At 44.3% G+C, this 243,793-nt stretch overlaps 2 protein-coding genes across 2 annotated transcripts; one reads left to right on the top strand and one right to left on the bottom strand.

Moving 5' to 3' along the window:
* Positions 1–226: 226 nt before the first annotated feature.
* On the top strand, positions 227–136,733 carry REC114 (REC114 meiotic recombination protein). The gene is made up of 7 exons (XM_077828836.1): positions 227–406; positions 7,057–7,146; positions 82,652–82,735; positions 90,433–90,435; positions 110,204–110,409; positions 117,708–117,786; positions 136,569–136,733. Exons 1-7 carry the CDS (start codon positions 227–229, stop codon positions 136,731–136,733), a joined length of 807 nt encoding a protein of 268 aa, XP_077684962.1.
* A 65-nt stretch (positions 136,734–136,798) lies between these two features.
* Positions 136,799–239,093, bottom strand: NPTN (neuroplastin). The gene is given in 9 exon segments (XM_077827906.1): positions 136,799–137,851; positions 138,462–138,538; positions 139,380–139,401; positions 150,413–150,686; positions 158,466–158,599; positions 170,687–170,781; positions 173,524–173,692; positions 238,852–239,038; positions 239,040–239,093. Coding segments are annotated over 8 exon segments (996 nt in total). The 3' UTR covers positions 136,799–137,851; positions 138,462–138,477.
* Between the last annotated feature and the right edge of the window lie 4,700 nt (positions 239,094–243,793).

Raw genomic sequence — 243,793 nt, 5'->3', positions numbered from 1 at the left:
GAGGGAAGGGCACGCTGCTGTCTCTGCCCCCACCAGCAGGGTGCGGTCTCTGGACACCTCGCCCCGCGCGCTTTAGGACTTTGCGCTGGGTCGGTCGGCTTTGGGCAGGGAAGGCTCGAGCGGGAAAGAGAGGACGCCACCCCATTGGCTGCCGTCTACTTCTCACCTCGTGATTGGCGTCCGGGTGCCCTCCTGTGGCGCAGTTGTTGTCGCCCTTAGCGGTGGAATGGCGGCTGCGGACGAGGGCGGCCGTGTCTGGCTGGGGCGGAAGGTTTCAGGCTCTGTCTCGGAGCCGGCTGGGACGCTCCCGTGTTCCGGCACCGAGACGTGGCCGCTCAAGCGCTACGGCCGCTTTGTCTCCCCGGGAGCCCCTCCCTGCGGGATGGGAGCTTCGGCCTCCTGGAAGGTGAGACCTGGTTTGTGCGCTGGGTGTCCCGGGTGGAGCTGCACTCACCGTCACTGCCCTGATTCCCGGCAGCCTCAGTACTTGCCCCCAGACGCCCGTGTGTCCGCTCCATCTTGCGGGGCCCCGCCTCGTCTCCTGCGTACCCTCACTCCGTGCCCCAGCCTCTCTGGACCCCCTAGTCTCTTGTATACCCTCAGTCTGTGTGCTGTAGCTGCCGAGTCTTCCTCACACCCTCGGTTTGTGGTCCTTTGTCACATCCCATAAACTGCATTTAAACATATCTTAAAATTAAACAGTATTTGTTACCCACTGACTTTATGGATGTTTCCAACTTGAATGGGAAGCAACAGGATGGACATGAAGTGTGGGAGAGAGAAATCTGCAGAGGACATGGTGGTGGGTAGGAAATAAGGATAAGGCGTTTTAGATTATAAGTAGGGCCCTACCTAATTCACAGGAAAAATGTGAAATGGACCATGAAATCTGATCTCCCTCATGAAAGCTGGTGCCCAGCCAGGGGCTCCTACCCTGAGTTCCAGCTGCTGTTAGTCCTGGCTGGGGATGGGGAGGGACCAGACTTCCTCTTCCCCTTCAAGGGCTGTTCCTGGTGTGGGTCAGACCCACCTCTGGGATCTTCCCCAGCTGCAGGAAGCTCTGCGGCTCGAGGTGAGCTGTCACCTTCCAGTGCTGGCAGGAGACTGCCGGGGTGACCGAACATATGGTAACCCACACCCCATATCATATGACTTTCACTTTGGCACTGGCGGTGGCGCTGGCTTTAGAGCAGGATGCCTGGCCAGCAGCCTTCCTCTCCTGCTGCTCAGCTCTGAAGACAGTTTCTCTGCCATCAGCAAGACAGAAGTAAGGGTGATAATCCCACAACCTCCCTATAATAACCTTGCGACCCTTTCACCCTGTCCACCTTTTGGGTTGGGAGGGACCCCCGTGGTTACAGCATATGAAATTTCAGATGTAAAGATCTGAAAAGATGAAATTAACTAATTTTAAAACCCACTGGCTATGAAATTGACCAAAATGGACCATGAATTTGGTAGGGCCCAACTCATAAGCTTTTTAGAGCTGGGACTTGAAGTTGTTCTGTTTGTACAAGCTAAGCATGATGGGGCCCTGGTCTATGACTGGGACTCCTAGGTGCTACTGCGATACAAATAATGAATCATAATACTAGGGTTCTTTGCCAGTCTCTCCAACTCTTGTGATTTTTTTTTATCATGAGTTTTGTGATATTGGGTTACTTTCTCAAAGCTTTTAGAGTTACATGAATATGCTAGAATCTCAGCTTTTATTAAAAAAAAAAAATCCACAAAAATTCTAGCCTTCATGGTTGTGGAGATAAGCTTGAAAGCACAAACACCTAAAAGGGCAAAAGCGAGAAGGAAAACAAAAAAACTCTACATGTCTTATTGTTAAAGCCAACCATGATCATCATAGAATCATAGAAGATTAGGGTTGGAAGAGACCTCAGGAGGTCATCTAGTCCAACCCCCTGCTCAAAGCAGGACCAACCCCAACTAAATTATCCCTCCCAGCCAATGCTTTGTCAAGCTGGGCCTTAAAAACCTCTAAGGATGGAGATTCCACCACCTTCCTTGGTAACCCATTCCAGTGCTTCACCACCCTCTTCATGAAATAGTTTTTCCTAATACCCAACCTAGACCTCCCGCAAATCATGACCTATGATTTGAATACTTGGATTTGGCATTACTGAGGTGCAGAGCTAGAGGGTACCTCTTCTGGGTTGCCTCTGTGACTAGGCTTCCCAACAGACAGCTTCAGCAGTGCTGAAGTGCTCCAATATGTGAAACTTGAAGTTTTCAAACCATCATTCTGTGAAGAAAATTTAGATAGAAATTTAATAGGACACTGCCATTGTGTTGCATAGGAATATCTTGAAAACCCAGGTTAATTTTGTACTTAGTGTTGTACGTCCTGAATGTACCAAAATCTCTTTTAAGAGAAACCAACAAAACCAAACACTTCTGTACCACTACTCAAATCAGTTAGTCCAATCAAAAGGTAGGAGAAGGAGACTTGAATGTAGGATTCATAATGGATGTCTACCTGCATCCCTAAGTATGCAGTTGCTACTACTGATGCTGCCATAATAATTTGCAACTAAAATGAGAGCACTGGACTTGCTTGAAAGTGAAGTAAATCGGAGTTTGAAAGAGATAATTGGGAAGTATATAGGCAGGCCTAAACTTTGATCAACCTGTTCATTTCTTGGTACAAAACACTAGCAGGAACATTGTTTGGGCTTGCATGATGTTAAACCTCTCTTCCTGTTGCATCTTTCTGCTCTTTGCATGCATTCTTAGACATAATCTTTTACGTTTGGTTTATTCCATGACTTTTGTACAGAGTCTTTTTTATTCTGCTGGTTTGAAAAATTTTAAAAAGAATTTTTTAATGATGGAAGCTTACCCTTTGCATTAAAAGCAAAAATAAATTAGTTTTTTAGGCTCTCAAGATTCCCAAAGGATTTCGTTCTATTTAGGTGATTTTATCCTTAAAAATGTTCACATTTAAAATAAATAGTAAGGACATAGAATGATTGCTCTACTTAATATGTAAAATTAAATGTAATGGGGCTTGTCCTTGAAAAGAAATAGGGGCATTGACAGTACAGAGATGTACCCTGGGTGCTCTTAACAAATAATTTGAAGCAGCCTTTTATGATTTAAAATGAAAATTATTGGACTGGATTGTCCATTGCCCAGCACTTTGGGTAGCAGTCATTTATACCAGTAGAAAGGGTATGGAAAAGGCTAGTAAAACAGAATGGTAATGATTTATGCTGACTTTGTATTGGTGTAAATAAACGCACAAAAGAAATGATGGGTTGTTTATCTCTGTCAAGATACTTGGGCTGTCTGAACTGTTAGTTGTTCTCTTTGTACAATGATTTATCCTTGTAAAATCTCTTGTGGTCTGAAGATCCCCAATCTCCTTCCTTAGAAGTTTTTAAGGTTAGACTTGATAAAGCCCTGGCTGGGATGATTTAATTGGGGATTGGTCCTGCTTTGAGCAGGGGGTTGCACTAGATGACCTCCTGAGGTCCCTTCCAACCCTGATATTCTATGAAGTATGGCAAAATGTGGTAGCTGCAGCTACAGTAGCTCTTGACTGAGAGTCTTAAGATTTAATGGAACTAAGATTTGATTATGATTTTTTTTGTATCAGTGTTCATTTCTGTTGCACAGTATGCAGTTTGTACTGCCTTCAGCTGTGTAATGAATGAACTTAGAAGTAGCCCATGTTGAATTCCACACTACTGAGAGGTGATCAGGGATCAGTTCTGAGTCCAGTTCTGTTCAATATCTTCATCAATGATGGCATAGAGTACACTTATAAAGTTTGCAGACAATATCAAGATGGGAGGGGCTGCAGGTGCTTTGGAGGTTAGGATTATAATTCAGAATGATCTGGACAAACTGGAGAAATGGTCTGAAGTAAATAGGATGAAATTCAATAAGGACAAATGCAAATACTCTACTTAGGAAGGAACAATCAGTTGCACACATACAAAATGGGAAATGACTGCCTAGGAAGGAGTATTGCGGAAAGGGATCTGGGGGTCATAGTGGACTACAAGCTAAACAGGAGTCAACAGTGTAACATCGTTGCAAAAAAAGCAATCATTCTTGGATGTATTAGCAGGAGCGTTGTAAGTAAGATACAAGAAGTAATTCTTCTGCTCTACCCCACACTATTAGGCTTCAATGGGAGTATTGTGTCCAGTTCTGGGCACCATATTTCAGGAAGGATATGGACAAATTGGAGAGTCCAGAGAAGATCGACAAAAATGATTAAAGGTCTAGAAAGCATGACCTCTGAGGGAAGATTGAAAAAACTGAGTTTGTTAGTCTGGAAAAGAGAAGACGGAGGGGGGACATAACAGTTTTCAAGTACATAAAAGGTTATTACAAGGAGAATATTTTTCTCTTAACCTCTGAGGCTAGGACAAGAAACAATGGTCTTAAATTGCAGCAAGGGGGATTTAGATTGGACATTAGGAAAAAACTTCCTAAGTATCAGGGTGGTTACACACTGGAATAATTTGCCTAGGGAGGTTGTGGAATCTCCATCATTGGAGATTTTTAAGAGTAGGGTAGACAAATACTTGTCAGGGGAGGTCTAGATAATACTTATTCCTGCCATGAGTGCAGGGGACTGGACTAGATGACCTCTCAAGATCCCTTCCATCCCTATGATTCTATGTAGGGAATGAATACTTTGGAAACAATTTCATGTTCGATGGTGCTGTTAACTTCACCATAATCACAAATTATGTTTTGTGTTACATATGGTCATTAAGAATATGGAGACTGATATGATTTCATAAACCAATATTTTGCTGTTTACACTGTTTTACAAACTATATATTTAAAATAAACAAAAAAGGTATTAAACTGGGGGGGGGGGAGAAATTTAAGAGACCTAAGCCTTCCTTTTACATGTCTGTAAATCTTTTTGAACAAAAAATGTCAGTGGAAAAGCTACTACTTTTCTTTTTATTTCAATTGATCTGAAAACCTAGTCACGAACAGTAGAATTTTGTCAAATGTCTATATTGTTCATGAAAACAACAAGGAGTGTGGTGGCACCTTAAAGACTAACAGATTTATTTGAGCATAAGCTTTTGTGGGTAAAACCCCCACTTCTTCAGATGCATGGAGAAGTGGGGTTTTTACCCACGAAAGCTTATGCTCAAATAAATCTGTTAGTCTGTAAGGTGCCACCGGACTCCTTGTTGTTTTTGTGGATACAGACTAACACGGCTACCCCCCAAATATTGTTCATGATCTTCCTAAATATACACTGGGAATGTAAACTATGTGGGAATGGACTGTGCCTTTCTTTTTATTTTGTATGGCACTGAGCAGGCTTCACAGGGAGGGCCATCTCCTGTGTGCATTTAATATTCATTCTTGCATAAATGTTTAGTTTTATAGCTTGGAAAATTGGAGTTTAAGTACTAAACATTTCATAATTTAGCAGGATGAAAGCAAAACCAACCCAGAAGCAGTATGGCATTTTTAGAATGGCAAAATTTAAATGCAAGAGAGGGCTCAGAACAATCTGAATATAAAAAAAAGATTTGCTGGAGTATTTTGTCCATCAAAAATCATAAAAGTTTATAAAACCTAACCTGTGAGGAAAGGTTAAAAAATCTGGGCATATTTAGTCTTGAGAATAGAAGACTGAAAGGGGACTGGATAAAAAATATGTTAAGGGCTATTGTAAAGAGGATTGTAATCAATTGTTTTCTATGCTAACTGAAGGTAGGACAAGTAGTAACAAGCTTAATCTGCAGCAAGGGAGAGTTAGGTAGATATTGGGAAAAACTTTCTAACTATAAAGATAGGTAAGTACTGGAATAGGCTTCCAAGGGAGGTTGTGGCATCCCTTCCATTAGGGGGCTTTTAAGAACAGACACCTAATGACAAACACCTATAAGGGATTATCTACGTATAATTGCCTCAGCATAAAAGGTTTCAGAGTAACAGCCGTGTTAGTCTGTATTCGCAAAAAGAAAAGGAGTACTTGTGGCACCTTAGAGACTAACCAATTTATTTGAGCATAAGCTTTCGTGAGCTACAGCTCACTTCATTGTATGCATACTGTGGAAAATACAGAAGATGTTTCATTGGATGCATACTGTGGAAAATACAGAAGATGTTTTTATACACACAGACCATGAAAAAAATGGGCAAAAGGTTTTCTCTCCCCACACCCCACTCTCCTGCTGGTAATAGCATAAAAGGGTGAACTAGATGACCTTTTGTCATCCCTTCCATCCATACATTTCTAAGATTCTGAAATCTAGATCGGTGGTATAAATATTGGTTGCCTGAAAAATAAACCATACAAATCTTTGAAGTATGATAGTTGCTGAAACTTTATTAAAAGAATCTGGGTGAATCAACTGGTCTAACTTCCTTTCATGTGAAAGAAAAGAAATGTTATACAGCTTATCAAGCTCTTTGCATGACAGGAGATTCAAGGTTGAAGGGAAGAAAGTCAGTGTGAATCTTGCTTACTGCAGCTCTGCTTGTTATAGAGTTTGTCAGTACTCCAAAGGACTTTAGAACTGAATAGCAGTACAGCTGAAGATTGACTTGTATTATCATTAACTTCTTGCATAAAATTGATTAAATTGAGGAGCAACCCCTGTATTTAAATATCTAAATGCATCATTTCTGCTTTAGATTGAATTGTTCATGAAATCATGATTAATTGTTGAACATAAATATTAAAATTAATAAAATAGTGGTTGATCTTTTTCCCCTCTTTCACAAGTGGTTTGTGGTATCAAGAATGCTGAGAACCACAGTTTCAGATGAGAAAAATTCAAACTTGGTTACCTATAGTTAGGTATCTAAATCTATATTTTAGTGTCTAAATAAGAGATCCTTTTCAGAATCAGTGAGCTTTCTCAACTCCCATCGTTATCAATAGGAGTGGAGTGCTCACTATCACTGAAAAGTAAGCAGCTTCTTTAGGTGCCTAACTTCTGGCACCCAAGAGTGAAAACTTTGGTTTTACCTGAACCCATTATACTGGCAGTGGGATATACAGGTTTCATATATATAATTGATTGCTCTCTTGTGTGTGTGTTTTTAAAGGTTTTGGAGTCAAATGAAGAATCAGGCTATCTTATTCTCACCATTGTTGTATCTGGCCATTTCTTTATTTCCCAAAGACGGGCAGTACAGGTAGGTTTTCAGTTTCATGTACTTAAATACATTTCTCAACTCAAGTTAGTAATCAGTCTTGGGTCTTTTGTCCTTCCTCAATTTAATGAGGTCTGTTACTGAAAGATATCTGTACCAATTTTACTTAGCACATGCAAATTCTCATGGTTGGAAGAAGTTCTCTGAACTTACCTATATAATACTTAAAGTGCACTTTTCTTTCCCTATTGAATAGTGGTGTTTTTTTTGTGTGGCTGATAAACTAAATTTAAAAAGTGTGGTGAAACTGTGCCACTGGTGTCAAAGAATGTCATTGTCAGCAATATGCTGGATACTTTCACATGTGTAGTTCACCTATTTGAGTACATCAGGTAAAAATGTAATTGAAAAATAGTTACATAAAATATGGTTTAAGTGGCTTTTAGAGTTCATCCTCAATGATGGGGGTGGGGAAATTGTGTTTTTAAATGGAGTTTAAATGGTTTAAAACACACCTTACGACCATGTGTAGACGGGTAGACTTTGAAATTTTTAGTTGGTTGTGCTGTAGCCTAGGTTACAAGCCAGCCAGTTTGTATTATTTAAATAAAGTCACAATGACTCCAGAGAAGCCAGCATCAGAGTCTCAGCCAGAACGAATCGGTTCTGTGCCAGGAGGGGCTTGTAGAACTCCTGGTAGGTAGCTTTAGACATGACTGCCTGGGTCTGTGCTGGGAACTGGGATCAGGTATGCTCAGTGTATGCAGAAAACTGACCAAATCCTGCTCTAGATTGTGCAGCAACATGGAGTAGAAACACTGCGTGGTGAATTTTTGCCATAGAAATCCTGTGGTCCAAAGTATTGCTGGGTGAGATGCTCTTCTAGAAAGGAACTACATGTTTATCTAACATCTGCCGTGTCCTTGATGCTTAAATTTGGCTGGTACAGTTTTGCTTCAGTTTTACACTCCTTGTCCTCACCTTTAAAGAGTTACACAGCAGTGGCCCACATATGTACTATGTATTCTGTGTTCTACTAGTTCTGCTTCCCTTATTTATTGTTCATTCACAAGCACCTTTGCTTTCTCTCACACTACTCCTTAGACCTTGAATGATCTCATCCCTAAAAGTTTCCCCTTTCCAATGTCTTTACAACAATGACCACACTTCTACACCAACCTTATAAAATCTAAACTAATGTTTACATTTTTAAAAAATGGTATTAACACAATGGGTATCATACTAAAACAATCCAATGTTTTTTTTAACCTCCCTCTTGATGCTTTCTCTGTGTCGTGTAATATCTACTCTAGATTATAAGCAAATATTAAAATGATTAAACAGCTGCACTTAAACTTCTGTGGCTTAAATATGGTTGATCTGGAAATACCTCTATGGTTTGTCATCAAGATGTGTTCCGATTCTTGCACAAACTATTCTGGATGTTGCAAATTTTATTTAGACTGAAATGACATTTTTTGTTTGCAGTATCATCTTTCTGGAGAACATCAACTGGTACTGTTCCACATAAGTTTCTGTTTTGTCTGATTTTCCTGAATTAAATGCCATAGAAAACAGCCTTTATTTAGATTCTAGAACCTTTTTGAAAAATCTTATTTTTTTGTCTAAGGAGGACCTTAAGGAATCACAGAACATAGGATTATAGGAGTTACAGGGTGGATTTGATTTAAATCAAATTGATTTAAATCACTGGGCAGGAAGGCTTGATTTAATCATGGATTTCTACATAAAAATGCATTCTTGTTGGTTGTTATAACCTTAATATATATTCTTCACAACTCAGATAGATGTCGGTTTCATTTTAAAACTGTGTAGCTTGTACCTGCTAAAAGTGATTTATTTTGAAAACTTTTCAGATTAGTTTTATAGCTATATCAGAAAATTAATGATTGTTTGGTTATTTCATTTACCAAAGGAAATTGAAGCAGAAATTTATGAAGTCACTGGGAGGTGAACTATCTCCAATTTCACTGGTTAATCAAAAATATTTGGAGGATTTTCTTGTCATGCTGTATTAGGAGGAGAACATCACCAGACAGACATTTAAATTGCTTTATTTAACTAAAACAACACCATTTTGTATTCTGGATTTTTTTCTTCAACAGCAAACATAGTATTTTAACAAAACAAGCGTATGAATTTTTGAATTTTGTTAAACATTTGAGTTTTTTAAAATCAGGTTTGTTTTTGTTAAAATTGTTTTTAACTAAAATAGTTAAATGAAATATTTAAAAAACAAAAATTAAATCTACTATGTCAGCCGACTTAAAATATTGGCTCTCAGTCGTCTTCACCTTCATTTTCCTGTTTATTCATAATCTGGAAAAGAAAAACAAGTTTTCCTGCTTTTTCAGGTCCCAAACAATTTCTCCCTTAGCTCTGAAGTTCATTATAGTTGGCATTATGGAGGGGTGATTGCTGGATGTCCATGTCATAGCCAACTCCTCTTCTTCAGCAGCTAAGATTTGACCCTGGTACCAAGTACTGAGAATATTTGCAAGAAAATGAGCTAGAGATAGTGCTTGTCCCATTTGTTTTTTTAAAATGCTTGTAATTCAACTCTGTCATTGCATATTTCTCTTTTTAAGATCTCACTCAGTTCCTTCAAAATTTCAACAGCATCAGCAATAAAGCAGCTGTTTCCCTGCATTTTGTTCAAGGCTACAGAAATAGGCTTCAGGATACTCAGCATGTGTTCAACATTTCTTTTAAGCCCAGTGTTGAGAACTTTGGCTGTGACAGTGCCAGCTATTTTTTTCACAATTTTCTTCACAAACTGTCATCAGATTAGGCCAGTTCTTGATGTAGTGCTCAAAACACTCCACTACTGAGTTCCATCACATGTCTTGTGGGAGAGTTAGCTTGGTTCCTCCCACTTTCTTCAGAGCAGCTGCTGCAAAGTGGTTGTTACAGAAGTATTTTGCAATTTCAACAACATTAGCCTTTATTTCTGGAACACTGAAGTCTTTGGCTAGGTGGTGCATCAAATGAGCACTGCAAACATATGTTATTAACTTGGGACTCTCTTCACTCTCTAAATTTCTTCTCATCTTGGACACATTTGCAGCATTGTCTGTGACCAAGCTGTATACTAGACATTTGAATTTTTTGTCACAGTTTGTTATAGCTTTTACTGCTACTTCTTGTAAGTATTCTGCTGTGTGCGCATTTCCTGATGTATCAATTGTTTCTGTAAGGAAGACAGTCCCTTCTTCTGTTGTCACATAAGAACTGTGGACGTTGCTCCACAACATTGTGGACACTGCTCCACCCATCAAGACTCAGGTTAACAATTTTACCCTCTAGACCTTTTGCACACTGCTCAATTTCTCTTTCATATACTTTCATCCAGCAATTTGCTTGCGACATCTGCTCTGTTGGGTGGACTATATCCTGGTCTTAGTGACTGACCTATGTTAATGAAGTGTGTGCTCTCAACTATTCGGAAAGGAGAGTCTGTTGCATAAACAAACCAGGCAATTTTTTCATCAATTACCTCTTTTTGTAATCTGCTGGTTCTTATCACAACTTTATCTGTGGTTGTTTCTGGATGATGAAGATTTTTTTTTCTTTTTGCTACAGGTAATATACTGTGGCTATTTGACATACATGATGTGAATGAAACGCTATCATTGGCAGATAACTCTGAAACTATAGAAAATATTGGTGATCTTGAAGGTGGAGAGTCTTCAGAATCCTTGTATGTTGAGGATGGATTCTCCTAAACAAAATAAGTCAATGCAGTTATTTAATTATTATTACCATACTGCTCATTTAGTATTACTCATTGCATTCGCTGACACTCAGTACTACTTTAAAGATTTCAGATAGCAGCCATGTTAGTCTGTATTCGCAAAAAGAAAAGGAGTACTTGTGGCACCTTAGAGACTAACCAATTTATTTGAGCATAAGCTTTCATGAGCTACAGCTCACTTCATCAGCCACTCCATACGGCTAAATTCAGTGCCTTGCATAATGACAGGTTTCAGAGTAGCAGCCGTGTTAGTCTGTATTTGCAAAAAGAAAAGGAGTACTCTCAAGTCCAATTTCTGTGTGTTTTTCATGGGTTTGGCATGTCTGCTCCTAGTCCTGAATTGTTGCATTTTTCTGTTTTTTTATTTCTAATTCAACTGATCATGTAATTTCACGTCCTCTAACATTAAACAAACAATAGACTAAACTGTTATGCAAGTCCAGCAGAGTACTGTAGAGACAAATTCTAATGAGATTTTTCTGGCTTCAGCAATGATTGAGGAGCCGGAGCCGAAAATAGGAGAATTTGATAGATTACATTAAAAAATGGGGGGGGGAAAAGAAATTTCCTTTGTTACAGTTGGGTAAAAAGGGGGTGTAAGAATATTTCAAACGGCAGTTTTGCCTGTTTTAAACAAAAAATGAGTTCAACTGATGTTATACAAATGTTCAACCAGAATGGAATAAGGAACCAAATGCAGCTAAATCAGCACATTAGATTGAAAATGGCTCACTCTGTATACCTCCTATTTTTCTTAATGTGATAAAAGGTTAGAACAAGACTGTTCTTCAGTGGTGTGTGGGTGTGTTCACTTTTATGTTGAAAATTTTGTGGATAGATTTTTTTTTTAAAAAGTCCACCAAGACATGAGAGTTAAATACTGAAGTCTGAACATAAAACTTCTATATTTTAGATGGAATTTACATCTCAGTTTACTATAGAAGAGTGATGAGTTCAAGTTTGATGAGACTACAAGTTTGGTTGATAAAGGTGTTTGTGTTGGTGTGTAATATACTTAGATTTCTGTAGGGCGTTTCACTTAGTACTATGTGACTTTTGATTAAAAGATACAAAATTAACATAGATGTATGAAGTGTATGATCTATGTGCTAAGAATGACTTCTGGGAGTATTTTGTGATCTACCACTGCCAAAAATATTTGTAAAATAATTATATCTTCACATATCCTATCACTCTTCCTTTTCTGCTAGGTAACCATTCATATTCTCAATTCCTGTTGCAAATTGTAGAATTGTGTCCATGAACAGTCAGAAGTGTGATATTTAATGAATTAATGTCTACCTGCCATTTTGCAATTAGAAATTTAAAAATTTCTTGCCAAAAGGACTTACTTAAAAGTAGTTTAACATTCAAAATCAACTATTTTAAAGCAGCTGGACCTGTGTAACATCTTATGCTTTGAAAAATAATGAATTGTTGGTTCCTCTGGCCAGAATAAGCGAATCCCTGGGCTTCATGATAACTTCCAAAACAATGTTTTGGAAAATGTTTGAGGATGCTTCAAAGTGAATTATTAAAGCACATTCCCATGCAGCTGTAATGGGTAATTGGTTGCTTGCAACTTCAGTGTTTCTGTTAGATGCACAAAGAACTAATCAGTTTGCCTTTTGGTGGTCTCACAGAATTGCTGTACTCACTGCAGGTATGGCGCCGCCTCCTGGAAACTGGGGATTAGCTCTTGAGGCCAACACCCCATCCTGTGGTCTCATGCCATCACACTCTCTGATTTGCAGTCCCTCTCCCACTCCAGGAACTGCAGTGTCCTCTTCATGACTCAGCCCTCTGGTCAGTTCAGTCAGCATTCCCCCATTCTGGAGTACTGTTCTCCAAATTCTCTGTTACTCCCACAGTGACTCAGGCAGTCTTCCAGTTCATTGGTGCCACTTCCCCAGTGTCAGGTAGGGAAACCCCGGGCCCACCCTCTATTTCAGGTTCCAGTCCAGGGACCCTCTTTCCAGTTGTTCTGGCTTTCCTCTCCCAGCCCTCAGTGCTCCGTCCCTGGATTGCTTCCTACAACTCCTGGTTTCCTTCCTTGCCCTGGGTGTACCAGCTCCAAACCACTTCCCAGGGCATGACTGCAGCCTACACATCTCTGTAACATCCAAACATGCCTCCCTCTTCCCAGGGAATGACTGCCCTTCTAGCTTCTGGGTTTTATAGGCCCCGCCTATTCCTGCACAGCTGAACCTGCTTCCAATCAATTCCCTGCTCCCTGGCTCTTCCTCCAGGTGCAACCTGTGGAGTTAATAGGTCTAGGTGGCCACCTTAACCCTTTCCACACCTGTGTGGAGTGGACACTCCATCTCAGGTGGATAATGGGTATGCTTTCAAGATTTTTTGTTGTTGTACACATTCTTGTATGGCTTTGCCCAAGACTTAGAATCATAGAATCATAGAATCATAGAATATCAGGGTTGGAAGGGACCCCTGAAGGTCATCTAGTCCAACCCCCTGCTCGAAGCAGGACCAATTCCCAGTTAAATCATCCCAGCCAGGACTTTGTCAAGCCTGACCTTAAAAACCTCTAAGGAAGGAGATTCTACCACCTCCCTAGGTAACGCATTCCAGTGTTTCACCACCCTCTTAGTGAAAAAGTTTTCCTAATATCCAATCTAAACCTCCCCCACTGCAACTTGAGACCATTACTCCTCGTTCTGTCATCTGCTACCATTGAGAACAGTCTAGAGCCATCCTCTTTGGAACCCCCTTTCAGGTAGTTGAAAGCAGCTATCAAATCCCCCCTCATTCTTCTCTTCTGCAGGCTAAACAATCCCAGCTCCCTCAGCCTCTCCTCATAAGTCATGTGTTCTAGACCCCTAATCATTTTTGTTGCCCTTCGCTGGACTCTCTCCAATTTATCCACATCCTTCTTGTAGTGTGGGGCCCAAAACTGGACACAGTACTCCAGATGAGGCCTCACCAATGTCGAATAGAGGGGAACGATCACGTCCCTCGATCTGCTCGCTATGCCCCTACTTATACATCCCAAAATGCCATTGGCCTTCTTGGCAACAAGGGCACACTGCTGACTCATATCCAGCTTCTCGTCCACTGTCACCCCTAGGTCCTTTTCCGCAGACACTTGATTGTGTCTATCCACAATAACATACTCTCACAAAATAATAGGTCCAATGAAAGGCATTACCTCACCCATCTTGTCTGCACAATAACACGGAACAGTCACTTTCCTTGTAAAATTGGCTGAAATCAGAAGATTCTAACAGACCCCAAATGAGGGTAAGTGGAGGTTCCATGAATTGGCAGGATGATTACCTGTTTTATTCGTATTATAATTCTGTAATTAACAAAAAATTCCTGAGGTGTGATTCAAATCCAGGTTTTCCAATATGAAGTTCTTTATCTGGAATCAAATTACACAGGGTAATATTTTTTAAACATATTTTTACTATAGATGTCAGGGTGAATAAAAATTGATGTATTTAAAAAAAATCAGAATAATATTTTTTAAAATTTGTATTTAAATTATAATTTTTCTTTTTAAAAACAAGCCTGTTTAAATGAAATCTGAATTTAACACAAAATATGTTAAGGTCTAAATTTATTATCTTTTAAGACTTGTAAATAAAAGTAAATATGGTGAGCCTCTATCAAAAACTTGGAGCTAAAGGCAGCATTTCTTTATTAAGAAGGAATCAGAGGAAAAATATGTAAATTTTGATGTCAAGCTTTATAACTATGGCATATGTCATGTGCCGTATTCAGGGCTTGATCCTGTGGAGAACACAGGGGCTGTACTACTGGGTATAAGGGACTGGCAGATTCATCACAGGCCTCGGGACCCAACCTCTGATTCTGGGAGACATCATGTATCTTATCAGGATCAGGTCTCATACTCCTATTTTATAGCTTCTCCCTATCTGAGTTCTCATTGGCTCAGTTCTTAAATTATGAATATTTGACTCCATCCACTATGGAAACAATGGTTATATCAACTAATGAGAATGCACCTTTCTTTAGAAAATAGCTGAAGTACAAATGGAAAAGATTAAAATTGATGATTTAAATCGAGGCTTTCCACTTTGATTTAAATAAATCCACCCTGAAGTATGTCTAATCGCTGCGTACCAGAGAATACAAAAAGAGAGCTTCAAAGAGCTTACAGTCTAAGTATAGATTTAGACAACAGATAGATACAGACAACACATGGGGGAGTACAAGGAACAATGAGACAGTATTGGTCAATATGATAGGCTGTGGTCTCAGCATACCAGTGGCCTAACAGTTGGCAAGTATTTTGTAAGCGTCATGGTAAAGGAGACTTTTAAGAAGGGGTTTGAAAAAGGATGAGATCACTTTGCAGATGTTTATGGGGAGCTCCTTCCCTGGGAGAGAGGCAGTATGGGAGGAAGCATGTTTGAAATTTTACCAAGTGGGCGATGGAGGCTAACTTTGTTGGCCCATCAGAGGTGGGAGTTGACATGTTGATATTGAATGAGAGAGAATAGGAAAGGTGGAGTTAGGACATGAAAGGCCTTGCAAGTGCAGACAACTAGCTTATGTTTGGTGCGATAGAGAAGGGTAGCCAGTTGAAGGATGCAAAGAAAGGGGTGAACTGGTCAAACTGATGGGCTAAGAAAATGATCTTTGCAGCAATATTTGAATGAATACAAGCAGGACAAAATCGTATTTGTCAAGGCTAGAGAAGAGGTTGTTGCAGTAATCGAGAAGCAAGATGAGAGCCTGGACAAAAGTTTGAGCTGTGTGGATGGATAGGGAAAGGTGGAATCTTTGACATGGTATGTAGAAAAAAATTGGCAAGATTTAGACAGTCTGGATATGAGAACCTAGAGAAATGTGGATTTGTGCATTATTGCCTAGCTTTCTCTTTGACTTCTCCAGCCCAGTGGAATCTCGGATGGCCAATCTACAACAGAAAGACCATAGATGACTTGTTGATAGCCCGTCCACATGAGATTGTGTCTGTACACACTGATCAGATGTTTCAACTGCTGGTTCTTTGACTTCTGTTTTCAGAGAAGCTACTTAGTGTCTTCTCAGGAGTTGATCTACTTTTATCAGACTTTCCTGCTTCAAGTCCAGTCTTGCTGAAGGAAAGATTTCACAAATTGTATTTCTTCTAGGACCTTCTCAAGTACTTGCCTACCAGGGACCTCACTTACTTTGTGGAAACTGTTCTGTGGTATGATGCATCTCTCTATCCTACAAACTATCCTGCTTATCAGTGGAGTTATCAGCTTCAAGAACCAGATTATCTGCTGCACTACTGAGGGAGCCCCATTCAATTCAAGACAAATGATTGTCTCCCGCAACTCATCAGAACAACGTTCTAGTGTTATATGCAGTTAAGAGGATAGCTTTATTCTTCCCTCTGTGTTTGGTAGTTGCCATTCAGATGTAAAGTGGTAATAGGGCCTCTGTGGCATACTTGCACTTCCAGGATAAAATGAGAAAGTATAGTTAAAAATCCTGAATGAAACAAGGGAAATCTCTTACTCCTGGACAGGCAGTTTTGTTGGTTACTTATTACTTGTATTGTTTATAGCGATATTTGCTAGGTGCTTACCAAGCCTTCATTAAGGACTGCCTCTGCTTTGAGGTGCTCACAACATAAGGCATCTAATTATTACAACAACCCACATTTGAGCAAAAGAAGAGCCTGTAAGCCAGTTGACTAAGCACCAGTCGGATGCATGAGAATGAGAACTAAATCATCAAGTCCTGAACTTCCTGAATTGTGGGAAGGTTCTATTCCAGGATCCTCATACTCCCAGACCTATAGCACCTGAGATTCTTGTCTGGGAACAAAAGAGGTTTTACCTTCTGGAACGTGAGTATTCAAGATAGCTCATGGACTTCCTGCTCAACTGGAGAAACCGTCCACAAATCTGGAACTCAGAGAACTTGATCTTCATGATGCTCTTGAGAGAACAAGAATCCTATTTTGTCTTGCAACCAGAGTAGTTGTTAGGCTTGGCAGAATTTGATTTTTTTTTAATTTTGACTGATAATGTTTATTTTTAAGCATTTTTAATCAATTTAAATTTTCACAGTTGTGCAAATGTAACGCCTACACACCCTGGTTGTCAGCAGGTGGGATTGAACTTGGGACCTCTGGACTTTAGTGCATGAGCTTCTACTGCATGAGCTAAATGCCATATGGCTTTTAGCCAAGGCTGTAGAGCAGACTAATTAATCTCTCTCTCTAAGTGGTCTCGGTGCCACTAGATGGGACAGAACACCACACCCAGGCGGTGGGTGGGTTACACAAAATTATGGGTTTTAAGTATTTTTTTATTTTTATCAATTTAAATTCACATAGTTGTGGGAATTATGGGAGAGTCAGACAGTAGGTGGGGTCAGACAATACTTAATGACAGTAGATGCTGAGATTCAAAAAGTTAGGTTTATAACCGTTAAGATAAAAATTGTCCACATTACATGTCAAAATGTTACAAAGTAAATATCCTTAAATCAAACTCTAATAAGTTCTCAAGGAGCATTTTTCTTAATTTGCCTGGCTGTATATTTTGATTATCGTCAGTGGAAATATTTTTTCATAGGTTTGTGTGTGTGTGGTAAAATTGGTGTTTACTCACATTTACCAATAAAAATATAACCCTTCCAAGCCTAGATATATTGGAACACCTTCTAGATAGGCCCCTGATTGGGTATGAGTCCTAGCTTCCTGATGCTCCAAGTCTCAGCATTAGGAGTTTTGTAGCACATTCCTTCCACGCCTTTTATGCAACATGTTAACTCTTCCCAGTTCCTTAGAAAAGTGTGTCTATAGAGATGCTGTCAGGAGACTAGTGGAAGGATAGGATTCTTCAGGTAATCTGTGAATCTTCTTTCTTTGAATATATGGAGGAATCTTCCCTCAATCTTCTATTACTTTCTGTCATAAATATAAAGGGAAGGTTAAACCCCTTTAAAATCCCTCCTGGCCAGAGGAAAAACCTTTTCACCTGTAAAGGGTTAAGAAGCTAGGATAACCTCGCTGTCACCTGACCAAAATGACCAATGAGGAGACAAGATACTTTCAGAAGCTGGAGGAAGGGAGAAACAAAGGCTCTCTCTGTCTGTCTGTGTGATGCTTTGGCCGGGAACAGAACAGGAATGAAGTCTTAGAACTTAGTAAGTAACCTAGCTAGATATGCGTTAGATTCTGTTTGTTTAAATGGCTGAGAAAATAAGCTGTGCTGAATGGAATGGATATTCCTGTTTTTGTGTCTTTTTGTAACTTAAGGTTTTGCCTAGAGGGATTCTCTATGTTTTGAATCTAATTACCCTGTAAGGTATTTACCATCCTGATTTTACAGAGGTGATTCTTTTACTTTTTCTTCAATTAAAATTCTTCTTTTAAGAACCTGATTGCTTTTTTCATTGTTCTTAAGATCCAAGGGTTTGGGTCTGTGTTCACCTATGCAAATTAGTGAAGATTTGTATCAAGCCTTCCCCAGGAAAGGGGGTGTAGGGTTTGGGGAGGATTTTGGGGGGAAAGACGTTTCCAAGTGGGCTCTTTCCCGGTTATATATCTGTTAGACGCTTGGTGGTGGCAGCAATAAAGTCCAAGGGAAAAAGGAAAATAGTATGTACCTTGGGGAAGTTTTAACCTAAGCTGGTAAAAATAAGTTTAGGAGGTGTTCATACAGGTCCCCACATCTGTACCCTAGAGTTCAGAGTGGGGAAGGAACCTTGACACTTTCTATTAAATGTTTTTCCTCTTAGCAATTACATTGGCCAGGAGAGCTAGTATGCTCAGGGAGATTTTCTCTATATGCAGTTTTTTCCCAGCTGAAGTGATTCTCAGGCCTGCCCTGGAATTTCTGTCCACCAAAATTGTTTTTTACTTGAACCAGTTTATTTACCTCTGTTAAGAATGCTGGAGACACAACTCAGTTTATGTGAACCAACATGGCTATTGCATCATACTTTCTTTTTAAGCAAGAGATACCACACACTGCAAACTGGAGGCCAATGTTAAGCACATTGTCACTTATTAATCCTGATGCTGAACACTGCTTTCGAACAAGACTGGCAAATGCTCACTATCTTTCTGGAAAAAAACTCAGCTGACTCTCTAGAAGCATGTGGTACAACAGTTAAAGACTCAGCAGTTGAAAAAGTGAAGAACTTTCTCACCATATTCAAAAAATGTGCATACATGGCTGATGAATGCACCAATGCAAATAGGCATCAAGTATTAAGTCATTGTGTATATTATCTTGATGTCCATTAGAGGCCAATAGATGCATTCTAGATGTTCAGGTTATAGAAGACGCATCAGCTGCATCTGTGGCATCTTAGAAGAGTTAAATGCTTGTAAACTGAACCCCAAACAGATGGCTGCTTGTACATTTGATGGAGCTGCAAACGTCTCTGGAAGACACGGTGAAGCACAAGCTTTGCTCCGAGAAAAGTGTAACCCTAATCTCTCCTATACACACTGCAAAGGCCATTTACTCCAGTTAGCGCTAGTATGAGCTGCAGAATCTTCAAAACACATTAAAAAGCTATAAATTTAATGGCTTTGTTATACTCTTTTTTTCAGCAAGAGTACAGAAGGACTGAATGGCTTGGAAACAAATAGAAGATACACTGGGACTGAAGTTCAAATTAGTCCAACCTGGGAAAACCTGCTGGCTTTCTAATGAGCGATTCTTGGCTGTTGTCTTAAAATTACTGCAACCGTTATTACTGGCTTTGGAAAGTATCCAACAGGATAGGTCAGATCTAAGTAGTGAGGCTGGTGGACTACTTTTGTTACTGATGCCATTCTCTCTCGTAAGTCTACTGTTGAAACCAGTTGGGTCATTAAACAATGTCATCCAGGCATCTGCTACAACAGTAGTAGATCCCTGTCTAGCAATAGAAGCTACCCTTGGATCAATCAGAGATATCCATTGAAAATGTACTGGATGAAACAAAAACTTCAGTCCAGAAGTTGACTAATGAAGGTACTTACATTAACTCCGTAAGTGAAGAGGACAAGAAGTGTGTGTTAAGCCAGCTGAAAAAGTACATAGACTTGATTCTTACAAATCTACAATAGCAGTTTCTGGATTCTACTCAATCTCCACATAGCTTTTACAGATGCCTGTCTTATAAAACACCTACAGTTGAGTGGAGTGAGGCACTACCAGAAATGGGGCTGACATGTGATCAGGACAGAATAGAGAATTTGAACACAGAGTGGAATATCATACAACAAACTAATGAAGATTTAACTTCAGCTTCTTCTTTACTATCACTAGTGGTTCGACCCAATCTTTGTGCTATGTTTCCTGGGATGAAAGAAGTAGGAATTCATCTCTCGCTACTCCCAGTCACAACAGCTACAGTTGAGCATTCTTTTTCCTCATTGAATAGAATTTTGTGTTCTGAAAGAAGTCTCCTTCTGCCTGATCATGAGCAGGGATCTGGGGCAAAAATTGGGGATTGGTCCTGCTTTGAGTAGGGGGTTGGACTAGATGACTTCCTGAGGTCCCTTTCAACCCTGATATTCTATGATTCTATGATATATCATGAAGGACTGGACGTTAACGGACCCACAAGAAGACACCGAACAGTAGTGCAAAAATTACAACAAGAAACCAAGAAGGATGTAGATGTTGTGCTTCATAGTAGGCTTGAGTAGCCAACTTTAATTTCGGTGGTGATTTTAAAACGAGTTAAATTTTAATAAAATGGTCGTGAAACATTTTTCAGTTTTTATTATGATGCCATACAGCCAACCTTCACCCTCCTGGTCTCAACCCTGGTCGGCCCTCACCCCCACTGTATATCCGAACATTCCCCCTAATTTCAATTCCTGGGGAAAACACTGGTCCAGATTCAGGATATTTCAGATAAAAGGGGGAACGAATTCCAAAGCTGAGGGCCCTCACAAAGAATGTATAGCCAGCATCCCCTCTTGTTTATTACAGTGGGTCTCAAGCTGAAGTGCCTCTCTTAATCCTGTCAGTCTATAGTTTATTGTACAGGTCTGTCTAATGCAGTGGTTCTCAAACTTCTTTGATTGGGACCCCTTCTTTGTGTCTGTAGTCATTTATGCCCCTTCCCCAGTACATATACCACCACCCAGCTCCGAAGGCAGAGAAGAGAGCAGTGGCTGCTGGCTGGGTGCCCATGTCTGAAGGCAGCGCAGCGCCACACCAACAGCAGCACAGAAAGAAAGGTAGCAATGTGAAAAGTAATATTCGTCAATATTACTCTTCACAGCAGATTTAGCGCCCCGTTGCCATCCTTGCTTCTGCAGTGCTGCTGCCACGCCGGGGCTGACAGCCAGAGTCCCACTGCCTCCGGGTGAGAGATTGTGGGGAGGGTGGGGATTAAAGGAAAGCTCGAGCTTGGGTGGCAGGGCTCTGTCTGTCCCCTTTAGTCCTGCCTCCTGGGTGTGCATGACCTTCTGCGCAAGCCCCAGCCAACTGGGGCTGACAGCCAGAGCTCTTCAAAAAAACCCAACAACACACAGCTCACCCCTCTCTTGGCCTATTCCCACACCTCCTTTGGGAGGCCCTCCCCATAGTTTAAGAACCATGGGTCTAATGTAACTGTGGATTTTTATATCCACAATAGTATCTAATTCTCTTTAGAACTGAACTAATTTTGGGAAGCGGGACACACACAGAAAGCTTAATCATAAAACAGGTGCAAAAATCCATGATTTTTGGAGATCTGAGTATTTCAAACAATACAATTCATGACCATATTTCTTTTTTTAAAAAAAAAAGAAACACTGTTCTTCAAGTGATTGTTCATATTGATTCCAATTAGGTTTGTGCGCACCCGGTGAATAGTCATCAGAAAGTTTTCCCTCTAGCAGCACCCATTGGATCAGCTGTGGGGACCCCTGGAGTGGCGCTCTCATGGCGCTCAATATATGACTCTGCTGACCTGGCACCTCCTCAGTTCCTTCTTACCGCCAGTGACGGTCATTGGAACTGTGGTGACTTGCTTAGCAAGCTCCCCTCGTTTTCCCTAGCTTTCAGTTTAGTTCACAGTTATTCCTAGCCTCGTTAAGTTTAGTTTTAGTGTTTTCGATTGTTACAGCAGATAGCTGTTGGGAGTGGGGGGTTTTCCCCTTCACTCCAACTGTGTTCCCTGTTGGGACTCGGGGTATGCCTAAGTCCCAAGTGTTCAAAACCTGCAAGTCCTGCAACAAGCCCATGCCAACAGGCAACCCCTATGACGCTTGTTTAAAGTGTCTGGGGGAAACACAGCAAGCGGAAAAGTGCAGGATTTATGAAGGGCTTTGTCCCAGAACAAAAAAGGAGTGAGACTTTCGCCTCAAGCAGCTCCTTAGGGAGGTGGCACTTAGACCACAGCCTACATCATACCAGCAAGACCTGGCACCGAGCTCATCGGTGCGCAGCGCCCCAGCAGCAGTGGTAGAAGCGGCACCACGGAAGGACTCTGCAAGAACCCGCAGCACCACTGCTCCCCGACACTGAAACCGGTGGGATCGACCTGGCACTGTTCCCATTCCCCGATGCAGAAGTGGCACCGGAAGCAGGGGGAGTGGATCTCTGACTCAGAGAGCTACCCCTTTGGAGCCAGCCAATGGAGCACCCAGGTATGCAGCATCCAGACAGGAGCACCTAGGTATGAAGACTTTGGAGCTGGCACCATTGACTTCGGCCCTGCAAGGGAGACTGTCGCGTCCAGTGCCGTTGGACTCCCCAAGCCAGGTCATTGAGGAGGTGGAATTGCCATCTACCCCAGACACCTTTGAGGCTGTGAGGAACCTAATCACCATGACAGCACTGTGGTCCATGGTCTTCGAGCCAAGCCTCCGGTACCACAGCATGTGGCACCGTCTTGAGGCAAACCACTGATGCCTTCGTTCCTTAGCGCCGGTTGGACTTGTGGCGCCCGCTGGACTTGCGGCACCACTCCAGGTTGTGCCAGCACTCCCAATCGCGATGCCGATCCCAGGTCCCACTCCCAGCACCAGTCATCCTGGCACCGGTCAGTGTCCTGGCACTGCTCCCCAGTCCAGCTCCGTTCGGCACCATCCTGGCCATCGCGGTCCCAGTCCCCGTCTTTGGACTCGGGGATGGGGTCTAGATACTCCGACTAGGACCGGCACTGATCAGGCCATGGAAAGCAGTGGCAGGGACCAGTGCAGTGGCCGTTTTGGACCCCATGGGTGTACTACCAGGCCCAGGGCACCCAATCCAAAGGTTCCAGTTTGGTGGCCTCTGAAACGCAGGTGCCGGAGGCATCAGCCAGTTGCCCCACCCCTTGGGGTGCTGAGGAGGTACCAGTCACACTGCCTCTCCTGGAACGAACCCCAGTTCCTGAGCCTGATCCAGGTGTGGTTGGCCCCAACAGAGAGGTGGGACAGGAGGTCCCTGGAGACCGAGAGGGTCAGGAGGACCCTGTTTCCCCATTAGCCTCCTCGTCATCCTCCCCAGATGAGGCGGTTGTAGGCACCTCTGTCTCTAGACCGCCCCTCAGAGACAGCTGTGCCCATCAGGACCTCCTTCACAGTATGGTGCGAAATATGGGCCTGCAGGCCAAGGAGGTGGTGGAGTCAAAGGACCCGCTGGTCGACATCCTGGCCCTGGAAGTCCCATCGAGGGTGATTCTACTCCTCATCAAGACTATACAGGCCAATGCTAAGAGCATTTGTCAGATCCTGGCCTCCATCCCTCCCACTGCGAAGGGTGTAGAGAGGAAATATTTCATCCCATCTTAGGGGTACAGATACCTCTTCACACATCCACAACCTTGCTCATTAAATGAAAAGGAGAGGCAGGGACAACAAGCCCCAATACCTAAGTCCAAGGATGCCAAACACCTAGATTTATTTGCTGTTGCCAGCAGAGTCCAGGGAGGAATTTGGAGCTATAGTGGAGGAGGAAGGTGGTGGCACAGACCTCTTTACAGCCTCACTGGACTCAGCGGCGTGCACCTTCCCCTCCGGTATCACCATGAGCTGTAGCTCACGACTGCAGGCCTTGGGACTCCCACCCGAGGTTCAACAGACCATGCAGGACCTGCTTTTTGATGGGGCAGATCTGTTTGTGGAGCAGACTGACTCTAGGCTGCATAGCCTAGAGGATTCCAGGGCTACCATGAAGTCCTTGGGTATGCACACCCCGGCAACCCAACGTAAACATTTCAAGCCCCTGATTCCAAGCCATGACGGATATCATTCAAGGCCTCAGGCAATGCCCAACCACTACAGCAAGGGATGCTGAGTCTCCTCGGCCACACTGCAGCCTGCACTTACATGACCCAGCATGCCAGACTGAGGCTCAGGCCTCTACAGGCGTGTCTCGCTTCAGGCTATTGCCTGGGACTCAACAGCATGAATTCAGTGGTCATGGTGCCAGGGCAGCTGCTCGAAGCACTTCAATGGTGTCTCAACCCTTGGACGATGTGTGAAGGTCCCCTTCAACGGCCCTCAGCCCTCCTTGTCCCTAATAATGGACGCATCAGCTCTGGAATGGGGAGACTTCCAAATGCAGGGACTTTGGTCGCAGGACGAGCTCTCACTCCATATCAATATCAAGGAGCCGAGGGCAGTGCAACTAGCATGCCAGACCTTTCAGGCCCGACTACAAGGTCAGTGCGTAGCAGTTCTGATGAACAACACCACTGCCATGTTTTACATCAACAAGCAGGGTGGAGCCCAGTTCTTTCCCCTATGTTGGGAAGTCCTCTGGCTGTGGGAGTTCTGCATAGCCCACTCCATTCACCTGGAAGCATCCAATCTACCAGGAGTTCAGAATGCACTGGCAGACCACCTCAGCAGGACCTTCTGCAATCATGAGTGGTCCATCTAGCCGGATGTCATACACTTCATCTTCCAAAGGTGGGGGTTTCCCCAGGTCAATCTGTTCATCACCCGGAGCAACAGAAAGTGCCCGATGTTCTGCTCCTTCCAGAAACACAGCCCAGGCTCAATCATGGACACATTCCTGCTACCCTAAGGAGGCTGCCTGCTCTACACCTTTCCCCTGTTCCCTCTTGTGCACAGGTCCTACTCAAAGTCTGCAGGGATGGGGCAGAGATAATTCTGGTGGCACCAGCGGGGCCTCGACAACATTGGTACACCATACTCATGAGACTGTCAGTGGATGCCTGACCACGTTGCCTCACAGCTTGGAAGGTTCATGGCTGAACCCCATGGAGCTTCTGTGCTCCAGACAGGTAAGAGGGGATCCTACTCAGCAGCAGGAAGCCCTCCACTAGAGCCACATATCTGGCAAAGTGGAAAAGATTTACTTGTTGGTGTGACCAGGGTCGTACACCCCCTCTTCAGGCACCTATATCTCATCTTAGAGTACCTTCTGCACCTCAACAGCAAGGCCTGGCAGCGTCCTCTATAAAGGTACACCTTGCTGCTATCTCGGCTTTCCACCCGGGAGCATCTGAACTCTCCACCTTTGCCAACCCTGGTTTCCCAACCCTGGTTGGTCGGTTCCTCAAGGGTCTGGAATGGCTACATCCCCAGATCAGACAGCCTGTCCCCATGTGGGACCTTAATCTGGTCCTCTCCAGGCTAATGGGGCCCCCATTTGAACTGTTGGTGACTTGCTCCCTTCTCTATCTGTTGTGGAAGGTAGCCTTTTTAGTCGCCATTACATCAGCAAGGAGGGTGTCTGAGTTAAAGGCCCTTACCTCAGACCCACCTTATATGGTTTTCCACAGGGATAAGGTGCAACTCAGACCTCACTCGGCCTTTCTTCCTAAGGTTGTGTCACACTTCCACACTAGTCAGGACATTTTCCGGACTGTTTTTTATCCTAAGCCTCATGCCAGTAGCCGTGAGCAGAGGCTGCACTCCCTGGATGTTTGGTGAGCACTACCCTTCTACATCGAGCGCATTAAGCCATTCAGGAAGTCGAACCAATTGTTCATAGCAGTGGCAGACCAGATGAAAGGACTCCCAGTCTCATCTCAAAGAATGACTTCCTGGATCATGTCATGGTCACACATGCTATGAGCTGGCCAAAACACCAGCCCCGGCTCTTACAGCACATTCCGCGAGGGCTCAGGCTTCATCAGCGGCGTTCGTGGCCCAGGTCCAAAGACAAGAAATCTGCAGGGCAGCAACTTGGTCCTCGGTAAATACGTTCACCTCTCATTACGCTATCATCCAGCATGCCAGAGATGATGCAACTTTCGGCAGAGCAGTGCTCCAATTAGTGATTCCACAACTCTGACTCTACTGCCTAGGTAAGGCTTGGGAGTCCATCTAATTGGAATCGATATGAGCAATCACTTGAAGAAAAAACGGTTACTCACTGTTAGGGGGCTTATTCCTTCACCCACTTACTTCCCTGGTCCTTCTCGCATGAACAGAGAGCAACAATACCCGAAGTCCAAAGGTGCAAACAATTCGATGTTTATTGGGGTGAACTTCCAGCAAGCAGGATTCCAGTTTCCTTCCTTGGTATCCTCCTTCCCAGCTCTGACACCACAGAGCCTTACACCTGTGTCCCTGTTCCCATTCCTGCCCTTAGCAAAACATGATTCCAATTTCCCCACTCCCATTCCCTGTTCCCATTTCCCCCTTTAGCAAAACATGATTCCAATTTCCTTACCCCCATTCCTTGTTCCCATTCCCCCCCCCACACACACACACACCTCCTCACTTCCTGATTGACTGCAGACTATATAGTAAAACTTGAGTTCTGCTTAGCTATACCTTAACCATCATTTTCCTGAAATTTAACTAACCAATCCTAACATACTGTAACATGATTATGTAACCAATTATATCCCACCACCTTAATTAATTTACACCCAGCAAAATTAATTATACAGCAGACAGAAACAATCACAGAACCAGACAGAGATTATACAGACAAACAATAGCAAAGTGGGAACTATAATGACAAAACAATACAGAAGTGAGGATTTCACATCCCAGCTATTGATAAGTGAGTTCTTGCCAGACAGGATGCTATCAAAGTAAGTTTCCTTTTACATTTTCTAGGCACTTCCCTTTCTCTGGAGGTGATAGGCACTATCAGGACAGGATTGTATTCCTAAGAGCCCAGTAGCACCTTATTTCAATGTGGTTTGGAATATGAGGATGTGACTGGTCGCTTCCCAGTTTATGGCTGCCGCTGCTGCTTAGCCAAAGGCCTTAGTCTAAGAACAAGGCCTCAGACTGTCACAGTAAGAGAAGGCCCTTACACCGGCAGACAGTGATTTTGATTCTTTCTTTTATACCTCTAGAACTAGCCAAGTGATAAGAATACACCTAAATTCTTGGAGTATAGGCCTTTACAGAAAGACCTAAATATCTATATCCTAACACTCACCTTCTTGTAACTGTTGTTCTTTGAGATGTGTTGCTCATATCCATTCCCAACCCACCCTCCTTCCCCTCTGTCGGAGTAACCAGCAAGAAGGAACTGAGGAGGCGCCAAGTTGGCAGGGTCATATATTGAGTGCCACTCCAGGGGGCTCCACAGCCGACCCAATAGATGGTGCCAGGGGAAAAACTTTCTGACGACTTTGTACGTGGCATGCACGTGCCTAATTGGAATGGATATGAGCAACACATCTTGAAGAACAACAGTTACGAGAAGGTGAGTAACCGTTTTTTGTCCAGCTCAGAACACAATTTTGTAATGTATGTGAACATTATAACGCCTCCATTTAGAAATGTTGTTGGTCTTTGTGAATAAAACAAATATTTATAGGGAATAAAACTAATATTTACAGTTTGGAGAAAAATATGAATGTTAAGTATTGACCTTGGATACATTGAAACAAATTTTGTGATGGAAACTGCATTTACAACTTCTATATAGTTGAAGAGCATACATTTCTTGGGCTGCTTTTTCTTACTTGGTCTGTGCTTGTAGATTTTTGTTCTAGACAGATGAATGTTAGCAGTAAAGAGTTTTGAAGGCTTAACGTTTGTCTTTTTTTTTTTTCTTCAAACTGGACTTGTACAGCTATTGTTTTGAGAGAGAAGTGTCTTAGATGAAATATACTTATCCTAAAACCAAATAGTACTTTTTTATATTGATCTGTGAAAATAGATGTGATGTACAGAAATTTCTAGAAAATGTTTAAATGACTTTTTTAACCACATCTCTTTAAGGGCCTGATCCTATGAGGTACTGAGCACCTCTGGAGGAGTGTTGTGTGGGAGAGGACACTCAACTCCTGGGAGAATTGGGTCCTCAAAGAGGATCTTTCCCATCACCAGTAATTTTGTACTGCCTTTAATCACAGGAATTCAGAGTGCTTTACAAGCACTAATTTTCATAATGTCTATTGTACAAAACAGTACAATTAGGTGAAATGTCTTATCTATGGTCCAACATCATTATTTCAGTTTCAGGGTTCCTTCCCCACTCTGAACTCTATGGTACAAATGGGGGGACCTGCATGAAAGACCCCCTAAGCTTATTCTTACCAGCTTAGGTTAAAAACTTCCCCAAGGTACAAACTATGCCTTGTCCTTGAACAGTATGCTGCCACCACCAAGCGTTTTAAACAAAGAACAGGGAAAGAGACCACTTGGAGACGTCTTTCCCCAAAATATCCCCCGAAGCCCTACACCCTCTTTCCTGGGGAAGGCTTGATAATAATCTTCACCAATTTGTATAGATGAACACAGACCCAAACCGTTGGATCTTAAGAACAATGAAAAATCAATCAGGTTCTTAAAAGAAGAATTTTAATTAAAGAAAAGGTAAAAGAATCACCTCTGTAAAATCAGGACGGAAAATACTTTACAAGGTATTCAGATTCAAAACACAGAGGATCCCCCTCTGGGTAAAACCTTAAAGTTACAGAAAACAGGAATAAACCTCCCTCTTAACACAGGGAAAATTCACATAAAACAAAAGATAAACTAATCGCCTTCCCTGGCTTACTGATACTGGTTGCAATATTGGAGACTTGGATTAGGATGGGTTGGAGAAGATGGATTTCTGTCTGGCCTCTCTCAGTCCCAAGAGAGAACAAACACGTAAACAAAGAGCACACACAAAAGCCTACCCTCATCCCTCCCCCCCAAAATTTGAAAGTATCTTTTTCCATTATTGGTCCTTTGGGTCAGGTGGCAGCCAAGTTAGCTGAGCTTCTTAACCCTTTACAGGTAACAGAATGTTGCCTCTGGCCAGGAGGGATTTTATAGCACTGTATACAGAAAGGTGGTTACCCTTCCCTTTATATTTATGACACATGAATACTAAGATGTTTGTGCAGGTCTTGATATTCTTATTCTGTCTTCAGTCTTCTAAACCAGCCAGATCCTTGGAACTATAACCCAAACATATAGCTTGCTATAGAAGATCTCAAAGAATGAAAAATAACAGTCAAGGAAAATTTCCTCTACTGTAGGTGTTGGTCACAAGTCAGTAGTTGAAAGTATAATTAGAGTTTCATTCTAAGCCTAACGTTCACAGCTCCTAAGTTTACACAAGAATGAGATTTTCCTTTGGAGCCCTCTGTGATTAATGTGAAGACAACATTTTCTAAAATGTCAACAGCACAGAAAAAATATATTTCAAATTACAAGAACTTAAAAATAACTGTTCGTAACAGAGGTCTCTGTCTCCAAGTGCAGCCCAACACACCACAGCTATGCCGAAAGGGTAGGAATAAATGGTCAGTTTTCAGAATGGAGAGAGGTAAATAGTGGTGTCCCCCAGGGGTCTGTACCGGGACCAGTCCTATTCAACATATTCATAAATGATCTGGAAAAAGGGGTAAACAGTGAGGTGGCAAAATGTGCAGATGATACAAAGCTACTCAAGATAGTTAGGTCCCAGGCAGACTGCAAAGAGCTCCAAAAGGATCTCTACAAACTGGGTGACAGGGCAACAAAATGGCAGATGAAATTCAATGTTGATAAACGCAAAGTAGTACAGATTGGAAAACATAATCCTAACTATACATATAAAATAATGAGGTCTAAATTAGCTGTTACCACTCAAGAAAGAGCTATTGAAGTCATTGTGGATAGTTCTCTGAAAAGATCCACTCAGTGTGCAGCAGCAGTCAAAAAAGCTAACAGAATGTTGAGAATCATTAAGAAAGGATAGATAATAAGACAGAAAATAAATAAATAAAATCATGGCCAGTATGCCTCTATTTAAATTCATGATATGCCCACTTTTTGAACCCTGTGTGCAGATGTGGTTGCCCCATCTCAAAAAAGAAATATTAGAATTGGAAAAAGTTCAGAAAAGGGCAACAAAAATTATTATTGGTATGGAACGCCTGCCATATGAGGAGAGATAGTAAGACTGGGACTTTTCGGCTTGGAAAAGAGATGGCTAAGGGGGGATATGATTGAGGTCTATAAAATCATGACTGGTATGGAGAAAGTAAATAAAGAAGTGTTATTTACTCCTCATAACACAAGAACTAGGGGTCACCAAATGACATTAATAGGCAGTAGGTTTAAAACAAACAAAAGGAAGTATTTCTTCACACAATGCACAGTCAACCTGTGGAACGCCTTGCCAGAGGATGTTGTGAAGGCCAGGACTATAACAGGATTCAAAAAGCAAACTAGATAAGTTCATGGATAATCATGGCTATTAGCCAGGATGGACAGGGATGGTGTCCCTAGCCTCTGTTTGCCAGAAGCTGGGAATGGGTGACAGGGGATGGATCACTTGATGGTTACCTGTTCTGTTAATTCCTTCTGGGGCACCTGGCAATTGTCCACTGTTGGAAGACAGGATACTGGGCTAGATGGACCTTTGGTCTGACCCAGTATGGCCTTTCTTATGTTCTTATGACAACTTAAAGTTCTCTGTCACCCCTTCTTCTCTGCACTAGGTTCTTCCAGTATTGGCTGATTTGAACTAGAGTAAATGGTGGAGTCTCTGTAACTTGAAGTCTTGTAAATCATGATCTGAGGACTTCAGTACCTCAGCCAGAGGTTATGGGTCTATTACAGGAGTGGATGGGTGAGATTCTGTGGCCTGTGATGTGCAGGAGGTCAAACTAGATGATCACAATGGTTCCTTCTGGCCTTAAAGTCTGAGTCTAATAGACTCCCTGGTACTGGCCACAGGCCCTCAGTGTTCCTTCATAAATGAAACAGTCAACCAAAATGATATCCTCCAATCCCAGGGTAATCAGTCTTTTGGTAGCTTCCCAGTGATTGCTTTAGTCTTCACAGAAAGGTAAATTCTGATCAGATAGTTAACACAATTAATATTAACAAGGAAGAAGGAACACAAGCCAAAGTAGGGAAAGAACGGATTGAAAAATATTTAGATAAATTAGATATATTCAAGTCAGCAGAGCCTGATGAAATGCACTCTAGATATTTAAGGAACTACCTGAAGCAGTCTCAGAACCATTAGTGATTATCTCTAAGAACTCATGGAGGACAGGTGAGGTCCCACAGGACTAGAGAAGGGCGCAATCAGTATCTATCTTTAAAGAGGGAACAAAGAGGACCCGGAGATTTGTAGACCTGTCAGCCTAACTTTGATATCTGGAAAGATACAGAACAAATTATTAAACAATCAGTTTGTAAACACCTAGAGGATAATAGGGTTATAAGTAATACCTGTTATGGATTTGTCAAGAATAAATCATGGCAAACCAACCTAATTTCCTTCTTTGACAGGTTACTGGCCTAATGGAAGTGGGGGGAAGCAGTAGGCAAAATGTATTTTGATTTTAGTCAGGCTTTTGACACAGTCCCACATAATCTCATAAGCAAACTAGAAAAATGTGGTCTAGCTGAAATTTCTATAAGGTGAGCGCATAGCTGGTTGAAAGGCTACTCACAGTAGTTATTTATGGTTCACTGTCAAACTAGAAGATGTATTTACTGGGGCCCCACATGGGTTTCTCCTAGGTCTGATACTATTCCATACTTTCATTAATTACTTAGATACTGGAATAGAGACTATGTTTATTAAATCTGCAGATGACACCAAGCTGGGAGTGTTGCAAGTACAGTTGCCAAATTTCACGCAGTAAATAAGCACCCCGACTTTCACAATAAGCCAAAAATCAAGCTAATCCCATTTCAAAACAAGCCAATCCCTAAGAACCTCAACACTCTATGTGACTAGATCTCCTGGAGTGCAGTCTGGGACTGTGGTGGGCTCGCTGTGCACCCCTGATTCTCTCCCCGCCTTGCCCCTGCTTGTCGGGAGCCGATCAAATAAAAAGAAGCAACAAGCTACTACAAGCTAAACAAGCAACAAGCTACAAGTCAAAAACTAGCCAACGAGCAACTCACAAGCCAATTAAGCCAAAAACAAGCCCAATTTCTGCGTTTTTTTCGTGGGTTTGGCATGTCTGGTTGCAAGCACTTTGGAGGATAGGATTAGACTTCAAAAGACCTTGGCAAATTAGAGAATTGGTCTGAAATCAACAATATGAAATTCAATAATGACAAGTGCAAAGTACTATGCTTATGGAGGAAAAATCAAATTCACAACTACAAAATGGATAGGCAGTAGAACTGCTGAAAAGGTACTCATGCTTATAGTGGATCACAAATTGAATGAGAGTCAACAGTGTGATGCCGTTGTGAAAAAGGCAAAATAATTCTGGGGTGTGTTAACAGGGGTGTTGTATGTAAAACATGGGAGGTAATTGTTCCATTCAACTCAGCACTGGTGGAACCTAAGTGGACAAATTGGAGAGAATCCAGAGGAGAGGAACAAAAATGATAAAAGGTTTAGAAAACCTGACATATGAGGAAAGGCTAAAAAAACTAGGCATGTCTAGTCTTGAGAAAAGAAGACTGAGGAGGGACTGAATAAGTTGTCAAATAAGTGCTGTTTTAAAGAGGATAGTTAACAGTTGTTCTACATGTCCACTGACGGTTAGATAAGAAGTAATGGGCAGCAAAGGAAATGTAGTTTAGAGATTAGGAAAAACTTTCTAATGACAAGGATAGTGAAATACTTGCATAGGTTTCCAAGGGAGGTAGTAGAATCCCCATCATTAGAAGTTTTTAAGACCAAGTTAGGCAAACATGTCCCGGATGTTCTAGGTATACCTGGTCCTCCCTCAGTGCAGGGGGCTGGACTAGATGGCCTACCAAGGTTCCTTCTAGCCCTACATTTCTATGATTCTTTCTAGCCCCCCTATCCCAGGGTATCCACAGTCTTTTCATAGTGTATATCTGCTCTTGTTGGGCCTTACCTTCTTTCCAAAGGTTTCAGGCAGCTTCCCAGCCATTCTCTTTCTGGCCCATTGCTGGGGGGAAATACTGCAGGAGCTAACTCATAGAATCATAGAATATCAGGGTTGGAAGGGACCCCTGAAGGTCATCTAGTCCAACCCCCTGCTCGAAGCAGGACCAATTCCCAGTTAAATCATCCCAGCCAGGGCTTTGTCAAGCCTGACCTTAAAAACTTCCAAGGAAGGAGATTCCACCACCTCCCTAGGCAACGCATTCCAGTGTTTCACCACCCTCTTAGTGAAAAAGTTTTTCCTAATATCCAATCTAAACCTCCCCCACTGCAACTTGAGACCATTACTCCTCGTTCTGTCATCTGCTACCATTGAGAACAGTCTAGAGCCATCCTCTTTGGAACCCCCTTTCAGGTAGTTGAAAGCAGCTATCAAATCCCCCCTCATTCTTCTCTTCTGCAGGCTAAACAATCCCAGCTCCCTCAGCCTCTCCTCATAACTCCCCTCATGCCGCTCTCCTTGTGGCCCTACCCTAGGCTCGTCTGCCAGACTCTTTCTGGGCTGCCCTGCTCCAACTTGCTCCTCCCAGTCTGCATCTTTGCAGCATTATTTTTATCCCCTAACTCAGTTATCCCCTTGCCAGTCAGTAGGCCCAGCCTACTCCCATCTTCGGGAGCTGGACCCACTTCACACAAAGAGTCCAAATACCCTGTGACAACCTTTAAATATGTTCTTTTGTAAAGTATGATGCCTTTTCAGCCTAACTTTTCAGAACTAATCGTTCTCTTGCACAGTAATGGAAACTTACTCAAATTCACAAATAATATCTAAAGTACTCATGCACTGTTTAGGCTTGAATAATATATAATTTCAAAAAAAAGTTATTGTACTAGAAATCTTTATCACTGACTGAATCTCTGTCAGCAAAATCACTATAAAAACATTAACTTGCGAGTACAAGTTTTCAAATCTCACATCTAAAGGTTCTCTATACAGTGCTCTAGCCTACTGCGCACTAGTGGCCACGTGGACCTGGCTGCTTTCACCTACTGCTGTTATAGAGTCACCCTTACTTTAGGCATATCCTAATTTTTGAGTGCTTGACATTGTAACCTTAATATTCTTTTTTAACATAGTTTTTTGTGTATTTTAAAACTTTAAACAAATCTAAAAAGATGCACAGGATCGAGTTAGAATATTGCTTGCAGTGAGTTTTGTGTTAAAGTCCTAAAAATAATTGATACTGTACTGCAAATATGTATATTTGCACACGTACACATACATACATACATACAGGCAATGTAAAAATGCCGTTTTAACTAAAGAGCAGTTTATCACAGCCCTTTTATGGTATACTGGGAAGATGCAAGAGAAGCCCATTTCTTCCACCCCAACCTGATGAGAGGCAGTAATCAAGTGAATGCTTGTGCACCCTGAAAACAAGGATGGTCTGTAGAGCTGCTTGCCATATTGCGCACCTCAAAACAAGTGTCTGGAGTGGTTATGAGTGTGGCCAGAGCTCCATCCATTTTGCACACCAGGGAGGACAGTGCTGTGGATGTATGCAGGCAGCACTTTAACGTGTGGCAAGTACCTCTGCTAAAGGAGTCTTCTTTGCAGCACCCATGGAGGCAATATGCCTTATGCAATCATACTTCCTTTCTCCATCACTGCTTGGGCATCACAGACATTGAGACCCTGTCCTTGCTGCCTGCCATCTCCCCCCACAATGTGCAAAAAACCGCAACCCCAACCCCCCAAAAAAGAAAAACTGAGTCATAGTTTAGCCCCAAGTATGTAGTGATTTATTCAGATTGACCTGCTAGACCTTAACAGTCTCTTCAGCTGGATAGGAATGTGGTCAAAAACCTTGTAAGTACATATTATTTACTCGATAGGCCAAAATACTTCTAAAGTATAAAGTTTTAATACTGTCTGAAACATATCCCAGAGTTGGCTACAAAGCTTTTGACAGGATTGACTCATAATCCAAGTTCTTTTCTTTTGAGATATCAATCATATGGTCGTATATCTTGGGGTTTATGTTCTGTCCATCATATATGAGCACTGATGAGAGGATTTAAGTCCAGTCCTGTTAGCATAGCTCCAAAATCTCATTTCAAAACACAGGAATGTTATTGGCTTGTTCTGCATTAATGGTTTATGTATCAATTTTACAGAAATAATGGCAGTGTAGTTCTTTTAACAAGTGTGGATTCATGTTTTAATTTTAAAAATTAAATAGAGAGGAATTTGTAAGTTATAAAACTTTGGGAAGTAAACTTTAAAGGAAGCTTTTGTATTTTCTTTCCCATCTTTTCTCAAGTTCCTCCAAATACAGGATAAAATCCTGACTCTGGGCTAGGTGAGAGGTGGAGACTCCCACTAGTACCAGCTGTCCTGCTACTCCTGGGGGAATTCTATGCCACTGCGTAATGCAGAATTTCTGCAGAATTAATGTGCTGCACAGAATTTCTGTTTTTCCTCACAGAATTGGCACTGCAGAGTTGCTGGCTGCCACGAGGGGCCAGTGGACCCAGCAGAGCTCAGTTCCCTAATTTGCAAATAGAAGACACTTGCTGGGAGGAGGGGGACCCCGTTGAAGTCTGGAAGATGGGTGGGCGCAGTTCCTGGCACATCCTGAAGGAAGGAGGTGGCACACAGGAAACTCCGTACAACCCTGGGACCCAACATCAGGCTGCTTCTCCCTCTGGATCCCTGGGCTCTGGAAGGGGAGGAGGTGTGAGTGTGTGGGCGGGAGAGGCAGCTGATCTCTGGGGAGGATTGGCTGCGAATGTCTGGGCTGGGTGGTGCCCTGTGGCTGGGCTCTGGCCTGCGGCTGGGCTCAGGGGTCAGAGACACAGGAACTGGATTGTTGTAGGGGTTTCTTTAACTCTGCTCCTTGGGGAATTTTTTTGAGTCTGTATTGTTACATAGTTGCTGACAGGTATTTTGAAATAAATTACAAAAATAATTGAAACTGGTATGATTATATAGTGTTATTTTGATTAAATGTGCAGAATTTTGCAGAATTTTAAAATATTGAGTGCAGAATTTTAAATTTTTTGGTGCAGAATTCCCCCAGGAGTATCCTGCCCCTTCTTTAGAGAAGAAGATAGTAATATTCCCTTGTATGGCTTTGGGGGTGCAGAAGAGTAGCCTCTGAGGAAATGATGCCTCCCTCCTAATTCCAGTGGGGAGTTGAGATTTTCACAATTGAATGACCACAGAGGAGATAGTGAGAGGGAGCTCAGTAGTGAACAGCTCCAAAACAGAGTTATCTGCTTCTTAACACCAATTGATTCCCATGATCTTCCCACTCCCACAAACTGGAGAGGAAGAGAGAGAGTACCTTAATACAGGGCTTTACAACCTCTGTAGCTAGCCCTCTCACCCATCAGCTGGCTCTTTGAGGCGTTCTTTCTCTCTCCCACAACTGCTCCATGGGTGTTATTGCATTCTCAGGAGGAGTACTGATTGGTGAAGTCAGGGATGGGAAGGCTCTCTGTGATTCCCTGTCACGTTGCTGGGATTGCTCAGGATAGTGTGCTTGCCTACATTTGGAGCGAGGGACTTGCATGCCTCTTTAGGACTCGCTGCTTAGTGACCCTATTGACAAATCTTGCAGCATAGATGTGTCCAGAAAATAAATGGTGGTTAGAAATTTTTGAATGATTACTCTAATTTTTCACCTCTTGAACCAGAAATATTTCTGGCATATAAGGAGCAAAGAATTTGCTGTTTACCAGAGCAATGTTGCCAATAATCAGACTAGAATTAGAGAGCAGCAGTCTCTGTGCGCTAGCTCCCTTCAGGGTATATCACTACACTGTCACACTTGTATTTCTAAATGTTTACCCATTGCAGTGGAACTCCTCCTCCTCCTCACCTCTAGCAAATGCAAAACAGTTGAAGGATCAAAACTGTTAAACGAATAAATTTACTGTGGATTAACCAGAAACAAAATAGGCTTGTAGATAAGGGTCTTAAATAACTGATATAAAAATATAAGGATGTGGATCTGAAAGGGACACTTACACCCTAATGGAAATTGATAAGAAGAAAACCTTTATAGATTTTTTTCTAAAGTAAAGAACCTCAAATATAAAAAATTCTGGAAAATAAAGGGCTGAACCATAACATCAAAATGTGCAGGTAGAAGAAAGGAAACCTTCACAAGTACAGATCAGAGTTGGATAGTGCACTTAGAAGAGGAGCAGAGAAACGCAGTTAAGTAGCACCAGCCTTGTCTCCTAGGAGCTCTATGGATTTGGGGCTCTGCATTTCTTCTTAGTGTGAAGGTCCATATAGCTGTTACAATGGGTGCCTCAGCCTGCTTCCAGCTTGGAGACAGAGCTACAACTGTCAGTCACTAGCAGCAGGAGAATGCTCTGCCTTCTGAAGTTTCTTCTATTTTTTTTTCTGCCTCCACAGTGGCAGGCAGGCTCTACCAGACCTCTGTTACAGACTTTTTTTGAGGAGAATTCCAAACTTTATTTCAATTCTTTAGACTAACAATTGAGCTCAATTATTTGTTAGTCTAATTTTCAGCTGTGTCCTATAGCTGCATTTGATATCTGGGGAGATTGTTCCCTATGCTCTGCTTCCCCTGCTGAGTCATTTGCAGCAGCTGGTGCCCCTGCAAGCTTCAGGGAGCAAATTAGGCTCAGAAAAGCCAGATGCAAAAGGAAAGTCAACCCTCCCACCCCTTCTCTTATTGATTATCTCATTGGGGAGCTCTGTGGGAGGATGCAAATTCTCCTCTCACAGCCCAGTCCAGATGGGATTGACTAGGTCCTCCTTCCCTGAGCAGGGAAGTAGCCAGGCAAGATTAGGGAGAGGCCAACTCTGCTAAGCCAAATGCAGCCCAGGGTGGGTAGGGTTGCCTCAGCCCTTCTCCTTCTGACAAACAAGAAAGCAGGCTGCATTGGAAAAGAATTGACTCCAGGGCAATCAGCTCCTCTCCCCATCACCATGAGGCAGACAAAGCCAGAAGAACAGTGTGCCAGATGGAAGATCATGCCTGAGTCCCAGTAGCCCATACAAGCAGTAATGCCTTTGACTCGAGTTCAGCTGCCTCTTTCCTCGTCTCCTTTGCTTCCCTGTGGGTCAAGAATGGAAGGCAACACACACAGTACAGATATTGCCAACCCTGGAGAGGGTGGAAAGGGGCCTTCTACCACAGCTCCCTCCACCTGCTGCCACTTTCATGGAGTGCAGCAGGGCTTGTAGTCCTCAGCTGTCTGTTTCCCTGCTCACCTTTTCAGAGTGCAGCATGGGGGATAATTCTCAGTGCCTGGTTCCCCTGCTTATCTTCATGGACAGAAGTATGGCAAACCAATGCAAAAAAGATTAGGTCATTGCTGTGCTCATTCCTGTAGGTGTTCACCCCCTCCCCTTCAAAGACAATTCTTCCTCTTTAGGGAAGGAAGGCCAGCAGTCCAAATCAGATTAAGAATCAAATAGTAAAATATATTTACAGACAAACAAACAAAAACACAAGAGGATAGACTTCATCAGTACAAAAGTGTACTGAATATTGTGAAACCATAAGTGGTCTGCAGTTGCCCTAGACAAGTTATAGCTATTTATTCGTCATGCAACCTGGAAAGTGGTGTAACAGAGGGATAGGAATTTCCTGCAACTTCTACAAGATTGGAAAAATATTCGGCTGTCATTCCCAGCTGCTACTTGAGTCACCGTGCCCTCATGTCCAGGTTATGGCACTTAGCTTCTGTTGCAGGTTGCCATGTCTCACCAACGCCTCCCCATAGTGGAGGGCTGTGTCAGTCATAAGAGGGACAGAATTCCAGATGTGAAATAAATGGTAGTTCCAGTTATTGCATATGTCCATTATACTAGTTGTATATGCATCTTGTGCACCAGTGCCAGAGTGTTTTCCCTACTGGTGCCTGTAGGGGCGACCATGCCAGTGCCCTGGAGTCCCTTGTGCTCCAAGCTGAGCAATAAAAGGTGGAGTCACCCCGCCCCTTCTTCTTACCATCTGTGGTCAGTGTTTGAAGCATGCTGTCAGCTCGTTCCTTCTACAAATGTACCATTATGCTTAATTGCTTTTCGTTAGTAGTACTTGTTTTGGGTCCTTGTATCTCTCTCTTCGCACAGAATTTCCTTTACCCCACAGAAATGGGCTGCAGTGCTGATAGCTATCACTATGGGCTGTTGGACCTGGCAAAACCCAGCTTGCACATAGAAGACACTGCTGGGGGAGGGGGAGGGGAGAGGGAGCTAGAGGATTCCTGGCAGGTGCAGTTCCCAGCATGCTCTGAGAGAAGGAAACTCCATGCAGGTGGGACCGAGCATCAGGCTGTTTCTCCCTCTGGATCTCTGGGCTCTGAGGTGGGAGGGGGCGGGTGGCTGGGCTCTGGGGAGGAAGGGGGCGGGTGGCTGGGCAGGGGTGTATGTGGCTGGGCTCTGGGAGGGGGGAGGAGTGCAGATGTATTTTCTGGGGGGCGCCCTGTGACTGGGCTCTGGGGAAGATGGGGGGAAGGTAACTGGGCTGGGGGGATCCATGGCTAGGGTCGGGGGGAGGGAATGTGGTATCTGAGCTAAGGGTCCCCAGTGACTGGGTTCTGTGGAGGAGGGGTTTCAGGTGTATTGGCTGGGGGGGAGCCCTGCAGCTGTGCTCTGGGGAGCAGAGGTTGTGGGTATCAGGCCCCCGGCTGGGCTTCAAGACAAGAACTAAGAAGCAGAGAGAAGAATGCCTCAGGTACATCCTTATGGAAGCTGCTCTTTGCCTGGCATTGGAACCACCTCAGCTGGTTGAAGGAATTTGCTCTCCGTTTAGGAGTGCTATCCCAGCCTTACCTGCGGCTAGAGATAGGAGGATATCCCCTTTGCTGGGCAGTCTTCAAAGAGGTACAAATGCTCAGAGCACTCTAGACCTTTAAGCCAAAGAGGATAATGACTTATACTTTGTCCAAGTTCTTGATGTGGGATGCTTCAAATGCAGAGGCTAACCACGCTGGTACTGAAGGTAGAGCACATCTTTCGGCCCACCACTCCCAGGTACTGCATTCTAGTGGCTTGTCCAGGCCACAGCCATTGACTCTGGTGCCTGTGCTAGGACAGTCAAGGCCAGCTGCTTCCTTGGTGCAGCCACTGGAGCCACTGCCCCTGATCACACAGATCCATTTCGGTACTGACAACTCTGGAGGCCAACATAGCTGTGAAGGATCTGCTGAGCCTCTCAATACTGCCCTTACCAATTATTCAGATCAACAGTGCCTTGCTGGGGCTGTCGCACATGGTACACACATTGATTAACACTTCAGGATCTGTTATGGCACCTGTGTCTTCTGGTTTGGTAGCACTTCCAGCAATCTTGATGCCAGCTCTGAGACCAATTGTAACTGCTCCCCCTCACTGCACAGTCATGATACATTCAGCTGTGTGTCCCATCCCAGCTCTGCCCAGACAGCTGGCACAGCAAACCTCAAAAGAACTGCCCAATGAGCACAAGATCCGTTAATGTACGAAGGCACCTGGCCAGGTTTATTGTTGACAAAGCATGGTCCTAGCTCCCCGGATCAATGTCTACGGTTACACTAGCACATGTATGCCTGTCACAATAGATGCAGCTGAGTCAGTGGTAGGACTTTCCAGTGTCCCCAAGGCTAGCCAAAGAGACTTCATTTTATACACCAGTACAAACAAGTTACATTTTGCCCCTCTGATGTGGTTAGCTACCACCCATCACCTTGTACATGTTGGTTCAATCAAAACATCTCTATCCATCACACTGTCATCCTGACCTCATCTTTAGGTCAGTGTGTTCTTGTTACCTTGTGGGGAGTGTTTGTACCTTATTGACTGTCGTCCTTCTGGAATGAGTTTACATGAATGTCCTAGGCCTAGCCTTTTGTAGGAATGTGTGTGTTTTTGCAATACCAGCCCTGTTCGTGCCAGATTCTGTGAGCTTGCAAGCAGGCAGAGCCTGACTTTTGCTAACTTTCCTCCTTTTTTTATATCAGCAAAGCTTGACCACTACTTTAGTTCAGGCCTTAGGCCTCACACCAGGCTTCTGATACAAGGCCTTATGTCTCAGGCTCTCTTTCTACTACAAGTACCAATAGCCAGGAAGCCCCCAGAGTTTCTGCTGGTACCGGAGGCCTATCATGGATCACAGTTCTGATCTCCAGCTTTACCTTGGCCTTTGGAGTACTCTTAACTCCTTTTTGGAGTTTGAAGTGGGTTACTGTGTCTCCCACTTCGGAGAATCAGGCTTCTTCCAGGGATTGTCCTAACTCTTGTAGGCGTTGTCCTGGCAAGAGGAGATTAAGGGAATGGAGTGCCTGGTCAAGACACAGTTAGTCTCTAGTACTATATCAGTTGCATCGTTAGCCTATTGGTTAGTGTTGGGGATGCCTTCAGTGTCTAGATCCTTGTTTCTACTGTACTACAGAAATAGATCCCCAAGAAAGGAAGTCTCCCTGACCAGAACTGAGACTATCCAAAGTTGGTGCTGGGCAACCACGGTGGAAACACATCCCCAAGAGATGAATTTTCTCCATGTGGTACTGATAGACGTACTCAACGTTGGTACTGAGCTTCAGTGGGGCATTGAGGATTGGCACCAACTGTTACTTGCTTCAGATAGGCCTTGTACATAGATAGTGGAAGACCAGCCCCAGTAAGGTTTTAACGTGCCTCATCTGAGCATCTCATCTTCCTCAATGGAAGATGCCCTGGTATCAGAGATGTCTTCTCCAGTACCAGATGATTTTAAGGCCTACACGGAGCTTCTGGAAAGGATCTCTGTCCCTGGGGATACTATGAAGCTTGTGGAGGAAAATCCCCATAATCTCATAGTCATCTTACACTTGGCTACAGCAGGGAAAATTTGTCCTCTCTATAAATTAGGCAGTTATGCAGCCTATAAAAGCCTTATGGCAAACCTCATCATCCCTCATACTGGTAGTTTAGTGCATGGAGTGCAAGTGCCAAGTTCCTTCACAGGGGAATGAACAGTTTTATCAGCACCCCACACTAAGCTCCCGGAGAGTGGTGGCAGTAAATGAAAGACACTGCCACAGTAAAACAAAAGTGACTCCCAAAGATAAAGATGTAAAAAGAGCGACCTCTTTGGTAGAAAAATTTATTCATCTGCAGGGTTACAACTATGCATAGCTAATCATCAGCCCCCTTTGGACCTATTTTGATTATTCCGATTGGGATGATTTCTCTGAATTCCTCAATAAATGCCCAAGGACGAGTTCCAGTCTCTCTTGGTGGAAGATCATCTTGTTGCAAGGTTGCGCTGCAGGCTTCCTTGGATGTGGCAGACTTGGCAACTACAGTAAGCATAATGACAGGTTTCAGAGTAACAGCCGTGTTAGTCTGTATTCACAAAAAGAAAAGGAGTACTTGTGGCACCTTAGAGACTAACCAATTTATTTGAGCATGAGCTTTCGTGAGCTACAGCTCACTTCATCGGATGCATCTCAGAAACCCATAGAAAGGCTATGACATGAATTAAGTCTCCATTATTTATATCAGATTGGAGCATTGAAACCTGCTCCCCTCATCCTGTTTCTAGTCTCAGAGAATCAGATACAGACAGAACAAGGCCCTGTTTGAAACATATATGTAAGTTCATACTGGAGGCCTGTCTTCAAAGCATTCCTTTTTTACCATCCTGAGACAATTCTTATGTTTTGCAGCCTTTTTTTCTTTTCACAACTTCCATCATTGCCATTTGATCTTATATCTACTCTCAGGGTGTCTCTTCAGGATCAATGTCAATAATATTGGCTTTAGGAAAGAAGGAAATTCATTGATTCATAATAAACACAAACACTTGATGCCATGAAAACCAATCATAGGCCTGGTCTGAGGATGAATACTATTGGGTACAAAGTCTTATCAGAAGAACATTAACAGAAGATGAAGATAGCCATAATGGACAACAAGTGATGTCACAGAAACACAAATCCAGAGTTCATATCATACTTACCCTGTAACTCCAAGTATTCCCTCCACATTTGGTGAATGCAGAGACTCAAATGTTTTGAATGGATCTTCCCGATTCAATTCAGGAATGGGTAACAAAACAAAAAAAAAAAAGAAAGAAAGGAAAAAAGAAAGAGCATACAACATCTACCAGCATCTTCTCCATGGATAACAACTATGAAGAACATAATCAGCCCGACTCTAGAGAAATTCTTCCATCCTGTCTAGAGCAAAGTTTCCTATCTCTGCGTGCACTGCCCACCAAAATTTGCATGGCAGAAATTGGATTAGCAGAATGGCTTTTATGCCCAGAAATCTCACTGGTAAATCTATTTGATTTACTGTTTCCAGATGCAAAGAGGTCAATAAAGGGGCCAGTGGCCTCTCTGTGTGTCAGGACCTGGGATATGAAGTGATAAATGACATATTGCAAAGCTGAGCAAGGATGCTGCTATGCATCTTCCCACCTCTTCCACTGCACCCCAGGTAGTACAAAAGAGGCATGAGAGAGCAGCAGTGATACTATTTATGCTTTCTGGCTGAAGAGACTATAGCTTTCAGGCTTGATTAACCTAGCCTTGGAGCTTTGGATGCCTTTGTCTCACAGAGGTGATCTACTGTGGCAAGATCAAGTCTCCGTCAGGGACCAGACAGGTTTAAAATGAATGCTTGGATGAAGTGATTATTGCTCTCATGGACTTCAAAAGAGAAATCCAACAAATAAATACATCTTCTTCTACTGGCAAGGTCCTTAGTTTAACATGTCAAACCAATGAAACATAGACTTGAGTGGCCATAGTCCAGTAGGGCTTTATTGTGAGTATAAAAGAGTTGTGCAAGCAAAATGGTCAAGTCTCTATAGTATAATGTTCTCAACATGTTCAAGAAAACAAAGTTTGTGCACATCCCAACATTAACTGCTTCCTTAGGGCATCAATCTTATTCTAACGCTACAAGGTCATAGCTAGGGCCCTATCAATTTCACAGTTGTGAAAAACGTGTCATGGACCTTGAAATAAGCCCTTCCCCATGAAATCTGATCTCCCCCATGCTGCTGAGAGTGCCCCAGCCAGGGGATCCTAGCTGCAAGTCCTGGTCAGGCTGGGAAGGGACAGGACTTGTTCTTCCTATGCATAGCTGCTCTTGGGAGCTAGATCAGACCCACCTCCGGGTGCCTCCCCCTGCTGCAAGATGCTCTGGGGCTAGGCAGCAGCCCTGTAGGTTCCTGCAGCCAGAGGAGGCTGCCAGAGGTGGAGGTGGGTACAATCTCCTCTGTGCTGCTGGGAGTTAGAGTTCCAGAATACCCTTCCCCAAAAACCCTTCCTTCCTCCCCACCACAAGAAATAAACCAGAATTTCCTCCCACAATCCTTTCTCCACCATTCTGGAAAAAAAATCACATTTATTTATTTAACTCAAAATATAAAATATGAACTTTTTAAGGACAGTTCTTAACTGATGGACTGTCTGCAGAGACAGATCAAACCCTCGGACCACTACCCCTTCCTACTTCTCCACGTGGGCACCAATGATACTACCAAGTATGACCTTGTGTGGGTCACTGCAGACTATGTGGCTCTGGGAAGAAGGATAAAGGAGTTTGAGGTGCAAGTCATGTTCTCGGCCGTCCTCCCTGTTGAAGGAAAAGGCCCATGTAGGGACCATCAAATTGTGGATAAATGCGTGGTTACGCAGATGGTGTTGGAGAGAGGGCTTTGCATCCTTTGACCATGGGATATTGTTCCAGGAAGAAGGATTGGTAGGAAGAGATGGGATCCTCCCAACTAAGAGAGGGAAGAGCATCTTCACAGGCAGGCTTGCTAACTTAGTGAGGAGGGTTTTAAACTAGGTTCGCTAGAGGATGGAGACCTAAGCCCTGAGGTAAGTGGGGAAGTGGGATATCAGGAGGAAACACAACTGGGAGGCCTCCCGATTGATACTGAGAAAGTAGGGTAGTCGGTTAGTTATCTTAGGTGCCTGTACATGAACACAAGAAACCTGGAAAACAAGCAGGTACAGTCAAGGAACTATGATGTGATTGGAATAACAGAGACTTGGTGGGGTAACTGACATTACTGGAGCACTGTCATGGATGGGTATTGTGACAAAGCTCAAAGCCTGTATTGATGGATGCCATGCTTCCAGGTAGATTCAGTGGCCTCAGAAGTTCGCTAAGGCCCTCAATATGACCTTCCTTTCTTAGTGTAGTGGCAAAGGTCACAGCATATTGAGCTACTTTCATCACAGGCCAGTATGGGAGGTGGGAAGGGGGATACCCCACAGTCTCTGTTGCTCCTTAGAGCTCAGTAGGCACAGTCCAGCCTCCTGCCTGCTTCCCCTCTCAAGGGAGTTTCTGTAGGGCAGGGTGTAGGAACCAGGGCCCACCCTTTACTCTGGGTTCCAGCCCAGGGACCCTAATGGGAGCAGCTGTTGATGGTTTCCTCTTCACCACTGGAGCTGCTTTGATTCCCTGGGCCACTTCTCTGTGGTCCCCTTCTCCTAGCTTCACCCTTATCTTGGAATTCAGCAACACTTCCTCTCCTCCAGTTCCTTTCACCTAGGCTCTCTTGAGTGAGCTGGAAGGAGAGCTTTTAAGCAATATGAGTAGGACCTTGATTAGTTCCAGCTGTCTCCATTAGCCTAACAGCCTTAACTGGTTAATTGGCATCAGGTGTCTTGATTGGTCTGGAGTAGCCTTTGTTCAGCTACCAAGGGAACAGGGACCTGCTTCTCCAGTGGCTACTCTACCTGTCTTCCACTCTGGCCTGGAGGGAGGCAGGGGGTTACTGCTCCTGCTGTTGCTCCAGCTCCTCCCTCTCTGCTACCTGGTGGCTGGCTGGTGGACCACCCCCCTTCCGGTTGCTGCTGCTCCTGCTGCAGCCCCTTGGGGAGGCCTGATGGCCCGCTCCCCAGGAGAGGGGAGTGAGGGACCCCAGTCCTGGCTATTGCTGCTGCTGTGGACACCGTCACCACCACCACTACCACCTGGACAGGGTCCCTTCTGCCTGGCCTGCTGGAGCCACTGCTGCTGTGTTTGCTGCCTGGGAGCTGCTGGAGCCTTGAGGTGGAGAAGAAGAGGTTCGCTGGTGGGGGAGCACGCAGGGACTCTGCAGACTACTGTGGAGGGGGCCTTTTGAGACTGAGTAATTTTCCAGCTGTGTTTTTGTGGTGGGGTTTTTGACTGTGTTTGTGGAGACACAAAGGGTGTGGTTTGGAGCCTGCCCCCTGGTCCATCTGTGTGTCCCTTCCACCACACCCACTGGCCATTTACCATCTGCTTCGGCTCCTGCCTCTGGAACTCAGTTGCTTGCCTGGCTTGCTATGCCCTTTTGCCACCATTTGGGCCTGGAGCAGCAGCTACCAAACACTGACATTTTCCAAGTGCATGGGGGCACTTGTCCCCCTCCCCTTGGATTGACCCTCCCCCCCAGCAGACCCCCAGCTTTTCCCCTTACTATCTGCCCCTTACAGCCTTTGCTCCCCGCTTTTGCCCTAGCCCCTGAGCAGCTTCAGTTTGTTTGCCTGCCCTGTCCTTTTCCCTCTGCAGTTTTGCTTGTTTGTTTGCCCCACCCCAACCTCTGCAGTTAACCCCTTGGTTTCCCTGTCCTACATCTAGCCTGGTTGTTCCCCCCCACCTCCCCCGCGGTCCACCTGACCTGATTAGCCCCTCGGTCCATGCGCCCATGCTCCCTCACATGTGCTTGTGCCCCTCCCCTGTTTCAGTTTGAACCCTGGTATCACTGCACTCCACATTGCTGTTATAACCTCCCTTCCCTAGTGCAGCTAGAGGAGCCGGAATCCCATTGTGTGTCGGTGACTGAATCCGTCCCAACCCCAAATCCTTGCCTTCATAGGCCCCCCGTCCGGCCCCCCGTCCAGCCCCCCCCTTTTGGCGCCCTCCTCCTCTGCCTGCAGTCTAGTGGGGAGGAGTGGTCGACCTGCCCCCCACCCCCTTTCCCCACCTCCCTCCCTGCTCACTATGGCAGGGGACAAGGCGGGTGGGACCCTTTGGGCAGCCCCCACTGCCCCTCCTCCACCTGCCCCCCCGTCGTCCCCTATGGCTCCCACCTCAACCGCCACTGCCAAACCACCTCCTACCGCCCCTGCTGGGACACCAGCAGTGACGGGCAAAGGGGTGGACTCCATTGCTGCCACGTCCCTCACCCCCTCTGATTCTGGGGGGTCCCCCCAGCCGGCGGGAAAGGACAAGGGAAAAAGAAGGGCTATGTAAAAATGAAGGAGGTTAGTTAAACAGAAATTAAAAGGTACGGTAACTAATGCCCCTACTCTACTTGCGCTACATTGATGACATCTTCATCATCTGGACCCATGGAAAAGAAGCCCTTGAGGAATTCCACCATGATTTCAACAATTTCCATCCCACCATCAACCTCAGCCTGGACCAGTCCACACAAGAGATCCACTTCCTGGACACTACGGTGCTAATAAGCGATGGTCACATAAACACCACCCTATACCAGAAACCTACTGACCGCTATTCCTACCTACATGCCTCCAGCTTTCATCCAGACCACACCACACGATCCATCATCTACAGCCAAGCTCTATGATACAACCGCATTTGCTCCAACCCCTCAGACAGAGACAGACACCTACAAGATCTCTATCATGCATTCTTACAACTACAATACTCACCTGCTGAAGTGAAGAAACAGATTGACAGAGCTGGAAGAGTACCCAGAAGTCACCTACTACAGGACGGGCCCAACAAAGAAAGTAACAGAACGCCACTAGCCATCACTTTCAGCCCCCAACTAAAACCTCTCCAATGCATCATCAAGGATCTACAATCTATCCTGAAGGACGACCCATCACTCTCACAGATCTTGGGAGACAGGCCAGTCCTTGCTTACAGACAGCCCCCCAACCCTGAAGCAAATACTCACCAGCAACCACATACCACACAACAGAACCACTAACCCAGGAACCTATCCTTGCAACAAAGCCCGTTGCCAACTGTGTCCACATATCTATTCAGGGGACACCATCATAGGGCCTAATCACATCAGCCACACTATCAGAGGCTCGTTCACCTGCACATCTACCAATGTGATATATGCCATCATGTGCCAGCAATGCCCCTCTCCCATGTACATTAGTCAAACTGGACAGTCTCTATGTAAAAGAATAAATGGACACAAATCAGACGTCAAGAATTATAACATTCAAAAACCAGTTGGAGAACGCTTCAATCTCTCTGGTCACTCGATTACAGACATAAAAGTTGCAATTCTTCAACAAAAAAACTTCAAAAACAGACTCCAACGAGAGACTGCTGAATTGGAATTAATTTGCAAACTGGATACAATTAATTTAGGCTTGAATAGAGATTGGGAGTGGATGGGTCATTACACAAAGTAAAAATATTTCCCCATGTTTATTTCCCCCCCTCCACCCCCCACTGTTCCTCAGACGTTCTTGTCAACTGCTGGAAATGGCCCACCTTGATTATCACTACAAAAGGCTCCCCACCGCCCACCCCGGCTCTCCTGCTGGTAATAGCTCACCTTATCTAATCACTCTCCTTACAGTGTGTATGGTAACACCCATTGTTTCATGTTCTCTATGTATATAAATCTCCCCACTGTATTTTCCACTGAATGGATCCGATGAAGTGAGCTGTAGCTCCTGAAAGCTTATGCTCCAATATATTTGCTAGTCTCTAAGGTGCCACAAGTACTCCTTTTCTTTTTGCAAATACAGACTAACATGGCTGCTACTCTGAAACCAGTGACTAGAGTGAAATCCTTGCAAGCTGCATGGACACTTTTCAAAGACACCATAATAGAGGCTCAACTTAAATGTATACCCCAAATTAAAAAACACAGTAAAAGAACTAAAAAAGAGCCACTGTGGCTTAAGAACCAAGTAAAAGAAGCGGTGAGAGATAAAAAGTCATCTTTTAAAAAGTGGAAGTCAAATCCTAGTGGGGTAAATAAAAAGGAGCATAAACACTGCCAAATTAAGTGTAAAAAGGTAACAAGAAAAGCCAAAAAGGAGTTTGAAGAACAGCTAGCCAGAAACTCAAAAGGTAATAACAAAATGTTTTTAAGTACATTAGAAGCAGGAAGCCTGCTAAACAACCAATGGGGCCCCTGGACGATCGAGAGCACTTAAAGATGATAAAGTCATTGCAGAGAATCTAAATGAATTCTTTGCTTCAGTCTTAACGGCTGAGAACGTTAGGGAGATTTCCAAACATGAGCTGTCTTTTGTAGGTGACAAATCTGAGGAATTGTCACAGATTGAAGTGTTACTAGAGGAGGTTTTGGAATTAATTGATAAACATAACAGTAACAAGTCACTGGGACCAGATGGCATTCACCCAAGAGTTCTGAAAGAACTCAAATATGAAATTGCGGAACTATTAACTATGGTTTGTAACCTGTCCTTTAAATCAGCTACTGTACCCAATGACTGGAAGATAGCTAATGTAACGCCAATATTTAAGAAGGGCTCTAGAGGTGATCCTGGCAGTTACAGACCTTTAAGTCTAATGTCAGTACTGGGCAAATTAGTTGAAACAATAGTAAAGAATAAAATTGTCAGACACATAGAAGAGCATAAATTGTTGGGCAAAAGTCAACATGGTTTCTGTAAAGGGAGATCATGTCTTACTAATCTATTAGAATTCTTTGAGGAGGTCAACAAACATGGACAAGGGGGATCCAGTGGACATAGTGTTCTTAGATTTCCAGAAAGCCTTTGACAAGGTCCCTCATCAAAGGCTCTTACGTAAATTAATTTGTCATGGGATAAGAGGGAAGATCCTTTCATGGATTGAGAACTGGTTAAAAGACAGGGAACAAAGGGTAGGAATAAATGGTAAATTTTCAGAATGGAGATGGGTAACTAGTGGTGTTCGTCAAGGGTCAGTCCTAGGACCAGTCCTATTCAACTTATTCATAAATGACCTGGAGAAAGGGGTAAACAGTGAGGTGGCAAAGTTTGCAGACGATACTAAACTGCTCAAGATAGTTAAGACCAAAGCAGACTGTGAAGAACTTCAAAAAGATCTCACAAAACTAAGTCATTGGGCAACAAAGTGGCAAGTGAAATTTAATGTGGATAAATGTAAAGTAATGCACAATGGAAAAAATAACCCCAACTATACATACAATATGATGAGGAGCTAATTTAGCTACAACTAATCAGGAGAAAGATCTTGGAGTCATCGTGGATCGTTCTCTGAAGACGTCCACGCAGTGTGCAGCTGCAGTTAAAAAAGCAAACGAGATGTTAGGAATCATTAAAAAATGGATAGAGAATAAGACGGAGAATATCTTATTGCCCTTATATAAATCCATGGTATGCCCACATCTTGAATACTGCATACAGATGTGGTCCCCTCATCTCAAAAAGGATATACTGGCATTAGAAAAGGTTCAGAAAAGGGCAACGAAAATGATTAGGGGTTTGGAATGGGTCCCATATGAGGAGAGATTAAAGAGGCTAGGACTTTTCAGCTTGGAAAGTGGTATGGAGAAAGTGAATAAAGAAAAGTTATTTACTTGTTCCCATAATATAAGAACTAGGGGTCACCAAATGAAATTAATGAGTAGCAGGTTTAAAACAAATCAAAGGAAGTTCTTCTTCACTCAGAGCACAGTTAACCTGTGGAACTCCTTGCCTGAGGAGGTTGTGAAGGCTAGGACTATAACAGGATTTAAAAGAGAACTGGATAAATTATCTTTGAAAACTCATGGTGATCGGGGGGAGGTTCCGGATGATTGGAAAAAGGCAAATATAGTGCCCATCTTTAAAAAAGGGAAGAAGGAGAATCCGGGGAACTACAGACTGGTCAGCCTCACCTCAGTCCCCAGCAAAATCATGGAGCAGGTCCTCAAGGATTCCATTTTGAAGCACTTGGAGGAGAGGAAGGTGATCATGAACAGTGAACATGGATTCACCAAGGGCAAGTCATGCCTGACCAACCTGATTGCCTTCTATGATGAGATAAGTGGCTCTGTGGATATGGGAAAAGCAGTGGACATGATATATCTTGACTTTAGCAAAGTTTTTGATACGGTCTCCACAGTATTCTTGCCAGCAAATTGAAGAAGTATGGATTGGATGAATGGACTATAAGGTGAATAGAAAGCTGGCTAGATCATCGGGCTCAATGGGTAGTGATCCATGGCTTGATGTCTAGTTGGCAGCCTGTATCAAGCGGAGTGCCCCAGGGGTCAGTCCTGGGGCCAGTTTTGTTCAACATCTTAATAAATGATCTGGTTGATGGGATGGATTGCACCCTCAGCAAATTTGCGGATGACACTAAGTTGTGGGGAGAGGTAGATACACTGGAGGGTAGGGATAGGGTCCAGAGTGACCTAGACAAATTAGAGGATTGGTCCAAAAGAAATCTGTTGAGGTAGGACAAGTGCAGAGTCCTGCGCTTGGGACTGAAGAATCCCAGTCACTGCTACAGGCTGGGGAACAACTGGCTAGGCAGCAGTTCTGCAGAAAAGGACCTGGGGATTACAGCGGACGAGAAGCTGGATATGAGTCAACAGTGTGCTCTTGTTGCCAAGAAGGCTAGCAGCATATTGGGCTGCATTAGTAGGAGCACTGCCAGCAGATTGAGGGAAGTGATTATTCCCCTCAATTCGGCACTGGTGAGGCCAGTGTCCAGACTGGAGTATTGTGTCCAGTTTTGGGCTCCCCACTACAGAAAGGATGTGGACAAATTGGAGAGAGTCCAGCGGAGGGCAACGAAAATTATTAGCAGGCTGGGGCACATGACTAACAAGGAGAGGCTGAGGGAACTGGGGTTATTTAGTCTGCAGAAGAGAAGAGTGAGGGGGGATTTGATAGCAGCCTTCAACTACCTGAAGGGTGGTTCCAAAGAGGGTGGAGCTCAGCTGTTCTCAGTGGTGGCAGATGACAGAACAAGGAGCAACGGTCTCAAGTTGCAGTAGTGGAGGTCTAGGTTGGATATTAGGAACAACTATTTCACTAGGAGGGTGGTGAAGCACTGGAATGGGTTACTAAGGGAGGTGGTGGAATCTCCATCCTTAGAGGTTTTTAAGGCCTGTCTTGACAAAGCCCTTCTTGGGATAATTTAGTTGGGGTTGGTCCTGCTTTCAGCAGGGGGTTGGACTAGATGACCTCCTGAGGTCTCTTCCGACCCTCATCTTCTATGATTCTAGGATTAGAACCAAGAATCTAATTAACAGTTTTATATGAAAATCGTGAAAAAAGACAAGCTATTCATAGAGACTGTATTGAATTTGGGGGCCAGAAATGTTGTTTTTTTTCATATGAAAGCAGAGGTAAAGCTCCTACTTCAAGTGTAAAATAGAACCCTTCACTATGGAGTTACAACTCTTCCATAATAGAATGCCACTTTACTCTTCCCACTCTGTGCACTCTTGCACAAAATAACAGAAAGTACCCTCCAGTTCCCCACTCCAAACTGGCATACTCTTTATCTTATAATTCTTCCTGGTGTTACACATACCTAGTGTATAACTAGTTGGGAAATTTTTTGATTTATAAATCTTAGTGTCTCCTCAATTGTAGATAAAGACTGAAATGAGGCGTACCTGTGATGTATTGTGAAATGAGGCGTGCAGTGAAACATACAGTATTGACATATTTTAAAAGTAATGGCATTTGCAAAGTAGACACAAAATCCAGCCATATTGACTTTCATCAATCATGTTTGACTCACTAATTTTGAGAAGCAGGTTCCTGCAGTCTTTTTATAAAGCTCAGTTATTTGAAAATATCTTGAATGTAAGCAATAAATTTGAAAAAAGTAAAAGATTGCTTTTCATCATAAAAAGACTAAGTAGTTTGCCATTTTAAATTTAAACTAATTTTCTTATAAAAATTATCACCCGCTCTCCTTAATGGCAATAACTTAACATAGCAAATACAGTGTAAAACATCATAGTTTGCTCTCTCAGCTTGCAGTTCAAACAGTATGTTGATTCTGCATGGCATAGGTAAGGAGTGTTGTGAATATAAATTCAAGATAAGAAATGGTGAACAGGACATGGAGTGCAAGGGAATTTGATCCTGTATTAATTAACATACTGCTATACAGCTGCCAGGTTAGTCCTGCCTGATAGATGGAGAGGGTGAGTTGCTAAGGCCCAGATCTTCAAAGGTATTTAGGCACCTAATGTCCAACATAATCAGTGCCTGTTTAGCACCCTGAAAGTAACAGTTAAGGGTGGGATCATACCTAAATGATTTATGAACAAAGGTTCTGTTGAAAGTCAGTGTGACTTATGCTCCTAAATCAAAAGGAGTACTTGTGGCACCTTAGAGACTAACAAATTTATTTGAGCATAAGCTTTCGTGAGCTACAGCTCACTTCATCGGATGCATTCAGTGGAAAATACAGTTAGGATGAGATTTTCAGAAATGTGTAAGTCCATATTTGCTTAAACACCGTATCCATCTCCCTTATCTCTCTTGTATCCTTTTTAGAAAATAAAGGAGCTGGTTCATATGAGGGTTGAACTGTCACACTATGAAGAGCTGTGTTTCTTGCTTTAACTTACGTGTGTCTATTTGTAGTCATGGAATATCAGGGTCGGAAGGGACCTCAGGAGGTCATCTAGTCCAACCCCCTGCTCAGAGCAGGACCAATCCCCAGTTTTTGCCCCAGATCCCTCAATGGCCCCCTCAAGGATTGAACTCACAACCCTGGGTTTAGCAGGCCAATGCTCAAACCACTGAGCTATCCCTCCCCTAAACTAGAATGCAACGACTGGTGCTTCCTGGAGTATCCACACAGATTCTTATAGTATCAAGGCTTCAGTGGTTATAGGATAATAAACGTGGTAATTATGGTGTATATAATATTTTTGGAATATTTATTCTTTATATAAATCCCTTCCATCTGCATAACTAATTGAATAGTAGAGCTTGGATATTGTAATAAAGCATTGCATAGTGAATAATCAATTTATTAAAACGTACCGTTTAGTAAATCAGTAATATTGATTCTAGTTCTGATTTAGCTGCTCTGTTCTCAGCAGCTTGAATATTCTTTTGAGGTTCATGTCTAGTTTTTAGCTATTCTCAGTTGCCTGTCTGTATCCCTCTGCTTGTGTAATTCAAAATCAACCACAAGTGAAGTGTAAGGTTAAAGCAAGTGATTCTGCTTAGTACTGCAGTTTATTGAATGTTAAGGTTCCCTGGAAGTTGTCATTGCATTAAAAATGCAAGAATTCTTTTTTAATGTTCAGATGCTTTGATTTATTCTCTCAGTACAGAGGACATCATTTAGAGGAACTACAAACAACCTGAGAAACTAGAATTAGGGTACTTAGTGGAAAAGCTAAAGAGAAATATTCATCCTTTTTAGTATACTGTTTGAAAGCATGATCATTCATCTTTGAGTGCATGCCCCTCTGTGTATTCCACTGTGGCTACACATGTGCTCCATGCACCCAGAGCCGGAGAATTTTGAAAGAAGTTTCCGTTGATCTGTGCGTGCTCCCTTGCTCTCCTTGTACCTCCATCTGAGAAGATAAAGGGTTTGGGGGTGGAGGGGTTGTCTGACCGCCTCTCCAGTTCCTTTTTACCGCCACATGGCCTGGTTTGGAACCTCTAGTGTCCAGAGCTTCATCTCCTTTACCCATTTATCTGTAAAATATATATATCTCTGCAAATAATTTTTAGACATTTTAGAATTCGAGTGTATACAATAGTTTTACTTAGAGTTTTTATAGTTAGTTTAGCTTCCCCATCCTGGGGAGCCTTCCCTGTACCCCATTACAGGTACTGGACTAGGCCCTGGATTCTGGGCCTCAAAATTTGTGCTTCCTGCTGACATTCCTTCTTGATCAGTAACAAACCATCAACACTGCTTTTACTGCCACAGGGAAGCCCACATCGCGGCAAGGTGCAGTATCTGCCACTGATTTCCCAGTCAGACCTGAGAGAGATGCAAATTTTAAATGCCTTAAGAAGCACCTAATAGAAAAGTTTCAGAGTAGCAGCCATGTTAGTCTGTATTCTCAAAAAGAAAAGGAGTACTTGTGGCATCTTAGAGACTAACAAATTTATTTGAGCATAAGCTTTCGTGAGCTACAGCTCACTTCATCGGATGCATTAAGTAGACTGAATGCATCCGATGAAGTGAGCTGTAGCTCACGAAAGCTTATGCTCAAATAAATTTGTTAGTCTCTAAGGTGCTGTTAGGGGGCTTATTCCTTCACCCACTTACTTCCCTGGTCCTTCTCGCATGAACAGAGAGCAACAATACCCGAAGTCCAAAGGTGCAAACAATTCGATGTTTATTGGGGTGAACTTCCAGCAAGCAGGATTCCAGTTTCCTTCCTTAGTATCCTCCTTCGCAGCTCTGACACCACAGAGCCTTACACCTGTGTCCCTGTTCCCATTCCTACCCTTAGCCAAACATGATTCCAGCTTCCTTACTCCCATTCCCTGTTCCCATTTCCCCCTTTAGCAAAACATGATTCCAATTTCCGCACCCCCATTCCCTGTTCTTATCTCCCCCACCCACCCACACCCCCACCCCCTCCCACCCACTTCCTCATTGACTACAGATTATATAGTAAAACTTGAGTTCTGCTTAGCTATACCTTAACCAATCATTTTCCTGAAATTTAACTAACCAATCCTAACATATTGTAACATGATTATGTAACCAATTATATCCCACCACCTTAATTAGTTTACACCCAGCAAAATTAATTATACAGCAGACAGGAACAATCACAGAACCAGACAGAGATTATACAGACAAACAATAGCAAAGTGGAAACTATTATGACAAAACAATACAGAAGTGAGGATTTCACATCCCAGCTATTTTTAAGTGAGTTCTTGCCAGACAGGATGCTATCAAAGTAAGTTTCCTTTTACATCTTCTAGGCACTTCCCTTTCTCTGGAGGTGATAGGCATTATCAGGACAGGATTGTATTTCTAACAGCCCAATAGCACCTTATTTCAATGTGACTAGTTTGGAATGTGAGGATGAGACCGTTCACTTCCCAGCTTATGGCTGCCTCTGCTGCTTAGCCAAAGGCCTTAGCCTAAGCACAGGGCCACAAACTGTCACAGTAAGACAAGGACCTTACACTAGCAGACAGTGATTTTGATTCTTTCTTTTATACCTCTATAACTAGCCAAGTGATCAGAATACACCTAAATTCTTACAGTACAGGCCTTTGCAGACAGGCCTGAATATCTATATCCTAACAGGTGCCACAAGTACTCCTTTTCTTTTTGCTAATAGAAAAGGGCATCAGGCTGCAGTCAGATCCAGGCTGGGGGACCCTCCATTTATATTGGTTTGGGATTCAATGGCATCGATAAAAGGCAGCCATTGAGAGCCTTGGCTACCAATGGTACTGACTTTTTTGCATACCTGTGGCACAGACTGTGGCTCTGGCTCCATTGGTTTGGGAAAACAGGACCTCTTGCGCTCTGGAAGAGCTAAGTCTTATGCTTCTCTTGAGAACATTTTTGCTCTCCTATATGTGGTGTCTCCTTCTTTATCAGATCCTTCCCTCACAAGGAAGGTCCTGCCTCCACCAGGTGATTTATGGGAGAAGCCTGTCTCCATTCCATCCTGCACTTATAACGTCCCTTCAGTGGAACTGTTGGTACCAATGGTGGATCTGAACTAGGCCTTCACCTCTTTGGGAGACTCTGAGCCACCTGATGAACCAGTGTTTCCTCCTCCAAGGCATGCCTTCCTGGGCAAGGGATGTGGACCAGTGTGAACCAACCTCCAACTCAACATCTACCTCAGATCATGCCAGGGGACCTCTACAATCTCCATTTGACCCATCTTATTGGCCATATTGGGGACCGTGGGACCTGTACCATCCCGTGGGGTCAGTTCGATCTGCTAGGGAGTCAGTCCATCACTGTTTCCCCTGAGAGGACAACTGGACCTTCCTCCTGACCCTATTGAAGAGGAAGAGTATGCACTGGCTCCAGCAAGATTGTCCTCTTCTCCAAATGAGGAAATGGCTCCAATGTCTCAGTCCCATCCTGATGACCATAAGCAGTTCCAGGACATGTTATGTAGACTTGCAGGGGAGTTTACAGATTTCTTTTGAGGAAGTTCAAGATCCTCTGCATATGCTCCTGGACATCCTTCAGTCCTCTGGTTCCAGCCATATAGTGCTTCCTGTTAACAAAGTCATACTGGATCCAACTAGAGCAGTCTGGCATACTCCAGCCACCTGTGCACACACTGAAGAGAGCAAAGAAATGTTATTTTGTTCTAGCTGAAGGGGAAGATTTCTTCCATCCTGCTCCTAACATCTTGGTTGTCCAGGCTGCCATGGAGAGATCTAAGCAACAACATCATTGATGTACTCCGCTTGACAAAGAAGGCAAATGTCTCAACTTATTGGGTAGGAAGTTCTTGTCTACTAGCTTCCAGTTCAGGATAGCCAACTACCAAGCACTAATGGCTAAGTATGGTTACCTGAACTATTCCAGGTTTAATGACTTCACTGACAAGCTCCCACACCAGGATAGAAATCAATTTCAGGATCTCATAGAAGAGGGCAAGATGGATCCCAGGCCCACTCTTCAATCTGTGGAAGATGCAGTGGATACATCAAGTGCAATGGGTTCTGCTATTGTAATGCATAGAGAATGATAGGTTCACGCTTTGGGTTTCCAAAGGAGGTCCAGAATACCATGGAGGACCTGTCCTTTGATGGAGCTCATATGTTTAACCAAGTCTTTACAAACTGGAAAAACTCTAGGGCCACCATCCACTCCTTGGGAATATATACATTTGCCCCGAAAAGAAACTTCTAAAGGAAGTCATACAAATCTGGACCCTCAATAACAGACTTAAAAGTGGCAATTCTTCAACCAAAAAACTTCAAAAACAGACTCCAACGTGAAACTGCAGAACTGGAATTAATTTGGAAACTGGACACCATCAAATTAGGCCTGAATAAAGACTGGGAGTGGATGGGTCATTACAAAAACTAATTTCCCCCTGCTGTTACTCACACCTTCTTGTCAACTGTTTGAAATGGGCCACCCTCATTACCATCACAAGTAATTTTTCCTTCCTTGGTATTCTACTTTTAATTGAATTGTCTTGTTAGACTGATCCTCCACTTGGTAAGGCAATTCCCATCTTTTCATGTACTATGTATATACCTGCTACTGTATGAAGTGGGTTCTAGCTCACAAAAGCTTATACCCAAATAAATTTGTTAGTCTCTAGGTGCCACAAGGAGGACTCCTCCTCTTTTTTTTTTTTTTTTTATTAAATCTGGACTGATAACTCAAATTCTACCTCAGAGACTGTATGAACCACACCATAAAAGGCAAAGGACTCAGAAGTCCCACTTTTCTGCACCTTCTGTGCCTGCATCCTCATTCCAATCTCATCCCCTGCATAAGTATTATTTTTGATGGGAGCGCAAAAGCTGCAAGTCAGTAATACTGTCACCTGCCAATTTCCACATACCCTTTAGGGGTCGTCCAGCACTCTTTTTTTCCACACCTGAAGTGCAATAACAATGGACAAGTGGTTGCTAAATGTCAACCATTTTGCCTATGTGATCAAGATTACATTCCTGCTTCCTCCAAAACCCGTTCACCACCTGCTTTCAGGGACCATTCTCATGTGGAGATTCTCAAACAAGCAGTAGAATCTGTCTCACAGCAAGGAGCAATAGAATGGGTACCTCTTCAGTACCAGAAGGGTTTTTACACAATTTACTTCCTAGTATCTAAGAAGAAAAGCTGCTGAAGACCTATGCTCAATCTCTGCCACCTCAGTCATTTTATTTGCAAACTCAAGTTTTGCATGATGACAGGTTTCAGAGTAGCAGCCGTGTTAGTCTGTATCCGCAAAAAGAAAAGGAGGACTTGTGGCACCTTAGAGACTAACAAATTTATTTGAGCATAAGCTCCGATGAAGTGAGCTGTAGCTCACGAAAGCTTATGCTCAAATAAATTTGTTAGTCTCTAAGGTGCCACAAGTCCTCCTTTAAGTTTTGCATGGTCACTCTGATATCTGTAATCCCATCCCTAGAAAAAGATGTGTTGTTTTACAGCTCTTGACATAAAAGGCACATATTTTCACCCCATTCAGACATTTTCTCAGGTTCATGGTGGGTGTGGTTGACTTTCAATTCAGAGTGTATTACCTGCACACTCTAGGCAGGACACCCCATCTTTACCCTTCCGTTGCTCAAGAAGTAACCTGGTTAATTTAGGCACCCCCACCCTTTCCCAGTTCACAGGGCTAGGGGTGAAAGGCATCTACCTGTACCCAGTTCCTATGGTTCAAGACCATCCTTATCCAGTTCCTAGAGTTCATGGCACAACCTGGTTAATTCAGGTACGCACCCTTACCCAGTTCCTAGGGCTCAGAGTGTAATCTTTTGTGGGTTTGGGGGCCTTTTTCCAGTGAACAAGCCTTACACCATAATATCTCTTTAATCTCTATTAACAATCACAAAGCAGAAAACATAAGAGAGGCCATCCTGGATCAGACCAAAGATCCATCTAGCTCAGTATCCTGTCTTCTGACAGTAGCCAATGCCAGGTGTCCCAGAGGGAATGAACAGAATAGATAGTCATTAAGTGATCTATCCCCTGTCGCCCATTCCCAGTTTCTGGAAAACAGAGGCTAGGAACACCATCCTTGTCCATCCTGGCTAATAGCCATTGATGGACCTATCCTCCATGCACTTAACTAGTTCTTTTTTGAACGCTGTTGTAGTCTTGGCCTTCACAACATCCTCTGACAAGGAGTTCCACAAGTTGACCATGCATTGTGTAAAGAAATACTTCGTTTTGTTTGTTTAAACCTGCTGCCTATTAATTTCATTTGGTGACCCCTAGTTCTTATGTAATGAGAAGGAGTAAATAACACTTCCATATTTACTTTCTCCACACCAGTCACGATTTTATAGACCTTTATCATATCCCCCCTTAATTGTCTCTTTTCCAAGCTGAAAAGTCCCAGTCTTATTAATCTCTCCTCATATGGCAGCTATTCCATACCCCTGATCATTTGGGCTTTTTCTGAACCTTTTCCAATTCCAATATATCTTTTTTGAGATGGGGCGACCACATCTGCATTCAGTATTCAAGATGTGGGCATACCATGGATTTATATAGAGGCAATATGATATTTTCTGTACTATTATCTATCCCTTTCTTAATTATTCCCAGCATTTTGTTCCCTTTTTTGACTGCTGCTGCACATTGAGTGGATGTTTTCAGAGAACTATCCACAATGACTTCAATAGCTCTTTCTTGAGTGGTAACAGATAATTTAGATCCCATCATTTTATATGTATAGTTGGAATTATGCTTTCCAATGTAGATTACTTTGCATTTATTAACATTAAATTTCATCTGCCATTTTGTTGCCCGGTCACCCAGTTTTGAGAGATCCTTTTGTAGATCTTTGCAGTCTACTTGGGACTTAACTATCTTGAGTAGTTTTGTATCATCTGCAAATTTTGTCACCTACCTGTTTACCCCTTTTTCCAGATCATTTATGAATATGTTGAATAGGACTGGTCCCAGTACAGACTCCTAGGGCGCACCACTATTTACCTCTCTCCATTCTAAAAACTGACCATTTATTCCTATCCTTTGTTTCCTATCTTTTAACCAGTTACCAATCCATGAGAGGACCTTCCCTCTTTATCCCATGACAGCTTACTTTGCTTAAAAGCCTTTGGTGAGGGGCCTTGTCAAAGGCTTTTTGAAAATCTAAGTACACTATATCGACTGGATCCCTCTTGTCCACATACTTGTTGACTCCCTCAAAGAATTCTGGTAGATTGGTTAGTCATGATTTCCCTTTACAAAAGCCATGCTGACTCTTCCCTAACAAATTATGTTCATCTATGTGTCTGACAGTTTTGTTTTTCACTATAGTTACTACCAGTTTGCCTGGTACTGAAGTCAGGTTTACCATCCTGTAATTGCCGGGATCACCTCTGGAACCCTTTTTAAAAATTGGCGTCACATTAGCTATCCTCCAGTCATCTGGTACAGAAGCTGATTTGAATGATAGGTTACAGACTACAGTTAGTAGTTCTGCAATTTCACATTAGAGTTCTTTCAGAACTCTTGAGTGAATGCCACCTGGTCCTGGGGACTTATTACTGTTTAGCGTCTTGATCATCTAGTGACCCCACCGGTTGTTTAGCAGGCTTCCTGCTTCTGATGTACTTAAAAATTTTTTTTGCTATTGCTTTTTGAGTCTTTGGCTAGCTGTCCTTCATATTCTTTTTCAGACTTCCTAATTATATATTTACACTTCATTTGCCAGAGTTTATGCTCCTTTCTATTTCCCTCATTAGGATTTAACTTTCACTTTTTAAAGGATGCCCCTTTGCTTCTCATGGCTTTTTACTTCGTTGTTTAGCCACAGTGTCACTTTTTTGGTTCTCTTACTGTGTTTTAATTTGGGGTACACATTTCAGTTGAGCCTCTGTTATGGTGTCTTGAAAATGTTTCCATACAGCTTGCAGGGCTTTCGCTTTTGGCGCTGTACCTTTTAATTTTTATTTAACTAGTTCCTCATTTTTGTGTAGTCCTCCTTTCTGAAATTAAATGCTACAGTGTTGGGGCTGCTGTGGTGGGCACTATTACTAAGCAGTCCAGCTATATGCACCTCTTGGACCTGATCCCATGCTCCATTTAGGACTAAATCAAGAATTGCTTCTCCTCTTGTGGGTTCCAGGACTTGCTGCTCCAAGAAGTAGTCATTTAAGGTGTCAAGAAATGTTATCTCTGAATCCCATTCTGAGGCGACATGTACCCAGTCCATATGGGGATAGCTTTTTAATTTAATAGCCTCTCTAATCTCTCTAAGCATTTCACAGTCACTATCACCATACTAGTGAGGTGGTCAGTAATATATCCCTACTGATATATTCTTATTATTAGAGCATGGAATTACATATGCTAAGCATACAATCCTATGCTCATCAATACTGATCACACTAGTGGACTTTCCCTGTTGGCCAGGCAAGGTCAGTGTTATCTGGGTTCTGGTTGCTGCACATCATGGTTGTTGTTTACAGGATTCTAGCCACTCTGATCTTGGGCTGTGTCTTGGAGGTGAGTTCTTATTCCTCCTGCAGGTCTTTCCTTCTTATTTTTTCCTGCTGATCTCCTTCTGGGACCCCAGTTTATATAGTGAAACTTAACTCCTGCCAACACTTCTCTAAAATATTACAAAGTAATGTTTTGACCAATCCTAACATATTATGAAACAATTCCTTAACTAATCATACCCCATCACCTTAATTGATTTAAATCTTGCAAAATTAGTTATGCAACAGACAGAAATAATCAAAGAACCAGACAAACTATACAGATAAACAATAGAGAAGTTGGGACCGTAAAGGAAAAACAATAAAGATGTATAGATTTCACAATCACAACTGTTGATAAGTGATTCATTGCCAAACAGAATGCTGTCAAACAAGGTTTTCTTTAAACATCTTATTAGGACATGTCATAAATATAAAGGGAAGGGTAAACCCCTTTGAAATCCCTCCTGGCCGGGGGAAAGCTCCTCTCACCTGTAAAGGGTTAAGAAGCTAAAGGTAACCTCGCTGGCACCTGACCAAAATGACCAATGAGGAGACAAGATACTTTCAAAAGCTGGGAGGAGGGAGAGAAACAAAGGGTCTGTGTCTGTCTATATGCTGGTTTCTGCAGGGGATAGACCAGGAATGGAGTCTTAGAACTTTTAGTAAGTAATCTAGCTAGGTATGTGTTAGATTATGATTTCTTTAAATGGCTGAGAAAAGAATTGTGCTGAATAGAATAACTATTTCTGTCTGTGTATCTTTTTTGTAACTTAAGGTTTTGCCTAGAGGGGTTCTCTATGTTTTCTAATCTAATTACCCTGTAAGATATCTACCATCCTGATTTTACAGGGGGGATTTCTTCATTTCTATTTACTTCTATTTTCTATTAAAAGTCTTCTTGTAAAAAACTGAATGTTTTTTCATTGTTCTCAGATCCCAGGGTTTGGGTCTGTGGTCACCTATGCAAATTGGTGAGGCTTTTTATCCAACATTTCCCAGGAAAGGGGGGGTGCAAGTGTTGGGAGGATTGTTCATTGTTCTTAAGATCCAAGGGTCTGGGTCTGTAGTCACCTAGGCAAATTGGTGAGGCTTTTTACCAAACCTTGTCCAGGAAGTGGGGTGCAGGGTTTTGGGAAGTATTTTGGGGGGAAAGACGCGTCCAAACAGCTCTTCCCCAGTAACCAGTATTAGTTTGGTGGTGGTAGCGGCCATTCCAAGGACCACGGGTGGAATACTTTGTACCTTGGGGAAGTTTTGACCTAAGCTGGTAAAGATAAGCTTAGGAGGTTTTTCATGCAGGTCCCCACATCTGTACCCTAGAGTTCAGAGTGGGGGAGGAACCTTGACATGGTGGCATAGTGGTGGGATTAACCTGAAATCATTTTGAGATCCAGTTGAGATTTTTTGAACTAGAAATACAGATTTTAAAAAGAAATTATTTTTTCCTTTGGAAAGGAAGTCCAGAAAGCAGTTGAAACTGAAAGCAGATTGTTTTTTCTCTGCTTTGTGGCCAAGCAGAGACAAAAGGGGATTATCTTGTGAATTGCAGGTTTTCTTTGCCTGGAGGCAGGGTACTTAACTCCTGCAGGGAAATTCACAGTCTTCCAACCCAGAGGTTTTTTTTTTCTTTTCTTCCTAAAAGTAAATAGGGGGTGTGTGTTCTACCCATTTGCTTTTTCTTTGGGCTGGATAAGCAGGTTTCCAAGTAGTTGGAATTTTTTTGCTTTAATTTGGGCCCAGAGCAGAGACAAGGGAATTGTCTTTTTCTGTAGGCTGACAATCACTATCAGAGAATAGGTATTCTATTCCAGCACAGCAAAATTTTACAGCCAAGTTTTGTTTGTTTATTTCTAAACCTCGGGTGTAAAGTTAGTTAAAAACAGAGAGGTTAGAATGACCAAATCCTCAGCTCGACTACAGCTGGAATTAGCCAAATTTCAGGCTGAGGAAAAACAAAGGGAACATGAAAGACAGATAGAACTCATGCGGCTGGAGAAGGAGGTACAGGAGGCTGCCCACAAGAGGGAAATGGAGGCAAGGAAGCATGTGGAGGAGGAGAAGGAAAAAGAGAGGAAGCATGTGGAGGAGGAGAAGGAAAAAGAGAGGAAGCATGTGGAGGAGGTGGAGAGGATAAAGGCCCGGCAGAATATACCAACAAACCCTAGCAATCCTTCTCCAGGTACCACTTCCCATCCCAGAAAGTTCCCCACCTACAAGGCAGGTGATGATACTGAGGCCTTCTTAGAAAACTTCGAAAGGGCCTGCCTTGGGTACAACATCTCTACTGACCAATACATGGTAGAGCTGAGGCCGCAGCTCAGTGGACCCTTAGCTGAGGTGGCAGCTGAAATGCCTAAAGAACACATGAACAAGTATGAACTGTTTAAATCCAAGGCGAGAGTCAGAATGCGGATAACACCCGAGCAGTCTCGTCGGAGGTTCAGAGCCCTAAGGTGGAAACCAGACATGTCATTTACCCGACATGCCTACCACATTGTGAAACATTGGGATGCCTGGATATCAGGAGCAAGTGTTGAATCTCCAGTAAATTTGCCCTTCCTAATGCAAATGGAACAATTCTTAGAGGGTGTTCCCGAGGAAATAGAAAGATACATCCTAGATGGGAAACCCAAAACTGTAATCGAGGCAGGAGAGATTGGAGCCAGATGGGTGGAGGTGGCAGAGAAGAAGAAAACTGGTCGCAGTTGGAGCGGAGACCAGAAGGGACCACCCCAGACCACACCCTATTACCGGGGGCCGCCCAAGGCCCCACCTACCTCCCAAAGAACCCTCCAGACCCCTTATCGTCCCACCACCCCGTTCTCCAGCAACCCTCCTCGCCCCAGTGACCCGTCAGCTGGATGATGTTTTAAGTGTAACGAGCTGGGGCATGTGAAGGCCAACTGCCCCAAGAACCCCAACAGATTACAGTTCATTGCACCGGAATCACACCAGAGGTCCACAGGCCCAGATACCTCCCAGATACCCTTGGAGCGGAGGGAAACTGTGAGTGTGGGCAGGAAGAAGGTCACCGCGTGGAGGGACACCGGAGCACAAGTGTCAGCTATCCATGCTTCCTTGGTGGACCCCAATTTAATCAACCCAGAGATCCAAGTGACGATTCAACCCTTCAAGTCCAACTCTTTCAATTTGCCTACAGCCAAGTTGCCTGTCCAGTACAAGGGCTGGTCAGGAACATGGACTTTTGCAGTCTATGATGATTATCCCATCCCCATGCTGTTGGGGGAAGACTTGGCGAAGCATGTGAAGCAGGCCAAGAGGGTGGGAACGGTCACCCGCAGCCAGGCTAAACAAGCCGTGAGGCCTAGCTCTGTTCCGGAAACTGCTATCAGGACCCGGTCAGAGGTGATGGACCTGGACCTCAGGCCAATGTCTGCAACAGCAGTAGTGGATCCAGTCCCAGAGACCCAGACGGAACCAGTCCCAGAACCGGAACCAGCCGAACAACCAACACCAGACCCCGTGTCAGCACTGAATTCAGTACTTGCAACCTCAACACCAGAGGGCCCCACTGAACCTGAACTGGCAGCAGCCGATAACCCTACACAAGAGGCTCAGCCGGAGCCTGAGTCCCAACATAGTGCACCAGCGGAGAGCGGTTCACAGTCAACAGAAACAGCTCCATCCCCTATATCGCTTCCAGAGGGACCAAGCCTAGGTCCACAATCCAATGAGGAACTGATGTCCCCAGCATCAAGGGAACAGTTCCAGACCGAACAGGAAGCAGATGAAAGCCTCCAGAGAGCTTGGACGGTGGCACGGAGCAACCCACCGCCTCTCAGCTCTTCTAATCGATCCAGGTTTGTTGTAGAAAGAGGACTTTTATACAAGGAAACTCTTTCTGGTGGACACCAGGAAGACTGGCATCCTCAGAGACAGTTGGTAGTTCCAACTAAATACTGGGCCAAGCTCTTGAGCTTAGCCCATGATCACCCTAGTGGCCATGCTGGGGTGAACAGGACCAAAGACCGTTTGGGGGGATCATTCCACTGGGAGGGAATAGGCAAGGATGTTTCTACCTATGTCCAGTCTTGTGAGGTGTGCCAAAGAGTGGGAAAACCCCAAGACCAGGTCAAAGCCCCTCTACAACCACTCCCCATCATTGAAGTTCCATTTCAGCGAGTAGCTGTGGATATTTTGGGTCCTTTTCCGAAAAAGACACCCAGAGGAAAGCAGTACATACTGACTTTCATGGATTTTGCCACCCGATGGCCGGAAGCAGTAGCTCTAAGCAACACCAGGGCTAAAAGTGTGTGCCAGGCACTAGCAGACATTTTTGCCAGGGTAGGTTGGCCCTCCGACATCCTCACCGATGCAGGGACTAATTTCCTGGCAGGAACTATGAAAAACCTTTGGGAAGCTCATGGGGTAAATCACTTGGTTGCCACTCCTTACCACCATCAAACAAATGGCATGGTGGAGAAGTTTAATGGAACTTTGGGGGCCATGATACGTAAATTCGTAAATGAGCACTCCAATGATTGGGACCTAGTGTTGCAGCAGTTGCTCTTTGCCTACAGAGCTGTACCACATCCCAGTTTAGGGTTTTCCCCATTTGAACTTGTATATGGCCGTGAGGTTAAGGGGCCATTGCAGTTGGTGAAGCAGCAATGGGAGGGATTTACACCTTCTCCAGGAACTAACATTCTGGACTTTGTAACCAACCTACAAAACACCCTCCGAACCTCTTTAGCCCTTGCTAGAGAAAACTTACAGGATGCTCAAAAAGAGCAAAAAGCCTGGTATGATAAACATGCCAGAGAGCGTTCCTTCAAAGTAGGAGACCAGGTCATGGTCTTAAGGGCGCTCCAGGCCCATAAAATGGAAGCATCGTGGGAAGGGCCATTCATGGTCCAGGAGCGCCTGGGAGCTGTTAATTATCTCATAGCATTCCCCACCTCCAACCGAAAGCCTAAGGTGTACCATATTAATTCTCTAAAGCCCTTTTATTCCAGAGAATTAAAGGTTTGTCAGTTTACAGCCCAGGGAGAAGATGATGCTGAGTGGCCTGAAGGTGTCTACTACGAAGGGAAATGTGCTGGTGGTGTGGAAGAGGTGAACCTCTCCATGACCCTTGGGCGTATGCAGCGACAGCAGATCCAGGAGCTGTGCACTAGTTACGCGTCAACGTTCTCAGCCACCCCAGGACTGACTGAACGGGCATACCACTCCATTGACACAGGTAATGCTCACCCAATTAGGGTCCACCCTTACCGGGTGTCTCCTCAAGCTAAAACTGCTATAGAACGGGAGATCCAGGATATGTTACAGATGGGTGTAATCCGCCCCTCTGAAAGTGCATGGGCATCTCCAGTGGTTCTAGTTCCCAAACCAGATGGGGAAATACGTTTTTGCATGGACTACCGTAAGCTAAATGCTGTAACTCGCCCAGACAACTATCCAATGCCACGCACAGATGAACTATTAGAGAAACTGGGACGGGCCCAGTTCATCTCTACCTTGGACTTAACCAAGGGGTACTGGCAGGTACCGCTAGATGAATCTGCCAAGGAAAAGTCAGCCTTCATCACACATCTCGGGCTGTATGAATTTAATGTACTCCCTTTCGGGCTGCGAAATGCACCCGCCACTTTCCAAAGACTTGTAGATGGTCTCCTAGCGGGATTAGGAGAATATGCAGTCGCCTACCTTGACGACGTGGCCATATTTTCAGATTCCTGGGCAGACCACCTGGAACATCTACAAAAAGTCCTTGAGCGCATAAGGGAGGCAGGACTAACTGTTAAGGCTAAGAAGTGTCAAATAGGCCTAAACAGAGTGACTTACCTTGGACACCAGGTGGGTCAAGGAACTATCAGCCCCCTACAGGCCAAAGTGGATGCTATCCAAAAGTGGCCTGTCCCAAAGTCAAAGAAACAGGTTCAATCCTTCTTAGGCTTGGCTGGTTATTACAGACGATTTGTACCGCACTACAGCCAAATCGCTGCCCCACTGACAGACCTAACCAAAAAGAAACAGCCAAACGCTGTTCAGTGGACCGTGAAGTGTCAGAAGGCCTTTAACAAGCTTAAAGCGACACTCATGTCTGACCCTGTACTAAGGGCCCCAGACTTTGACAAACCGTTCCTAGTAACCACAGATGCATCCGAGCGTGGTGTGGGAGCAGTTTTAATGCAAAAAGGACCTGATCAAGAATTCCACCCTGTAGTGTTTCTCAGCAAAAAACTGTCTGAGAGGGAAAGCAACTGGTCAGTCACTGAAAAAGAATGTTATGCCATTGTCTACGCTCTGGAAAAGCTACGCCCATATGTTTGGGGACGGCGTTTCCACCTGCAAACCGACCATGCTGCACTGAAGTGGCTTCACACCGTCAAGGAAACTAACAAAAAACTTCTTCGGTGGAGTTTAGCTCTCCAAGATTTTGATTTCGACATCCAACACATCTCAGGAGCTTCTAACAAGGTGGCTGATGCACTCTCCCGTGAAAGTTTCCCAGAATCAACTGGTTAAAATCGTCCTTGAGATGTGGAAAATATTGTTAGTCTTTATGTACTTGGTAGTATATTTAGAGATGCATATGTCTTATTAACTCTGTTTTTCCTAGAGCTCCAGGAAGAAATCCCAGCCAGTGTTTCACCCTAGCTGAGATTTGGGGGGCGTGTCATAAATATAAAGGGAAGGGTAAACCCCTTTGAAATCCCTCCTGGCCAGGGGAAAGCTCCTCTCACCTGTAAAGGGTTAAGAAGCTAAAGGTAACCTCGCTGGCACCTGACCAAAATGACCAATGAGGAGACAAGATACTTTCAAAAGCTGGGAGGAGGGAGAGAAACAAAGGGTCTGTGTCTGTCTATATGCTGGTTTCTGCAGGGGATAGACCAGGAATGGAGTCTTAGAACTTTTAGTAAGTAATCTAGCTAGGTATGTGTTAGATTATGATTTCTTTAAATGGCTGAGAAAAGAATTGTGCTGAATAGAATAACTATTTCTGTCTGTGTATCTTTTTTGTAACTTAAGGTTTTGCCTAGAGGGGTTCTCTATGTTTTCTAATCTAATTACCCTGTAAGATATCTACCATCCTGATTTTACAGGGGGGATTTCTTCATTTCTATTTACTTCTATTTTCTATTAAAAGTCCTCTTGTAAAAAACTGAATGTTTTTTCATTGTTCTCAGATCCCAGGGTTTGGGTCTGTGGTCACCTATGCAAATTGGTGAGGCTTTTTATCCAACATTTCCCAGGAAAGGGGGGGTGCAAGTGTTGGGAGGATTGTTCATTGTTCTTAAGATCCAAGGGTCTGGGTCTGTAGTCACCTAGGCAAATTGGTGAGGCTTTTTACCAAACCTTGTCCAGGAAGTGGGGTGCAGGGTTTTGGGAAGTATTTTGGGGGGAAAGACGCGTCCAAACAGCTCTTCCCCAGTAACCAGTATTAGTTTGGTGGTGGTAGCGGCCATTCCAAGGACCACGGGTGGAATACTTTGTACCTTGGGGAAGTTTTGACCTAAGCTGGTAAAGATAAGCTTAGGAGGTTTTTCATGCAGGTCCCCACATCTGTACCCTAGAGTTCAGAGTGGGGGAGGAACCTTGACAGGACATGAGCACCTTTTTGACAGACTGATATTACATTGTTTTGATATAATTAAGAGCAGTGGTTTTCAAACCGTGGGTCGCGACCCAGAACTGGGTCGTGGAATGGAAGGGACTGGGTCACGGCGGCTCTGGTCACCACCATTAAAAGTCCCGCTGGCAGTGCTGCCTGTCTAAGGCAGGCTAGTCCCCACCTGTTCTGACACTGTGCTGCGCCCCGGAAGTGGCCAGCAGCAGGTCCAGTTCCTAGGAAGCGGGGCCATGGGGCTCCGCACGCTGCCCAAATACCGGCTCCGCACTCCCATTGGCTGGTTCCCAGCCAACGGGAGTTGAGGAGGGCGGTGCCTGCTCGTGAGAGCTGCGCGGAGCCGCTTGCATACCTCCGCCTAGGAGCTGGACCTGCTGCTGGCTGCTTCCGGGGTGCAGTGCAGTCTGTGGTGCCAGGACAGGCGGGAAGTCTGCCTCTGCACCCCAGCTGTGCCACTGGCCAGGAGCCGCTGGAGGTAACCCCAACTCCCTGCCCCAGCCCTGAGCCCCCTCCCAAACCTGGAGCCCCCTCCTGCACCCAAATCCCTCCGCCCCGACCCCCTCCCGCACCCAACCCTCCTGCCACAGCCCTGAGTCCCCCCCACACCCCGAACCCCTCATTCCAGGCCCCACCCTGCATCCCTCACCCCCGCATCCCAACCCTCTGCCCCAACCCTGAGCCGCTTCCACACCCCAGACCCCTCATCCCCTGCTCCGTTGGGTTATGGGCATCAACAATTTTCTTCAACTGGGTTGCCAGAAAAAAAGTTTGAAAACCAGTGATTTAGAGGGAATGGGAGGATGTGACTTTCTGCTTCTTATTTCATGGCTGATACTGTCCTAATGTGACTTTAGAAAAAGGCCTGAGACCTTACAGGTGTTCCTGTTTGTTCTTGCTGTCCCGCCCTCCTCCCAGCATCTTTACCAAGCTATGCTATGTAGTAGCAGCCCATATCAGACATTGTAGCTTCACCATTTTCTCCTATCTTGATGACTAGCTTCTTGTTGCCAAGGCATGTTGCGAGGCCTAAAAATTGACTTTGTCAGTGCTTCAGTTCCTGTCTTTCTTGGGGGTCAGTGTAAACTCAGAGAAGTTCATTCCTATTCTTTGTCAGACTTTAGATTTCATTGGAACATCCCTGAGTTCAATCACAGGAAAGTTTTTTTTCTGCCAATGCACAGGTGATGGATGACCTTGGAGACCAAATCATAAGCAACCCTTAAGCACCCCTCAGAATTTGCCTTTCCCTCCTGGATCATATGGCTTCATGTACTTACATCACTCCGTTTGCCAGACTCCATTTTCACTGCCTACAAGGGTGGCTTCAAATAGTGTACTTACCAGTCTAACAGTCCATGAACACCATACTAATTGTTCCCGCCAAAATAATATCATCTGTGCTATGGTGGAAGAATCCTTACCAGGAATGCAAGGGCGATCACTCCCTATCCTCCCTATCTTCCAGGGAACCAGAAAGTGCTAGTGGATTCCCTCAGCAAATATTTCACGATCGACCATGAATGGGAGTTACACGACTTTAGTGAACAGTGTTTTTGTCCTATGGGGGACCCCCCAAGGGACCTGTTTGCCTCTCAGATAAACAGAAAATGCAGCATATACTACTCCAGAGGAGTCATAAGATGCCATTCTCAAGGTGATGCTGTACTTATTCCATGGTCAGACCATCTGAACTATGCCTTCCCTCCATTACCACTCCTACCTCAAGTCTTTTATGGAAAATTTGTCAGGACACGGTGCAAGTTATCCTCATCGCTCCCAACTGGCCCAGACAATTTTGGTTCCCAAGGCTTGTACTCATATTGTCTCAATTGCCAATCATCATTCAGTCCTTTTCCAATCTCCTGACCCAGAGGAAAGACAAAATCAAACATCCCAACCACTCCATCTCAGACTGTGTTTTTTGAATGAGTGTTAACCTTAGAATGGTTATGTTATGAAGCTGTATGAAGCATCCTTACCTATAGCAAAAAGGAATCCACTAGAACATGTTATTTAGCCAAGTCGAGGCATTTCTCTGTTTTGGTGCAGCAAAGACATATCCCCAGAAGCATCTGATATTCCTCGTGGACTATCTCCTTTCTCTAAAAACAGCAGCTCTTTCCATCAGTTCTTTGACTGGTCCTCTTGGCAGCAATTAGTCCACCTTCACAGGCTTATTCAGTCTTTGCTCACCTGTTGACTAACAGATTCCAGAAAGGCCTAATCAAAACTTTTCTGCCAATTAAAAAAAAAAAAAAGCCTACTCCTCAACGGGACTTGAATCTTGTTTTGTCTTTGTTCACAAAGCTTTCCTTCGAACCATTAGCTACTTGTGCCATGTCTTTCCTATCCATGAAGGTTGCATTCTGAGTAGCCACCACTTCAGCCAGGACAGCAGGTGAGGTTGGAGCAAATCCTCCTTATACTGGATGGCAAGACCTCCTTACACCATATTTCATAAAGACAAGGTTTAATTGCATCTGTAGCCTAAATTCACCCATTAAGTATAGAATCATAGAATAGCAGGGTTGAAAGAGACCTCAGGAGGTCATCTAGTTTAACCCCCTGCTCAAAACAGGACCAAGCCCCCACTAAATCATTCCATCAAGCCTGACCTTAAAAACCTGTAAGGAAGGAGATTCCACCACCTCCCTAGGTAACGCATTCACCACCCTCCTAGTAAAAAAGTTTTTTCCTAATATCCAGCCTAGACCACCCCCACTGCAACTTGAGACTCCTTGTTCTGTCATCTGCTGCCACTGAGAACAATTTAGATCCACCCTCTTTGGAACCCCCTTTCAAGTAGTTGAAAGCAGCTATCAAATCCCCCCTCATTCTTCTCTTCTGCAGACTAAATAATCCCAGTTCCCTCAGCCTCTTCTCATAAGTCATGTGCTCAAGCCCCCTAATCATTTTTGTTGTCCTCTGCTGGACTCTTTCCAACTTTTCCACATCCTTCTTGTAGTGTGGGGCCCAAAACTGGACACAGTACTCCAGATGAAGCCTCATCAATGCCAAATAGAGGGGAATGATCACGTCCCTCGATCTGCTGGCAATGCTCCTATTTATACAGTCCAAAATGCCATTAACCTTCCTGGCAACAAGGGCACACTGTTGACTCATATCCAGCTTCTCATCCACTGTAACCCCTAGGTTCTTTTCTGCAGAACTGCTGCGTAGCCACTCAGTCCCTTGTCTGAACCAGTTAGTTCACTTACTGATGTTCCTTCCAAAACCACACTCATACTCAGAAGAAAGAAGGCTTCATTTCCTCTATGTACATGGGCTTCAGCTTTTTACCTGCAAATAATAAAACCAATCAGAAAATCTCCCAGACTCTTTATTGCCATAACGAAAAAAGTTCAGGGTCAAGCTATATCCTCTGAGTCTCAAAATGGATCTCAGCAGTGCAAAATAAAGCCTATGAGCTAGCTATTCACCTTCCCTCTCATGGAGTGAGAGCTCATTCCACGAGAGCACACACAATGTTTGAGGCATGACTTCAAGAAGTACCTCTCTGATACTTGCAAAGGAGCTACGGGGAATTCCATCCACATGTTTTAGGCATTATGCTTTGGTACAGGACTCCTCTGCCTGATGCATCCTTTGGAATGGGGGGTCCTTCGTTCAGCTCTGCCATTTGTATCTTTGCACCCTCCTCCTACGTGAGTACTGCTTGTCAGTCACCCACAGTGGAATGCACATAGGGACCAGCACTCGAAGAAGAAGAAGAAGAAGAAGAGGTTACTTCTTCGAGTGATTGTTCATGTGCATTCCAATAGATGTGTGCGTGCGCCATATGCACGATTGTCAAAAGGCTTTTCTCCTAGAGGTACCTGTTGGGTCAGCTGTGGAGACGCCTGGAGTGGCATCTTCATGGTGGTGTATGTAGGTCCCTGCCAACCTACCGCCTGCTCAGTTCCTTCTTACCCGCAGTGACTGTTGTTGGAGCAGCTCAGTTCCTTGCATTAGCAAGTGGCTACCTAGTGGTTCCCTTTTCTTATTTGTAAATAGTTTAATTGAGTTGTAGTAACAATAGTTGTATAGTAGTTTATAGTTAAGCTTACTTTGGGGGGCTCTTCCCTCCCCCCCCAGTTTTCCCCAGGCACTGGGGCATGCCTCAGTCCCCGGGGTTTAAGGCATGCGAGAGGTGTGCGAAACCTATACCTAGAGGTGATCCGCATGCTGCTTGTCTTAAGTGCGTAGGACAAGGTCATCAGACAGACAAGTGCCCAATTTGCAGGCGCTTTAGACCCAGAACAAAAAGAGAGCAGGACTATCGTCTAAAGCACTCCTGATGGAGTTGGCCCTCAGCTGGTTCCAAAAATGGCACTGGCATCATCGGTGCGCAGTGCCCCGGCACCAAGGAATGACTCCTCCAAGGCACATTGGCACTGCTCCCCAACTCGTAAGGTCAGCTGTAGCAGGCGGCACTGCTCACAGTCCCCAGCACTGCATAAGAAAAAGAAGGCGGACAGGATTCATTTCCCTGTTAAGAAACCATGAGGGGATTCCAGCGGGATGCATCCCATGGCAGGATACCCACCGCCTGGCCCTCAAGACCCGGCAATGTTGACTCTGGCCCCAAGCGGAGGTCTGTCGAGTCCAGTGCTGGTGGACCCCCCGACCCGGGAAGATTTGGAGGAAGAGCTAGATCTCCCCTCCACGCCAGATACCTACGAGGCAGCACAGGACCTTATTGCCATGGTGGCACAGTCCCTGACCCCGCAGATGTGAGCTCTGGCACCACTCCAGACGCCGGCCCAAATTCAGGCACCGTCAGCAGCATCTATGACGGCGCCACATGTGGCACTATCTCCGACACCCTTCACGGCACCGATGGTGGCACAGCCCCCTGTTCATCATCAGGGCAAGGCCACGATGTTATGGCGCAGCTCCCTGGCACCGTCAGGCTCCTCCCACCCGTGGTCGGGCTCAGAGTACTCTTTCAAGTTGGAGGCTGAGTCTTCTGTCTCCCAACACAGCCGGCATCACTCGCAATCCCGGCACTGCGGAGTCATGGACTCTTCGGCACCGGCGGTATCCTTGCCACCCTAGTGGCAGGGCCCAGTACAATGGCCCTTTTGGACTCCTTGGGCCTATCATTAGGCTCAGGGTCAGGGCTCCAGGATTGCATTGGTGGCATCCACACCTCGTGCTCCCCCCTCAGCAACATTGGTGTCACGCCACACCTCCAGGGCTCTGGAGGACCCCACGTGGGACAAAGATTTTGGGCCTTCACACTCAGGCATAGCATCCAAACCAGCGCCACCAGTTGTACAGGAGCCACTTCCAGTCACATGGGGGATCGATGCACCCGACTCTGCCTCTGGGGAGCCAGAAGAGCAGGAAGACCCGGTCCCACTTGCCTCCTCCTCCTCGCCGGACGAGGTGATGGTGGGCACAACCAACACCATACTGACGATGGACACCAGGGGACGCTAGGACCTTCTTAGGAAGGTGGCCCTAAACTTAAACCTCCAGGTGGAGGAGGTCACGGAGGAGTCGGACCCGATGGTGGGCATCCTTGCCCCAGAAGGTCCATCTAGGGCTGCCAGTGGCGCTGCAATCACATCAGCCAACTCCTTCAGCACCTTTGGATGCATTGCATCTGGCCCCATGGACCTGTGAACGTCCAGCTTTTCTAAATAGTCCTTAACCTGTTCTTTCACCACTGATGGCTGCTCCCCATATTGTGTTGCTCAGTGCAGCAGTCTGGGAGCTGACCTTGTCTGTGAAGACCGAGGCAAAAAAAGCATTGAGTACTTCAGCTTTTTCCACATCATCTGCTACTATGTTTAGTAAGGATTTCCGTGACCACTTTCTTGTTACTAACATACCTGTAGAAACCTTTCTTGTTACCCTTCACATCCCTTGCTAGCTGCAACTCCATTTGTGCCTTGGCCTTCCTGAGCAATATTTTTATACTCCTCCCTAGTCATCTGTCCAAATTTCCACTTCTTGTAAGCTTCCTTTTTGAGTTTAAGTTCACCGAAGATTTCACTGTTAAGCCAAGCTGGTTGCCTGCCATATTTGCTATTCTTTCTGCACTTTGGGATGGTTTGTTCCTGTGCCCTTAATAAGGCTTCTTTAAAATACAGCCAGCTGTCCTGAACTCCTTGCCCCCTCATGTTAGCATCCCAGGGGATCCTACCTATCAGTTCCCTGAAGGAATCTAAGTCTGCTTTTCTGAAGTCCCTATTTTGCTACTCTCCTTTCTTCCTTTTGTCAGGTTCCTGAACTCAACCATCTCATGGTCACTACCACCTAGGTTGCCACCCACTTCTACTTCCCCTACCAATTCTTCCCTGTTTGTAAGCAGCAGGTGAAGAGGAGCACGGCCCCTAGTTGGTTGCTCCATCACTTGTACCAGGAAGTTGTCTCCAACACTCTCCAAAAACTTCCTGGATTGTCTGTGCACTGCTGTATTACTCTCCCAGCAGATGTCAGGATGATTGAAGTCCCTCACCCCCCACCATGAGAACCAGGGCCTGTGATCTGGAAACTTCTGTTAGTTGTCCGAAGAAAGCCTTGTCTACCTCATCCTTCTGATCCGGTGGTCTATAGCACACACCCACCATGACATCACCCTTGTTACTCTTGCCTCTAAACTTAACCCAAAGACTCTCAACAGGTAATTCTCCAGTTTCATACTGGAGCTCTGAGCAATCATACAACTCTCTTACATACAGTGCAACTCCTCCACCTTTCCTCCCATACCTTTCCTTCCTGAACAGTTTATACCCATCTATGATAATGCTCCAGTCATGTGAACTGCCCACAAAGTTTCTGTTATTCCAATCACATCATAGTTCCTTGATTTTGCCAGGACTTCCGATTCTTCTTGCGTTTGGATACAGGCACCTAAGATAACTAGCTGATTGCCCTACTTTCTCAGTATGAATCAGGAGGCTTCTTGTACCCTCCTCCTTCTGTGTCCTCCTGGTATTCCACTTCCCCACTTTCCTCTGGGCTTAGGTCACCATCCTCCAACGAACCTAGTTTAAAGCCCTCCTCACTAGATTAGCAAGCCTGCCTGTGAAGATGTTTTTCCCTCTTTTCGCTAGGTGGATCCTATCTCTTCCAAGTAATCCTGCTTCCTGGAACAACATCCCATGGTCAAAGAATCCAAAGCCCTCTTTCCGACACCACCTGCGTAACCACACATTCACCTCCACAATTCGACGGTCCCTACCTGGGTCTTTTCCTTCAACAGAGAGGATGGACAAGAACACGACTTGCACCTCAAACTCCTTTATCCTTCTTCCCAGAGCCATGAAGTCTAGAGAGATCCTCTTCAGGTCATTCTTGGCAGTATCATTGGTGCCCATGTGGAGAAGTAGGAAGGGTTAGCTGTCCAAGGTCTTGATCAGTCTCTGTAGACTCTCCATCACATCCTGGATCTAGCTCCAGGAAAGCAGCACACTTCTTGAGTTTCCCAGTCTTGTCAGCAGATGGATGACTCTGTCCGCCTTAGGAGGGAGTCCCCTACCACCACCACCATCTCCTCCTCTTGGGAGTTGTGATCATGGAACCCCCATCCCTAGGACAATGCATCCCATGCCTTCCTGCTGATGGGGTCTCCTTCTGATCCCTTCCCTCAGAGGGATCTTCCAAATCCTTCTCGGCAGTAGTACTTGTGTAGAGAGCCTGAAAGCGATTTCGCACCTCTATCTGCATTGGGCATAGGTAGGTTCTCGTCTTTCTTCTTCTGGAGGTCACATGCTCCCAATATTCTTCCCCATTCTACACTGCACTCTCTGATTCTTCAGCATGTTGTACTTTCAGCACCAAACACTGACTTTTGTCCAGAAAATCTTCATGTTCTCTAATGCAATGCGGGTTTGATATTTGGTTCTCTAGTCCTTTTTAACCTTCTCTTCCAATATGCAGACTAGCTTGCACTTTGTACAGATGAAGTCGCTTCTGTCCTCTGGGAGAAAGACAAACATGGGCACATTCTGAGCAGGTCACAACAGCTGATTGCTCACCATCCATGTCTTCCTTCTCAGAGGCTCTTCAGATGTTGTATGTACTGCTCACAGGAATCTGAAAGGCAAAAAACACACTGTGTGATCTCCCCACAGGCGAACTCACAGGCAAACTCCCTGTTTGCCTGTCCCTGACACTTGCATGGATAAAGGGATTACTGACGGGGCTTTTGTCCTTTCTCTGCCCCACATAGCTGCAATTTCTTGCCCTTTGTTACAGCTCCCTCTACTATTTCTTGTTTCAGTGCTGTCACCTGAAGAATCTCTTTAAGCTATGCAGCTAAGCCATTCTGTGAGCCAAGAAGGAATTCCCTCCCCCTTCCCAACTCACAACTGTGATACCGGGGAGGCATTGCTCATACTTAGTGCCTTCCCTGATATCATTTCCAAGCATCTGATAACAACTGCTAGCAGTTAAGCTAGCAGTCACAGGATCTACCCCAGGAAGAGATTGTTCATCCATTAAAATGCTTCTAAGATACTGAGGGTGTGAATAGTGGCTTTCGATCAAAGTATGCCTTGTCTTCTGTGCTTACAATATACATGTGGACTGCTCTGCTCCTGGGAAAACTACTAGGCTTAGTACTTGGTCCGTCTTCATTTATACTTTTAGTCGCAGGTATTTTTAGTAAAAATCTTGGACAGGTCATGGGCAATAAACAAAAAGTCACGGCCCCGTGACCTGTCCATGACTTTTACTAAAAATACCAGTAACCTCTTACCTGCTGGGAGGGGGGCACTCCTGAAGACTGCTGCTTGGGGGGAGGGGGGAGCAGTGTGGGATGATGCTTCTGCTGGGGGAGGGGGTGGCCTGGGCCCCGCTGCTGCTGGGGGGTGGCCCACGGTTCCGCTGTTGCTCTGGGTGGGGGGCAGCCGAGTCCCCCCCCACTGCTCCAGGCGGGCGACGTCCCAGGGCCCCGCCGCCACCGCCGCTGGTTCTGGACCACTGCTCCAGGGCAGCGCCAGGGACCAGCTGCCTGGGGCTACGAGAGCAGCAGCCCTAGGGCTTTCCTAGCTGCTGGGATGGTCCTGGGGTCAGCCACACCAGTGCTGCAAAATTCACGGAGGTTGCAGAAGCAGTGACTTCCTTTCCCTCCATGAATGACTCTCAGCCTTAATTATTATACTTTTGTGTAAGTGGTAAGGTGGAAGTCCTTTTATTTCTCCCCATGGGTCATGCACAGCACATTTTATACACAGATTTTTAAATACTTTTGTTTCTGTAAGAATATTTTAAAGCTTCATTTATAAGATCAATATGAGTGTTAAATCTGGAAATTAGCCAAGGAGACAGTGCTTTAGATCCACATCAAGGTTTAGGTTAAGAATTGAAGCATATGTCTAGGGCTGGGTTTCATAGTACATTGCTGGCAGTGAAATGTTACATTCTGTTCTCTTAAAACTTCTACCATCTTAAATGGTGCAAAATCTTGATTATTTGTTCTCTCACTGAATAGGAACCAGAGATCCCTTCTGGATTTTGCATATGACAATATTTTGCTATAGTTGAAAATATGGGGTGGATGTGGGTAATCAGAAGTGAATCCCCTTCCACATTTGTAGAGTTTCTGATTCGGACTTTTCATTTTGACCCACCTTTAGTTTTAAACCACACCTTTAATTTAACAGTAGATGCACACTTAGCATTTTGCTTTATTTTATGTGTTCATGTAATGACACCTCATTTTATTGTATCTGCACAGCTAAACAAGGATGACATTTCTGTAGGAAATGTAACATAATTTCTTTGTTAGTGATTGAAAACTCAGATTTAACATTGTCTGAATTTTGTTCAAACATTTAATTAAAAAAATTATGTGCACACAGTATATTTTTAGCCAGTAAGTTACTAATACTTCTCTGTATTCAGTATTCAGTATTCAGTAATACTTTGTATTGTGGGTCAATTTCTACGTAACTGAGAACATAATTAGGCAGAGTATCTCTCAGTACACCGTACAGTGTACAGTTAACTTAGAAACACTTACTGTAAAATGCTACCCAATACTCTAGAAATTTTAGTTGTTTTTTTATATCATTTACTGTAGGTGTTGTTTTACTCCATCTCATCTCAACATGTAAATCTTATCTTCTCCCCAGTGGGTCCAACAGAATGAATATGAATTAGGATATTCAAAACATGTACATGCCTCAACAGATTTACTGCTAAAATTAGGAAAGCACTTAAAATGTGTTTGGAAATTTGGCATACTAGAATGGATACATTTGTAATCTCCTACTACTTTTGTATATTTTAGAGAGAACTGTGTGACCACTAACTGCCTGGGATTAGCAAGAAATTTCCTCTGTGGGCACATTATTTCATTATTGTCTATTATGGAGATTTTTGTGCCTTCTTCTGAAACTGGCTACTGCCTAAAATGGGATGATGGATTAGCTGGATCATTGGTCTGATCTGGTATTGGCAATTCTCATGTTGCTAACTGATAATTCATGTGAAGTGTGCCCAGGTGAAACAGTTTTGGGCTCTTTAGAAATACTGTATGTGTAATAATAACATTACAGGAATTCAGGAATACCATATTCAATTAAATAGAATTGGTAGAATTTAGATATGTGGACTGTAGTTACCAAAATGGAATTTAGCCAGTATTCTCTGGAAAAGTGCGATGGTATCCTTAATGACTGTAATAGGTACTCAGCATTTTGGTTTTAAATTTTATCTGAGGCATGGTACACTGGTTTAGTTCTTACTTGGAGAAAAGAGTGCCATCTACTGACTTCCCAGTACAACCTAATAACCTACAATGCAGGAGTGGGAGTAAGGTGTGAGGTGTCTCCCATTAAAGTACTGACCAGTTCTGATCAGTAAGACCAGACAGGTGTTGCTTTACTAGGCATGTCTTCTGAGATATTCATGTCATTAGGTATATAAAATCAAACCTATTTATATATAGTGAAAAACGGTAATTCAGCTTCCTCTCTCTGAGCAGATGTTGAAAGCACTTTTTTTCTTGGGGGCTGAGGGGTGTCTCACCCTCCATTGAGTTTCTGGATTTCCCTTTTCCCTTCCATTATTTCTTTATATCTACCCTCAGTTTCTCTACCTCCCCTTTTTTTGTCTGTCTTCCCTTTTATATGTTGTATGCAGCTATTGCTGAAAATTAGAATAATCCTTGATTGCTATCTGCAACCCATCACAGCTGCCTTTTCCAGCTAGCAGGATTCAGAATCCTATTCTTGAGGGGAAGAAATAGTCATAAAATTGTATGTTGGTCATGACAAAACTCATTTTGTGGTCTTACTTTTCTGTTGTTTGGCTTCTTGGTGACTCATAACAGCCAGTTTGGTTCAGGAATTGCTTCTGCATCTGATACTATGATTTGTTGTTGTTTGCTAGATTGTTTCTACTTCCTTGTTTTTTGTAGTTGTTTCCTTTTTACTTATGTTTGACTCCTGAGCAGCTGTTCTCAAACTGTGGTCAGTGAACTGCTGGTAGTCTGAGGAAAGCTGGCTGGTAAAATGGTGTTGGCTCTCTTCCTTATTTCTAGCTGCTGATCTTCATTGAAAGGTAGCTTAAATACATTAAATCCTTTCCTGATACTATTTTTGCAGGTAAGCAACTGTAGTAGTTGCCACAAGCATGCTATACATTCAAGAATGGGTAAGGAGATTGTCTCTCTATTAAGATATGGTCCTCACTATGAAAAAGGTCTGAGAACCCTAGTTCTAGGGGATTTATGCTATTTCAGTAAATATCTATGTTATAAACTCAAATAGAAACACTTGGCTTGAGTCAACAGGCCTACAATTGGTATGGTTTCAGATCATGTACAGCTCACATCATGCTTAGCTAACTCCCTTTGTGCTGTTTTTTACTCTCTTCCTTCATCTTTGCCTTCATTTCATCTTCCTTTTGCCTCTCTAAATAGTCTTCTGAGCTCTGTCATTGCCATTTGTCCCCTTTGAGATTTTCTATTATCTTTGACTGCCTCAGAAATCCTTCTGGGGGTCCTTCATGCTCCTCTAAACTGTTTGTGATGAATTAATAAAAACTGTTCACTTGAGATCCTGTTGACGTATTTATTGAGCAATCTAATTTTATTTACAATACATAAAGATTTCACATTAATTCTTTTGCCAACACATCTTTTAAAAGATGAAATCTATATAACTTAAATAAGTACATAAATTCAACTTTTTCATTGCTATATCCCAAGAAGGCAATAGCTTGGAGATAATAGATGGAGCATTTCCCCCCTGCTAGAGTATTTCAGGTGATGTTTAAACTTCTTTTAACCTGGGCAGCAGTGTACTAGAGTTCCATGGTAGAAGTCTAGTGCTGAGTATACAACACTCTGTGAAATAGCTTTGACATGCATAGCCAGTTTGTATGCAAAATTTGTAAAGTCAGCTTATCAGCTTCCTAAATTAGTACCACACGCTAAACTTTGTAGCTTAATGTACTGCTTATGTGAGGAGATTCACAGTCAACATAACTGGTGTATAATCTTTAATAATTTGATAGAACATTTTTGTTTTCTTTAAGTATATCTTAAGAAAATACCTAAGTATCTTTCTCAGCTTTAGACAAGCCCACGGTTACCACATTCTCAAGACTTGCATGTCCTCTGCTGCCCTCTAGGGCTACTGCATGGGATTTGTGAGTAGAATTCAAAGCTCTTTGTGGAAGGCATTATATAGTACAAGTCAAATTGCCTTTCATTATGTATGAATTGTGAAATATATTTAAAAATAAAACTTTAGTTTCATATACTGGTACTGCTGTAGATATATTTTTAACTTAATTCATACTGTGGTAAAAACAAATGAAACCCTGGAAATTTTGTATTGTATATGTGTTATGTTTATGTATGATAAATATTGTTTATTACAATATTTTTCTTTCAAAATATATAAAATTTGTATTTACATTCTTTATTTCTGAAAGAATTTCTTCGCCTTAAATTCATGTTGTAAATATTTTCTCATTTACTGACCAGGGTCAGTTTATTAGCTTGCATAACTGGGTCCTTCTGCTTTTCTGTTTTCTGTACAAATCACTATTTTTTTTGCTTAATTTCAGGAAGGTTTTTCGTTAATTGATGCCCACAAATGGTTGAAGATAGTAAGAAGAGCAGATTGTCTGTTGTTTGGTTCAAAGTTTAAAGTAAGTTGCATTGTTGTTTCTGCTAGAAAAATCTGGGTGCTATGTCTGAGCTTAATATCTGCAATGTCATTTATTGTGTTGATTTTGGTGAAATTCAACAGGAAGTTCAAAGGTACAGTGAGTTATTTGTATGCTTAAGGTGAAGATGAAGGAACTCCTTTCCTCAAGCTAATGGACCTATGGTTTTGTTACTTGAATTTCTTTGCAAGTAGATGGTTTGGAGCCTAGACACTTTTGAATTCATCATACGTGACCATGGATAAAAATTTTAACTACATGTGCTTATTTGGTATAATTAAAAGTGCTCCAGATTGTCCTAGACATCTAAACAAGATTTTCGGTAGAAATGACATCAGTTTCCTAGGATGTGTAAGTCTGAAACTCAGAACTGAGTGCTGTGTTATGGGTCATGGACTGTGCCTCTCCCATTCAGGTGTAGAATAGTTGGGGCATAAGAATGCCCCAGGGATTCTTTGACCTGTTCCAGCATACCACATTTCCAGGATCATGTGGGGGAGGTGCAGAACTGGCTAATATAGCTGTAAGTGAAGGAAGCAATGTTTAGCATAGCTCTTGCTTTGTTCCTTATGAAAGATTCATGTGGACCCGTCACAAGACTGCTTAACAGTCAGTGATTGCATTTTGTTTTTATATAGGTATGTTTGATTTATAAACAGAGAAGCGGTATTCTACAGTTTGCAGGGAAAAACACCTTATGCAGAATGCTAGTAGACTCGAAGAAGAATAACAAAGATTGTTCAAGTGAACAGGAAAGACATTTTCTTGCCTCAGAAATAGCCTAGTTCTTCTTCGAGTAGTGTCCCTATGGGTGCTCCACTGTAGCTTCTGCACTTCTGAACAGAGATCTTTGGTAACAGGGTGTGTTGGGCCTGCACATGCACTCTCCCCTCCTCATGATCTGCCTCCAGGCTAATTAGTACTGTGTGGAAGAACTGTCCTCAGTTCCTTCTAAAGCACTCGGGCTAGAAACGAAGTGATTAGCAGTGCATTCACAGATACTTTATTCTTTAGAAATTCGTTCTTAGCTAGTTTTAGTGTTTTTCTTCTTAGTATCATAGAGTTTTCTTTAGTTTTTTTCTCTTCTCTTTTTTCTCCCTTAATTGGGGATTGCCCTCAGTAACAGGTATGCCTGATTCGCCCAGGTTTAAGAGGTGCCTCTCCTGCAAGGAGTCCATTCTGGTAATGGTTGGGCATTCCTGTTGTGTCCGTTGCCTCGGGGAGGGCCACATTCCACAGAAGCATACCATCTGTCAGCAGCCAAAAACCAGATTCTGAAAAAATGGGAACTGAAACTAAATCTGCTCCTCATGGAGCGAGCTCAGCAGCCGGTGTCTGACCTGGGCCCAGAGTCTCCCAGGTGATGTAAGTCTTCTCCACAGCCTTCCATCTCCAAGGCCGGTGAACCGACAGAAATCCTTCAGACTCTCCACGTAAGACCTCCAAAAAGAGAGCTTCAAGCCCTCACAGTGAGACCTGAACCAGCTAGAGGAGATCCCCAGCATGTCCGGTCTCCCCTGTACTGATGGCACTGAAGGCATCTAAGCATGGTACCCATAGATCACGTGGATCCAGTGCAAAAGATACTGCTGATATGCCTAAGGACCCTAAGGATACAGGCTTCGAAGCATCAGTAATGCCTGTCAGGTACAGGAAAGGAGACCATGCCACTTCCAGGAAGACAGCATCAGTATGTACGCCCTCAGTACCGACCATCTCAAGATAGTACCTCCATCCGGAATTCGCACATACTCCATGAAATCAGTTTGCCTTCTTCTCAGAAATCGGCAGATCAGCCACCTGGGTGTCCATACATACCTTTGCAGACTCTGCTTCGAACACTAGCTTCGGCTCCGCAGTATTATCATCCATAACAGACTCAACTCTGAAGTCCCAGCCTCCCTGTGACTGCCCTATATTCACTATATAATGGTATAATTATGATATGTTTATGACATAATTATGAGGTATCTTGTGCAAAATGTCTCATGTGAGATGTCTATGGAAAAGTTATAATTTGCTGAATATTATTATCTTATGTGTATGCATGTATCATTTTTGTATCTGAAGATATGAATATCGACTGTCTTTGTATTTCAAATGTGCTCAACCCTGGGTAACACCCTAAAGTTCGCAAAAAGAAAAGGAGTACTTGTGGCACCTTAGCAACTAACCAATTTATTTGAGCATGAGCTTTCGTGAGCTACAGCTCACTTCATCGGATTCATATTGTGGAAACTGCAGAAGACATTATATACACACAGAGACCATGAAACAATACTTCCTCCCACCCCCCTGTCCTGCTGGTAAAGTGATCATCAAGTTGGGCCATTTCCAGCACAAATCCAGGTTTTCTCACCCTCCGTCCCCCCCACACAAACTCACTCTCCTGCTGGTAATAGCCCATCCAAAGTGACCACTCTCTTCACAATGTGTATGATAATCAAGGTGGGCCATTTCCTGCACAAATCCAGGTTCTCTCACTCCCTCACCCCCCTCCAAAAACCACACACACAAACACACTCTCCTGCTGGTAATAGCCACTCTCCAAGTTTAATGAAGTGAGCTGTAGCTCACGAAAGCTCATGCTCAAATAAATTGGTTAGTCTCTAAGGTGCCACAAGTACTCCTTTTCTTTTTGCGAATACAGACTAACACGGCTGTTACTCTGAACCCTAAAGTTCGTTTGCATTCAGGCTAGCACATCATGAATGGCCTATCCAAGTAGAATAGCCCATCAGCAAAGACAGTGGGCCTTGGGAAAGGATTGTCCTCACCTGGGGATGCTTCAGCCAGCCTATGAATAATGGCTGCTATGACTCAGCAAGGTATGCAAGAGCATGTGACTAGATCACATGATACTGAACTCCATTTTGGTACCTGTATTTTTCCACAAACCGGGCTGGGAACCTGACTTAGAACAAAGGCATTCTCGCCCTGTGGAAAAAACTATAAAATGGGGAAGTGACATCACCAAGGAGCCTCACTTTCTCCACAACTCAACCCCTGAAAATACCTTTGGAAGAATAAAGATTTTGAACTGGTGAATTGCTGGTCCCAGGCAAGAAAGAAGGAAACCCTGCCTGTTTATGAGACATCTACAAACTGTTTGTGAGACTGTTTAATTCAAATCCTGTGTAGTATATTAGGTTTAGATTGCACTTTTGTTTATTTGCTATCACTTAATCTTTCTGTAGTTAATAAACGTGTTATCTGTTATCTTAACCAGTGTGTTTTTTAAGTTAAGTGTTAGGGAATGTTAGCTTTGTTAACAAAGCCTGTTGTATATCTTCCCCACACTGAGAGGGGAGCAGACTGTGCAGTGCATGATGGCATAATTCTGGGTTTATACTCCAGTAGGGGGTGCAAGGCTCAAGAGTGAGAAATTGGCTGATGCCTCCCTTGTTGGTCTGTGAGTGACTTGGGTAAAGCACTCAGGTGACTCAGTTGGGTGTGTGGTGCCACCTGCTGTCATGTTGGGTGATAACAGGGCCCAGAGGGTTCGGCTGTGTGTCACCAGCAGAGCAAAGGGAAGAGGCCAACCCAGCTGAATAGGTAGGGGCCCAGTAGTTCCAACAGCTTCCAGGCTTCACCCTGCGGGTACAGGCCATCACACTCCCCTTAGAGATACTGCTCTGGAGGTACCTACAGTGGAGCCTCATAGGTACACTACTCAAAGAAAAGTAGTTACTTTGTGCAGTTAATGATGGTTCTTTGAAACATGTGTCCCTATGGGTGCTCCATGACCCACCCTCCTCCCCTCTACTTCAGAGTTCTTGATAGGGACTCTGTGGTAGAGAAGGAACTGAGGGTGGTTTGTGCATGCAGCACTAATTACCCTTGAGGCATAGCATGAGGAGAAGAGAGCATGTGTGCAGGCCAAACGGACGCTGCTACCAAAGATCTCCAATCAGAAGCGCAGTAACCCCCAAACACCTACAGTGGAGCATCCATAGGGACGCATATCTCAAAGAACCATTGTTACAGCACAAGGTAACTACTACTTCCTCTTACCTTGGTGTGGCATCAGAAAATGTATTTACTTTTTTCCCCAGTTATGAAGAGCTTATATCTCTCTCAGCTGATTTTAAATCCGTGGATGATAATGACCCATAGCCAACCTATTTCCACATATGATCGCATAACTGAACCTGGGTCAGCATGTAGATGGGAGACCTACTGGAGGAAAATGTCCAGGTGCAGTAGTAAGTAGTGTTGGTGAATCAATAGATTATCATTTTCCCAATGAGCACCCCAGCATAGTGTTAAAAGGGCACTATGCTGCACCTTTCAGTTAAGAGATAAAAATCAAAGTTTTGACAGCTTTTGTTTACATGGAGCACAAGGACATATTTCAGAAGGAGGAGGAATATTAACACCAGTGTCTTGGGTAAATTCAACCTGCATTGCCATATTATTTACCTAAATTCCTCCTGCACTTTCAATAGGATGTGGTGGTTTTAGCATGTCCTGTTAAACATTTGCCCTATTTCACACCAGAAATGGCTGCATTTTACTGGTGGAGAAGATATTAGAATCATAGACTGTCAGGGTTGGAAGGGACTTCAGGAGGTCATCTAGTCCAACTCCCTGCTCAAAGCAGGGCCAATCCCTAATTTTTGCCCCAGATCCCTAAATAGCCCCCTCAAGGATTGAACTCACAAGCCTGGATTTAGTAGGCCAATGCTCAAACCACTGAGCTATTCCTCCCCCCATTCCTGTGCATAGTTGGTGTATTAAATTTCAGGCCTGTCTTTCCATGTTGGTAAACCAAAAACATTGAAATTCCTGCAAAATATTGAGACACAGAGAGAGGCAGGAGCCCTTTGAATAGGGAAAAGCTGCTTATTTCTTTTCAAAAACAGGACTTATTTCTCCGTAAACGGAGAAACGAATGGTCTTCTACTAAAATTGCTTTTCCTTTGTGATGCTCCTTGCTTTTTATTTTGTTGACATAGTAGGAAATTAAAAAACACACAAACCACATTTCATTTATTTTGCTGCTTCTCTTTTCTCCTGTTCTCTATGTTTCCAGTTACCTGCTTCACAGCTGTACAGAGTCTAAAGAATGATCCTCATCAAAGAAACATGGAGATTAATGACTGGGATTTATACTTGAGAAAAAGATTTATGAAAACCAATTTGACATTCACTCAGTTGATAATATTGCATTTCTAGTGAAATAGTCTGTTTTTAAACAATGCCTTGCAAACTATCAGTTCAGAAACCCATTCTGCTGCTGTTTTAATTGAGAAATTTAGTTTGGAAACATCTTGATTTAGATGAGTTGCACATTTAAGAAAATCAGAACTAGTCAGAATTTTTTGCACCATAGCTGTATTTTTCTTTAAAGGATATTTCCTCAGGTCCTCAATTATATAACCATTCCAGGTGTGAAATTCACATTGGTGATAGTAGGAAATCTGGGTAGCAGTTGTGCAATTAGGGGCTGAGAAGGCTGTCTTTGTTGCCTTATAAAGAGGAAGGGCTCTGGACTGAGAATTGGAAGACTGGCTGGGTTGCTAACTGTGTGATTTAAGGCAAAATCGAAACCTTCTATCGCTCACTCATCATATCCATAAAGTAATATTTATGTTTACCTTTGTATATGTCCCTTGAGATCTGTTTAATAAAGTTCCACATAATAGTGTGTTAGTGGTTACAATTTACACCTTTGGACTAAAAAGAAAAGGAGTACTTGTGGCACCTTAGAGACTAACAAATTTATTTGAACATAAGCTTTCGTGAAGCAGCCATGACCCACCCTCCGTTACTCTCCTTACCATCTGTAGCAACAAGATGAAATGTAGTAAGTTAGGCCTTTTGCCAGATTTATCCTAGCCTCAAACTCATCTTTTAGAAATAATTTGAAGAAATACTGGAACCAGCCAAAGAGCGCAGGCAAAACTAAGTTGTTATCCAGCCTCTGTTTAAACAAGTGGAGATCAAGTGTCTCCAAAAAATTTTGAACACTTTTACTCTTACCAAACTCAGGATCACTGGTAGTTGCAACAGTGCAGGAAAACTCAAAAATCAAAACAAGGCCCAAGGACAAGGCAGCCAAAGAGCTAGACCTGTCTGAGTGCAAAGCCTCTTCTCTGCCTCACTGAAACTATGTGGCAAACTACCAGGTGTTCACCAAATATCATTTGACATGGGACAGGGTGACCCCTTCCTCCTGCTGAAAGGGGCAAAGGATACCAGGGAAGAGTTAAAGGAGACCATTAGAGGTGGTCAGAGGGTGACCAGAATAGCCTTACAAGCAGTCATGGACATCTCTGACATGGCCATTTTGTTACCCTTTTTATTTATTGATATTTTGTAAATATAATGAAGGGAATCAAATAAGGATAAGAGTTTTCATAATTTCAAAGGAAAAATGAGTAGCCTTATCAAATTCCACTAAATCTACCAAAAGGAACAGAAAAAGGGAAGTAAAAAGAGAAATGTTAGCAGTTCAAAGTCAAGATCAATTGCATATACTGTTCCACGTGAGATAAAGAAGAAAGAATTGTCCAAAACATCCTCCTTGGGATCTATGTCATCCAGGGTGGATAAAAATCAATGATTTAAATAAAAAAAATCCAATTTTTTTTTATTTAAATCAGATTTTGATAAAATGCTTTTTGAGAAAAAAAACCTATCTAAAGATAGTTTTAGATGCAATATCTTTGAGCTATAATGTATCTTATCATGGAATAGGGATTATAAATTCTAATTCTATAGAATGAAACAATATATTCATGTAATGTTTAAGACAAGTTTTGTAAATGAGTTCCAATTGTTCATGGATTAGGGACCCAATTTTATGGGGTTCCAGGGGGCTGCTGTATAGATAATTTAGGTTAATCCTTCTATCTACCTAATGGGACTCAGTGCTCAGTCTAGAAGATACCATCAGAGATGCTTAGTTCTTCTTCAAGTGCTGTCCCTGTGGGTGCTCCACTCCAGGTGACAGCGTGGGTGCTCCACTCCAGGTGACCATTGATCGGAGATCTTCCGTAGCAGTGCCTGGTTGGGATACACGTACTCAGCTCTGTCATTGTGGCGTCATTAGGGTCTGCCGGAATGCACACATCCCGCTCCCCCCTCAGGTCCTTCTCAACCTTCTTCGGCTGAAGACGGGACTCAGGGCAGTGCTAACCTCTTCCCTGATTTCCTTCAGTGACAAGTAGAAAGGAATAGAAATAGTTAGCTAGACATATCCCAGTTCTCTACCTTCTTTTAGAATAGTTTGTTAGTTTAAAACGAACAAAACCAAACACACACTTTTCTCTCATGTTCATCTCCTGTTGAGTCTTCCCCCCAAGCAGTCATACTTCCATGATGCCGGGGTCCTATGCCATGGTCTGACTGGCACTCACTCGGTGTGAAATGCCTCGGCGAGACACACGTCCTTGCCAAGTGTCTCCACTGTACCAACCTGAAAACTAGGGCTCGTCATGACAGTGACTTGCAGCTAAAAATGCTCCTGATGGAGAAAGCTCTGCAACCACGTGTGGAGACAGGCAGTAAACCCTCTCCCTCACGCTCCCCTGCTAAGTTGGAACCGACCAGGAGCACGGCTTCACCCTCTCAGGCAAAGAGGCAGGAAGTCCCAATGTCTCCACACAGAGACTTTCAAAAGGGTAAAGGGTCTCCTGAAAGATCTTCACCCTTGGTGAAGATGGCGCCAAGAGCAGGTGCTTCCGACCGGCCCAGCACCTCAGCCGTGGCTCACGTGGGGTGCAAAAGCAGGGACCCGACTTCCCACAGTGGGAAGCTCTCCTCAGCACCAGTCCCGCCGGCACTGATGATGGACGCGGTGCTGGCAGCCCATTCCACCTCAGTGCTGACAAGAACATTGGCACTGAGCCTGCCCGTCACCCCTGCAGCAGATACGGAACCTCTGCAGGGCTCCTACAAACGGCCCGCAGCTCCTGCTAAAGCTAAACAAAAGTTGCTGTGGGCTGTCGCTCACACTCCACGCTCCGCAGCACCACAGCCCAGAGAGCAGCAACAATTTCTGCATCAGGATGATATCTCCATGGCCCCTGAGCCTGACTCTCCGCTCCTCGACACAGAGTGCTAACTGTTTGAACAACCGCTCTCGCCACCCGACCTGGCTACCTTCACTGACAGCGAGAATGACATGCAGCAGCAGGCAGAGTTCTCCCTGCCTGATTCTCCTCCTCCACTGGAGCCATATCTGTCTCAAGGCTCGGCACTTCACAAGAACCAGCCTCAGTTTCCCTATTTTGTCCCCTTGTGGGAGGGGCCCCACTTTTCCTACCCCATGCCCTGGCCTCAGTGGTACCCTTGGTTGGCTCCTGCCACCACTCCTCCTCGTGCCCCTTCCACCAGACTGCAAGCCCGTTCTGCGCCTCTGTCTCCACCTCCATCTACATCTAGAGCTCCTGAACCCCCTCTTGAAGATGTGGGCTATGAACCCTTCCCGGATTTACTGGCTCCTGCCTCTCCATCTGCCGCAGATGAAGCCCCCATGCCTCCACCTCCACAAAATGTGGACGACTTTAAGCAATTCCAGGAACTTTTCAAGAGGGTGGCAGTCAGCCAGGACATTCCTTTGGAGGAAGTCCAGGAGACAACACAGACTCCTCAAAATCCTCCAGCCCTCTGTGCTCTCAAAGATTGCGCTACCCATAAATGAAACCCTCCTGGAACCAGCTGATACTCTCTAGCAGACCCCTGCCTCTATGCAAGAAGGCTGAACGTAAATATTATGTTCCGCTAAGGACGTAGATTTCTTATTTTCACACCCACAACCCTACTCTTGTGGTGGATGCAGTGATGCACAGAACAAAACAGCCACAATACCGGCCCACTCTGCAAGACAAAGACCTCAAACACCTTGACTTCCTGGGCCGCAAGGTTTACACCTCCTCCACTCTAGAATGGCAAATTACTCCGCCCTCCTTGCAAGCTATGACTACGACAACTACAACAAGCTCTTTGATTTTGCCTCCCATATCCCAGAGGACAGGAGAGTGGACATGGCGGACACAGCAGCCCGCACTATTGCAATTGCGGTGGTGATGCGCAGGTCTTCCTGGCTGACTGCATCAGTATCCCCAAAGATCTGCAGACCAAAGCCGAAGATCTTTCCTTTGACAAAGAGGAACTTTTTTCTTAAAAAAAACTGACTAAGTCCTTCACACTATGGAAGACTCTAGAGCCACCTTGCGCACACTGGGCATATACCCGTCCCTCCCCAGGAGACAATGGTATCAACCTTATCAGAGGCCCCATGCACAACAAGATCACCATCCCCAGCCCAGACCATATGATATTGGGAGAAACCGCAACAGACCACCTAGGCGCAGACAAAACCATGTGCAACCAGCTACCTCCCACCCATCAGGAAACAAAAACAGCAATTTTGAAGTGCTGGTAGGGGGTCTGCGTAACCACCCTTTGACTCCACTGCCTATTTGCCCACCACCTCCAGGTTTTCCACCATGTCTGGCAACAGGTCACCCAGGACCGCTGGGTCCTGGAAATAGTTGAGTCGGGTTACTCCAACCCTTTCACATCTTGCCCGCCCACCCTTTCCTGTCCCTCTTCAGACACCCCTCTCACGAGCACCTACCTTGCATAGAAGTGGCTCATCTTCTACAGCTAGGTGCAGTGGAAACTGTACCAATGCAATATCGGGGGAAAGGCTTCTACTTCCACTACTTTCTGACCCAAAAGAAAGGTGGTGGATGGAGGGCTATACTAGACCTACGCTGACTGAACAAATTTGTATGTGTACAGAAATTCAAGATGGTCGCATTGGGCACAATAATACCCACGGTGGAACTAGGGGACTGATTCACAGCCCTCGACCTACAGGATGCCTATTTCCACATATCCATTCATCTAGCACACAGATGCTTCCTGCAATTCACACTCGGACATGACCACTTTCAATACAGAGTACTTCCATTTGGTCTCTCCACAGCACCGAGAGTATTCTCCAAGACCCTAGCCATAGTCGTGGCCCACCTCCGCAAACATGGGTTTATACTTTTCCCCTACTTAGACGATTGCCTTATCAAGGGCAGCTCATACGATGAGATGTTAAAAGCGATGCGTTTTACCATCTCCCTCTTCCACAGTCTAGGCTTGCAAATAAACTTCCAAAAATCCACCCTGATACCCACACAGCAGATAGAGTGCTCCCTACAATGATGGACAAAACCAGAGAACCTATGTATGGGGTTCCCCTTCCATCCACACGCCTCTGTATTCATACTCACCACAGATGCTTCCCTGATAGGTTGGGGAGTACACCTAGAGGAACACATGGCACAGGGCCTCTGGCCCCTATCAGAGACACATCTGCACATAAATCTTCTAGAGCTCAGAGGAATCAGGTACGCCTGCCTTCAGTTTCTCCCCATCATAAAGAACAAGTCCATTTGGGTCCTGAAGGACAATATAGCATGCATGTTCTACATTAACAGGCAGGGGGCAGTACGATTGCACTCCCTATGCTCAGAAGCCGTCTGGTTATGGAATTGGTGCATACAACATCACATAGAAATCACCGCTTCTTACCTGCCTGGGTGTCACAACACTACTGCCGACACACTCAGCAGACAGTTCTCTGAGGAGCACAGATGGGAATTACATCCCACGATAGTCCAACAACTCTTCTCCCACTGGGGCACCCCATTGATAGACCTGTTTGCCACAACTCAGAACCACAAATGCCATGTATTTTGCTCCAGAGCGGGACTCGGGACAGCATCCCTAGGGGATGCGTTCCTCATTCTGTGGAACAAATCCCTCATGCACACTTTTCAGCCGATCCCACTGATACAGAGGGGCCTACGCAAGATCAGAGAGGACAAGGCCACGGTCATACTTATTGCCCCAGCTTGGCCCAGACAGACATGGTATGTCCATCCGTCCTCCAAGGATTCTACCCAACAGACCAGATCTGCTCTCCCAGGACAATGGTTGGCTTCTGCATCCGCAGCTCCGGAAACTCCATCTGATGGTGTGGTTCCTTCATGGTTTCAGACCCATGAATTAGCCTGTTCGGAACAGGTCCAGTAAGTCGTCCTGCACAATAGAAGAGACTCCACTCGTAAGACTTACCTGCAAAAGTTGAAACGCTTCTCCATATGATGGTTCCACAGACGCTTGACACCCCTGACCGCGACCCTTCCTGACATCTTAGACTACCTTTTGAAACTAAAACAGGACGGGCTCTTTCTCAGTTCTATCACGGTATACCTCATGGCCCTCACCATTTTCCATGACCCGCTGGATGGATATTCACTTTTTGCCCACCCCACCATAAAAAGGTTCCTCCCAGGCCAGCAAAATCTCTACCCTGAGATTCATCCATCAGCAGCCTCCTGGAATCTCAGCCTAGTTCTCCAAGGTCTCATGAAACCTCCCTTAGAACCCCTGGCTACCTCATCCCTGCTCCATATGCCTATGAAAGTAGTTTTCTTGGTTGCCATAACGTCAGCGAGAAGGGTCGGTGAATTAAGCACCCTGATGGCCTACCCTCCCTACATGATTTTCTCTAAAGACAAGGTTACGATGCGACCCCACCCCAAATTCCTCCCCAGTGTGGTGTCTACCTTCCACCTTTACCAACCAATACACTTACCTGCATTCTATTGCAAACCTCATAAGACTCCACAGGAAGCAGCATTACATATCCTCGACGTCCGACGGGCAATTGCATTCTATCTTGACAGAACTAAGGGGATTTACAAAATGGCTAGGTGATTTGTCTCCACTACCGAGAGATCAAGGGGTGATGGCATCTCTAAGCAACAACTCTCCAAGTGCATCTCTGACTGCATCAGATCCTGCTACCAGACTTGGAATGCTCAACCACCTGAGGTCATCAGAACTCATTCTACTCAGGTGATGTCAACATCTGTTGCCTTCCTCCACAACGTACCTATTACCTACATATCCAAGGTGGCCACGTGGACATCTGACCACACATTCGCAAAACATTGTGCTATCACACAGGATACCACAGCAGATGCCATAGTAGGCCACACAGTACTGTCTACCGTTATTACTGCCGCAACTCCAAAATCCCACCAATTATAATGGGCACTGATTCACATTCACCCGGAGTGGAGCACCCACAGGGACAGCACTTGAAGAAGAGAAGGTTACTCACCTTGTAGTAACTGAGGTTCTTCAAGATGTGTGTCCCCTAACGACACTGCGAGACAGCAGCTGAGCGCATGCATCCTGACTAGGCACTGCCACAGAAGAAGATCTCCGATAAACGGTGCTGGGATGCACTGTCACCTGGAATGGAGCACCCGCAGGGACACACATCTCGAAGAACCTGTTACTGCAGGTGAGTAACCTTCTCTTTTGCAGTTCTCAAACTGTGGATTTGTGTCTCCAGAGATAATATGCTTGTTAACAGCAAAAATGTTTTTAATAAATAATAGACCTCAGCTATATTGTCTCTGCAAATTTGTGTACACAGAGTCAATCCCTTACCTCTCTCTAAAAGTTTCAAAAAGTTCAATGAATAGAAAAGATTGTTGGGTTGGAATAGAGCTGGACAAGGAGAAGAAGACTGGAGATAAATGTGAGAAGGGAGGCACAGGCTGTAGAAACAAAAGTGAAACTGTTTGAGCAGCATATTCTAGAAGTCTTGAGTCTTGGAGTATAGCCTTCATTGATTTGAGATCTACCATACTATTCTCTGACTAGAAGGGAAAACCTATGATGGCAGCAGGCCATAAAAGAGACCCAGTTTGGGAATAAGAACAATTCAAGAAATATGTTTGCTGATGATGTTTTAAAGAAAGTCACACCACTGAACTGGTGGAAGTCACTTAAGCACTTGGATTCAGAGACTGTTGAAGTGATAATCTCACTTTTAACAGCAGTAGCTTCTTCTGCCGGTGTAGAAAGAATATTTTCTTCCTTTGGACTCATTCATTCCAAATTGAGAAATCATTTAGGGCCTGAAAAAGCAGGAAAGCTTGTTTTTCTTTTCCAGATTATGAACAAACAGGAAAATGAAGGTGAAGACGACTGAGTTAGCTGCAGAAGCCAATATTTTAAGTTTCTCATGTTGACCTGGCTGACATAGTCTATTTAATTTTTTTAAAATTTCATTTAAATATTTTAGTTAATTTTAACAAAAACCTAATTTTAAAAAATCTTGAATGTTTAACTAAATTAAAAAATTCATATGCTTGTTTTGTTATAATATGATATGTTTGCTGTTGAAGAAAATAATCCAGAATACACGATGTTGTTATTTTAGTTAAATAAAATAATTTAAATGTCTCTCTGGTGATGTTCTCCTAATACAGCATGGCAAGAAAATCCTCCAAATATTAATAATTAACCTGTTGAATTGGAGGTATTTATGAAGTCATTGGGAGGTGAACTATCTGCTTCAATTACCTTTGGTAAATGAAATAACCAAACATTTTCTGATATAGCTGTAAAACTAATCTGAAAAGTTTTCAAACTAAATCACTTAAAAATATAAATAGAGTGTGCCTTCTAAAAATGAAACCTATCTGAGTTGTGAAGAATATGTGTTAAGGTTATAACAACCAACAAGAATGCACTTTTATGTAGAAATCCATGATTAAATAGAGTCTTTCTGACTAGTGATTTAAATCATGATTAAGAGATTTAAATCAAATCCACCCCGATATCATTTTCATTTAAATGATCTTCTTTTTGGACAAATTGTGTTCAAAGGTCTACTTTGGTGTATTTGTAGTTTAAAAAAAAATTAAAAATGGCCCATAAATTCCAGTTTTGCCAAAAAGAACACAGTAGTTTAAAGCCTATAGCAAGAAAGAATTTTGGGCAGAGGGCCAGTAATTTCCTTCTTGATTTTGAGTAGTAATTTTGTCTGATATTAACAACATTTTTTTCCTAAAATTTATACACGGCCCTTTTCCCCCACACTGCATTCATAATAGATTAACAGTCCTGTAATATTCTAGCTCATGTAGCTGAGTCAGACAATGATTTAAGTAGGGCAGAGTTAAGGGGTATACAGACCATCTTTAGAACATGCAGTAAGAGGCAACATTTGGTCAGGGAATTCAGCAAATAGGAATTTTTTTTAAAATAACTCCCCATTTCAACAATTCTAGACACTAGTGATATTTTTTAAAGTTTTCCTTGTTTTACATATGCAAAAGCATTATTTTTATTTAAATTCCTGCTAGATATTGAATACCCTTCTAACTGTTTCACAAGTCTTGTTGCCTAGGTTGTTCACATTTCCCTCAACATTTAGGGTGACATTCTGGCACCAATGAAGTCAATGGCAAAACACCTATGATTTCAGTGACCATTATTTTATTCTTAAAGTTTTTTATTCCAGGTCTCATGTTTAAGAAGACCAGATCAAATTTTAAGAGAATCCTCCCTCTAAAAAGCAAAAATCTGCAAATTAAAGCATATCTAAGGCAAAAGATTTCATGAAGGAAATACTATCAAGACTATTAGCTAGTTTTAAGTTACCCAAATAATTGAGATGGCTGTACACGAAAACTTTGAAATACAGAAGCTGATTTCCAAGATTTTCCCCATCTCCAGTTGTGTATTGAAGTTTTTACTTTAAAAGTTTGGTCATGTTATGTACCGTTGCTATTATTTTTACCTCTTCAGCTTACCAAAGGAGGGGGGGAGGCGCTCTTGCTGAAACTAAAATCAATTAATTCTGTGCTACACTTCAGTGAGTTTTACACAGAGATCCAGAAGTTGGATATGTTGACAAGTTTACTAAAATATCCTTTTAAAAAAAAATCAGAAGAAAAAGTCCTCTAAAATTTAGATTAGGCATTCAGATCTTGATTATATCTTCCTCTGCTTGGAAAGCACATGGCACATTTCAGACACTAAATCAATAATGGTGTTTTTCTTGAATGAAAGATAATAGCAAATACTACTTTACATTTTTTAAAAGAAAATTAAAACCAAGCAGAGGGATATCTAATCCTAGCTTCCCCTGAAAGTTTGTTTTATTTCTGAAAGCCATTTTATAGATTTATAGTTACTAAGGTCAGAAGGGACCATTATGATCATCTAGTCTGACCTCTTGCACAGTGCAGGCCGCAGAATCTCACCCACCCACTCCTGCAAAAAACCTCTCACCTATGTCTGAGCTATTGAAGTTCTCAAATCGTGGTTTAAAGACTTCAAGAAGCAGAGACTCCTCCAGCAAGTGACCCATGCCCCATGCTACAGAGGAAGGCGAAAAACATCCAGGGCCTCTTCCAATCTGCCCTGGAGGAAAATTCCTTCCCGACCCCAAATATGGCGATCAGATCCCACCCCATCTAACATTCCATCACAGGCCATTGGGCCTATTTACCATGAATATTTAAAGATCAATTAATTACCAAAATCATGTTATCCCATCATACCCTCTCCTCCATAAACTTATCGAGTATACTCTTAAAGCCAGATAGGTTTTTTGCCCCCACTGCTTCCCTTGGAAGGCTATTCCAAAAGCTCACTCCTCTAATGGTTAGAAACCTTCGTCTAATTTCACGTCTAAACTTCCCAATGACCAGTTTATATCCATTTGTTCTTGTGTCCACATTGAGCTTAAATAATTCCTCTCCCTCTCTGGTATTTATCTCTCTGATCTATTTATAGAGAGGGGGGAGGGATAGCTCAGCGGTTTGAGCATTGGCCTGCTAAACCCAGGGTTGTGAGTTCAATCCTTGAAGGGGCCATTTAGGGATGTGGAGCAAAAATTGGGGATTGGTCCTGCTTTGAGCACGGGGTTGGACTAGATGACCTCCTGAGGTCCCTTCCAACCCTGATATTCTATGATTCTATATCTTCCCTCAACCTTCTTTTGATTAGGCTAAACAAGCCAAGCTTCTTGAGTCTCCTTTCATAAGACAGGTTTTCCATTCCTCAGATCATCCTAGTAGCCCTTCTCTGTACCTGTTCCAGTTTGAATTCATCCTTCTTAAACATGGGAGACCAGAACTGCACACAGTATTCCAGGTGAGGTCTCACCAGTGCCTTGTATAACAGTACTAAAACCTCCTTATCTCTACCGGAAATATCTCGCCTGATGCATCCCAAGGCCGCATTAGCTTTTTTCACGGCCATATCACATTGGTGGCTCATAGTCGTCCTATGATGAACCAATACTCCAAGGTCCTTCTCCTCCTCTGTTACGTCTAATTGATGCGTCCCCAGCTTATAACTAAAATTCTTGTTATTAATCTCTAAATGCATAACTTTACACTTCTCACTATTAAATTTCAACCTATTACTATTACTCCAGTTTACAAGGTCATCCAGATCCTCTTGTAGGATATCCCGGTCCTTCTCTAAATTGGCAATACCTCCCAGCTTTGTATCATCCGCAAACTTTATTAGCACACTCCCACTTTTTGTGCCAAGGTCAGTAATAGAAAGATTAAATAAGATTGGTCCCAAAAGGATTGATCCCTGAGGAACTCCACTGGTAACCTCCCTCCAGCCTGACAGTTCACCTTTCAGTAGGACCCGCTGTAGTCTCCCTGTTAACCAATTCCTTATCCAGCTTTCAGTTTTCATGTTGATCCCCATCTTGTCCAATTTAACTAATAATTCCCCATGTGGCACAGTATCAAACACCTTACTGAAATTTAGGTAAATTAGATCCACTGTGTTTCCTTTGTCTAAAAAAATCTGTTACTTTCTCAAAGTACCATTGACCTCAATGTCCTTAACTACTTTCTCCTTCAAAATTTTTTCCAAGACTTTGCATACTACAGATGTCAAACTAACAGGCCTGTAGTTACCCGGATCACTTTTTTTCCTTTCTTAAAAATAGGAACTATGTTAGCAATTCTCCAATCATACGGTACAACCCCTAAGTTTACAAATTCTTTAAAAATTCTTGCTAATGGGCTTGCAATTTCATGTGCCAATTCCTTTAATATTCTTGGATGAAGATAAATGGGGGGCCCAGATATAGTCCCATTAAAGTGTTCGAGTTTGGCTTCTATCTCGGATGTGGTAATATCTACCTCCATATCCTCATTCCCACTTGTCATGCTACCATTATCCCTAAGATCCTCTTCAGCCTTATTAAAGACTAAGGCAAAGTATTTGTTTAGATATTGGGCCATGCCTAGATTATCCTTAACCTCCACTCCATGCTCAGTGTTTAGTGGTCCCACGTCTTCTTTCTTTGTTTTCTTCTTATTTATATGGCTATAGAACCTTTTACTATTGGTTTTAATTCCCTTTGCAAGGTCCAACTCTACTTGACTTTTAGCCTCTCTCACTTTATCCCTACATGTTCTGACCTCAATAAGGTAGCTTTCCTTGCTGATCCCTCCCATCTTCCACTCCTTGTAGGCTTTCTGCTTTTTCTTAATCACCTCTCTGAGATGCTTGCTCATCCAGCTTGGTCTACAACTCCTGCCTATGAATTTTTTCCCCTTTCTTGGGATGCAGGCTTCCGATAGCTTCTGCAGCTTTGATTTAAAGTAATCCCAGGCCTCCTCTGCCTTTAGATCCATAAGTTCTTCTGTCCAATCCACTTCCCTAACTAATTTCCTTAATTTTTGAAAGTCAGCCCTTTTGAAATCAAAAACCATAGTCGCAGATTTATTTTTGTTAATCCTTCCATTCAGTTTGAACTGAATTAGCTCATGATCACTTGAACCAAGATTGTCCCCTACAACCATTTCTTCTATGAGGTCCTCACTACTCACCAAAACCAAATCTAAAATGGCATCCCCTCTAGTCGGTTCAGCAACTACTTGATGAAGGAATCCATCAGCTATCGCATCTAGGAAAATCTGAGCCCTATTATTATTACTAGCACTCATCCTCCAGTCTATATCTGGGAAGTTAAAGTCTCCCATGATAACGCAGTTTCCATTAGTATTTACTTCATTAAAAACATTAAAGAGGGCTCTATCCATATCCAAATTAGATCCCGGCGGTCTATAGCACACCCCAAGCACTATCCCAGGGGAGGCTCTCGTAGTTTTCTTCCCCAGTGTAATTTTTGCCCAGACAGACTCTGTCTTATCCATTCCATCGCTTCTTATTTCTTTACATTCTACCTCATCATTGATATACGATGCTACTCCACCACCTTTACCTTTATTTCTGTCTTTCCTAAACGGCACATACCCTTCAATACCTGTACTCCAGTCATGACTACTATTCCACCATGTTTCTGCTATCCCTATAATATCTAGTTTCACTTCCTGCACTAGTAGCTCTAGTTCCTCCATTTTGTTACTTAGGCTCCTCGCATTGGTGTACAAACATCTTAATTTTTGCTGTTTGGCCTCGGTCACATTCTGTTCCTTATTAGGCACGGTCATTCTACAACCAGTATAACCTATTAGACTGGTATCCACGCTACCCTTCCTCCTTATCTACACATTCTCCCACCCACGGCTGTATCCTTTCTTACTTCGTTTTCTTCCCTCTCAATGCTAAAATCCGGCTTGGAGATTACCTGGACATCTCCCAGCCATCTCCCCCAAATTCCTAGTTTAAAGCTCTCTTAATCAGTTGTGCCAGCCTCCATCCTAGAAGTCTATTTCCTTCCCTACTCAGATGAAGTCCATTCCGAGAGAACTGTCCTCTGTCCATGAATGCCTCCCAGTGGCCATACATCCCAAAGCCCTCCTTATAGCACCATTGCCTAAGCCATCTGTTGATGGTCATAATCTTGTCACACCTTTGTTGCCTCTCTCTAGGAACAGGCAGAATCCCACTAAAGATCACCTGAGCCTCAATTTCCTTAAGCGTCTTCCCCAGCCTAGCATAGTGTCCCTTAATACTTTCCAGCGAGAATCTAGCCATATCATTTGTTCCCACATGAAGGATAATTAGGAGATTCTTTCCTGCTCCCTTTAGGATCCTTTTCAACCTCAGGTCTACATCCCGTATCTTAGCACCTGGAAGACGGCACACCCTTCTATTCTCTGGATCAGCTCTGGTTACAGGCCTGTCTATTCTTCTCAGCAAAGAGTCCCCGATCACATAGACCTGCCTTTTCCTGGTGACGGTGCTATTCTCCAGTCTATCCCCTGTCCCCTCTGGCTGCAAGTTCTTTCCATTCCTACTTTCCCTTGTAATCCTCTTCAACCCATCCTGTATCCTCCTGGGGCTCATATTTGGTGTAGTCTCCATTGGCTCTTCCCCTTTTCCTATAGGGCTAGCCGCTCTTCTCTTCTTCCTTGCCCTTCCACTTTCAGTGACTACCTGCTGAGCCCCTTCTTCATTTTCCAACTCTGCAAACCTGTTCTTGAGCTCTGTTTCTCCTTCACTAGCCCGTCTTTTCCTCTGCCTGGTTCTTTTAGTCACATGCTTCCACTGACCACTTTCCTCACCCAGTCTCCCCTCAGAATTCCTCAGTCCTGCTTCCATCTGCAAGTCTGAGCTTTTCCCTTCAGATACCTCATGTCTTTGCTCCGTAATCTGCTCGAACCCCTTTCTAAACTCAACCAGACTTTCCGCCTGCATCTCCAAACCTCGGATCTTTTCCTCCATCGGCTCTATCAGACAGCATTTCAGGTAGACAAAACTCTTACCAGGTACTCCCCCCCAGGATTATGTACATACCGCAGCTTCCACATCCAGTCATCTTCATTGTGTCTTCCACTACTGCCTCTGTATCTGTCATAGCCTTCCCACCTAAATCCTGTTAATCTGGGAAACACAAACCACACCAAACCACCACCACCCACAGCAAAAACAAACCCGAAACAAGTACCACAAGACGAACTCCCCTTACGAACGCCCACTGAAACTCCTCTGTTTGCTAGCTCCTGTGCCGCTACAGCTGTCTGTGCCACTGGCTGGCTGGCTGGCTACCTTTATAGGACCCTCTTCAGAGAAGCCCCGCCCCCTAATCAGGGCTCAGCTTCTCTCCCAGCACAAAGCCCCTACAAGCCTCTTCTCCTCCAACAGAACTCCCACTGAAACTCATAGAATATCAGGGTTGGAAGGGACCTCAGGAGGTCATCTAGTCCAAAGCCTGACCTTAAAAACTTCTAAGGAAGGAGATTCTACCACCTCCCTAGGTAACTCATTCCAGTGTTTCACAACCCTCCTAGTGAAAAAGTTTTTCCTAATATCCAACCTAAACCTGCCCCACTGCAACTTGAGACCATTACTCCTTGTCCTGTCCTCTTCTACCACCGAGAATAGTCTAGAACCATCCTCTTTGGAACCACCTCTCAGGTAGTTGAAAGCAGCTATCAAATCCCCCCTCATTCTTCTCTTCTGCAGACTAAATCCCAGTTCCCTCAGCCTCTCCTCATAAGTCATGTGTTCCAGACCCCTAATCATTTTTGTTGCCCTTCGCTGGACTCTTTCCAATTTATCCACATCCTTCTTGTAGTGTGGGGCCCAAAACTGGACACAGTACTCCAGATGAGGCCTCACCAATGTCGAATAGAGGGTGACGATCACGTCCCTCAATCTGCTCGCTATGCCCCTGCTTATACATCCCAAAATGCCGTTGGCCTTCTTGGCAACAAGGGCACACTGTTGACTCATATCCAGCTTCTCGTCCACTGTCACCCCTAGGTCCTTTTCCGCAGAACTGCTGCCTAGCCATTCGGTCCCCAGTCTGTAGCGGTGCATTGGGTTCTTCTGTCCTAAGTGCAGGACCCTGCACTTATCCTTATTGAACCTCATCAGATTTCTTTTGGCCCAATCCTCCAATTAGTCTAGGTCCCTCTGTATCCTATCCCTGCCCTCCAGCGTATCTACCACTCCTCCCAGTTTAGTATCATCCGCAAATTTGCTGAGAGTGCAATCCACACCATCCTCCAGATCATTTATGAAGATATTGAACAAAACCGGCCCCAGGACCGACCCCTGGGGCACTCCACTTGACACCTGCTGCCAACTAGACATGGAGCCATTGATCACTACCCGTTGAGCCCGACAATCTAGCCAACTTTCTACCCACCTTATAGTGCATTCATCCAGCCCATACTTCTTTAACTTACTCACAAGAATACTGTGGGAGACCGTGTCAAATGCTTTGCTAAACTCAAGAAACAATACATCCACTGTTTTCCCTTCATCCACAGAACCAGTAATCTCATTATAGAAGGCGATTAGATTAGTCAGGCATGACCTTCCCTTGGTGAATCCATGCTGGCTGTTCCTGATCACTTTCCTCTCATCTAAGTGCTTCAGGATTTATTCTTTGAGGACCTGCTCCATGATTTTTCCGGGGACTGAGGTGAGGCTGAATGGCCTGTAGTTCCCAGGATCCTCCTTCTTCCCTTTTTTAAAGATTGGCACTACATTAGCCTTTTTCCAGTCATCTGGGACTTCCCCCATTCGCCACGAGTTTTCAAAGATAATGGCCAATGGCTCTGCAATCACAGCCGCCAATTCCTTTAACACTCTCGGATGCAACGCATCCGGCCCCATGGACTTGTGCACGTCCAGCTTTTCTAAATAGTCCCTAACCACCTCTTTCTCCACAGAGGGCTGGCCATCTACTCCCCATGCTGTGATGCCCACCACTGCAGTCTGGGAGCTGACCTTGTTAGTGAAGACAAAGGCAAAAAAAGCACTGGGTACATTAGCTTTTTCCACATCCTCTGTCACTAGGTTGCCTCCCTCATTCAGTAAGGGGCCCACACTTTCCTTGGCTTTCTTTTTGTTGCCAACATACCTGAAGAAACCCTTCTTGTTACTCTTGACGTCTCTTGCTAGCTGCAGCTCCAGGTGCGATTTGGCCCTCCTGATTTCATTCCTACATGCCCGAGCAATATTTTTATACTCTTCCCTGGTCATATGTCCAATCTTCCACTTCTTGTAAGCTTCTTTTTTATGTTTAAGATGCGCTAGGATTTCACCGTTAAGCCAAGCTGGTCGCCTGCCATATTTACTATTCTTTCGACACATCAGGATGGTTTGTCCCTGTAACTTCAACAGGGATTCCTTGAAATACAGCCAGCTCTCCTGGACTCCTTTCCCCTTCATGTTAGTCCCCCAGGGGATCCTACCCATCCGTTCCCTGAGGGATCAAAGTCTGCTTTCCTGAAGTCCAGGGTCCATATCCTGCTGCTTACCTTTCTTCCCTGTGTCAGGATCCTGAACTCAACCAACTCATGGTCACTGCCTCCCAAATTCCCATCCACTTTTGCTTCCCCCACTAATTCTTCCTGGTTTGTGTGTAAACTCCCCTGTTTACAGCTCTGTTTGCTAGCTCTTGGGCCGCTACAGCTGTCTTGACTGTCACTATGGTGACCTATTACCTTCATCTCTTCTTCTGGAGAAAAAAATTTTTTAACCATGTTTTTTCTAAACACATCACTTCAGTATATGAAGTGGAGTGTTGCTTATTAACTATATCCTGGGCTAATAAACATTTCAGACCCCCACTGGCACCCAAACCATGGCCCCGCTCCCCTCTGACTCGTCCTTATGGACAGTAAAAAGTGGGAGGACCATGGCCTTCCCCCTGTTCAGGTGCCCCTGCTTCAGACTCCAAGTTATTTTATCCAAGGATAGGATTGATACCTCACAAATAGGAAGTGCATTCAAGTTATATAAATATTTACATGAATGAGAGTGAAGGAAACTTTAAAACACTGCGCAAACAGAATTATGAACAAACTTGTAATTGTCATTCATATTACAGCTTCTTATCGTTTACTCAAGGCTCAGAACTCTTCTGGTTATTAACTATCCCCCAAAATTACATAGTCTGTTAGTTACCACAACCTATAAAATGGAAAAGTATTCTTATATAAAAATTATCGTGCAATGTGTTCTTTAAGATAGTTGTAGGAAGCAATGTTCCTTTATACACTTTATTTTCACTGAAACTCTATTGGTGACTAAGCACAATATACATGATCAGACTATTTAAAAATCCTTACAGGGTACACTCTGCACTTGAATAGCACACTTAGCTGTGCATCAGACCTGAAGTTTGTGCTCACATCCATTTATATATGCTCCTTAGCTAAATTGTTGCTGCCTTCCTTCTACATAAAGAAAATAAATGTCTACAACAAAAATAAATCAATGGTGAACAGAAATTCAATTATAAGCACTGATGTTATAACTTTTGTATAATTCAGATCCACATATACACAGCAAGGGAACAGTAGCTCATCAGAGCTGGAGTGTATTTGAATATTTTACAGTGCCCCCAAAAGACCATAAAGATATTATTTGTCTCTTGTGAAAATCCCCCAAAAGGAGTTCAAATTAAAATGTCATTTCTGATTTTGTCCAATATAGGTAAATTCTCCCATTAAAAATATGCTTTGCATCTCCATGAGTTACTTCTGAACTGGGAGGAGTTGATCAAATTCCTCTATCAGCTCAATAAACTAGAAGAAAAATCCCACAAGCTTTTCATGGTACAACGGATAAAGAGAGTTAAAAATCTGAACCATCACTTTGACATTTTTCCATTTAAAAAGCATTAGAACAGGGTTATTTACTTGCAGTGCCTTTAAATCACATAATATAATAGCTGTGTCTTAAAATAATGTGCCTGTAATAATACGCCAGATTGTTAGGTGAGCTACATAAATTTAGACGACTTCACATTTAACTTCCAAGTATTTGACTACCTAGTAAAGATGAATGAGTAACAGCTGTGTTAGTCTGTATTCGCAAAAAGAAAAGGAGTACTTGTGGCACCTTAGAGACTAACCAATTTATTTGAGCATAAGCTGAAGTGAGCTGTAGCTCACTTCATTGGATGCATACTGTGGAAAATACAGAAGATGTTCTTATACATACAAACCATGAAAAATGGGTGTTTACCACTACAAAAGGTTTTCTCTCCCCCCACCCCACTCTCCTGCTGGTAATAGCTTATCTAAAGTGATCACTCTCCTTACAATGTGTATGATAATCAAGCTGGGCCATTTGCAGTAGTACAGTCTACTGATCTGGTCATTAAAGAAAAAGATAGGATAAATATGATATTGGCTTAGTGATGTGGAGCTCTATTCAGAAACATCCAGGATCAACTAAGCATTGTCCATCTAAATGAGACTTGTTCATCTTTTGGTATCTTAAGCCCATTTTCGGTTTTAAAATTTCAAGATCAGCATAAAAGTCTGAATAATTTGCACATCACAAGCTTTTGCATCCTGCATGCTGTATATAAGTATATAGATCAGCCCTTAAGGCATGCTAGCTCACTTGAAAGACATGCATGACAGATACTTGAATCCTTTTTTGGCCTGCATTTTCAAAATGATTTACAGAATTATATCTAGTAGTTGCAGTTTCCAGTCTATTGTGTCATGTGACTGCTATCAAGGCGGATGCTATCAAACTCACCTTAGAAATTATACAGCATCCATCTGGTGAGGGGGTTTTATAAGATATTGTTTTAATATTTAGAAACAAGTTCTACATTCATTATATAAGTAAAAGGTAACATTATGTGAGACTCTGTTACCATTGTATGTATTGTTGGCTATTCCATGAGTGCAAAGTGATCCAGAACCTCATGGAACTGAGGGCATTGTTTGTGGGGGAGTGGATTGAGTGAGGCTGGTTTTCACTAATAAGTGCTTCCAAAGACAGATTTCAAAAAGTGATTACAACAGCCTTCCATTTACATAGCATCTTTCAACCTGAAGGATCCCAATGTGCTTTCTAAGCTCTAGTGGTCCCTCACACTCTAGTAGGGAGGATTTCCAATAAAACCTTACTACTGGCCGACTGCAAGTAACAGTCTTATAGGGGAGAGCTCCAGCTCCCTGTGTGGGGTGACGCACAACAGTCCTTAACCCACAGCCACCTAGCTGGGGAAGACAGTAATTAACAGCCTATAATTAACAGTCTGTGAGGAAGCTCTGGCCCTCTGGGCAAGGCAGAGCCGCAATCAGTCTTAAGCCGTCAGCCACCTGGCTGGGGCAGACAACACACAGGGCCTTCTGGCCTAGGAGCGAATAGGCTGCTACCCAAAGGGTGGGGGCTCGCAGCAGGGGGTAGGGGAACCCAGGCCCACCCAACTTCACTGGGTCCCTGCCCAGGGCCTTAACAGTGGCAGAGTGCTCCACCACTGGGTCAGTGGGGAATCCAGACAACACACTGACTTACACTCACACAGCAGAACTAGACTAGAGTCTGGTCCCCCTGGACTATTTCCTACCAGAGTCTGAGTGTAGGGTCCCATGGTCCAAAAAAATCTCCTGTCTCCTCATGGTATTCAGCCACTGGTATCCCCTGGTGGTCCTCATCTGCATCCCCTGATGGCGGGACTGGGTTAGGCTTGGCTCTTGTAGGAGCATTTGCTCCATAGAAGAGACCTCCGCTCTCCTGTAGCTCAGCAGCAACTGAGGTCCAGGGCTCTCCTTCTCTACTTCCTGTCCCGCCCTGGTACTTCCGGTGAGTGGGGTGGGGTGGATTTGGCTCTGCCCACCCAGGGGAGGGAAGTCAGTCTGTCTCACTACATAAGCTTAAACAGCTGTACATTGCATTTGATCCACCACTGAAGTGCAGCTGTCTCTGGGATGGAAAGCAACAACTGCTTAACTATGCATATTCACACTAAACTGTGGGTTCAAGGGAGTCTGAAATGAAGAATAACTTAATAAATTGAAACTGTAAGGAAAATTTAGAAATGGAAAATTTAATTGCCATGTAATAATAATACCAAAGTCAGAATTTGGTTTGGATTCCATAGCTAATACCTCTGCTCCTCTCTATAGTGACGTTGGATTTTTAGTAGCCAGAAGTGGTTAGAACTTGGTTTGTATCCTCTAAAAGATTCTACATTCCTTCGGTCATTATTAAACCAATACCCCAGGGAGGGCCCTTAATTGTACCCTGGGACATTGGTTTAATAATGACCAAAAGAATGTGCTTCTTACTTCCCCAGAAATACTTACAGCAGCCTGCTTTATTTCTTGGCAATCTCTGATTCAAGTAATTGCCCAAGCCCCACCAGGCTTAGATGGTGAGAGCTCTGATTAGTCTTTGATGGTCTGGCTGCAGGCAGAGTGCTACTTCTCAGGAAATCACATTTGCAGCCATGGACACTAATAGTTAAACATTCATGGCCTTTATGTTGGCCAGTGTTGCATTAGAAATGCAGTGAACCACCAACTTTCCAAAAATGTTAAAGCGATAAATTGAAGTGGAATGTGCCTTAATATTTCAGCATCAACTTATGGCAGACTGAAAATTCTCCCTTTAAGATGCAGATAGATAGTAGCATGTGCAAAAGTAAAGGCTTCTTCCTTACATTTCCTGGTTCCATATTTGCACTGGGAAACAGCTTTGACTATTTGACAAAACGTTTCCGGTGTAGCTCCTGTCACGGAGTCCCTGGGCGATGCTCTGGAACTGTTCCCCATGAAGCCAGACAGGACTCCGGGGAAGTCTCCTCTCTGGGAGCAGACTGTCTTCAGGATGCAAAGCTCACACAGCTTTCACCTTCCTGGGTCTGACCTCTGAGCATTCAGCATCCTCTGCCCCTCCGTGCACTTCCCACAGCGAGTCCGCTCAGGCGGGGCTCCTGGGGAAGCCAGAGGGTCCTGCACCCCAACTTCACAGTCAGATGTGACTCTCAGACAGCCAGTAAAACAAAGGTTTATTAAACATGGTCTAAAACAGAGCTTGTAGGTGCAGAGAACAGGACCCCTCAGCTGGGTCCATTTTGGGGGGCAGTGAGCCAGACAACCACGTCTGCCCTTCACTCCATGTCCCAGCCAGCCCCAAACTCCCTCCAGCCCCTCCTCCTCTGGGCTTTGTTCCTTTCCCAGGCCAGGAGGTCACCTGATTCCTTTTTTCTCCAACCCTTTAGCTCTCACCTTGCAGGGGGGAAGGGCCCAGGCCATCAGTGGCTAGGAAACAGGGTGTCGACCATTCTCTGTGTCCAGACTCCTGCACACACCTGCCCTCTAGGGCTCTGCAGTGATCATACACCCTTATCCCACCACCTAGATACTTAAGAACTGCATAGGGGAAACTGAGGCACCCCCACACTATTCAGAGGAAACATTAAGAACAGTCCCACTTCATCACAGCTCCTTTGGAGTAAATGAAGAGGAAATTAATAGGCAGCAGGTTTAAAACAAAACAGAAGGAAGCATTTCTTCACACAACACACAGTCAACCTGTGGAACTCTTTGCCAATCAGTGGTTATTAGCCAGGACGGGCAGGGATGGTGTCCCTAGCCTCTGTTTTCCAGGAGCTGGGAATGGGTGATGGGATGGATCACTTGATGATTACCTGTTCTGTTCATTCCTTCTGAAGCACCTGGCTTTGGCCACTGTTGAAAGACAGGATACTGGGCTAGATGGACCTTTGGTCTGACCCAGTATGGCCGTTCTTATACAGCAAGGAGAAATTTAAAAAACCTTGTGTTTATAGTTGGTGCAGTGATCCAGTAACTATCACTATTTTGTTTCGGCTACAATAAATACAAATTTAATTAAAAACAAAGTTGTTTGGTGGGATGCACACTCAAATTAATTTCTCTCTTTGGCTTTAAACAGAATGAATGCCGCATGTTTCGTATTCAGTTTGGTGGAGATTCAAAAGAGCGGGCGCTGGAACACTGCTATAACTGTGTGCAGAAACTTGCAGACTATGTAACAGTTCAGGTAACAGATGAGCAAAGCCAAGAGCTGCACCAAGGTCATAGTCAGCTGGCTAACCGTGAAAGTCAAGTGAAGGACTCCGAACAAAATACATCGATGCTGCATGGAGTAAGCCAGAAGAGTGTGTGTGTGAAACTGAGAAATATAATGGTTGCCTAATTTAAGTGCCATGTCCATACTCCTTCAAGCCAGTGGTTTTCAACCTTTTTTCGTTTGAGGACCCCTACAAATTTCAAATGGAGGTGCGAACCTCTTTGGAAATCTTAGACATAGTTTGCGGACCCCCAGATGTCCATGGACCACAGGATGAAAACCACTGCTTTAGGATGTGTAGTCTAATAAGAATATGGTCCTTGTGTGGTTGTTGGGTTTAAGACATCACTATTTTAATCCTGTTGTTTAATAGTACAAATTTTTGAAAAGAGGCATTTCATCTATGCATTTGTCCAGAAACAAAACTATGCTATCTGCTAATGTAGTATCTTATTGACAAGCAGACCAATATTAAGATAAACCCTTTATTATGAACAAGAACTATGTATAGCAATGAGGTAACAAACTTCCTACTACTCTGTAGCTGCAGCCTGTGACTCCTGTATCCTGGGCTTCTTTGTTTCTGCCCAGCAGGAAGTATGTCACATTGCACTTTTTGATACTGTCTCACATGACCTTCTCATAAATAAACTAGGGAAATATAGCCTAGATGAACCTACTACAAGGTGGATGCACTACTGGTTGGGAAAGCATTCTCAGAGTAGTTATTAATGGTTCTGTAGTGAGGTCTTCGACATTGGGGAGGCCTCATCTGGAGTACTGTGTCCAGTTTTGGGCCCCACACTACAAGAAGGATGTGGAAAAATTGGAAAGAGTCCAGCGGAGGGCAACAAAAATGATTAGTGGACTGGAACACATGACTTCTGAGGAGAGGCTGAGGGAACTGGGATTGTTTAGTCTGCAGAAGAGAAGAATGAGGGGGGATTTGATAGCTGCTTTCAACTACCTGAAAGGGGGTTCCTAAGAGGATGGATCTAGACTGTTCTCAGTGGTAGTTGATGACAGAACAAGGAGTAATGGTCTCAAGTTGCAGTGGGGAAGGTTTAGATTGGATATTAGGAAAAGCTTTTTCACTAGGAGGATGGTGAAATACTGGAATGCTTTACCTAGGCAGGTGGTGGAATCTCCTTCCTTAGAGGTTTTTAAGGTCAGGCTTGACAAAGCCCTGGCTGGGATGATTTAGCTGGGGATTGGTCCTGCTTTGAGCAAGGGGTTGAACTAGATGACCTCCTGAGGTCCCTTCCAACCCTGATATTCTATGCTTCTATGCCTTATTGGAAAAATCTGGGAGGTGGGTAGGCACAAAGCATGCCCACTTCTAAAGGCCCTTCACCCAGCCTAGCGGGAGGGACCACTGGACCTGGGTTCCAACTGATTACTTGGGACAACTAATGAGAAAACAGGGGTCGGAGTGATGGTCATAGGTTCAAAACAAGGGTACCGGATGGGGACACCAAGCAGAGGATCCCGGACAGCTCCCACTGCTCCTCAAAGGGAGCCAGCGGATGCTGCCCAAAGGAACTTTGCCCGGAGGCGTGAGACAATTGACCCTACAATTGCAGAGCATCCCCTCATCCAGCATCCAGCTCCTGGTATTAAAGATGGCAACCTTTGTGAGGACCAGGAGGAGGTTAATGAGGAGATCTTGTGACTTTGTGGGGCCACAGACAGGGTGTGCGAAAATGAATAAGTGCAAGGAAAAGTGCAGCCAGAACCTCAGCAAGAGGTTCTGGAGGAGCTGGAAGAGGGGCTGCAACCCGGCGCATTCAAGATCGGTGTGCGCCAGGTTCTCCCTCACGCCGCAGAACGGGAAGGCCTCAGGAATGGGTGTGAACTGCACCAGCTACACACCTGTGCTCACGGATCCGTAAAGGAGCCACCAACCGATGTGCCCGGCAGGCCGTGGGACCAGGGTGGAATAGATACTGGCCCACCGGGGCTCCTCACCCTCTACAGATGATAAGTAGTCCTGCCATTTGGTGTCGGAGCGGAAGACAAGGGTGAGGAAATGTAACATGTGGAGCACGAGCATGTATAGGGCGTGGTTCGGAAGTGAATCAGATGCAGGGCATGCAGCTGGCTCGAAGTATGGGAATGGGGAGGTTCACGGAACAGGGGCCCGATAAAAAGGTCCGGAGGGCCTGGGGTGAGGATGGACAGGGAGCCTTAACTTAAGGCCCGCCCCAGGAAGATGAGAGAAGTGGGTGACAAGGTAGCCCCCACCTCCTGGAGTACGCGCAGGGAGGTTGGAAGGGTGAAGAGCCCCATACGCCGACCAAGCACCCGGGGATCCTCCCAGTCCCCCCGTCATAGTGCAGGAGGTCTCTGACCCTGTTGATTTCTGCCAGGACCAAACTCTGGCGCATCGAGGGAGACTCCGTCACATGCACATGTAGATCAGGGTTGTGTAGCAGAGGCTCTGCAAGGAGGTCTGCCCCCTCGGTGGCCACAATGGACCTGGTCTCCGAAAAGAGCTTCCAGGTCTGGAGGAGGTCCTGGTAGAAGGCCGGCAGCTTGGAGAGGTCTCACGGAAGACCCCTGCCAGTCTTATTGGAGCCGTTGGAGGCGGCGGAGGAAGGCATGTGCCAACGTGCTCCACGCCAGACTACCTGTACCATAAAGGAGTCTCTGCAGGGCCTGGAGGCAGAAGACAGACCTGGCTGCGAAGGCAGACCATGCCCTGCCCTCCCTCCTCCAGGGGAAGACTCAAGACCCCTGCAGAGACCCAGTGCAGTCCTGGCCAGAAAAACTCCAGGGCTGTCCTCTGGAGCCTGGCCAGGATCCCCAGGGCCAGGCTCAGGGTGTTGAGCCGATGCCAGAGCATGGACAGGACTAGCTGGTTCAGCACCAGCACTCTCCCTCACAGGGAGAGACACTGGAGCAGTCCTGTCCATCTCTGCAGCCGCTCACCCACCCTAGGCTCCAAATCCTGCTAGTTCTCTAGTGGAGAAGGATGCGTGACGGAAAGAAAAACGCCAAGATAGAGCACCAGATGGCTTGAAGCGTGGGTGAGAGGGAACTCGCCTGCCACCCGTCCCCAACCACCAGGCCAGAGCTTTTGACCCAGTTGACCAGAGCAGAGGAGGCCACTGAGTAGATGGCCTGGCAGGCCTCGACCCGCACCAGGTCACCTGGGTCCTGGACCGTGAGGAGCACGTCGTCAGCGTACACCAACAGGACCAGCCACAGCTCCAGCTCCCGAAGCACCAACCCCATCAAACTCCGGTGGAGGAGACAGAGGAAGGGCTCGATCGCCAGAGCGTACAGCTGGCCAGGGAGGGGGTCTGTAGCGAGGCGGTGTGGTTCCCTGCCACCCCGGGGAGGGACGAGCCCCTCCGGACACTAAAGGGGCAGAGCCAGTGACTCCTGCGCCTACCCCCCAGAGGTCAATGCGTAGGACAGGAAGTATAAAAGCCCAACCCCAGAGCTCACTGGAGGAGCAGCCACCAGAGAGGCCAGTTGCCTGCAGCCTAGCTCCCAGTTGGGAGACCCCAGCAACAGGCGGCAGACCCAAAGACTCACCCGCCTGACCAATGCCTGCCCCTCGCCAGTTACCCAGAGGAGCTGCCAAGCCTACCCCTCGCCAGTTACCCTGAGGAGCCCATGGTACTTGACCCCCCCGGAGGACACCGTCCGGACCCAGGTACCCCTAGAGGGGGAGTTAGGGATTAACCCGGGGGCATCCAACCCTAGTCTGGCTGTATCACTGCCAGAGCCTATGTCAGTGTGTTGCAGCCAGGATCCCCACGACTCAGCAGCAGGCCTTCTGCTAGGATGCAGTGGAGTGGGTGGGACTACTTCCCCCCCTGCCACCCAACTTGTGGGTGGCAGTCTCCCCCTCTCCTCTGAGCTAAGAGCCTGGGCTTGTTGTTTACCTGCTTTTGCTCAGCTTCTGCCTGAGGACCTGAGCCCTTGACTCGCTATTGCCGCCAACCACGGGCTGGTACAAATAACTGTCTGTGTTTGACTTTATTGCTCCATGGTGAGAGACTCCCACAACCAGGCTAATACACCGTCAAGAACTGAAAGGACGTAGCAAGGCAGGGTGGTCTCCCGCTGCCCCGGAGAGGGACGAGCCCTGGCCAAACCTCTCCACATGTGAAGAATGTGGGCAGCAGTCCCCTGATCCCTGTGAGAAGGGGTCTTAGGAGGAACGTGCCCAGGATGGCCATGGATATGGACAAGCTCATTAAGTTCCTGGCTAAGAGCCAGCAGCAGCAAGCGGCAGCCCAGCAACAGCAGCTGGTCCAGCAGTTAGGGGCACAACAGCAACAGCTGATTTTGGAGCTGGGACACCAGAACCAGGACCACCAGCAACAATGCCTGCAGCAGTTGGCAACTCTGCTCCCCTGTCCTGCAGAACCCCAGCCAGGAGACACCGTTGGGCTGTCCAGTGTAGCCCGCCGATCCAGTTGACCAAGATGGGCCCCAACAATGAACCCAAGGCCTCCCTTGTGATCTTTGAGAGGGTGGCATTAGTCGTGGGGTGGGTCCAAGACCAGTGGGCCACCCTCCTGGCCCCGTATCTGCCCAGGACCACCACACACTGTGTACTGCAGACTATCGATGGAGGAGGCACAGAGTACAACCGGGTAAAGGCAGCAATTCTAGATGCCTTGGACGTCAACCCGGAAACCTTCTGGCAGCGGTTCTGGAGTCTGACCTTCCCTACGGATGCGCGACCTTGGTTGGTGGCCCAAGAGCTGAGGGAGGCATGCAAGCAATGGCTACAGCCCAAGAGGCGAACACCAGACGAGCTCACTGAGCAAGTTATTATGGAACAATTTGTCCACATGCTCCCACCGCAAGGAAGGGCCTGCGTCCTCCGCCATTGGCCTGCGACACTGGCCGCCGCCGTCACTCTGATGGAGGATTTCCTCGCAGCTGAAGCCCTGTGGGGACTGGTGATTTGAGCCCACACACCAGGGCCCGAGCTCCCTAACCTAAAGAAGAAGGGGAGCTCCCGGACCGAACTACGAAACCCTTCACGGGGCCAGGAGCCCCGCTATAGCAGTCCGGAGGTGCCGGTTCGACAAGCCCCAGCAACTGCTGAGCCAGGGGTCAGGGGGACCAATCGAAGCCCCCCAAGGGGCCCTGTGGGAACATCTGCCCAGCCTGGGCATCCAGAGCTCAGACCCTGTTTCTTCTGTGGGAAATACGGACACCTGCAGCGTGACTTCACCGAGATGGACTGCAACTCCGGTCACGTTTGTGCAGGAGAAACCCACGCCTGACGGCCACACCCCACCAAGATTACAGTGCCAGTAGTTGTTGGGGATTGCCCGACCCTGGCCCTGATTGATTCAGGATGCGGCCAGATGCTCATCTGCCAAAATTTAGGCCTTCCAGCTGACCTGCACCTGGGGATGATTCGACTGCAATTCATCCACGATGATGTCTGGCCCTACCCCAGTGCCCGAATCCGGCTAACCATTGACGGGGTCATGCGGCTGATGGTGGTCGGCCTGGCTCCTCAACTAGCCTACCCGGTGATCCTGGGACTTGATTGGTCCTAGTGACCAGAGGTCTTTCACTCAAGTGCTGAGAAAGGCCCTGAGGTCACCCTAGCACCTGGAGGGGGCTGCCCCGAGACCTGCTCCAAGGAGCCGGAGGAACCAGACCCCAACGGATAGGGAGGAGAACCTAAGGACCCCCCGGCGGGGCCCGCCGTCGAACCCATGCTTAGCACCGACTTTTGCCAGGACCAAAGGGAGGACCCCACCCTCAGTCAAGCATATGAACAGCTAGCAGCCGTCGATGGGACTCTGATCGATCAGTCCCAGACAAAGCGGTGGCCCCATTTCGAGTTGCGCTGCAACCACCTCTTTTAGGTGGAATGAGACCCTCACACCGGAGAGCTCCAGACCCAACTTCTTGTGCCTTAATGTCACCGACGAGCTGTAATGAAACTTGCCCACAGCATCCCGGCCGCAGGGCACTTGGGCCATGAAAAGACCCTCGCCCGAATTTTGACGAGGTTCTTCTGGCCCGGTGTACACCAGGAGGTGAGAAACTATTCTAGTTCCTGTCCAGAATGCCAGCTAGCCTGCTCCGCCATGGACACCCAAGGTCCCATTGATTCTCATGCCCATTGTAGAAAAGTCGTTCAAGTGAGTAGCCATGGACTTGGTGGGCCCCCTTCCGAAAAGTATTGCCAGATTTCAGTACATACTGGTCATCATGGACTATGCCACCTGTTTCCCCGAAGCAGTACCACTATGGAGCATCACTGCCCGAACAGTTGCTGATTAACTCTGAAGGTCTTCACCTGCGTGGGCCTGCCCTGGGAAATCCTCACTGACCAGGGCACCAACTTCACCTCCCAGCTGCTGCAGCTGATGTGCAACCTGGGGATTAAGCAGCTGCGCACCTCCATATATCACCCACAAACAGATGGCTTGGTTGAATGGTTTAACCGTACTATGAAGGACATGCTGTGCAGTTTCCCCCAGGTGACCTACACCGATGGGATCAGCTACTCCTGCCCTTGCTTCTGGCCATCTGTGAGGTGTCTCCATCCCCCTTATAAGAGAGTCACCAATCACCACTACCCTACATTTCCTCCTGGGAGGAATCAGAATTGTAGGACTAGAAGGGACCTCAAGAGGTCATTTAGTCCAGTCCCCTGCACTCATGGTGTTTGTTTAACCTGTTCATAAAAATCTCCAATAATGGAGATTTCACAAAGTCCCTAGGCAATTTATTCCAGTGCTAAACCACCCTGACAGGAATGTTTTCTAATGTCCAACCTAAGCCACCTTTGCTGCAATTTAAACCCATTGCTTCTTGTCCTATCCTCAGAGGCTAAGGAGAACAAATTTTCTCCTTCCTCCTTATAACAACCTTTCATGTATTTGAAAACTGTTATTGTGTCCCCTCTCAGTTTTCTCTTCTCCAGCCTAAACAAACCCAGTTTTTTCAATCATCCTTCATTGGTCATGTTTTCTAGACCTTTAATCATTTCTGTTGTTCTTCTCTGGACTGTCTCCAATTTGTCCACATCTTTCCATAGTTGCCCCAGAATTGGGCACAATGAGGCCTAATCAGCATGTAGTAAAGAGGAAGAATGACTTTTTGTGTTTTGCTTACAACACTCCTACTATTGCAGAATGAAGTTTGCTTTTTTTGCTATAGTGTTACACTGTTGACTCATATTTAGCTTATGGTCAACTATAAGCCCCAGATCTCTTTCTGCAGTACTCCTTCCTAAGCAGTCATTTCTCATTTTGTGTGTGTGCAACTGATTGTTCCTTCCTAAGTGGAATACTTTTCATTTATCCTTATTGCACTGATTGAACTGTGATCCTTATTAATTTAAATTCTGTTTTGATACTTTCCAGCCAAGTCATGTTATAGATAAACCTCCAGCCCAGTCATGCACAAGCTTTCCAGAGAGACAGAGATCCGTGACAGAGCTAGCACAGGTAGAGTCAAACACTGTCATATGACAAGACACCGCTTCTCTCTGGCAGGGAGAGACAGTTTATGGCAGGCTATGTGATATTAAGTTTTTCCTATGTTGATGATGTACCAGCTTGTTCAGTGAAACAGTAACTTGCAGACATCAAGACAGAAGCACACAAAGACCATACACTGAGAAAAGGGCAGGACCTTGTGTGTCTGCTGTTGAGTAGCCATGGACTTGGCTGCAGAACCTCAGATTTCATTCTAATTAACATTCAGGCCCTTATGGCTAGAAAGAAAAATATTAGATGCATTTAAACCAATCTAGTGTGCTGAGACAAATTCCAATTTTTACTTAACTGTGGGCTGGTGAATAAATTTAGGAACACATACTAACCTTGATCCAGAACTGCCACTGCTATCAATAGAAAGTTCAAAGAACAAGGTAGAGTGTCATGTATATAGTAACTACATTTTTTTATTTGTTCAGTACCTTATCACATTCAGTATCAGTAAGACAACATGGCACTATTATTCTTGTCCCTTGTTTCTGTGTCTTTCCCCTACACTTCCTTCCTAGCAACAGCTCCCAGTTCCCCGTGGGCTTCACGTCTACCCTTTTACCCTATTTCCACTACTCATGTGAAGGGCCGTGGAATAGTAAAACTTTCCTTAGAAGTCATTGGCTTTAGAGTTGATAGTTCAGTGACATTAATAGGGGCCTAGGAGTTCACCCTTCTCAAAGCTATTGATTTCCATAGACATCAATGCATGGGTTAGTGTCTGTTCATGTTTGGAAGGTTGTTTTTGCAACCGGGAACCCTAAACTTTTTTTAAACACAGTGGAGATTTTGCATTAGGTGAATGGCATATAGGCCTCAAATATATCACAGCCTAGATCTAGCACACAGGCTGTTTCTCACCTGTGTACTGGTCTGTTTGCAAACTATAGAATACTTCCATCAAAATGCTAAAGCCTAATGCTAATTTGTCAGCTGTAGTATCAGAGGGAGGAATGTGGCCACTGTCCACTCCTTAAGTTGACAGTTGGAGTGGGCCACTGATTCTCTCACAATGGCAATCTCAGTTAGAGACATTAATTCTGAAAGCAGAATGGGGTCTGCTCTGGAAGTTGCCTTGCTGTGGTAAATTAGAGGTTCACCAAGAACAGTAGATGTGCTGTAGACAGCTACACATGCCTGTGCAGCATGGGGTGGAGGCAAGCTGAGGGTCAGCTCTATTGCATGGCTGTGAACTCCAATGCATCAGACACACTCTCCTCTGACCATCTTCTCCCCCCACCCCACCCCCAGCTCCTGCATGACACACTTACGTTGGCTGCTTTGAGAGCCATCTAGTTACTAAATTGTCTAAACACAGACTAAACTTTTTAAGAATATACATATCATCCTAGTCTAATCACACACATCTCTGATATTTATAATACCTGCTCCAGGTCAAAGGTTTTTGGGAGCAGGGCAGTAGCAATTATTGAGACTTTTCTCATGACATACACAGTAGTTACACACTGCAGCCATTACTACAATTGCTAGAACTTTTAGATTGCTCTTACTTGATTATACCAGGTAATGTTCTCCCTTTTGGAAAAACAACTGCTTTTCTATGTCCACTGAGATTGTATCAAGCAGTCAAATAATCCTTTACTAGTTTGTGTGCTTTCAAGTCAGCTGTTAAGATACATGGGGGGAGGGAATAAACATGGGTAAATAGTTCAACATGTTTATTCCCCCCTGCCCCCACCATTCCTCAGACGTTCTTGTCAACTGCTGGAAATGGCCCACCTTGATTATCACTACAAAAGGTTCACCTCCCCGCCCCTGCTCTCCTGCTGGTAATAGCTCATCTTAAGCGATCACTCTCCTTACAGTGTGTATGGTAACACCCATTGTTTCATGTTCTCTATGTATATAAATCTCCCCACTGTATTTTCCACTGAATGCATCCGATCAAGTGAGCTGTAGCTCACAAAAGCTTATGCTCAAATAAATTGGTTAGTCTCTAAGGTGCCACAAGTACTCTTTTTCTTTTTGCAAAGATTTAGTTGTGTGACAAAGTTCCTCCTCAGCCTTGGTGGGTCCTGGGCTTATTAGCAGATTTTCTCACCGCAGTTTGGCCACTTTCATGGCTCAAATCTGCCATTCACTCAAATCTGCCATTCATCACTGGCCAACATAGGGAAAGGAATAACAATCCCCACAGTCTCTGCTGATCCACCTAGTGGATCGGGGAACAGGCCAGACACCTTCCCCTCTAGTGGAACCCACAGTCCAGTTCAACTCCTCCGATATCAAGCAGGGAGTTGGAGGGATGGGGGGAACCCGGGCCCGCCCTCTACTTCAGGTTCCAGCCCAGGGCTCTGTAGATTGTAGCTGTCTACTGTGGCTCCTGTAACAGCTGTGTGACAGCTACAACTCCCTGGGCTACTTCCCTGTGGCCTCCTCCTAACACCTTCTTTATTCTCACCACAGGACCTCCCTCCTGATGTCTGATAATGCTCATACTTCTTAGTCTTCCAGTAGTATGCCTTCTCACTCTCAGCTTCTTGCACCTCTTGTTTCCAGCTCCTCACATGCACCACAAACTGAAGTGAGCTCCTTTTTAAATCCAGGTGCCCTGATTAGCCTGCCTTAATTGATTCTAGCAGCTTCTTGATTGGCTGCAGGTGTTCTAATCAGCCTGTCTGCCTTAATTGTTTCCAGAAGGTTCCTGATTGTTCTGGAACCTTCCCTGTTACCTTACCCAGGGAAAAGGGACCTACTTAGCCTGCTCTCTGGCCTAGGCTTTCCTTGCTTTTACCCCTGCTTTTGGCTTCCCCCCAACCGAGCCAGACGCTCTCCCCCCTTTCTTTTCTTTTTGTTGTTGTTTTTTCTTTCTCCGCTGTTACTAGAGTGCTGGCTGGCTGTTAGCCCCGCCTGCCCTCGGACGCTGCTGCCGCTCCAGCTGAACCCCCCCCCGAGAGAGGGGGGACCTGCCGGCCCACTTCCCCGGAACAGGGGAGTGGAAGGACCCAGACCCAGCTGCTTGCTATTTGTCTGCGGACCCGTCTCTGGCTGAGAGAATTTCTTATCATCCACTCTGGCATCCCTGGAATGCGAAAAAGAAAACCCGGAACAGATAAACAGCCGTCTACTGGAGGAACGCCGCCCGGGGAATCTACAAATCGCCGCAGAGGGGGCCCAAGACTGAGTAACTTTCGAACTATGCTCTCGTGTGGGGGGAGGCCTTGACTGTGTCGTGACTGTGTTTGTAGGGACACAGGGGGTGTGGCACGGAGCTGCCCCCCGGTCCATCTGGCTCTGGACTTAGCTGCTCGCCCTGATTCCACCATGTGGGCCAGAAGCACCAGCCAACCAAACAGGACTCTCTGGACAAGCGTACAGTGGTTCATGTGTCCTCCACCCCAAACTGCCCATCCCACAGCCTGTCCCTTTTTACCTAACCCCAACTCCTGTTAACCACCTGCCACCGCCCCCACTGGGGCATCGGCAATGGAGGGCACCAGGGTGACCTCCGCTGCTGCAATGCCCACCACCTCCCCAGACTCTAGGGGAGCCCCCCCAGCCGGCGGGAAAGGCCAGGGCAAGAACAAGGGGAAGGGCCCTGCTAAAACCACCAGGCCCTCCGTGGCAGGGGCCACCCCCACTGCTGCGGCCCCACCACCGACCACAGCGTCCCTCCCCGCTGCCCCCTCCACCGGCTCTGTGGGTGTCCCTCCCTCACCCTCCAGGATGTATTCCTGGGCAGCGGCAGCCCCCCCACCTGCCGCCTCGTCATCTCACCCGCCCACCAACTCCACCACCATCAACAGCGGCCGGGGCCCCTTCCCCACCATGACAAGTAAGCATGGTGTCTGATGCCTCCTGGTGCCCGCGTCGCCCCACGTGGAGACCTAAGTGCGGGCGTTGGCGAGGGTGGTGGGGCCCTCGGCCATTTTGGCGGCCTCCAAAATGTATGGGAAGGTCATCTTCTTCTTAGCATCAGAGGCTACCGCCGAGGAAGCGGTGGAGAGGGGCCTGGTGGTGGTGGGGTGTTTGTCCCCCTAGAGCCGCTGGAGGACCTGGGCATCCACCTGGTCCTGACCCCTGTCCCTCCTTTTCTTCCCAGTGCTGCCCTGTTAGCCGCCCTTTCCACCCTGGGGAAACCTGTTTCTGTCATCAGCCCTCTCCCGTTCGGCTGCAAGGACCCCACCCTCCGTCACATCTTTTCCTTCCACCAGCAAGTGCAGCTTCTACTGCCGTCGGCGGCGCGTGATGGAGAGGCGCTCGAGGGGTCCTTCCTAGTCCCCCACCAGGGGGCCCTTTACCGGGTGTATTTCTCCACGGGGGAAGCTCGGTGCTACCTCTGCCAGGAATCGGGGCATGTCCGGAGGGACTGCCCCTTAGCCCGGCAAGAAGGGGCACCTGTGATCCCTGAGACCCGGCAGGACATCGGCCCAGTCATTGCCGACGCCCCTGGCTGCCCGATACCCGAACTCGCCCCCCTCCTCTTCGGACCACCACTTCTCCCACTTGGGCCCAAGGAGCACCTCCCCTACAACGCCCAGACGAGCGGGAGAGCCCCTCCCTCGCTGCTGACAGTCTGGCGGGGCCTATAGAGGAGGGTGTGGCAGAGATACCACCAAGCATGGGAGAGATCCTGCCCCAGGAAGAATCCTCCCTCCCTTATGCAGCCCCACCGTACCCCCCCAAGTCCCTGAGCCATCGCCTTTACCCCCTGATACGACCCCTGCTAACCAGCCCCCAGATGATGCCATTGAGGGCTGGGCCCTAGTCCAGGAGAAGCGAGGCAAGCAGAAGGCTTGAGCTCCACCTCATCTACCCGAGGTGGAGGCCCCCCAGAAGACCAGGAAGGGGGGCACCAATGCCAAACCTTCTGCTTTGCCCACGAGTGCGTCCTATCCACCGGTGTCAGCCGGGAAAGACGTGGTAGGACCGGAAGGTAGTGTCTCCCCTCCACGGGAGACCCTCCCCTCCACGGGAGACCCTCGAGGAAGCCCCTTCTGTTCTGACACTACCCGAAGCCCCTGTGAACCCCGAGGCAACCATCGTGGCGGGTGCCAGCGGGGAGAACCCTGGAGCGATGGAAAGTGTCCTCTCCTCCATGTTCAAAAAGATCGAGGCCCTAGATCTGACCCCAATCGCCCAGGGGGAGGATGACCTTTTGCCAGCAAACCTCAATTTGGGCGACCTCACTCCACCCCTCTTTTCCCCATGCTCCCTCCCCCTAACTGCTGTTTCTGCTCCCACCTCCGAGGAGCCCCTGGACTTCTCCATCGACCCGGCCGCTGATGGCACCCTGCTGACAACCACCGAGCCTGCTCAGGTGACAGCCAGCGCCATGCGGCCGGGACACGAGCCACCAGGGGCACTCCCCATTGGTGCGGAGCAATCGATTTTCTTCCCGGGCGGTGGCCCAACAGAAGATAATCCACTTTCTGATGCTGTGGCCGCTAAATCCACCATAGAGCCCATGCCCGGTATCACTGAGAACTCCCTCCCCACCCCCTTAACCCTTGAGCCTGATCAGGAGGCGCCACCATCCAGCTGCTTCCCTCCCAAAACCCAGAACCTCGCCTCTGCCCCTGCCGCTGCCCCTACCCCTATCCAGTCTACCTCCTACGATGTTATTGCCACCGCCGGGGCTGTCTCCTTCCCTTTTCCAACCGATGACCGCCAGGGAGCGGCCTTTGCGTTCTCCTGTCCCAACCCATTAGGGGCTGTTATTTTTCCTCCACCGCCCCCTATTGCCCCAGGGCTTGAGGTGGGCCTAGAAGCTCCAGGCCATCAGGCACCCCGTTGGGGGTCCGCACCCTGCTTGCCCGTTTTAGTGGGCCACAGGGCTGCACCAAGAGCCCAGCCGGGGAACAACCAGGAAACCGTAACCCCACTCCCCCATGAGCTGCGAGGAGCGCTGCGGAAGTTTTTAGAGGATGTCCGTGGCTCCCACAACAAGCTACAGCTTGCTCTCCAGCGATGGGTGGATTTTTTTCAAATCCTCCGGGCCACAAGGGCCCTCATGGAGGAAGGTAAAGGGACGGGGAAGCGAGATGCCGTGGCCTACTGGCGGGTCCACATCTTCCGTGACCAATTACTCACCTACGGGATGGGTCAAGGATTGTTGCGCGGCCCGCTGGTGGATGCGAGCGTCCCTGCCAGTGAGGATCCCCCCCGGCCCTCCCCATGACACCTCTCACCATCGCAACGTTGAACACCCGGGGCTGTAGGATGGCTCTCCGCAGGTCCCAGGTGCTCTCCTTCCTTCAGGAGGGAGGGTACTCTGTGATTTTCCTGCAGGAAACCCATATGGATCCGACCGCCGAAGACAGTTGGCGGCTGGAGTGGGGGGACAGGGTCTACTTTAGCTATTCCACGATTCGGCAGGCTAGAGTGGCGACCCTGTTCTCCCCCGACCTACGGCCCGAGGTGCTAGGGGTCGCCGAGGCCATGCAGGGTCGCCTGTTGCATCTCCGGGTCCGTATAGAGGTGCTCGTGGTTCATCTCATTAACGTCTGTGCCCCGACATCAGGCCCAGAGCGGCTGCAATTCTATCAGCACGCGTCCGCCTTCCTCATCACCTTAGATTCTCACGAGTGCCTGGTCCTGGGAGGGGATTTTAATACCACCCTTGAGGAACGAGACCGCTCGGGGACCGAGCAGTGCCTGGCCGCTGCGGACACCCTCTGGGAGATAGTTGAACATCACTCCCTAGTGGACATCTGGCGTGACCACCATCCGGATGACACTTCCACGTTCACCTTTGTCCGGGTGGAAGCACATCAGTCGAGCCACTCCCAGTTGGACCGCATTTATTTATCACGCTTCCATCTCTTACGCGCCAACTCCTCCAGCATTCGGCTGGCCCCATTTTCTGACCATCACCTAGCCACCATGACAGCCTCCCTCTGTGCGGAGAGGCCGGGGCCAGCCTATTGGCATTTTAACAACAGCCTGTTGGAGGATGAGGGCTTCGTGACGTCCTTCCGGGAATTCTGGCTGGCCGGGCAAGGGCAACAGCGTGCCTTTCCCTCGGCGCGGCGATGGTGGGACATGGGGAAGGTGCGCGCCCGGCTTTTCTGCCGCTACTACACCCGGGGCACCAGCTGACGGAGAAATGCAGTGATAGAGCAGTTGGAACGGGAGGTCTTAGAGCTGAAGAGGCATCTGGCCGCCAGCCCCGAAGACCCGCTCCTCTGCGGAGCGTGCCGGGAGAAGCGGGAGGAGCTCCGGGCCCTCAAGGACCATCGGGCCCGGGGCGCCTTTGTTCGATCCCGCATCCGCCTCCTTCAGGAGATGGATCGCGGCTCCCGCTTCTTCTATGCCCTGGAGAAAACGAGGGGGGCCAAGAAACACGTCACTTGCCTCCTGGCAGAAGACGGCACCTCCCCCATGGAACCGGCAGAAATGTGTGGGAGGGCCCGAACCTTCTACACAAGTCTTTTCTCCCCGGATCTGACCGACCCTAGCGCTTGCAGAGTGCTTTGGGAGGAGTTCCCTACGGTCAGCGCAAGCGACCGAGACCAGCTAGAGATGCCTCTTGCTCTGGCCGAGTTCTTGGAAGCCCTCCGTCGTATGCCCACTAATAAGTCTCCAGGTATGGACGGGCTGACCATGGAGTTCTACCACGTGTTTTGGGACGTCCTCGGCCCAGACCTAGTCACCGTCTGGGCCGAGTCTCTGCAGAGCGGGGTCCTCCCTCTTTCGTGCAGGCGAGCTGTGCTCGCCTTATTGCCAAAGATTGGGGACCTCTGCGATTTACGAAATTGGCGTCCCGTCTCGCTCCTCAGCACAGACTACAAAATCATAGCGAAAGCAATCTCGCTGCGGGTAGGGTCTGTGCTGGCGGACGTGATCCACCCAGACCAGACCTACACCGTCCCGGACCGCAGTATCTTTGATAACCTATTTCTGGTTCGGGACCTTTTGGAACTTGGGCGTAGAGACTGTCTGTCGTTCGCCCTCCTGTCCCTAGATCAGGAGAAGGCGTTCGATAGGGTGGACCACGGGTACTTCCTGAGCACTCTGCAGGCGTTTGGCTTCGGACCCCAGTTTGTGGGTTTTCTCCGGGTGCTGTATGCTTCCGCAGAGTGTCTGGTTAAGCTCAACTGGACCCTGACCGAACCGGTCAGCTTCGGGCGAGGAATACGGCGGGGTACCCCCTCTCGGGCCAGCTGTACGCTCTGGCAATCAAGCCCTTCCTCTGTCTCCTCCGCAGGAAGTTGACAGGTTTGGTGCTGCGGGAGCCGGAGCTGCGGCTGGTCCTGTCGGCGTACGCTGATGACATGCTCCTCGTAATCCAGGACCCCGGCGACTTGGCGCAGGTGGAGGCTTGCCAGGCCATCTATTCGGCAGCCTCCTCCGCCCAGGTCAACTGGGTCAAGAGCTCTGGCTTGGTGGTAGGAGACTGGCAGCAGGCGAGCTCCCTCCCACCCGCGCTTCAGACCATCTGGTGGAGCGCAGGTCCGCTGCTCTGCCTCGGCGTTTACCTTTCTGCCACGCATCCTTCTCCGTCGGAAAACTGGGAAAATTTAGAGGGCGTGGTGATAGAGCAGCTCCGGAAATGGAGGGGACTACTCCGATGTCTCTCCCTCCGAGGGAGAGCGCTGGTGCTTAATCAACTAGTCCTGTCCATGCTCTGGTACAGGCTCAACAGCCTGGTCCCAGCCACGGGTTTCCTGACCAACCTCCGGACATAGATTCTGGGGTGCTTTTGGTCAGGAACGCACTGGGCCCCTGTAGGGGTTCTTCATCTACCCCTGAAGGAAGGAGGACAGGGCCTGAAGTGTCTACACACTCAGGTCCATGTCTTCCGCCTCCAGGCCCTACAAAGGCTCCTCTATGGTGCAGGCAGTTTGGCGTGGAGCACACTGGTGCACGCCATCCTGCGCTGCATCCAAGGGCTCCGATATGACTGGCAGCTCTTTTATCTCCGTCCGGGAGGTCTTCCGCAAGACCTCTCCGGGCTGCCGATCTACCAGGACCTCCTCCGGACTTGGAAACTGTTTTTAACGACCAGGTCCGTGGCAGCCACCGAGGGGATAGATCTCCTCGCGGAGCCCCTGCTACACAACCCCCAGCTCCGTGTGCAGGTGGCAAAGTCCTGCTCTGTGCGCCAGAGCTTGATCCAGTCAGAAGTCACGAGAGTCGGAGACCCCCCTGGACTACGACTGGGGAGACTGGCTGGATCCCCTGACGCTCGCTCGGCGCATGGGGCTCTCCAGACCTCGCACCCCCCGGCGCATACTTCAGGAGGTGAAGGCTGCTTTGCCGCCTGCTGCTCGAGCTTACCTCGACCGGGTCCTGCTCGAGGGCACGCCCCGCCCACCCTCTACCCCAGGCCCGCCGGACCTTTTAATTGGACCCCTGCCCCGCAGACCCAATCGACCCCCTCACCCCTTCGCTGCGAGCCGGCTGCATGAACTGCAGCCGGTACGCTTCCAAACCGCACCAAGGAAACATCTATACACGCTCGCATTCCACACCCTTCATGCCCTCACCCTAGTGTCCCACCCCGACACAAAGTGGCGAGACCTTCTGCCACCTTTGGAGGGTGAGCAGCCCCAGTGGGCCAGCCTATATTCCACCTTGGTTCCGAGGCCCGTCGGGGACATCAGTTGGCGGCTCCTTCATGGAGCTGTGAGCACGGGCACGTACTTGGCACGGTTCACCCCCGTCCCAGATACTTGTCCCTTTTGTGGTGTGAGGGAAACCCTGGAGCACATATATTTGGAGTGCGCCAGGCTGCAGCCCCTGTTCCAGCTCCTCCCAAATCTCCTATTACGTTTTTGGTTGCATTTTTCCCCTCACCTTTTTATTTATGCACTCTCCATCCGTGGCCTCACAAAGTCGCGGGATCCCATAGTTAACCTCCTCCTGGCCCTGGCTAAAATGGCCATCTATAAAACCAGAGAGAGGAGGTTGGCCGATGGAGTTTCCTGTGACTGTGGGGCCGTTTTCCGATCTTCGGTCCGTTCACGTATCCAGGCGGAGTTCCTCTGGGCGGCGTCCACTGACTCCCTTGATGCTTTTGAGGAGCGGTGAGCGCTGTCCGAGGTTCTCTGCTCAGTGCCCCCGTCCTGGTCCCTTTGTCTGACCCTTTGATTGGGGGAGAGAGTAAGGGACCCCAGCCCCAGCCATTGCTGCTGCAGACACCACCACCTTAGAGGAGTCCTTTCACACGTGGGTGCACGTGCCCCCCCCCCCCCCCCGGATTGTCCACCCCCCAGCCTGCCCCTCTTGTTGGGTGCTTTCAGAGGAGGGAATAGTTGGTGACACTCGGGCGTGGCGTCAGGTAACTTGAGGGGGTGGAAGACCACGAGAGTTGATGAAGCCCCCTCACTCTGGGCCACCAGGTAACTTGGAAGGGTGGAAGACAACGAGAGTCGAGGAAGCCCCCGGCTCTGGGCCCAGGCAAGCTTGAACACTTCCCTCCCCTGAAGCTAATGAGAAAACAATTGTGATTGGTTGCTGTGTTACACATTGCATATGCTGCTGTTTTTACTTTGTAAGTGTGTTATGCAAATAAAAAAATTACCCTCCTATTAAAAAAAAAAACACTCTCCTGTAGCCATCTAGCCCGACCCTGTCACAGTTGTTTTTTTAAACCCCTTGAAATGAAGCAGTTCCTTCTTTAAAAGTTATAGTCCAATGATGGGAGGATCTTATTGTACTGCTATGCAAGAGCAAATCTGGTTTCTTATTTTCCTCATCTTTGGTCTTGAGAGTAGAGGATTCAGAGAACAATGGCACAAGTAGCAGCATCTCCTACTAGCTGATCTGTGGAGAGGTCACTGTAAGAGACTTCAGAGAATCAGAAATGTCAGGCTGGAAGGGACCATGAGGAGTTGCCTTAGTCCATGTGGCTGTAAGTGACAGGACCAAGTCTACAACACCATTCCTGAGTGGTGTTGCTCTAACTGGTTCTTAAAAAACTCCACTGATGGGAGTTTGGAAGCCTATTCCAGAACTTAACTACCCTTATAGTTAGATAGCTTTTCCTAATATCTAACCTAAATCTCAGATTTAGTAATGGGCAGATTAAGCCCATTACTTCTTGTTGTACCTTCAGTGGACATGGAGAACAGTTGATTACCATCCTCTTCATAACAGCCCTTAACATATCTGAAGATTTATCAGGTCTCTATTCAGTCATCTTTTCTCAAGACTAACCCATGCCAAGTTTTTTTTAACCTTAGCACATAGGTCAGGTTTTCTAAACCTTTTATTTTTGTAATTCTCCTTTTGACTCACTCTGGCTTGTTCACATCTTTCTTAAAGTCTGGTGCCCAAAACTGAACACACTACTCCAACTGAGACCTTACAAATGCCAGACAGCGCAGAACAATTACTTCTTGTGTCTCACGTACCAGACTGCTCTTAATACAACTTGGAATATTAACCTTCTTCACAACTGCATCATATTGACGACTCATCTAATTTCTGAACTACTGGAATGCCCAGTTACTTTTCAGCAGTACTACCACCTAGCCAGTTATTCCCCCTTTTGTAGTTGTGCATTTGATTTTTCCTTTCTGAGTGTAGTATTTTGCACTTGTCTTTAATTTAATCTTGTCAATTTCAGACCAGTTCTCCAATTTGTCAAGGTTGTTTTGAATTCTAATCCTGTCCTCCAAGGTGCTTGCAACTCCTCCCAGCTTGGTGTCACCTACAGATTTCATTAGTATATTCTCCATTCCATTATCCAAGTAACTGAATCGTACTGACAGACTCCAGAAGGACCCCACTAGATACATCCTCCTCGTTTGAACACAAAAATTGATAACCGTTATTTGAATATGGTCTTTCAACTAGTTATGTAGCCACCTTATAGTAATTTCATCTAGACCAATGGTTCTCAAACTTATTTGACCGGGCTTTCCTTCTGTGTGTCTGTAGTCATGTACACACCCCATCCCAAGTATATATACCTTCACCCAGCTCTGAAGGCAGTGCCACACCAGAAGCAGCACAGAAACAAGGGTGGCAATGTGAAAAGTGATATTTGTCAATATCACTTTTCACAGCAAACTTAGCACCCCATTACCACCCTTACTTCTGCACTGCTGCTGCCACCCCGCTGCCTCCAGGTGAGGGGTTGAGGTGGGGGCAGGGGAAGAAAAGCCCGAGCCCAGGTGGTGGGGCTCTGGCTGTCCCTTTATCCCCACTTCCTGCGTATGCATGTCCTTCTGCACAAGCTCCAGCCACTCAAGGTCGACAAAGTACACAGCTTGCGCCTCCCGTGGAAGGCCTGCCCCATAGTTTGAGAACCGCTGATCTAGACTACATTTCCCTAGTTTGCTTATGAAAATGCCATGTGGGCCTGGGTCTAAAAAGCCTTACTAAAATCAAGGTGTCATGTCTACTGCTTCCCCCCATCCACTATGCCAGTAACCATGTCAAAGAAGGAAATTAGGTTTGTTTGGCATGACTGGTTCTTGACAAATCCATGTTGGCTATTACTTATAACCCTGTTATCCTTTAGGTGCATGCAAACAGTTTGTTTAGTAATTTGTTCCAGTGCCTTTACAGATATCAGAGTTGGGCTGACTGGTCTAATTCCCCAGGTCCCTTTTGTTCCCCTTTTTAAAGATTGCTTCACCTAGTTCTGTAAGTACATTAGGGTAAATATTTAACCTGTTTTTTCCCCTATTTTAGCTCATAATCCTTCCCCCTTGTTATTACTATTAATTGTGTTAAGCATCTGGTCACAATCTTTTCAGTGGAGACTGAAGCAAAATAGGCATTAAACACTTGAGCTTCCTTGATATCATCTGTTATTAGCTGTCCTTCCCTATTAAGTAGTAGATCTGCATTAGCAAGAATTTTTAATGAATCTGTAAACTCAGGGGTTGTACCGTATGATTGGAGGATTGCTAACATAGTTCCTATTTTTAAGAAAGGGAAAAAAAGTGATCCAAGTAATTATAGGCCTGTTAGTTTGACATCTGTAGTATGCAAGGTCTTGGAAAAAATTTTGAAGGAGAAGGTAGTTAAGGACATTGAAGTCAATGGTAAATGGGACAAAATACAACATGGTTTTACAAAAGGTAGATCGTGCCAAACCAACCTGATCTCCTTCTTTGAGAAAGTAACAGATTTTTTAGATAAAGGAAACGCAGTGGATCTAATTTACTTAGATTTTAGTAAGGCGTTTGATACGGTGCCACATGGGGAATTATTAGTTAAATTGGATAAGATGGGCATCAATAGGAATATTGAAAGGTGGATAGGGAATTGGTTAAAGGGGAGACTACAACGGGTCCTACTGAAAGGTGAACTGTCAAGTTGGAGGGAGGTTACCAGTGGAGTTCCTCAGGGATCGGTTTTGGGACCAATCTTATTTAATCTTTTTATTACTGACCTGGGCACAAAAAGTGGGAGTGTGCTACTAAAGTTTGCAGATGATACAAAGCTGGGAGGTATTGCTAATTTAGAGAAGGACAGGGATACCCTACAGGAGGATCTGGATGACCTTGTAAACTGGAGTAATAGGAATAGGATGAAATTTAATAGTGAGAAGTGTAAGGTCATGCATTTAGGGATTAATAACAAGAATTTTAGTTATAAGCTAGGAACGCATCAACTAGAAGTAACGGAGGAGGAAAAGGACCTTGGAGTATTGGTTGATCATAGGATGACTATGAGCTGCCAATGTGATATGGCTGTGAAAAAAGCTAATGTCGTCTTGGGATGCATCAGGAGAGGTATTTCCAGTAGGGATAAGGAGGTTTTAGTACCGTTATATAAGGCACTGGTGAGACCTCACCTGGAGTACTGTGTGCAGTTCTGGTCTCCCATGTTTAAGAAGGATGAATTCAAACTGGAACAGGTACAGAGAAGGGCTACTAGGATGATCTGAGGAATGGAAAACCTGTCTTATGAAAGGAGACTCAAGAAGCTTGGCTTGTTTAGCCTAATCAAAAGAAGGTTGAGGGAAGATATAGAATCATAGAATATCAGGGTTGGAAGGGACCTCAGGAGGAATGTGCAGTTCTGGTCTCCCATGTTTAAGAAGGATGAATTCAAACTGGAACAGGTACAGAGAAGGGCTACTAGGATGATCCGAGGAATGGAAAACTTGTCTTATGAAAGGAGACTCAGGGAGCTTGGCTTGTTTAGCCTAACTAAAAGAAGGCTGAGGGGAGATATGATTGCTCTCTATAAATATATCAGAGGGATAAATACCAGAGAGGGAGAGGAATTATTTAAACTCAGTACCAATGTGGACACAAGAACAAATGGATATAAACTGGCCACTAGGAAATTTAGATTAGAAATTAGACGAAGGTTTCTAACCATCAGAGGAGTGAAGTTTTGGAATAGCCTTCCGAGGGAAGTAGTGGGGGCAAAAGATCTATCTTGCTTTAAGATTAAACTCGATAAGTTTATGGAGGAGATGGTATGATGGGATAACATGGTTTTGGTAATTAAATATTCATGGTAAATAGGCCCAATGGCCTGTGATGGATTTTAGATGGGGTAAGATCCAAGTTACCTGGGAAAGAATTTTCTGTAGTATCTGGCTGATGAATCTTGCCCATATGCTCAGGGTTTAGCTGATCGCCATATTTGGGGTCGGGAAGGAATTTTCCTCCAGGGCAGATTGGAAGAGGCCCTGGAGGTTTTTCGCCTTCCTCTGTAGCATGGGGCACGGGTCACTTGCTGGAGGATTCTCTGCTCCTTGAGGTCTTTAAACTACAATTTGAGGACTTCAATAGCACAGATATAGGTGTGAGGTTTTTTTTGTAGGAGTGGTGGGTGAAATTCTGTGGCCTGCGTTGTGCAGGAGGTCAGACTAGATGATCATAATGGTCCCTTCTGACCTAAATATCTATGAATCTATGAATCTGCACTTTCCTTTGGCTCTTGCTCCTAATATATTTATAGAACCTCATATTACCTTTTATGTCTCTTTTGAGTGTAACTCATTTTGTGCCTTAGACTTTTTGATTTAGTCCCTACATACTTGTGCTGTTCTTTTGTATTCATCCTTAGCAATTCATCCATAGTTCCACATTTCGTAAGATTCCTCTTTGATCATCAGGAGCTCTTTAATGACCTGACAGAGTCATAAAGGCCTCTTATTCTTCTTTGCATCAGGATACATTGCTTTTGTGCTTTTAATATCTCTTTGGGAAACAGCCAGCTCTCCTGAACTCCTTTTTCCCTTTAGATTTGCCTCCTTTTTCCCTTTAGATTTGCTTCCTATGGGACCTTACCTACCAGGTCTGAGTTTATTCAAGTCTGCTTTTTTGAAGTCTCTGCCTTTTTATTTTTCTATCTTCTCTCCTTCCTTTCTTAGATTACATTATTATATCATTTCATGATCACTTTCACCCAAGTTGCCTCCTACCTTCAGATTTGTAACCAATTCCCCCGTTAGTCACAATCAAGTATAAAATGGCTGCCTCCCTCACCTTCTGAAACAAGTCATCCCCAGTACATTCCAAGAACTTACTGGACATTTTGTGTTTTGCAGTATTACTGGTCAAACAGCTGTTGGGGTAAAATCCCCCTTGGCTAGCAACTCTTGGGTTTTGGCTATTTCTGTATTTGTTCTAGAAATGCCTCATCCACCACCTTCCACCCTTTTATCTTCACCCACAGGCTTTCAAGTTGTCTGCCTCTTACCTCCATCTGGAACTCAGAACAAGCGTATACGTTCCTGGTGTATAAATAATACAACATAACCCTTTTTTTCCCCTTGCCTGTCCTTTCTTCATTAGAGAGGATGCTGGCAGTGACCCTGGTATTTAGGTTGCATAATATTCTCCATTATAAAAGATGCTTGCAAAGCTCTAGCACCTGTATTGTTTGCAGCAGGCACTTACAGTTTAGAAAGCTCTGGTGTCAGAAGTGTCTTTTCTTTGCCCCAGGAAAATCTGTTCCCATTTGGTTGAGATGTAAATGGTCAAATTGCCATTTCCCCCACAGTGACTTGCGTTCCTCAGGAAGTTTTGTCAGCATCCCAAAATAATTGAACATGAACGTTTTAAAACAGCTGCTGCCAAAATAGTAAGAGCACAGGGAATCCTGGGAGCTGCCTCCTCCATACCGCTCCCTAGACCTGACACATGGCCTCACACTCCCCTCTGGCATCACCACATGGGACAGGAGCCCCCACCTCCTGCTGGAGGGAGGTGGGCCAGTGCCCTCCAATGCAGCACATAGTGCCAGTTGCTGATTCTTTCCCTTCTGGACCCTTCCAGGAATAGCAGTCGCCTTCTGCTGCCAGCTGTGTAATACTATTGCTGTTATGATTTTTTTGTTTGTCATTATTATTATTATTATTATTATTGTAGTAAATTGTGCTAGGCTTTTTTAAAAGAAAAGTTACCTTAAAAAAAAAATAGCTGTTGAGATATTATTTAGGCTGCAGAGTCAAGCACTCAAAGGCTAGGAAATGCCAGATTTATGGCTTGCCAGGCAGCCTTCATCTTACACCCTTGTACACATGAACTGATAGTACAGAATCATGTAATTAGACTTTTTTTCCCCCCATACAATCTAGAATCCATAGACTCCTTGTGGAGTCAATACTCTGTGTCAAGCAAGCAAGTTTTCAGAGAGTTTGAAGTACCTGTGATCAAGTGCTAGCTTTGAAAACATTAATTAAAAATGGTTTTCAGAAAAAACCCAAAGACGGGAGCTATATTTCTGGACCTGACAGCAGCATATGACATGGTCTGGCACAGTGGTTATCAACCAGGGGTACACGTTCCCCCTGGGGTACACAGCAGTTTTCCAAGGGGTGAATCTAGATATTTGCCTAGTTTTACAACAGGCTACAGAAAAAGCAACGGTGAAGTCGGTACAAACTAAAATTTTATACAGACAATGACTTGTTTATACTGCTCTATATACCATACACTGAAATGTAAGTACAATATTTATATGGTAAAAATGAGTAAATAAACAATTTTTTCAGTCATAGGGTTCTGTGACACTTCTATATTTTTATGTCTGATTTTGTAAGCAAGTAATTTTTAAGTGAGTTGTAACTTAGGGGTACACAAGACAAATCAGACTCCTGAAAAGGGTACAGTAGTCTGGAAAGGTTGAGAGCCACTAATCTTAGTCAAATTATCAAGAGCACTGCCAGCATGGATAATCAACATCACTGACCTCTGCAACAGATGTTTCCGAATGCACATGGGAGATAGAGTTATCACATGGAAAAGACAAACCAATGGTCCTACCTCAAGGCTGTGTGCTGGCACCAACGCTTTTCAAACTGTACATGAATGACATTCCACTCACCCAGTACTGTGTGCTCCTGTATGCAGATGAAGGCATTTGCTTAGGCATCCAAGCAAGATCATTCCCAGAACTCGAAGATGCCCTAAATGCTGACTTAAGATGGCAAGATAGTAGTCGGTGGCATTTACAACTCAGTGTGAGCAGAACAGTTTTGAGTGTATTCCATGTTTACAACACCAGAGCAGGCCAGGAACTAAATATCTTTCTCAGTGGACCTCACCTGAAACATGAATCCCACTCACTCTACTTCAAAGTAAACCTAGATAGATGTCTCACATATCTTAAACCCCTGAGGAAAACTGCTGCTAAGGTAAGGATGCATAACAGCCTTCTAAGCAAATTGGCTGGCACTTTATAGAGAGCAAACGCTTAAACTCTGATCATCCATCTCAGCCCCCTCTTCCTCTGCAGCAGAATGCTGCGCTCCACTCTGGCTCCATTCATCTCAGATCAAATTGGCTGGCACACAACTACACTCAACCCTGTGCATCATAACTGGGACGATTCGACCCACATCAGTACTGTGGCTCCCTGTGTTAAGCAACATCACTCCTCCAGACATCTGTTATGAGGATGCTGCAGCCAGAATGATTGAGAAGATCAGGGAAAACCTGAGCCTATCAGTATACACCAACCTCTTTGACCATCCAGGAGTGCACTAGTCATGGAGGCACCTGTTTGTGGGCCCACTTACCCTGCCCAGATTTCTCTGCAACATCGAGGTAGTGTGAAGAATGGTCTGCAACTGATATCAGAAACCAGTCTCTTATAACGGACCCTACCAAGCCGCTCACAGGCACTTCTGAATTGATTTCGAAGGGGCAAGGGTCAACGTGCAGCCAGCCTTCGTAGCTAGGTCTAGCGCAAGGATCCCCACATGCAACTAGGGCCAAAGACAGATTATGTCACACCTCACTGATGACTACTCTCTGACCAGATTTGATAGTGGTCTGAAGGCTGTGCACTTTGCTGATGAGGCTGCCACAAATTGGCCTGGCAAGCTCTGCAACAGATAAGAATAGAATCCTTGCCTCATTCAGTGTACAGGATGGACATACAGGTGGCGGAAATAAGGTTGCAACTGTAAAACTGGCATTTCCTAATTTCTGAGTTCCTGACTTAGGGAAAAGAGATTGGAAAGAGGTCAGAGAAAGACTAGCCATGAAGGAAAAGGGTGCAAATATCTCTTCTTGTGTGCAGAGGTCAAACATACATTAAATGCTATTGTTTGGAAAATACTTTAAAACAGTGACTCCATCTGAAATAGGCTAGTATTTAGATGTTAGACCATAGCAAGCAAAAACAGTAGATTTGTCTTTTTTAACGTGTTAGCAATTAACATAAAAGAAAGATCTGACCTAGTTGGACTGTTATACTTGTAATGAACAGGTGCCATGTAGATTTTTAGCGTGCATGTGTAGTAAAACAAGCATATCTGTGGACTCATGAACGCTACTTTAAAAAACATACTCAATTGCACTGACAATGCACCTTAAATAAAATCACCTTTGCCTTTGCTTTTGCAGTCTGTGCTGAAATCATCAACATTTGAGCTCCCCCTTGCATATCAGCATTCCGTGTGGACTGCTGAAGAATTAGGACCTTTTATTCGCCTATGTCTCATGGATCAGAATTTCCCAGCATTTGTGGAAGAAGTGGAGAAGGAGTTGAAAAAACTGACAGAAGGTTGAGGAAATGTTAATTCTGTATTTCAGGTAATAACAAGTAGAGTGGATACAAATTTGAGAAAATCTGATTTTTTTTGGTCAGTGTTTTATTTTTAAAAACAGGTGAATCCACTTTTTATACATCATTGCACTTCAACAAATACACAGAACACAAGTTCATGCATCTACAGTTATGCACGGCATGAGAACCCTGTAAGGTCTAATTCTACAATCAATCTTTAAATCAACATGAGAAATTACAGTGTCAAACTGAAGAGTATTACTAGTTGCATAGAATATCACCATGCTGTAACATTTCAACGTCATTTAAAACAAAAAAGTAAATTATAAAAGTTGCCTGAATTGAATGTACAAGAATATGTTGAACACATCAGTGCAAAAGGATTTGAGAATTTACATGATACAACAAACAAACAAACAAAAAATCACTTAAAAAGCCATCATATATATTTATAAACTGAAGTTTGTACTACAATTCATCACCACTTGTTGGACTGTTCCAGCTTTTAAAGTCTTTGATTATAGGACACCCAAATCTTTCTATATAGGTTAAGCCCTTAAAATAATTTCAATTTATATTACTCCTCTTTAAGTACCAGAACAGTATAATTCTCTCATCTCTCAGACATACAATATAAGGAATGAATATCAGCAATTTAAAAATGAAACACTTACTGTATTTTGGTTTTCCTCTTCCCCAAAAATATAAATATATACGGTATATATTTTTAGGTTTTGCTGTACTTTACAAAAAGTTATCACTAGATGGCAGCAGTGCATTTTAGAGCTTTGCCAATTTAAGAGCTACATTAAGAAAGTAAAAAATGGTGCATGCATGATTTGACCTTACTTCTAATGTTTATATACCATAAAGGAAAAAAGCAACATTCACAGCACATCAAGCCCAAAATAGTTTACACCTTCTACACTAAAGCATTGTTAAAATGTGTCTGGGTACGTCATCCTTACAGGACAGGCTAAATAAGGCATGCTTTTATAGACAGTCATATTGTTGCTCACTTGAAAGGAAAAATCAAATAGAACTGGAGTTCTAGAACCAAGAGTTCCAACCATTAATTTAGCAGGTTATATTGCCATCAGTCTCTCAGAAACTTAAAGCTCTGTGGGAAAAAAAGAATTGAGAACAAAAGGTATTAGTCAATGATTAATGCCACCCTGATTACAGTATGCCATAATGCACATCATAAAACTGCTGTCAGATTTGCTATTAAGATAAAGGCTTGTCTATTTTTGATTCAACCTAAAAACATCAGTTTCATACCATATCCTAGAACTGCTTACACCTAGCAAGCAAATTCACTTTTATGGTATAAAATCTGCAGAAATTATCCTTCAGGGTGGGTGGGTGTGCTTGTGTTAAGATTTACTTTGCTGCTGAAGCCGTAAGTGCTGCACAGGTAAGAATCATGTTAGAATTTGACTAGAGTTCTGTGAATATGCACTAACTACTGTGCCTAACCTATTATGGCAGGGATCTTTTATAAAAATTCTTGGGTAGTGTATCCTTTTCAGCAGTGTATGGAAGAGTTCAGTAGAAATGCTTTATTCAAAACAGTTTCAGATAGCTTTGCAATACACTGAAATACCTACACATGGCTTGTTCGATCAGTATTTTTTGATTATTCTTTACATTTTTAGTTACACCTTACTGAAAGAATAGAAGTGCTTAAATAGTAAGAATATTTTTTAAACATCTAAAGTCATACTTACATTACACGCATTATTTTTAATTTGTGTTTCTCTGGCGTAAGTTTTTATCTTTGTGATTGTTTGTAGAGTTGCTTTTCCTTTAGAGGGAAAAAAGTCACATCAAAATTGTTGAAAATGTAACAGCAGCGTGGTTAAGAGACAAGTCACTCACAGTATGCAGTGTTGTAGCCATGGTGGTCCCAGAACATTACAAAGACAAGATGGGTGAAGTAATACCTTTTATTGGACCAGTTTCTGTTGGTGAGAGAGACAAGCTTTCGAGCTTATACAGAGCACACAAGCTTGTCCCTCACCAACAGAAGTTGGTCTAATAAAAGATATTACCTCACCCACCATGTCTCTCTAAGTCATTCAAGGTAAGGGCCAGGAGAGCTCTTCTGTCTTGAACAATCTTGTGAATATTTGCTTCCACTGACACTTGCTTTTGCAGGAAGGTTCTTGCAAATATAATCTCCCTCATCCAAATGGTCATGAATAAGCAAGAAAAAGCGTTGGGGGCACAAATACCAGTGAAAATCAGCAGGTTTTATTAGTAAGGATATTTGCAAATATTTTTCCTGTATTTGTCAAGCTGTGTGACTAAGCCCTTCATACCTCTCACATCCACTTGAATTTGTATAGCTTTTCCTGGCCTGGGAAGGAACACTAAAGTAGATGGCCTTAACCCACAGGCTCTTTGGGGCAGGAAGTATTTTCTTATTTGCTTAAATACCATCTAGCACAATACTCCAATCCCCATCAGAAACTGAGTACTACAATACAAATAGTAATTGCTATCATACCTAAATCTAGGTTTCATGCACTACAAAATCCCGTAAGCCATCAAGCTCTTCAACTAAGCAATTTTAGGCTACAAATTTAGTAATAATGACTGAACTAGATAAAACTATCTTAAGAAATTCAGATAAAAGTACTTACATTGGCCCAGCTGGTTCGTCGTCTGCAGCAAGAGTTCCATTGTGATCCAATGAAAGACAAAGGAAGGAAAGAGTGCAGTCAGATTCTATATTAAACTCTAGCTCGACAGTGAACAGCAAATTGATCTATTATGCATTAAAGGCCATTCCACTTGGTAGTGCAAAGGTTCATGAAGTTATTTTTCTGGATTCAAGTTTTAAATGGCAAGTATGTTGTTTCAATGGTTTGAGTTAACACTTTGAATGCTCGTCATGAAGAACTGCAACTGTAGCGGACAGATTGTTGCAATATGGTCATACTCATCTTGTCCCCAAGTTCCAGTGGTTCAATCTTATAAATTAGATGAGAAGACAAACCAACATTTCAGTTGTAAAATCCTGCTGTTTGTTTTCTTGCATTAACTTTGTTTTTAAATACACATTCGTCAACTCTTGATGGACAAATAGCAGTATATACGCAAAAGGTATATACCATCTCTTCTCCCCCAAGGATTATACAACCTATTTCATATTCCATTTTTCCAGATTCACATTGAACCAGTTTTGGGGGAGGTAGAAGCAGCAATATTTTAATGTGACGTTATAAACAAGTGCACTCCCTTGCATAGCAGCAAGCACTGTGCATGTGTGTATCAGGACAAGACTCATGTAAAATACCAGGAAAAGTTAAATGGTGTTGCAACTCCCCTAGAGACAACAGACTTCAGCTACAGCAGACTGACAGCTCTGATCTGCCTGTGTCTCTTGGCAAAAACACCAGAAAAAAGTTATATATCATTTAGAAATTGGAAAAAAATCAAATAATTTGTGATGTTTCAACATATGCTTTCATTAACATTTTATTCTTTAGGATTTATAAATGCCTTATTTTGCCCTCAGGCTGCACTATAGAGAATAGTAATTGGGTACACAGTGTCATAAAAATTAATCCACAAAGTTGTGTTACTGCTCCTTGTAGAACTACTGTTGGGGAGCAATTGCTAATCCATTGTTTTAAGCATCTCAACTTTTTTTTTTTTTTAAAGGTTTGATGATTTTTTTCACTGACTCCTTTAAGAAACTCTCAGCAGGATTCCACAAGGGGGCTTAGTGCACATGAAGCAGTTATGGAAATTACAGTCTTAACAGTGTAGGCATCTGCATGAGCACACACTAGGAGTAATGTCTGTCAAAAATAGGACATTACTCCACCTGTACCTTCAAGGCAACGGATAGGCAAAGCCACTGCCAGCACAAACAGTGACTGGAACAAAAAAATATTTCAAAAAAATAAAGAACTAACCACAAACCAACAGCTTTGCAACCAAAGTAACACACTAGCGATACACCAGTGTCCACAGAAGTCCATCACTAGCAACAATACACTATCAAGACACGGTACAGAGAAAACTAGGACTAGTAAGGACAACCAGACATCAATGTGCTGTATATACAGTGGAGATATACAGAGACACATCCAGGAACTGAAACACAAAGCACAGTAGAATAAAACTAAGTCCTGCCTCCACAAACATCTTCAATTCCTAAAAGATTTCAAAACAGATGATGCTACATACTCTACAAACTAAACTACACACTATTTGGGAACCTTTTAATGGAATCGGACAGACATCAGTGAGTCCTTAGGTTTTGTTTTTTGTATGGATTAGTATTGGTTAGTAATGCCATATGAAAGCAGACATTCTACTTCAAGACTGTCATCTCAGCCTTCTACCAATATAATGAACATCTCTGGGAGTTTTGTTAGACTTCAGAAACATAAAACTATACTAATAGGATGCAAGCCATCTCTTGTTATGGTAACCATTCTGTGATCTTAACTAAAATACATGTAGCATGGATGCAGATTCCAGATGAATAGTTTTGTTAGTCTAACATTTTTCTGACTTACAAAGGCTACCAGTGGGTCTTGTCCTAGCAAAGATCTAATAACTATAGGAGCTGTGCCTGTAAGAATAGTTACAGTTAAGCATAAATTTGGAGACTGATCGCTTCCTCCCACCACCCATCTAAATTCTATAGGTTCAATATAAAACAAAATGAAAGAAAATGCCTTTATGTCACTAGCTTCTTGGTCAGCCATTTAACTGCTACAAAATCTTCCCCAGTACAGTACAATACAGTACAGACAAAAGACCAAAACCCTAATGAAAAAATCGCCCCGGGGGGGACAGAACTACAGAAAAATAAGTACAAAATTAAGAGTAAATCAAGATTAAAAACAGCAAACTGAAATCCAAATTAGTTGTGAACGTGAATGAAGAAACTTTAAGAAAAGTGTTAACATTATGAACTGTGCATCGTATAGACTGAAGCGGAGATTAACAAACTCCAAAGCATGCAGATCTCTCACTTACCACCATTTTTTTAAGGGTATGATGCAATTGAGGGGGGAAAAAAAAGAAGTCATAGTAACCGATAAATATCAATATAACCCAAATCCCTCATGCCAGACGGCCTGCTCTAGTAACTGACTGTCTCTAACTCACTAGTATTTGAAACCAATAGTCAGAGAAGATGTGAACATGTCTCTTCATTCCATTCAAATGTGTGCAGATGATCAGTACTGTGCTAGGCTCTTGAAATACTGTGACTCAGTCTTCAGTTGTACAAGCTAACTGCACTACACCCCTCACTCTTTAGGAATTTGCTTTTTAATTTGGAGGATCAGCAGATTCTGTGAATCATTGTTTATATAATGCAAGATTAACAACAAACCTTGCTTGTAGGTAAAGTGATTATCTACTTAACGTTGCCCTGAAATAGTGTATTCCGAAACTGAAAAGTTTACAACCTCTAGTATCTATACTTAACTAGCCCTCCTTCACATTGCAGTGTACATGGCTAACAGTGTTTGGGGTCATTTGTAGTATGCAGGATGAGTAGAGAAACTAATACCATTCAGTTCTAATTTCCTTGCTTGTCACTGTCAACATTAATTTAATTCTAATTCTACTTTTTTCATTTAATTTCTCATATTACCCAGTTATTGTGTGTGTTTAAGGGAAGTATGTTAACAGCACAGAATTTGGGTCCTTTGGAACAATCACACTATACCACCATTTTTTGTCCTGGATTAATACTTTGTGTGGCCCGTTATGATGCTACTGTAACATGGACATCATAAATTTAACATTTCTGACGTGCTCAGTATCTAGTTTCCTAGTAGGAATAACTTTTTTTTTTTAAATTACTCCCGGGGTCATTGAGAACTAATTTTCAGAAGTGGATTTAAAAAAAAAGTTTACAGCATAAGTAAATATTTTTCTCCCCCAAAGTCCATTTTGCTGCTGAATATCCCTTTACCTAATGTAAGTCTCAGTTCAATGTTTCACTGAAGTGAAGTTTCAGAGAGAAGCAGCAGCATAAGAGATGAACATTTGCCAGATAGACCAGAGTCACAGGGCAGCAGTCAATTCTGCTCGCTTACCCCACTTCAGCTAAATACTCACGGCCCAGGCTTATGCCAAGTTTCAACTCAAGGACTTTTTTTTCCCCCTTCTTTTAAAATGGCCATTCTAAGCCACTTGGAAGTCTGGTTTTATAATGGAACTGCTTATAACACTTTATAGCAGCTCTGTAAAATTGCTACAAAAACCAGCACCTAAGTGTAAAGCTAGTTTAATATTTTGCCTCTCCAGAAAGAGAAATAAAAGCAAAACAATCTCAAGGGAAATTTGAACATTCTACTTCCAGAGAACTTTATCAGTGAGAAGAGTTTTAGACTTTATTTGTCCAATATTAAGTTTTTGTATTTTATTCTTCAGGTTCCCAAAAAGCACGATCAGTATTCAAGATGATCTGATGACTTCCAAAATGCAGGATGATACTGTGTTCTTAAAAACTAGTAATTTTTTGGAGATATGCAAGCTTTAGAAGAGCTGTGAGTTAAAACCCTTCTTATTAACTGTCAAGGGCTTTTGTTATACACAAAGATTTAGAGGCAACATTTATAACCACTAAGTCCCAAATTTGCAATAGGAATGGTTTTAATGCTATTTTTCTATCATGCTACATGACCAGTAGGAAAATGGGATAAGGGACTCATGGGCTGCATAAAACGTGCATATTAGTGAAGAGTTCATGTACCAAAAAAGCAAACAATCTGAAATGGAATGTAGGCATAAATATAGATTTATAACAAAACATATGGCCAAGAGTGGTCAAATCAGGCGTATAATGAATTCTGTTCCTATAATAGTATCTAACAAACCTATACGGTGCTAAAGGGCAAAGCCGCCTGAGAAGTGATGCCATTTGGCTGTCACTATGCTATAGTAATCCTCAGTTGCTGGTATAGTTAACACCTATGCATTTTTACAGTTTGTGTCGGACAGTTTGCTCTCCTTGGTGAGGTTAAGTGTGGGGGAGAAAGGTGAAGAGTAGTAGAAAAATAAAAAAAATTGTAACAAGATAAACCATTTTAGTGAAATAAACATATTGTTCTTTAAATTACTACTTACAGTAATAGCAGTACCATAGAAAAGCAAGAAAAATGAGTATTAGAAAAAACTTGGGGTAATGAAATGGAACTGCTGCACCGCTGGAGCAGAAACATTTATGGAAATAGTTTACTTCTGATTAAGCTGACAAATGAAAAGGGAAGAAAGAGAAGACACATGTTATAATAACTAAGTTATTTCTTGGCTTTAAACTAAAGAATATGTAGAAAATGGATTTGGAAGTAAAAACTGTTCACTTGCTACAATCTTTGGTAGGAATGTAACCAACGAGTTTTTACTTTCTACTTACCCTCTTAAAAAGTGATTTGCTAAATAAAAGAACTTTCTTCATTTAAGAGCCTTTAAAATATTACAGGGGTCACAAAGGCTGATTTCTAGGACTGTCATTACAGTCTCAAAAAATTAAGCAGCTTAAACTACCAGGGGGAGGGGGGAGAGAGCTATTTGCCTCCTTTCATTGTAAAATGCCCACCAACCAACATATGTGCTGAGCAAAATGAATCAGCACTGCCTCACTGAAAACTTTTGGTCCTACATGCAGTGAAGGGACAGCACTCTTGGCCTGGACTTGATATGTGACTTTTGAACAGCTCCTGATGTTGAAAGCTGCACACTATTCAACTACTGTATCAGAGCCTATGAACCCTGACAGCTGTTTACAAAAGAAATGCATTGGTGTGTCATGGGGGAAGCAAGGTTGGGTTTTTCTTTAAAAATTATGAAGGGGGTCAAAGCACAGTCTCTCCCTCCCTCCAGCACACAAGTGAAAGCAAGGGATTCATTTAGCAAGCAAATAAATGAAGTGTTCACTGCAAGAATCTCTTATTGTGGGATGTGAAAGGATACCCCTAGTCAACAAGGCACTACAGCAAAAATTGTAAGAACTCAGACACTATTCACATTTCCAGTTGGGAATATAGTTTTCACTGGATTCAGAGACTGGTTTTCCTCTTTCTGCTACACATCAGCAGCAAAAAGGTGAGCAACTTGAGTATGTCAGGAAAGAAATACTAACAAAAGAGCTTTACACTACTGTCTTCCCCTTTTCCTTGGAATGGGAGACATGATTAAATTGAATGCTAAAAGCTATGTTCATGCAGTACTGAGGCTGAATACACAGGAACTCAAGTCAGGAAATGCCAGAGTTAAAGACTGCCCTCTCCTGTTTATGGAGTGAGTTTTGTGTGTTTTAGTACCAGCACCACACCTGCATGTGTGCATCCTGGCAACACCATTTACAGGCTATGGGGTGAGTCTTCCTTGTTCATCAAGTAGCCAGTGTGGGGAAGAGCACCAAATCATCCTTTTCAGCAATGATGCTCCCTGCCCCCATTCCTTGTCCATCAGAGTCAGAGTTGAGCTGAGGTATCTTGAATGTATGCTGTTTCACAAGCTGGTTTAGACTCTTAAGATACAGTATGTGGCATAACTTTCCAGGCCTCTGAAGAACTAAATATCAAGTACACTCTTTTACTCCTGTCGTCTGGGAAGAGGCTGCTGATTTCTAAAAGATGAAACTGGGCTGCGGGTAATGAAAGGGAGGGAGTTTATGATATACCCCTTTTGAATTAATAGGAGCATTCAAGACATTGAAGTAATCCTGCTCCAGCTGTGTGGCGGTCTTTGTGCCTTAGAAAAAGAAAGTTGCTGGAATTTGGCCCTGTTGAGTTTCTGTGTAACTGGAAATATTCTAGTGGAGAAAAAAAATGAAGTTTCCTTCTCCCTGATAAAGATCATGAGAGGTCTCATTTGCATTCAGTCATAGAGATGTATTATGGAGAGATTCACATTCCTGAGATCTGCTTACAGAGACAGTCCAGCAGGTTACTAAAAAGCCTTGGGGATCTTTAAAAGAAGAGGAGACTGGACACAGATCTCCCCTCCTCCCCCAAAGCCTGCCTTCAGGGGGCTCTGAACTGGGATGGAGTATACCAGAAAGTTAGGCTATAGATGAAAATTGTGTGTGCTGTGTCATTCAGACTGTTTACTACTAGCAGCCACTTGATAAGCCAAAGTAGGTAGCTTGGAGCAGACTAAATTGTCTGGATAGATCTTAATGACCTATGAGCATACAGGTCTCAAGTTAAGACACAAATGGCCATGTAATTCCATTCAAGTGTTCTCCTGACTGCCTCTCCTAATTGCCACTCCACAAGAAAATCTCTTTGTTAGGAATAAAAAACGAGGAGTTCTTGTGGTTCCTTAGAGACAAACAAATTTATTTGGGCATAAGCTTTCATGGGCTAGAACCAGTGGTGAGCTGGAGCCGGTTCGCACCGGTTCGCTAGAACCGCAAGGGACAACCGGTTCTAAAAGGGCTTCTAAATTTAACTGGCCAAAAGTGGCGCCTTAGGTGCCGACTCCATGGGTGCTCCAGCCCTGGAGCACCCAAGGGGAAAATTTGGTGGGTGCCGCCCCACCCCCAGCCCCAGCTCACCTCCGCTGCGCCTCCTCCCCTGAACGCACCGCCCCACTCTGCTTCTCCACCCCCGCCCCCAAGGCTTCCCTCGAATCAGCTGTTCGCGCAGGAAACTGGGGCAGGCTGAGAAGCAGGCCGTGGCTTCCCGCTCAGGCCCAGGGAGGCGGAGGTGAGCTGGGGCGGGAGGGCTACCTGCGCCACAGCAAGTAACCCCGAGGGGGGGGAGGGCGGGCCAGGGGAACCGCTCCCCGCCCCAGCTCACCTCCACCACCCTCGGCCTGAGTGGTGAAGCTGCCACCTGCTTTTCCGCCCCCGCAGGCTTCCCGCCAAAGAGCTGATTCGTGGGAAGCCGGGGGCGGAGAAGCAGAGTGGGGCAGCACCTTCAGCGGAGGAGGAGGAGCGGAGGTGAGGTGATCCGGGGCCGGGCACGGGGTGGGGAGCTGCCGGTGAGTGCTCTGTACCCACCGAATTTTCCCTGTGGGTGCTCCAGCCCCGGAGCACCCAGGGAGTCAGCACCTAAGGCGCCACTTTTGATGTGATCAGTGGGGGAGCAGCCACTCCCCCTGCTCCCCCCCCAGCTACGCACCCCCGCCCCTAGGAGCCAGAGGGACCTGCCGAATGCTTCCTGCCAGATGCTTCCTCCAGGACTCCCCACCTCGCCACCCGGCAGGTGCCTCTGGCTCTTAGGGGTGGGGTGGACACCCAGTATGGTGGCCCACGAGACCCTCCTGCCCCGGTTCTGGGGGCAGTCAGGGGACAGGAGAGGGGGGTGGATGGGGCTGGGGTCCTGGGGGGTGGGGGCATCAAGGAACGTGGGGGGGGGGGGGTTGGATGGGGCAGGAGTCCCAGAGGGCAGGGGTGGGCAACGACCCCCTCATGGGGTGAGGAGGGAACCCGTTGTTAAGATTTTGGCAGCTCATCACTGGCTAGAACCCACTTCATCAGATGTACGAAATAAAAGATACACGAGCAGGTATAAATACATGTAAGGATGTGGGTTGCTTTACCAAGTGTTAGGTCAGTCTAACAAGATAAATCAATTAACAGCAGGATACCAGGGGAGGAGAAATAACTTTTGAATAAAATAGCCAAAGCTCAAGGAAGGAGGTAGCTTGTAGAGTCTGTGGAAAGATTTTTGGTAGATCTGGTGGTGAGTACACATCCCAGAGTCAAAGGTCCTCCTGCCACTAACCCTCCTCTTAGGTAAGCCAGGAAGGACTGATAGATAGCTCAAGCATCTCCACTGATTACAGCTGCAGTAGTATTACATGGGGAGAGATAGCTAGGAACCAGGTCATTTGGGACTTCATAGATCAAAACCAACACCTTAAAACAGCCCCAAGGAAATTAACTGATAGCCAGTGCAGATTACGGATCACAGTTGTGTTTCCAGCTGTTAATATAATTAGTGTTATTTAGAGCAAGATGCATTAATGAAATGCTACAAAATGCTCTGGCATATGCTGTACAATGGTTAATATGAACTTCTTCTTTAGCAGGTTAAATACAGCTCACTGTTTAGTACTTCCATAGACTGATATGTAGAGAGGAGAATGGTACTACATGGGTTTTAGATGTAATTGAAAGTTCAATGCGAATGGCACACACAAAGGCACAGTTAAAGTTCACCCTTAACTTTGGCATTTCATGACTTTAGTGTTCAAAGGGGCAGTCAGTTTAAAAATTGCTTCTCCCTGGAATGTTTTGCTTAATATAACTGAAAGCTCAAAGCTTCTCCAGGTTTTTCATTTTCTTTAACGTGCATTTGACAGCACTGTGTGTACAGTCGCTTTCCCCTACTTGTGAGGGTCTTTTCCACAGCAACGAAAAACTTTATGGTGTGATTGTAAAAGCACAGGAATAGCCATGGGACTCCAGGACACTCGTCTGACGCAGAACTGTTTTTGAAGTCAAGTGGATTTCAAGATGTTGGATTTCCTTTATCCAGGTAACCTTAATGGCACACACATGTAGACATTTACATTTAATTTCCTCCCCTAGAAAAGGAAGTGGGAAGAGGGAGAAGAAAAGAAGCATCTCGAGGGCCTTGAGCTTAGTAGCCTTGAAAATAGCGAACAAAACAAGCAAATTCAGTAATCTCAACTCTTTGGCCTATCATTACCAGAATGTCTCTACTGGAGGAGATGATCTTGGGGATTTGAGAAAAGTGGCCAAGCCAAATGAGGACACTTCATGGGAGCCTAAGTTCACTACACTTAATTGTTGACACATCATTTTAGGTACACAGTTAATGAGTTTAAGATAATGTCATTACAATGCTTGGAACTTGACCAAATGAAAACCAGTTTCCTCTGGAATAAACCCATGCACTGCTCCTTAGTAAGGACTGTTTTCCATGCCAAATTGCAAGTGTTAAGATTCTGCTGTAACCTCACTAGATAAAAGGGTAGAAAAGTGCAATGAATTATGAAGAGCCACCAATGGAAAAGGTGAGACTATAACACAGGCTATTCTAACTCCTAGCCTAGCGTATATTCTGCTAAGCAACGAGAGGTTCGTAAACAGAGAAAAAGACTAGTAAGGAGGACAAGTTTTTTAAAATTCAAAGTTTATCAGCACACAATGTAACGTTTTGTGGGTTGGTTGAGAGCCACCTTGGGACTAGGTTAGAGTTTTATACTGTCACCCATAACTACAGCGAGTATGCATCACTGTGCACCACTTTGTCCCTAGGTGCATTTCTAACAAGCTTAGCAAAGTCTCTGTGCATGCTTTGTAGGCATTTTTACATTCACCTGACTTGGCTGAACCAAAGCAGGTTTTCTCAGAACCCAGGGTATACCTTGCTCCATGTCAGATTGAAACTTACAAGCCTCTGTTGTTTTGATATGAGGTTGTTTATTAAAAAAAAATTTTTTTAATTAAGACTTTCTGTTCTCCAAGGTTTTATTCAGAAATGGTAGAGCTATTTTCACTCAACCTTGGCAAAGAAGTTCACCGTTAGGCTCAGAAATTTTCATCCCAATAGGTGAACATTTAAAGACCACTGAATAATCAATCTGTTGTAATGCCTCAGCTACAGTAGTTATTGTCGCATAAGCTACAGTACTCAGGAGCACTGTGTTACCTGTCTGATACACCAGAAGGATTCTCCAGTATTATAAAATGATAGTGAATTATGATATGGACATGGTCACTCCCTGCTGCACCCTCTTCACCTGATCCATTACTTGAAAACATCACATCCTTATAGTGAGCAATAAGTTCCTCACTAGGACTCCTTGGGTAGGCTTTTGACAGACAACATTGTAAGCAACTAGTTGTTACGTTAAAGTCTGTTCACCAGTATGTCTTTCATACACCAGCTTCTCTGAAATTTTCCCTCTTCCTTAAAGAGAGGAAGATATAGTGCAAAGAGCTCAAATAAGGATAAAATAAAAACTCTACCTTTTCTAAACACTGTACATGCATTAACTAATGAATCTTACCACCAGCATGGAAGGCAGATAACCTAGCTCCTTTCAACTTGGAATTTAACCCAGCGGACACAGCTAGACTAAAATTTCCACAACATTCCTTAATTACATTATGTAACCTCATAAAATACACTGTTAAAAACATTACTGATGCTTTCACCAGAGACCAGGATGCAAAACAGATTATGAGACCAGAGTCTTATTTAAATATCAAATAACTGATGAATGACTTTAAGAACAATGAAATCAATGTCTCCCTATGGTCATTTGAAGTCAAAATTAAGATCCCTTTAATGTGACATGAAAACCTATCCCTGAATTTGCTCAATCCAACATAGCTTGCCAAATTTAGGAGGACACACTAAGGACTTGGGGGGTTCAGTTTATTTTCCTATGTTGCATGACTGAAGTATCAGATCTAAAAGCTATAGCAGGGAAGAGAGATGGAACCATGGAACCACTACCAGTTTTACAATGAACGTTTCAAAGATCCAGTAATAACTGTCACCTATTCCATAGCATGAGGAATCAGGGACAAGCAAAGTTAGGAATTAATTTACAGATTCTTCAGAGCTACTGTGAAGGGCCTAATATTTGAGGCGAGAACAGCTGCTCAAATGAGAACTTTTCAGAACTCTTCATGGACTGTGGTGCTTATTTTCTCCCATTGATCTGGTTCCATAAGTTTTACAAGTGGCTTTGAGAACACTCTTACCGTCTGGGACTTCATCTGGCCGCTTCCTCTTCTCATAAACCACTATGATAACGACAAGGATGATAATCTCTGCCAATATCCCCAAGAAGGGCCAGAGAGGGGCCAAGTGGCTGCGCACTCGCAGGATGGTGGTGGCAGAGGCAGAGCCAATTGGATTGGTTGCATTGCACTCATACTCGCCGGGATCCTCACTTATCTGGAGGTTTGTGATACTCAGCTCAGTGTAATTGTCTTTATTTGTAATGAAGAATCGGCCAGAGGAGTTGTTGATTTCCTGTAAAAAGCAGAAAGGGAACAGGGGGATGGGAACTTTGAGTAAGCCCAGGTGACACAAGCTGTTAGGGTATGTCTACACTGCAAAGAAAAATCTGCGGCAGCAAGTCCCGGTGCCCAGGTCAATTGACTCAGTGTCGTGCTACAGGGTTAAAAATAGCAGTGTAGACATTCTTGCTTGGGCTGCAGCCCAGACCCTGAAAACTGGCAAGGTGGAGGGGTCTCAAAACTTGGGCTCCAGAGGGAACATCTACACTGCTATTTTTAGCCCTTATAGTGCAAACCTCAGTCAGTGAGATTCACTGCCGCAGGTGTTCCCCCCCATCCCCACCATTACAAAGTAAACATACAGTTTCCATTCAGTCACTGTGCTAGGTGGGAAAATGTAAAGAGATTCTTGTAAAAGTGAAGAGGCTGGTTACTTCAGACTATTCAACAGTTTGAGTCCAATGTTTAAGGGGTCAGTCTTAAAAAGTTCCGAAATATTTACAAAGCTAAAGTCAGTCTCCAGTCACTTAAAATGCAGTTCTGCTCTGAAAGGAATATAAAAATGGCACCTTAAATCAACAGACTTGCTCATTGCAATGACAAAATCGACATTTTTTTCACTCCTTTTTACTACGGTCAGACCTGCAACACCAACACAGCCATGATCATGTAAACAGAATTCTTTTCTGGCTTGTGTATCAGTGGAATTGTCAAGTCCCAATCATCAATTCTAAGGGCCTGGCTACACTTGCAGATTTTGGGCTTGGCTACACTTGCAAGTTAGAGCGCATTTAAGCAGTCCCGGGCGCCCTAACTCACAATCCATCCACACTGGCAAGGTACTTAGAGCGCCTGGACTCTGCACTTGGAGTGCTCCTGGTAATCCACCTCCAGGAGCAGCATAAAGCTTAGTGTACCTCGGCTGCAATGCCCCGGCATCAGTGTGAACCAGGTGTTGCATTACTGTGCTCTGATCGGCCTCCGCGTCCCATAATCCCCTTAAGTCAAGTGGCCACTCTTGTCATTGTTTTGTAATCGCTGCAGGAATGTGGATATCCCCTTTCAAAGCTCCGTTTTTGACAACCCGCTGCTTATCTGCTCCGGGATAAAGCAAGCCATTAGTGTGGAATGCTGTCTGTAAGAGAGCAAGGCGGGGGGAGGAGGGGTCTGCTGCTGTCTGAACTTACAAGACAGCATGCTGACATGCTCTCGGCCCCCCAAAAACCCAGTCTCTCTACCTCCACGTACACACAACACACTCCCCGTCACACTCCACCGCACCCCCCGCATTTGAAAAGCACGTTGCAGCCACTTGCATGCTGGGATAGCTACCACAATGCACTGCTCTTTGTGGCCATTGCAAGAGCTGCTCATGTAGCCAAGCCAGTGAGCTTGAATCTTGACAGTGTGAACACACTGCAGTGCTTTCCCTACTGCGGTCTCCGAGGGCTGGTTTAACTAACAGCGCTCTACATCTGCAAGTGTAGTCATGCCCGTAGAGCGCTGAGAGTTAAACCAGCCCTCAGAGAGTGATGCAGTCTGTCCACATTGTCAGCTGCAAGCACACTGGCGTGGCCACATTTGCGGCACTTGCAGTGGCATTGGGAGCAGTGCATTCTGGGCAGCTATCCCACAGAGGACTTCTTCCCATTCTAGCGCTGTGGCTTGTGGGAAGGGGGTGGGGGATGCGGGGCATTCTGGGTGCTGTCCCAATGCCCTGTGATGCATCGCTTCACATCCCAGCAATCCCTGTGCTTCTGTCCACATTTGGCATCATCATTCAACATTGTTTGTACCGTGCGCTCTGTCTTCCCTTTCAGACTGCAGGAATGGAGCCCAAACTGCTGAGGAATATGCTGATGAGTCTCACCAGTATTCAGAGTAACAGCCGTGTTAGTCTGTCTTCGCAAAAAGAAAAGGAGTACTTGTGGCACCTTAGAGACTAACCAATTTATTTGAGCATGAGCTTTCGTGAGCTACAGCTTACTTCATCGGATGCATACCGTGGAAACTGCAGAAGACATTATATACACACAGAGACCATGAAACAGTACCTCCTCCCACCCCACTGTCCTGCTGGTAATAGCTTATCTAAAGTGATCATCAAGTTGGGCCTTCTCACCCCTCCCCCCACACAAACTCACTCTCCTGCTGGTAATAGCCCATCCAAAGTGACCACTCTCTTCACAATGTGTATGATAATCAAGGTGGGCCATTTCCTGCAGGAAATTTCCTGCATTTCCTTCAGGATAGGTTGTAGATCCTTAATAATACGTTGGAGGGGTTTTAGTTGGGGGCTCCTGAAGGATGACCCAACACTCTCACAAATCCTGGGAGACAGGCCAGTCCTTGCCTACAGACAGCCCCCCAACCTGAAGCAAATACTCACCAGCAACCACATACCACACAACAGACACCACTAACCCAGGAACCTATCCTTGCAACAAAGCCCGTTGCCAACTGTGCCCACATATCTATTCAGGGGACACCATCACAGGGCCTAATGACATCAGCCACACTATCAGAGGCTCATTCACGTGCACATCCACCAATGTGAAATATGCCATCATGTGCCAGCAATGCCCCTCTGCCATGTACATTGGTCAAACTGGACAGTCTCTACGTAAAAGAATAAATGGACACAAATCAGATGTCAAGAATTATAACATTCATAAACCAGTCGGAGAACACTTCAATCTCTCTGGTCACGCGATTACAGACATGAAAGTTGCAATTCTTCAACAAAAAAACTTCAAATCCAGACTCCAGCGAGAAACTGTTGAATTGGAATTCATTTGCAAATTGGATACAATTAACTTAGGCTTGAATAGAGACTGGGAGTGGCTAAGTCATTATGCAAGGTAACCTATTTCCCCTTGTTTTTTCCTAACTCCGCCCCAGACGTTCTTGTTAAACCCTGGATTTGTGCTGGAAATGGCCCAACTTGATTATCATACACATTGTAAGGAGAGTGACCACTTTAGATAAGCTATTGCCAGCAGGAGAGTGGGGTGGGGGGAGGTATTTTTTCATGCTTTGTGTGTATAAAAGATCTACACTTTCCACAGTATGCATCCGATGACGTGAGCTGTAGTTCACGAAAGCTTATGCTCAAATAAATTGGTTAGTCTCTAAGGTGCCACAAGTACTACTTTTCTTTTTTGTGAATACAGACTAACACGGCTGTTACTCTGAAACCAGTAATGTTTGGTGCCCTGCATGGGAATGAAGTGCAATGGTTCCAATGTTAGTAGGAATCTGTGTTTGCTATGCTGACTTGCAGTGCCTGTTGGTTTCTGGGGCTAAGGTATCTTTTACTTAATGCAATAATAAAGAATGTTTTCAAAGCCAAAAAAGCCATTTATTTAAAAGAAAATTCATGTATTGAAAAGAAACCCAACTGCTTGGGAAACAGAAAGGGCAAGGGGGTGGGGTGGGTAACGGTTCAATCACAGATTTGCGTACGTCCTGTTCTCACACTCAGCCTTCCTGTCTGGAGTGCTGTACAATGAGTGCTGCACTTCAGGCTGGCTAAAATGCATGGTGATCGGGGTTGAGTGCAGTGGGTAAGGGTCGTAGTTTGCAGGGCTGGGTGGTGAAGCTACAGGTGTTGGTGGCAGCTGGTGGAGATAAGAACATGGATGTTGCGGAAAGTAGGTTAGAGATGACATGGGGGCACAAGGGAAAGAGTTTTGGGACAAGGGCTGCAGGGGGTGGGTGGGCACGATAGTGCTCCGCCTGCATAGCTATGAGTGCCTGGATCAAGTCTGCTTGACGCTCCATAATGCTTAGCAGCTGCTCTGCACTTCGGTGCCAGCGCTCCGCATTCTGCTAGCAGAACCTTCTTTCACTCTCCCTCCACTCCTGCACTTTTTTATTTTCATGAAGGGATGCATTACTTCATGCAGCATGTCTTCTTTGCTTCTACGTGGCCTCTTCCTAATTCTTTGGAGTCTTTCGGCCTGTGATAACATGGATGGCTGAGATCTCAAAGTTGCACTGTAAAGGCAAAATGCAACACTTAACAGAGGCAGCATTGTTCATACCAGACAGAGCAATGATTCGCCGGTACTTAAAGACGAGCACAGTCTAAACAATAGCACAATTTGCCCTTTCCAAAGCGGGCACACATAACCCACAGGAGCCCCAAAATGGTGAGTAAGCACAGGGTCAAGCGGGACTGATGGTTTCACTGCTGTACTGTCCTCTGGGGTTCTGTGCCTTGGGGAGAGCCAACAGCTGCAGGGGACCCCTTTACTAAACACTGTCCCCACATTTTCCACAGGAGTTCGTCCTGAAAAATATCTCGCTGCTGAGGGTGACCTGGGAAGCAAGGAGGGTCTTCTACTACAATGTGACTTCTGCTCTGGCCCATATGCAGCTTGCATGTGTGCAGCAATGGTCCCGCCGCCCCTCACGGCACAGTGGCACTGACATGTTAGCCTGATTGGGACAAGGAGCACAGTAGCTCTCCCAAGGAACCCGTGCAAGCGCATTGCCCAGCTTCTGCATGAGACCTCTGAAGAGATCACTGAGGCCAATTACCGTGATGTGAGAGAGCACATCAACGCCCTATTCCGCATCTGGGCATGCATGCAGCCCTAACCCTCCTCGCCCCAAGAGCCCACACCAAATAACTTCCTTCTCAAAATAAAAGCCACTTACCGGACACCTCCTCTGGTGTTTGTCCTTCCCCAAGCACCGGCCGCTGCGACTGGCTACCTTCCTCCTGGCTTGAGAACAGCTCCTGGCTGCATGCATCTAGGGGTTCCGGGGTGTCTTCCCCCTCCTCAGCACCTTCGCTCCCGCTTTCCTCCTCCTGCCTTGTTGAATTGGGCTCGCAAGTGTCCATGTTGGTCCTCAGAGTGGAGGTGGGGTTGCCGCCCAGTATTGCGTCCCGCTCTTTGTAGAAATGGCAGGTCACAGGAGCAGCACTGGAGCGGCGGTTTGCCTCGTGGGCTTTGCGGCATTCCACAGCTCCTTCACTTTAGCCCTGCACTGCAGTGCATCCCGATCATGGCCCATTTCTATCATGTCCCTTGATATCTGCCCGAAGGTATCATAATTCCTGCAGCTGGGACTAGACAGCTTCCCCCCCACCCGAAACACTGATGTGGTCCAGCACCTCGCCATTGCTCCATATGGGGGATCTCCTGGCATATGGAAGCATGGTCACCTGGAAAGATTCGCTGACAGCACTCCACAACTTGCTGAGCAAACGAAGGGGATTTTCAAAATTCTCATAGAATTTAAAGGGCAGGTCTGACAGTTGGTCACCTTAGGCAGTGCAGTAGAGTTCAAAGTGAAGCACTGGAATGCATTACCTAGGGAGGTGGTGGAATCTCCTTCCTTTGAGGTTTTTAAGGTCAGGCTTGACAAAGCCCTGGAGGGGATGATTTAGTTGGGGATTGGTCCTGCTTTGAGCAGAGGGTTGGACTAGCTGACCTCCTGAGGTCCCTTCCAACTCTGATATTCTATGATTCTATGACCAGTGTGGCTAGAACAGGCATTGTGGGACACTTCTGGAGGCCGATCAGAGCGCATTAACAGACCAGGGCGTCCACACTGGCGCCGCGGCACTCCAGCCAGGGCACACCAAGCTTTATGCCTCTCCTCGAGATGGATACCAGGAGCGCTCCAGCCGCGGAGTCCGGGCATTCTACATGGCTTGCCAGCGTGGACACGTCGTGAGTTAGGGCGCCCAGGGCTGCTTTAATGCGCTCTAACTCACAAGTGTGGCCATGCCCTAAGCAATAAGCTTGCACAGATGGCGCTAAACTTCAGACATTACTACTGATGATGGGAGGATATATTTGCAGGGCTAGCAGGTAAAACGCATTTTGATCTGAAAGTCATGTGAAGCTGCACATTTTTCCCATGCCACTTTCATCAAGTCACTTCTGAGCGTCACCCAGCGGGATGTCTGGACTCATACGACTGTGCTATGTAAAAGAGTTTTTATTCTATGATGCATTTTCTGAGTATCATTCTTCCACCTCACTTTTAAAATGTATGGACCCTATTACTTTGGCTCAGAGTCAACTGAAGTCAATGCACAGCACACAGATTCTCTTAAGTAATTTCCACATAAGGGTGTCTAGTATACATAAACCCACTCTCAGTTTCAGGGATGAAAGATCTCACTCTTTGGCATTGAAGGCTGCTTCTTAAAATTACGACATCTTGGAAATGGGCCTTTTACCTCAGAGAGTTGAGTTCATGTGCGACTGAAGGTTTGTCTACTGGCAATTTACAGTGCTGCAACTTTCTTGCTCACGGGTGTGAAAAAACACCCCCCTGAGCGCAGCAAGTTTCAGCGCTGTAAGACGTCAGTGTAGACAGTGCCCCAGCGCTGGGAGCTACGCCCCTCATGAAGGCGACCGTACAAGGCACGTTAAAGTGCTACCGCGGCAGCACTTTAGCGTTGCAAGTGTAGGCTCGCCATTAGGTCACAAGCAAAGTGAGTGTTGTCTCAATCTAGCGCACAGGGTGACTCTGTCCACATTGTAAAGTCAGCTGCAGAACATACAAACACTGGAAGAACTGCAGGTTAGGATCAAGGTGTCAGGGTAGAGTTTGGGGGAAAGGGACCCAGGACTGGAAATAAAAGAAACTCTGCAGGTTAGGATTGAGGTGCAACAGATTTGCTTGCACCATGTCCAGTTTGGACTTGATATATCCATTTTTGGTTTTCCTAAGAAATAACTAATGTGGCTTTCACCATCAAAGAGATAGCTGGGAAATTTTCACTTAAAAGAACACATTTATTCCATTACAGATATATCATGATATTTTCTCTGCTTACAAGCATGTTTCTGACCCACAAGCAATGTGTAAAAGCCAGGACAATCTATAATTTCAACCACTTGTTAAATCTTTTGCCCAAGAGACAAGTATCCACATGGAAAATATGACTGCCAAAGCTCTTACTGCCACCCTCACAGTGAACTTAATAAATTAGCTTCATAATAAGAAAATCAATCTACATTAGTAGAGATAATGGGAAAATGGACCATTTTGCACTGTTTTGTCTGAGATGCTTTACCCACCATGAAATGGCTTGTGTTACTACTGTTATCACAACCACTGCAACAAAATGCACCTGTACTACAACAGCACAGAATGTGCATAAGATTAAAACAGCCAGTGACATCAACATTCATCTTGCATTCTAATATAGATAGGAATGACTAAGCTTAGCTGTAGCTTCTCACATGTGAATGCCAAAGATAATTTCTTTACATAGTATAAGTGGAAAATTGGATTTCCAGGGTATCTGGAGAACCTGCTTAAAATGAAAGCAAATGATAAAATGCTGATGAGATTTTTTTCTGGAATTGGTATTCTTGCCCATTAAACACAGATTTGAAGGGACTCTGAGAATGTGTCCTGTTCCAGTTGCCCACTTCAAATTACACCATCCTTCCACGTTCTTGGCAGTTCACTTAGTGGTCACACCCAGCAGCAGTGTAACAAGCAGCTTTGCTTGCATTGGAATGGAGGATATAAACAAAGGAGACCATTTTAGAAAGCTTTAAATATTTCAGCTACTAACTTTAAAGATAAGCAGAATTACTTATTTCATTATTAAACAAATCATTTCAGCTCCAGTTCAGTAGATTCAAACAGACACCTCTCTCCCTCTCCCACCCCAATCAGTTTTTCAAAGAAGTTACAAAAGGCATTAGAGTGCTCAAACACTGGGAACAAAAAGAATTCCAGTTCTCTCGCCTATCAGAAGCTTCAGCAGGTTAATTCAGGCTTGCATACTGACATTATGGCTCTCACTCACCACAAATACTCCATTGACCTTCTTGCGCCACACCCAGTCGGGGTGGGGGAAGCCCACAGACTTGCAATACATGACTGCCTCCTGCCCTTCATTTTTGTTCTCACTTCGCTTGTGGACAGTGATATCAGGAATAGCTACAAAACACAAACAGAAGTTTTGCATTTACAAACCATTCCTTTCAAAAGTGATATCAAGCTCAGAGAGCTTGAACAGATATTTAAATTATAAAATGCACAAAGAAGTGGACACCTACCCTTCCAAGCCAAATCCAACTTACAAAATGTAAATCACATAAAATAGTAAACTCCCACATCTGCCCCAGTTAAGAAGTTCAGGCTGTAAAGACTGCGGGTGAGGTGGGGTGGGGTGAGGCAAATGGATGGGATATGAAGGAGGAGTCTCAGCCTCAGTGTTGAGGACTACTTACAGTCACATTCATCATCTTCTGATTAGGCCCCTTCCCTATTAAGGGAAGAGACTTATAAGGCTGAAGTTCCGTCACTGATCTCAACTGCAGCAGGATCACACACAAATCAATTCCAGTTGTCCTGCAGGGGCTTTCAGATTTAGGGACAGATTTACAAGTTCTCAGAATAGTCTCCCGTCTGGTGGAACATCTATAATTGAGGATTCTGAATGGATTTAGTCTGCTTTGAACTCTAATTTGCAGGAGTTCAGGGTCATGCCAAGCTAGCTGAAAAGCAAATTTCCCAAGGCTTGAAGCAAGATCTTGGATTTGACCTGAGACCAAGATATAGGAACCTGGCTGCTGTTCAGACTCCTGCCACCCAAGTGAAGACTTGTTACATCATAATAGGGATGGGCTTAGAAAAACAAGTAAAAAGAATTCTAACCACCACCATTAAACAGACATGATTTAGAGACTTCTCACTCTCACATGGGGTGGTATCTGCAGTATAAAAGGGCTTGCAGATACTGGAATCTCTCCTTTATCTTGGGGTTCTCCCATCCATCCTACTCATAAGCCTACATTCCACAGGAGGTCATGGATAAGCGTGGGAACTATGTACACAGAATGGGGCCTTTACACTGGAACACACCATGCTGGCATGCATTTGTTTATAAATAATACTGTTGTCATCGCTTTGCCAGTTTTGCCACTGTAGCCTGTTGCACTATAATACCTTGAGAGATTAGAATGGATCAATGGACTGCGTGAGCTGAACCTTCACTTAGCAGATGGGTTAGTGTCCTGCAGTGACCACCACCTTTAAGAGCCATTCCCTTTCTAGCCTGCTAATGATGTCACACGTGGCCTGCCATGTGACTGCTGGGCAGTGAACTGTTAATCCCGTCAAAGTCCAAGCCAAGTGCTCCAGCAACAGACCCCAGACACTGGAAATTATTCCAGGGCTCACTCAATGCCAAAGCTTCCTTTGCCACTCTCCGCTTTGCTCAAATGAGCACTGGACAGTGATCCTTACAGAAGGAAAGGAAGAAAATCTGTGTTCATTAAAGCACACGTGCAGCTGAAAATTAGTTTGGGAAGCTAGATAAATTTGATTATTCAAGTCAGTCCAGCAAATGGAATAAACAAGACCTCCAAAACGACTGATCAATAGAGGCTGAATCTGCCCTTTGCTAGCAAATAATTGCATCATGCCGTTTATTGTGAAAATACTTCTCAGCCAGAATGAGAAGTTCATGGTCTCAACATGACAGTTATTTTGCATTGTTTCAGAGTAGCAGCCCTGTTAGTCTGTATCCGCAAAAAGAACAGGAGTACTTGTGGCACCTTAGAGGCTAACAAATTTATTTGAGCATAAGCTTTCGTGAGCTACAGCTCACTTCATTGGATGCATGCAGTAGAAAATACAGTGGGGAGATTTTATATACAAAGAGAACATGAAACTACGGGTGTTACCATACACACTAATGAGAGTGATCAGGTAAGGTGAGCTATTACCAGCAGGAGAGAAAAAAAACCTTTTGTAGTGATACTCAAGGTGGGCCATTTCCAGCAGTTGACAAGAATGTTGGGGGGGGGGGAACAAGGGGAAATAGTTTTACTTTGTGTAATGACACATCCACTCCCAGTCTTTATTCAAGCCTCAGTTAATTGTGTCCAATTTGCAAATTAATTCCAATTCAGCAGTCTCTCATTGGAGTCTGTTTTTAAAGTTTTTTTGTTGAAGAATTGACACTTTTAGGTCTGTAATCGAGTGACCAAAGAGACTGAAGTGTTCTCCGACTGGTTTTTGAATGTTATAATACTTAATGTCCGATTTGTGTCCATTTATTCTTTTACATAGAGACTGTCCAGTTTGGCCAATGTACCAACGTGATATATGCCATCATGTGCCAGCAATGCCCCTCTGCCATGTACATTGGCCAAACTGGCCGCACCCGGAGCACCGCTCCTGGCTCCTCGCCTGAGGTCCTGGCTGCTGACCCAGCGTTCCATTGCTGGCCCCACGCCTGCCCCCAGCTACGGCCACAACCTTGGTCCCTTACCCCTGTTTCTGCTCCCTCCCCTCAGTGAAGGCCCCACTCCCAGCCCCGGCTCTGGGGGCGGGATGCGGACGGGGCAAAGGGGGGGTGGGAGGAGGCAAGGTAAAAGTTTGGGGACCACAGAGTTAACCTGAAAAAGGCTTACTCTCTAATAGAGGAATACTGGCAACTGGATTTTTTTTTTTAATTGACTAATATGAAAAAATTCCAGAAGTTTCTGGTAGATCCCCATTTTAACCAGTAAGCTCTAAGAATTTAAAAACAATCCTGTAAAATAGTAAAGAGGTTTCCAGCTCTGATTTCAATTTAGTGGTCTGTTCAGCAGGGAAAATTGATTATCCATGATAAACCATGAGACAGACTACATCCAAAGGACAGTCAAATGCACAAAACAAACTAAAGAAATAAAGGAGTTAGCAACACTTTTCTCCCTCAATTATAGTGATTCTAGCTGTTACCTGAGACCATGATACGCACTAGACTTTCAGACAAATGAGGTTTACATGCTGACGGTCTCTAAACAGCTAAGGGAAAGCTACCTTCGTGCTCTGCACTGCCATGTGGGGAAACTAGGTTCACTGCCCACTTACTGTAGCCTCCAGCAGGAATGAGGCACTTGCTCAGCAACAGTCTTTATTACTGGATGGGACACCAGTTTTTATTAGCAGAGTTCTGAAAGGGGGTGGACAAAAGGCAAGGGCCTGTGGAGCATGTGGGAGGATTCATGGGCCCCCTAACTGATACGGAGGTCACCTCCTTCCCACTAGTTTGGAAGCTAGCAACAGGGAAATTAAGCAAAGGCCAAGGATTGGCCCTGCTTTGAGCAGGGGGTTGGACTAGATGACCTCCTGAGGTCCCTTCCAACCCTGATATTCTGTGAAAAGTCAGGGTGAGCCCTAGAGACGTTTCTATGTTGTGCACTGAGAATGTGAGATTCAGGGAGTATGTCCCATTTCATGGAACAGAAGAGGCAGGAGGGAGAGGAAGAAGAGAAAGGCTAGCAGGCAACAAGGTGATAGTCCCAAAGCCGGCATCACAGGAATATCGAGAGTGACTGTAAATTACTCCCATTAGGAAAAGGAGAAACAGGATTCATCGGCTTAAACTGCAACCTCTCAGAGTCTCCATCTGTCAGCACTGAGCTTTTCACTGCCATATATCAGCAGAGAGGAAAGCAGGGCAGAGCCTTGCAGAGGAGGAAGGTGCAGTAAATCAGCACTGCTAATGCTGGCCCACTTTTACTGCATCAGTAGCCTTTTATAAAAAGAAAGGTGGGGGGGGCAGAAGAGAGGTTTCTAGGACAGTCACTCCAACTGCAGAGTGACCTCCTAGAGTCAGGAGATAATTACATTCCTTTAAGGAGAGGACATTTGTGTTGGGTTATCCCAAAGTGACAAGGATACATTCTATTTTATAGCTGGATGTTTACAATTCCACTAGGACAAAGACTATTTCTAGCTTGCAATCTATTGAAGGGAGCATGATATGGAATATTAATATTCCAGAGCCTCCTATGCTAGCTGGTTTTCAACTACGGCTGAGACATTAACCCAATGCTTATTCTGCCAGAGAGCCTTGGCTAACTGGCAGTTGTGTTTTACTGTGCAGATTGCAATTAAGCAGCAGAGACCATACTGGTTCACCTGGATCAGGAATTTAGCAACAGAATCATAGAAATGTAGGGCTGGAAGAGACCTCAGGTGATCATCTAGTCCAGCCCCCTGCACTGAGGCAGGAAAAAGTAAACTTAGATCATTCCTGACAGGTTTTTGTCCAACCAGTACTTAAAAACCACAAGTGATGGGAATTCCACAGCCTCACCTGAAAGCCTATTCCAGAACAATTTAATTTTTCCTAATATCTAACCTAAATCTCCCTTACTACAGATTAAGTCCCTTACTTCTTGTCCTATCTTCTCTGGACATTGAAAACAACTGATCACTGTGCTCTTTTTAACCGTCCTCAACATATTTGAAGACTGTCACGAGGTCATAGTCATCTTTTCTCAAGACCAAATATGCCAGTTGGTTTTTTTAAAACCTTTCCTCATAGGTCAGGTTTTCTAAATTTTTTATCATTTTTCTTGCTCTCCTCTGGAGTCTCTCCAATTTGTCCACATCTTTTCTAAAGTGTCACTCCCAACAGTGGACACAGTACTCCAGCAGAGGCCTCACCAATGCCAAGTAGAGTGAAACAATTACCTCCTGTGTTTACATACGACACTCCTGTTAATATACCCCAGACACACATTTGCCTTTTTTGCAGCTGCATCTCCTAAATGATGACTCTCATTCAATTTGTGATCCACTACAATCCCTAGGTCCTTTTCAGCAGTACTACCACCTAGCCAGTTAGTCTCCACTTTGTAGTTAGGAAGAAAAAATCAAATGCACAAATTTAGTTCTTTTCTCTTCACACTGGATTTAGATTTCACTTAAGCTTTTGAGCAGTAGTGTTTGGTCAGAAAAGCAGAGGACTGGAAGCCACACTGTAATCCCTGCTCAGATACTAACTTGATGTGTGATCTTGGACAAGCCACATGCTTTGCCTCAGTTTCCCCATTCATAAAAATGGGCTAATAGCTTCCTCATTCATTACACCTCAGAGGTAATTTTTATGAAGTGCTTTTATGCATCTTATTTTTATTTCTACATCACAAAAAAAGAGGAAAATAGATCCTCAGTTTGAAGAAATTTTTCATATAATGTGTAAGCAGATCAACAAGAAAAAGGGCCACTTTGAATTATACTTCACTTAATAATTTTGTAACTAACAATTATGTTTGAGCCATTCTGAAAGCAAGAGGAAATTCTTTATATTACTAGCACCAATTTCCTGTTAGTTAGAAATTGCATCTCTCCATTTAGTGTATCCTGGAAGATAATCCAGTGACAGAGAGAGATGCTCTCCTAGGAAGACAAACTGAGTGCGAGCCCTTTCCCACGCCCATATCTTCAAACACTTAACTATGTCACAGCCACAGAATACACAGCACCACAGGTGTCTGACATGGTATGTTTAGAACTGATCCCTGAAAGAAAATTTCCTTCCAAGCACAAGTTTACAATGCTGCTTTTGACCTGTGATGGAATTTGGTCCCAAGCTTCCAGTGAAGACAAAGGGAGCTGTATGCACATATCTGTGGGTAGAAATTGATAAGTAGGGAGCGCTGGTGCGCAGATGAACAGTTCACAACCATGCCCAGTTTTCCTTAATTCTTTGAATTTTTAAATGGGAAAAATTACATGTCAAGCAACCAGCTAAAAATACAAAGGGTTATGGGAATACAAAGGTGGCCTAGCAGAGGAAAACAGTGGGTCCAGTGCTCTTTCCATATTTACTATGCATAAAGCAGACCAGAAACATGTTTTAGTCTCCCACTAATCACATTAAAATTCTGGTTTTGTCTAAGCTGAAAAACTGAGTAGAGAACTAATAAAACAGTGACATCACAATAAAAATCTTTGCCCATCAACTGCTCAACTTTCAGTAAGGCAACCCCAAAATATAGTTTGGGGTGGTGCTATCTTCCATGTTCATTTACACTGTCTACAATAAGGGAATTTGGGGATGGATGAGAAAAGAAAAATTCCATGTCTTTAAAGGGGACATAATATTTTTTTATCTGCCCTTTTGCATATGAATGGTATCCTGGCTGATGTCTGCCAGATGGTTTTTGCTGGGTCTAGCAGGGCCTCATTGTTAGGGAGCGCAATATAAGCTGATGACAAAGTATGCAGGATGTCAAGCAGCTTGTGTTACAACTCCTTCAGTTCTTTGAGAGGAATCTGTAGTGAGTCTGCTACCCTCTTAGTAAGGTCCTGGAATTGTTTGAAGTCATCTGCCATGGTTGGTGGAGGAAGCATAACAGCTTCAGCAGGAGAGGATGAGGAGATGTTTGTTGCTGAAGTGATCTCCTTGTCCAGTCTTGCTTCCTGTTCCTCAAAAGTCTCCTCTTGAGGATCACAGGCTGAGGGAGATTGTCTTCCTCTATCCCGATGTGAAACGTTCAAGGTCCTAGAGAACTGTCTCTCTGCCCATGGGTCCCAGTACAGCCATTGAGGTGGTGCAAAGGACATTGGTGGTGGCATCCAAGGGTGTCCATACCAAGTGGGTGTGCCTTGTCTTTTATGGCAGTACTGTGGCTCTGAGACTGTTCTGGGTGATTGGTCCCTTAATGTTGCCCTGGAGAGCTTTCCACTGAGAATGAATATATGTTATTCTCATCCTCCTCTTCCTCGTTGCTCAACAGAGGTGGAGCAGTTAAGGAAGCTGACGGTGATTGTCTCGGCACTGTAGGGAATTCAGGAGACTGAGATGCAGTTGGTACTGCAGTTGTGCTGGTACCAAGGATTCTGGCGTAACAAACTGAGACCAATAGGTCTTTGGTGAAAAGGAAATGGAATTCCTGCGGTATTGTGGTAGCAGTCAGTACCGTTAAGGCCTGCCAAGAGCGACACAGAGGGAGTCAATGGTACTTGCAGTCTTCAGTGCTCTGAAGAGCGGAGATAAGATGGTGCGGTCAAAGTGCTCAGCACCAAGGCTCACCTTGTCTCCAGCAATGCCATTTTAGTGGCGCTAGTACACATTCTACTGCTCTTTTCCCCTGATGGTACTGATGTTCACGAGCCTGTACCCTTCAGGTCTTTAGGTTTACTGGCAGTACTAGTACTTGAGAAAGTCTCTAGCCCAGTCACCGGTCAGTTGTAACCAAGGTGGTTGACCTTGATTTGGATCTCTTTTTTCCCCAGTCAATTCTTTAGTCTGGGGACTTATCACTCGCTTTTTTGAACTTTTCTGAGAGGAATCACTACGTTTCCTCTTTGCAGCCACTGGAGAGTGCTGCATGGAAGACATTGATGTGATTGGTCTTGTCAGGGACTGCTATGCCAGGGATGGGGAGGAGGGAAAGTTGTTCCAGGTCTGGAGACTGGTGTAAGTAAACTTTCCACCATGAGGAGTCTGAACTTCAGCTCATGGTTTTTTCTTAACCTTTCTGCCTGAAATTTAAAATAAAGTGCACTTCCGTGGTATGTGGGACTCTCCAAGGCAGCAAATGCAGCACAAATGGCCATTGCTAACTGTAATAGCTTCGCTGCAGGACACATAGCATTTAAACCCAGGAGCCAGGCATACCCTTGTCAGATTTCACTTCACAAAAGGGAAGAGATGAAGAAAATAAACTAAGGACAGGGAGATAACTGTCTTCGAAAACAAAAAGAAATTTTTTTTTAAAATAAAAGGAGAATATTAACCTAACGGAAACACTACTAGCTACACTATTAACTGGAAATGAAATTCAGAAATAAATTGGATTCTCCTTACTCAAACAGCACTCATTTAGATTGACATATATACAGTAAAATTACAGCAGGGAAAGGAACAGAAAAAGACAAGCACCTCTAATGCTGTTTAGGTTATATCTTTACTGATACCCCACAGCAAGTTGTTCCCAGATTTTATCTCATGAAAAAAAACACTATTTTGTTCTGTATGCAGGCACTTTCACATTCAGTATCATATTTGCAAAGTTACATCTGCAGTTAAACATATTCATTTGCTTGTGCTTAATTTATGAGTGCAAATACCCAATGTGCACACTCACGACCAGTCAAGTGCTAAATGGCCACATGTGCATGCTCAGACCCTATTTGTGCATCACATTGAGTATATGGACAAATAAATTAGGCACATGCAAATGTGTACACCTAACTTTGGCCCATAGGTAGCTTTTTGAGTTAGCTTGCTACATTATTTGAGCAATAAACATGCTAATCTACATTTCCTCCTGATAAGGCAATAGCAAAGTTAATTTCTTTGTTTTCAGCACTACTGCTAGAGCATAGTAGTCTAGATCCAGAAGAATGATCTTTAAATCTTGGTTCCAGAATTTTTGAACTACTATGCCATCGCAGTATGAATATTAAAAAACTCCCATTGAACTGGCAACAAGGTTTATTAGTTGGGAGAAACCGGTATACTTGTAACATACAAACTAGTCACTTAGTTTCAGAGTAGCAGCCGTGTTAGTCTGTATTTGCAAAAAGAAAAGGAGGACTTGTAGCACCTTAGAGACAACAAATTTGAGCAGAAGCTTTCATGAGCTACAGCTCACTTCAATGCATCTGATGAAGTGAGCTGTAGCTCACAAAAGCTTATGCTCAAATAAATTTGTCAGTCTCTAAAGTGCCACAAGTACTCCTTTTCTTTTTAGTTTAGTGACATTCTACATTTAAGAGGATACATGTGACACCATACATGCTCCAGCTTTTATACAGTGGTTCTTGCAGTAGCAATAAATTTAGTGAGTAATCATTTTCAACATAATAAATTTATATGCAGTTCTAGGAAGACATTGGTTCTGCAGTTAAACAGTGTAATCACCAGTAGCTTAGAAGACCCTCCTAAATACAGTCCTATGTAGCCACTACACAGGAAAATAATTTATATTGTACAAAAGTTTTGAGTTTTCCTTCAACTAAAAAAATTTGCCTGACACAATTTCAGGATGTTTAAAAAGAATTCTCCCATTCCTCCACACCCCGTACTTTGTATGTCTACAAATTTGTTTAATGCCTATTGGCCTAGGAACTAACAGTGATATTGGACGGAGTGGCTTCAGAATAGGGTTCAGGAGTCCTCTCAAGTTACTGACTGCTGTGCAATCTGCAAGTGTAACTCCTCCAGAGAGTAGTGCTTAACAGCCATTAACTTATAATTTGTAATGATTACTCAGTCACGGGTATTTATACATAATTTCTATGGAAAGTGGTTAATGTAATTAACTATTTTTCTGCCTCTACCCTTTGTGCCAATGGTTCAATCTAGGAAACTGAGTTTTCCCTGTGAAAGCCACAATCCCATGTTTCTACCACTGCTCAGTAGTACCACCAGGTTTTCTCCATGTCTGCAGCTATCCTTGGGCAGTAGAGTAACAGCACTTTTGGGGAATGCACAGCAGACATGCCAAACCCGCGAAAAAAAACGCAGAAATTGGGCTTGTTTTTGGTTTAATTGGCTTGTGAGTTGCTTGTTGGCTTGTAGCTTGTTGCTTCTTTATTTTGATCAGCTCCTGGCAAGCAGGGGGAAGGAGAGGAAAGAGTCAGGGGTACACAGCGGGCCCACCACAGTCCCAGATTGCCGGGGGAATCTAGTCCCATAGAGTGTTGGGGTTCTTAGGGATTGGCTTGTTTCAGCCTTGTTTTGAAATGGGATTAGCTTGATTTTTGGCTTATTGTGAAAGTCGGGGTGCTTATTTACCATGTGAAAGTTGGTCACTCTGATGCACAGCCCCATGCTGCATCTTTTGACAGAGTGCTCTAGGCTGGCCATCTTTTCCCCTTATCAAAGCTAAGAAGCTTTCCTTCTCTCTGGAAATGACTTGTAAGGGTCACCCTTAAGAGCAGAAGTTATTTTACGTAAAGCAATAATTATTTAACTAGTTGAGCAAAATCACAGTAAACAAGATTAAGAGGCATAAAATCGTGGCCAATCTAAATCCTGGAAAACAGGCTCACTAAATATGGCACAATCTTCTATTAAACTGATTCAAGCAAAGCGATAGAACTTGCATTCTTAGAGTTAAAAGAACAGGACTATATGTGGCACCTTAGAGACTAACCAATTTATTTGAGCATAAGCTTTCGTGGGCTACAGCCCACTTCATCGGATGCATAGAATGGAACATACAGTAGAAGATATTTATACATACAGAGAACATGAAAAGGTGGAAATACCCATACCAAGTGTAAATTAGCTAATTTAGCCTCTTACATTCTATGCATCTGATGAAGTGAGCTGTAACCCATGAAAGCTTATGCTCAAATAAATTTGTTAGTCTCTAAGGTGCCTCAAGTACTCCTGTTCTTTTTGCTGATACAGACGAACACGGCTGCTAATCTGAAACCATTCTTAGAGTTGTGTGACTGTGCTCAAATTTCAGTCAGATTCCTGATCAGCAGTGAATTTCTTCTTCCTCTCCCCTCCCACACAAAATGACCTCTTGCCTTCCTAATTATGTTTTCCTAATTGTATATTTTAGAGAGCTTATCACCACTTTCTCCTTATGAGCACAATACCCAACATTTAACAAAAATTCACTATCTCTAGATAGTCTTTACGTAAAGATCCTCTCTCAGAGCCCACTGCAAAAAGGAACACTTTGAACAGAGGCACACATTTGACAGTATTTTTTCATACATCTTGACCAGAATACAATCTTTTTAACACGACAATAGTTTTAAGCCTCAGGAAATTGTTTGCTTTCTTTGTCTGAAGGTGTTAGAACAATGTAACTCACTTTTAACCATAATTTTACAGTTATTAGGTTTTCTTAATTTTATTTTAATATCAAGTAAGTTGTCTCTTGGACTGCACAGTCTGTTACCTCCACTTTCCTGCTATGCTTAATTCAGTAGCTCAGCCATACAACATATCTTCAGTCAGGGGCAGAGAAGTTCCTGATGTATCCATAAACAGTGTTTGACTTTCCTGAGGGCCTTCCTTAGGTAATATCACAGGAACATATCAAATAACTGAGGTCAGAAGCTACCCCCAGGGATACCAAAAAAACCAACAACCCATTTAGCAGACAATGATCTGTCGTCCCTTGTTACTTGCCATTAGGACTGGAACAACAACAGACAAAGCTTTACACTTTTTAATTGAGCTTGAGGATGGGTTGGAAACAGAACCCCTTCAATGTAAGTTTAGGGACTCAGTATATGACAGACCTATGTAAAGGCAAAGGGCAATACAAAACCTGAAAGGGAGTGAGGTTTACATAGTTGGTTATGAGAATTTTGTACCTTGCAGACTACTTAGCTGCCTTTTCTTATAAAGTTGGGCCATTTTCAGCACAAATCCAGGTTTTCTCACCCTCCACCCCCCACACACAAACTCACTCTCCTGCTGGTAATGTCACTTTGGATGGGCTATTACCAGCAGGAGAGTGAGTTTGTGTGTGGGGGGGTGGAGGGTGAGAAAACCTGGATTTGTGCTGGAAATGGCCCACCTTGATTATCATGCACATTGTGTAGAGAGTTGTCACTTTGGATGGGCTATTACCAGCAGGAGAGTGAGTTTGTGTGTGGGGGGGTGGAGGGTGAGAAAACCTGGATTTGTGCTGGAAATGGCCCAACTTGATGATCACTTTAGATAAGCTATTACCAGCAGGACAGTGGGGTGGGAGGAGGTATTGTTTCATGATCTCTGTGCGTATATAAGGTCTGCTGCAGTTTCCACGGTATGCATCCGATGAAGTGAGCTGTAGCTCACGAAAGCTCATGCTCAAATAAATTGGTTAGTCTCTAAGGTGCCACAAGTACTCCTTTTCTTTTTTCAGTAGAATGAAGACTCCGGAGAGAAATCTAGAGCGTGACAACCTAAACTGGTTTACTTTAATTAGTTGCTGGGTTCATACCATTTCCATTCAGTATCCACAAAAGGGACAGAAAAGTTATCATTATACACTGCAAAGCAGTCATAGTGGGGTACAGTTTACTGTAATGCTATGAACCAAAGGATGTGCCTCCAGAAGTCATATGAGCAACTATGATGCCAGTGTGGATGCAGAACATTACTTCGTGATAAGCTAACACAAGGGAAGTAACTCAAGGGAGGGTCACTTGCGTTAATTATGTAGTATGGACAAACCCGGAGAGGACTAATGACAAAGAGGACCCAGAAGAGAAGAAAGGAAAGAGCACTGCTCAGACATAGCTTTCAGGAGAGAGAAAAACCGAAAATACCTTTCACTTCTATAGTGAAGTTGGCTACTGGCGAGTTAGCAAACATGAACACACATAAGTATTCCCCCGACTCATCTGCTCGGAGTTTCAAAATCCTGTAGGTACAAGGAGAGAATGTGTGTTAGTGGTATTGGGAATTATTTTTAGCAATTGAAAGGTCGCAGGAAACCAAAATATATTGGAGATTTTCATTTTTTAATCTGAATTTCAGAATGGTATCACAAACTGGTAAAATTGTGTTGGGTAATTCTGATTTTATCCTGCAGTATAAATATATGTTGTATTTGCATAGTATTCCCTCAGCAATAAAATATACAAACTTTAACACACTAGAATAACAATCAGTATTAATATTTCCACACATGAGGACTTTTCACTGTCTTCTCCATTCCCTCGGTTAGCTCTGTTCTTGTGAACCAGCTAGGATAATGCTACAGTTCTAGTTTTGGAGACTAAAAATATCAAAGATATTTTATACTTAAAGCCTAGGAACCTTCAATGTCACAAGAAAAGCTTTGACTCAATTGCATGCAGTAAGTTCTTCATCTAATAAAGAGTATTTGCTAAGTTCAGTTGATATTTAGCCTACAAACAGCTTGAGGGTCAGGTAAATAGATGTGCTTTGTCCTCCAGTATTAAACACAGAAGTCACATATCCACTCTGCCTAAAGCAAATGTTGCTAATGTTTCTCCCACCCCTCCCTTTACTGAAATGTATCCAACCCTCTTACAGAAAGGAAGTAATATGCAGATGATCAGAAAGCCTACAAAAGATATTTCCAGTAAAAGAGCTATTGAATAGCACAGAGCAATTGTCAAGATTCTTAGAAGCAGCCAGTGAATTTAACATGATACATTGCACTAGCTTCTTTTATCAGAGAATCTCAAAGTGGTGTATCAATATCAAGCCTCCATACCCCCCTTTTACGCAGCAGTAAATTAAAGGTTCTTCTACACCAGAGAAAGAATGGGTGCTTACTATAGTACCTATGGTTCCTAGAGACAATTGCCTTCATGGATTCAGATTGCAGGCAATGTGTAGCTTGGGGGCACAAACTTGAAACTTTGAACAACACTGTCTACTGATGCTGCAAGTGCACCCTGCCGATATCCTTGTACCACAACACCCAAGGACAACTCCAGCCAATCAATTCCTCCCTTTAAATATCAAGAATTTACGGTAAGACTTGGAAATAATGGGGAAGAAGGGCAGGCATTCCTCCTGCACAAGATTAACAAGCAGTGCCGTTTCAGGACGACGGTGGGTGAAGTGTTCTTAACTAAATATGGACCCGTAGCCCTGCTCTCCCCATCTGGGTGCAATGCTAAATCCAGGGAGGTTGTCTGGTGAAACTGTACAACAAACTCAAAGCTGCTGAATTGCATTGCATATCCCCACCTGCTTAAGCCACTGATGCAGAAGTAGCTCTTGTTCAGTGGCTCTCATGGAACAGATCTTTGAACCAAAGGGCCATGGTTTCCTAGCTAAGCTTAGTGGACAGACTATGTACACTAAGCTATCCTATACTACTCTACACTAACTACAAGGAGATCAATTAAACTAAGGAAAGAGCTAGCCTGAGGAAACATAGGAGAGTTCTGTATGCTCTCTTTTGGAACAACAAGGGAACTGAGGCAGTTGCGCTCCCATACATAGAGTATGTTGATGACATCACCATTGCACAAGATGTCTTGTGCACACCCCCAATGGATGTGGCTTTTCAAGGTAGTTTCACAGCTCAGTGCCAGGGGAGCCACACCTCACAAGAATTTTTCCTTACTGCAATCATACAGAAGGATATATGAGTGGGATTTGGGGCATCACCCTCTTATACACTTTTGGACAGGAGATGCTAGGACAGAGGTATGGTTAGCATATTCAAAATTCCAATCTCATGAGGTCAATGTGTACATGCCAATCATAGAGGGAACTCATAAAAATAATGCTTAAAGAATACTGGCATGTAACGGCATAGACTCAAGCGTATGGAAATACTAGTCACAAACGTTACAGGCTCCAGTACTAATGCACTAGCTCTATAGGTTTGCCAATTTTGGTTGGATATATTCCTGGAGGTTTCATCACATGACAATCTTTAATTAAGGATTAATCTTTAATTCCTGAAGACTCCAGGACAATCCTGGAGGGTTGGCAATGATAAGCTCTGAGCAGAGTTCGGTCTAAAATCTTACTGTGCTGACAAAAACAAGAAGTTCAGGCAGCTGCACTAGTTCAATTATCTCATCCATAATTAGCAAGTCCATAATACTCCTGTCTATACTTCAATGACAGCTCAGAGCACTGGCTTTCATCTGTCAAGGCCCAGAGGATGTCTCCATCTGTCAAGTCCAAGCTGGTGGTAATCTCAGCTCAGACCAGCTCTTCTGTTCAGGCACAATATGCACAGATTCAAGAACACATTCTGCAACGTATGTAATAGGATATTGTACAATATATAGTATACTCAGCTGAGAAAGGAAGCCATTATCTGTACTTCTATCCATACAATACACACCTGCTCCAAGAAAGTTCTAAAGAGCTGTGCCTTAAATTATGGGATATGTGCAAATAGTATGTGGATATGAACTACTCAGGATAGCTATGGAGAACACTGATCCCTTTCAGAATTAGCTTTTTCTAGAACTATTTAATTGTTCTGTTTAGCCTAGAAACCGCACACCCCTCTACTGCAGATGAATCTCATGCAAACTGTCCAGCCACCCTGTAGCAGAGATGTGAACAGAACCCTGAAGTCCTGACTTTATCCCCTACTTTAAATCATAAGGCCACCACGTCTGATGCTATAGTGAAGAGACGTCTCCTTTTACAGACTTACTTGTGCTCTGTGGTGCTGGAATTCTTCTTAGTGCCAGAAATTTCTTCCCCATTCTTCACCCAATAGCTGTAAGTGAGGGGGCTGGGACTTGTGGTGAGGTTACATTGCAGGACGATGGGAGAACTATACTGGTGAATGTTCACAGCTTCGCTGGCATTGATCCTGGGCTCTGGAACAAAGTGCACATTAAAGAGAGTCATAAATCTCAGCTAACAACTACACCTCAAACCCAGGTCTAATGGTCAGCTGGGAGATAGGGAGGGAAGAAACTACTGCTTCACTAATTTGGGAGACAAAGAAAGAATCACGAACAGCTGACCACTAGTGAAGGCAACAGTTTAAGGACCAGTTCCCCTATATAAAGAAAAAAATTTTAGATTCTTCACTTTCACACTTCAGACAACCTCTACACACCTTGAATTAAGATTTTTACAAATCTTTTGCATATGGTGGAACGCAAAGAGGTAAGCTGCATATTTGGTGACTATGCAAGCAAAATCAGCTTCTTTTCCTCACCTCCTGAAGGAAGGAAGTCATTGTTTCTGGGCAATATAATGCAGTTTTATTCATTCAGAATAAAGCAAAACCCTTTCTATATGCAGAAACTTTCAAGCAAAAACAGCCTGCTTTGGTGAATAATATGCATCTCTTTGGGTACCCAGTTCCCGGGAAGAAACCACGTCAAGAGTCTTAGGAACAAGGCCATGTCTACAAGGGAGATATACTCTCATTATTGCCATCAGTGTAGCTGCAATAGTACAAATCCCTACTGGAAATGGGCAGAATTTCTTTTTCTGCTGGTCTTATTCCCGCTTGAAGTTAAGGGTAGGCTCCACCAGTGCAAACTGGTTTATAAACAGATTTTATCCTGTCCACATGAGGGTGCAGCTTCACCAACTGGTAGCCTGTGAAGGCTGAAACTGGAGCAAATCCCCAGTGTAGACAAGTATGCCAAAGCCCTAGTCCTCATTTTAGTCATCCAGTAAGTCTTCCCGCAAAGTGGGTAGACAAGACTTGACATTCCTGATATTTTTAAAGTTAAAAATCTAGCAGATTTTTTAAAAAGCTTTTAAACTTTCTTTATACATTGTAAAGACAAAATATGCTCTCTCTTTTGCAGGCCATCTTTAACTCTGGCCCTATAATTGCATTCTACATTTAGGCCAGAAGACCCTGATCAGTTGTGTCCATGACACTCAGCATTGTGCTGTTGCACACATTATATGAATTACAACTCTATGCAAGTTAGTTGCACAGTATAATCCACATCTATCTTTTCAGCATATACCAAGTACTGGAGAGGAAAGGGGAATCTCTGGCTCCTGTTGGGAGGGGGTATACAGAATCTCTGTCCAGAGAGAAAAAGGAAAAGTTGTTTTCTGTTGACCTCATTAGTTGACACAAGTTGGCAGAGAACGGACTGTATGGCTGGGTAGAAGGGCAGCCAACAAGGGGGGTGAGTTGGTACTTTGTAGCCCATACTGGAAACAGCATTTGTAGTTGAGGGAAGAATCTCCAACTTGTACAGTAGTTGGAGGATGAAAAGGTTTGTTTTTTTTAAATAAAGGGGGAAGAATAGATTTCCTACCTTTACTCAAACGAGTTTGACTGGTTTTATTTACTAGGAATCATTTTCTTGTTCACTTGAATAGACTTTGCTTTCAACACTGAGTCCCAGTGGTACTCCCCTGACAAGTTTTTAGTTATTTTCTGAAGCCTTGAATATCTCACATTTCAATCCTGAGTGGCAGTGTGAGAACTTATAAATTGTACGAGTCCAACTATATATCTGAAGCCTTGCAGAAATTAGCATTGGGAACTTGGACATTATGAATTTTCTCCTTAAATTTGAAAGCAGCATTATGCACAATTAAGGGCTAATATCCACAACCACCAAATTTTGAAAGCTGGCCATTGGAGCTATGAGTGGACAAAATGCCTTTCCAAAACTGCAAAGCAAGGATTTTTTTCTACTGAGACTAAGAAAAGATCTTATCTACCTTCAAACTAAAAAATTATTAAGCATGAAAAATCACAGGTTTAAAAGATGAGAGAACTTTTGGCGGTTAGGCTTGGAAAAATGCCAATATCTCAGAATACAAGAACTTCCTTTGCATTCCAAACAGTAGGAGAGAAAACTGCAGATGGGTTGCCAGGTGTGGGTGTGGTTTATACAAACACATTCATATAATTCCTGATTAACATTCCATAGCCATGTCTGAAAGTTAATGAAGAATAATTATTCCAGTTGGTTCCATATATCTTGCTGACAGCTATTTTAAACACATTTGGAGTACAGATTAAGTCACACCATACAGTCTTCTGAAGTCTCACCTGTAAAGCACTTGGAAAGCAAATTATTAATGCAAATTATTAAATTGAATCGGGAAAAAAAATGAGGCACCATAAAGGTTATATTGTTATTCATAATGTAACATTAATCTCTACAATAATATAGTACTTGCCCTTCTTGCTGCTGCCCAGCGAGGCAAAGTGAGAATCTGACTACTGATGACTAATAAACTCTTTACGTCACCACTTGATATGTGCATATCTTTTTCTGCCTAATTCTATGAGGTTGGCTATGCAAACTCCCTCTTGCAGTTACTTAGAAGTCCCAATATTAACCACCCCATCCCAGATACAATATTGCAGCTATCAAAATGCTGGAGTTCCTTCTATCCTTTCTTGTAGAAACTTTATTACTGTCCATCAGCTGCAACTCTGCCCCACTATGTCCTGCAATAGGAATTTTACCTGTGCAAGGACCACAAGATCAGGTCCTAGATGGAGGAAAATCATTTGTTTACCACTCCACCACTACTCTCCTCTCCCTTCATACCCCAATATTATCCCCAATGAGCAAGCACACAAGATTTTTTCACCTAAACAAAAAAATACTATCAACTGTGAAAATACCCCTTTGAAGCAACATTAACTCAATTTCTGGGAATTTTGTAGACAGACATCAGCTTTACTAGAACTGACTGATATTTGCTTCTGTTTTACAGATTTTCATTCAATATGAAAAGAAATATCTTCAGTTTTATTTATGTCAGTGTACTATAAATAGCATTTTCCTGTCAAAAGACGAAACTGGTAAAACAAGTGCACTGGCCACTGTAATAGTGAACTGGATAGCTTTAAACAGAGTCATTAGTAGAGGCAGTCTGATGCTGTCTGCAGTACACTGGATTGAAGCCATGGACACACTATGGTGGTGGTTACAGTGCACCATGAGGTGACTCTGGAATGGAAAGCATACATGCTGCCATCAGAGAATGTTCCAAGCACCATACCTTCAAAAAGCAAGTAATGGAAAACAGTTTTAATCTAGTCTACAGAACTAAAAAATTTGTGTAAGAGAGACTTAATCCAGAAATCCTTTGGGAATTGCTTTATTTTCTAAATGTTTTTCATATGTAGCCAATAATGGACCATTTTAGGTCTGCTTTTCAGACTGTAAGTTGATGACCTGGCACTCAGAACAAACAAGCTATTTGGGACTTTAATGGCTATCTCTGCCAGTTTAGAACTATTCTTACCCGCCTGTCAGTTACATAGTAATGTTTGTGATATTTATAGGTGGTCACTTAACAGTTTGTGGCGCTGAATGAAATAATGGGAACCAAGTGAACAAGCAGCCGTTTTACAGGACATGTTGGGAGCTTTCATATCCATCCTGGAAATATTTGGAAATTACTAAACAGATGTTTGAAGCAAGAAGAGTTAAAGTCTGAGAATGTAACTTAGAGTTTCCTGATGGCTGATCACTTTAAGTATTAAAATGTAAGCAGAAGACACTAACGTTTCATCAATCTGTAAGAAAGCAGACAAGCAAGCAGGCATTGCTGTTTAGTTCTGAGGAGATAATGCATTGTGGAAGGGGTACAGGGTTAGGTGTACACAAAAAAAAGCCATCCCACTCCAAAAAGGAACATCCTGAAGATCCTCATGAGGACAATCCTCCCCATACCTCACATTTGAGGTGTCAATTTTATATGAGCAGTGGTTTTAAAATAAGTGCATCCTACTGGAATCCACCGTCTTGTGGAAGGGCAGCATGGGAGCCTTACTGTCTAGTTGGAAACCAACTTCCAGTTCTCCTAACTGTTTAACTTTTCAAATCAGTATTCAGTGCTAATTTTCACTGCATTCTGTTTTGATATTAACAATGACATTTTGTTTTAGCCACCACAATTAAAGCAGGCTCTACCAGTTTACTGTGTCTATTTTTGAATGCCCAAGATGGTGTCAAATGAGATCAGAGGAAGAGTGACCACCATTAGCCGAAGATTCCAACACCATTTTAATCAGAAGCCTTCATTTCAAATACGATTTAGTTAACAAGCTGTAAGATGCATCTCTCGTAATGGAAAATTACAGGATAGTTTCTACTCAATGCACTACTGTATTCTGTCTCTGCAATCTTAAACACTCTGGGATACTTCAAACTTATACTCCTGCCTTCCAGGTACAGGTTGAGATTCTTTAGCTCGGTCTCCCTTCAGCTCCAATTCCAGTGTGTAGTTACCTAGAGGTTAAACCTTAAGCGCTCTGCTTCCCACAAACTACAACAGTTTAAGTCTCCCTTGTGGGCACAGTACAGTTGTTTAAGTGTGTTTGAGAAAAACACTGAACTCACCAATATGAAAACAACAAAAACAAAAGTGTGTCCTGAACACAAGGCACTTGGCAATATAGTCATAATACACAATACAAAATTAGGAAACACTGGATAATTGAACTGCAGGTATGCAAGAGACAAGACAGGGCTTTAACTGGGGAAGGAGATGGAAGCTTAGAACCTCCATCCCAAAAAATACATTCAGTTACAAATGACCTATTTGAGGGAGATAGGAAACACAATCTGAGGCATTTTCATAAGGACTCTATCAGAAAAATGCTTCAAGAACTTAATAATTAGCTTTTCATTCAAAAATGTTCTTCCTCCTCCCAAAAAACTACTAAAAGGAGACTGGCTAGGCAAGGAATAGAGAAGGGAAATACAACAGACCTTCATGGGCAGCAGAAGCAGATGATCATATGAAATAGGAGAGACAAGGTGTGTAATATCTTATATTGGACCAACTTCTATTGGTGACCTGAAGAAGTACCCGGTGTCACTCGAAAGCTGGTCTCTCTCTCACCAACAGAAGTTGGTCCAATAAAAGATATTACTTCACCCACCTTGTCTCTCCAATATCCTGGGACTGACTACACTACACTACCGGCTACAACTACACTGTATCTGAGACAGGAACCAGACTTCCAGAAGTTAAACTTGCTGCAGGACAGTTCAGCTTTATCTTGACATAACACCTTTCCCTGAAATCTGAAGGCTCTTGCTGCTGTGATTGATGTTAATAACTTAGAGGTCACAGTGGACTCAGACCTGAAAGGGCTAGGAAGGGGACAAGCCTTAGGACTGGAAGCTGAACAGGTTTATCAAGTCGAACCACCCAATGTTTTTTAGGTTTTAAACTAAATCCATGTCATTGGGTTAATTCTGTTTATTTTTCCACATACATTCACGTTCTTTCAATTTTCCAGAGGCAGGTTCTCTGATCCATCAGTACTGACTGCAACAAGTCACCTGTTTTCATCCATAATCATTTTCGTATTGCAGCAGTCTGCTGTAATACTGCCAAGATAGTTCAGATTGGTACCCCACCTGAGCACTAGCTACCAGATTTACGTCTGCACGGGGTTCCTTCAGACACCACTACATCGATTCAACAGATGTCACTACACAATTTGAGAGCTTGAGTTATGCAATATGAAGCTCAATATATGCAGTGAGAAATTACATTTCTATGCTATCCTGGTTTATGTATACAAACACTCAGAATAGTGTTAAAGATAACATCCGTCCTCTACTATTCACAGCCCTAAAACATTGAGACATTTGCACTAAATCAAAAAAACCGCTCCTTTACATTCTGCTCTTCACACCTGTACACAGTTAAGTCACTCTCTGCAGGTATTTCATTGTGAATGTGTGTAGATCTAAGCTGTATATCAATCACTATATCTCAGAGAAAGCAAACAGCATTCTTTCTATTCAATGTACATAAAAATAGGACTGAGGGTTAAAATGGTTCTGAAATTTCCAGAACCAAAACTCATGTGGAACCTAATAAAGACAGCAGAAAATGTGTACAAAATCTAGGACAATAAATGGAACAAACAGCAACTGAGAATCAACTCATGCTATCCATTATAAGTTTTTTAAAAGGGATGTTACATTCCTAGTGGGGAGTGATTTGGCTAAAGCTAGTGCACATTAAGTTGATAACATCCCTTCACTCTGAGTGGCATTTACTTTCACACCACCATGTAAGAACAGCTGTATCAATAATGTACTGTTGCATCAGAGAATCCGTTAGGACACATACTGTTGTTTAAAAAAGAAAAGAAGCTCTATGACTTTATGGAAAAATCCAGGCTTTAAAGGTCACATATAACAACAAAATCAAAATGGGAAGGATTTGTACAGAAGCTTATGAACTCAAAACCATGTAAATAAGGAAGGTATTCAGAGATTCCAAGAAAAAAGAAGAAATAAAAGTGGTTAGATCAGGAAAGAATAAAAACCGTAACAGAAAGGCACTCATGAAGAAGCCAGCGACAGGGTGCAGGAAACCTACTATAAAAGTAAAGGGTTGTGGAAGAAAAAAAAATAATCAAAGACTGAGCTTGTTTTCACACAGGAGCTGTAGGACAGTTGCGTAGATTTCCCCAAGTCCTTTGATCCTACGGAAGAGAGACAACAACAACAACAACAAAAGGTGGCAGGGACACTCTCAAGCATTACAACTGGAGGAATAATCTTGGGTTCAAAAAACAAGACAAAGGGTGGTAATATCAAGGGTCATGGGAGAGGGAGAAGGATCACTGGACTGCCTCTAGTTACTACACTACTACTACTGTACGGTGCTGAACTCACTCTGAAGGACGCTTATCGTAGCCTGGGCTCGAATCCACGTTATGGAGGGATTTTGTCTCAAGTCATTCCTCCTGGGATCGTTGCTGGCCCTGCACTCGTAAGTCCCAGAGTCTTCCAATGTAAGGCGGGTTATTCTCAGCACACTCACGCCGTTCACCCCGTAGGCAGTGTTAATGGTGACACGGCGCTTCCGAGCGCCATCCCAGAGCTGTTTGAAAGACTCAGCCCGGTTGACTTCAGCATACCACCACTGGATCTCTGGAGTGGGTTTCCCAACCACATCACAGTACAGCTCAAAAGCATCCCCTGTGAATTTAGTTTCTGACATGGGCGACTTGACAAACCCAGCTAGAGGGAGGGGCAGCAGAAATGCAGTGATAGATCAGCAGAAAATAACAGATGTTATAAAGAACAAAGCAAGCGAGTTGCAGAAAACAGACAAAGGATTAGATAAAACACCATAATTTACAGAAACCAGGTGTTAACAAGATTTTTATAGAAAGAAAGCACAACACACAGAGCGCTTGCTAATTTTGTTGGTTTGAAGGTGTGTTATAGTTTTCATAGCACAGCACATACCCTCTCAAGGAAGATTTCAAAGTAGCAGCCGTGTAAGTCTGTATCCGCAAAATGAACACGAGTACTTGTGGCACCTTAGAGACTAACAAATTTATTAGAGCACAAGCTTTCATGAGCTACAGCTCACTTCATCGGATGCACAGAATGGAACATATATATGTATGTTTGTCCTCACCCACAACTATTTCACATTTGGGGACAATATATACCTTCAATTCAGTGGCACTGCTATGGGTACCCGCATGGCCCCACAGTATGCCAACATCTTTATGGCTGACTTAGAACAACGCTTCCTCAGCTCTCGTCCCCTAACACCCCTACTCTACTTGCACTACATTGATGACATCAGCATCATCTGGACCCATGGAAAAGAAGCCCTTGAGGAATTCCACCATGATTTCAACAATTTCCATCCCACCATCAACCTCAGCCTAGACCGGTCCACACAAGCGGTCCATTTCCTGGACACTACGGTGCTAATAAGCGATGGTCACATAACCATCACCCTATACCGGAATCCTACTGACCACTATACTTACCTACATGCCTCCAGCTTCCATCCAGGACACACCACACAATCCATTGTCTACAGCCAAGCTCTAAGATACAACCGCATTTGCTCCAATCCTTCAGACAGAGACAAACACCTACAAGATCTCTATCAAGCATTCCACAATACCCACCTGCTGAAGTGAAGAAACAGATTGACAGAGCCGGAAGAGTACCCAGAAGTCACCTACTACAGGACAGGCTCAACGAAGAAAATAACAGAATGCCAGTAGCCATCACCTTCAGCCCCCAACTAAAACCTCTCCAGCGCATGATCAAAGATTTACAACCTATCCTGAAAAATGATCCCTCACTCTCACAGATCTTGGGAGACAGACCAGTCCTCGCTTACAGACAGCCCCCCAACCTGAAGCAAATACTCACCAGCAACCACACACCACACAGCAAAAACACTAACCCAGGAACATAGTATCCTTGCAACAAAGCCCGATGCCAACTCTGTCCACATATTTATTCAAGTGACACCATCATCATAGTAACTAATCACATCAGCCATGCCATCAGGGGCTCGTTCACCTGCACATCTACCAATGTGATATATGCCATCATGTGCCAGCAATGCCCCTCTGCCATGTACATTGGCCAAACCGGACAGTCTCTACACAAAAGAATAAATGGACACAAATCTGACATCAGGAATCATAACATTCAAAAACCGGTAGGAGAACACTTCAACCTCTCTGGCCACTCAGTAAAAGATTTAAGGTGGCAATTTTGCAAAAGAAAAGCTTCAAAAACAGACTCCAACGAGAAACTGCTGAGCTTGAATTAATATGCAAACTAGATACCATTAACTTGGATTTGAATAGACACTGGGAGTGGCTGGGTTATTACACATATTTAATCTATTTCCTTAAGTTAAGTATCCTCACACCTTCTTGTCAACTGTCTAAATGGGCCATCTTGATTATCACTACAAAAGATTTTTTCTCCTGCTGATAATAGCTCATCTTAACTAATTAGCCTCTCACAGTTTGTATGGTAACTTCCAACTTATCTGTATGTATATATCATCTATCTATAGCTATATAGCTATATATATATTACTATATGTTCCATTCTATGCATCCGATGAAGTGAGCTGTAGCTCACGAAAGCTTATGCTCTAATAAATTTGTTAGTCTCTAAGCTGCCACAAGTCCTCCTGTTCTTTTTTCTCAAGGAAGAGGAGTTCTTGGGAGACAGACTACCGAGATAAGCATTTTATGATGGGTTTTCTAGAGTGTCAAACTGGATTATAGGAGACTGCATCAGGGGAACCATTTACAGCAAACACACATCACCTTTTGGAACTGGAAAGCAATGAAATGGCACCAGGGAGCTATGGAAAAGCAGACTGTGAATTATGGTTGTCCTTTTTCTAGCTGCTTGAACTGTTTGGTTTATAAAAGTCAAATGTCCAGCAGAAGTCCTTCCCCTGTCCTTTCTCAGCCCTCTCGTTAAAACAGAAAACTGATCAAACACCTACAGAAAAAAAAAAATAGCAAGCTTCTGTCCTATATACCTCTCCATCATGAACTCTACTTTGACCTTTTCTTCCATCTATTCTGAACTTCCGAGACAGGGAATTCCCTGAGATATAAGTGACCTACTTTCTGGCAGTAGCTAGATCATTGCAGCTGAAAGCAGTAGATTCTCACAATCTCTGTTAAAGTATGATAGGGATTTTCATCTTACACATATAAAATGACAAAAAAATTCACTAATTGAGAAACTGACAGCATTGAGTAACTAGATACATTATAAAGGAAGTCCTTCTGTACCTTTTGTAAAAGATGCACGGTTGTAATTCAGTACTAAAACCATTGGAGCCCCTTCTGTGATACACATTTCCCTGCTATTTACCAGCATTACTACATCAGTACACTTGCCTTTGTTTTAAGTTGTCCTCCAAAGCATATTTTGGAAGTGACCCACTGAAAATAGTGCAGATTTAAAGCCAGTCTATTTTGTATACTGAAAATTTTTGAAAAAACAGCTGGCCAGCTAGATAATGCAGCAAAACCTGTCATTTCTATGTTGAATTCTCTCTGGGCACCAGGGATCAGCAACAGCAGCAAGCAAGAAGGGCAGACAGTGTTCCGAACATCTACACCACTGATCAAATAGACTGCTCCACCCCACACATCCCCACACTCTTCCCCCACTCCCAAACACAATCCATTTCAGAAAGTGGTGTGGGGAAACAAGCCTTTGGGCTCTGTTATAAGGGAGAGGAGGAATGAGATGCTTATTCCATTAAACTTTTCATGCATACTGGTTAGATGAAATTTTTCAGTCCCTTGTCGGACAGTTTGAACCGCATCCTTTTATTCTTGTTCCAAGGTACTCTCTTCTCTGCTACTCAATAGGTAACTGATGAGCTGAGGTAAAATAAAATTTAAGTGAACAATAAATGCACACTGGAAAGCTAATATTACAGCAAGCATTTCTGTAGATTTAGGAGGAATTTTGTATTCATGTTACTCAGGCCACAGGCAGTTGAAGTATGAACAGGAAAAGCTTCTCTTGCTGTTCTAATACTGGTTCCTCCAGAGCAATTGAGATAATCCATTACAACAATGTATAAACAAGGCCTAAAATTCTATATGCACATGTAAACTAGGCATAAAGTGTGTCCATCCAAGGACCATTTTGGTAATTTGCAAGGAGCCCTAAGGCTACACCTAACTTTTATATTAAGTAGATATCAGCTGCCTTCATCTTTAGTACAAGAGTGCTGACTGTGAGACTATAGGTCCCAATACAATGTTCCATCTTGATCTGTGTAACCAGATTTATAATCTCTACAGACTGCTGCTCCATACTGCAAACTGCTTTTTAGAACTCCCTGAGATGTATTTGAGCTTCCCTATCTGAAGCAGCATAGCACAGAAGTTGCTGTAGCGCACACTTCAGTGAAATACAGATTAAATCTCTCATTGGCATTCTACACAGTCATGCAAGTGAAAATATTCTGCCATCAATATAAGGCAGTTTAGCATTAGACCACCAATGAGGAAATAATGAATTACTTTCTACCACACAAGATATGTGGGGTTTGCAGAGAGCTCCCCACACAAAAGGATGGAACCCTGGAAGGATTTAGAAGTGAGAGAAGTCACAGGAAGCCTCCTTATACAAAGCGTACTCTGAAAATGCCTTATTAGTAAGGGACTAGCTGCATGATTAGAAATGCCATGCAAGTCTATCAGCTTTTATATGTAACTCCGCGCTTTGCATTTTCACTAATTCATTACTAGGTACACAACACCAAACAGCATCAGCAAGTTTCAGGCAGTACTTTCAGTGAGCCATTTCTGATAAGGAAAGAGTTCCAAGAGGAAGCTACAAGTAGAGGTGAAATCCATCTGCACCTCATCAATTACTCAAAAAATGGAATGCACACCAAACAGAATACTTTCCATAATGGAAGAAAAGACTAGAAACTTATCTGGAGAACTCATGCTGTTTGGCAATTCTGTCAACATTTGCCATCAAAGTGTACAAAACCAAGTAAATAGAGAAAGACAATGTACAGATTTCACTGCTTATATAAGAGGCTTCTGAAGCCAGAAAGTTTCCTTACTCGGTTTTCCCTATGGTATGTATACACTGGGGGGTTTTGCAGCATTGCACATAAAGACAGATATTCAGGAGGTAGGTGCTAGAGCAAGAAAGAATAATAACATATTCTCAAGAAGAGACCCCCACAAAAGACAATCTCTCTCTCTCTCTCTCTCTCTCAACAGATAAGGGAGAAAAATAGGTCCAAGTTTACTGATCTGGACATCTGTTTACATCTGAAAATTGCCCTTATTCAGATTTTCTAGCTGCCTGCAGCTTTTAAAGTTGAATGCACCCTTCTCACATTTTGAGAACCCCCAAAACAATTCAGAAAGAACAACAGTCTTGTTTGGACTTCACAAGTGTCATTAAGGCACAGTTGGCAGCACTAAGTCTCGTAAAATTTGGGCTGACATTTGATGCTGATGCTGTAGAGCAAAAAAGATAAGGGAGTGGGAGAGGCATATATTTAACTAAGGTCTCCAGTTCACCTGGTAGCTCTTCAAGTACAAGGTAAAGAACTAAGGCCCTGTTGCAAGTTATAGAATAGCCCTGGTGCACTAGACAAAAAGGGCTCAGCCTCAGACACCACTTACTGAGAACTAGCAAATGGAAATGCTTATGAAAAATATTCTCCCTCTCAATAAGGCAGGTTCTTATGGGCATGGCAGTAAAGCTACCAATAGCTTACAATCACTGGTAAGCCACCGACTGCTTTGTAAACTGCTAGGGAGTGAAATGCACTATGGAAAAAAAAAACATTGTTCTACTGTATGTGGTAGCATTGAGCAAGTGGAGAGTTACTGTGAAGTCTGCCACAAGATTTACCACAAAGTCTCAATATAATTTCATGATACACCAGAGGACCAGGGATGTTACACTACAGGACAGTCCAGGAAGCTCTGCCATTTCAGAGTAACATTTACTTGCTGTCACCAACATAAACTGATGTATTAATTTTTGTAATTTATTTTCTTCTAAGGCATTGTTCTTCAGATAAAGTCACAGGTTTGAGTAAATGAAAGAGATTATATTAGAAGCTCAATAGCTAAAATAGCTTCTTTTTTTTTTTTTTAAGTATATAAGCATAGAACTAGTCAAAGTGGATAAAGTTTTCCATGTGCATCTGCACCAATGCATATGAAGACTGACCTGCAATAGCTCCTGCTGTACCTGTCTAAGAACTGCAGATTACAGATTGTGCAGTAGTTGTACAATGTGGAGATTCACTAAGACCTAGAATGAGAAATTACTTTAATTCAAATGCTAAAGGAACACTTTTTTCTGTAAGGACAGCTAGGAAAACTCAAAGGTTGAAAGAATATTTGAGAGTCAGTACTTAGTTTATACAACGAAAGGAGACATATAATGTAACATAAGTAAACAGCACCAGAATGTTAGGAAAACTTCATGATAACAGACCCAGAGTGAATAGGAGACAGGAAATTCTAGTAATCCTGGTTTAAAAAAAAAAAAAAAAAGTCAGATTTTCCCTTTAGTGCAGTACTTTCATTGACTAGGTCCTATCTGCAAAGACATGCAATTTCTCAGCTGGACCAAGAGCTGCATTTTTGTCCAGCATACTTTTGATATGCATATTCTATGCAGCTAATTTTGGAATAACTGATCTGCCAAGGATCAAGAGTGATGCCAAGCTAAACTCTGTGCCCCTCTGGCATACATGAGTTACACAGAACTCAGTTGAAGAGCACTGCCAGTTCAACAATCTCTGAAACTGCACACAAACTGGTAATGAGATGGTAACATGTTATCTGTGGACATAGCAGGTGAGCGGAATAGGCTTTCCTGCCCCTTTCTGCTGGCTGTTGTGTCATCTGTCTTGTCACCTTACCATAGGTCGTGTTACATAAGGGTTAGGCAATCACATGCACAAAGCCTAATTGCAATAAAATGTTTATGCAATGTTACAAATCTTAGAAAGCATGATTTAAATACGTATGGCAACTCCATGACATCTTGGTTGGAGTCCAATTTAAAACCACAAAAGGGGTTTCCTTAATTGTTGAACAACCTCATTAAAAATTTAAAAGATGCCTACTTCCTTTCCGCTTGTTCTTTCTAGCAGAAAGAACGATCTCGGTGGGGGGAAGAGAGCAATCAAGGAAAATATATTCGCTACCATCTATCTCTTTACCAGTCCAAAAATAGTTCAGAATTCAGTAGATAACTATCTTTTGGCAGAAGAGACTATTTTGATTCTGAATCATCTATTGCCTTTTATTACCAAGACTTCATAACTGATGTCTTAGGCTGTAAACATATTGATGCCTGCAGGGTCAAAGCATCAGGGACATTAATCTTTGTAAGCAATTATCTGGTCTACAAGAGGTGGTTTAAAATAAAACCTAGTCTTCCTTGTATTTGCATGGGCAACCTTAATTCTGGCATTTTTCTTTCTGAGTGCTTGACTTTGTACCCTTAAAAGAGTTGGAAGAATATGAAGTGTAATTTGATTTAGGATCCACACTACACTACAAAAAGCTATTACCACAAGGTAGTGCCCAATACTGAACTTACAGCACAGACAAGACTCTAACCATCTTAATCATGCTCCCAAGTTGTGCTACAGTGCTGCTAAGTCCAAGGCTGGACCAAAATTCGGTTCATTGTACACTGCAAAGCCAAACAGTGTTTCACCAACATCAGAGAGAAACCACCATACTGTAACCAGGACCCAAAATGTATTACCTTTTTATAGCTTAAACAGGATCTTACCAGGGTCGATAAAAATCAATGATTTTTTTAAAAAAGGATTTTTTAATTTAAATTGGATTTTTTTTTTTTTTTTTACAAAAATGCTTTTTGAGGAAAAAACCTGTCTAAAGATAGTTTTAATTAAGATACACTATAGCTCAAAGGTATCTCATCATGGAATGGGGATTATAAATTCTATAGTATGAGACAATATATTCATGTAATGTTTAAGAAATGTTTTGTAAATGAGTTCCAATAGTTCATGGATTAGGGACCCAATCATATGGGGTTCCACAGGCTTCTGTATAGATTATTTAGGTTAATCTTTTTATCTACCGACTGGGACTCAGTACTCAGTCTAGAAGATACCATCAGAGATGCTTAGTTTTGCAGTTCTCAAACTGTGGATTTGTGTCTCCAAAGATAACATGTTTGTTAACAGCAAAAATGTTTTAAAATATATAGAGGTGAGAAATAACAGACCTCAACCCTATTGTCCCTCTGCAAATTTGTGTACACAGAATCAATACCTTACCTCTCTCTAAAATGCAAAGTTTCAAAAAATTCTGTGAACAGAAGATTGTTGGGGGCAGAATAGAGCTGGACAAGGAGAAGTAGTCTGGAGATAAATGTGAGAAGGGAGGGACAGGCAGTACAAACAAAAGTGAAACTGTTTGAGCAGCATATTTCAGAGGTCTTGAGGTCTTTCTGCGTGTAGCCTTCATTGATTTGAGATCTACCATACCATTCTCTCACTAGAAGGGAAAACCTATAATGGCAGCAGGCCGTAAAAGAGACCCAGTTTGGGAATATTTTAATGAAGTTCCTCTACCTGTGGGTAAGACAGGCATGCATAAAAAATGCAAACAGCGCAACAAAGAAATGCAAGGCCTGGTTGCCCCAATGAAAACATCATGAGACGTGTTCCTTCTCAGGAGGAAGGCTGTGTTGAAGATGATGAAAGGAACATGTCTGAACATGCAGGATCTTCAGGTTGGTAAACTTTTTTATTTCATATGTCTTTCTTGAGGATTGCCTGTCTTCCTTCTGGACTATTCTTGAATTCTCATGTTTGAGCAAAAAATATAGTTTGTTACTCTATGGTACTATCATTTCAGATGCAGTTGGGATAAAAACTAAATAGCTGAAATAGGCAGTTCTTCCTTTTACAATTTCACCTTTAAAGTAGTACTGAGCGTCAGTGAATGCAATGAGTAATACTAAATGAGCAGTATGGTAATAATACTTAAACAAAATAAGTCAATGCAGTTATTTAGGAGAATCCATCTTCAACATACAGGATTCTGAAGACTCTCCACCTTCAAGATCACCAATATTTTCTATAGTTTCAGAGTTATCTGCCAATGATAGTGTTTCAGTCACATCATGTGTGTCACATAGCAACAGTATATCAACTGTAGCAAAGAGAAACAAAAATCTGTCATCCAGAGACAACGATAGATAAGTTTGTGATAAGAACCAGCAGATCAGAAAAAGAGGTAATTGATGAAAAAAATTGCCCGGTTTGTTTATGCAACAGACTCTCCTTTCCATACGACTGAGAACCTATACTTCACTAACATGGGTCAGTGATTAAGACCAGGATACAGTCCACCCAACAGAGCAGATGTCACAGGCAAATCACTGAATAAAGTGTATGAGAGAGAAATTGAGCCGTGTGCAAAAGGTGTAGAGGGTAAAATTATTAACCTGAGTCTTGATGGGTGAAGCAATGTCCACAATGATCCTGTTGTATGTGCTTGTGTGAGGGATAGCTCAGTGGGTTGAGCATTGGCCTGCTAACCCCAGGATTGTGAGTTCAATCCCTGAGGGGGCCATTTAGGGATCTGGGGCAAAAATTGGGGATTGGTCCTGCTTTGAGCAGGGGGTTGGACTAGATGACCTCCTAAGGTCCCTTCCAACCCTGATATTCTATGATTCTATGAACGTCTTCCTTACAGAAACAATTGATACATCAGGAAATGCACACACAGCAGAATACTTACAAGAAGTAGCAGTAAAAGCTATAACAAACTGAAAAATAATTCAAGTGCCTAGTATGCAGCTTGGTCACAGACAATGCTGCAAAGGTATCCAAGATGAAAAGAAATTTAGACGAGAGAGTGAAGAGAGAGTCCTAAGCTAGTAACATACGGTTGCAGTGCTCATTTGATGCACCACCTAGCCAAAGACTTCAGTGTTCCAGAAATAAAGGCTAATGTTGTTGAAATTGCAAAATACTTCTGTAACAACCACTTTGCAGCAGCTGCTTTGAAAAAAGTGGGAGGAACCAAGCTAACTCTCCCACAAGACATCTGATGGAACTCAGTAGTGGAGTGTTTTGAGCACTACATCAAGAACTGGCCTAAGCTGATGACAGTTTGTGAACAAAATCGTGAAAAAATAGCTGGCACTGTCACAGCCAAAGTTCTCAGCATTGGGCTTCAGAGAAAGGTTGAACACATGCTGAGTACCCTGAAGCCTATTTCTGTAGCCTTGAACAAAATGCAGGGAAATAGTTGTTTTATTGCTGATGCTGCTGAAATTTGGAAGGAACTGAGTGAGATCTTTAAAAGAGAAATTTGCAATGACAGAGTTAAAATAAGAGCATTAAAAAAAACCGAATGGGACAAGCACTATCTCTAGCTCATTTTCTTGCAGATAGTCTCAATACTTGATACCAGGGTCAAACCTTAACTGCTGAACAAGAGGAGCTGGCTATCACATGGACATCCAGCAATCATCCCTCCATAATGCCAACTATAATAAACTTCAGAGCTAAGGGTGAACCATTCAAGAAATATATGTTTGCTGATGGTGTTTTAAAGAAAGTCACACCACTGAACTGGTGGAAGTCACTTAAGCACTTGGATTCAGAGACTGTTGAAGTGATAATCTCACTTTTAACAGCAGTAGCTTCTTCTGCCAGTGTAGAAAGAATATTTTCTTCCTTTGCACTAATTCATTCCAAATTGAGAAATCGTTTGGGACCTGAAAAAGCAGGAAAACTTGTTTTTCTTTTCCAGATTATGAACAAACAGGAAAATGAAGGTGAAGATGACTGAGTTAGCTGCAGAAGCCAATATTTTAAGTTTCTCATATTGACCTGGCTGACAGTCGATTTAATTTTTGTTTTGTTTTTTTAAAGTATTTCATTTAACTATTTTAGTTTAAAACAATTTTAACAAAAACAAACCTGATTTTAAAAAACTTGAATGTTTAACTACATTCAAAACTGCATATGCTTGTTTTGTTAAAATATTATATGTTTGCTATTGAAGAAAAAATATCCAGAATAAATAATGTTGTTGTTTTAGTTAAATAAAGCAATTTAAATGTCTGTCTGGTGATGTTCTCCTCCTAATACAGCATGGCAAGAAAATCCTCCAAATACTAATGATTAACCTCTTGAATTGGAGATAGTCCACCTCCCAATGACTTCATAAATATCTCCTTTCACTCTTCCTGTAGAAGCCCTTATTTGGGCTTTGGCATCTTGTATATTGTGAGTGCATACTAATTACACTAGTTTTTTTGGCTATGAACTTTCTTCTTTAGTGTAACACATTAATTAACTGTAACACTTCAGACAAGGTATAGCATCTTTATTTAAACTGTGAGAAATGAAACCAACCCAATTATAGAAAAACTCATTTCACTAGCTATCTTTTCAAGATTTAACCAAAGATAACTTAGGTCTGTGGTTCTGAACCTTTTCCATACCAGGACCACCCTTGTAATCCCTCCCATCTAGCCAGGAAACAGCACCTCTTTCCCCAACCCTCATATCTATCCATAGGGAACAGACAATGTGGCCACCATACCCAGACTAAGAACCTCAACCTCAGATAGAAAGGTAGTAATTACAGACCACTAGTGACCTATTTGTCTTCTCCCACATGAGTCCTGATGGAATTTAAAATAAAAATCTTAAGTTTCCTCAATGTAAACATTCAAGTATAATGTTTACTTCCACAAAGCAAACACTTCCATGCATGATTAGAATGTGTGAGTGGGTGGAGGTTCTCTTCATATAGGATCATCATGTAGTAACAGTCAAGAACTGCCCTTCTGAAAGACAACACTAAAGATGACACCATTCTCAAAAATACTGCTGCTCCTATTTAAGGCTCCTGCTGTTCAGCTTCTTCACTTTTAAGAAATATTCCTAAACTACTTTTCTTCTAAAATACATCTTTATCTATTAACTGTGCTCAGAACCTCCTGCCCTCCCCCACCCCGCCCCATGAGTCCATTTCACAAACAATATGAATATAATTTCTATGTACCAGCCAGATTATTCTTTCTAGTCACGCAGGGCTTCAAAGTAACTGCAACTTCTCTTGAACCTTATTATGGTATTACTGCAAGATATCATTATCTATGGGCATACTGCTAAGATTTCCTCTGGTGCCTGCACATATGTAGTAATTATAAGAAAGGTAAATTTACGGAATTCAGATCCTGAAAATTCCCCATTTGCTACAATATTTTGAACAAGCAAGCAATAAGATTCCAAGCTTATGCTAATCTGTTGACTATTGTATGTTTTCAGAATGTAACATTTGAACAAGATTATCAAAGCAAAATGCATCCAAATATGATTTTTACTAGAGAGAGACTGTAGTCAGAAGAACACAAAACAGGTTAGCATTCTACTTCAATGTCAGGATGGCTGAGCCAGTGTCAGGATGGCCGAGTGGTCTAAGGCGCCAGACTCAAGGCTCTGTCTTCCCCTCTCCTGGGTGTTCTGACACATTTTGGGGAGAGGGATAGCTCAGTGGGTTGAGCATTAGCCTGCTAAACCCAGGGTTGTGAGTTCAATCCTTGACGGGGCCATTTCGGGATCTGGGGCAAAAATTGGGGACTGGTCCTGCTTTGAGCAGGGGTTTGGACTAGATGACCTCCTGAGGTCCCCTCCAACCCTGATATTCTATGATTCCATGATTTACAAGTGAAAAAGAACTTCAGACTTAGCTTAGTATGGAGTGGGGTGAAAGAGGAAATAAAGCCATTTTCTGATTTGTACACCAAAGATTCTGAAGCACTACTGAATTGCTAATTTTGTTGATGGTGCACAAGGCATAGAAATCCTATTCATTCTTCGGCAGTTTGGCTCAGAGGAGAGGACAGTAGCTGATGCAGTAGTTTGCAAAAATGATTTGCAAGACACTAGTGACAGATATGAGTAATGAGATGCAATTTTTAAACATTTGGGGAATCACGCTTCTCAAACATTCAGAAGTTCTAACACAGCCACCATTTTCTGTCCCGAGCAAAACACATTCCATTTCCAATGCTTGCTTTCTGTTGTAAACCCAGAGTTACCAAGGGTACATTTACGCAGCATTTTGGACTGAGCAGGAGGAATCTGGGTCAACAGATTCAGGCTAGCACTCTAAAAACATCTGTATAGACAGCGCTTGAAATTGTGGCTTGGGCTGGAGCTCGGACTCTGAAGCCTGCAGGGACTGAGGGGGGTTGGCTTCAGGGCCTGAGCGGCAACTGCAAAGCACTGTCGATACCAGGTATGGGCAAACTACAGCCTGCAGGCCGGATGCGGCCTGTCATGGCTTTGGATCCGGCCTGCGGGATTGCCATCCCCGTGGCACCGCGGGCCCTGGGCCGCTGCTGGAAGTGACCGGCACCAAGTCCCTGCAGTCCCTGGAGGAGGGGACAGAGGGCTCCCTGCACTGCCCTCGCCTGCAGGCTCCGCCCCCCACAGCTCCCATTGGCCAGGAACAGGGAACCGCGGACAAGGGAGCTTCAGAAGCGGTACTCACAGGCAAGGGCAGAGCCTGGAGCCCCCTGCTCCCCCTCCCCCAGGGGCCGCAGGGACGTGGTGCTGGCCGCTTCCGGTAGCCCAGGCAGGCAGGGAGCCTGTCTTAGCCCCGCTGTACATCACTGCCACCCCGGAGCTGCTCCAGGTAAATGGCGCCAGGCTGGAGCCTGCACCCCAAACCCTTCCTGCACCCCAAGCCCCTGCCCTGAGCCCCCTAACCCCCTCCTGCACCCCAACCCCCTGCCCCAGCCCTACATTCATGGCCCTGCATGCAATTTCCCCACCCAGATGTGGCCCTTGGGCCAAAAAGTTTGCCCACCACTGGTCTATACAGCTATTTTTAGAGCATCAGTATGAGCCCCACTGGCCAAGTCTGTCAGCCCAGCTGGGAGGCTCGCTCCCGCTCACTCCAGAATTCTGACCTAGAGGTTAGAATAAAAGAGTGGAATACAGTGCTCCTCTGACTCCAAGATCCAACTGAGCTGACTCACTATGTAACCTCAGGACAGCCATTTTACTTCCTTGTGCCTCAGTCACTCCAGATGGAAAAGTGTTCAAAAAGATTGTGCCCAATGGAAAACACACATTGTATGAGTTGTGTTTTCATGAAGTTTAAAAAAAAAAAAACACAACACTCTGGAGTTTGTTGTAGTATGAAGATTCAACATCTCAGTAACAGGAAAAGCAAAAGACTAAAACAGTTACATATTCTTGGTACAACTACCCTGAACAGGATCTAAAGATAGATTAAGAAAGCACAATGTTCAGTACATTGAAAAGTATACATCCTAGACACATTAGCTAAAGAAATTAGAAGACACCTGTCAAGAACTACCCATAGACACCTTTTGATTTAGTATTATCAATATATCAAACTGCATAGGAGATGCACAATAGGACAACTCAAGGGTCTGGACTAAGGCCTGGTCTACACTAGGAAATTAGGTTTGTTTAACTATATCACTCGGGGATATGAAAAATCCACACTCCTCAGCAACGCAGTTAGACTGGCCTAACCCCAGGTGTAGACGGTGCTAGGTCAACAGAAGAATTCTCCCATCAATCTAGCTACTGCCTCTCAGAGAGGTGGAATATATACGCAGATGGGAGGGGATCTCCTGTCGGCACAGATAGTGTCTTCAGTGAAGCGCTACAGCAGCGGTTCTCAAACTGTGGGTCACTTTTTTAATGCAGTCACCAGGGCTGGCTTAGACTTGCTGTGGGACCCAGGACTGAAGCCTGAGCCCCGCTACCCAGGCCGAAGCTGGAGGCGCTTTGGCCTCTCCACCCAGGGTAGCGGGTGCGCTCAGGCTTTGGTCCCCACTCCTCGGGTCGTGTGGTAATTTTTGTTATCAGAAGGGGGTCGCGGTACAATGAAGTTCGAGAACCCCTGCGCTACAGCACTGCCGTAGTATTTTAAGTGTAGACAAGCCCTAATTGTAATAAATGCAGACCACTGCTTTCAAAAAGAGTTGTTTAGCTGTGTAATATTTTGATCGCAATCTTGCTTAAAAGAGCTGCACCCAGTTTCCTCGGCCCAGTAGTTTCAATAGGAAGCAGTATTGCACATAAATGGCATGCTGTCAGTGAAACTAGTTTTATCAAAGTGTGCATTTCAGAGATTTCAGCAAAGTGGCTGCACATATACCACAGGAAGGACTGACATTTGATGCAAGCAGTGAGTCCGTCACTAGAGATTAATGTAAGCCAATTTACGGTAAGCAATGTAATGTTGAATATTCAAGTACAAAAATCCTTAAAAAGGATTTTTTCTAAACATGAAAAGGGAAAACAAACTGGTTTATACTTGCTCACATCACTTACCTATGCTATGGAAACTTGTCCAGCACTGTCTGTGCATGCCAATGTATTCATCACACAAAGCTAAATTATATATAAATGGATTAGACAATCAAAGAATCACAGGACTGGAAGGGCCCTCGAGGTCATCTAGTCCAGTTCCCTGCACTCATGGCAGGACAAAGTATTATCTAGACCAGTGGTCACCAACTGGTCAATCACGATCCTGGAGACTTTCCCCCTCCTGCACCCCAATCTCCTGCCCCAGGATCAGCCCAGAACCCCCTCCCACACTCCAAACCCCTCAGCCCCAGCCCAGAGCCTGCACCTGCTCCTGAACCCCAACCCCCTACCCCAGCCCAGTGAAAGTGAGTGAGGGTGGGGGAGAGCGAGCAACGGGGGTGGGGAGGGGAAATGGAGTGAGCGCAGTGAAGCTTCAGGGAAGGGGCACAGTAGATCCTGAAAGAAAAGGAGTCCTTGTGGCACCTTAGAGACTAACCAATTTATTTGAGCATGAGCTTTCGTGAGCTATCACCAGCAGGAGAGTGAATTTGTGTGGGGGGGTGGAGGGTGAGAAAACCTGGATTTGTGCTGGAAATGGCCTAACCTGTTGCTCACTTTAGATAAGCTATTACCAGCAGGACAGTGGGGTGGGAGGAGGTATTGTTTCATATTCTCTGTGTATATATAAAGTCTGCTGCAGTTTCCACGGTATGCATCTGATGAAGTGAGCTGTAGCTCACGAAAGCTCATGCTCAAATAAATTGGTTAGTCTCTAAGGTGCCACAAGGACTCCTTTTCTTTTTGCGAATACAGACTAACACGGCTGTTACTCTGAAAGTAGATCCTGAGTTACACTTAAATTCAAAAAGTGATGTTGTGCATAAAAAGGTTGGAGATCACTGATCTACATCATCCCTGACAGTTGTTTGTCTAACCTGCTCTTAAAAGATCTCCAATGATGGATCCACAACCTTCCTTGGCAATTTATTCCAGTGCTTAACCACCCTGACAGTTAGGGAGTTTTTCCTAATGTCCAACCTAAACCTCCCTTGCTGCAATTTAAGCCCATAGCTTCTTGTCCTATCCTCAGAAAGTAATGAGAATCATTTTTCTGCCTCCTCCTTGTAACCTTTTATGTACTTAAAAACTGTTATCCTGTCCCTCTTCAGTCTTCTCTTCTCCAGACTAAACAAATCCAATTTTTGCAATCTTCCCTTATAGGTCATGTTTTTTAGACCAGGGGTTCTCAAACCGGGGGTCATGAGGTTATTACATGTGGGGTCACGTGTAAACCCCAAACCACCCCAAACCCTGCTTCGCCTCCAGCATTTAAAATGGTGTTAATGTGTTTTTAAATTTATAAGAGGGGTCTGACTCAGAGGCTTGCTATGTGAAAGTGGTCACCAGTACAAAAGTTTGAAAACCACTCACTGTTCTAGACCTTTAAGCATTTTTGTTGCTGTTCTCTGGACTTTCTCCAATTTGTCCACATCTTTCCTGAAATGTGTCACCTAGAACTGGGCATAATTCTCCTGTTGAGGCCTTATCAGCATAGAATAGAGCAATTACTTCTCGTGTCTTGCCTACAACACTCCTGCTAATACATGACAGAATGACATTCATTTAAAAAAAAAAAAATTACAGCAGTGTTACAATTCTAACCCATATTTAGCTTGTGTTCCACTATGATCCTCAGATCCCTTTCCACGGTACTCCTTCCTAGGCAGTCATTTGCCATTCTGTGTGTGTGCAACTGATTGTTCCTTCCTAAGTGGAGTCTTTTATTCAGTGCTTAACCACGATGACAGTTAGGAAGTTTTTCCTAATGTCCAACCTAAACCTCCCTTACTGAAATTTAAGCCCATTGTTTCTTGTGCTATCCTCAGAGGTTAAAAAGAACAATTCTTCTCCCTCCTCCTTGTAAGAAACTTTTATGTACTGGAAAACTGTTATGCCCCTCTCAGTCTTCTCTTTTCCAGACTAAACAAACCCAAAAGAGTTAAAGAAGTGGTTACTCTGACAAGCTCAGTGCTCTGCTACATGATGAAGAAAAAAAACGCAAACTCAGTCTACAGCTTCTTCCCTGACAGGGCTTGGGAGTGCTGCAGCAGAAGGATACTTGCCTGCAGAGAGTAAGAGAAGGGAGGTGAGAAGAGATCTGTACCATCAGTCCCTCTCCAGAAACCTCCTCCATTCAAGCAAAGAAGTGGTAGAGATTCGAGCTGGGAGACTTTTTAGGAGGAGGGAGGGATAGGAATAGTGAACTTGTCCCCCAAAACTGCATGCAGGTAGAATTTTGTGAACTGTTTTAGCTGACACAAAAACGGACAAAAAATTAGAGTTGGAAAGTTTTGTTCCAACTTTTCCTTTCAAAAAAAATTTTTTTTAATTTAGCATTGTTCCCCCTCAAAACCACGAAACTGAAAATGACCTGAAACAAAATGAAAAAGCCAAAAAAAATTATTTCGGGTCAAATAAAATGTTTCATTTGACCTAAAACAACATTTTCAATTGTAAGTTTCAGGGGGAAAAAAGTGTTCTGGTTTAAACAAACCTAAATTTTCTTTTTTCACCCACCCCACCCAAAAAATTGCTCAGTGCTAGTAGAAATGGGGAACTCTCCAGAGCCAATCCAACTCTTTCTAGCTACAAGCGGGGGGTGGGGAAATCACTGCAGTGGAAGACAAGGGGAAAAGGCTTTTGAAAAGATATGAAGTGCCTCCCTGAAACATGCCCTCCCACCAACATGCAACGACACACAATCCAATTAATTATTTGTCATAGAATCTGCACAGCAACTGCCCTAAAAGGTAGGATTGAGTTTTATTAAATCCATCTAGCTATTAGTGAAGACTTCTACATTCTCAGCATCCTGATGAAAGAACTGTGACCTCAGCTAGGAGCAAGATCTACCTGATTGACCCTAGTAAACCCAAAGCAGCAGGTATGAAGGCAGAAACATACATATGGGTTCTCTTCCCCATAGTATTAGCACGGGATGACTTACGAACTATTAGCTTCACCAGAGAATTCTGCTGTTAGACACCTCTGTATACCACAGGGCTGGGTCTTGATCTAATATTGGCATGGCATGTATCAAACAAATATGATATGATGTATACGCCCACAAGCTACAAGATCAGACTAGTTTCAGAATGGTAGCCGTGTTAGTCTGTATCGGCAAAAAAAAACAAGGAGTACTTGTGGCACCTTGGAGACTAATAAATTTATTTGGACATAAGCTTTCGTGGGCTAAAACCCACTACATTGGATGCATGCAGACTAGAGTCCGTGTTTTGGGACCGTTTGGGACTGAACCTTATGGAGAACCCTACTAACTCCGCAAGCTACACAGGAGGCTGGGCATCCCTGATAAGTTCATTTAGAAAAATACCTTAGGGTGTTTGGCACACTTCCAATAAAGAAGAAAAACAATGAAACAAATTAATATTTAAAATACTGCAGCAGAAACAAGAGAGTTATCCTTTCAACCAGGTATTAATTTGCCAGGAGTTCTGCTGTCTTGGCTTTTTACATGCGCTTGTGCCGAACTGTATCCTTTGGAAAAAACAGTTACGAACGTTTCTGTAAAACTTGTTCTTCAAGATGTGTTGCACATATCCATTCCGATTTAGGTGACTAGCAAGTAGTAGACTGAGAGGTAATTAAGGAGAAGCCAACTGCAGAAACACACTGCCCAAGCAGGTGTCGTCTCTAGCCTGCTGTGTGATAGCATAGTGCGCCAAGAATGTGTGCCCAGAGGACCAGGTCACTGGTCTGCATATGCCCTGGATCGGGATCTGCACTAGAAAGGCCGCCAAAGAGGCTAGGGACCTTGCAGAGGGGGCAGTTAAGTTCAATGGAGGGGGAATGCCTGCGAGGTCGTGGCATGTTCTTATGCATGATGTGATCAAAAATTAGATCCTTTGGGCAGAGACAAGAAGCCCTTTCATTCTCTCAGCAATCCCCACAAAGAGCTGTGGTGACTTACGAAACAGTTTGGGTCCTTTCAAAGTAAAGAGCACATCTGATGTCCAGGGAATGCAGGCATTTTTCTTCCCTATTTGCATGAGGCTTGGGGTAAAAGACTGGCAGAAAGATAGGTTAGTTGTAATGGAATTGGGACACAACCTTTGGAAGAAACTTCGGATGCAGCTGAAGCTATACCTTGTCCTTAAAGAAAATTTTATAGGGGGAGCTCTGCCGTGAGGGCTCGAATCTCCGAAACGCTCCTAGCTGAAGTAATCGCCACCAGGGAGGCTGTCTCACATGAAAGATGCAGCAGAGGGCACATCACCATCGGCTCAAAGTGTGGCCCCATTAGTTTCGCGAGGACATGGTTTAAGTCCCATGGATGGAGAGGTTCTCTTATCTGCAGAAAAGTCTTTTCTAGATGTTTGAGGAAACAAATCACCATTTCATGTGAAAACACTGACTTACTGTCATCAAGAAGGCGTCTGTCATGGCTGTGACCCCTCAGAGAGTGGAACTGATGACACTTCCGGTTGGACAACGTGGTGAACAGGTCTATGTGGGGAAATCTCCATCTGTGGAAGTTGCTCATCGCGACATCTGGGCATACAGACCACTCGCGATGAGTCGAGAAGGACCTGCTGAGCCAGTCTGCAAGCTGGTTCTGTACCCCTGGCAGATATGAGGCCTTGATCTCGATCGAATGTTCGAAGCAAAATTCCCCTAGACGTACTGCTTCTCGACACAGGGGGCAAGAACGAGCCTCTCCTTGTCTCTTGATGTAGTACATGGCCAATGTGTTCTCCGTGAGGATCGAGACTGTTGTGTTCACAATATGGGGTAAGAACACCTGGCATATCAATCGGACTACCCTGAGCTCCCTCACATTGATCTGAAGCAATAGGTCCTCTGAGGACCAACGACCCTGGATCTTGAACATCCCTAGATGGGCTCCCTAGTCCATCTCCGAGACGTTGAAGATCAGGTGTGCCAATGGCTTAGGTTTTGTGAAGAGAATCCCTTCACAGATCACCTGAGGATCCAGCCACCATGGCACGGAGCTGAGAATATGAGGTGGCACCATGACTGCCTTGTCCAGATGGTGCCTTGAAGGAGAGCAGACCATTGCAAGCCAGGCTTGGAGAGGTCTGAGTCTCAGCCTCGCGTGATGAGCAACATGCATACGAAGCCATATGGCTGAGGAGGCTCAAAGCAAGCCTGACCGTGGTGATCAGTTGAGACTGCATGCAACGTATTGACTCTGTGATCACTTGGAAATGACTCATTGGGAGAAGAACCCTCACCAGCTGGGAGTCGAGAACCACACCAATGAATTCTATTCTCTGAATAGATACCAGGGTCGATTTCTGAATGTTGATCAAAAGGCCCAATTCCCAGAAGGTTGACTGATGTTTGGCTACACTTGCACTCAAGACCTGCCCTTGATGAACCAGTTGTCGAGGTAAGGGAATACATGAACTCCTCTTCTCCTGAGGAAGGCCCCTACCACTGCCATGTATTTGGTGAAGACTCTCGGGGCCACTGAGAGGCCAAACGGCAGGGCCACAAACTGGTAATGTCCTTGGTTTGCCACAAACCTCAGGAATCTTGTGTCCTTGGAAGATCGACATGTGAAAGTATGCATCTTTTAAGTCGAGGGAAGCATACCAATCCCCTGGATCCAGTGACAGAATGATCAACCCCAAGGAGACCATGAGAAACTTCAACTTCTTGAAGTCGATGCAAGTCTAAGATGGGCCTGAGACCTCCTGTGGCCTTGGGTATCAAAAAATAAATGGGAGTAAAACCCTTTTCCCCTTAGATCAGGGGTGGGCAAACTTTTTGGGCCAAGGGAGATATCTGCAAATAGAAATTGTATGGCGGGCCATGAATGCTCACAAAATTGGGGTTGGAGTGCGGGAGGGGGTGAGGGCTCTGGTTAGGAGTGCAGGCTCTGGGGTGGGGCCAGAAATGAGGAGTTCAGTGCAAGAGGTGGCTCTGAGCTGAGGCAGATGAGTGGGGGGGTGGGGGGGGATTGAGGGCTCTGGAGTGGGGTTGGGGATGAAGAGTTTGGTGCATAGGAAGATGCTCCGGGCTGGGACTGAGGGGTTCGGCGGCCAGGAGGGGAATCAAGGCTGGGGCAACGGATTGGAGCCCGAGGAGGTGGCTCAGGGGTGCAGACTCCAGGCGGCGCTTACCCCAAGCGGCCCTGGGAAGCAGTGGCATGTCTCTCTCCAGCTCCTATGTGGAAGTGCAGCCAGGCAGCTTTGCTCGCTGTCCCGTCCCCAGGTGCCACCCCTGCAGCTCCCTCTGGCTGCGGTTCAAGACCAATGGGAGCTACAGGGGCGGCACTTGGGGCGGGGGCAGGGTGCAAAGCAGAGCCCCCTGGCTGCCCCTACACGTAGGAGCCAGAGAGGGGACATGCCACTACTTCCAGGAGTCGCGTGGAGTGGCCCCCGACACTGCTCCCCAGCTAGAGTGCCAGAGCATGGCAAGTCCCAGACCCCACTCCCCAGTGGGAGCTCGAGGGCCAGATTAAAATGGCTGATGGGCCGGATCCAGCCCATGGGCCACAGTTTGCCCACCCCTGCCTTAGATGTAGCGGAACCTCCTCCACCATTCCCATGCTGAGGAGGGATTGAACTTCTTGCTCTAGCAAAAGCTTGTGAGAGGGGTCCCGGAAGAGGGACTGGGAAGGTGGAGTTGAAATAAATTGGAAGGTATAAACAAATTCCACTGTATTTAGAACCCAGTGGTCAGAGGTGATCCATTTCCAGGCCTCTAGGAAGTGGGAAAGACTGTCAGAAAAAATAGGGGTAACTGAATCCCAACCATGAGGAATTGGTATGCTGTCCTTGACAAACCCATCAAAACAGGTGTTCCGAGGCACCTGAGTGACGTGGGGCCAATTGTGCCAGGCATCCAGAGGAGGAGGAAGGTGGGAGAAGTCTACATCCCAAACTCTTGTTCCTGTCTCCTGTGGTCATAGTGGTTCTGGTGGGGGTAGAAACGACTATTTTGCTGTAGCCTATATTGCCTCATAGGCTGTGACTGCAGACCCAGGGACTTCAGTGTTGCCTTGGTATCTCTGAACCCGTGGAACCTGGCATCAGTTTGCTCCGAAAAGAGCGAGCGTCCCTCAAATGGCAAATCTTGCACTGATTGTTGTACTTCTTGAGGAAACCCTGCTGCCTGCAGCCATGAGCTCCTACGCATAGTCACAGCTGTGACCACAGATCCGACTGCTGGGTCTGAAGTGTCAAGGGCTGCCTACAAGGAGGCTCTCGCCACTGTCTTGCCCTCATCTATGGGGGTTGAGAACTCCTGTTGACTATCATGTGGAAGCCCGTCGTTAAATTTGTTCACAGACTCCCACATGTTAATGTCATGATGACCCAGCAGCGCCTGCTGGTTCGCTATCCTTAGCTGAAGCCCGTCCCGTTGGGTATGCCTTCCTCCCCGGAAGGTCCATTTTCCTGGGCTCCTTAGGCTTGGGGGTAAACCACCTATCCATGGTGGTCCTTCTTGCTGGCAGCCACTACAATCAGAGCACCCAGTGGAGGATGCAAGAATGGAAACTCGTAGCCTTTAGCAGGCACAATGTATTTTCTTTTTGTTCTCTTGGCCACAGGAAGAATGGAAGCAGGATTCTGCCAGAGAGCCTTGATCAATCCCATGATAGTGTTGTGCAAGGGGAGGGCAACCCTTGCAAGAGCTGTGGCTGACAAAATATCCAGGAACCCATCTGCTGGTTCCTTGACAACCTCCACCTGCCACCCTAGATTGGAGGCCACCCGCTTTAGCAAGTCCCGGTGGGCTCTAAGGTCGTCCTGAGGCGGAGAGGACCCCTCTGGGAAAAATGAGTAGCCATACGCTGCCAAGGAGCTTGTTCTGGTTGATCAGTCCTGGTCCTGACCTTGGTACCATGGAGTAGTCCAGCATCGGTACCAGGCTCAATAGTGAGACATGCTCCAGCATCTGCACTGAGCGCACCGAGCAGGAGCACCGTGAGCTGGTGCCCTGGCCCTGGGAATTAACGTTGTACATGCAGAATTTCCTTTCCCCCTCATAAATGGACTGCAGTGCTACTAGCCACCACTAAGGGCCACTGGACTCAGCAGAGCCCAGCTTGCACATAGAAGACACTTCTGGGGAGAGGGAGATAAGAGGGTTCCTGGCAGCTGCAGTTCCCAGCATGCCTGAGGGAAGGAGAGGGCGGTGCACAGGAAACTGTGCAAGCCTGGGATCGAGTATCAGGCTGTTTCTCCCTCTGGATCCCTGGGCTCGAGGGGGAAAGGGGACAGGTGTGTCTGGGCAAAGGGGGGCGCTGCAGCTGGGCTCTGAGGGATGAGAGGGTGGGAGTATCTTGAGCCATGGGGCCCCATGGCTGGGCTCGGGGAGGGGCGGGGACTGGTATCTGGGCTGGGTTGGCCCACAGTTGGGCTCTGCAGGGGAGGGGTTGTGGGTGTCTGGCCCTCTGGCTTGGCTTGAGGGGGGGGAAGGGGCAGAGAAACAGAAACTGGGTTGTCATGGGGTTTCTTTAACTTTTTACTCTCGGGAAAATTTCTGTGTGTCTGTACTGTTACAGATATACTTGCTGACAAGTATTTTGAAAAAAATTACCAAAATAATTGAAACCGGCATGTGTAGTGCTATTTTGACAAAATAAAATTTGCAGAATTTCTCAATATTGTGTGCAGAATTTTAAATTTTTTGGTGCAGAATGCCTCCAGGAGCATTACTCTACTGACAAAGATAAGCTAAATCCTGTTAGCAATAAAGCAGCAATTCAGGTCTGGAAGAGTGGTTTGAATTCTGTTCTGCCTCATATATAAGTGTTAGCAAAGCAACCGCGTAACATCTACTACTCGCACTTGTGATGTAAGAGGCAGGAAAAACAAACACAGATAGAGTTAGATCTGAACCAAGACTGGAAGTTAGAAAAGTTATTGGGGGGGGAGAGGGCAGGGGGGGCGGTTTGTTGGTTTGTTTTTTGTTTGTTTGATTCACAATAAAGAAGTCAATTTACTAAGTAAGTAATGAATACAGAAACCTATGATGTAATTTTTTTAACACCTTCCAAAATATAATTGCACTTTGAGTAGTAGTCCCTGTAGTAAGTTTTCTGAGTGTCCTCTGAATATTCACTTGTAAGTGTTGGAGGGTGCAGTTCTACGGTGGAACCCACTCAATCTGTGATCCCTCTAAGCTGTGAGGTCGCGCAGCCCCCCAGAAGTGATTCAAGTACCACACACTTGATTAGCAGACTTGCGCACATCCAGCAATGTGTGTTCAGGTGCCCCTCTCCCAGCTGCTTTGCAGCCATGTTGCTCCTGCAGCTGCTCCCGGGACCTTCCTGCTGGCTGTGCAGAATGCTGGGGGGGGTGAGAGAGAGGGAAGCTGATGTCAGGGTGTCCCCCTCCCCCGTGCCCCCACAGAGCAGGGGAGAGGGGACAAGGCTCAGGACTTGGAGCCGGAGAGAGCTGCTGCGGTCTGAGGTTTGAACGAGCCTTCTGGGCGGTGAGTGAGTGCCTTAAAGAGACAGCGCACAGTCTCTTAGGGACTTCCCTAGCAGCCAGCTCATACAATCTCTCTCTCTCTCTCTCTCACACAGTCTCTTACCCTCCCCCCTGCCCATGTACGCCATTCTCTGCAGAGCGAGGGAAGGGCTCAGGAGCAGGGGAGCTTTCAGTGACTGCCTTAAAGAGAGAGTGCACGGCGTCTCTCAGAAAATTCCCAGCGGCCAGCGCGCGCGCACACACACACACACACACACAGTCTCTGTGTCGTGCACCCCCATGCACGTGCGCACACGCACACAGTCTTTCACACTCACCTCCCAACACGTGTATTATTGTTATGGTTACTTCTTGGTACTTCCTGCAATGCACATGTATTCTCTGTAATTTTATTCTTTCAAAGTGTGTTATTTTAGTTTTTTGACTGGTCTATGCATTTCATAATTTTTATTTCTCTCTCATACTTAAATCTGGTTCTTTGAGTAGTGAGTTCTAAAATGCCTAACCTGTCCTGACTAGAGTAATTATCCCTATGGTAACTCTTTAAAAATATTATATTATACCTAGGTTTTTTGTTTCTACTGGTGGTGCACATCATTTATTCCACACATGGATGGAAAAAATTAGAAGGAACATTGCTCATAACAGTGCCTGTTGTAACATTCATGGGTCTCCTCCCACTCCTTCCCTCTCCATTCTTGAAGGATTTCAGGACAAGGCTATAAAAGGCGATGTGGCACTCAAGCCACCTCAGTTCCTTCCAACTGTAGCGACACATGGTCATGAACCTTTCCGGGTCCACTGGATCTGGATCCTTTGTAGTAACCCTGACCCCGGCACTAGCACGTGCTGAAGCAGCATAGAATGCTACCCTAGGGAGAGAGGCATCCAAGAAGACAGCAGATCAAGCTGGGGAGGTTACACCAAAGGGGGAAGTTGGAAAAAGATGTTAGAGAAGAAGGAGGGAAGCAGAAGAATTGAGATGCTGAGTTAGCAGATGAACCGGAGCTGGGGTAGGAGGTGAGATGATAAAGTACAGGAGGGATCTGGTAAGCCAGAAGGAGGAAAGAAGGAAAATAGAAAAGGTTTCAGGTCAGGAGAAGGAAAATGTGTGAGTAATGTGAGCAGACACTACAAGAGAAGGGAAGTAGAGGAAAATAACATCTACAGACATACTGGAGAGTATCAAGGGAAAAAAGTGAAAGGAAAATATAATTGGGGGAAGAGGGAATTGATCAAAAAGCTGTGTTAGATTAAAACAGATACTGAAAACAGTACACGAGAAGTCCACCCACAAAAGAACTGAAGTATATGAACAGAGAGAATGACTGTTCGATATCTATTGAAAGAATACAGTTCAAAGGTTCTTAATATGGACAAGTGAGGGCCCACCAGGGTGAAGAAACCCCACTTGAGGATAAACTGGGTGAAGAGAGGTACAGTCATAAGATCATCAAATCTAAGGAGCACTTCAAGCCAAAGAGAAGCAAGACAGCAAGAGTGGAGCTGAACCTACAGCCAAGGAGAGGAAAAGTTGGTTCTTTCCCTGAACTGACATGCTGAGTAATCTCTTTTGTTCTTTTTAATACCATGCCATTTGGTATTGTGGCAGAGCTCCGACCCTGTCCCCGTGGGTCCCGCGCTTCCAGGTGGTTTATTCTAGCTTCAGAGGCTCACTGCAACCCTCCACATAACCATTCTCTCTCTAGGGCCAGGGATACAGTCTACTGAGCCATTTTCATCATAAGCCAGCAATGGAGGTTGGTGAGAGAATTCCCACAGTCTCCGTTGCTCCTACGGCCTCATGCCAAAACAGTTTAGCCTCCTGTCCTGACAGGGGCCTGTTTTCCCCTCTTAGGAGGTGTTTCTGTAGTGGTGGGTTGGGGAGAACCCAGGCCCGCCCTCTACCCTAATGGTAGCAGCTGCTGGCAGCCAACCTTGCCAGAGTTGCTACATTTTCCTGGGCCACTTCCCCACATCTCTCCTGCTTCTCCCTTCTTCACCCTTACCTTAGGGTTCCCTTACTAATGACTTGAGGGTGTCTTAATTAACCAGCCCTTCAGCCGCACTTCCTCTCCCCTGGCTCCTCTCTGCCTGACTGGAGTGAGCCTTTTATATTATCAAAGGGGCCTTAATTCGAGTCAGGTGGTCACATTAGTGTAATGGCCTCACCTGACTCTTTGCAGGTTAATTAGAGTCAGGTGTTCTCATTAGCCTGGAGCAGCCCCTGCTCTGGTCAATCAGAGAACAGAAAACTGTTAATCCAGTGGCCAGTATATCTGCCTTCTGCTACTCTGCTGTAGGGCGGCATCCACTGACTCCCTTGACACCTTTGAGGAGCAGTGAGCGCTGTCCGGGGTCCTCTGCTCGGTGTCCCCGTCCGGTTCCCTTCGTTTGATCCTTTGACCACACTCCTGTCCCTGTTGTTCATTAGTTGTCCCCTGTAATTATTTGGTTTTCCAGATCCTATGGACCCCTCCCCCCTTAGGCTGGTGGGGATCCTTTAGCAGTGGGTGGGCTTTGCCCGCCCACTTCCTGGATCCCCCAATAAGGCTACTCTGCTGTACCCAACTGGCCTGGGTCTATCACAGTATTAACTGCACAGAGTGAAGAAGAGTATCCTGTACAAGCTCACAAAGATTAATGTATTGGTTACCTATAGTTTATTATTATGAAATAGTAAGTACTTGGTAATGATCTATATTATTTATCTTCCTGGTACAATTTTTGGGTTTTCCCTTATAAAGTTCTAAAAATTTAAAATTCTATCTTTTGTCTTAGTTTGTTTCTGTCTCTCCTCAGAGTTAGCACAGCCTAGGCTAGCTGTGTTATTGCACCTTCTCTTTAAGAAGGATCTGTGCTTTATCACTTAAGAACAACATTAAGCTTATCTGAGGTTCTTGTTTATTTTAATTTATTTTGTTTTTAGGTTAGATTACTTAGTTCAGATTTTGATTCTGACCACCAAACCCATGCAGACATGAAAGCTCAGAGAGTTGGCTTCAAGAAGCATGGTTCTAGTCTATTAGTCTTTCCGGCATCAGATGCCTGGTGTGCCTCAAAGGGACATTCTCCTTTCACAGTGCTCAATTCACAACACTTTTACCCTGAGGCCCTACAAGGAGTGCCAGAAAAGGATACAAGCTTTATATTGCAATAAGCTCTAGCTGCAAAATCTCTCACATCCAAAGGACCTTGGCTGTAAGAAAGATTAAAAGGCCTTAGAGACAAAGAAGATTAAGAGCAGAATGCAGAAGGGACCAATCTCTGCGCCAGAGTCTAGATCCAAGATGGATCCCAGACCATCAGATTCAATGTGAAAGCACTCAGTGAAACGGTCTGTGTCAGCCTCTGGCATCAGATCAAAAACATAGGAGAAATCTTCGGATCAGTTTCTCTCTCTGGTCTGAGAAGAGCTACTAAAGGTCAAAAAGGCTCCTGTTAGAAGACCAAGTCACATTCAGGAGAATCCTGAGACTCAAGACCACCAAAGAATAACGATGTTGTAGAGGGTTAAGAGCCATGTTCCTGTTCTGAAAAGTTTATCTAATTCATAGAGTCCAAGGCCAGAAAGGATCACTGTGATCTAGTCTGACCTCCTGTATAATACAGGCCATAGACCTTCCCCAAAACAATTCATACAGTGTACCTTTTAGAAAAAACATCCAAGCCTGATTCTAAAATTGTCAGTGATGGATAATCCACCATGACTCTCAGTAAATTTTTCCAGTGGTTAACTACTCTCACTGTTATAAAATTATGTCTTATGTGTAATCTGAATTTGTCTATCTTCAACTTTCAGCTGTTGGATCATGTTAAAAAAAATTTCCTGCTAGTTTGAAGAGCTCATTATTAAATACTTGTTCTTGATGTAAGTACTTATAAACTAATCAAGTGCCTCTTAATAGTCTCTTTGTTAAACTACACAGATTGAGCTCCTTAACTATCACAATAAAGTATAAAGAAAAGGAGTACTTGTGGCACCTTAGAGACTAACCAATTTATTTGAGCATGAGCTTTCGTGAGCTACAGCTCACTTCATCAAGTGAGCTGTAGCTCACGAAAGCTCATGCTCAAATAAATTGGTTAGTCTCTAAGGTGCCACAAGTACTCCTTTTCTTTTTGCGAATACAGACTAACACGGCTGTTACTCTGAAACAATAAAGTATGTCATCTAATCCTTTAATCATTCCTGTGGTTCTTCTATGAACCCTTTTCATTTTATCAACATCTTTCTTGAATTGTGGACACCAGAACTGGACACAGTATTCCAGCAGCTGTCGTACCAGTGCCAAATACAGAACTAAAATAACCTCTCTTACTCCTACTTGAGATTCCTTTGCTGGTGCATCCAAGGATCATATCAGCCCTTTTGGCCACAGCATTGCACAAGGAGCTCATGTTCAGATGATTGTCCACCATGACCCCCAAATCTTTTTCAAGGTCACTGCTTCCCAGGCTAGAGTCCCCTTTCTTGTAAATATGGCCTACATTCTTTGTCCCTAGATGTACATGTTCAACTTTAATATCGTTTGCTTGCACCCAGCTTACACCAAGCTACCCAGATCACTCTGTATTAGTGACCTCCTCCTCATTATTTACCACTCTCCCAATAAGAAAAGGAGTACTTGTGGCACCTTAGAGACTAACCAATTTATTTGAGCATAAGCTTTTGTGATGGATAAAAGGTGCCACAAGTACTCCTTTTCTTTTTGCGAATACAGACTAACACGGCTGTTACTCTGAAACCTGTCACTCTCCCAATGTGTGTGTCATCTTCAAGTTTTATCAGTGGTGATTTTATGTTTTCTTCCAGGTCATTGATATAAATTGATACTAATAGCATAGGGCCAACAGATCCCTGTGGGTCTGTTCTAGAAAAAACCTGCTCCATGGCAATTCTTCCTTTACACAGTTACATTGAAACCCACCAGTTAGCCAGCTTTTAATCCACTGAATGTGTGCCATGCTAACTTCATATCATTCTAGTTTTTTGTTTTGTTTTTTTTAATCGAAATGTCATGTTGTACTAAGTCAAACCCTTTACAGAAGTCTGATCTTCATCAACCAACCTTATAATCTGATTTTAAAAAAAAAAGATATCCAGTTAGTTTGACAGGATCAATTTTTCATAAACCCATATTGACTGACAGTTGTATTACTGACCCTTAATTCTTGATTAATCAGGTCCTATACCAGCCACTCCATTATCTAGCCTGGAATTGATATCAGACTGTCAGGCCTGTAAGTACCCAGGTTACCCAATTTACCCTTTAAGTATTGGTATAATCTGGAAAATTTGGAACTTCTCCAGTGTTTCAAGACTTATGGAAAATCAACTGTGGTCCAGAGAAACATTCCTGATCCAAAGAATATTCCTGATTCTGTTCTTGTTCACTCATCCATGCTGCACCAACATTTACCAAAGGAAGCTCAAGGGCAGTTTAAACAATGGATCTAAAAGGTGCAGTTGGGTGGGTAAGGTTGTATCATCCTCCAAAGAGCATGGGGGAGGTGGGGGGGGAAGAAGAAAACCCCAGGTAATTTCTCTAGTCATAACTCCCCCCACAGACAGTCAGATAAGTCACTGCAGATATCCCAACGTTCCCCTTCAGCCCTCTTACATACTTACAGGCTCATCCGCTAACATTTTATGTCTCTCAGTCATACACATGCCAGGACCTGTAGTTTCATCCATAGTTTGAGCCAGATCCAAGATCAGAATCACAGTCCAAAAAATAATTGGAATGCATTAGACATATGTCCTAAGTTCCATTCTCACAAGAAAAAAAAAGCACCTCTAAATAAACACGATTCCTAGAGAATGACAAGGAACTTCAATTTGGCATGACTGGTTCTATTGACCCTCTCCTAAGCAGTATAGGAATCTTCCACATTCTCATCCAGATAAAAACTCCTCTCCTCCTAAGGGTCAGAGAAAGTCTTGCTCCTCATATCAGGACTCCTGGATCAATTGACTTCACCTCCTTATAGGAAGTATTCTTCCACTGTAATTTCTGACACTACCAGAGGAGAAACGGCAGTCTGCAGCACAGGCTGAATATCAAGAGTTGAAGACAGAACCTGATGATGAATCTTTCCCAGACAAAAACATTATGGTTGCTTCTGCATCCTCTCCTTCTGATGTTGTTACAATTCTACTAACATGCACAGAAATGCAACAACATTGCAACTTCCTTCAGTCACAGTGGAAGAGACCTCCCAGCCCATTTTTGACATCCTCTGTCTTTCATCTAAAAAATCATAATCTAGACACTTTAGCCATATAACATACCTCTCTCCGGGTGTGAAGAAGGGTCTGTTCTATGCCTTCTGCACTTTCTTCTCATCCAGAGGGTACAGACAATGCCAAAATAATTTTTGTTACTCTAACACAGGCAGGCAACAATAGTTCTTGGAACATCTTCAGTTCTCCAAGGCGGTATCAAACTTCTTCCTGTGTCCCCAAACTTAACACAACAGGCAGGTGAAACCTCCTGTCCCTGCACCTAATTGCACAGGCTATAGGTCTCTACTGAATCTTGAGAAATCTTGCCCATGCGAAGTGCACCAAGTATTGACTAACTTTAGGAACGTCAACTAGAAGGCACTATGCTCTTAAATGCAGTAGGTCTGTAAAGCGGACAAATGAAAAAAGGATAGGCCGATCTACCAGCACAAATTCAGTCTACTCTTGAATACTTCAGTTAAAGCTCTCAGGACTTCTATATCTTCCTTGAAAGTTCACTTAGCAGGTATATCAGCTCACCATGCATCAGTAAAACAAAAGCCAGTCTTTGTGTAGAAAGTGCACAACAGAAAGCTATAAACTATCATCTATTCTACCTTTTGTAGCGGTTGGGTCACATTCCAGAGCAACGGCTGCCTGCATAGCATGTTTTAGGCATACTCCAACTGCAGCAATCTGTAGGGCTATAAACATTTACAAACACTACTCTCTAGACCCAGCATTTAAACTGCACACTCAGTTTAATAGAGCAATACCTCAATCCCTACTCAATTAAGCTCAGATTACAAATTTTCCTTATATGATGCACTGGTTATCAAACTATAGTATTAGCAGGAATACACTTTTCTATGATGCCTACAAAAAAACCCAAGTGTTACACTGCTGGTGGGCTGAGACCACAACTTATAATGACCAGTATTGTCTCATTTTTTTCTTTGCACTCTGCCATTGGTCTGTCTGGATCCGTCTGTTGTGGCATAATACTTGATTGTAAGATCTTTGGGGAGGGGACTGTCTTCTTGTTCTGTGTTTGTACAGTACCATGAACAATGGGGTCCTGATTCATGACTAAGGCTCCTAGGCACAACAACACTACTAAATAATAGTTTCCTGTAACTGTAGTTCTTTGAAAAGGACTCTGCATATGCACACTCACCACACACCTTCCCCTCTTCCTCAGAGTCCTAACAGAATCATAGACCTGAAGAAGCAGTGGAACAAATGGAGGTGGCTAGGGCGCCGCATACCCCTTTTATAACATCATGCTCAGAACATTCAAGAATGGAGAGAGATAGGAAGGGCGCGGGAACACTACAATGAGTTCGGCTATGAGAAGGTTCCACCATCTGTCCTCCGCCACTCCATGGTCTATACCATTTTGTAGGCATGCCTAAAAATTAGCCGTAGTGAAGACAGCAATAAAGTATGACCCAAAGCAACCAACAGTACTGGACAAGTTTTTTCAAATGTTATATCCGTATAAAAAATGTAGCCTACTAAACAGACTGAGGGAATGTCTTTCTGTAACAGTGGTAATGTTGCAGAAGGGTAACATAACTCTGCTAAACCATTACTAAAACACAACCACATAAAGCCTTTCCCAAGCTAGCTTCAAGTAGCTACTGAAATATACATAATCTTAACTTAAACATGAATGCCAGCAGGCTCAACCTTCTATTAGCTTTCTCACTGTTGTATACCAGAGCATAATCTCCCCGCCGCACTAAAAATTACTATTCTACATAGCCTGTCTGTATTTTTCCTAATTCATTTAGTCAGGTGCAGCATTAAAGACTTTTACAAAAATAAGCGAGTTTCTGCCTGCCTATGGGCACATATTTAAACAAAGTTGCCTGAAGTGAATGCCGAAGACAGTGATCCACTCAGATCTCACAAACTAAGTTGAGCAACACCTTGTCAGATGGGAATCCAAGAACAAAATAAATGGGCTGCAGGAAGTGATGCTGGTGATTCTATAGTGGGTGTTCTTCGTGTCCTGACAGTGCTGAAACAATGCCCAGCATTATCATGGTATATCGATATGACATACCATTTATAAGATGAGACTTAAAGTTCTCATGAAATCATGTTCACTGGAAATCTCATATGTTCTGGACGAGTACTGATGTTAATCCAGATGATCTGCCCCATTCCTTTCTACCTCCCTCAACTCCACCTGCTGTATTAATCGAAGAGTTATATTTGAACTATTTTTCAGGGTAGTGTGCTGCGCACTGTTAAACAGCTGCTGCATTCAAATAAGAAGTGGCTGTAGGAACATGTGAGAGGAGCCACATTTAAAAAATATTTTAATAGAAGTTTTATTATTGCAATGGGAGGGCCTATGATCTACAGCCTGCTGTGACATGCACTGAGATAACTGATATTTCCAAGTAGCTGAAGGGTTTCCCTTGCCAGCTTCCTGTCTCTCCTGGGACAAAGCCCATTTGTGCACAAGAACAGGACATCAGTTTGGGCCTCTACTGATTTGATTTTTTACAGACAATACTAGGCCATAAAATGGAGAAGAGGAGGCACTGCAAAACATCCTTATTTGTATCATGGTATTGCCTGACTAGTCAAGAACAGGACCCCATTTTGACAGGCCCTATACAAAAAGTAACAGATGATCTGTTCCCCCAAAAAGACTTACAGTCTGGACAAGACAGACACAGGTTAGGGGAAAGGGAGGTAATATAGAAGCAGAGTGAATAGTGAAAAGAATGACTGTTTGCAAGTGTCATGTTAGTTCCATGTTTGTTTGCATTGTTGTAGCCGTGTTGATCCAAGAACAGACACACAAGGTGGGTGAAGTAATATATTTTATTGGACCAAATTCTATTGGTGAAAGAAGTTTTGAGCTTCATAAAACTGAAGAACTCCTCTGTGGAGAGGAAAAGCTGGTCTCTTTCCCCAACAAAAGTTGATGTGGAATTCAGAAACAATCTTGTGAGAGAAATTTAGGATGGAGGCAAAAGGATACCTTTTCCTTGTGAAAAACTGTATAAGGAGGGTCTGTCATGATGGCTCCCAACTCACTGACCCTCCTGGCCAAAGTGATTGCCACTAAAAATGGAACTTTCATGGACAGGTGGGACATGGAACATGTCATCAAGGGTTCTAATGGTGGTCTGTCTGGTGAGTACCAACAGAAAAAGATTGAAGTCCCACTGAGGTGTAGGTTTGACCACTGGCAGCAAGATCCTAATCAGGCCCTCCATGAATCATGCTGTAGTTGGGTGGGTGAAGTCTGTCTACTGGAGGGAGGAAGACACTAATTGCTGCAAGGTGGACTTGTAATGAGCTAATAGAAAGTCCTGAGTTGTTGGAGTGGTTTTTTTTTAGAGACAGGAGATAATCTAAAACGACCGGCATATCTGCAGTGACTGAATAAAGTTAGTTGTGCTGCACCCAGGCAGAGAAACACCTCCATTTAGGTAGATGACAGGTCCTATATAAACCTTTCCTACTTTGGATAAGGACAGTCTAAATGGGTGATGAGCAGGAGCATTCTATTTCTGACACCCATCCAAACATTAGGCCATGAGGTGGAGCAAGCCCAGATTAGGGCATGTGATTCTGCCCCCCTCCTGAGTTAGTAGGTCCAGGAAGGGGTGAATTTTGATTGGAGGGTGGGCTGAGATAGGAGTTCAGAGAACTAAAACTGCCTGGGTCATTGGGTGCTAGGAGAATGATGCTGGCCCTGTCATAACATATCTTTCTTAGGACCTGTGGAAGCAGGGGAATGGGAGAATGTATAACTGAGATAGTTTGTCCATGACAACAGAAGCGCTTTGCCCTAGGAGCAGCAGCCCATAGCTTCTCTGGAGCAGCACAGAGGAAATTTTTTGTTCATTTGAGTCACAAAAAAGTCCCACTGAGGTGTACCCCACAGTGTGAATATTTCACTTGGACAGAGTCATGGATCTTCCACTTGTGGTCCACAGAAAAGTGCCTGCTCAAATTTTCTGCTAAGGAGTTCTGAATACCCTGGAAGTATACAGCCTGGATAGTGATGTGGTTTCTGATGCACCAGTTCCAAAGCCTGACTACTTCTAGGCAAAGGGGAAGAGATCTTGCTCTGCCTTGTTTACGTAAAAGACCATGGTGATACTGTCTGATGTCACTTGGATACAGAGTGAATGTATAAGCAGGAGGAAGGCCTTGCAAGCGAGGCAGACAACTCTCAGTTCTAGTATGTTCATGTGTAGTCTGGCCTCCTGTGGGGTCGAAGTACCTTGAACAGCATTGCTATTTAGGTACGCACCCACCCCAGAAGGGAAGCATCTGTTACAACAGTGGCATTGGGGGTGGGAGTACTGAAGGGGATGCCCACTCTGACTTTTTCCAGGTTTGATCACCAAGTGAGGGAGGTGATGACTCTAGTGGGAACAGTAACCTTGTAGTTGATGTGATCCTTGTTCTGTGAGTAGACCAAGCAGAGCCAGCCCTGTAAATATCACAGATGAAGCCTGGTGAACGGTGTCACATAAGGGCATGAGGCCATACGGCCCAACAGCAACAGGCACATTCTCACTGTAATTAGAATCATAGATTCAAAAGGGACTGCAAAGGTCATCTAGTCTAACCTCCTGCCAAGAGGCAGGATTTGTTGAGTCTGAACCATTCAAGACAGCTGACTACCCAGCCTCCTTTTGAAAACCTCCAGTGAAGGAGCTGCCACGGTCTCCTGAGGCGTCTGTTCCATTGTCCTACTCTGCTTACAATTAGGAAGTTTTTCCTGAGATTTACTCTAAATCTGCTACGATGTCGTTTGAACCCATTACCTCTTGTCCTGCCCTCTGTGGCAAGAGAGAACAACTTTTCTCCATCTTTTTTATGGCAGCCTTTCAGGTATTTGAGGACCACTAACATGTCTCCCCTCAAGCTCCTCTTTTCCAAACTAAGCATACCTAGTTCCTTCAGCCTCTGCTCAGATGACTTGCATTCCATCCCTTTGACCATCTTTGTTGCTCACCTCTGGATTTTTCTATACATTGGTGACCAAAGTTGGGACACAATACTTCAGCTGAGGCCTACTCAGACCTAGTAGAGTGGTACTATCACCTCCTGTGACTTGCATACTATGCTTCTGTTAATGCAACCTAAAACTGCATTTGCCCTTTTTTCGGGAGGGAGGGGTGCAACAGTATCATATTGGTGACTCATATTAGGGTTGTGATCCACCACAACTCCCAGATTCTTCTCAGCAGTGTTGCTGCCAAGCCAGTTATTCCCCATTCTGTATTTGTGCATTTGGTTTTTCTTCCCTAAGCGTAGCACCCCTACTCTTTCATTTTGTCGTCTTATAGCCTAGTTATCCAATTTATCAAGATCCCTTTGAATCTTAGCTCTAAGCCCCCCATAGCTTTGTGTATCAGCAAAATTGATCAGTATGCTCTCTATTTCTACATACAATTCCTTAAATAAAGATGTTAAGTAACACTGGACCCGGAACAGATCCCTGTGGAACCTCACTTGAGACCTTCCTCCAATCTGACATCATTCCATTAATAGTTAATTCTTTGTTTACAACGGTACCAATTATGTATCCATTTAATGGTAGTTCTATCAAGCCCGCACTTCTCCAGCTCACTTAGCAGAATGTCATGTGGGACTGTCTAACAGAGCCTTGCTGATGTCCACCACATTCCCCCACCCACCAAACCAGTTAACCTATCAAAGAAGGAAATCAAGCTGGTTTGGCATGATTTGTTCTTGGTAAATCCACCCTGGCTGCCAGTGATTACCCCTTCAACCTCCAGGTATTTACAATCTGAATGTTTTATACATTGCTCTAGTAGCTGCCCAGGCAACAAAATCAGACTGACTGGTCTATAATTCTTGGACTTCAGGAAATTCATGAGATCAGGCTGTTCATTAACAAAAATCTTTCTGTGGAAGGAAAGCTCTTGCAGAAACAGAGTCCAGTGTTGCTTCATTAAAGTTTATCATCATCTTTGTGGGTGATAAAATGGACTTTTTGTTTATGCAAATGCCCAAGGCTACTAGAAGATGGATCAGAAACAACAACTGCCAGCTTGACCTCCTGGCAGGAGCAGCCTACCAAGAGCTAGTTGCCCAGATGGGAGAAAACTCTGATGTCTCATTTGGGCTGCCACCACGAAGAAAACTTTTATGAACACTCTAGATGCTGTCACCAACCCAAAAGTAAGGACTCTGAACTGGAGATGTTCTTGGCCAACCACAAGCAGAAGGAATGCCCTGTGGAGTAATGAATGTCTAATAAGAAAGTACGTGTCCATCATGTCAAGAGCCCTGAACCACATCATCTCCAGTAGGGAGGGGATTATGGATGCTAACGCAGCCATCCTGAATTTCAACTTTCAAATAAAGATGTTGAGCTTGTCATAGGTTCAGAATGGGTCTCCACCCTCCGTCTTTTTTGGAGACTAGGAAATACAGGGAATAGAACCCTCTCCCTTGATAGTGAACTGAGACATGCTCTATTGCCCCTCTTTGCAGGAGGGAGTCCACCTCTCGTGGAAGAATCATCTCATAAGAGTCGTCCCAAGAGGAGGACTGGGAAGGGGGTTTGTGACAGGGGAAGAGTATGAGACGGCCCCCAAAAGGTGATGGGAGAAGAGGTGGGTCGCAGATGGGTCTTAACCAAGATGCCAGAAGTAGCCCTTTGCAGGTGGCTGGGAATGGGTAGAACTTGTGGTTGTAGAGGGGACCAAGAAGCAAGGACTCTGAACAGTCTGACATTTCCACAGCAGCTCAGCTGCACACTGGTAGTAGAACACATGATACTCCTGGAAGAATTCTGTGCCAAAAAATTAAAAATTCTGCCCACAATATTTTAAAATTCTGCATATTTTATTTGTCAAAATAACACAATATAATCTCACCAGTTTCAAATATTTTTGGTCATTTATTTCAAAGTACCCATCAGCAAGTATGTCTGTAACAATACAGACAAAAAAAAAGATTTAGGAAATGTTTTTTGACAAATAGCTTTCTTACTAGGCATATTAATACAGAACTCTTGAGTAATAATTCATTTAAACTACAACATAGAACTGTATTTCCCGCACCCACTAGAAGCGGTGCAAAGCTTTGGGGGAGTCAAGGATAATGGAGGAGCTGAGGGAGAGGGAAGTAAATTGCTGGGAAGGAGCCTGCGTGTGAACTTGGAGGGTTGTTGGGTATGGGTGGGAAAAATATGGAACAGGGTTGTTGGGCGTTTTTTTGGGGGGGGGGGGAAGTGGGGGGAGGGATTGTTAGGGAGAGGAAGTTACTCACCTTGTGCAGTAACGATGGTTCTTCGAGATGTGTGTCCCCCAGGGGTGTTCCACTGTAGGTGTATGGCTGGAGAGAAGCCAGTTCCTGAGACACCAAATTAGAATCATCCTCCAGTGTAGTAATGCAGGAGTCACCAACAGATCTTTCTTCCTGAACACTTTACCCTCCAGCCTGGGCATTTTCCAGCACTGCTGGTCCATTAGGGTCTGCAACAAAGGCTCACCTGACCTCGACAGGCTCGGGGAGGGACTGCATGCTTGATCGGGAACTCTCTTTGTGACCATGAGAGTGCCCCCTACTCTCATGGGAAGCCCTGGAGAAAGAATCCTTGGGCTTAGGTGGTGCAAAATCCATTTCTAAGCATGTTCTTTGAGGGACGCTGCTCATCTGTTGGGGCCAATGTACCGGAGAGGGAAGGGAGAGGTCTCCCTGACCCAGACCAGAGAGGGGCCTCATAGCCTTCTCTATCAGGTGTTTTCCTTAAGCAAAGCTTTGTGAGGTCTTGGTGGAAATGAATGACCAGTACAGCACTTTGCAGAGATATGCATCTCACTCAAGCAGTAGAGGCAGCGCTAGTGATTGCAGTGGACAGAGAAAGAGTGAGGGCAAGAGAGAGAGTTCCTGAACTCTAGGACCCTGGGCATAGTCCCAAATCGCAGGGAGGAAGTCTCCAGCACGAGAAAACAAGCTACCCTAACAGTACTATAAAACTCTAATACAAGGCTTAGATGTATAAAGAGTATTAACAGATTTATAGATTCTATAAAAAAAATCTGAGGATGCAGGATTCCAACTCAGGTCATGCAGCAGTAAGAAGGAACTGGAGAGGTGTTGGCCCACACTGCCTCTTATGACCTCGGTTGGGAGCATGAGGACATCTACTGGGCATGCGCAGACCAACAAACATTGCTTGTTAGAATTTCTGGACTCAGGCACAAGGCATGCAAACGTCCCGACATGTGGAATACACATAGGGACCAGCACTCTAAGAAGAACTATCACATTTAGTTATCTTGCCATGTAAACACACTTGTAGCCCTGAAGACAAAGCAAGGGATTAAGAAACATGAGGAAGGGGGTGAGAGAAGGTTGCACAGTGGAGAGAACATTTAGAGTGGAAACTGTAAGCAGTCTCCTATCAGTGTCCAAGGATCTCTGCTGAGGCTGCTTCTCATGTTTGCTCCTGACAGCCTGAGTTTCTACATGTCCCTCACTCTGCATATTTCTCGGTCCAAGAGGAACTGAAGATATGCAATGTATTGCACATGAGGCCTCATTTACAAAAGGGTAAACTGGGCATACATTATGTAGAACTCTGGTGTGGCAAATTACAAACACTGCAAAAACTTCCTTTCAGCTAAAAAAGGGATTAAATATGAAAGTGAATCATCATGACAGTTATTTAGTTCAATATTAAATTCAAGTTTGTACTGTCTTCACATTGAGTTAAGCAAATGTGACAGTTCACACCTCAAAGTAGTTAAGTCAGACTGTCTGCTGATCCAAGAAGAGACCACTGCATCGCTGTACACTCCATTCATGTTTCCAAGGTTATTTTCAAAACCACAAGGGGCCAGGAAGTTTTATAAATGAAAGCTTAGGATTATGGAGCACAACACTGTGGCAAATTCCACACTTTCAGAATCACAGAGTACAGTGTACCCTGACTGCATGGTAACATCAGTGGTGCCATATTTATTCTTGTCAAATAGGCCTACTGGATATCATATAGAAGACGTGAAAGACCGAAATGCAAGTAACAAAGTTTCACAGTAACAAGCCCATCTCAGATAGCAAACATCCTCCTGGCTTGTAAGAAGAAGTAGGTATAGGAATGTCAAATAGAAAATATGTGCCAATAGGTTAGGGAGTGAAGTTTTTACACCACCATAAAATTCTCTCAATTGTTCCATTCAGTACCCAACCCCTCAATGCAGGTTATAGAGCAGTCAGCAGAAAGGGGGGTGGAACAAAGTTAAAATAGTTCTGAAAGAGCAAAGGAAAGAGGTGATAGCACCAGACTGTAAAGAAAAAGGTGAAGGCAAGATGGAGTGCAATGAAAAGAGGGTTGTAAAGCCATGTCCAGAACAGAAAGAGCCCTAACGTTTAAAGAAAATAAAAATAAAAATTTTAAAAGCAGCAGCAGCTGGGAAAAGTCATCTAAGCAATGGTAAAAACAAAAAGCATAAATATCAGAAGAGACGTTTGACAAAAGCAATATTAAAGGAAGAGTAATTTAAAAGAAGAGTGCGCGAAAGCAAAAGAATCAAGCAAGAGAAATGGTTAGAAACTAAAGACTGCTGCCACCAAACCCCACAAAGGCGTAATGTAAAAATCAAGGTGTTAGACATTTAGCATGTGATCTTTTACAAGCATTTGTTCTTATAAGAAATATAAAGAACTTCCACAGATATTAACTGCAGTACCTCAGTTGAAATTTCATCTGAAACATTTGGAATCCTAATCTGGATGTCTGTAAAATGTACTTTAATAGGGGAAATCCAAGGAAACAGACTTGTCCACAGTAATTAAGATGAGAGCTAGAAATTAGATACATGACCTTAATGTCACAGGTCAAATCCGAGACCTTAATGCAAATATTGGGGAAGGTGGGGGGGGGGGAATCTAGGTTCAGAATGACTTAAAGAATTATTAGCATCTATTTGTACATTAAGCTCCCAGATATGAATGCTAGTTTGTAACTTTAAGATAAATCTGTAATTAAAAATTCTCGCACCACAAGTCAAATGATCCCATATTTACTTTTCTAGTTTTAATTTTGTTTCAAATTACTAAAACAAGCAGTGTTCTGATTAGCTGTTGTCTCAATTTTGCTGAAGTCTTCCACTACGGGTACACGGGTGGGAGCGAGCCATCAAGTAAAACACTAAAACCAAGCTGTTGAACAGCTCAGAGCATTAGTAATACTAATGGGATATGGAGCCTTTTTGGCTTCAGGTGTTCAAATCTAGCCCATTTTAGCGGCCACTGAAAATGTTTGCCATCTGATGACTCTTCTTAGGCCTACGCAAGATTAGCTGGTGGTCTCCTTGGGTATGCCTACGCCGCCCACAGAGTGTTTGCCATCTGATGACTCTTCTTAGGCCTATGCAAGATTAGCTGGTGGTCTCCTTGGGAATGTCTACGCCGCCCACAGAGTGTTTGCCATCTGATGACTCTTCTTAGGCCTACGCAAGATTAGCTGGTGGTCTCCTTGGGTATGTCTACGCCGCCCACAGAGTGTTTGCCATCTGATGACTCTTCTTAGGCCTACGCAAGATTAGCTGGTGGTCTCCTTGGGAATGTCTATGCCGCCCACAGAGTGTTTGCCATCTGATGACTCTTCTTAGGCCTATGCAAGATTAGCTGGTGGTCTCCTTGGGAATGTCTACGCCGCCCACAGGAGCGAGCCTCCAATCCCAGGTCAACTGACAAGGGAAGCAGGACTTGCACTGGCACTTTAAAAACAGCTGTACAGACAATGCTTTGAATTTGCAGCTCAAGCTCTGAAGCCTATGGAGGGAAGTGGGCTTCAGAGCACTGTCTACACAGCTCTTTTCAGAAAGCTAGCATGAGCTCCACCACCTGAGCCTGCTGACCTGGGCATAGAGGCTCGCTTCTGCAGGCTGGTAGACATACTCTTAAGTTCCAAGAAAAGAGGTATCCACAATGAAACACTAACTCAAACTGAAATAGTTGGTACTGTTAATCTCCACAGACAAGTATTCCATAGGCATCAAGAACGAACCATGCCAGCCATTAAGAGGTCCTTCCTAGTGGGAATTAAAGCACATTTGTAATTTGGCAGCATGGTGCGGGGACCGCATAGTACTACTGCCTATGTTCTGTGGGTATAAAACCATCATTTCCAGCACCAGCACTCTAACGCCAGCACTCAGCTTTAACAACAATAAAAGCTCTTTCTAACCATCTTTTAAAACATGGAGCGTGCACAATTGCACCACTTGTCCCTGGCACAAAGTTTCTCTTTAGCCTGCCCCTGAGAAATACCTGTACTCTTTTCCCCAATACCAACCCAAAATAATCCCAGGTCTGAACTGTGTTTGCTACCATAACACTCACCTGTCACCTGATATGTTACATTTGCTGCTAAGCTGCATAGTGTAAAAAAAAAAAAAAAAAAAAAGTTCTTGTATTTGTCACATTTTAAAGTGTAAAAGTGTAGCAACATTTTATCAAACCAATGCTTACCTCTATTCACTGTATCAGGTGCCATTTAAGGATATTGGGGAGAAGATTTTCAAAGGCACAAAGGGCAGCTGGGTACCTAACTCCCATTAACTTTTCATGAGACTTTGATGCCCAACTGCTCTGGAACTCTGAAAATATCCCAAGAAGTCTCTCTTTCCTGTCAAACTAGTAACTCTACCTAATACAGTTCATCACCCTTAGAACTGGAGAACTCAGTAGCTAGCCAGGCTTGCAATTACAGCAAAGGAGATTACAAGAAACCCAGTACAGAATGCAATACCCCAATTTCCTGGATGTAAGCCCTGAACAAATCACCATGTCCGTTCTGACCTTCTCATCCACTTCCTGCAGAGATTAAGGCAGTTTAACCATCCAAGTAAACCCTCTCTACTGATGGATCCCAAACTCAAGAGTTAACTTTAGTTACACACTGTTCTACAAACATAACATAATCCATCATGCTAAAACAACTGAAGGTTTGCTTTTGTGATTCTGTCTGTCATTTTGCCTTAACTGGTAACTATCTGGTTTACAATACAGCTACAATTTTCATGTTCATTATTTCATTCCATTGTAAGAAATTCAGATGGAAGAGTCTTACCAATACAAAATTAGAGGAACTTTGTCAAAATATTTGGACTCCCAAATTTAGTCTACTGTATCTGAATATCCTGTAGTGTGCTGTTTACCCTTTGCTTCCTCTCCTTGATCTACCTCAATGTCTCTTTCAAGCCCTCCTTGATCCCCATCAGAATATTTTCCAAGCCTCTCCATCTCACTAAAACTGCTCTGACACACCAACAATCTAAGACTTCATTCTAATTTGCAATTTCTTTCCTGCCTTAAAACACTCTGCTTTCCTCCACTCTGAATTCTTGAAAAAAGAAAAGTAGTATTTGTGGCACCTTAGAGACTAACAAATTTATCTGAGCATAAGCTTTCGTGAGCTACAGCTCACTTGATCGTATGCTGTAGCTCACGAAAGCTTATGCTCAAGTAAATTTGTTAGTCTCTAAGGTGCCACAAATACTCCTTTTCTTTTTGTGGATACAGACTAACATGGCTGCTACTCTGAAACCTCTCAATTCTTGGTTTCCAGAACTGTGCTCTTACCTTGTTGACCATCTCCCTAATAGCTGGCTCCTCACTCTCCCTCCTACCAGCTGGCATTCCCAGGGCTCTGTTCTTGCTCCTTTCTTTGTTATTTCACTACAGCCACCTTCATCTACTCCCATTATTTGAAATACAATCTTGATACTGAGGATTCCTAAGTTTACCTCTCTAACCCTGACGTCTCTTCTCTGTCAAAATCTCACATCTCTATCTGCCTCAAAATCTTGATATTCAACTGCCTTATAAACTGCATTCTCTGCCATTTTTCCCCAAAAGCAAATTTGTTTCTATCCTGTCCCTCTCCTCTGCTTTTTTTCCCCCTCTCTATTGACCCCTCTATTCTTCCCATCTCCCAGACCATACTCAATGTAATCAAGCTCCCCTCCTCCACCATATCCTGTTTCTTGCTAAATCCTACTGATGCTGCTTCTGTAATAGCACCAAAATCTTCTCCTTCCTCACTCACATCATTGCTAAAAAAAAAATCTCTTGTTCACATTGTGGATATCTCTCACCTTGACCACAACGTCTCTAACCTCTGCCTTTCACGTCCTTGTCTTTCTGTCCTAAACACGCCAACTACAGTGACCATCCCTTTCCTCTGGTCAAATCAGCCCCTTTCTTGAATTTCCCACTGACTTCTCATCTTAAGCCAATTTAAGATACTCATCTACAATGCCCTACATCAGGGGTCTGCAAACTATGGCTCAGGGGCCGCATCCGGACCTCCAGACATTTTAATCCATCCTCGAGTTCCGCCAGGGAGTCTTCCCGCCAGGGAGTGGTGTCTGGGACTTACCCCACTCCGCACGGCTTCCAGAAGCAGTGGCATGTCCCCCCTCCAGCTCCTATGCATAGGGGAAGCCAAGGGGCTCCACATGCTGCCCCCACAGCTCCCATTGGCCAGGAACCGTGGCCCATGACAGCAGCAGGGGCAGCGCCTGCGCACAGGGCAGCACACAGAGCCACCTGGCATAGAAGCCGGAGGGGGGACATGCCGCTGCTTCCAGGAGCTGCTTGAGGTAAGCGCCACCTGGAGCCTGCACCCCTGACCCACTCCCGCACCCCAAACCCTTGCTCCAGCCCTCATCCCCCTCCTTCCAAACCCCTTGGTCCCAGTCTGGAGCACCCTCCTAAACCCCAGCGGGAGCCCTCCCCCCACCCAACCCCCAATTTTGTGAGCATTCATGGCCCGCCATACAATTTCCATACCCAGATGTGGCCCTCAGGCCAAAAAGTTTGCCGACCCCAGCCCTACATAGTCTTGGCCCTACCTGTCTCCCCCAATTCTGTGCCCTTCATCCCACATCTTGCACTCTTCCCAATATGTTTGCTTTACTGAATATTTAGTCTCCTTCTCCCCTCTCTACAGCACCTTCTGTCATGCTTTTCCCCCATACCTGAAACAACCTCAAACTTCCCTTGCCTGCCAAGAGCCCTCTCCCCGCTTTCAAACTCATCTCTTCAAGCACCCCTGCTGCTCTTGTCAGCAATTAACCCTACTTTCTCCTTTGCCTAAAATGCTATCCAAATTTTTCGTGTGTTTGTTTTCTTTCTTAAACAGTAAGCTCTTCAGAATATGTATTAATCAAGGTTAGTAAAACCATGTGTACAATACAGCACTATATAAATGTGCTTTTAAATATTATATTTGGATATGGGACAACTTTACTTTAGTGAGGAAGAGGCTGATTTGCTTTTCCCATCCCATCAGATCCAGGACATATTTTAAAAGCAAATATCTCATAGTATAGGTCCTACATCAAGAGATTACTGTATATGCTTTCTAAAACCAGGAGAATGTACGTACATTGATTTGTTTATTATTACTGATCCTTGGACTGATTAAAATCAGCTTGTTTCTTTTTTTTTTTTTTTTAAGTTTATTTCTGGCTTAAAAGTACAACTTTAAAGATGAGCTGAATGTATTTTAATTATCTAATTACCTAGGGTTATTTTAGTTATTTATACAACATGGAACTTTATAGCCAAATAAGATATAGCCCTGCTCTGAACAGCTTCAGTTGAAACCCAAGTTAAAATGTGCGGTTGGGGAAGAGGACAATGTGGTTTGCAACAATAAGCAACTGGTTGCTTTGGACAGTGTCACAAGCACTTTGAGGGTTCTGCAAGGGGCTTCTAGGCACAGTGGCCACAAGGAATAAAGCCCAGAAAGTGAAAGGAGACAAAGTGGAGGTTAAATTAGACATGTGGTTTGGGTTTGACCAAAAAAATAGAAAAAAAAAAAATAATGATTGCCAATGAGACAATCAGGAGTCAAGCTATGTGAGCTTTGAAAGACAAGACTTGAATTTGATATAGAAATCAAAAGGAAACCACAATGAATGAATCTGAAGAGGAGATGGACACCAATCTAGTGATGCGAAACGTATGATTTTTTTTTTCCATGGACAATAGGGGCATGAGGTATAGGAACATGGCTACAGTAGTAGAGATGGGATACAATCATAGTTCAAGTAACAATTTTAGAGCAACGTCCAGTGGGATTTAAAGATAGGATTAGCATGGGTGAGAAGAGAAGAATCAAAAGTGTCTACACTTGCGAACCAGAAAGGATGGTGGAGACTGCTAATCCTTGCTATGCAAGAAAAGGCGCTCCAATTAACCACAAAGGGTGGTAAGAAGGAACTGAGAGGGCATAGGGCCGGTGGTGCCTGATATAATGACGCATGAACGTGGCACTCAAGGGAGCGCCACAGCTGGCCCTACAGATACCACTAAGGCAAAAATCTCTGACGAGCACACACCTAGAATGGCATCGACATGAGCAAGCACTTGTAGAAAGTTTATTTGCATCACTGCATCATATCATATCATATAATGTGTATTTTGAATAACAAAGTATCAGGGGGTAACTGTGTTAGTCTGTATCCACAAAAACAACAAGGAGTCCGGTGGCACCTTAAAGACTAACAGATTTATTTGAGTATAAGCTTTCGTGGGTAAAAACCCCACTTCTCCATGCATCTGAAACACAAAGAGAAACACAGGATACAGCACAACTGGGAAGTTGTTTCCAAACACAATTTCTCAATACACCTATTTACATCAATCCATGATGAAAATCCACAATTGTTGCCACACAGTGCACCCCCACACACACAACTTTTCATAAGAAGTAATCTCATCCATAATTAAAAATCATGGCAATCACTCCCCACCGCCCATTTATTGCATACAGTGACAGTTCCTCATTTACTGTTAACACTGTTATATAAACACATTCAGAAACATACTACTCTTCCTCTTCCATTGGCCCATGCAAGTCCATAATATGGGAGCACAAAACAGCCCTGATTTTTTGTCCAGGCAGATCCTGCTCCAGACAGTGACAGGCGAACTTTCTGGCTGAGTGTACCAGTTCAGCAATCCATTACTGTCAGAAGTGCATTCAGGGGCAAATGGCTCACCTTTGGTTTCACAAAGCTTGTGAAGAGCACAGCAAGCCACAGTAAAGGCAGACAGCACTAATTCCACTGGAATCCACACACTTCTGTAAACAGCACCAACGGGATGTCAATCTGCCAAATACGCATTCAACCACTATTCTACCTACTGAGAGTATAATTAAACCTTCATTTACCAGGCCCTCTGAGATCAGGATATGACTTCATAAGCCAAGGCAAAAGGGGATAGCCTCTCTGTGAACATTCAATGGACTTATGATATGGACAAAAGCAAGCAAAACCTCCAGGGGCAGCTTGTTGCAACTGCCAGCAACTGGACACAAGATCGTGACCCCATCGAAGGAGGAGAGGCAGTGTTTTGGGGGTGTCTCGGATGTTGGACCATGCTGCAGTGGTCAGGACTTGGTGTTGCTGTGGATTTTGAATTGTTAACTGTACTTGTGTTACGTTGCATAGGGAGATAACCTATAAGTAATGTAATAAGCCCTCCAAACCCTGCAATGTACTAGACAACCTGGACCTAACCTTCTCGGGCCCACTATAATGGGAAGTCTGGAACACTAATTGGAATAGGCGTGGTATGCCCGTACGAGAGAAGGTGCAGGGCACTATACTACACAAGGGGCAGTGGGACAAATGGAATATCGACACCTTCCACCTTGATGCCTGGCCCTATCAGGAAATGTGTCGCCATATGTCCTATGCTTTTCCAGGGATACCTGGGCAGGAGGATCCCAAAAGAAAAAAAAAGGGGTGGAGTGTTAGGATAAAGATATTCAGGCCTGTCTGCAAAGGCCTGTACTGTAAGAATTTAGGTGTATTCTTATCACTTGGCTAGTGATAGAGGTATAAAAGAAAGAATCAAAATCACTGTCTGCTGGGGTAAGGGCCTTCTCTTACTGTGACAGTCTGAGGCCCTGTTCTTAGGCTAAGGCCTTTGGCTAAGCAGCAGAGGCAGCCATAAGCTAGGAAGCGAACAGTCACATCCTCACATTCCAACCTAGTCACATTGAAATAAGGTGCTATTGGGCTGTTAGGCACTATCAGGACAGAATTGTATTCCTATCACCTCCAGAGAAAGGGAAGTGCCTAGAAAATGTAAAAGGAAATTTAGTTTGATAGCATCCTGTCTGCCAAGAACTCACTTATCAATAGCTGGGATGTGAAATCCTCACTTCTGTATTGTCTTGTCATTATAGTTCCCACTTTGCTATTGTTTGTCTGTATAATCTCTGTCTGGTTCTGTGATTGTTTCTGTCTGCTGTATAATTAATTTTGCTGGGTGTAAACTAATTAAGGTGGTGGGATATAATTGGTTACATAATCATGTTACAATATGTTAGGATTGGTTAGTTAAATTTCAGGAAAATGATTGGTTAAGGAATAGCTAAGCAGAACTCAAGTTTTACTATATAATCTGTAGTCAATGAGGAAGTGGGTGGGAGGGGGTGGGTGTGTGGGGGAGATGGGAACAGGGAATGGGGGTAAGAAAATTGGAATCATGTTTTGCTAAAGGGGGAAATGGGAACAGGGAATGGGAGTCAGGAAGTTGGAATCATGTTTTGCTAAGGGCAGGAATGGGAACAGGGACACAGGTGTAAGGCTCTGTGGTGTCAGAGCTGGGAAGGAGGATACTAAGGAAGGAAACTGGAATCCTGCTTGCTGGAAGTTCCCCCCAATAAACATCGAATTGTTTGCACCTTTGGACTTCGGGTATTGTTGCTCTCTGTTCATGCGAGAAGGACCAGGGAAGTAAGTGGGTGAAGGAATAAGCCCCCTAACATCTCCATTTATGACAATGTCATTTGGTGGAAACACTCACACTGCCCAGGTCCTGGCCACCAGTCCGGGGGGCTCTGCATTTTAATTTAATTTTTAATGAAGCTTCTTAAACATTTTAAAAACCTTATTTACTTTACATACAACATTAGTTTAGTTATATATTATAGACTTACAGTAAGAGACCTTCTAAAAACGTTAAAATGTATTACTGGCATGTGAAACCTTAAATTAGAGTGAATAAATGAAGACTTGGCACACCACTTCCGAAAAGTTGCCGACCCCTGTCCTAGCACCATGAACTTTTCCAGTACAGCTCATGCTGGCATCCATAAATCAGCTTCTATAGTCCACAATATCAATGGAGTAGTATCCTTCACAGTTTACGTATGCACGTGCTCCTTCAGGAGGGCAAACTATGGATAAATGAGTCCCATAAACACCCCCAGCAAAGTTTGGAAACCCCATTTTCTCAAAACTAGCAGTTACTTCAGGGATATTGTTTATGCCCACTACCTTTGGTTAAATCACATGCCTGATGGCAGAGGTTTCTGAGGCAACCACTTTACTCACAGCTGTCTTTCTAACACCAAAATGGATAGCAACACATTTGTAGTAGTCTGGGGTAGACAGCTTCCTGATGGTTATAGCCCCCTGCCTCTGGACCAGCAAAGCAGCCTTCATGCATGTGTTGTGACGCTGGAGAGCTGTGGCAAGCTGCTCACATGGCTCCAGAAATGTAGCTTTCTGCCTGAAAAAGCTCTGGACCACTTCTGGTCATCTCAGGTTTGCATGACAATGTGATCCCAAAAGTCTGTGTTTTTGGCCCACCTCCAGAAGTGCTGGTCTGCAAAGGGGGTATCAGCAGCTACACCAGGAGTCACGAGAGGCATCAGCCACATCGAGTTTGCCATGTCTGCATGCTCCTCCTTCTCCAACAGATGCCTTCAGTAGGGTCATAAAACACCATCTAAATGTCCACTAGTGTCTCATAGATGCTCTGCCCATATCTTGAAACAGGAGTGGAAGCACAACCAAGACAAGTTCTTCAAATGATGACTCTTCAATGTTGCCGAGAGTGTGCAGACCCAAAAGACAGCTCGGCAGAATATTTTGGCAGGCTGTGACAACTTCCTGTGAGCTGTGGGGTAGACAGTCAAGTTTTCCCACACTGCACCACAAACAAAGGGCTAAAGCAGCTACAGCTGGGAAGGGCACTAGGAAGCTCAGAATAGGCTGGTTTGACTCAGGTCTGTGTAATGCAGTGTCAATGCCCAAGCATGGGTGAGAGACCTGGGTTCAGAAATTCTAAACCTAGGGTCAATATTTAGTGTGGACATTCAAGCCCAGGCTTGCAAATACTGAACTAATGGGCTTGAGTCCCCCTGACCCTTAGCTTATATTGCAAAGTAGACATCCACTCAGTCTTGCAAAATCTGACAAGTTTCTCCCAGGAATTCCCAGGAAAGTTTAAATTGCAAGAATGTCAATTTCTCTAAATGCTTCAAATTTGATATGTTTTTAGAATCTTCACACAATCTTAAAAAGCACTTAATAAAGCTCCAATAGAATTTTAAATTATTAAAAATAACTTATTATTCCCCATTCATTTGAAGAGGAAACTTCACAGTAATTTTTTTTAAGTTCACCCTACAGAATCAATGACAATCTTTTGTCTGAGACCAAAATACAGAGATTTGCTTGCCTGTGGGCCATTCAAGACACCATAGCATTTTTGGAGGAGCAAGGTGTTTCATCAAAATACTGTGGCAATGTCTTCTTCAATTTCAACTGCTATGCTTTTAACTTCCTGTCCTAAACTCTTGCAGTGCTACTGTGCACCGTGAAACACTGAAACCTTACACTACAATGATGACTAGGTTTCAAATAGATAGTGTGATCCCTAGGTATAGTTTGTAAAACATTTTGGGATCCTTCAGCGTGATAGGAATGAATACAATATTTATTGTATTTAAAAGTCACATTTCTAAGCAAGTTGTTACCAAACTTAAAATACTTAAGTAGACCTATTCAAGCTGTAGTGATTTGTTTTTGTTGCATTTTTAAGTCACTGATCTTTGATTTTATTAGTGGCAATGCACATTCTTTAAGAAACAAACAAGTTTCCTTTTATTTGAGCATAAGCGTTCATGAGCTACAGCTCACTTCATTGGATGTAGCTCACGAAAGCTTATGCTCAAATAAATTGGTTGGTCTCTAAGGTACCACAAGTACTCCTTTTCTTTTTGCGAATACAGACTAACATGGCTGCTACTCTGAAAAGTTTCCTTTTGTGACATTAAGACTATGTCTACACTACACAGCTACAGCCATGTCACTAAAAGTCGTGCGGTGTAGCCACTGTCGGCTCTCCTGCCAACAAAACACTTCCACTCCCAACAAGTGGCGTTCGCATTGTCGGCAGGAACGCACTGTTCACACTGGCACTTGTCATGGCAAAACTTTTGTTTTCTGGGGCTTGGGGGACGACGACTAACACCTCTGAAAGACAGAAGTGTTGTCGTTCAATTGCCAAAGTACACATAGGTAAATTGAACTCTGCACTAAGGTTATCTACATTTCCTACAACTGAGCACAATCTCAAAGCATCTTGAGGCAATCTATCAAATACTGGGACAACCATCATTTATTCCAATTGAAAAGTTGGGATGGGTGTGTGCTAAGTAATAAATATTCTAATTAATGAGCTTAGTCCACTCCATCCAAACACCACATGCCTTAACTAGGGTTCTGGTTCTGTGTCTAAAAGGACTTGCTTTATGCCAGCGCCTGATACTACCTGGCTAGCTAGGTAGGCCTTTATGCCAGCAACAGAAATCATGATCAGTGCACTACAGGGCTAAACACTTTAGCCTAACCCCAGCTTTATGTCAACATTCACTAATCTGAAGACTGGTACTCACTGTCACAAAGCAAAGGTTTACGCTGCAGATCTGCATGCAGTCTACATAGACTTCTTATACCAAATCCCATTATTCTATATCCTACCTGCCATTGCTATGAAACAACAGTTACAAGCACATGACCCATTTAACTCAATGCTCCCCCCACTTCACTTACATAAAACAGAAAACATAACAGAGAGACAGATAAACTCAACAGAGATGACACCTGGAAAGTAATCAGACCACAAGAGTCAGACAGCATTTCTCTGACAGAAGGGAGGTCAGACTTATCCACAGCACATTCCAAACAGCATTTTTACAGGGATCAGAGGAAGTTAGGTGCCCATTCCCCATTAGTCTCACCCTGCTGCAAAGTAAATGCTAAAAACAATACTGTTTGCAGCAGGTTGAGACTATTATCTTGTCAACATAGGTCAGTTCCATTGACTTGCCTCCTATGAATTGCTGGTTTAGAATAACTAATGCAGACCCCTTAACACACTTATCTACCAATGTGATATATGCCATCATGTGCCAGCAATGCCCCTCTGCTATGTACATTAGTCAAACTGGACAGTCTGTACGTAAAAGAATAAATGGACACAAATCAGACATCAAGAATCATAATATTCAAAAACCAGTTGGAGAACACTTCAATCTCTTTGGTCACTTGATTACAGACTTAAAAGTTGCAATTCTTCAACAAAAAAAAAACTTCAAAAACAGACTCCAATGAGAGACTGCTGAATTGGAATTAATTTGCAAACTGGATACAATTAACTTAGGCTTGAATAGAGACTGGGAGTGGTTGGGTCATTACACAAAGTAAACTATTTCCCCATATATATACCCCCCCCTCCACCCCGCACTGTTCCTCAGCCGTTCTTGTCAACTGCTGGAAATGGCCCACCTTGATTATCACTACAAAAGGTCCCTCCCCCCCCCACCCCCTGCCCGCCACCCTCCTGCTGGTAATAGCACTCTCCTTACAGTGTGTATGGTAACACCCATTGTTTCATGTTCCCTATGTATATAAATCTCCTCACTGTATTTTCCACTGAATGCATCCGACAGCTCACGAAAGCTTATGCTCAAATAAATTTGTTAGTCTCTAAGGTGCCACAAGTACTCCTTTTCTTTTTATTTGAGAACCTCTGCAAATAAATAAACAAATGGAGACTTGGAGAAGATATGAAATCTTTAACCTATACTGCCATGTTTGGAAGTCTGAAAACAGAAGAGATGGCAGCACTGCTGAAGAAAAAATTGCAAACCAGTGACTTACAGTTAGGGCTATGATTTTGTCAAGGAGATCACTGAATCCATGACTTCCAGAGACCTCTGTGACTTGAGCCCCAGACGTCTGGGAGTTGCAGGGTCCCCCGTTACTCCTGGCGGCTGGGAACTGCAGGGGCCTGAGCTCCCAGCCGGGGCAGAGACAGGAGTGCTCAGCGCTCCCAGATGGCGGGGCTCCCGGGAACTCCCGGGGGCCGCTCCACAACTCCAGCCCCCACGGGCACCCTGTAGCACGAAGATGCCGCAGACGGCAAGGATACCCTGGAGCATGGAGCCGCTGTAGGTGGAGGTGGACCCCTGAAGCTCCGAGCCAACGCAGATGACAGGGGTGCCCCAAGCTTAGAGCCACCGGCGGTGGGGGGGACCCTGCAGCTCCAAGCCAGGCCCCACGGGGTGATGTAGGGAGCCTGCAGCTCCCCATTTTGTCATGCATATTTTTACTAAAAGTCACATACAGGTCACTGGCTTCAGTGAATTTTTCTTTATTGCCTGTGACCTGTCCGTGACTTTACTAAAAACATGCGTGACAAAATCTTAGCCTTACTTATAGTAAGTGATCGCCTTCCTTTTAGATATATTTCAAAATGTGCACAGATTCGCAGTCCCATCTTTCTGCACTAAAACCTCTAAGTCCTACAGCATTTATACCTTCAACTATGTCTTAATATTTACTAGCTAATTTTTTACAGTGTTTTACCACTGCACCTGTATACTTCCTGGTTGCAGAACCCACCTAGACTATGTATCTCACCAGCTTAGCTGTTCAAACTTTATTGGTTCATGTACCACATTATGCTCAAATAAATTGGTTAGTCTCTAAGGTGCCACAAGTACTCCTTTTCTTTTTATAAAACATCTTGGGTTTTTAGACAGTGAATCAAAAGCATCAATTATTAATTTATGTCGGTTATGTTACTCAAATTATAAAAAACAATGAAATATGCCAAATGATGTTTTATATGCTGCTAAATTAAGTCAATGGCTTGATTTTTTAATTTGTCTAATTTGAAATTGCTGCTTAATTCTAATCTGGATTGTTGTTGAACATGAGCCAAAATTTACTTTGTTTACTTTTTACAAAGTTTAAAATCAAGAAAAATATTAAACATTTTGAATAGCTCAGAGAAAATTTTAAAAGTGTCGTTAATGAGAAGGGTGTGCTTGCGTCACAGAATATATAGTAGTTGCTATGTAGACTAGTGATACTCACTAGATACTAGAGAGCTTGTCAGAGGTCCAGTTCTACACTGAGGTTCGTCCTATACTTATTTTTAATGGCAATCAGGGAAAAAATGCTTGCAGAGATACCTAGTGCTGAAGGGCATAAAAAAAAAATCCCAAAATTCTGTCAGGTATCAGGCTAAAGTCCTCTCTTCTTCTTAACCGCAAGTTACTGAGCAGCACTTTGTTAAATTCAAAATTGAGTGCCCCACCCTATGACAGTTTAATCAACTTTTCCTTTGACAGGAAGCCATCTGGCCTGATTTCTATTAACAATGGATCCCTGATTCTTACCTGAGCACCAGGAAGCTTCAGCTCCAATTCACCCTAGTTCCAAGGCTTCAGGTTCCCAAATCCCCTCCCCAGTTCCCTCTGAGCCAGGGAGTTCAGTCAGTCCCACTGCAGGCCCTGGCCTCACAGGACAGTCTTTCCCACAGGTCTCCTCCTGCCCTGGTTATTGGACTGAACTTCTTTCCCCTTCATAAAAGGACTGCACAGCTCTCCTTCATGGAGCTGTGCGGTGATTCAAATACGCTTCCCCAGCCCACCAGTATCCAAGCTCCAGCCCCACTACATAGAGGCTCCTGTGGTCTTTGGACTCTTATACTTGGCCCCTCTCCCTCCTCCTTGGAGCTGGGCTGTGATTCAGACAGGCTCCCCAGCACACCAATAAGAACATAAAAACAGCCATACTGGGTCAGACCAATGGTCCATCTAGCCCACTATCCTGTCATCTGGGAGTTGCCTGCCAGATGCTTCAGAGGGAACGAACAGAAGAGGGCAATTATCAAGTGATGCATTCCCTGTTGTGCAGTTGCAGCATCCGGCAGTCAGAGGCTTAGGGACACCCAGAGCCTGGCTAACCGCCACTGATAGACCTATCCTCCACAAATTTATCTACTTCTTTTTTGAACGTAGTTATACTTTTGAGCTTCACAACACCCCCTGGAAACGAGTTTCCGGATTGACTATGTCTTGTCTGGAGAAGTACTTCCTGTTGTTTGTTTGAAACCTGCTCCCTATTAATTTCATTAGGTGACCCCTGGTTCTTGTGTTACGTGAAAGGGTAAACAACACTTTCTTATTCTCTTTCTCCACACCATTCATGATTGTGTAGAACTCTATCATATCCCCCCCTTGGTTGTCTCTTTTCCAAACTGAACACTCCCAGTCTTTTTAATCTCTTCTCATATGGAAGCTGTTCCATACCCCCATCATGTGCTTTGCCCTTCTCTGTACTTTTTCCAATTCTAACATACCTTTTTTCAGATGGGGCAACCAGAACTGCACACTGCATTCAAGGTGTGGGTGTACTAGGGCTTTATATAATGGCATTATAATATTTTCTGTCTTATTATCTATCCCTTTCCTAAAGGCTCCTAACATTCCATTAGCTTTTTTGACTGCTGGTACATGTTGAGAGGAGGTTTTCAGAGAACTCCAAGATGTCTTTCTTGAGTGGTAACAGCTAATTCAGATTTCAGAGTAACAGCCGTGTTAGTCTGTCTTCGCAAAAAGAAAAGGAGTACTTGTGGCACCTTAGAGACTAACCAATTTATTTGAGCATGAGCTTTCGTGAGCTACAGCTCACTTCATCGGATGCTCATGCTCAAATAAATTGGTTAGTCTCTAAGGTGCCACAAGTACTCCTTTTCTTTTAGCTAATTCAGACCTCATCATTTTGTATGTATAATTGGGATTATGTTTTCCAATATGCATTACTTTGCACAATCTCCCCTCTGCTTCTGGTTCCCATCCCAAGGAGCCTCCCTCCTGACTCAATGCTCCCCTGCAAATCTCCTCTCCAGGCTCTACTTCTGATCCTCACCTACCCGCTGGATGTTACCATGTTAAGGAGGTATCTACCTGATTTACAGCTGGTGCCAGTCCACTGCTCTCTTCAGTACCTGTTTCCTTAAAGAATCAGGTCACGGAACAGGGGTTGGCTAGCCCCAGGTTCCACCCCTTAAAGGGGACAGAACACCCTGTTACAGGGTCCCAGTTGCAACAATTTCACACACCACAATTAGTGAACCGCTGCACTAGCTTTAGGATCACATGTCTCATCAAGTCACATAGGTCCATCAATGGCTATTAGCCAGGATGGGAAGGAACGGTGTCCCTAGCCTCTGTTTGCCAGAGGCTGGGAATGAGCGACAGAGGATGGATCACTTGATAATTACCTGTTCTGTTCATTCCCTTTGGGGCACTGGCCACAGTTGGAAGACAGGATACTGGGCTATATGGACCTTTGGTCTGACCCAGTAGGGCCGATCTTATTCATTTTTATAAGCTCTGCGTGACCTTCCTTGAAAAGAGTTTCACTCATTTAACCCAGCCTCTTGGCCCTACTTTACATCGCCATTATCATGCACTTAGCTGCAAACTCGCACCATGGAGATGGTATGCTATGCTAGATTTAGCACACACTACCCTATGAGAAAACAAACAGTTTTTCCTTTATGGCCCTATCAGAGGATCTCTCTTTGGTTGCTAAGGAACTACAATTTTATTCCATTATAAATCATTTAAAGCAGCTCAGCAGATGCAGATTTAGTAGGCGGACAGAGACATTCCATTTTACCAGGAGCATCTCATATGCTGCATAAGGCGTTATATGCCTCAGAAGCTCCTTGAGATACAAAAATTCAGAAAGCAGCTGTGATTTAAAGCTATGGGTCTTGACATTGCAGACAGCATTTACTGTTTAAATAATATTTGCACTGCATGAACAGGTTCTGCTATTCAGAACAGGTTCAGAAGGGCCATCAGAGATTTTAAGTGGGATGACTGATCCAAAGCATTATGTTTTCACAGTAACTATTAGCACAAGTATACTTTTTAAACTATATATTTATATCTTGGCAGAGAATAGTTAAAGTGGCAACTGCTGAACTCTGCATAAATAAACAATCTTTTTCACATATAGCCACATTGACTCTCTACGTTCTTCTTACAGAACGGCACTAGATTTCCAGATCCACTTTCCACACTCCAGTATTCAGCAGATCATATTGCTTTTGCTGCTCCAGCGCTTAGGCCGGATCTACACTACAGAATTATGTCAACATAAGACAGCTTACATTGACCAAACTTGGTAAGCATCTACACTAAAATACAGCTCCCACTGATGCAGTCCACTCACTACACCAACTTAATTACTCCACCTCCATGAGAGGTGTAGCACTTAGGTTATATAGTTAGGTCGACACAGTGTCAGTGTAGACACTGCATTGCTTACATCAACTGTTGCTGCCTTTCAGAAGCCATCCCACAATGCCCTACACCAGGGGTGGCAACCTGAACCTAAGGAGGAGCCAGAATTTACCATTGTACATTGCTGAAGAGCCACAGTAATATATCAGCAGGCCCCCATCAGCTCCCTCTCCCCCACACCTGCCGATCAGCTGTTTCAAGGCATGCAGGAGGCTCTGGGGGGGAGGGGGAGGAGCGAGGGCATGGCTGGCTCAGGGGAGGGGGCAGGAAGGGGTGGAGTGGGGACAGAGCTTGTGGCAGAGCTAGGGGTTGAGCAGTGAACACCCCCTTGCACACTGGAAAGTTGGCGCCTGTAGCTTCAGCCCCGGAGTCGGTGCCTATACAAGGAGCTGCATATTGACTTCTGAACAGCCGCATGTGGCTCCGGAGCCACAGGTTGGCCACCCCTGCCCTACCCTGACAGCTAAATCAGTGCAAGCGCTCCTGGTGAAGACACGAACCGCCAACACGAGGAGTGTAATGTGGACATGCAAAAACGATTTAATTATTGTGATGGCTGTATGTCGATGTAACTTAATTTTGTAGTGCAGACTTGCCGTAAGAGATCAGGGCATCCAGCGTGCACACCTGCTTCTGTCTGTGCCTTGCTGCTTACCCAGGCGAATCAAATTTATTCTGCTATCCACACACCACCCCGATTCACTACTGCCCTGCCTCACTCTCTCTCAAACCACCCTCAGAAACATACCTCCCTCCACACTACCTACTCACCCCTTCCAGCTCTACACACCTCACTGTTAATCCCCCCATCTCTTGCTGTTTCTGCTCTCCCTTTCAGCAGCCTCCAGTTCCCCCACCACAGCCACACTCCTCTCCACTTCTCTGCCCACCCCCACATATCAGCCTTGCTTCCTACCAGCCTCTCTCAGGCTCCTCCCCAGCACCACTGTACCCTGCTCTCACCCTTCACACACACCTGCCCCCGCACCCCACCGCCCATCCCCCTGTCCCTTTCACCCCCCCTTCTCTTCCAGCACCATGCTGCCTCCCCATATATGGGAGTTAGCCCCCTCACAACTCCCACCCCGCTCCTCAGCCCAGCCATACCCTGATCCCCAGCCCACCTCCCTCCCCCCGCTCCGCTCCCCAGCCCCCTGTGCCCGGCTCCCCTCCCCAGCCTCCGTGCCCGGCTCCGCTCCCACTCACCGTTCTGCGCTGCGGCGGGACCCGAGATGAGGCAGGCGGCGGCCAGCAACAGGCAGAGCGACCCGGAGCCCGACATCCTCCTCTCAGGCCGGACACAGCGCGACACGGCCTGGGGCGGGAGGGGAACGGCGGCGACACCGAGGAGCGAACAGGGACCGGCTCCGTCCTTCTGCCTCCGACCTCCTACCGCAGCGCCAAGCCCCGCGAGACGCCGGAGCGGGAGGAAGCGAAGCTCCACCCATGGAGCTGCATGCTCACGTGACAGGCTCTGGGAGAAAGTGACCTGTGTCACGTGACAGCACGGGACCTTAACCTGCCCGGCCACCGTACTGCAGCCCCTTACTGCCCCCTTCCCTCCCCTCTCCAGCTCAGAGCCCCTATTCCTGCTGCACCCCCTAAGTGCCACCCCCTCCCCAGCGCGGAGTCCCCTGTCCCTGCTGCACCCCTTACTGACACTTCCCCCTCCTCAGAGCCCCCCAACCCTGTTGCAGCCCCTTAGTGCCACCTCCCCTCCCCCAACCCAGAGTCCCCCTGTAATGATGCTCCCTTTGGTGGGACACTTCTGAGAGTATCAAGTCAAGACAAATTGTTTAGAGCAGGGCAGTCACAGCCCCAGGGTGGTGAGTCTCCTCCTCTAAGGCAAAGCAAACCAGCCAGACAGAGAGGACTTTGGTCTCACCCCACTGGCTAACCACAAGTCATACAAGCAATTCCCTTAGACACTCCAGTTTCCCAGTATCACCACCAGTGCCACTCATTATGGGGACAAATGGTTATGGAAACCAATGCCCCAGTAAAAGAAAAAAGGTTCTCCCGATCCCAAAGGACCAAGTCCCAGACCCAGGTCAATATACAAATTGGATCTTACCCACAAATCACGCTGTTGCCAATCCTGTAGAATCTAAAATCTAAAGGTTAATTCATAAAAAGAAAGAAATATAAATGAGAGAGTAAAGATTGTTTAGATGAAATCAATTACATACAGTAATGGCAAAGTTCTTTGTTCAGGCTTGTAGCAGTGATGGAATAAACTGCAGGTTCAAATCAAGTCTCAAGTACATCCACAGCTGGAATGGGTCATTCAGTCCTTTGTTCAGAGCTTCAGTTTGTAGCAAATTCCCTCCAGAGGCAGACGCAGGATTGAAGACAAGAGGGAGGAGATGCTGCAGCCTTTTATAGTCTCTTGCCATGTGGCCTCTGCTTTCTTTGTTTCAAAGACAAGCTATCCAGCACATGACATGGAAAAACCTTAGAGTTCTGTCCCTAGGAATGTCACTGCATGCCTTGCTGAGTCACAAGGTGTATCTGCCTTCTCTCAGTGGATCAGTTCTATAGTTGATGGTCCTTAATGGGCCATCAAGCAGGCTAGGCAGAGCTGATGCCAAATTCTCTGGGGTGTCACCCAGAAGCACAGCACAAGTTTGAAATACAGACAGTATAAAGCCAATACTTATAACTTTAAATACAAAAATGATACATGCATACAGATAATATAATCATAACCAGCAAATCATAACCTTGTCATAGACATCTCACACAACCACCTTTGCTGCAAATATATAACAGTGGTTGCAACAATGATCTATACAGTCACAGTTTATGTCAATAACGTCACACCCCCTCCTGATCTCTGCTTCAGCCCATTAGCACCACCTACCCTTAAAGCCTGATGAGTATTATTATAGAATCATAGAATCATAGACTATCATGGTTGGAAGGGACTTCAGGAGGTCATCTAGTCCAACCCCCTGCTCAAAGCAGGATCAATCCCCAACTAAACCATCCCAGCCTGGGCTTTGTCAAGCCTGATCTTAAAAACCTCTAATGAAGGAGTTCCCACCACCTCCCTAGGTAACCCATGCCAGTGTTTCACCACCCTCCCAGTGAAAAAGTTTTTCCTAACATCCAACCTAAACCTCGCCCACTGCAACTTTAGACAATTACTCCTTGTTCTGTCATCTGCTACCACTAAGATCAGTCTAGATCCATCCTCTTTGGACCCTCCCTTCAAGTAGTTGAAAGCAGCTATCAAATCTCCCCTCATTCTTCTCTTCTGCAGACTAAATAATCCCAGTCCCCTCAATCTCTCCTCATAAATCACGTGCTCCAGCCCCCAATCAATTTCGTTGCCCTCCGCTGGACTTTTTCCAATTTTTCCACATCCTTCTTGTAGTGTGGGGCCCAAAACTGAACACAGTACTCCAGATGAGGCCTCACCAATGCCGAATAGAGGGGAATGATCATGTTCCTCGATCTACTGGCAATATTCCTACTTATATAGCCCAAAATGCCGTAAGCCTTCTTGACAACAAGGGCAAGCTGTTGACTCACATCCAGCTTCTCGTCCACTGTAACCCCTAGGTCCTTTTCTGCAGAACTGCTGCTTAGCCATTCGGTCCCTAATCTGTAGCAGTGCATGGGATTCTTCCGTCCTAAGTGCAGGACTCTGCACTTGTCCTTGTTGAACCTCATCAGATTTCTTTTGTTCCAATCTTCTAATTTGTCTAGGTCCCTCTGTATCCTGTCCCTACCATCCAGTGTATCTATCACTCCCCCCAGTTTAGTGTCATCCACAAACTTGCTGAGAGTGCAATTTACACCATCCTCCAGATCATTAATGAAGAAATTGAACAAAACCGGCCCCAGGGCCGACCCTTGGGGCACTCTGCTTGATATCAGCTGCCAACTAGACATGGAGCCATTGATCATTACCCGTTGAACCCGATGATCTAGCCAGCTCTCTATCCATCTTACAGTCCATTGATCCAGCCCATACTTCTTTAACTTCCTGGCAAGAATACTGTGAGAGACTGTATCAAAAGCTTTGCTAAAGTTAAGGAATAACACGTCCACTGCTTTTCCCTCATCCACAGAGCCAGTTATCTCGTCATAGAAGGCAATTAGATTAGTCAGGCATGACTTGCCCTGGTGAATCCATGCTGACTGTTCCTGATCACTTTCCTCTCCTCTAAGTGCTTCAAAATTGATTCTTTGAGGACCTGCTCCATGATTTTTCCAGGGTCTGAGGTCAGGCTGACTGGCCCATAGTTCCCCAGATCCTCCTTCTTGCCTTTTTTAAAATGGGCACTACATTAACCTTTTTCCAGTCATCCGGGACCTCCCTCAATCGCCATGAGTTTTCAAAGATAATGGCCAATGGCTCTACAGTCACATCTGCCAACTCCTTTAGCACTCTCGGATGCAGTGCATCCGGCCCCATGGACTTGTGCTCGTCCAGCTTTTCTAAATAGTCCTGAACTACTTCTTTCTCCACAGAGGGTTGGTCACCTCCTCCCCATACTGTGCTGCCCAGTGCAGTAGTCTGGGAGATGACCTTGTTCGTGAAGACAGAGGCAAAAAAAAGCATTGAGTACATTAGCTTTTTCCACATCCTCTGTCACTAGGTTGCCTCCCCCATTCAGTAAAGCGCCCACACTTTCCCTGACCTTCTTCTTGTTGCTAACATACCTGTAGAAACCCTTCTTGTTACTCTTAACATCCCTTGCTAGTTGCAACTCCAATTGTGATTTGGCCTTCCTGATTTCACTCCTGCATGCCTGAGCAAAATATTTTTATACTCCTCCCTGGTCATTTGTTCAAGCTTTCATGTCTTGTAAACTTCTTTTTTTTTTGTTTAAGATCAGCTAGGATTTCACAGTTAAGCCAAGATGGTCGCCTGCCATATTTACTATTCTTTCTACACATTGGGATGGTTTGTTCCTGAAACCTCAATAAGGATTCTTTAAAATACAGCCAGCTCTCCAGGACTCCTTTCCCCCTCATGTTATTCTCCCAGGGGATCCTACCCATCAGTTCCCTGAGGGAGTCAAAGTCTGCTTTTCTGAAGTCCAGGGTCCGTATTCTGCTGCTCTCCTTTCTTCCTTTTGTCAGGGTCCTGAACTCAACCATCTCATGGTCTCTTCCTCCCAGGTTCCCATCCACTTTTGCTTCCCCTACTAATTCTTCCCCATTTGTGAGCAGCAGGTCAAGAAGAGCTCTGCCCCTAGTGGGTTCCTCCAGCTCTTGCACCAGGAAATTGTTCCCTACACTTTCCAAAAACTTCCTGTATTGTCTGTGCACCGTTGTATTGCTCTCCTAGCAGGTCCCCTGTGAGAACCAGGGCCTGTGATCCAGGAACTTCTGTTAGTTGCCTGAAGAAAGCCTCGTCCACCTCATCCCCCTGATCCAGTGATCTATAGCAGATTCCCACCACGACATCACCCTTGTTGCTCACACTTCTAAACTTAATCCAGAGACTCTCAGGTTTTTCTGCAGTTTCACACTGGAGCTGTGAGCAGTCATACTGCTCTCTTACATACAATGTAACTCCCCCCACTTTTCTGCCCTGTCTGTCCTTCCGGAACAGTTTATATTCATCCACGACAGTGCTCCAGTCATGTGAGTTATCCCACCAGGTCTCTGGTATTCCAATCATATCATAATTCCTTGACTGTGCCAGGACTTCCAGTTCTCCCTGCTTGCTTCCCAGGCTCCTTGCATTTGTGTATTGGCACTTGAGAGAACTCACTGATCGTCCTGCTTTTTCAGTATGAGGCAGGAGTGCTCCCCTCTTCCGCTCTCCTGCTAGTCCTTCCTACTGGTATTCCACTTCCCCACTTACTTCAGGGCTTTGGTCTCCTTTCCCCAGTGAACCTAGTTTAAAGCCCTCTTCACTAGGTTAGCCAGCCTGCTTGCGAAGATGCTCTTCCCTCTCTTCATTAGGTGGAGCCCGTCTCTGCCTAGCACTCCTTCTTCTTGGAACACCATCCCATGGTCAAACCATTAAAACCACCATGGTGCTTGGGAGTCAGGGACCAGGACCCCATTGTGTTACGTGCTGTACAAACACAGGACAAAAGGATGCACAAACAGCTGGAGTGTGGTGGTGAACATGGCTATGAGGTTTGTAAAGCACTGAGAGATTTCTGGATGAAAGGCTCTC

The sequence above is a fragment of the Eretmochelys imbricata genome, chromosome 10 (genome assembly GCF_965152235.1).
Source record: "Eretmochelys imbricata isolate rEreImb1 chromosome 10, rEreImb1.hap1, whole genome shotgun sequence".
Taxonomy (NCBI): Eukaryota; Metazoa; Chordata; order Testudines; family Cheloniidae; genus Eretmochelys; species Eretmochelys imbricata.
This window is presented reverse-complemented; position numbering and strand designations above follow the sequence as displayed.

What these genes read in the sequence shown, in the direction of transcription:
- REC114 (XM_077828836.1), top strand. Translation starts at nt 227, where the DNA reads ATGGCGGCTGCGGACGAGGGCGGCCGTGTCTGGCTGGGGCGGAAGGTT. An exon ending in GAACAAAATACATCGATGCT is followed by an intron (nt 110,410 to 117,707) that starts GCATGGAGTAAG and finishes TTTCCAGCCAAG; the next exon opens with TCATGTTATAGATAAACCTC. An exon ending in CCGTGACAGAGCTAGCACAG is followed by an intron (nt 117,787 to 136,568) that starts GTAGAGTCAAAC and finishes TTGCTTTTGCAG; the next exon opens with TCTGTGCTGAAATCATCAAC.